The 288,358-nt window shown below is 45.3% G+C and overlaps 4 protein-coding genes, 2 long non-coding RNA genes and 1 other non-coding gene across 19 annotated transcripts; 3 read left to right on the top strand and 4 right to left on the bottom strand.

The window, feature by feature from the left end:
- Positions 1-30,050: 30,050 nt before the first annotated feature.
- Positions 30,051-45,428, bottom strand: LOC111092128. Its single transcript, XR_005377429.1, has 4 exons — positions 45,377-45,428; positions 38,090-38,164; positions 30,694-30,816; positions 30,051-30,154 (listed from the first exon to the last, which is right to left on the bottom strand). It is a non-coding gene; the product is annotated as an uncharacterized LOC111092128 (long non-coding RNA).
- Positions 45,429-155,408: 109,980 nt separating this feature from the next.
- On the bottom strand, positions 155,409-190,159 carry CDH26 (cadherin 26). Its single transcript, XM_038573004.1, is given in 17 exon segments — positions 155,409-155,549; positions 157,516-157,611; positions 159,217-159,285; positions 162,286-162,413; positions 162,971-163,049; positions 163,051-163,199; positions 164,528-164,767; positions 166,052-166,194; positions 169,419-169,687; positions 170,928-171,113; positions 173,318-173,446; positions 173,643-173,809; positions 175,368-175,515; positions 182,527-182,688; positions 184,462-184,566; positions 186,043-186,137; positions 190,105-190,159. Coding segments are annotated over 17 exon segments (2,361 nt in total).
- LOC119865777 lies at positions 177,624-177,731 on the bottom strand. The gene has a single exon (XR_005378141.1). It is a non-coding gene; the product is annotated as a U6 spliceosomal RNA (small nuclear RNA).
- A 7,420-nt stretch (positions 190,160-197,579) lies between the features above and the next one.
- LOC119865710 lies at positions 197,580-207,406 on the top strand. The gene is made up of 4 exons (XR_005378085.1): positions 197,580-197,994; positions 199,264-199,602; positions 205,650-205,740; positions 206,653-207,406. It is a non-coding gene; the product is annotated as an uncharacterized LOC119865710 (long non-coding RNA).
- On the bottom strand, positions 199,746-207,407 carry FAM217B (family with sequence similarity 217 member B). Of its 3 annotated transcripts, none has more exons than XM_038572774.1 (4): positions 207,314-207,407; positions 205,606-205,717; positions 205,412-205,497; positions 199,746-203,988 (listed from the first exon to the last, which is right to left on the bottom strand). In XM_038572774.1, exon 4 carries the CDS (start codon positions 203,982-203,984, stop codon positions 202,857-202,859), a length of 1,128 nt encoding a protein of 375 aa, XP_038428702.1. In that variant the 5' UTR covers positions 203,985-203,988; positions 205,412-205,497; positions 205,606-205,717; positions 207,314-207,407; the 3' UTR covers positions 199,746-202,856. The 3 variants fall into 3 exon arrangements, with proteins under 3 accessions (XP_038428702.1, XP_038428704.1, XP_038428703.1); XM_038572776.1 differs by having other exon boundaries at positions 207,005-207,405; XM_038572775.1 differs by lacking the exon at positions 207,314-207,407 and adding an exon at positions 206,722-206,981.
- A 69-nt stretch (positions 207,408-207,476) lies between these two features.
- On the top strand, positions 207,477-287,645 carry SYCP2 (synaptonemal complex protein 2). Of its 11 annotated transcripts, XM_038572768.1 has the most exons (44): positions 212,560-212,662; positions 225,859-225,920; positions 227,065-227,208; positions 227,973-228,101; positions 229,218-229,322; positions 229,634-229,658; positions 231,781-231,866; positions 232,501-232,586; positions 232,851-232,885; positions 233,716-233,858; positions 233,942-233,994; positions 235,242-235,287; positions 235,815-235,910; positions 240,941-241,001; positions 248,291-248,439; positions 249,697-249,771; positions 250,190-250,336; positions 253,403-253,502; positions 254,358-254,515; positions 256,302-256,377; positions 256,675-256,732; positions 257,335-257,468; positions 257,624-258,057; positions 266,254-266,381; positions 267,164-267,200; positions 269,666-269,736; positions 269,823-269,880; positions 270,400-270,455; positions 270,887-270,944; positions 271,401-271,569; positions 273,938-273,975; positions 274,453-274,623; positions 276,035-276,218; positions 277,605-277,813; positions 282,272-282,362; positions 282,606-282,761; positions 283,472-283,593; positions 284,989-285,083; positions 285,169-285,268; positions 285,518-285,576; positions 285,698-285,776; positions 285,870-285,926; positions 286,872-286,892; positions 287,000-287,645. In XM_038572768.1, exons 2-44 carry the CDS (start codon positions 225,897-225,899, stop codon positions 287,012-287,014), a joined length of 4,338 nt encoding a protein of 1,445 aa, XP_038428696.1. In that variant the 5' UTR covers positions 212,560-212,662; positions 225,859-225,896; the 3' UTR covers positions 287,015-287,645. The 11 variants fall into 11 exon arrangements, 10 of the variants coding, with proteins under 10 accessions (XP_038428691.1, XP_038428696.1, XP_038428693.1 ...); XM_038572763.1 differs by lacking the exon at positions 212,560-212,662 and adding an exon at positions 207,477-207,492 and having other exon boundaries at positions 286,872-287,645; XM_038572765.1 differs by having other exon boundaries at positions 227,068-227,208; positions 286,872-287,645.
- PPP1R3D (protein phosphatase 1 regulatory subunit 3D) lies at positions 207,836-209,017 on the top strand. The gene has a single exon (XM_038572773.1). The coding sequence runs from the start codon at positions 207,836-207,838 to the stop codon at positions 208,733-208,735; it is 900 nt and encodes a 299-aa protein (XP_038428701.1). The 3' UTR covers positions 208,736-209,017.
- Positions 287,646-288,358: the final 713 nt, after the last annotated feature.

Genomic DNA, 288,358 nt, shown 5'->3' with positions numbered 1-288,358 from the left:
GTCAGTATCCTTGGCTCCAGGTTATACTACATAGCTTTTTAAGATGTTACCACTGGGGGAAGCTGAATGAAGGTACTATTCTCTGTACTATTTTGACAACTGCAGAGGAATCTACGTAATTACTAGGGAATGGCAGCACACAGTGGTGTTTCACAGTGTTTCAGAGCCAGGGAACCTTGGTCTGAATGGCTGCTCTGCGACGTACCATCTGTTACTTACCTTCAGGAACCCCAGACCTTCAGGTACACAAGGAAGGTGATGGCGGTGCCAATCCCAGAGGGTAGTTTTTATTTTTATTTCCTTAAGTTAACCAGGGTCAGTTTCTGTTTCTTACTACAAAAAAAAAAAAAAAAAATACACGTTTTTGACTGATATATAAGATATTATTTTATAAGAAGCAATCAAGTGACTAAGATGATAAATTTTGTCATCTGGTTAAAGGTGTAAGTGACTAATCGGCAGCAAGAAAAACCTTTTACAGAGAATGCAGGATATAAATATGTATACAAAATACACATACAAAAAAGCTGAACTTTACATAAATAGCTTTGTTTTTCAAGATTACAGAAAAAATTAGCAAATATTATGACCCAAGCTCCCAGGGAAAAGGAAAACGACGTGTAGAGAAGGCCAATATTCTACAGTGCTATCACCTTGAGGTTCCCACTGATCTTCTGGGAGTGTGGTCAGGAGGCTGAGAATGTGGGCAGAAAGCCAGGAGGAACTGGGAGTTGGGGGAAGCTCTGTGCTGAGTGATGGGGCTGGAGTCCAGCTGGTGTCACAGGATGCCAGGGCTCTCAGGACATGGAGATGAGGGAAGCACAGACATAGTACAACATTCTGTTCTGAGTCTTCCCTGGAGACATCTGTTGACTGGTAAGTGGGGATCACAAACACCTAAGAAGACAAGCAGAAAACTGTTCCTAATGTCAGAGAAACAGCACTGCTTCCAGCCACCTGTCCTGGGGTGCTGAGAAGAGCACAGACTCATCCTGGAGATTCCGGGCAAATGGGACGGGAAGGCCCTGTCCTGAAATGGTAAAAGAAATTCTGGCTGGCCCGAGGTGCTCTTCCCCTGACACAACTGCCTGCTGCAAGCTAAAATAAAAGTAATATTCCTTTCTGGAGGGATATCACAACATACAGAGGCTCTACTCCATCATTCCGTCAGAAACTTTCTACAAACAGCATACACAGTATGTATAAGACACAGAGAACACATGGACAATAGGAAACAGAGCCATAAAAGATCTATGTGTTGCAGTCGTAACACATGAATTTGAAAACTACAATACATTCAAGAAAATAATGAAATAAAAAATTCTAATGGAGAACTGGAATCTATAAAGTACCTGCTAATGGCCCTTCTAGAACTCAGAAATGCAGTCACTGAAGTCACATTTTAAATAGATGAGTCTGGTTGCAGACTCATGACAGGTGAGAAAGAGAGTAAGTAGATGGGATGGCACAGAACATGCCCAGGCTGAAGTGAAAAAGGGAACACATGCAGAAAGTACACACGATTGTAAGATTAAGTGTCAACTAACTAGAGTCTCAGAGGGATGAGGCAAAGAATGGGAGACAAACCCCAATTTGAAGAAGAAATGGCAAAAATAATCTGAAACTGATGCAAAATATAAAGTCATATGTCAAAAATTTTATGAACCCTAAGAATATAAATTTTTAAAAGCCACAGCTAAGGACGTCTTAATGAAAGTACTGAAAATCTAAGACCATGGTGCCCAGGTGGCTCAGTTGGTTAAGTGTCTGCCTCTTGATCTCGGCTCAGGTCATGATCTCCTGGTCATGAGTTTGAGCCCCACAGTGGGGAGCATGGAGCCTACAGAAGGGAGGGAGGGAGGAAGAGAAGGAGGAAAGAAGAAAGGAAGGAAAGAAGGAAGAAAATCTAGAACAGAGAGAAAAACTTAAAAGCAACCAGACAGAACAAAGCACCTTTTTTCACAGAAGTAACACTAAGATGACAAGGAGGATAAATCAACAGAAAGCCATGGCTCTTAAAACAAAGAGCAAGGCTGCAGGAACTCAGAAGCGTTACCTTCACAGCAGCAAACAGGACAAGTGACAGCTGACGTCAGGCACAGCAGGGTCCAGCAGAACAAGGAAGGACCCTTTCAGAGGGGTTAAAAGACAAATACCCAACTCAGAATTCTATGCCCAGTGAAACTGGCATTCAAAGGCGAGGACCACATACTTATCCAAAGAAACAAAAAAACAGCAAACTATTAAAATTTGAAAGAGGTATCTACAGGCAGGATGAAAGTGATCCCATAGAGAAGTGCAGGAAGGAGTGAGAAATAGGAGTATGTGTGTGACTACATGGGTCAACGTCAAGAGTCATTTAGATCACCTCTATATCATCACCGTCATCGTTCTAAATACAGATACAAAATATACAAGAAACACAGAAGGTGAGAGAGGCCAAACAGGCAAAGCGTTGTAAGGTAATTAAGTCATCTAGGAAATGGTAAAAGTGCTAATTAAGTCAGATACACTGCAATGATTCAGGATACAGGTTATAATACCTAGTTGGACCATTAAAGTAACAGCAGCAGAACACATAATAAGCTAAAAAGGGAGAATATAAAATAACAAAAATATATTGATTAACATAAAAGCAAGAAAGGAAAGAAAATGGAACACGGAAAGGCAAAACACAGCAGAGACAACAAATAGTAAAAGCTGTAACTATATTACTCAAACATATCAATACTTACATAAACTATAAATGGACTAAATACTGCAGTTAAAGACAACGCTGTCTGATTGGTTTTTTCAGTTTATGCTGTAAAAGAGACCCGCTTTCTGCATATGGATGCAGGCAAGCTGAACATCAAAGCACGGAAAAAGATACAAACATACACGCTTGTTGAAAGAATGATGAGATACTATACTAATACCGCGCAAAGTCATTTCAAAGAAAGAAGCATTACCAAAAACGCACAGGGGTCTCATAGCGGTAAAAGAATCTATGGGGAAGATGCGACAATGTGAAATGGGCATGCGCCTAATTAACATATATTCAAAATATGTACAGCAAGAAATCTGCAATTGCTTTGATGGGTTTATAACATGTCTCTCTCAGGAAATAACAGAACAAGCAGACAAAATGCCAAAAAGGATACAGACGCTCTTTGCACCATGATGAACAAACTTGACCTAATTTACACGAACACTGCACCCAACAATTGCAGAAGCTGCATATATTTCAAATATATATGAGACATTTTACATGTTCATAGGTCAAAATGAAAATATGAGGCATGCAGCTAAGCCATGTTTAACAGAAAGTTTATGGTCTTAAATGTATATGTAAGAAAGAATAACACTAAAATACCAATGGTCTGATCATCAATCTCAAGAAATTATATGTGAAAAACCAGGAGAGCCCAGCAGAAGGAAAGGAATATAAAGGAAAACATAGAACATAATCAACCAGAAAACAAATGTATAAGCAGGGGAAACCAACAAAGCCAAAGGTTAGCATCTCTCAAGACTAACAAAATGGCTAAATTCCCACAAAGATTAATCTAAAAAAACATAAAGAAGAAATAAATTACCAATATCAATAATGTAAGAGATACCTTTAGAGAACCTGCAGATAGTAAAAAATTAATCAGAGATTATGAAAAACTTTACCCTTTAAGTATGGAAATTTACATGAAATTGATAATTTTCTTAAAAGCCAAAACTCTCCAAAACTGACAGAATAAAAAACAAATATGAGTAGCTCATATCTCTTAAAGAAGACTTTAGGTTCAGAAAGTTTTATTAGTAAAGGTGCTCCAAATGCTTAGGGAAGAAAATGTCAATCTTACACAAACTCTTCTAGAGAATGAGAAAAAGAATATTTCCTAAGACTTTCACATAAGGCCAGAAAAACTTTAATACCAAAACCTAATATGGACATTATTAAAGGAAAATTCAGGCCAATCTGTCTTGGGAACACAGATATACAATCCTTATCACATATCAATAAATCTTTTCAGTGACATATAAAAAGGATAACAAAAATAATGCACTGTGGCCAAGTTGAATTTATTCTAGAAATGCAAAATTGGTTTAATATTAGAAACAAATCCATATAATTCGTCCTGCAACGACTTCTGGTACAAAGTGCTCAGAGGTGCGCCACACTTCACCCCCAGGCCCCCCTCACTCAGACAATGGCTGCATGTGCAACGCACCCTGGGATCCCCTCACTTCTGCAGGAGTTCCCTCAGCTTAAATCAGTCATTCTCTAGAATGACTTGCACAACTCAGGGAAATGCTGCATTTACAATTATACTTTTATTATAGCCAAAGTAGACAAATTAGAACCAGGCAAAAGGAAGGACACATCAAGTGGAACCTGGAAGGGTCTAAATGCAAAGACCTAATCTTCTCTGTGTGGCATCCTAGACAGCACTGTGCCCTTCAAGCTTCCATGTGAGCAACGCTGCAGAGTATTGCCAATCTGGGAAGCTCACCCCAGCTTTTGTGTCCAGAGTCCTAACACTGGTTACTTGGCTGACACCTAGTCTCAGTTCTGTCCATAGGCTCAGGCTAACACGTTTGGCCTCCAGATCCCCTAGATCAGAACTGACATGAGGTGTCCTAAAAGTCCCATCATAAATCACACTGCTGGACTGTCCAGTGGCCAAAGCCCTCAGCAAACAAGCATATTCCTGGTGCCAGATCACCTCCTCAAAATCGAGGCCAAACCTCTCTTTGGCCCAGGGTAATCTTCACTACTCAACCCCATTAGCAGAATGAAGGGGGGAAATATCATATACTTGTCTCAATGTATATTTGGTAAAATTCAACAACAGTCATGACCTAGAAAAGAACCAATGATTTCTGATTCCATGTTCAAACAGCTTGGAAGTCACCACTCCATTCTGACAAGTAGTAAAAAGCTGATCAGATTGAAACATTAACAACTCCTCTCAGATCTTAATGAAAGGGAAGACACAAGGGCAAACTGCTGCCCCCAAGATCAGAGACAGACAGGTGACTGACTACAGGGACTTGGCTTCCAGATCAGAGACTCATGAACATTGTGGGAACCAGCCCTAGAGTCAGAAAGTAAATAAGGAATTGCTGTAAGTAGGGAATTGCTGAAGGTTTCCTGTGGACAAAAGCCCAATGACAGGGACAGGAACACCCAGTCATGGTGGGCTCTGCACAACTTTTACTGCAGGAGCTCAACCAGGTTCTCACTTAAATATAGGTGCATTTCTGCATTCTGGCAGAATGGCAGCATTTCTGAAGGAAGCCTCTGTGCTCTTCCACAAGGTCTGCCCTCAGAGGAGACCAGGGAACCAGAGCCTACCCTGCTCAGGGGTAATAAGAGCCTAACTGACCTGTGGAAAAGAAAATAACCAACTTCTTCAGCACCTCCAGCCTAAGACGGGAGAAAAAACTTGAGAAACTCTTGTGAAGTTTGCAGCCCAGATGCACAGGCTCATGGAGAGACTGGAGCATAATCAAAGGCACATGGAACACTTCCCCTTCTCCCCACCATGTTACTAACAGCCTACTTACAGCAGCTCCCTTCTCCTTTCATGTCCCACTATCAAGAAAAAAATTACAAGGCATACTAGAAGGTGAAAATCACAATGTGATCTTAGAGACAAAGCAAGCATAGAGCCAGACATGGCAGGGATGTTGGGATCATCAGACTGGGAATTAAAACAAATCTGATTAGCATGCTAAAAACACTAATGGATAAAGCAGACAGCATGCAAGGACAAATGGGCATCATGAGCAGAGACAGAAATCCTAAGAAAGAACAAAAAAGAAACGCTAGAGAAAAAATAAATTAACAGAAAGGAAGAATGCATTGATGAGCTGATTAGTAGAGTGGGCACAGCTGAGGAAAGAATCTCTGAGCTTGAAGACATCTCAATAGAAACCTCCAAATCTGAAAAGCAAAGAAAACAAAAAGTGGGGGGAAAAAAGAACATAATATCCAAAGACTGAGAGATAACTATAAAAGGTATAATATACTTGTACTAGGAATTCCAGAAGAAGAAAGGAACAAAGGAAATATTGGAAATAGCAATGATTGAGAATTTCCCCAAATTTTGTGGCAGACACAAAATCATATATCCAAGCAGCTCAGAAACCACTGAGTAGTATACACTGCCAAAACAAACAAATAAACAACTATACATAGGGATGTCATTTTCAAACTACAGAAAATAAAAGATGCAGAAAAAATCCTAAAAGAAGCCAAAAGAGGGTGTCTGGGTGGCTCAGCAGTTGAGCGTCTACCTTCATCTCAGGTCATGATCCTGGGGCCCTGGGATCAAGCCCCATGTTGGGCTCCCTGCTCAGTGAGGAGTCTGCTTCTCCCTCCCCCTCTGTCCTTCCTACCTCTCAAATAAATAAAAACATATTTTTTGAAAAAGAACTACATCCAATTTTTCCTCCGAAACCATGCTAACAAGAGAATGGAGTGAAATATTTTAAATGTTTAGAGAAAAAAAAAAAAAAACACCAACCTAGAATTCTTCACTCTGTGAAATTATCCTTCAAAAGGGAAGGAGAAATAAAGACTAAGGCAAACAAAATTGAGGGAACTTATTGCCAGCAGACCTGCCTTCAAGAAATGTGAAAAGAAGCTATTTAGACAGAAGGAAAATGACGTAGGTTAGAAAATTAGATGTGCAGAAAGTAAGGAAGAGCAATTAAGAAGGAATAAGTGAAAGTAAAATAAGAACTTTAAAAAAATAAGAACTTTTATTTTTAATTGATCTAACAGATAACAGTTTGTTCAAAATAATAGTAACAATGTACTCTATTACATATGCTTACATATATATCATGCATTATAGTACACTTGCTTATGTGCTGTTATGCATGAGTGGAATAAATCACAGCAGTGATGTAGGGGACAGGGAGAAGAAGAGATTATTTCATAATTACAGGGCATTTGCACTATCCATGATATACTATTATTGGAAAGTGGACTTGAATTCACCATAAATGTTTATTGCAAATTCTTGTGCAACCACCAACCAAAGTAAAAAACAAAGTATAACTAACATTTTTAAAAAGGGGAGAAAACAGAATCATATAAAATACTCAGGTAAAAACAAAAGAGGCAAAAAAAAATAGTGAAAGAAAAACATGGGAACAAGGAACATAAGTAATAAACAGAAAACAGTAACAAATATGATAGATATTAATCCAATTATATCAACCACCAATTTGAACACCAATGGCCTGAATACACCAATTAAGGAGGCAGATTGTCAGAGTGGATCAAAAAATGAGACTTGATTCTATGTCGTCTAAAGAATGCCACCTTAAAAATAAAGACATATACAGATTAAAATTAAAAGTAAATGAATGGAAAAAAAAACATATCCTGCTAATACTAATCGAAACAAAGCAAGAGTACCTGTATTAATTTCAGACATAGCAGATTTTAAAGCAAGAAAAGTCACCAGGGATAACTTAATGGCAAAACCCTGAAGACTTTCTGCCGAGACTGGAAACAAGCCAATGGCAGTCCCTATTCAAAAGTGTACTGGAGGTCCTAACCCAGACAATCAGCAACTGATAAATAAATACAATAAAACAATTAGAAGGGAAAAAGTAAAGCTCTTGTGTTTAATACTAATAAAGAAAATCCCCCCCAAAATACACAAGCTAATAGAATCACTAAGAGAATCTAGTGACACTGCCACATGCATGTCAATCTACAAAAGCAACTGCAGTATCTATGCTAGTGATGAATAACTAGAAATTAAAATGGAAAGAATTTATAATATTTACAATATCAGTACAAATATCAAATGTCTAGGAATAAATCTAACAAGAGCTTTGCAAGACACCTATCAAGAAAAACACAAAAAAATTAAAAGAGCTAGATTAACAGAAGGTTGCATCATATTCATGGATTATAAGACTTGTTTTTGCAAAGATGTCAATTTTCCCAAAGTGATGTGTAGGTTTGAGGTTCTATCCAATCTCATTAAAATCCAAGCAGCTTTTTGTTGTTGTTTTTAAACTGACAAGCTAGTTCAAAAATGTGTGTGGAAAAACAAAAGCAAAAGAAGGGCCATGGTAGGGTTGGAAAGATGCAGAAAATTGTAGGTTCACAGAACCGAAAGTAGTGACATTGTGAAGCTAAGAAGCCAAGACAGAAGTTAAGGCAGGGATAGTCCAGGTCTCCCCACCTCGGGAGGGGTGACATTGGAGACGGGGGGCTCCCTCATAGGGCTCTCACATGTGCTGCAGGGTGTTCGGCACCATCAAGGTGTCTACCCATTAGATGCCTTTAGTACACACACACACACACACACACACACACACACACAGAGTCACGACAACAAAAAAATGTCTCCAGAAATTGAGAAATGTTCGGGGGGGGGGGGGGCAAAATTACCCCCAGGTAGGAACTACTGGAATAGACAAATAGAGCCCATAAAACTACATGGAAAATAAGAAACAGACCACACATATGATGGTTCCATGATTCATGCCAAAAGCGATAATGTCTCACACTATAGACAAAACTCAATTCCAAACGAATTATAGATCTAACTCTTAAAGGTGGAAATTAAAACAAAGTTTCCGGATGACAACATAAGAGAATACCTTCACAGCCTTGGGCCAAAGGTTTCTTAAATAGGACACATGATAGCACACACCGCGGAGCAGGAATCTGCCATACAGGACTTCATTAAAAGTAAGAGCTTCTATTTAGCACATGGCATGTTATGGGGTAAAAAGCCAAACCACTGTGCTGGAGAAGATATTTCTGTAAATATCTGACAAGAACCTCTAGCCAGAATAAAGAATTCACACAGCAAATAAAGGCAGACAGCCCAACAGAAAAACTGGCCAAAGACTTGAGACACATCTCTAAAGAGAATATCCCCATGGCAAGAAACCTAAGGGGCTCAGCCTCCTTAGTCCTCACGGAAATGCAAGAAAATGAGTGGGAAATATCATGGGGAGACAGAACATGAGAGTCTCCTAACCCTGGGAAACGAACAAGGGGTAGTGGAAGAGGAGGTGGGCGGGGGTGAGGTGACTGGGTGACGGGCACTGAGGGGGGCACTTGATGGGATGAGCACTGGGTGATATGCTGTATGTTGGCAAGTTGAACTCCAATAAAAAAAAATAACCTAAAAAATAAAAATAAAATTACAATGAGATACTACTGCCATTCTGTTAAAATTAGGCTAAATAGAAAAAGTCAGATGATGCCTAGCGCTGCAGAGGATTTGGAACTGAAACACTCCTAAGATGCTAGTGGATGTGTATGTTGGCAACGCCCACTAAATCTGACCAGACCCTTTCCCCCGCTGCCCCCCTGCCCCCCGATCTGGGACAGGGCCTGCTCCCGGTGGCCCATGCGGATCACTCCACAGGCCAGGGTACCAATCCCCCAGCTTCCCTGTCTGTTGACTGATGAAGGCTCACACCTCTCCCACAGAGCCGTCTCATCCGGATAAGCACGCAGTGTGATGCCCACCCCTCGGGGAGGGTCCACAGCCGGTGCCCTGGCTCGTTACAAGTCACAGGTCCTCCAGAGGTGACTCAGCAGCGCCACTCAGGCTCCAGGGCCTCCCATGGAGTCAGGCTGAGGCGGGCTCCAGCCCCATCTGCAGGCTGGCTCGCTTCTTCCCGTGGCTCTCCTCCTCCCGCACTTCCTCACAGCTTCCTCCAGAGGACAATCTTCCCGGAAATCACCAGCACAACAACTCACTCCCAGGTTCCACTTCTGGGCGCTGTGACCAAGGCAGTCAGCAGCCCCCCTGCTCGGCCCAAGGCGCTCAGCAGCAGGGCCCGCCCGCAGAGGCGCACCGCAGGCCTGAGGGAGCGCGTTCACAGCAGCGCATGGTGACAGGCAGCCCAGCTGTCCATCAACAGCATATTGGATAAACCATGGGTTCTTCTCACGGTGCAACACCCACCACAACCACACACAACATTTGCCTCCCCCAGACGTAACGAGGAGTAAAAGGAGTCGGGCACAAAGAAAGCATACTCCTTGATTACATTTACATAAAGCTCCAAACAATCAGAACGAACCCTAGTGATGGCACTTCTGAGGGTGTTTGCCATGTGAGGTAGTAACGGGGGCAGGGGGGTGGGAGAGGTGCTCCTGAGGGCGTTGGGAAGGTAAAGGTTCACTCACCCTATGAGTGATTCATGTGCCTCTGTGTGTTACAGCGTGATGACACGCATTTTTAAAAAGAGATCTTCCTCTTTTATATTCAGTAACAACGTATACGAGTGTACTGCATGCAGCAGGTTTACTGCTAATTCTTTATAGGATGTTTCTGGTATTTCATTAGCCCTCGAGCCACTTTCCACTGACAAGGGTAACTGAGTCTCAGACATGTTTTCTCCACCTAAACTACCTACCAGCCAGTCCAGAAGGACCTGTATCCAGGTTATTCCTAAACCCCCAGACCCCCTGGATGGAGTCAGCCCTGGGGCTTTTCCCACGATCATTCATCCAGCAGATATTCAGCAAGCACCTACTATGCACCAGGCACTCTTCTGGGCTCTGAGTGTGAAGCAGTGAGTAAGACAGGCCCTCCGCTCTCAAGAGCTCTCGACCCAGACAAGGATCACCCCTGCAAACTTATCATTTACTGGGCACCAGGGAGGGCTGCGGGGGCACAGTGGAAAATGGTCACACAAAACCACTCGTGAAAGCACACTCACTCCCTGGCGATCACAGCTTGTGAAAGGAGACGCAACAGGAGCTGCGAGAAACCTGCACTTTTCTGGTTTTGTTTCCCAAAAATAACATGCGGCCGTGCACAAGAATATCACAACGAACACCACAGACCAAAGAGAAAGGGCAGCCTCTGATTTCTCCTAACCCTCCACAGGTTTTGTGCCCCAAAAGGAGGCAAAGGGGTCCCAAAATGTCTGTGATCGGACTTCCCTCAAGCCCACCAGAACATCATTGCCTCAGACTCCCATCTAACTCTGCTTAAAGAAAATGTAAAGATGACATTTCTCACGTGTCTGCACTTGCGAACACAAATCCGGTCTATACCACGGAGAGATAACACCTCAATGATAAACGTGAGCACACACAGGGGTGCCACCACCCCCCCAGCCGGCACATGGGAGACACAGTGTGGAACGCCGGGAATGAGTGTGGGCTCATTACATGTTCCACAAAATATTGGTTGAATTTTATGAAAGTGCTGGTCCAACCCTGTTTTTGACCCACAAACCCACCTACAATGGTGGCTTCATACGGTTCTAACTGATATCACTAAGCACGTTCTCTGACAGGTCAGCAGAGAGCTCGGCGGCATGTCCTTAGCCAACCACCTTTGCCACGACAATCCTTTGGAGGCCTCCTGTTGGAAACACCTCAGCTACCTGCACAAAGGGCCAGTGGGATGGGGACGGGCCCCATCTCCTCCCTGTATTCCCTATAGACATCCCTCAATACATCAGCGGAGCGATCATCCAAATAATCAGAGGCTGCCCAAAGATAATGAACTGAGTAGAGAGAAATGTCCCATTTCATTACAGACAGGACTCTGACTGCATCTGCAGAGCCTCTGGGGGCCGCTCCACCCCGAACACGGACAACCCCAGCGCCCCCGCCACGATGTGCTTCTGTGCCGGGCTTACCATGAGAAGGCATTCTTATCATGGAGTAGAAAGGCAACCATTTCTACGTCCCTCTTCATGATTATAAAATCGTGAGCGAATCTGTCTGTGTGTGTGAGGCAATGAGCGCAGGAATCGGGAGGCAGAGTAAAGAGGATGCCTTCACCAGTGCAGCTGGGCGTCGGCCAATCTACCCCGGGGCCTAACAGAACGCAGAGGCAGAAGAAGAGTAAATTCAGTCTGTCTGCCTGAAGCGAGACATTCATCTTCCCCTGTCTTTGGACATTGGTGCTCCTGGTTCTCAGGTCTTTTGACTCGGACCCAGCTGCACCACTTCCTTGGCTGTCCATCTTGCTGATAGCAGATTGTGAGACTTTTTTTTTTTTAATATTTTACTTATCTATTTAGGAGAGACAGAGAGAGAGGCAGAGACACAGGCAGAGGGAGAAGCAGGCTCCCTGTGGGGATCCCGATGTGGGACTCGATCCCGGGACCCTGGGATCATGCCTTGAGCTGAAGGCAGATGCTCAACCACTGAGCCACCCAGGTGCCCTGATTGTGGGACGTTTTAATCACTTGAGTGAATTCCTACAATGAATCTTTTGTATGCATGTACATGTGTGTGTGTGTATGCACAAATATAGACACAGACACATGAAGATACATGTAAATATACAGTGGGTGTATGGGTGTGTGTGTTCACATATACATCTACATCTCCTGTTGGTTCTTTTTCTCTGGAGAAACAGAATAGCACTGTAATGGCCCTAACTAATATACTAGGCTATTAATTAAGAAGATCTAAATAAATCCTCTGCCCTACTTTCCTTGTAGTCGAAAAGCCAAAATGTATATTCATTAGAATTAGGTTCTTGGAGTGTCCCCTGCTGTGTTGATGTCAGGGGGATTTATCTATACTTCCCGATGCTTGAATAAAATCATTCTAACCATGGGTTTTGCATATCGCTCTCAAGGAAGACCTTAATGCTCATGCAATTCAAATCGCCATTCAGCTGTCTGTAATTTCAGCGACAACTGTCCCCTTCACACATATGTACACCACTAATCAAAGACACAGCATGGGGCTAAAGGGTAAGAAGATGATCCTCCAGTGGCAACTTTAGGGATTCTCCACAGCAATAGACTTCAAACCGAATACAAGAGGATCTTGTTAGCTGAGTATACATTAACCCAATCCCCAGTTACAAGGTTGTCTGGGGGAGAGTCAGTGTCACATAAAAACATTCGCCGACAAGCAACTGGGAGAATATTAGCCCCTTTCAGAATCCCAGCCCACTTACTTCCAGCTCCTGCCCTTGCCCACTGCACGAGTCTTTATCAGCCAGTTCCTTCCTTGCCAGGCAGATGTTGGCAGCATCTAAAAGGATAAGATAAATTGGTTTCGAAGGAAACGTGAAAATCTTGCAAATGATGCAGGATTTTATAAAGTAGATAACTGCGATTTTGGAAAACACAGTCTCATCTGGAAGCATTCACATACCAAGACACAGATGAGTCGAGAACTATGAAGAATATGTACAGAGAACAATGACAACACAGACGCTTTAAAAGAAAAAATTTATCTGAATTAACAAATGTTCTTGGCAGAGTGGTCATAGCACCTTGATGACGGGCAATTAGCACCTCCAAGCGTCTAGAGGAGGAGGATGGGTAACCAAAACAAAGCTCAGAGCTCAATCTGGGGGTGAGATCCAGGCTGGAGCCTGTGCAGCCTGCGGTGGGGCTGGGCTGCCACCTCCCCAACACCTTACCCTGCAGGACCCTAGGTCCTTGTGGGGCCTGGGCCTCACCCACAGTCCTAGAGAAGCTCACCAAGAGGCATCACCTGCCGGCTGCCCCCACACCAGCCGGGGGCATCGGAGGCTCCTCAGCTGCTCCTGTCCCTGGGAAGGCGCTCTGCCCACCCTGCCTACCCAGCACATCGGAGGCTGCCCACCCTGGGAGGGTGCTCTGCCCACCTGGGAGCCTTTGCAGGGCCTCCGCCTGGACAGAATGTGCAGCCCTGAGACCGAGGCCAGCTGAGGTCTCCCTGTAAACTCGGGGTTCCGTGGGCAGGGCCGGGACCTCCTCGTCCCCCCGCCACTCAAGCCAGGCCTCGAAAGGAAGCCCCTCAGCGTCGGGCTCTCCCCCACCCTCCACGTGCAGCTGTTTGCAATTTCCCTGAGAACTCCTGAGGTCATGTGCCCACCAGCTCCGCCCCCAGCTCCAGGAGGGAGCGCAGAGGAGCCAATGAGTTCAGCCCGTCTCTGGACACGTGACGCAGCTCCTCCAGCGTGCTCCTCTGTGCCTGCGCCTGGCGCTTCCATCAGACTGAGCCGGCTGGTGGGCAGGCTGGGAGCCTCGGGCTCGTCCCTGGGTCCTGGCACCTGCCGACCCCGAGTGAGGCGCGCTGCTGGCGGATCCTCTCCTGGATTCTGAAGACCAATCAGAGGTAAGCTATGTCAGTCAATTCTGTGACCCCGGGTGACAGTCCAGGTGGGGCTCTCTTGGGCGGGTGGGTTTGGAGTGTCTCGACGGCGTCAAGTTGGTTAGCCGGGGACGCTGCACAGGCGTTGGCTGTGCAGGGGGCACCGGCTTGGTGGAACCATGAGGACTGGGCGCATGAGCGGGCACATGGGGCGGTCTGGTGGTGTGTCTGTCCGGCCGGAAGGGTCTGGACAGCGGAGGTGGTGGGGGGCACAATACAGGTCACCCCGGACGTTCCTGTCCCCACCCCCGAGGGAAACCTCACCCCAACCCCCCCCTCCCGCGACCCGTGGGGCCTTCAGCGTGCGTTCCAACAGCGATGCCCATCTCTCTATTCCCCTGGAAGTTATTTTTAATTCTTCACCTGATTCCAGTGCAAACGTCTTCCCCATCCTCCTCACTCTCAACTCTAGTATTTAAAAAAAAATTTTTTTAAGATTTTATTTATTTCATCAGAAACACAGGCAGAGGGGGAAGCTGGCTCCACACAGGAAGCCCGTCGTGGGACTCAATCCTAGGTCTCCAGGATGATGCCCTGGGGCTGAAGGCAGGTGCCAAACCGCTGAGCCACCCGGGCTGCCCCCTCACCAAAAAAAATTTTTTTAAGTAGTTTGCTGTATCCACGTGAGCTGTACATTAATTAATGGAACTGGTGAAGAAGTTTGTTTTTTCATCTGGATCCACGTGGAGCAGAATAGCCCACATTCACTAAAAGAGTTTGCCAAGGAGACAGACAGCAGGATAACCCCACACACAGGTGCGCGTGCACACTGCGGACCCACCCACTCACGGCTCTGTCCACCTGCTGCAGGACAGGAGGGTTACTTTCTTTTGCAGAGAATGCGATGGGAGCCAGCCCTGACCTTGCCTGCATCTCAGAGGACCAGGAGGTCCCAACCAACATCAGGAACATAATAGTAAAAGCCTAGTAATAACAGCAACATAATACTCAGAATTATTTAGTAATTTCCAATGACAATAGTTCTTCCTTCAGAAATGCTTAAGATTGGCGTCTATTTTGCTCAAGAGAGAGAACATTCCTTATTAGGGCAAAGTGAAAACGAAAGCAACAATACCCAAGAAGAGGCAGAGAATGAAAAGCCACAAGCTTCTCCCAGCGTAGGGAATGCAATTTCTCTTTGCTCGTTCAAGAACAACCAGAATATACGGAGCACTCCACAAACAGCCGCTGTGGACTCACATGCTTTATCCCCCTCATTACAACATCAGTGTGTGCTGCTGAAAATGGCCAATTCTGTAGCAGAGAATCATTCCCCGGGGAAGCATCTGGGCCTCTGTGCTGTAGGAAACGCTTCGGAAATAGCATTGGAAGCATTGGAAGGTTTCCTTCCAGATTCCTTAGGCCTCTGCCCAAGAGGTGACCTGAGCTGATTCTCTGAGTCCATATAAAGAACGTTTTTACTTAATCCAGTCCAAATTCATACTGCCTTATTCAAAAGTTGTGTCCCTGAGGCTTTAAATATGCTACCTTTCCTCCTATCAACTCACCTGGTTATCCGCTGTTTAAAACTAACTAGGCCATCAAGGTCGGTGACAACATCCAGGGAACCTGTGTTGTACTTCAGGCTGTGCTGTGCAGTTTACAAGCAGCTTTTCATCTTATCTTCATAACACCATGAGGTAGGTACTTTTTATTATCCTCATTTTACACATGAGGAATGGAGAAACAGAAGTTAGATAACTACCTTTTCAAAAATGAAAGAGCAAGTAGGAAAAAAAGCCCCGTTTACTAACTGCGTGCTCATAATCCACAGTAGGCCACTTCCCGATGACACGTTCCTTATGTTAATCACCTGTGAACCCAGGTGGACCAGTCATGCCTTTGTTGGCCTACCCTGGATTAGGTGCTTCCAGCTTCCAAGGATAACAAAAATAAATAGAGTCAGGCCCCATATTTTTAAAAAATTCACCATCTGGCTGAGAAATATTTTGAAATGCAGAGGCTCAAACCCTCATTTATTTGTTTTCTGAATTTGAAATCTTTCCGTACTGGCTTTACCCATGTTAGGTTTTTGGGTTTTGTTTGTTTTCTCTGAGCTTGGAAGCAGAAAGACCTGCAATCACAGACTGTAACTTTCTCATTGTTTCATTTTCTATTATATCTTGCATTCAGGACCACCCTTTCTGCAAACTGTTCCATTTTTATGTGTCTGCTGCACCCATGCCAGTCCCAGTCAATGGGGAAAAAAGTTTTGTCAAACCAATTTTGTGACATCTGTGTGTTTTACTGATTTATAATTTTTGTGTTAACTAGTGTGTGTAGATTAGTCTAAAGAGACATTCCAGGCTAAAATGAGCTTTATTTCAGTTGTAGAGTGTTTTAATTGAATCAATGTTTTAAAATTAGGAGATTTTATATAAAAATCCAGATTTCGGGATCCCTGGGTGGCACAGCAGTTTAGTGCCTGCCTTTGGCCCAGGGCGTGATCCTGGAGACCCTGGATCGAATCCCACATCGGGCTCCCTGCATGGAGCCTGCTTCTCCCTCTGCCTGTGTCTCTGCCTTTCTCTCTCTCTCTCTCTCTGTGACTATCATGAATAAATAAATAAAATCTTTAAAAAAAAAATCCAGATTTCTGGTTTCTTTTGAAAACTTGAAAGTTCTAGTAACAAAACCCTGAGCCCACATCCCCACATGGCAACAAGGCCAGAGCTGAAGGATCACTGACCTTCTTAGTAAGATATGCCTACTCCAAGCCCCCAGTCCCCACCATTCCCTAGAGAGTTCCTGTCCCTGAGAATGTGCATGCAGTTGTCACTAAGCATCCCACCTACATTCTTCTCTTATATGAGAGTATTTCTGCATCTATGTCTTTATCCAAAGATGAAAAATAAAACTCAAGCTTTATGATTATTTTTTGATCACAGCCTGCCTTGCTCATTTGCTTTGCCTGATCCCTGTAAATAGGCTCTGACCTGTGAGGTAAATAAATTGTATTCCAAATCAGACTAGCAGGAGCATGTGTAATCAAGTCCTTCCCATGGAGCATAAAAGTGTGTGACTAAGAACTCCATGTTTCCCACATGGACCAGTTCTCTATTGCTGTGTAACAAAATCTCCCAAAAACTCAGTGGCTTAAAACAGCCATCTGTTTGGCTTTGGATTCTGTGGGTCAGCAATTTGGGTTGGACTGAGCTATGTAGCTCTTGTACTGGTCTCACCTGCTGGACTCATTCATGCATCTGGGGTCACTTGGTGGCCAGTGGCTGAACTCACCTGCCTGCTGTGTCTTTCTTCATCCAGAAGACTAGGTCTGGCTTGTTCCTGTCATGACTGTTAGGGGGTTCCTATTCAGAATACCACAAACTGGGTGACTTCAGCAATAGAAACGTTCTCTCGTGTTCTGAAGGCTGGAAGTCCCAAGATCAGCCTTCTGGCAAGGTTGCTTTCTGGTGAGACCCCGAGTTCTGGCTTGGAGACGGTTGCCTTCTTGCTGTGTCCTCCTGCACACAGAGAATGTATTCCTTCTGGCACCTTCTCTTCTTCTAAACACACCATCCCTATTGGATCAGGACCCCACCCTTAAGACCTTATTTAACTGTAAGTGCCTTTTTAAAGGCCCTATCCCCAAATATAGTCACATTGGGGACTAGGGCTTCAACCTATGAATTTGGGGACAAGAAAGTTTACTCTGTCACACAGGTCCTAAGAGCAACCAGAAGCCAAACCCCTTGTGTAATATGCACTGTTTCCTCATTGATTAGAATGAGCCCTGTAACCAAGCTATGAGTTGGTGTGGAAGGGGGCTACCCACCTGCATGGATACAGGGAGGCATGAGCAAATGGGGAACATAATAACAACAACCCACCAAACCCCAGGCCAATTCTCTTGAACTACTATATGCTTTAAATCATTTTACTTTTTTAAAGATTTTATCTATTTATTTGAGAGGGAGCATATGAGGTGGGGGGTGTAGACGGAGAAGGAGAGAATCTCAAGCAGACTCTGCACTGAACACAGCCTGATGTGGAGCTCGATCTCACCACCCTGAGATCATGACCTGAACAGAAATCAAGAGCTGGCCTCTTGGCTGACTGAGCCACCCAGGGCCCCCTGAATCATTTTATTTTAAATCGATGCAGTGGTGGTTACTGTGGCTCACTATTTAACATTCAGTTGTGGTCTGCTGATTGTTCTAAGCAGATCATGGACACCCCTTCCCCTTCCAATGGCTGGTTGAAGAGTGGGTGTGGACCCAGTGCTGGACAAAATGGAAATGTTTGCTGGTGGTATTATGTAGGAGAGCTTTCCACAATCCCAAGAAAAAGGACAGGAGAAAGCCCCTTTTCTTTCAGACATTGTTGTATCTGGGTGTGATGCCTGAGCAGCTACAGCCATGCCACTGTCCAGTTGAGGATGAAGCCTACACCCAGAGAGGAAGGGAGCTCAGAGATGCAGATAAAGGCTCCTGGTGCCTGTGCTCAGGTCCCATTTTGTCTCTGGATTTCAACTGCACAGCATCATAAATGTCCTTGTTTAGGTTGGCCTGAGTCACTGTGTTCTGTTACTTACAGTCCAATGCATAGATACTAATTGGATTGGTCAACCCATAAGGAGCCAGGGAGAGCACACAGGCCCTTCCTGGGGGAGCCTGGGACCCTATTCTCACACTGGCCTAGGGCAGGTTCCTGTCTCAGCTTCCTTCTCTGAAAAAGCAGGAAATGCCTATTCTATAAGCCCTAAGCATGGCTTTATGATGAGATGAGATAATGCATGTGAAAACATTTCAAGCTGTATAAATTGTCAAATCAACATAAAGAAGAGAGAAAACAGTCTCTTTAAGGATGAAAGGATTGACAGCTAATAGCTAGAATTATGTCATATCAGCAATCCATCCCTTTAGTCAAGTCAGTAAGAGGACTTGTCAAATGTGTTTACGGTTACAGAGAACAAAATAATCACGTACTATGCAACAGACCTCCACCTATAATTAATTTCTCAATTAAATAAAGACAGGCTTACCATTGTGTGTGAGCTGAGTGATAAAGGGTAGGGGCAGTGGGCAGACTCAGGTCTGTATTGGTGAGGATAATTTCAGCTCCAAGCCAACACCCAACTTGCCCTGACTTAGAATATAAAAGAATCTATTGGCTTAACTGTAAAGATTTGGTAGCAGGGTATCTACCAGATTTCAAGGGAGGTGTGACTCAGTGGCTCTGTTAGGGACTCAAGCACCCAGCTCTTCTCTCTCTGTGCTTCTGCTTCTCATGGTATCAGCCTCACATTCACAAATGTCCAAGCCAGTAATTGCTGGATACATGATCAAGGAAGATCACCTGTAGCCATTGCACTTTGTTATGAAAAAAAGCCAAGTTCAATGCAAATATTTAAAATATATCCCAATTTTTAAATACAAATCAAAACCACAATGAGATACCACCTCACACCAGTGAGAATGGGGAAAATTAACACAGCAGGAAACCACAAATGCTGGAGAGGATGTGGAGAAAGGGAACCCTCCTGCACTGTTGGTGGGAATGTGATCTGGTGCAGCCACTCTGGAAAACTGTGTGGAGGTTCCTCAAAGAGTTAAAAATAGACCTGCCCTACGACCCAGCAATTGCACTGCTGGGCATTTACCCCAAAGATACAGATGCTATGAAACACCGGGATACCTGCACCCCGATGTTCACAGCAGCAATGTCCACAATAGCCAAACTGTGGAAGGAGCCTCGGTGTCCATTGAAAGATGATGGATAAAGAAGATGTGGTTTATGTATACAATGGTATATTCCTCAGCCTTAGAAACGACAAATACCCACCATTTGCTTCGACGTGGATGGAACTGGAGGGTATTATGCTGAGTGAAATAAGTCAGTCGGAGAAGGACAAACATTATATGGTCTCATTCATTTGGGGAATATAAAAAATAGTGAAAGGGAATAAAGGGGAAAGGAGAAAAAAATGAGTGGGAAATATCAGGGAGGGAGACAGAACATGACAGACTCCTAACTCTGGGAAACGAACTAAGGGTGGTGGAAGGTGGGCGGGGGATGGGGGAGACTGGGTGATGGGCACTGAGGGGGGCACTTGTCGGGATGAGCACTGGGTGTTAATTTATATGTTGACAAATTGAATGACAATTAAAAATAAATTTATAAAAAAATAAAGGCAAACACAAAATAAAATATATATATATATAAAAATATATATATATATAAATCCCAATTTTTATAATCTTGAATCAAGGTTCCCTTATTTTTCAATATTTTGGGAGCCTCCAGAACTGGGTAAGACCCTAGACTTCCTTGATCACAGAGTCATCCTGTGGTACTGATGCAGCCAAACATTAGTCCTGAAACCACTTGAAAACTCTCTTCCTGGAGTGCAGCTTGTCTTAGTTTTGGTAAACACACATTTAGAAACCTGCATTAGTCGAGATGGGCTTAAATGCCCCTGCATTAGATCCCCATCTCCACCCCACACATAAAGAAATCTGTGTACCTGATGTGATAGTAACAGGGACCAATTCTAAAACCTCCCACTGAGATTTAAGGTAGTAAATAAAAAGAAGGAAGACCATGTTTACATTAATTTGTTATCCACAGTGGTTGGAATGCTCATTAGAATGGCATTTATAAAGAATTTTAAATTGGCCCAGGTCTTCTGATCCATTACAGGAGTGATTTCCCTACATTAGCTGTAGATGTTAAGACAATGGTCTTTACACCCATGTAAATATTTTCATGCTGATTTTTATGTTCCATGTAAATATTTTCATGCTGATTTTTTATGTTGAAGGTTGACAGTAAGCTTGGCATATAGGAACGAGAGACAGCTAAATGCTAACAAGCATAAGCCACATCCCCAGGGTTTTGAACAACCATGGTCTGGTCTTTCTCAACCCAATTGAATATGTATTCTGTACATAAGCAAGCCAAATACCAAATGGAAATCATATTAGATATGCAGAAACATCAGCAAACCTTGATCTCTAGTCAAGCAGAAATAGCCATCATTTAGAGCCTATCCTGATGCTACATAACGTCAGATGAAATAAACTCACCCATTTCAGAGATTTATACCTATGCTTCCTAGAACTAAAGTGCTTTGGGACAAAAGTCTTAAAATCAAATATTTTTATCCAGTTCACTGTATCAGTTGATCTAGGAATAGGACTGTTTAAACATATCAAGTTCCCTGTTGTTTATTTGAATTATCCTAGCCTACCTATTATAAGCATGTCATAATCTATTAGACATTGGGAGCCATATATTTGTATGCCCAATTATTTGGGTGTTCTGGGACCCATTTTCAGTGTCACTGTTGGAGGGTTCCACCCAAAACATCCCTAAGCAATCCTTCAGGACACCAGCTATCATTCCAACTGAATTCTGACAGTATCTACTAGGAGACAGCATCAGGTTCCCCAGGTGAAGGACTCAGTCCTGTGTGACGCCCTCCCCTCCCCCACTTCAGATGCCAGTCACAAGCCCAAGTTGTTAAACTTGACCAGTTGGGTGGGCTACTGACTGGAGGTTCCAGCAACACCCTCCTTGGGCTCAAGTGATTTGCTACAGCAGCTCATAAAACTCAGGAACATTTTACTCACTAAATTACTAGTTTATTGCAAAAGGATTAGAGGATATGAATGAACAGCCAAAATGATGAGCTGCCTAGGGCAAGGTATGTGGGAAAGGGCGTGGAGCTTCCATGCTGTCAGCACACCACTCTCCCTAGCTCCATATGTTGCCAGCCCAGATCTCCAAGCCTGTCCTTTGGGTTTTCTATGAAGGCTTCACTCCATAGGCATGATTCATTAACTCTTTGGCCAATGGTGATTGATTCAGCCTCCACACTTCCCTCCCCAGAGATCAGAGGGTGAGACAACTTTACAAGCCTCTAATCAGAAGGTTGGTTCTCCTGACAACCACCACTCCCCCTTCTTAGGTGCAAAGTATATTCATTAACATAACAAAAGACATCTAAAACTCTCAACTCAGAAATTCCAAACTCTGGACTAAAAAAGGGAATAAAGACCAAATATATATTTATAATTATTAATCACTATATTGCACCAATGGGCATTCATATTATTTCTATCTGTATCCCCAGTGCACAGCGAATCATCTAGCATACAGTCAGTGCTCAATACATGGGAGTTAGTTTTACTAGACTTAAAACTACCCATCTGTATGAACACTTGATTGAACATCTTACTTGCAAATATCACTCAGATATCACCTTTCCCAGGTAGCTGACCACATCTTTATGGATGTATCAGACTTTGTTTGACCAAGTAGAAAGTTCTAGGGCATCATTTCTCGTGTTCTCCAGCAAAGCCATTCCATCACGGTAACCTTTGACAGTGCTAAAGCAAGAATAAATAAGCAGATGTTAAGTGCTTCCCCTCAGGGAAGATATCTAGTGGGGATTTGCTTTACCATTCCTAAAATCTCAAAGAACAAAAGGTTTCTTTTTTATAAGCCTTTAGAAAAACTAAAGATCTGCCTGCCAGAAAAGGCATATCTGACAGACTGCCTTTGCATCCTCCTAGAAAGAAACCAACCAGATCAAGAGTTTGGTACCTGCATTCTCATCAAACCCTTCCTCCTCCTACCCCTAAATACAAAATAACAAAGCTTCCATAAGCTTCCAAAGTAAGCCCTGCTACCAATCCCTTCACCTGCAAGTGACCAAGATGGGCCATACCACAGAGTGATGTTGTATGCACAAAATTACTTAAAATTCTGCAGTAGATGTCTGATGTGCCATTTGCCTGCCCAGCATGCATTTCCCCTTTCCAAGTAGCAAGGTATGTGGTTCCATCAAAGAACTACCCTCCACTGTTTATGGGTTGAACCCATAAATGGCTCCAGAGATACGCAGAGGACCCAAGTTTGACAAAGGGACAACATACTCCTCACCAAGTGATGTATTTAAGGGTACAAACATGACAGAAGTAAGACAAAGAAAAAGCTAGTGCTCTTTCCATAGGCAAGATGTGTAGGATGTGGCTGAAGCTACTGGTGACCTCCTGTGCCACCAGGTAAAAGGAGTTTGCCAGGGAATGAGGCTGGCACACAAAACAGGCAAGAGACTAGAGGGAGATTCTCGAAGATATCACTGCATCTGGTCAACCATGCCGAAGAAGCTGGCCTCTGGTTTTTCCATCCAGTGAGAAAATATATTCCCTTTTAAAAGGAAAATGAGGGATGCCTGGGTGGCTCAGTGGTTGAGCATCTGCCTTTAGCACAGGGTGTGATCCTGGAGTCCCAGGATCAAATCCCACATTGGGTTCCCTGAGGGAGCCTGCTTCTCTCTCTGCCTGTGTCTCTGCCTCTCTCTCCGTGTCTCTCATGAATAAATAAATCTTAAAAAAAAAAAAAAGAGTCTATTTTGGGGGTTGGATTTCAGTAACAGCTACCTGGAAGACTTTAAAGAAGAACAGTATCTGTAGGGAAGTCCACAGAAAGATCTTTTAAGGAAGATAAATCAATTAAGCTTTGTAAACAAGTTAATTAGATCAGGGATGTGGTTTGGGCTGTTTCAGTGCAATCCTTTTTAACAAACTCAATTTAATCTGTTTTACAGTTACGGACACTATGGAGGTACTTATCTGTAGGTACTTATCTGTAGGGTTCTGAAACCACCGTCTTTACTCTAAAATTAGCATGGTCCTATCTTCTACATTTAGGTGCACATGGAGAGTTTTGTCTACGTTAACCAATAGTTCTCCCAAATTCCCATTCTAAAGCATTCCATTAGTATTTCCCAGCAATGGCAGATGAAAGTATTGAGAACATTTCAGCACAATTAGTAGTTTACCCAAGAAAATAGAATTATTCTTTGCTGCCTTTGTGTAATTGATTCAAATACTTAATATTATTCCTAGTGATTCTGAAGCTCCTTGCTCAGGCTATTTCTCTATAGCATAAAATATGATTATTTTTTTTCACATATAAAGAGTCTTTTCTATTGTAAAATTATGTAGCTGCTGTACTGTCTAGTTGCTGGCATATCCCCACATTAGATAGAGTTGCTTCGGATCAACATCACTTAATTCAAAGTAATAAAATTATCCCGGAATGATGAATTTAGGGAAGAAAAGAGAAACATAGACTCAGGCTAAGTTACCTTGTAAACCTAAGGGAATTATGGAATTCAAAAACAGAATAAATGGAGATGTGGCAAGGATCAATAAAATAATAGACCATTTCTGAGCATTTAAAATTAAAGTCTCATGTTGAGTCTTCAAGATGAAAGGGTCCCAAGGACCTAAACAAAATTAGTGAAAGTGCAGAAGAGCCTGCATCTGTTATGAGTTCTGGTGAGCTCATTCTTGCCAGAAATAATTTAGCACATATCTCCAAAAGATAAACATTTTTAAAAAACAGTCACAATACCATCATCACATATAATGGATAACAATAGCTTCTTAATAGCTTTAAATATCCAATGAGTATTAAAATTTCCCAGATGGCCTCTTTTTCTTTCTTTTTATGTTGCCTTACTCTTATTCTCAAATTGGGGTCCAAACAAACCCACCCCTTGCAGTTAGCTAATACCTCTTAAATTTCTTTGTCTATAGGTTGTCCATCTTCTCTTTAATTTCTTTGCCGTTTCTTAGTTGGTGATGTCAGAGTTTCCTATATTCTAAATTTTGCAGATCCCTTCCCTGAGGTGCCATTTAATGTGTATCTCTTCAGGTTCAGTATGTTGGCAAGAAAACTCTATAAGTGGTGTCATCTATTTCCATCAGGAGGTATAAGATGTCTGGTGGTTTCTCTTTATGTGGTGCCAGTAGTCATTGGGGGTGACTGCATGGTTCAGTGATTGCATTTGAGGTTGAAAAATTGGGACACTCTGATTCTATCCTTCTGTCATCATTATTGAGAGGGAACTCTTCCATATAAAGAGAATTCTCAAGTAAACCAGTTGGTTACTCTGAGGTACAGTATAAAATAAAAGCAGGAAAATGCTGGATTCTTTCCCTTTATTTGCTGGTTTTCAGATTAGTGAGCTGGTCCCCTTCCATCCTTCAGAAGAAACCAATTGCTGTTGTTACATCTTCTGTGCATGGTTTTAATAGAGCTGATGTGTTTCAATCCACTGTTGTCATCATTCTTATGATCCAAGTGAACCCTCCCTGACTGGGGAGTCTCTTTAAGCAGGCCATCAGGCCTTCTGACATGACCCAGGAGCCTTTTCTTCTCATTTCTTTTAGTGAGATAAGATGATCAGTACCTTCTTGTACATTTCCTGCTCCATTTCTGGAATCAGCCATTTCTCTAAGGTGATCTGGCTTCAGTGGAAAACCTTGTTGAGCAATCACAGTACAGGTGCTAGGAGCATCATTGCTACTGGATAGCTCCTGGTTTCTGGGCTTATTCGGAGGACAGAGGTAGGAAATGTCTGTTTTAAGAGAACATGCATCAGGAAGCTATACTTCTATTTCCAATTCAAATTTAGCTTTGCTAAACATTATTCAAATTCTTTTCTATTTTTCACTTGTTCTCTTAAGCTGAATATCTTATTTACTGATGACATTAACATAATTTCTTGTGTCTTCCTATAATTTACTTAAGTAGCTTCCAAATAGAAATAGCAATATAATAATTAACAATATAATTACTGGAAAGGAAAGAAGATTTATTTGATGTTCTTTTTGTCCTTAGCATATATTCCGCTAAGATGTCCAGCCAAATGACTGTTTTGTATATTCACTTAAATTAATTCCTCTGTGTGTCTTAAGCCACACAGTGGTTTAGTGCATAGGTTCATTTCTTTCATTTCGCTTTTGATTTTGCAGAAAGGATACATTAAAAGCAAAATTTCGGGACCCCTGGGTGGCTCACCGGTTGGGTGCCTGCCTTCGGCTCAGGTCCTGATCCCGGGATCTGGGATCGAGTCCCACATCAGGCTCCCTGGGAGCCTGCTTCTCCTTCTGCCTGTGTCTCTGCCTCTCTTTCAGTCTGTGTCTCTTATGAATAAATAAATAAATCTTAAAAAAAAAAAGAAAAATTTCACCACACCACAGGTAATTAATTTCTTTAACATTTTAACATACATGATTCTTGTCATTTCTGTATATGAATGTTATTACAAAAATGGAATCATGGTTGCATAAGGCTTTGTATTTACTTTATTCCCTCCAGAATAGATCGTAAACCTCTTCCCATGTCATGAAAATATTTCTGAATTACTGTTTTAGCTCCTTCCTACTGTCCCATCATTTAGGTGAATTGTAGCTCTCTCCGCTAATCCTCTGTTGTTGACCATTTACGAGGTTTACAATTTTTCACAAATTTAAACAACAATGTGATGAATATCTCTGGAACCAAATGTGTTCACACATTCCCAAATTACTGCTTTAGTATAAATTCCCATGAATGTATTCACCGAGCCAAAAAATAAAATAATCACTTTTGGACTTTTGCTTCATGCTGTGGAATCATTCTCCTAAAGTGTTTGAGAGTTCTCAAGTCCCTAAATTCTCACCAATGCTAGGGGTTGTAATTTATTTTTTAATTTGTCTAATTTGAAAGGTAATAAAGCATATGATTATTGATTATGTAGACATTTCTTTAAATGGATGACTGTAGGTATTCATCTGTTCACTTTACAACAAAAATGTAATTCAGCTTTTACCATCTGCCACGCCCTGGCCACAGCACTATCCAACACAGACACATTCTTCCCCTCCTCTGGCCTAGAGTCCAGAGGAGAAAAAAGACATTTGAATAAGGAAGATTGGAAGGAGAAATGCAAGGCATCATGAAATTGCATGGTAGGAAGACCAAGCCAGGCAGGGTAGTGGGGGTCAGGAAAGATATGGAGGTTTATCCTGAGGCTAGAACAATGAGTAAGGTATAATTAGGGACAAGCAGGTGATTTGAAGGGAGAACCACCAAAGAGAAAGCAGCATGTGCAAAGATCCTGAGGTTCAATTCTATCTTTTCTGTATATGCAAAAAGCTCAACATGAGAGAGAATCCAGGCGTATTCTAAGCAGGACCCAATTTGTATGAAACAGAGATGCCCCTATAAAGGGTAAAGAAGAAGAAAGAGCACCTTGAGCTCCTGTCTCAACCGCCCCCCCACTCCTGTGCTTTCAGGTCACCATCTTCCTCACCAACCAAAGCAACAAGTGCCTCTTCATCACCCCTAACGTTCTCCCAGCCAAACCATGGGATCCAGGTGATTTACAGCAGCTGTGCATCACAAGCAGATTAGAAAGAGAAATCTTTATAATTATACAGGCACGCTGTTATTTAAATATTTACCAACATTAAACACCAAAGGGCTGCAAATGATCCAGGGATTCATATTGTTCTAAGCTAATATTCTTTGTACAGTATTATGCAAATTGCATAAACTTTATTTTCTTGTTGTTGCTGCAAGCAGTGTATCCCAAGGCAGCCATTCACTAAGTTGAAACAGATAAAGTTTTAATAATAAATAGTGATGATGAATAAGTCACAAAGTTTGTGCAATGCTAATGTACTCGCTCACCCCAGGGTAGTTTATTAGATAAACAAGTAACATTTCCTGATTTGCTTTTGCTCAAGCGGCGTCGTTTTCCTGGAAATGTTTGTGCAATAAATTATTTCAACCCATTAGGTGTTAACGGACAAATCATAGTCACTTGCAATCTGTCGTGAATTGCTGAGAATTGAGATTTAAACACTGAAATTATACATTAATTTGGCTTTACAAAAACAAAGCTGGTTAAGAGAAATTAAACTTGGTTGAAATGGGAACAAAACAGTATGTTTGATGCTGAATATTTTAAGCCTGCAAAGGAGGCTATGAATGGTTTCATTAATATTCAGAGCACTTGGGCATTCATGACAACGAGAAAATGCAAATAACAGCACCCTGCCTTGGGAATACCCATTAGCAACGACGCGAATGTGCAGGCGGTATGTTTGCCCACAGGATGCCTGTGCAGCTTCAGGACGGGTCAGGGCCCTACCCACCTGCGCGGTGGTCTGAAACAGGCCCACCTGCCTCCTGGTATCTCCAGGGCAGAATTCATTCTGTGCTCAAGACAGCCTGTTTCCGTTCAAACGGGTGATTAGAAAATGTCTTGGAAAATAGCATCCGGCAGCAAATAGCCGGAAACCACCTCACGGTGCATCAGAAGGGCAGTGATGAGAGGGAAGTGCCGGCCATCTGTACAGTACAGGTCTCCACAGCTAGGAAAGAGAAGGAAGTAAACCCATATGGTCTGAATTCAATTTCTAAGATATGTGCTCTTTTAAATTTCTAGTACGAATTTTATTTACGAAAATCATACTTACATAGCCATGAGGGATGATGAGTTTTCACCAAGTGCACACACATGGGTATCCAACACCCACACCAAGTGTCAGAATACTGCAGTCCCCTAGAGCCCCCTTCTCCTCTACCTCCCTCATACCCAGGGGGACCACCATCCTAACTGGTGATGTCAGGGATTAGTGTTGGAACCATCTACTCTTTCATGTCTGAATTCTTTCTATCAGGGGAATGTCTATGAGATTTGTCTACATTGTTACTTACAGCTGTAGTTTGTGGATGCTTATTAATGGAAAATATTCTGTTGTATAAATACACCACAATTTATTTACTCATTCTCCTGCTGATGGATATCTGGGTTCTTTCCAATTTTTTGCTTTTACAAATAGTGCTGCTTTAAATATTCTTGAACATTCATCTCTGGTGAATGTGGAAATACGTGTTTTTAAAGTAAACATAGCCAGGTACAGATCGGAGTGTTAAGGGACATTCACATCAGTATGGGGGATGTGGATAAAAGGGACTGTGTGTAGTAGGTTCATACACACAACATATATGCACTGGTGACATGCAGCGACCCTGTCTGAAGTTGATAAAATGGTGACTATGTCTGCCTTTGGGTAGAATGTGTAAGGAGGACCCAAAGGAGCGGTACTTTTCACTGTTGATGTTTGTGCTATTCTAAATTTTTCAAAGGGACTAGATTAAACTTGCCATATAAAACTAGTTAATCCAAAATGGAGGGATGTGATGAATCCAGAGTCATTTGGTGTCTAACTGAACATGTGGTCATTATTACAACATTAAAATTTATTTTCCTGGGGGATCCCTAGGTGGCTCAGCAGTTTAATGCCTGCCTTCAGCCCAGGGTGTGATCCTGGAGTCCTGGGATCGAGTCCCACATCAGGCTCCCTGCATGGAGCCTGCTTCTCCCTCTGCCTGGGTCTCTGCCTCTCTCTCTCTCTCTCTCTCTCATGAATAAATGAATAAAATCTTTAAAAAAATAAATAAAAGTTACTTTCCTTCAGCTGTCTCAATGCCTTTCCAAAGTGTATTTCACTCATTTCTCACCATAAGAGTGAAGAAAGCATTTGTGACCATTTCTGTAGACCATATGTGTACCCTGATTTCATTTAATCATCAGAATCAACCTATGAAATAGGCTTTATGCAATAACCCACTTCACTAATGAGATGACTGGAGATCAAGGAGGTGGGGTGGTAGCCTAGGGTCACATGGTTTTTGGATCCTCAGTCAAGTACTCTTTCCAGTCATAAGTGCCCCAAAGAGCTTGAAACACACTAGCATCAAAATGAGAAGAAGCAAAAGAAGATGAAGGACAGAGAAACTTTGAGGTTAATCCCTGAGGGGTTAGAGGTGCCATCCTGGAATAAACATGGGGCCTTCCATCCCCTCTCCTCCCCCAGTGCAAGTCATATCCTTAGTGACCCTTATTTGTCAGTGTTTTCTGCTTTAGATGCTCTAGGCCAGGGTCAGCCCGCATTTTCTGTAAAGGGCCAGACAGTAAATATTTTACACTTTGTGGGCCATTTGGTGTCAAACTTCTCAACTCTGCCTCATTGGAGCATAAAGTTGCCACAGACAATGCAGAAATGGATGGGTTTGGTTGTGTTCCAATAGAACTTTATTTAGGTCACTGAAATCTGAATTTCATACAATTTTTACATCATGAAATATTCTTTTTATTTTCCAACCATTTAAAAATGCAGTCACCATTCTTATTCTTAGCTCTTGGGCCGGACAAAAACGGTAATCCAGATTTGGCACACTGGTTTCAGTTTGCCAACTGTTGCTCTAAACAGATGCAAAAAAATAGGTTAACACAGTCACTGAACAGAACCTTATCAATTTAGTTAGAATTCTTTCAGTTGTTAAATGGGAACCAAATTGAAACTAGAGATATCAAAATAGGGAATTCATGAACTTGTAACAGGGAAGCCCAAGGGTGTTGGTGTTCAGACATGGTTGGTGTAAGGGTTTGGTTAACAAGTTGCTCACTCTTCCTCCATGCCTTCACCTTTATCCTTCCCTTCCCTCCCTTCCTCTTCTTCTTCCTTCCTCCCCACCATCTCCCTTCTTGTCTTCTCTTGAATTTACTTAGTCTAAGACTATGTGGTCTTTAGTTCTTGTGATCTCAGCAATATCCAATTCCTCAGTCTAGGCAAAAGCTCTTTCTCTTTACCAGTAGGCAAAATCCTGTCCAATTTATCCTAAAACAAACTCTGTTCAGACATCACTACCTGCTTCTTCCATTTGACACTTATGCTCAGCCATCTATTGAGCTGCTTGCTCTGTGTCAGATGAGAATAAAAAATGAATACATGCAGACTCACCATCAGGAAGTTGAGTTTCATGGGAGAGACAGCAAAAGGAACAGGATGTGGCAACAACAGTACACTTTACCTAGATTTCTCTCACATCCTGTGAGGTCCTTGTGATATTCTTGTTCATCTCCCCTATGATACAGGGGGCAAGGGGTGGACAGAAGTGTAAGGACTCATTCTAGTATTCCTAGCATTCATTGATCAATTAATTCTTATTTCATAGTTTTTTGAGAGTCTACAGTGTGCCAGACATTATATTAGGCATGGGATACAAAAAGGTAAAACTGAATAAATGCCATCTTTGCTCATATGAAATGCATGGTCTGTTGCATAGCACCTGCCACAGTGTCTCAATTTCTTCATCTGTAAATTAGAATTATTCTGAATTTGGCTAAGAGTCAAACCCTAGCTCCACTGCATGTTACTAGCTTTGTAAACTTCAGAGAGTTACTTACCCTGTGCAAGTCTCTATAAGCCTTTAAAGCAGAGGCATAAGGGCAGTCCCTATCTCATGGGGTTGTGTCGAAGATCCATTGAAATAATATACATACCACATTTAGCAGAGTTCCTGAAGAAACCACTGGTGGTACATAAACATACCTAATATTAGTTTGTTCTAACCCATAGTCTGAAATGTAATAAATTCTCAGTAAATGCCTTTTGAATGGATTTTGCCCCTTAGATACTCTGAGAAAAAGCCTGATTCTCATAGCCACCTCTATTACCCCCAGCCTATTGTCCTATACCCCTGAAATGCACATGTCCTGCATGTGACTCTGGCTTCTTATTTAATCCCCACAATCATGGAGTTGCCATCAGCCCCTAACGGTGCCCCCATCCAAGCCTCAGCTCTTTTCCCCAGAGCCTGGGCTCACTAAAGCCTCACTGGATTGTTGTTTGGATCTTACTATGTGACTCACAGCTGGCCTCAGATTACTCAGGTTGAGAGCAGATTGATAAATATGGATTCCTTGTATTGAGTGTAAATTTTTAAATAGATATGGAAACCAGCTGGCATCCAACAGCGCCTGCCAAAAATTGTTACCTTGTTCAGTAAAACAATCAACACAGTATTCCACATAACTCACAGGTTCCAATCCCCATCCTTATTTTCCTGGAAAATGCAGCCTATCCATGCATTTATGTTACAGCTTAATTCCTTAACATTGATGCAAAACACTGTTGTGATTGATAAAATTGTCAGTATAATAATACAAAGATAATAGAAATCTACTGGCATACATATGTAGAAAATCACCAGAGACTATTGATACCATATAAATGATGAGAGCAAGATCAATGTGCCACAGTGTCACGATTCTTAAAGATCCGTGAGAGAGGTGAGAACAAATGAAACCTAACCGAATGAACATCCTTAATGAAATGAATGCTCTCAAAGACCTGGCCCAGGCCCACCACAGATTAGACTACCCTGCCCCCACACCAGCATCCAGACAAAGGAACATTTCAGAGACAAATGCTGTTTATACAATGTCAACTATTCTTTTATGTACAAAAGCTGGAGCATAATTAAAAACTGTGAGGCCTAGGAAAAGGAGGAGAAGGTGACCCATTAACAAAAGAAAACAGTCATTAGAACAAAGCCATAGATAGCCTACTGTTGCATAGCAGACAAGAACCTTTTGATACAACTCTGAAAAATGTGCTCAAAAATCCAGTGTAAAACAGGGATGCCTGGCTAGCTCAGTTGGTAGAGTGTGGGACTCTTGATCTCAGGGTCAGTTGGTGCAACATGGGACTCTTGAACTCAGGGTCATGAGTTTGAGCCCCACCTTGGGCAAAGAGATTACCTAATTTTTTTTTAATCTGGCATAAAATGGACAACATGTGAATAGATAGAAAATTTTTGCAGAAAAATGAATACCTTAAATAACAATTAGAAATGCAATAACTGAAAACACCATACAAAATATTAATAGTTCATTTGACAGGCTTAAAAAGATGACACAGCAGAAGAAAGGATCAGTGAAGAAAGGATGAAATAAACTATTCACACTGAAGCACAAAATGGAAAGAAGAGCATTTTTATAATGGAGGAGGATGTCCTAGAACTATGATTGAATACCAAATAGTCTAATAGAAAAGTATTTGAAATCATAGTTGGCAATTACTAAAATGATGAAGGACATCGGCCTGGATATCCAAGAGTCTCTGCTAATCCTGAGCAGTGTGAATAGGAAGAAAACCATATCCTGGCACATCTTAATCCAACTTCCAAAATCAAATGTAGAGAGTCTTACAAGTGTTCATGGGGGAGAAGATGTATACAGTGAAACACTGAGAAGAGTGGAAGCTAACATCTCAACAGAAGCTAGGGAGGGCCATATTTCAAAATTAAGAAATGTAGAAGATACTTTTAGGTAAAAGCTGAAATACTTCATATCCAACAGATATACACTTCCAAAAGTAGGTGAAAGGACATTGTTTAGGGTTATGGGACTAGACTAGGGTTATGATACTAGACTCTTGAGTGTTCAAAACACAGGTAATACAGTATTGAAAGGTTGTTAACATATGCAGAAGTAAAATATATGACAAAGCACAGAATGTTATGGGGGTTGGATGGAATTCCAAGGTTATATTTATGTGGTTCATAAAGTGGTAAGATATTATTTAAAACTGTAATGATTTAGGGATGCATGGGTGGCTCAGTGGTTGAGCATCTGCCTTTGGCTCAGGGCGTGATCCTGTCCTGGGACTGGGTCCCACATCGGGCTCCCTGCAAGGACTCTGCTTATCCCTCTGTATGTCTCTGCCTCTCTCTCTGTGTCTCTCATGGATAAATAAAATCTTTTAAAAAATAATAAAAAATAAAACTGTAATGACTTAAAGATGACTATTGTAACATCTAGAGCAACCACTAAAATACAAAAGATACAACTAACAAAGACTGGAGGAAGAACACTACAAAATTATCCAGTTAACCCAGCAAACAGAAGAGAACAATAAAGAGTAGGTGGAACAAATAGAGAAAAAAAAGACAAAATGGCAGACTTAAACCCAACCATACTAACAACTACATGAAAAGTTAGAAGATGAAATATTGCATTGGAAGAGAGAGATTGTCAAATTTTAGCAGGGAAAAAAATGAAGCTCCACTGTATGTTGTTATTTACTAGAAATCTAAATGTAGACATAAAAGTTGAAAGTAAATGGGCGGGAAAGATGTGTCAGGCCAAAAATAAGCATAAGAAAATTACATTAATATCAAAAAAATAAGACAAGTAGCATTACTAGAGACAAAGAGGGCTGTTTCATAATTATTCAAGGTCAATTCATGAAGAAGATGTAACAATCCTGAATGTCATACAAATAACAAGAGATTGAGAAAATGTAAGTAAAAATTGGCAGAGATCAGAGAAACAGATGAATCCAGAGTCTTAGTTGGAGATTTTAACATTTCTCTCTTAGTAATTACTAGAACAACTAAAATACAAATGTATGAGGACATAAAACATTTGCTTAGCACTACCAATAAACTTGAGTATTCAAATACACATTGAACAATCACCAAGATAAAGTAAAATGACAGGTTATAAAAACAAATCTCTGTAAATATCAAGAGACTCAAAATATACAGAAGCTGCCTCTGACCAAAATAGTGTGCATAAAACAATGACATCTAAAAAAATCTCAAAATGGCTGAAAATTAAGCAAAATACAACCAAACGATGTGTCAAAGAGTATATCACAAGGAAAAATAGAAAGTAGATCAGCTGAATAATAAGGAAAACAAATATTAAAATTATGTGACTAGAACACACATCAAAGGAGCAGAATAAAAGGTCCAGAAATAGACCACTACATTGATTGTTGAGAAAGGCACCAAGTCACTTCATTATAGAAAGGAAAATGTGTTCAGTAAATGTGAAACAACTACATACCTGCATGAGGAGAAAGAATGAATTTTTTACCCACATTGCTCCATACCAGATAATGATCATGATGGATTCTAGACCTAAATGTAAAACCTAGAACCATGTATGTTCTAGAAGAAAACAATATTTTCACAACCTTAAGGTGGGCCAAGATTTCTTAGATAAAACAACATGTACCAAAAAAAGGGAAAATAAAAGTTAAATGGGATTCATTTTTTAAATGTGTTCTTTGAAAGACACCATTATAAATACACAGCCACAAAAAAGGAGAAAATTTTCACAATTTTATCTAACAAAGGACTTGGCTCCAAAATGTTTAAATAGCTCCAATAACTAATAAGACAAATACCCCAATTAAAATAGTGGGGGAAAGACTTGAACAGACACTATAAGCACACAGAAAGATGTTTCACACCAACCCTTACCAGAGAAATGCCTCTTAGAACTAAGTACCACTTCACAGGCATTGGTATGACTGAAGTCAAAATTCCTGACAGTGCTCAGTGCTGGCGAGGATGTGGAACCCTCGCACACTGCTGGGTAGGTGTGTAGAATAGTACTTCAAATAGCTTCTTGGCAGTTTTGTATAAAGTTAAATAAACAACTCCTCTATAACCCAGCAATTCTACCCCTAGGAATTTACTGAAGAAAAATGAAAATTTGTGTCTGCGGAAAGACTTGTACAAGAAGGCACATAATGATCTTCATTTTGATAGCCCAGAACTGGAAACCATCCAAATGTCTATCAACAGGTGATTGGATGAACAAATTGAGGTATGTTCATAAAATGAAATGCTACCTGTCGATGAGAAGGAGAGAACAATTGTTAAAATACAATAACCCATGGATAGATTATTAAAAAAAAAGATACTAAAGAATGTGTTCTATATGATTCCATTGATATGAGATCTAAGGATAAAGCTAACTATAGTGACAGAAATCAAAAGTGCTTTCCTTTTCAAGGGGATCAGCTGGAAAGAGGACTTGGGAAGTTTTAGGGGATGATAAAGTGTCCCCCATCTTGTTTTGCTGATGATTACATGAGTGCATACAACGGACAAAATCCGTTGAACTAAACATTTAAGCCTTCTGCATGTTCTTATTTATTAAGTAATCCTTGATCATTAAAAAGATTTTAAATTTCTACCCTCTACATGATGAACAGATACAGTTTAAGAGAAAGGTGCAGAATTGATGAAGGAGGAGTCTATGCAGTGGCCCAAATCATGCAACAAACTCTCTGGGACATCTGGCTTCTATAAGTCCAGACTTTTGGGGATGAGCCCAGCCTCCTTGATGGAAGCAAAGCAAAGGAAGTCAATCCCTGCTGGAAAAGCCACCCTTCCAATAACGAGCTCTACCCATCCCCAGCTCCTTCCCATCCCACACTGCTGTGCGTGTGGCCACACCTGCTGTTGCACTACGCTGTTTTCTTGGCTCATCTCACTCATCCTATTACCCTCTCCTGGTCAGTTTCTCCTTTTCCAAGGTCCTCCTTGAGTTTAACAGCATATCATTGTCCTTCTAGGTATTTCCCACCTCCATTTCAGAGTCTGGGGTAGGGATGGTGTGGTCCCCGTCTCTGGGGGGCTTTAAGCAGACAATGATATAGACAATGATATGTCTAAGGAATTAAAATCAGGGGGAGCGAAGCACTTAATGGCGAAACTAGACCAGCTGACAGGGTCCTCACAACACGGACCTTCTACCATTTTATGACAAGTGCTCCATCTATGTTTGTGCAGCCTACTAAATCAAAATTATGGGTTCACTCATTCTTAATCTAATTAGCTAAATTTAATTCTATCCTGTATGTATTTTGTTAGACCAGAGGATAGAATTTCACGCGTATTCATTCTGGCAAGAAATTCTGAAATTTTCTTTGATCATCTGCTAATTTTGCTTCTGTAACAATTAGCTGTTGCTCAGCTGCCCTAGCTTCCAGGCAGAACCTGATGCTGATTTTAATTACTTAACCTAAGACCAAGGCAAAGTGAAATACCCACCGAGTCCTATTCCAATTGCACTTCATTTAATGTGAAATCTTTCGCTTGCAGGCTTGGACTTTGCTCTCTGAATTAAGCATCACACGTTGTGTGGCGTTTAAATATTAGTTTCCTCGATTCTTCAATTCTTTACTCATGACCTTTCACAGTCATTGTTATTAATTAGCCCAATAGTCACTGCGTTGCCTCTGTTGCTGTGGTCCCAGTGACCCTCCCCTGTGGTCCTCTCGGGTGAGCCATACCACCTCCAGTGTGGGTTTCTAAGGATAGTTCCTTTCAACCCTCAGAACAAAGACGTCGAGGGCTTTTGGCTCTACCTTGTCAAGACATCCTTGTGATGGTTCTTGCCTTAAATCTTTCACCTTAGGTCCACTTCTACCACCACTGAAAGGATTGTTTTTAATCTTATCAGGTAATTTAGATTAATGTAGGTGGAAGGAGGAGTAACCAGACTTTATACTTTTCACACCACCCACAGCCAGATCTAATGACAGAGTGATGATCTTGACTGGAGGTTCAGTACTAATCTGGCTTAGCGGATTTCTTGCATTCACTTCACATTTTAATTCAGGCTCTAGTTTAAAAAAAAAAACAAAAATAAAGTTTAATGGCTTGATGCCGCTGAGTTGGAGCATCTTTCCAGTCCTATCAGCAAACAGGGTCTGTTTATGCTTGGTTTTCCTTCCTGCTGGCCACACTAACATTATGTCAAGTGGCAGCCAATCATCAGACTCATTTCCTGAGCAAACTGTGGCAAAGAATAGGCAGCACAGAGAATTTGCAGAGATACCCTGTTTTTGGATAACTTGCAAATATGCCTAAAGAAAGAGAAATCAAATTCTCTTCATTTTTTAAAGCAAAAGATTGGGAACACACAGTGATCTCATAAGAAGTGCTTGTCCTAGTTTAGAAATCCAGATGTCCTCCTGATTGATATCAGAAGGATCACCTTGGTGTCAATTATCCAGATCATCAGAATCCCCCCAAAAAACCTACTTTTGGGATATGTAGGCTTTACAAGATTATTACTCTGGAGAGAGGAGCTAAGGGGGGAAAAAAAAGTTGTTTTCAGTAGCCACAAAGAGAAGTCTGTGTACAGTGAGTGTGTGCCTGCACCCACTGAGTACTAAACGTTCAGGGTACCTGTTTGATCTCCATAATTCAGCACATTGTCTGATGAGGCCAGATAGAAAGCACTTCCCAATAATGGAGAAATGAAGTGGGTATGGAAATGTGAGGATGTCCCAAAGTTCATACACACACATCTTCTGAATGTCTGTTTTCAGTCCATGAGGAAACTGGGCGAGCAAACCCAAGCAGTCTCAACTCCCAAATACAGGAGACCATCTGATTTAGAGTACCTTCTTCCCTGCAGTTGGCCACCATACTAAGAGAGCCATTTAATTCAGACTCTTTGTGGTCATGAAGTGAGGTCCAAGCTTTTCCTTTGTCCCTAGGTTATGGTACCAGGTAGCCATTCTACAGACAATAAGTACTCACAAAATATTCAGCCTGTGGTGAAGATGCGACTCAGGCCGTAGTCCTCAGGCCATTGTTTCAGCACAGAGTTGACAGCTGTGGAGACAGACGCACACTATCAGAAGTTGTGTTCTAGTCTGATGCCCCAAACGTCCTATCAGGAAGGGGCCAGTCCCCTGCTCCCTTCCGTCAAAGGTTCTGAACTTCCCACACCACTGCCACAAATGCCCTCATGCCCCATCCCACAGTCTCTGCATCTCTGATAGTTTCTGTCTTTAATTTATATATTCTACCTCCCTTTGTTTTCTTCTACACATCTTCTTTTTTTCTTTTCTCTTGCTCTTTGTATCTTTGCCTGTTTTGCTCTACTTGTTTGTCTATTATTTATGAAACAGATCCTCAAAGCTCCCTCTTCACGCAGAACACTGGGTTTGAATTGCTTTGAATGTTCTCCCTCTGAAATGAGACATAACTCTCTGGATACCCTAATGCCCTGCCTACCATTTCATAGCTTCTGAAAAGATTTATTCAGAACATGCAGGTATTTTGAATATTGTTCAACTGTATGCAAATATAGGAAGCATTAATATCTTCTAGATAGGATTGACATCCTCAAATTATTTTTGTTCAATAAACATGTGCTGCTCACAAGTTTTGCCTGGCACTGCTGTCCAGAAGTGAGGAAGGAGCCTGAGAGATGAGTGATGTGTGCAAGAACCCTCATTCCTATCCTCCCTGGCAGACTACATGCAAAATGTTCACAGATTGTGATCAGTGCCATACAGGCAGATGCCAGGTGCCATGATGGAGGAGGGAATGGGTCTGCTTCCTATCAGGCCTTTGTTGGCTCGGACTGCCATAACAAAATACTGCATATTGGCTGGATTAAACTAAATAAATTTATTTTCTCATAGTTCTGAAGGCTGGAGGTCTAGGATCAGGGTGCCAGAATGATCAGGGTCTGACAAGGTCCCTCTTCCTAGTTTGCGGATGGCTGCCTTCTCCCTGTGTTCTCATGTGGCCTGTCTTCAGTTCTTGCATATGGAGAGAAGGAGAGATTCTGTATTCTTATAAGGCCACCAATCCTATCTAATAGGTCCCCATCCTTTTGGCTTCATTTAACCATAATTACTGTAGTGGTCAGGGTTCTCCAGAGAAACAGGATCAATACAGTACATAGGTAGGTAGGTAGGTAGATAGGTTGATGATGGATGGATGGATGGATGGACAGATGGATGACAGATATCCTCGATGTGTATATATGTACATGTGTATATATGTATGAGTGTGTGTATATGTAATACAGAGATAGACTAGACATAGATCTATATCTACATATAGATGTATGTAGGGCATGTGTGTATATGTAATAGATACAAATATAGAATAGACATAGGATATATTAAATAGATAATCTATGTAAAGGGACTGGCTCATGGAATTATGGGGATTGAGATGTCCCATCAAATGCTGTCTGTAAGCTGGAGACCCAGGAAAGCCGGTGATAGAGTCCTAGTCCAAGTCTGAAGGCCTGAGAATCCAGGGGGCCTATGGTTTAATTCCTAGTCTGAGTCTAAAGGCAAAAGAAGACCAATCTCCCAGATCACACAGAGAGAACAAATTCTCCCTTTGGACACAACCATCCATAGCAGATGGTCAAGAAAAAACTCTTTGGAGATTCAGAGAAAACCTGTCATTGAAACTCTGTGGAAGACCCACTGCAGAGGGAGAAACAGAGAAAATGCTGGTGAAATTGGTCATAGGATCAGCATCCAGCCTTCTATTTAGGACATGTCAGATTTGAGGTTCATGTGACATCTAAATGGATGGATCAGTTAAGCAGCTGAATAAAAGAGTGGAAAATTCAATAATAATTCAAATCACTTATTTCTTCCTAAAGCACATTTGTCAAAGATCTCCAAGATAAAATGTCTGTGTCTTTCTATGGCTGCCCTATCTGGATCATTGCCAGAATCACTTGGCTAGCATAGAACAAGCCATTTTGGTGTGGGGGAAACATGGAGAATAAGTTGGCAAACCTGCAGGCAGACCAGCTAGCTCCAGGTGTACCCTAGGGAAGCAGGTGGAATGATCTGCACCCAGATTCTGGATTTTTTTCAAGGTAATACACTCATATGGCTTACCAGAGGTGCATTTGGGGTTTCATTAGAGATTACAATTAGTCAAAACAAATCCTTCCTGTCTGGGAAGTTGCAGGGTACTAAATGAATTCCTCATGAGGGTCCCCAGTGGCCAATTGCACATCAGAAAATGCTGCTGTCACTATCTGAGTCCATTTTATTAAGTCCACAGCACCTGAAATTGCCTCCTTTTTCTTCCCCAAACACCCAGGTCCTTAATACCCTGTAATCCACTGTCTTTGCCTTCCTACCACACAGAGTTGTTTAGAGAAATCAATTGAAGACTTCTTCCCACAGAATACATGATTTAGGGGGAGAGGAGGGGAAGCTTCCCAACTTTGTTAAAGGTCTCACCCCTCCCTGGGAGCAGAGGTTTCGGGAAGGACTCTGCCCCTTTCTGCTCCCAAGTGTTGGACAGAGACTTTCATATAGAGAAGTATCCAAGATGTTACATTAAATGTAGTGTGTAGATAGAACTCATCCTGATTTTAATTGCTTTATTCCTCTCCACCAAACAAAACATGTAGAAGCCTTAACAGGCTGATAAGGGCCTCCAGGCGCCGTTTTAACAACTTGCATGTAATTTGCAGATTGCAAGCATTGGCAAGAAAGGCTCTTGGTATAGATCCTACGGTGGGGTTGCCACCAGGGGAAGGAAGGAGTGGAGGAAATCTTTAGTACTTTCTTGATAATGTATCTTAATCTCAGTTGCAAAAGTATACCAGTTTTCAAATATGTTTGTGTTGATGTGCTTCAATACAGCGTCTCTGGGAAGATGGAAACTAGTGACTAGACATAATTCATGCAGATAATATAAAAATATCTGGGGCTCATTTGATTACAGTGTTTCAAATATATGACCCAGAGAGAAGTGACTCCTATGGCTTCCTATGGTCTTAGCACCTTAATTCTCCCTCACTGAGTGCTATTCTGAATTAATTCTCTCTCTCATTCAGCGTGCAAGGTAATGCAGACATGTATGCAGTGCTTCCTGGGAGAAAACCAGGAGTCTCTAACTCATTTGGAAATGCTAAAAATTGGGTTTCTCTGAGCACATGAAGTATCATCTGAAGGAGATTATGGGTAATATATTTTGAGATATTCATGAAAGTGGGAATTAGCCCTTCAATTATAAAGAAGGGACTTCTCCTTTCAAGTTTTTACGTATAAAAAGCCTGGACGTCACTTCTCGAACACTTCTAATAAGAAAAAGCCAGGCAGACTAAAAATCAATGACTTTCCTTGGACCCATTGGAGAACGGAGTTCCCAGGGTAAACCAACCACTAATGGGGTTCAGGATATGCTATTCCAAAAATATGGCACCTTGGCAGATTGAATATTTCAAGCTGAAGGAATTTGAGAAAATGTCAGGAACAGGAAGTCGTTCTGACCTTCCCCTCACCCTTCCCCTATGAAGTGGGATCTTAAAGCGCTCATGGGAGAGCTGACCCGGTCAGGGGCCCTGAGAGGGTAGAGGAACATTTCTTCCTCTGCCACACCACCAGCCCAATGTGTGGAGAAGCAGGTGAACCCAGATAGACACAGCTGAGCTTGGCTCGCCAGGCACCATAAACTGGTGGTAACACTTAGTAAATTTGACAAATTGCTATAAACTGAATGCATACTAGCTTCAGAGTGAGAAATTCCTAGGGGCTTCAGTATTAGGAGCATCCCCACCCTTTTGTGGACTTTATATCAGGGAAGCTCTCCCACCCCAGGTTCTCATGGTGGAAGTCCTGGAAAAGATCCTCTCCTGGCTCTGGTAGAGGAGGGTAAGAGTAATCCTTGCAAAATATCCCAGAGCCTTCTCCTAAGGAAGGTCCAGTCTGCAGGAGAAAGACTGCCAGCCCATCCACCTGGATGAAGGGCCTTCCTTGTCTCATCTAAGGCAGAAAAAGCAGTCAACATGGGGAATGCATTAAGATTGAGAAGGCTGTGGCCAGAAGAAATAGAGGACTAGAAAGCCGTGCCACAGGAGAGAAACACTTGCAGGGGCCACAGACCAGACACATGGCCTGCTAAAACACAGGTTTAATGTGAAGACAATAGAACATGCCCCATCCTCCCCACCCCTCTCCAGCACACAAGTAGGGCTCCAGAGTAACAGCCAAGTTACAGCTGAAAGAGCCCCAAGACATCGGTTGTCTGTGAAGAGAAGGATTTGGGGGAAGTTCAAGGTCAAAGAGCAGACAAAAACAAGGACATAAGAGGAATTTGAGGTGCTCACCTATAGCTACTTGCACACATCAAGCCCCGTCCCACTCTGAGACAGATAACACATATCTTCACCCTAAAGCCTATTTACCTCTGTTCCTTCTACCGGTTCCTATTACCCTGAATCATCAGACTAGGGGTTTAAAACAACTCTGCCTAATATGCTAAGGACCCCAGCAGAAAAAGTAGAGCACATGCAAGAACAGATGGTAATATAAACACAGAGATGGAAACACTTAAGAAGGAATGAAAGGAAAATACTAGAAATAACAAACATCATAAAGGAAATGAAGAGTGCCTTGGCTGGGCTCATCAGTAGGCTGGATAGAGCTGAGGAGAGAACCAGTGAGCGTGAGGAGATGTCAACAGAAACTCCTTGAACTGAAATGAAAGAAGAAAAAAATCACACACACACAGAACAGAACAACCAAAAGCTGCCAGACAATGTTAAAAGGTTTAACATGTTACTGGAAAATGAGGAGAAAGAACAGAGCAGGAGTATTTGAAATAATAATGGCCAAGAACTAACCAAAATTAATGACAGATGCCAAACCCAAGATCCAAAGAACTGAAAATTACCCTAAAAAACACACCTAGGCATATGCTATTCAAACAACAGAAAAACAAAGACAAAAAATCATGAACAAGACAGAACAGTACAGGAGGGGAAAAAACCAGAAACCCCAAAAAACCTTACCTACAGAGGACCAAGCTTATGAGTCACAGTGAAGTTATCAGAAGCCACGCCAGCACAAAGAGAATGAAATTAAACATTTAAGGTTGAAAGAAAAACACTTTCTATATCCAGAACAATTGTCCTCCAGAAATAAAGGAGCAACAAAGTCTCAGACCAACAAAAAGTGCTGTAATTCATCACCAATGGACCTGCCCTGTGAGAAATGTTCAAAGTTCTTCAGGCAGAAGGAAAATGGAAGAGGTCAGAAACATGGATCACACAAAGAAAGGAAGAACTTCAAGAAGGCATCGTCGAAGGAAGAAGAATAAAGTCTTTTATTTTTCTTACTGATCTGTGAAAAGTTAAGTATTTCATGCAGTAACATTAAGAGTGGACAGAAGCAGAGATTGGGAACGCTGAAGGAAGGCTCTTCCACTGTGTAGAGAGGTGGGGTGGTGGGTCAAGATGGACTTGGACGTAATCTCCAAGCACGGGGTTCCCGCTAAGTAGAGCAGCTTGGTGTCCAGAGTGGATGAACCGGGAACGTAGGGCAGAATGGTTCAGAGCTCAGCTCTCAAGCCAGAGACAAGAGCCCTGCTAGACCCGACCCTGCCACCCACCAACTACGTCGGTGGAAGCATGTTATTAGCCCCTTTATCCTCAGGTGCCTTGTCTCAGAAGTTGGGACTACCCACAGTTCCTTGATAAGGTTGCTCTGAAGGTTGAGATAATGCAAGTAAATGGTTAGCAGAACACCTGGCAAATAGTGCATTTTCTATATAAAGAAGCAGCGGTTCTCAAATTATGGTCCCTGGACCAAAGCATCAGTGTCACCTGGGAACTTGTGAGAACTGCAAATCCTCCACCATCACCCCAGAACCAATGATTAAGAAACTCTGGGGTGAGCCTGGCACTTTGTAGTAACAAGTCTTACAGGTGACCGATGCTCGGTAAAGAATGAGAGGCAATGCTTTCCAGGATTTGGGAGTTGCCAGCGATGCCAAATCCCGATAGGGCTTCCTAGACTAGAAACCCTGCTCAGCTGACTTCCTTATCACTAAGAGCTCTATCACAACTAGTTCTGACAACAGTACTTTTAAACATCCCTATTCTGGTCATTTCTGATCACCCTTTATCTTCATTCTCAGATGCAGCTCAATACTGGCACAGAATAAGATTCTCAACAAAAATTCCTATCGAATGAATGGATCAATAAATCTGATAGACCCTGGACAGGCATCCTCAAGGATCATGGCCTCCTCCTCTACATTACTAACCTACCAGGAAGGCAGGGGTCCAGAGGCATCTTGCTTCAACCTACATTATATGACATCTCCTCCCCGGGGGCCTGGGAGAGAGAGAGAGAGGATCATCAGTTTGACCCCCCAGTGCAGGGTTAAGAGGCTTTGATCCTATCACCTGCTTTCACAGGATCCAAGGCCGAAAGGCCCCATGAGTCACTATATACCTGATTCAAAGAGAGACGAAAACCAGAACCAGGATCCCAATGTTTTATCTCTTGGTTCCACTCACAAGCTATCAAATGTTGAGGTCTCTTGATGGAAGTATTTTCTCAATTCATTAGTTCAGTTATTTTAGTTTAGGTGTAAAGTTGGATTGGGCCTCTGGTGCACACACAGTGCTGCGATGGTCAGTGTGGGGGATTAAGTGATAGGCCGTCCCCAGAAGTCATCCTCTGCTGTAGACAGCCTTGTGATGTGCGGAGTATGGCACAAACATCATGAGAGAGGCACCCCCATGATGCTAGGGAGTCCGTCCCAACTGATCAGGGCTGGCCTCAGGCAGGAGCTAGCGATTAGAGCAGCAGCTGCTGGGGGGGGGGGGGTCTCCTTGGAGACATACTGTCCTCTCCAGAAGAGTGGAATGTCCTACCTGGCTGTCACACAGAGAGATGGAGTTAACGCAGGCAGCAGGTCCCTTTTGCATGTTAAACTTGGGTTAAAATGCCTTTAGTGGACATACCTAGTGCTGGCAATGGTGTAAAGAAATTAATATTCTCATATATTTCTGGAAGTATCTGATAAACCAGCAAATGGGAACAATAAGCTTTTGGAGAGTATCAATTCAACACACATGAAGAGCTATCATAATTTTTTTTTTTTTTTGTCATTGAGTCCAGGGATCAGACATGTGGAAATCTGACGTAATGGATGTTGTTTTAAATAGAAGGGGAATAATATTCTCCACTGCATTCATTTTGAAACAAACAGAGGCAATACAGATGACAGAAAAGGGGTATGTAAATCGATACCAACCACTCAGTAGTTAGTGGCCATTAAAATAATTTTGCTGAAGGAATTCAGCCACCTGCAAAAAAAAAAATTTAAAGTAAGTTAAAAATCATGACTCAAAAGGTTACTGAGTATGATTGCAAATATCTAATAAAAAACATTGCAGGAAAATACTGGAAGGAAATACAGTAAAATAACAATGCTGTCATTCAGATGGTGGATTGTGACTTTTTATTCTTTATTAGCTCAACTTTCCAAATGCTCTAAGATTTTTATATGTAATACACGTACTCCCTGCTTTTTGAGAGTTCACGTTGCACCACTTCACTTTTATAAGAGACCTGCATTAGCAGCTGTTTTTCAGTAACTGAAAGAAATCCAAAGAGGATTTTTTTCTTTAAAAAAAAAAAAAAAGGTGAAAACCTAAAATATCCTTAAGCATTGGTTTTGCTGCAGTGAGCCATTCAGAGGCAGCACCCCCAACTCCTTCCCCGGGAGCCACATTCAGCATCCAGTCCAGAGCTTCGCACTTGTGTCTGTAAGCATCTGTGCTTCATCCTAAAGCATTTTGTGAATTTGTTAGCAAGATGTGTTCTAAAGTGGCAGAAAAGCCTAAGATAGGTTATTTTTTGGCATCTGGGAACCTCAGAATCTCCCCACATTAATTCCTGGTGATGGCTTCTTCCCTTTCCAGCACATCAGCCTACAGAGGGTTTCGGAGACCGTCCTCCTTTCGGACGGGGGGAGCCTGTGCTTCGGGAGTGAGATCCTTCAGAGAGGATGCGAGTGGAAGACCGCCTCCTTCTGCTTGAAAAGGATGAGAACAGCCACGGGAGTTTCTGATTTCCAGCAGCATTAGCCACTGTGAGACTTTATTTTCCTTCCTTTCTTTTTGCCGAAAAGTGGTCTCCAAGGGAACCGACGTCTCGGGGAGGACAGCTCGACCAGAAGGCCATAAAACAGCACAGGGACCAATTTCTGAAGTCGAAGCCACAACTCCAGAGCCTGTCCCCACCCAGCCGCAGCTTAAACCCATTGAAGTCCTTAATCCGGGGGTGAGCCGGGGAGGGTCTTGGACAGGGAAGGGGTGCACAGTGGATGAGCAAGCAGGAGCCTGTCAAAGCCCAAAGAGAAGTCTGCGCCTGTGGCTCAGGGGTGGCATTTGGGCTGGGCGGCAGGGAAACGCGTGTTCTGGGAGTGCTTTCCCAGCTGCTTTCCATCCAGCCCCTCAGCATCCGGCCCGAGTGGGAAGGCTTCCCAGCCCGATTCCATTTCAAACAGAAAAGTTCTTTTTTATTTTCTGGACTCATGGTTTTTGCTTCCTCACATAATTTTGGATGCACAAAGCTTAAAGATATTTGAAAACCTCTACTTAATTTTACAACTAAACATAATATTATTCCCCATTTGATAATTATTTAATACTTATTTTCCATTTATTTCAATAACTGTTGTAATAAAAAATTACAGCTTTGAAATAGATAAAGCAGTTTTCCTGTTAACTACCACTACATCATTTTAAGCTGTTTTGCACCACAGATTATAAGATCTAAGCGCCAGCGTCTGGGCTCCACGACGCCAGGGACTGTCTCTGCCTTGGTCCCTGCTCTCTGCTCAGAAGGCCCAGCACCTAGTAGGTGTGGAACAAAGTATTTTTAAATTGGTGGATGCTGCCCCCTGGTGGCATCATACCCAAATTTCATGCTTAGCATTTTGATTACTTAACAAGATTCATAGAAATTCAACCAGAAAACCTAAGACGTGAATCTTGGTGATAGTAATCTCACTTTCCTCGTTTAGCTCTTTTGGTTCCCTGCTCAGCACAGATTGGAGACATCTGAGTTCAGTTACACAGCTACTTGCACCTGTCCCCCTGGCACACCGTTGCTGCTGTTCTGTGCGGTAACAGGGCCTGTCCCTTTGGAGGATAGAATCTTTTCTTGTCACCTTAGAACGTCTCCCATAGAGCAGGGCATTCAGCACGTTCTGGCCTCCCCGTCCTCGGAGCACTAGGAAGCTCATGTCCATGACCATCAACTCTGCAGCTGACATCTGGCCTCCCCCCTCCCCTGTCCTCGGGTTTCTGCCCTGGCACCAGATGCCTACAGACGAACGGGGCAGCTGCATTTACTTAGCTCCGTCTGGGCTGGGAGGAGCACTCCTAAAGGCAAGAGACAGCTGTTTCCTCATGGAGAGGGGGAGTCTTAAATTATTTAAGGCAAAGTAGCAAAGGATGTGGTCTTAGCCTCTCATGCGCTGCCTAATTGGTAGATTCATATGACATGGCACTGGGTTATGAAGCCACATGACTCTGATTGGTAATATTATGCTATCTTAATTCAGTTTATATAATTATTTAAGTTTAATTTTTTAGGACTGCTATCAAATATTAACATTGTATTAGGTAAAGGACATAACTAATTGGGGCACACGTGCCCACACACACCGAGGGGCCTAATTGCTGGTACAGTGCAGGGCAATTACCGTAATGAGAGCAAAGCCCATGTCTGACATGTACATATGACTCTGTCCTCGCGAAGCCTGTTAAAGTGACAGTTCCTGGGCTCCGAGCTCCTCAAGGATATGGCCACGTCTCCTTCACAGACATGACTCACTGGCGGTGCTCAATCAGCTTGGTTGACTTGGCTTGAAGCAGAACAAGGACAAAGAAAGGTCACGCAGGCCCGGAAAAGTCTAGGGGTCTGAGAGGTTACATTTGCTGTGGTCTCGCTGTTTAATTCCACGACCGTCCATCAGGACGCAGGTTGGAGCCACTGCACTGGGGTCACCCAGGCCAACCTTGGACACGGTGGAGAAGGTGTCGCCTCACTGTGAGCACTGGGATTGCCTGCCTCCCACATCGCTCCCGAGGCTAACTGCCATGGCTGCTAGCATCCCTTTACTAACACTCAGACCTCTGGCTCCCGGGTCTTTAGCAGTTCTCCTGAACTCCCGAGCTGCTGCTGTGATCTCTCTGAGTGTCCACTCTACAGCAGCACAGCGGGCTATAGAGTCTGCTCCGCTGGAGTGTGAGGCAGTGGAAAGTGAGACACGTAAGGTGCCTGATGCTCCACCAGGGCGCTGTTGTCATTACCATTCTTCATCACTTTGCTGAGAGCCGTCCCCTCTGCCACTTGTGGACACAGACTCCACTGTGTGTGCTAGAGCAGGACCATGCACCTGTACGCTGCACCTAGCTAGCAGTGGGCTCGGGGGTCTGTGCATCACTAGCCCCTGACCCCAGAGCAATGTCCACTGTGGCTGGGAGAGTCTAGTCATCTGTCCATCCATTCGTCCTTTCAGCAAACAGACCAGCGTCTACTGCATACCAGGCACAGCCATCTAAAGTGAGAGGAAATACACATGCAAATTAAGGCACGTTCTAGGTTCCTTAAGCAGGGTTAAATTACATGCTAAGAGTTCAGTATGGGTCACACTGTGGGCTAAAGGGGGAGGGCCAGACTCAGATCCCAAAGTTTCCGATTCAGAATGTCTGATTGGAGGCCCAGAATGTGCTGCTTGCTCACCAGCAACTCAGCTTTTTCTGATCCAGATGATCTGAGGATCAGGGTAAGACAGTGAACTCCTCATGAGCTGAAGTCACCCATGGCTGATTTTGTCACCTGCACAAAGCAGTTGCTTAGCATTTGATTTGTGGGGTGGAGTGAAGCATCATGAAAGTCCAGAAGGTTGGAACAGCTTTTCACAGAGGACTGAGATCAGGGTGGAGAATCAGCGAGGAAGCCCAGGGGAAGGCATTCCTTTTGGAGTCCTGGGAACTGGATTCCTGCTGGAGAGGACCCAGAGAAGTGACTCTCTCTGGGAGGAAGGGTCCTTCGAAGGAGGCCAGGAGTCTAATGTTCTCATTACTAAATTGGAAGTTCCCAACCAATAATCCCCACTCAGCCCATGGGGAGAAGAGGACTACAGCTAGCAGTTGTTATTGCATATTAAATATTAAACAAGATTTCCTCTTGGGCAGTCATCTGTGGTCATTAGCCTGCTCTGTCTACCACCACGTCGCAAAAACCCTCAAGCAAACGAGAAACCTGGGTCTGGGAGACAGCTGCTCCAGTTCAAGGACACCACAGCTCACAAGTGGCCAAACCCCAAATGAAGTTGGATCCACTATGTGTCTTCTGTGGTCTCGGGGGTCCTCCCTAATTATCCATGAGACCAGGCCCAGAGCAAATGAAACCTGTGGAGATCAGGAATACAGTCGTCCCACCTTGGCCTTTAAATGCGCCCTGATGCCCTCCTGCCCAAGTAGGTTGGGCTGGCTCCTCATTCCTTGCCTCCAAGGCCCCTTGTCCCCCTCAATGGGCACACAGACCTCTCTGCCCACGTGATCCAGCTACAAGTGCCTCCCATCTGGACAGGGGAGGAGGCCTCCCTTGTGTCAGGTGTGACAAGCCCCAGTGCCCCGGCTCACACTCACTCACATTGCCCGTAGGTGTGCTCTACCAGTGGATTGCCCTCAGCTGCCCAAGAGTCTTGGGGGTCTCCACTGACTCTGCACTCAGTATCTCCTGCTCCATCATAAGGAATTCATTTTCGGTTTTATATTGATTTTTTTTTTTTTTTGCTCTTTTTCATAAAGTTCTGTTTGAGCACAGAACTCTGATGCCTGCTTTTGAAAATTACTGGGATAAAACTCAGACTCCCTAGCCTGGCGCTCGGGACCATGCACGGCCTCACTCCTCGCCTCTGCTTGACTCTGCCCTGCAGGTCCAGCTGGTCACCCAGCCCAACACGCCAATAGCACACCTCAGCTTTCTTCCTGTGATTCCTCCACTCACGTCACCTATCATTAATCCCATCCTAACTCCTCCATTCTTTGACCAGGTGACCAAGGTTCACGGTTCACGTTACTGGCGATAGATCATGTTCATAGTACACACCCTGATACGATCAGAAAGGCACCATCTCTTTGTTTTCTCCTCCAAAGCTCACAACTCTATCTAACCATCAGACAAATCCACACTGAAGGACATCCTATAAAATCCTGCCACTACTCCCCATTATTGTCAAGGTCACTCAAAACAAGGAGCCTGAGGCACCAAAACAGCCCAGAGGAGCTTCAGGCAACATGATGACTAAGTGTGATGTGGTGTCCTGGATGGGACCCTGGACCAGGGAAAGGACATTAATGCAGATGTAGTGAAATCTGAATAAGGTCCGCGATTTGACCGGTAGCAACACACCAAGCAACACACCAATGTCAGTTTCTTCGTTACAACAGGTGTACCATAGGACGGCCGGATGTCAACCATAGGCAAAACTGGGAAAGGGGTCTAAAGGGATTCTTCTGTAAATCTGGAACTATCCTAAGATGGAAAGTTCTCTGAAAAACCCTCCAATAGCATCCCATAGCCGCTGGAATGACATCTAGCTCTTCACCGTGGCCATGAAGGCCCACATTGCCAAATCTGGCCACATCTCCTCATCCCTCATCCCATCAGGGCCCTCTGCTCTCCAGCCATGAAGCTCCTTTCTGCCCCGTGGCCCTGGAATTTGCTCTTCCTTGACTGTGCTGCTCCCAGCCACCCCAGGCCTGGCCAGGATTCATGGCAGGCTGGGGTTGAATGCTGCCTTCCCTGCTGTGCCCCCACATTGTGTGTCATGACTCTGATCATTTTGTCACATGTGGCCTCTGCTGCTGACCTCTTAATTCCCCACTTGCCCCCACTGAAGCCAGGACGGTGGCTCCCCAGCTCACAAGCTGCTTCTGCAGCAGAAAGAACGACGTCCAGCAGAGGGCAGACAGACAAAAAATCTTTGCTCAACAAATGTTTCGGAGTGCCAGGTGCTGGCCAGGTGCAGGGGACCTAGAAGTGAACGAGGGAGCCATCCCTCCCCTCAAGAGTTCACAGTCAAGCTTTTTCTTGGCCTAACAAAATATCTAGGTGTTAGACCAACCGAACTCAAGCCTGTCTTTTCAAGGTCACCCTCCTGAATACCCACACCTCAAACTTCCTGCTAGGTGTTGGCCTCATGGTTCATTCCGTACTCAGAACTAAGCTGTCTCTCTTAGTCAGATACAAAATAAATGATGTTGCTTTTATGCAGATTTTTCCATGCGACGAATCTATTAAAAATGGAAAATATAGAATAAAACTTCTCATAATCTGATAACTCAGGAGACTTATTATTTTTATATATAGAAGTAATCATTAGGGAAAATAATTACAAATGCTCAAAGGCATACCTAAAAAAAAAAAAAAAAAAAAAAAAGCATAATTAGCCAAAATCTCCCATACAGATTAGCTCAGTTAAGATTTGGGTCTTTTCCCTTCCAGATGATGCCCTATTTCTGTGCTTACATAAACCCACACACAGAGCCTCGGCATTTTACAAATAAGCATGGATTCATGTGCCGTCCTCGTGTGAAACCCAGTGATGTCAGCCTAATGTATGTGGATCCGTTTCTCACTGTAGTAAATATAGAAACACAGCATCATGCTGAATGGCCATATCTTTTTCAGTTATTTCACGTTGTGCTACATCATGATAGTTTACCCAATCTCTTCCTGTTTGTTTTGGACATTTCACTTGTTTCCGGTGGTTCACTATTATAAATAATACTTCAGTTATCAGCTTCACACATGCATCTTTTCACACTTGTCCAGTTATTTTCTTAGGATAAATTCATAAAAGTTGGATGCCGGACTACAGTTGTTTTGTTTTCTTTCTTTCTTTTTTTTTTTTAGTTCCGTTTTTTTTTTAAATTTTTATTTATTTATGATAGTCACAGAGAGAGAGAGAGAGAGAGAGGCAGAGACATAGGCAGAGGGAGAAGCAGGATCCATGCACCGGGAGCTCGACGTGGGATTCGATCCCGGGTCTCCAGGATCGCGCCCTGGGCCAAAGGCAGGCGCTAAACCGCTTCACCACCCAGGGATCCCCTAATTCCGTTTTTGATTTATGTTGTTACGTTAACTCCCAAGAAAACTACATAAATTTATATTCCCAGCAGCCACACTATTATTTTCATGCCAACTTTTTTCATTAAAAAAAATTCCAAGTAAGAAATGCAAACAAGAAGGTAATGCAGTTGGGTAGCAGGATGTAAAACTATCCTACAGTGTTCACGAAATTATCATACAATATGATAAAGTTCTTATGCAATATCAAACAAGACAGAGCACTAAGCAGCAGGGTATACAATTATCACGTACGAGTATTAAGATAAGCATTTTTATTTACTTTAAAACTCAGGCAGACAATGAGTATCATCCCTGTGCAGGCAAGGCAAAGCACACCAGCCATCATGCTGGCAGACTCTGGGCGAGGTGAGCGTGAGCACGCCGTGATCCTCCATCCATCCGTCAGCAGATTGCTACTGAAGCAGTGGTTCTGCCCAAGGAACTCATTTCATAGCAGAGGAAGTGAGTCATTGGAGCTACTCTGGAGGTTTACTATTCCTTACCCACTGCCCACTGCTTCACCACCTTTTTTTTTTTTTTTTTTTGAGGTGGATTTACGTGCAGTTGTAAGAAATAATGCAAGACAGGGCCCCTGTAGCCTTCATCCATTTCTTCCAGTGGTAAATCTTACGAAATTGGAGGGCAGTATCACAACCAGGAAATCAACCTTGACACAATGACCATCTCATTCAGATTTTATCTGTTTGCTTATACTCATGTATGTGTAAGCACATACGTGCACACGCATGGGTGCATGCATGTTCGTGTGTTTAGCCCTATGCACTTTTATCCGTGTGCCGGTTCATGTATCCACACCACAGTCAAGACAGTGAGTAGATGCATTCCAAGGATCCTTGGGCTAGTCTTTTATAGCCAAATCCACCTCCCACCCCCAACCCCTCGCGAACCACTGGCAGCTACTAATCTGCTCTCCATTTCTTTAATCCCATCATCTCAAAAATGCTATATAAATGGAATCAGACATACACAAGTATCTAGCTTTGGGAACTGGCTTTATTCCACCCATAATTCCCTTGATATTTATCCAAGTAAGTGTATATCCATGGTTTGCTCCTTCTGATTACTGAGTAGTATTTCAGTGGCTTGGTGATCTACAGCTTGCTTAACCATTAACCCACCAAAGGGCATAAAAGTCGTTTCTAGCTTGGGATTATTATGAATAAAGCTGCTATAAACACTCACGCATAGGTTTTTGTGTGAACATACGTTTTCATTTCTCTGGGATAAATGCCCAAGAGAGCAATTGTTGAGTTGTATGGTAATTACATATTGAGTTTAATGAGAAACTGCCAAACTGCTTTCCAGAATGGCTGTACCATTTCACATTCCCACAAGTGACAGGAGTGACCCAGTTTCTCTGCATCTTTGCCGGCATTTGGTGTTATCACTGTTTTCTTTTTTAATTTTGGCCATTCTGATAGGTATGTAGTGATATCTCATTGTATAGGTATGTAGTGATAGGTATGTAGTGATATCTCATTGTGGTTTTAATTTACATTTTCAGTATGGTTAATGATGTTGACTATCTTCTGTAGGCTTATTTGCCATCTGTATGTCCTTTCTATGAAATATCTCCTTGTATTTTTTGTCTTTTTTTTTTTTACTGTGAGATTTAAGAATTCTTTATATATTCTAGTACTAATCCTTTCTGAGATACATAATCTGTAAATATTTCTCCTAGTCTGTACCTTGCCTTTTCATCCTCTTCACATGGACTTTCACAAAGCAAAAGTTTATTTTGATGAGGTCAATGTTTTGTTTTGTTTTTTTTGTTTTCTTTACAGATCAGGCTTTTAGTGTCAAGTCTAGGAACTTTTTACCTAGCCCTAGACTCCAAAGATTTTGTTCTATGTTTTTTTTCTAGAATTTTTATGGTTTTAGTTTTATGTTAAATCCACAATCCATTGTGAGTTAATTTTGGTATTAGGTGAGAGGTTTAGGTCAAGATTCGTTTTGTTTATTTGTTTTTATATATGAATGTCCAATCGATCTATCACCATTTGTTGAAAGGCTCTCCTTCCTCCATTGAATTGCTTTTGCACCTTTGTAACAACCAGTGGGGCATTATTTGTTTGGGTATAACTATTTAGTTCCATTTATCTCTCTGTCCACCTGCCCCCTCCCAGGGCCACACTGGCTGAATAGCTATATAGTATAGCTAAGTCTCATCATCATCCATCATTATAGATAAGTCTCATTATCAGGCAGAATGAGGAACGGCTTTTTTTTTTTTAATATTTTATCTATTTACTTGAGAGTGAGAGAGTGAATGAGAGAGAGGAGAAGGGGGAGAAGGAGAAGCAGACTCCCCACTGAGCAGGGAGCCCGACATGTGGCATGATCTCAGGACTCTGGGATCATGACCTGAGCTGAAATCAGACGCTTAACCAACTGAGTCACCCAGGGCACCCTGAGGAACGGCTTTGTGAAGAGTCAGTTGCGGTCAGTGGGTGGTAGCACCTTGCCAAGATGAGGTGTGCACAAGATGCACCTTAAGCTCTAGACCAATGACCAGCACATGCTGCTGTGCCTCCCCTAGCCAGAATGCATGGGTCTGGGAACTAAGGAGCAGAGACGCAGGGGGCTTCTCTCATGACACACTCAGTAACCCACTCACAAGATGTTTAACGCCCATCCCCGCAACCTTCGGCCTGGCAGATTTAAAGGTTTGGGTTCCCAAGGGAGAAATGCCAGAAGTTGAGGCTATAGCATAACAGTCTGAGACTTCTCCTTCCCCTAGAGTCAAAGAAAGGGCCTCCTATGCTGGCTAAAGTCCCCAGGCATGCTTCTGGGCGGAGCCAGGAGATCTGAAGCACAGGCCCTTGGGGCCCCTCTTCGGACTTCCAGAAGCAAACTTACAACAGGCCAGACCACTGAGGGCTCAGTCCCTCAGGAATGAGGTTTTGGTGAAAGCATAGTAGCTGGGGAGATGGCTGAGAACAGCAGTAACATGAGCTGGTGGGTAGTGAAGAAGGAGTTTATAAATACCGAAAAGGCCTTGTACCCAGTTACAGAAACAAGGACTCTGGTACCTATAGGTATTTTTCTATTTGCTTTTCTATGTAGACTTTATATCATCAGCCAATGTCTCCTCCCTCTGCTCTCCCCATCCCCTGCTATCTTACACAACGTGTATTGATGGATAACCTAACAATTCAGACTTCAGGCCACAGTCTAAGGGTGACTTTTCCTGAACAGGAAGATGACCACCACTCAGAGATGCGCACTGTGACTAATGGGACTGGGGGTCTCTTTTTTTCTGGGTGGAGGAAAGCATCTCTCAGTTCGTATGAAGAACCATGATGGTAATTCTATGATTGCTGTTTGGAGGTTAAACATGGGTAGAATGTGGATTTGGCTGCTGAGTAGCCACATGGGTGGCCTGTACCAGCTGTTGGCATTGACACTGCCCGTTCCCTAAAGCGACTGGGCCATGTCATCTCAGCGGCTAGATGCCTGGGAATTACATTTTCCAGAATCCTTTTCCAGCAGGAGCCTGGTTTGGCTTCTGCCTCTGAGAGGTGCTCACGTGAAATGCAGAAGGCAGAAGATAAGCAGCCTCCAGCACCAGCAGCAGCAGAGGCAGGGGCTTTTCTGAATGTTCCAGCACCCCCTCCCACCCACCTTCAGCCTCCTGCTTCTGGTTGCAGGCAGCAGTGGTAGCTTCCTTAGCAGATTCCAGCACATTCCTCCAGCTGCCTGATTTCTGGGCAGCTCTCCCACCCCATGGCTTCCACATGTCTCAATGCCACCAACAGATCCTTCCAGCTTGAAATATCTTGACTGGTGCATGTCGAATGTGCAAGCCTGAGTGGAGAGGGAGGGACAGATTCCAGGATCTCCTCCTCTTGGAATACCTTGTCGCTGGCTGATGCCTGCAGGAGGGAAGGCTTGCATCTGCTTCAGGACAAGATCCACTGTTTCTGTTTCATCTGCACAGATCTGGGCTGTGGATGTTCGGGACGGGCCCGGTGCCAGGTACTGGTCGGCTCACATCCTCTAACAGTGCAACAAAGCAAGCGCACCAGAACTCTCACAGAAGCTGCGACAGACGGTTTTCAGAAGTGGCCTCACCCTCTCTCACACCTCTCCTGGCAGCCCTCCACGTGGCACAGGAACAGAATCTGTTGATTTGTGAAGCCAACAAACCTAGCCTCACCTGTGCCAGCATTCCTTCCCTTTTCATCTCCTCCCACATTTTTTTCTTCTTCATTTTGTTGAAGGTGACACAAAGAAACAGAAAATATTTAAGCTGCTGCTACATCATTTATGTTTTTAATTTAACAAGAAAACTTGTGCAATTGCATGGAACGTTTATCTTATTTCTGCAAAATTTTTCTCTCTTCTATGAATAACAAACAGGTGCTGAAGGCAGAACTCCACCCCCCGCCCCCAGAATAGGGCCCTGGTTTGCCTTTGCTCCACAAGACCCTCACATATGTGCATCCACGGCCCACGCCTTCCTCCTTCACCCACGGCTGTCCTGTGCACCATCGCCCCACACCAGTCCATGGTGGCCACTGTGCACGCTCCGCTCGAGCAGCCAGTACACAGTATTCTTTTTCTGGAGCTGGAGCCCTCTGCCTAGAACATAAATGAATGGAAAGACATACTCCAAATGCAGGGAGAGTGGGGACCACGTGACTCCAGAAACTGTATGAACACACACATTTGGAAAGTCAGCCATCCTCCTCCAGAGGGAAATGCAGCTGGGAATGCACACGGATCTGCTGACGCCTCCCCTGCGCTGCTGCTGCCCACTCCATGCTCCAGCCTGAAACGGTTTATCTCCATCCCTGCTTGACTAGGCGTGCCACCCATTCCCCGAGGAGTTCTTCTCTAGGAAGCAATTCTCCAGATCCTTTTGTCCACATGCAATGATCACCCCCCTCCTGCCCAGCACACTACAGCAGCGATAACAGCCATGCGGGTCAGGACGTGCTTCAGGCTGGGCACAATGCAGGTATGTCCCATACGTTAGCTCCTCCAGTCCTTACAACACCATCAGTGTGGTATGGTTATAATCCCCACATGACAAATGAAGAAACTGAGGCACCCCAAAGTCAGTAACATAAAGGGGTTTTAAAGAACCAAATGAGTGTTTGAACCTGTGGCATCAGAGCTTGGCCTTCTTGTGCTGAGCTAGAAAATGCATAGTAAGTGATACAACGTACAGCATAAATAAGCACCGAGTCTGTGCGCTGGATTTTAGAATATTTCAAATAAATGAAATACATTGTTTAAGTCAGCAAATGGGGTAAAGCTTTCACATTATTCTGGATTCAACCTGCATCCTGATGCAATGTGCAATTAAACAAAAGCATCCAGTTTGATTTATATCAGGCCGAGCAATGCCCAGAACCAGTTTCTACCTTCTGCACGCTCTGACTTCAGAAATTCCAACTCAGGCCTTTCTACGACATAAATATTAAATGTGAGTTCTTAAGTTCCATCTGAAAGACTTCTCAAATTCTCATCATTATTCTTCCAAATAACAACCAATGAGCAAGAACATTAAGTGGAAGAAATTTTATTTGGGCTCATTGAGAACGTGACCCCTATTATACAACCATGCAAAATCTTAAGGAGAAGTGTTTTACTGCCCTATTTTTCTCTATCGATGCTTATCTAAGAAAGAATAAGAAGATAAAACCCTTCCAATGGTAAAACAAGCATACATGAATTATTACTTCAACAAAATTTACTGTATACTCTTTGTGGTTAAACAATACTGAAAGCTGAAGAGGCAGTCACTCACAACAGCTGAAAACTCAGGCAGTAGATTTATCTGGAGGTGGTGAGACAGAGAAGGAAGCTATTGGGAATATGTTATAAAGCTCAATTTTTATCTAGGCAAAACTTTACAATAGGCTTGCACGTCTTTAAATTATACCAACATCACTGACAGGTCAGGAGTCTAAGAAATAAGCCTTATGACCTGCAGCCAACCACTTTGCAACACACAGCCACAGCGTGCCCTCAGATAGGGTGATCTTAGAACTCAAAAACCCAGCTTAGCAGGAGATGTTCTGACGTCAAGCTTGAAGGACATCTGGAATGTGAGCATCCATCTCAGAGAGGATGGAGGTGGTCCTACTGAGTTGGACCCCCTTGTCTCTGAAGTTAGCAGATCGTATTGGCTCAATAAACATTTGTTAAATGAATGAACAGCCCTAAGGGAGACCTAGGATGAATGCCGGGGCTGCCATTATTAGTTGTGGGACCTGGGATGGCTTCACCACTCAAGCCTTGGTTTCATGATGTGTGAAATGATGGTACCAGCAGAATCTCATGGATTAACGGAGCTGAAGAATGGGGAGCGTGCATCATGGTACACCAGCACAGGGCTTCCTCCCAGGGAAGTGCTCTGAGCCCCCAGCTTCACCAGAAAACAATGCGGTGTGTGTTTCATGCCAGGCAGTTTTTGCTGTGAAATCATTTAGTTTCCCATTCTTGTTGTCCTTTGTTGACTTAAGTCACTTCCTACCAGAGATGCCTAGAAATGATAACACATTAACCTTTTGGGATCTGGTAACTCAGACTTACCTATACTCGCAGGTATTTTGAGCGTCTCCTGTGTATCTGGCAGGATGCCGTGCAAAGAGAAGAGTGACACAAGTGGAGGTGCCACAGCCGTGAAGCTAACTCCTGGGCTCAATCCCACCTCATCTCGGACTCATGTCAGCCCCTGTGACCTCAGTCTTCTCGGCCACCAATAAGTGATGAGCCTCCTTCAGAGGGAAGACTATGGTGAATGAGATGATGTCTAGGAAGCACCATGACAAGACCTAGAAGGAGAAGATGCTCCAAGATAGAGAATCTCTTTGTTAACAGAGCAGTGGAGATGTGTGAATGACAAAGGTTCTGGTCTGGAGAAGACCGCTCCCGGGGAAAGCGAGCACTCAACCTGCGGGCTCACAGGCCGGGCAAGTGGCCGGAGAGAAGTGAAGAGCAATATTTAGTGTTCCAGTGAAGAGGTGATGTCTGGATGGAGAACCAGGAGAAAATCCACTGGGTCCATGGACACTAGAGTAAGACTAAAAGGCAGAGCAAGAACTTGAAGGGCAGGGGAGAGGGCTAGAGCCGTCACAGCAACAGAAAGGAACAGTAAAGGCAAAGGGCGGGGGTCTACCAGTTAGCCTCTAGCTGCCTAACAAGCCGCACGGAAACTCAAGGTTTATAACAACCACCTGTTTCTCATGATTCTGTGGGCTGATTAGGGTGCTTGCCCAGGGCTGGGTTTAGTCAGGATGCCCTGACTTCTCTCCACCAGGCATTTCATTTCATTTCATTTCATTTCATTTCATCTCATCTCATGTCCCCAGATGTGAGAAATGAAGCAGCAAGGTCGAGACCTCAGTTTGGAGTCACTTCCACCACATTTTGTGAATCAAAACAAGGCAGGAGGCCAGGCTATATTCAAGGGAGTGGATAGACTGAGAGGTCTGCAACATCTCATTGCCAAGAGGCATGAATCTCCGTGGGAGGAATGTGTGGCCCTAATCTGCGGTGCACTACATAAAAAAACATCCAGATGGCTTATTATGTGCCACCATTCGGGGACCTTTTGAGAGTTGCTGAGTGGACCTGAACTGGGCTTCCTGCAGATGTGCTCTACAGCATGGGAGTACAGGCTGGGGTAGATCAAGGCAAACCTGGTTTCAGGCTGCTGCTGGAGTCTAAGCAAAGAATAGAAGGAACTCAAAATTCCACTCTTGGGCATACAGCCAATGGAAATGCATACGTACGTCCACCAAAAGTGGTTTTTAAGGATATTAATACATAGACGTATTATTCAAAATAGCCAATATGTGGAATGAGGCCAAATGCCCATAATAAGATGGACAAATCCATTTGGTATATGCATGCTGAGGAGTACTACACAGCAATTAAAAGTAGGGGGAAATGCTACTACGACCAATGAAAGGATGGATCTCACACACAAAGGCAGACTTACTATATGGTCCTTTTATACGCAGTTGAGAAAAGGCAAAACTCATGTGGCATATTCAGTGTTGCATGGGGGTTAGCTTTGGGGATGAGGGGACTAGTGACCAGGACAGGGCATAGGGGGATGGCAGTGCATTATCTCCTGACTTGGGTGTCTTGCATGGGTATGTTTACTTTATGAAAACTTATCAAGCTGTACATTTATGATTTATTCTTCTGTGTGTATGTTATACTTCAATTAAAAACCAAAGTAAGTTCATTAAAGAGTAAAGACTCCCTGGGGTCCCTGGGTGGCTCCATCAGTTAAGGGTCTGCCTCTTGATTTCAGCTCAGGTCATGATCTCGGGGTCGTGAGATGGAGCCACCCCCCCGCCCCCACCGTCGAGCTCCACGCTGGGTGTGGAGTCTGCTTGGGATTCTCTCTCTCTCCCTTTTCCTTCTGCCTCTCCTCTCCCCTCCCTCTATGGAGAGATAGAAGATAGAGAAGAATAAACAATATAAAGAGTAAAGACCCTGTGACTTAGCATCTGTCACTCATGGTGGGAGAGGGGGGGAATCTTAGAGGACACCAAGGCTTCCAGTAATTGTGGAAGAAGTTGCCAGTCCAGGCATACGAGTAGGAAAGTCTCAAATACACCAAGTCTGTGGGGAGGCTGGAGGAAGGTGAATTAAGGGAAGTGAGTTATTCCAGGGAGCGTGGTGGGTTTAGACTTCCAATAAGAGTTCCAGGTGTGGACTCGGGTGAACAGAGAGGACATTTTCAGCCTTCTCTGCCTGCACGCCTACACATAGGCACACACATGCGTGCGCTGTCACATGAACACACATTCCATGTGCATAAGACTGCACACTCGCACATACCTTCACGTGTGCACATACCTAAGCACCACATGTACGCACTCACACATACGTGCAAACACATGCATGCCACTCAAATACACACACAGTCACATGCACGTGAGTGCACCCTTATGCATATACACACACACACCTGCAGGCGCGGAGCCCAAGCATCACTTCTCCACGCGCTTCCGAGCTGCCAACAGGTTGCAGGCGCTGGGGCTCGGGGCTAATGACTTCTCCCTGTCACTTACCAAAGCCCGCACATCTGCTGGGCGAGAAAGGGGCCTTTGCCTGTCTTCCTCGCTAAAGCAAAGAATGTAGTCAAACAAACAAACCAGGTTTCCACAAAGCATACACTGCAGCGGGCTGACGAAGTGGATCTGTTTCATCTCAGGGAGGAGACAGTTTTAGCCAAAAGACTCTCCTAGCAAAGTGGATCTAAGGGCGTTTGGCTGCAGTGGAGACGCAGGATGGTGGGACACAGGGTGGGTGGCCTGCGCCAGCCCGGGGGCACCGAGCGGCCCTTAGTACCTTTAGGGGAGTGGTCGCCTCTCTCTAGCCTCGGGGTGCTCGTCTGTGGAAGGCCGAGACTCGCGGGCCACGCACCTGTGACCAAGACTGCGAGCTCTCAGCACGCCCAGCTCCTGCACCGTGGCTTTTAGTTTACAAGGCCTGTTGCAAAGCACAGTGGAGGTGCCCCCCCCAGGGGTCCTACTGTCCCCTCCTGTCCCCTTCGCCATTTCTGAGCAAGGCCCCTGCTCCCTTCTGGCTGCTGTGTGCTTTTATTTCTAGCCCCTTATTAGTGTGACTGTTCCCAGGGAAGGCCCAGAGGCCCCCGGAGCCCCTCGCCTGCACTGGCTCCAAGATGCCCTAGAGTCCCTGGTCACTCGGCCACCCGGGGCAGTCTGAGGCCGATGACTAATAGCCTTGGACGTGTGTGAGCTCCAGTCCTAGAAACCTGTCCTAGTTTCCCTGGAGGGCCCTGCTGAAGCCAGCTCGGGGGGACCCTGGCCAGGCCTCTGCCCACCTTTCCTGTCCCGTGGTCCTACTCCCTCCCGGGGAGCTCTTCCTAGCAACTCACCTGTGCACAAAGCCTGCTCCCAGGACTGGTTCACATTGGCATTCCGTAAGCATTTGTTGCATGCTTGCAACACCCGCCGTCGCCCCTCCCGCTTCCGATGGGCAGCAAGGATCAGCCCCACTGGATAACCCCAAAGATAACATCCCCGGCTTGTTTTCCAGATCTTCCAAAGCACATCTTCAAAATGCACAATTTTTCCAATTACAAAGGCTGAGATTAGTTGTGAGCCCTCTTTGGGGGATGACTTGACCTTTATTGCTATTCTGAATCTTTGCTCACCTTCTCTGCCGCTTTGCAATCCAGCAGGGAAAAAAGATAGACCTATTTCAGGCTTTTCTTTCAAATGTGTGGTAGAATTTTACTTCTTATGAGCTAGGAAGGGGAAGGGGGTTTTTTTTGTTTCTTTTCAAATACTGTCCCAAGATCTCAAGGGAAGGGTTCCAGGAACAGCATTTCAGAAATGACATTTGAGTTACAAGAAACTGTTTTAGGGCTTTTATGAAAGTAAAGAGACACATTCAAATTTTTCCACCCTTTTTGTTTCCATATGAGGAATTTATAAATACTTCTCATAACAACTTTCCAAGAGGGGAATCTGTTTGCACCAGGCCTGACGGTGACATCTCTGGGGAAGGGCGGGTGTGCCTGCCTTCCTAAAGTGCTGGTTGCCTGCAGCCGGATGAGAATAGCCCTCCGACAAGCTTTCTGCCTCTGAAGCCAGGAGATCATCTCCAGCTGGGTCTGTGGGGACCCATGGGGCACCAGCCATCTGTGTATTAACTTGGAACTGTGCTCATTTTTTCCAGATTCTTTGGTCAGTGGTGTTACTTCTGAACACTCAGTGAGCTTGGGAGCGGACCCTGGCCTGCTCTCACACAGGCTTAAAAATCTAAAGCTAAAAGAATAGAGGCAAGCACACATGCCTACAAACAGCACCCGGGTAAACAGCTTGGAAAAGCTTGTGCAAGTCTCCCTAGAGAATTTATTTAAAACCAAAAAAAAAAAAAAAAAAGGGCTCCTTTCTCCCTGAAACTTCCTCCTTCTACTCTGGGAGCATTGCACATAAAGCTATTTTCATAAGAGCACTGGAGCAAAACGGAAAACAAGTGTAACATAACTAGTGACATTTTCCCAGGAGATGCCTAGTGTGAGCGGATTTCCATTTTAATGTCACTTTAAAAGATCTTTATCAAAATTAGTGGCACATGCTCTAATTCTAAACACATGGGCATTATTTAAAGTTTCTTTCAGGACGGTGGAAGCTCCTTTCTGGGCTTGCTGCCTATGGCTTTTCTCATTTACCGTTTGGTCATATCTTACCCTCTTGAATTCCCATCTCCGCTGTCCTTTCAGAAACCATCATCGAAAACATTTCACGCAGAACGCTTTTCGGCAGGCCCTTCAAGCTGCTTACTTTCATTCATTCCTTGTTTCCTTTAAAAGCATAATGTTGCTTTATAATTCACCTCCTGCCTATCAAGGGTGATGTTTACCTGAAGGCCTCTGAATGCATTTTGCTGGGATCAAAAGTAATTACTTTGCAAAGTTCATTTCCGACTTCAGTGTCTTCTTTGCCACTGAATAAATATTTCATAAGCCTGAAATTCAGAGGCTGTTTGTCTCTCTTAGTTTTGAAGGGTTTTTTTTTTAATTAGCCAATTCGCCTGATTTTTTCTTTTTTTTTTTCTCCTAGATTTCTTCATATCATCTTGCAGAATAAGATACTTTTGAAACAAATCTATGGAGTTTTCCCACAGAATACTAAAGATCTCATTGCACAGGGGAACAAACGGGGAGCTGGGCATTTGCATGAGATAGCACATGCTGATAATTTATTCAGCGTTCATTCAAACCCTGGCACGGAGCACGCAAGCCTGTGAAGGGCACTGGGAATGAACGTTTGCTCACATTGTTTCTGGGGACTCTGGTTATTAGTTAACTTGGAAACTTTTGAGATCTAAGACCAAGTTTTGGAGTGCATCATTAGAAAGACTCTCAGACTCCCTAAGACAGGAGCATATGCCACTTGCTGCCTGCCTGTCTGGTGACAGGAATATTTGCAGTGGCAGCCGATGCCTCTGCAAAATCCCGACTTCAGATAAACAAGCTGGGGCAGCTGACTTGGAACTGACAATGCCTTCTTATCCAGCTGACAGAAGCCCTGAGAGGGGGACAGCGTTGGGCACGCAGGGTGTGCAGGATGCACAGGCCTTGTGGGGCGGGCAGCAAACATTTAGCATTTTGGCTGCTGGCATCTGCCTTTACCTGAGGATGTCACCATCCTCCCCTTGCTAAGGCTTAGGGAACCCCCAAAAGGGGGGAGGGTTAGGGTTTAGGGAGGTGCTTTACCCTCCTGTAAGGAACAAGTACTGGAGAAACAATACTGGAGAGACTTGGGTCACAAAAAAAGAAAAGAAAAGAAAAGAAAAGAAATAACCCCACTAATGCCATCAGCCTGACTCCAGTGGTGATGCCCACCAAAGGTCAACGCTGCCCTTGAAAGGTGGCTTCCCTGGTTTCTCTCCTGCTCCTGGGTCTAAGTCTTCAGCATCTCCGTCCACTCCATGTACCAGCCACCCTACAGACTTCCGGTAAATTGGCTTAAAATAGCCCTGGCTGCTCTCTGTCACTTGCTACCAAAGCAGTTCAAATGATTCAAGGCCAGAAGGTCAACAGGAACCCAAGACCTGCGTTCACTGTCCACCCATGACCCGATCCTATGTGTGCATCGTCGCAGCGGCCTCGGCGAGCCCTACAGGGCAAAGGTCACAGGCTGCTGAACAGGCACGGATCTGGCCACGTCCAACTACTTTGCACTGTGCAGGCTTCCTCAGCATCCAGGAGTAAACAAGGTGATCTTCTCTTTTTTAAATGGTTCATTTCAACATCTCACTACCAGTCCGTCCCTATTTGAATTAATAGGAGTCATTTTGCGTTCTTCTCCACCAGATTCTATGTGAAATCTCAAATTAGCAAACCGGCAGAAGAGGGGAGGCAAGGACGGGGCAGCTGCTGCCTCCACCTGCAAAGGAGGTCACCAAAGCCCCTCCAAACGCAGCAGTCGGACGTACACATGGCACCGAAACCAGCACACTGGGCAATTTGGCTTTTACATTAATTCAAATAGGACCGTGCTCTGTGACCTCAATCTCTTTCTAATCAGGGGTCTCATGAAGCTTAGAGATGCAAGAAACTTCATGGAGCTACTCTCAGTATTTCTCTCCTGTGTCAGCTCAAATATTCAATTTCAAGCTCCTATCTGACCCGTGTTCCTTAACTGAGAGCCGTTCATCTTCTTCATGTTTAGGAAACTGCAAACTCAGGATAAGTGTGCCATCCTCTAGTGTCTCTTAAATTCTGTCTGGAAGAATGCCACGGGGAGAAGGGTTTAGCATATCTCCTTAGGCCGTTTGGGGGCTCAGAATTCGGATGCAGATTAATGCATACGCTGTAAGTCACCACGAGGAGAGCTATAAATAGAGGGGCCGCTTTACGTGCAGCAGAGGATTTTTGGGTCTAACCACAATACTTTATAACCCAGATCCCCACACAAGGGCAAGCATGAAAATGACCATGCTCTGGGAGCGGATATTTTATGCATGAACTGGTTTCATTTCTGGAACCTGTAAGCTTTTAAGACATAAGAGTCATGGAAAATTCCACACTCTGTCCACGTTATTGCCTAGAGGTTCATCCAGAGCACCTATTAGCATAGTTTGGGGTCATAAATCCTGAGGGCTTCTGGAATGCTACATCCAAATGCACTGGATGATTTTTCCTCAGAGGATGTGCCTCTTATTTGAAAATGAAGTCACTGCTTCGAAGGTGCCTCTCTCTCAACAGAAAACCAAAGCAGATGATGGGTTGGGTTTTTTTCCCTCTTTCCCCAGACTGGCTGCAAATTCTATTCTTTTATCTCCACTCTCCTAAAATCCCCACATGCTTCCTCAGGGGGCGCTGGAGGCTGGCTGGCCACCCCGTAGCCTTGCCCAGTGTTTTCATGTAGAGCAGCCTTATCTCTTTCATGTAGGGCGAGATTGTGATTCGAGGAGGAACGACGGGACGGACCCTCAGGCAGCCACTGTGAAAAGTCAAGGATTCAGTCACACCAGCATTTCTCAACCGTGGGGCAGGACCATCCCCGTGGCGGAGCTGTCCTGTGCACGGTGGGGCATGTAGCAGCATCCCTGGTCCTGCCCACAAGGTGCCTGCAGTCGTCCTTTGAGCTGTGACAACCAGAACATGTCTGCAGACAGACGTCCCCAGGCAAGGGGATCATTCCCAGCAGCGAACCCCCGAGCTGGACGTTTGACACCTATATGACTATAACGAAAGTAACCTTCCCCGAGCTGAGCAAGGAGGTCTCATTTTGGGGACCAGAAACAATCCTACTAGCAAGTCTGATGCCCTCTGGGATTTCTTCAGGCCTCACACTTACCACCCAAATCCGAAGCTCATGTCCAGTGACATCTCAACCCATTTCCATCCAGTAGTCCCCCTTCTGGGTGTCCATCTGAAAGAAGTAAACCCAGGCCGCACTTCATGTCCGCTGCAGCCTATTCACAGTAGTCAAGATGTGGAACAACCCAAGTGTCTTCCAGTGGAAGGATGGATACAGAAAATGTGGTATGTACATTCAGCGGAATATCCCTCAGCCTTTAAAGAGAAAGAAGTCCTGCCGTATGGACCCGGAAGACATTACGCCGAGTGAAATAAGCCAGTGAGAGGACAAATCCTGCGCAATTCCACTGACATGAGGACTCGAACATGGTCAGGCTTGTAGAATGGTGGCTGCCCTGGGCGAGAGGGAGAGGGAGGAGGGGAGTCACTGCTCAGCAGGTGGAATGTCCCCGTCATGCTGGATGAATGCATCCCAGAGATCCAACTGTGCTGTAAACGGCGCCCCTAGTTGGCTGCTGTGCACTGGAGGGCAGAGCGCACGTTAAGTTCCTTACCACAGTGCAAAGTAAGTGGATAGATAAGAGATGGGATGGAAAGAAGGAGGGAAGGGCTGGCGTGTCTGAGCTCTAGATGGAGAACTTGGCCGTGAAAACCAAGCCTCAGGAATCGCCAACGGTCACGACCCTCGGCCCCTCCGTCTCCCTGCCCTGCCATTTCTAATTGTACAGTCAGCTGTCCAGCCCAAAATAAAAGGTTTATGTTGAGTTGTCACATGGCTTCTTGTGGCAATAACATTTGGAGACTTTTACTGGGACATAAACTGTAAGCTAAAATGTCACCAGATTTTATTAGACAATCTAAACTTAATTGCAAATAAGTTGATGTACTCATAAAAGATGATGTAAGACCGCCATCTAAGCAGGCGCGTGGGGACCAGCCAGGAGCACGAGGCAGTGACTAAGTGCTGACTTGCCCTCCACTCCAAAAGGCACCGCTTGTTTCCTGAACTACAAGGAGGGAAGAGTGATGTCGGCAGGAAGCGACATTATTACTTAATAATAATAACACAGAGAACCAGAGGTTAAAAGAGGTCGGTGTGAACCATGTTCCAAGACCATTTTCTCTGGAATAAAATTTTCATAAAGAGCTCTAAGTCTCTTTTATGGCCAGCAAGAATGTCATTGGGAAATTAATGATGGATCTGAATGATAAATCTGCTTTCATATAGAAGGGTTGGTTTTATGAAAATATGCTTTTATGCCTCTAAGGCTGTAAATGAGAACAAGACAAGGATATATCCAGAAGGATCATTATTCCAAGCCAGGCCACCTGTCCTACTGCCCAATTTCATCATATTTATAGGAAATAAAAGTACAAATTGGCAAAAATCTATTTTTCATACAAGGTCAGTGGTTTTCTTTTCGTTTTTAAGATAAAATTCCCTTAATAGTATGAAGACTCTGTGGTTTGGGTCAGAATTTTGTGTTTTCTCCATATATGACTTCAGAAGGATTCACCCAGGAGAACAACTGCAAGGAAGAAATATCATGGATATCAACATGCTCATCAATATACCATATAAAGCCATTTTTCTAAATCACTGATTCATCACCTATTGATCAGTTTTCAGAAATTGATAGGTGTTCTGGGGCTGCTGTAACAAAGCACCACAAACTGGGGAGGCTTAAAACAACAGACATTGAGTCTCTTGCGGATCTGGAGGCTGGAAGTCTGGAATCAAGGTGCTGGCAGTCACTCCGTGCTTCCTCCAAACGTCTCGGGGAGGATCCTTTCTGCCTCTTCCAGCTTCGGGGCATGGCTAGCAGCTGCCTTACCACGTTCTCTGCCTTCTCAAGGTCTGTCTCTGTGTCCAGATTTCCCTCGTACGAGACACCCATCATTGGATTAAGATTCATCCTAATCCAGTACAATCTCATTTTAGCTAATTAGATCTGCAAAGACCCTATTTCCAGGTGAGGTCACATTCTGAGGTTCCCAGGAGGCATGAATGGGGGTGGGTGGCAATGGATGAGGGGACACTATTCAACCCAATAGGGTGGTAAATAGACTCTGTACTCACTGTCGCAAACACTCCTTCTCTGGAACCCAGGTCATCTTTGTAGCATGCTGTGGCCCTGGTGTCCCACCCTGCCCCACCTCCCTGGCCTGGGCCCCCTGTCTCTCCAGGCTACCTGTTAGTTAACATCACCTAATTAATCAACTTTCTTTTTCTTTTCCCCCAGTTGACCCTCTTTTTTAATTAATGCATTTTTAAGAGAAACTTGCCATCACCACCTTAAACAAAAACAAACCTCCCTTGCCTGCAGTGAAGATGATCTTCGAGATTGGGTCAAAGAGCGCAGGCATGTAACGCATCCGCAGATGCTGCCGCCTACAAAGGCTTCTTCTGTCCTTTGTGGGAAAGGAAGATTGGCAGGCGGGCGAGAGGCGCCCAAGACAGGGTAATACTTGTAGAAGTCTTCCTGCTTTTTCTACTCAGAACTGACAGTTGGAAAGGCCAGGACTCATGACGTACCGTGCGGCGAGCGTCACTTGGTGCCGCATCCCTGGGCCACCGCAAAGCATCTCCCAAACACATCTGTACTCCCAAACACAAACGCACTATCAGAATGACCACAATCCACTCTTTGAAGGCAGCATGCAGGCCTGGATCTACTTGAGCAACACTGAGCTTCAGATTCTCCCTGGCAAGTGGGGATTTACTGCTATAGGACCCAACAGTTAAACCTCTGGAAAGAGGTCTACATGGCTGCTACTTAATGCATTCATTCATTTATCTGTTTTTTTAAAAAGTGTGATGAGTACCTGCCCACATGGCAGGCACTGAATTAGCTGGGGATTCATAGTGAACAAAAACAGTCGCTACTCCCTCCCCTGGCTCCAATGGCATTTACAGTCCTGGGAAGGGAGACAGATTATAAAAGTATAAATATAAAACATATCCACTGGCGACAAGCACCAGGACACAAGACAAAGCCGGGCAGGGTGAAGGATGATGGGCCTGGGAGTCCTATTTGGAGGTAGTGAGGAGAGGAGGTAAGCAGGCATCAGTGAGGGGGGTGAGTAGCCACATGGTTACTGGGGGCCAGCAGGCGGCAGGGGGACACTCCGGGTGTGGGAAAGGCAGGGGTCAAGGCGCCACTAGAGACAGAGTACTGGGCAAAAGTGAAAGCAGTAGGTGAGGTCCCGTGAGTCCCACAAGGGAACGAGGGCCGGTTCCCAAGGCTCCCACCGTGGCCACAGTCATGGGTCATGACACTCCCGCCTCCTTGGCTGAGCTCCTGAATGAGGAGCACGAGACCTGTCCACCTGCCGGCATGAGGGTTTGGCAACTCAAAGCAGCCAGGTTCTAAGGCTGGTGGGGAAGAGGCGGGCTGTGTGCTCTCAAGGCCACGCCTCCACACACTGCACCCACCTGCAGGCCCCCTGGGTTTCCCGGACCACAGCCAGTCCAGGTGCCATGTGAGCCGGGTGCCCACGCAGCTCTGTAGCGAGGAGCATCCTGGGGAGGAGCTGCGACCAGACTGCATGGAAGGTGGCACGGCTGTCCAGAGGCCGCTGCGCCCATGGCCCACAGGGCAGTGCATGCTCTGCATTTGCAAGAAGGCAAGTTCAGGACACGGAGCAAGAGCTTACTGGTGGTGAGAAGCTCCTTATTCCCTAGCCTCTAGGTAAAATGAATTGCTTCTTTTAAAAGGCCTGTTTTCAGATCTTTTAAGGATTTTCAGGTAAGGATTTTCATCCGGCGGTGGTCCTCAGCATCAATTGTTGGTTTCTTTCAACGTGGTTTATTTACTTAGCAAGTCAGTTGGGTTAGATCATCACTAAATTTCGCCATTTGGCATATATGATATTTATGCACTTAATAGCTTCATTAAGGAGGTTTCCGGGAGTATATTACTGAGCAAGCCTATAGATCATCCGGCAATAAATCTGGAGAACTCTCCTTAGCATTTATCTAATTTGGCCATGGTTTTAATTAAATGTTTCAGCTAATGATTCCCATTTATGTTTAATAAAATTTATTGTGTAAAAATAAGTTATCAAACCCCAATTTATTCAAGTTCATCCAACTGATGTGCCGCCTAGAGCTGCGTGTTTTAAGGGGTGGCAATTTACATTTAGAGTCTCACCGACTCCCGAAGAGGCACTGGGCAGAGGCATTTGAAATAGTGTCGAGCCTGGCACATCGCCTTGATGGCCATCTGCGTTGAGGCAGAGAAAGCCGTGGTGCAGTCACCTGTGTCTGGGCGATAGGATGACACAGAGTCTAAGAGTTGCAAAGAAAAGGCTGTTCTTGGACAAAGCTACACAAACGCAGGTGTGGCACTTGTGGCAGTTGCTTAGGCTTTGTCCTGGGCTATGTGACATTGTCTTCTTCCTTTGAAATCCAGTGCCACATCCTCTTCTCACAGCACCCAGCTCCAAACCCATGGCCCACCAGGGGCAATCTCACATGGTTCTATGATGTATGGACCTAGAGGACCCATGGGACTCCACTCAGGACCCCGGCCTCATGACCCCACCTCTCTCCCAGTGGCTGATGGCCACAACCAACCCCCACCACCATCCCTCTGCCTGGTCTATCCCGGGATTACTAAAGACCAACGAGATCGTGCCCCTTCCTGAAGCCAGCCCACATTCAGTGACCAATTTGGGGTGCAAATACCCAGCCCCAGGATGCCCGGGTGGCTCAGCGGTTTAGCGTCTGCCTTCGGCCCAGGGCGTGATCCTGGAGTCCCGGGATCGAGTCCCACATCGGGCTCCCTGCATGGAGCCTGCTTCTCCCTCTGCCTGTGTCTCTGCCCTCTCTCTCTCTGTCTCTGTGTCTCTCATGAATAAATAAATAAAATCTTTAAAAAAAAAAATACCCAGCCCCATGGCCCCAGCTCAGAATGACTCTGAAGAGCCATGTCTGCACTACAGCACGCCCCCCACTATGGAAATGGCCGAGGCCTTGGTACGGCTTCATCACATCCAAGGCCCCCTTCCCCCACTCCCACTGTCTGTTCACCCCAGTGGTGTGGATCCTGAAGACGCTCCCCAGCCAAGCCATCTCAGAGCCCACCTCACAGGACCCCCAAACTGAGATAATCTATGGCCTCCTAATACTTTTCAGTATCCATGCTGAACAAATATATTGTCCTCAAAGGCATAGGCAAGGATGTTCATTGCAGCATTTTGTGTGAAATAGTAGAAACCATAAATCAACTTAAAGGCCCATGGAAGCTATATAAAATGTGGATTACTCCTATAGCACAAACTCCCGCTGTTTAAAAGGATAAGATGAGTCTACATATGATTACACAGATAACCCACCAGGCTGTGTTGAGTTAAAAAAGTGAAAAGAGGCATGCACGATGATGCCCTTTAGCTCAAAACATAACAAAATACTTTTCAGTATTGTCTATGGGTACAGTGATCTATATTGATAGATGATAGTTATCTAAATGCATTGAACATTCTAGAAGGAGATGCAGACACACTAACAGTGGTTATATCTGAGAAGGGGCCAGGGCTGAGAAGGAGTGACCAGCAAGTCAGCTCTAACGCTTCTCCTTTCTATTCCTTTTTTTTTTTTTTTTTTTTTTTTACAGGAGCATTTATGTATTGGTAGCTAAGTTTTTTTTTTTTTTTTTTGGAAGATGGGCCATATATCATTTTTGCTGAAATGTGCAGATGGGACCATGTATAAGGATAAAAGGAAGCACACCAGAAATTCTTAGATGCCCGTTAATTGGAGGCTTTGTTCCTGAATTAGAGAAAAATAATTGGGTTACTTTTTAAAAAAAAACAGACTAGGAAAATATGTCTAACTCACTACTCCAAGCTGTTACCCATTGACAAGAATCTTCAAAATAGTCCTGCCCTACACCTTAGGATTGTTTATTGGAAATGTTCCATACACGGTGGTTGCTGAGAGCTAACTAACTAAAGCTGGGCCCTAGCAACTCAGTTTTCCCGTTCTTGTCATGGAGGGTTTTTTTTTTCCTTCAAAGTCAGTCACTTTTTAATACCAACACAGTTGAGGCAGCTTATATTTAAGAATACCAGCACATCCATAAACTTGGTGCAAGGTGCAGATGAATGTCCACAGCCTACGGGAGGCCGTTATCATCAGTTGGAGACCATCAGAGCTGTAACACCTCGGGAGGCCACCTCGCCCACTCCCATCACGTTGCACACAGGGCCAAGGATTAGAGACAGCAGGTGACAAATCTGTTCAAGGGGAAAGTCAGCCTGAGTCCTGTTAGCACAGGCCATTGCAGCGGACACTTATGTTTTGTTGACTCGGCTATATTCCCCTTTCCCTAGAAATAGTCCCTGCTTTCGTCTGTGTTTGTCTATGTGACTTACAGGGCCCAATGCCACGTGTGAATGTGGGGCCCATCGTTCAACAATAGTTAAGAATTTCACAATGGAGACTGCACAGCATTGAACTACACACCAGGCCCTTCTGACTGTGGGGGCAGATCTAGGCCTCACACTCGTGCAGCCAGCCTCGCCCCCTGCTCTCTTTTGTAGACAGTGAGCCGAGGCCACGTCCAGACCCAGGGCTGGAACATGTGACCCTGGTGCCAAACCACCCTTCGTCACATTGCCCTGCCCATACTCATCGGTTCAGGGGTGAGCAGGCGAGCCAAAGCAGAGCAGACAGCCTGGGCTTGTGCCTGCAAGCTCTACTCCCCTGATGGGCCATGCAACCCCCTTGCTGATCGCAGCCTTCCCATGGCCGTCAGGAGGGATCGGTCTGAAAATAGGGCGAACACACAGCAGACGGTGGGGCTCAGCTAGGACCCAGCCGCAACCCTGCTCTGATAATGCCTGGTGAGTCCTTATTGCAGACGTCCCCCTTTACACAACCCACCTCATTTTTATCCACGTAAACCATTTTGAGTTGGGTTTTCTGTTACTTCCATCCAAAAGCACCCTCTCCGGTATAAGTTCTCACTGATTGCTAAGAGTGTACGTTTTTCACAGCCTTTTTGTGGACGGTAATTTGGCAATGTCAATTAATATTTAAAATGTTCATGCCACTTGCCCCCATGGATTCTATTTCTAGGAAGGAATTTATCCTACAGAAACTGTCACCCAATTATGCAAGGACATATTTTAAAAAAAGATCTTTGCAGTATGGTTTGTAATAGTGAAAAATTGGAAACAACGCAGCCTCCATCAACGTGGGGCTGATTAATTAAACTATGACCATTTTATCATTTGCAACAGCAGAGAAAAGTTGAAAGCGGAGATGTCCTTCCCCAGAAAAGCTATCCACAATTTGTTAAGTAAAAAAGGCAAGCTGTACGAGGATGGTTTTGTTTGATCTCATTTTCGTAAAATAAGCTAACAATGAGATGCTAGCATATATCTAAAGAGAAAAACATTGTGTGGAGGATTTGAGGAATTGAATAGAGGGGCCTTCACCTTTACAAAACACATGGAAATGCCTGTGGTGCAGGCATCTCACGAGGAGGTATGAGATTGCACCAGAAACAGAGAAACGCCATGTGACCCCAAAGGCACCTTCAACCTCGAGGCGTTTGGCCACTAGTAACTCTGTGATGCTAGCGTTGAAGAGATGTTGGGGGACCCCTGGGTGCCGCTCCTAACTGGCTGCTCCTCATGCACGTTGTCTCCTGGGTGAGGACTGCTCCAGAAGGTTCAAGAATCTTCAGCACCAGGGGTTCACATCCAGTGCAAATGTTCACGAGCCCAGAGACACTGATTTCCTGTCTCAGGACCCGCTGCGGAGCTGGGGAGCCACTTTTCTGACCTTTTCTGATTCACATGATCACCACAGTATGTTTCGAAAGTACCATGTATGTGAGAATTTAATGTTTCTAAGACCTAGTGGGCTCCCTGTCTTACTAGCTCTCGAGCCCTTACTTCTCCCCGGAGGAGTGAATATTAACTGAGCATCTATTATGTGCCCTACACCGGGGAAGCTGCGCTGAACACATCGGTTGTGGTCGTGTGGTCCTGGAGCCCGGGGGGAGACAGAGTCCCGGAGCGCTGGCCACATGTGCGGGGCTGGGACGGCTCCTGGAATGGGGTGCTCTCGGGTGAAGTCTGAGGCAGGAGAGGAGTCCTCCAGGACGCAGACAGACTCACGTGTGTGAAGGCCGCAAGGACAAAGGCACCCAGGGTGTCTGACGTGGTGAGTTAAGGACGGAGTGGAACGTGCTTGGAGGAGCACAGAGGGTTGGGCCTTGCAGACTGCGTTCGACATGCTGTCACTTCTCTCATGAAAATATGAAGCCCCTGGAAGTTTTTTTCTTTTTAATTATTAGTTTCAGGGGTAGATTCTAATGATTTCTCAGTTGCATATAACACCCAGTGCTCGTTGCATCATGTGCCCTCCCTCATGCCCATCCCCCAGTTGCCCCATCCCCCCACCTCCTCCCCTCCAGGGACCTTCACTTCGTTTCCCAGTTACGGGGCTCCTGGAAGTCTTTTTTTTTTTTTTTTTTAAGATTTTATCTATTAATTCATGAGAGACACAGACAGAATGAGAGGCAGAGACACAGGCAGAGGGAGAAGCAGGCTCCCTGCGGGGAGCCCGGTGCAGGACCCAATTCCAGGAACCCGGGGTCATGACCTGAACCAAGGGCAGATGCTCAACCGCTGAGCCACCCAGGTGTCCTGCCCCTGGAAGTCTTAAACAAGGAGTTTGTGATGGTATTTGCACCACTGAGGAGCCCCTACAGAGGCAGTGTCAGGAGTGGGGGGTAGAGGGAGCAGTTTTGTCCAGAGAGACACCTTAGCAGCTGGCAGGCAGAGACTGGAGGCTGGGAGTGGGGTTCTGGGGTGGGAGCAGGTGAAGAGGTCAGACCCCCTGCCCCGGGCCTCAGGAGAGAGAGCAACCTGGCTTAGCAGTAGACTGGTTTGGGTTGGTGGAGAGGCAGGCACAAGGACCCCGACCCAGCCCCGCTCACTGCCGTCCCTGAAATGGACAACCTTCTAATGTCCCCTCCTTACCTACTGTCAACCCCATGCTAAGGACTGCGCCAAGCTTTTCAGGTCACCCGGACACACCCTATTGGATATGAGACAAGAGACTGCGCCAAGTGACCCCACCAGCAAAAATGTAGGGTCAGCTGCCCAATGTGGACCCTTTTTCCAGAGGAACTGAGGACCTCACGCCAGGACACCAGCGCTTTCCCAGGAGCACAGGGTCCCTGGGAGCATATTCTGTGTGACCACCCCCGGGACGCACACATGCACAACTCCTGGTTGCTGGGGGCGTTCAGCAGTGGGCAGACTCTGGCGTGCTGGGTGGGAGGGGGATGGCGGGGGTACCTGCACCTCTGGTGCGTCATGCACCTGCTTTCTCCAAGCACCTTAATGGCTCGGAGCAGTCGGCAAGCTTTCTCCCACTTGAAAAGCAAGCCTTATCAATTAAAAGAGTTGCTTAAAACCTACACAAATGCTGTCCATTACTGCAAGGAGTGGCTGCTTGGTGGCTTCCAGAGCCCCCACCCCTCCGCCCGCCAAGCTGCCTGGAGACTTCGCACGTGTCCAAGCAGCAGCAGCAGCCACGGCTCCCTGCTTCAAACCACCCGATTAATGTATTCAGGCACACCCTGCCTTCCTTTTTAATTTTCATTTTAAAAACCATCACTGTTCAAAGTGAATCCCCTCCAGGACCTACATCTCACAGAAGGAGGTGCAGGCTGGGAGTTATAAGGCTTGAAGGATTCTCTGACCACGACACTGGATTGAATGCAGTGGTGTTTTTATTGCAATTACTATTTTTCTGTGAATGCTTTGGTCAAAAAATTCCCTAAGTTTAGAGGCAATCTGCCCTGCTTTTTATTCATAGCCCTGCTTTGTTTTTAATTGCCGTTTTGTTTGCTTTTTTTTTAATGCATGATTTCACACAACAGGAGGTTTTCCAGGACGGAGCATGTAGCATGATGGTAGCAACTCCTGTGTTTGAATTTCAGGGACCCCCCCTCAAAAGGATCAGATGATGTCCACATGGGGTATCGCCCCTCCACCTGCACAGGCAAGAGCTGGGCTTTCATCTGTGTGCTCACTGCCGGGATCCCAGCTCTGTCTGGGCTACTGTCCTCATGTCACGGGGCGACTGCCTGCCCTTCCGGCAGGTAGATGAGAAAACAAGCAGGGGGTGAGACGGGCAGGAGGGAGGCTGGCTGCAGAGGGTGCGCGTGCTCTTTTGGGGCTGGCATCTGGGAAAATCCAGAGACGATGGGGTGGATGAGGGTGAGGAGGGGCCAGTGACTCCAAGGACAGGGAAGAGTTTGCCTTCAGACATCAAACTTCTGATCAACATAGCAACAAACCGCCACCACCGAAAAAGATAGGTAGATCACCAAAAGCAAATGTGACGTACGTGCGTTGTGGCTCCGGAGTGACTCGCCTCTGCACCCCCACAGCACCCTGGAAGTGCAGCAAGCTGGCCTCACCCCGTCTCACCTCTGACTTGCCAGAAGGGGAGGAGCGTCCTCCTCCGCTCAGAGTGGTTCCCAGGGCCGCCCCCCGTCCCCGGGGCACACGGAGGGACACGGGAAGCCCTCCGTAAATGTCTGCTGGTTCCTGACATTGATAATGAAGAACAGTAATAACTACAAGAGCTGCCACTACCCAGAGCTGCTTGTTCTGGGCTAGACACTAAGCGGACCTGTTGACTGCTACACCACTCATCTCACCAAGGAGGGAGGTGCAGGTGTGGCTCCGATCCACACTGTAGACACGAGTGGACCGAGACGTGGCTCATCCATGGAGGTGGCCGTGCTGGGTGGAGACCTGGCCACGTGAACTCACCAGCCCCCGCTCTAACCTTATGTGTGCAAGCGCAGGTGTCCATGCTGGCTGCCACCTTGCAAGGCCAAGATCACAGGTACCAGCTTCGTCCACTGCGTCCTGGAAGGAATGCGGGGCCTGAGCTTTCACGGGGAGAAGGGCTTGCATCTCTCTGTGGGTACGGCTTGCCTCCCGCATGGCCCCGTCTGACGCTCCGCATCTACCGGCGCCCTCACCATCAAGGGCCAACAGGAGCCACCGCCGACTCCAGGGGCTCCCGTTCAGAAGAGTCTCATGTGTGTTAACAAGAAGGTAACAGGAGCCCTTTGATCTCAACAAGGTACATTCTATTTCATCCCATGGTTTATGAAACAATTTTATACTAATTATCTCTGACAACTTGCAAATGTTTATAAACTTCTTCAAGGAGGAAGAGGCACAATTAGGTGTTCCTCTGACAAACGGAGAGGAGGCTGTCTTTGTGCTGTGGGGCTGATGTCTTTTCCCCCAGGAGAGTTGTGAAACCTTGATCTTCTAAGACGCTCCGATTTCCGCTGAGATACAGAATTAATCAAATCGTCCTCCCAGCCTTTTGAGTTAAATTTAACTGAGCAGGTGAGAAGCGGCTGTGGTCAGGCCCATCCCCCGTGGGTCACATCTTTTGTCAGGTGGTCACGGTGGTCGAGGCCAGGCGCCGACTCCACCGCTTTGATGGCCCTTCGTGTGGCTTCAGTGTGTCTCTGCCGATAACCATATGGCTGGCGATAAACAGGCCTCGCAATTAAAGAGAACCCGGATTCTTACTCAGCTTCACCATTAAAGAAAATTACCCCAAATCATGGCTATTTGCGGCATGCCTGGAGCAATGCTGGGGGCTGTCAGAAGCCCCCCAGATCCCTGGACATTAGAAATTCAAAATCACAGAACCCCAATGAGGCCAAGTGAGGCCCCAGGGCTTGGTACAACAGAAAGATAGATACTGGGCTATTCCTCTGTGGCCTGACTCACATTTTTAATACCCTTTTGATTATTTACCATTGTTAATTCAAGAATATGCACAGCAGGCAGGTAGAAATATTGCAAAGTCAACCGGCCCTTAATCCTTAGCTAATCCCTGGTCAACTAACTATATCCTTCCTTTATTAAAAAAAAAGAAGAAGAAGAAAGAAAAGGCATTCTGAATCTTTTGTTGAAAACAAATTGCCAATGTGAAGAAAGACCTTCTCTTTCCATCGAGACCCATAGGCACAAACTTGTACATTCTGGCCCAAATGAAAGAGACTGCTCTCCTGTTTCTTTCACATATTGTGCCAGGGCACCCACAAAGTTCTCATTACTTTCAGCATAAATATGTTTTGTCATTTTTGAATGAAGAATTCCTTTTCACCCCTCTGACGATAAGAAATTCTTAATATTATTAGGAGCTGGTCACAAAAGCAGTCATAAAAAGCAGAAGCTTTGCCAAGCTGGTTTCTTTCCAAAAAGGGATCAAAGACAAACCTGGAATTTCAATTTTTTTTAAATGTGAACACAAGTGGCTGCAACGGGAATTTCTAACGTTACCTAATCAGGTTGCTTCCACGTGGGCAGGCGTGCTAAGTGTCTCAAGGGAGTTGCATGTGGCAGTGAAAGAAGCCCACCCAAAATCGTCCAGAAAGGAGCTTATTGTGAGGAATCTTGTGGAATCCAAGAAAAACACAGTAGCCAGTCTCAGACAGGACAGGCAAGAAACAGGAGTCCCCTGGGAAGTTGGCCACCACCACCTGGGCGCCCCAGTCCCTTCCCATCAACCCAGGGCCCCACAGCAGCCACAACTCCCCACTCCTGTTTTCCTGGTGGAGGAATTCTGTTCATCCTCCCCAGATGCAGTATTGGGCCAGCACCACAGGCTTCACCCCGTCTGCACATCACCTGTATTGCCCTCAGCTTCTTTTCTGTAAATCTGTAATGAATCAAACAATTTTAAAAATACACACACACACACACGCGCGCGCACACACACACACACAACTTTGGGAGGGCAATTTGGCAATAGCCATCAAAATGATAAGCAAACATTCTCTTTGACCCAGGAGTACCTAGCAATGCCAGCTCCCCACTAGCTCACACGGACATGGGTTGATGTAAGTCCAGTTATTCCCAATTGCACAGTGTCTAATATCAGAAGATCAGAAGTGATGTCAACGTCCACCAGCAGGGAATGGATGAGTGAACTAAGGCACACCCACGAAATGGGATTCCATGCAGCAGCACCAAGAATGGGGAAATCACAGATAGGGAAGGGTCACCAGGGTTTGTTGTTACACAAAAAAGGAAACAGGGCAATATGTAGAGTATGCCGCCACTTGTGCTATAGGAGAATGCATGTTCATACCAGGTAGTTTTGCACAAACTCTTTGGAAGGCTGCACAGAAGGAAGAGTGGTGACCCACCATGGGTGGGAGCTGGTGGTGAGACGCAGGGCTGGGAGGCAGAATTTTCAATATGCACCTTCCTATACACACCTACTTTTGAGCCGGTTGAGTGTCTTATCTGGCCAAACATAAGCAAATAAGTGATACATTTTTTAAAAAAGATTTTATTTATTTATTCACGAGAGACAGAGAGAGAGAGGCAGAGCCACAGGCAGAGGGAGAAGCAGGCTCCCTGCGGGGATCCCAATGCGGGACTCAATCCCAGGACCCCAGGATCATGCCCTGAGCTGGAGGCAGACTCTCAACCACTGAGCCGTCCAGGTGCCCCATAATTGATACGTTAAAAGGAAGTTAAGTTGTAAATTCCAGAGAACATTCACCCCTGTAAATGGAATTTGGCACCACCTTCCTTAACTAGTCATAACCTTAAAAAGAAAATGAAACTGCCACCCAATCGTGTTCCTAACTTTTCAACCCCGTCACCCCGAGGCCCACTCTGTCTGCCTCAGGAACAAGGAGTGAAGTGTGGTGGTGTGTGAGACATCCGCCACCAGCCGCCATCTCTCACGTGAAGACATCACTCCAGGAAAGAGCTGAAGGGAGGGACTGTGTGACATGTGACACAATGCCATTTTATGCCACATCTGTGAATCTCCCCAGGACAATCCCATGTGCCGCAGTTCAGGAGGCTGAAACCATCCACAGCCACAGGTTCTCTCCCCTTCTCCTCTCTCTAGAGGTCAAGCTGCCGCAAAGAACGTCAGCGCCAACTTGGTCCTTGCAGTCGTGCATCTTTTATGAACATCGTACTAGTCGGACACGGCCGTTGAACTGGGTAACAAGCGGCACCATAAATGCACAGCAATCTATTAAGCATGCCATGGTCCATGCTTCGCCCTGTACCCTCTGCAAGGTGAACACAAGGGATGTCAACAACTGGTTTGTGATGGTCTCTCAGAGCAGTGACAGGTAAATAATTTATTTTTTCAGCAGAAGTTAACAGTCCATGTAAGCAGATGCATCAATCTGCTTTTCACAGACAGCCACCCCCTTGGCCTGTCCAGGCCACAAGTTCTGAGCTGAGGATAAACAGGAGTCCAGACTTGTTGAGGGATCAGTCACCAGGGCTGCCTGGAGCCAGAGATTAGATTTTCACTTCAGAGTCTTCAGAGGAATACACGGGGAAACCTGCGTGGGGGACACGTCGGGACGCTGCCTGTCAAGTGGCTCTATGCCCAGTGACAGCACAGGACACCTGATTAGTGGTTCTCTCAGCTTCCTTTGTTATTCACCTCAAGTTACTCTTGACAAGCAGCTCAGTGAGCATGAATCTGGACTTGCGCATCCTACAAATGGAATATTAAATAGACATTTTACAGCAGGGCTGCCAGGCCATGGACACTTGAGTGAGAAAAACAGCTGAAGGGTGAATTCTTTTCAGAAGTTTGGTCTGCTTACTTGTCGAGTAGCATGGGGAAGGCTTGGGCATGGTGTAACCAGCTCCTCGGTTTCTCGGTGACAGTTCTGGCAAAGGCCAGGCTCTGTGCACCCATTTAACCCGTGGGCCAGCCTCCACGAGGGACAAACGCGTTATGGGACTTGGCCCCACATGAGCACTGAGTACCGTCTGGAGAGAGACATAGTGCTTGTCTCCGCAGCGGCTTCCTACAGCCCTGGCTGTCACGCAGGACCAACAGACGACATCTTTTCACCTTTGCACAACCACTGCAGCCTTGGGCTTGCCAGAGCTCACCCGGGAGTTAGTGGAGGCACGATTCCAAGGTCACTAACCCTGGTACACGCATGAGCACACACCTTTCACCACTGAACCAGCCAGGACCTTACCATCTTTCTTCCTTCAGCATCCCCCAGTCCTGTATCCTCACTGCCTCAGCAGGAAGTGGAAGGAGAGAGAAGTGCACTGGGAACGCCATTCTTCTGGCTTGAGGAATGGGAAGGGTGCTCCTAAAGCCCTGAATGAGTGCAGAAGTCCTGCTCCTCTTATTTATTTTCCTTATTCTCTCAGCCCCCACCCAATCAGCAGTGGCACCCAAGCACCCACAAAAGCCAAAATTCCAAGAGAAAAGATCCTTCCAATCAGTGAACTGTGGTCCCAAGTGGGAGAGGGGGTGAATCCTCGTTGCTTTTTTCCCCTCTCTCTGCCCTCCTCTCCCCGCCGGACCGAGGTGGGCACAGTCACAGAAGTTCATTGTAGAGTGGGGAAACGGAAACCCCAGCCTTCTGGATGAAGGCCAGGAAGGAGATCCCCAGGGAGGCTGTAGGGACCAAGGAGGCTGCAGAGAGGGAGGAGCCAGGACAGCAAGCCCATAAAGATGCTTATGAATACAAGTCGCATACAGGAGGACCAGATCCTAATCCACGTGTCAACTAATGTGACAACTGATCTATCAGTCACCGGCCTCTGGGTATCACAGACATGGGACATATCTGAGAAGCATGTCAAGACTTTGAAAACACCTGACGATTGAAACTGCAGCCCACAGTTGGATTGGAACTTGTGGCCTGAACCCAACCAGTTCAATTGCTGGCTAAAACAGAAATGTCAACATGATCCATGAGTCTCCATTAACAAGACTTGGCGTCTCACATGGTAACATGGTAACCACAGTATCCAAGATAAAATCTAGAATGACTCAGCATACAAAGAATCAGGAAAATCCTAACCCACATGGGAAAAGATCAACAGATGCCAAAACCAAGAAGGCACATGTGTTGAAATTCTTGACCAAGACTCAAAAGCAATTATTGTAAAAAATATCCCCCCCAAAAGAATCACAAACATGTTTCAAGTGACTAGAACAGAGAAAATTTCAAAAGATAAATAGAACATGTAAAGAACCAAATAGAAATTTTAGAACTGAAAAAATATGATAACTAGAATAAAGCCTCATTGGATGTGCTCAAAAGCAGGAAAGAGATGACAAGAGGAAAAATCCGTGAACTTGAAGATAAATAGAAATCTTTCAATCCAAATGACAGAGAGCAAAAGAAAAAAATGCATTAAAAAAGTGAAAAGAGCTGCACAGACCGATAGGACAATAGCCAAGTCCTAACACTCATGTCCTCAGATTTCCAGAAGGAGAGAGAAAGAAGGCAGGGCTGGAAATTATTTGACAAAATAGTGGCTGAAAACTTCCCAAATTTGGCAAAAGATATACACCTACAGATTTAAGCAGCTGATCAAACTCCAAATGGAATAAACCCAAAGAAATCCACACTCAGACACACTGAAATCAAACTACTGGAAACTAATGACAAAGGAAAAAATCTTGAAACAGGACGAAGACCACCAGCCTCTTACCTGTGGGGAAACAATGGTCTGAATGACTTCAGATTTCTTTTTTTTTTTTAAGATTTTATTTATTTATTCATAGACACATACACACAGAGAGAGAGAGAGAGAGAGAGAGAAGCAGGCCCCATGTAGGGAGCCCAACGTGGGACTCGATCCCGGGACTCCAGGATCACACTCCAGGATGCAGGCGGCGCTTAACCGCTGTGCCACTGGAGCTGCCCGACTTCAGATTTCTCATCAGAAACCACAAAGGTGGAAGGAAGTGGCACACCACTTACAAAGAGTGAAAAGGAAAGAACTCTTAACCCGAAATTCTACATTCAGAGAAAACATCCTTCAGGAATGAGGGCAAAATAAAGATGTCCTCAGATGAAGGAAAACTAAGCGAATTCGTTGCCAGCACATCTTCACTTTATAAGAAATGTTAAAGGAAGTTCTTCAAAGAGAAGGAAACTCAGAGGATGGGGAATGAAGGAAAGGCAACAGAATTGGTAACTTTCTGAGCAGACTACTCTCCTCTTATTGAGTTTTCTAACCATGTGTTGGAGGCTGAAAAAAAACTCATAACTTTGAATGGGTTCTCAGTGCGTCTGGATGTAATATATAAGACAGCTGCGACGTGGAGGGCACCGTCAAGGAACCCACACAGGTTCTGAATTCTGAGCACATCCCCTGCTCAACGATGGCTCAGATTTACGTAGTAAATATATTCTACTGCAAACACACTGTGCATCATCCTGAGCCTCATGCTGAGCAATAGGAATGATTTTGAGGAACAGAATAGGCTGGTCTGTGAAGGCTCCGAGATCTCCGTGGGACTCAGTGCCCAGATCCTACCTGGGGGAATACAGCCAGGTGCCTCTTGTCTCAGGTCCCCTAGGGTTTGAAGTTTCAAGAGACCAGGTTTTGCTTCTCAGCTTCTGCTAGCACCTTAGCATAAGAGCTCTGAAGGTCGCAGATCAGGAAATGCCGAGGGGCCCTTAGGACACTCTCAGTCATTTTGTTTGTTTGTTTGTTTGTTTTCCAGCTGTGTTTTATTTCTGCAGACTGCTAGTCAGAGAGCCTCCCACCTCACACATGGATTGATTGATGAGCAGCACACCTATAGGTACAACACACACACACACACACACACACACACACAGCGCACTGGCCCTCAAGTGCTGCTGTCATAAGCCAGTCTCACTGGCATGCTCGGTCTGGTCCTCAGGAGCCCTGGGACCACAGTGTTCCTCTCCAGCCAGAGCCCCCACCTCACTCCCCACGGGAACTTTCTCCTCGCTGAGCTAGCAGCAGCAGTAAATGATCTGATTTGCGATCCGTCCCTTTGCTCTTGGGACTGTAAATGCAGCTGTAGTGTATGAAGCAAAGGGCTGGGCTGTTCCCAGCCTCCCAAGCAAGCCGCTACCCAAGGCTGTAATTTCACTTTATCTCTCTCCCATTAAAAGGCAATCGAAAGTGCACCGAAAGGATGAGGGCTGCCTGCAACTCCGGGCACCCTCGGACGGCACTTGCTGAAGGGCGGCCCGTGGACCACAGGCAGCAGGTGCAAAGGAACAGGGGCCAATCGAGTCTCTGCAGAGCGGCACACTGACAGTAGGACAGCACTAAAAAAAACAGCCACCGCTGTCCGTGGCGTCGCGTCATCCGGGGCTCTCTGCTGAGAGCCACGGGTATGTGACCTCAGTGGCCCCGAGAGACCAATTTGCTGTGCAGTCTGAGAGAGAGAGTGAGATCCAGTGAGGTCTCAGCTTATGAGTCAGGGAGCCAGGGAATGAATTTGTGTCCTATGTGATCCTGCCTCCAGCACCTGGAGGGTTTAGCAGAGCCCCACTTTGGGTTCCCTTCTCACAGCTGCGCAAGAGGCCCCGTCAGTGCACCTCGGCAGCAAGCATTTGGGAACCAGCCAGTGAGAGGACCCAGGACTCAGACCCAAGCCCAAATCCCATGTTTGTTCCACTACCTCGTGCTATCCAGGGCTCTCTTGCTCAGGCTCTGCCAGTGCAGAATGCACCGAGGAACTCACCCCCCAAACAGGTGATGACTGCACCATGGGAAGGCGGGATTCTAGAGGCTTGGAGAAGCTGCAGGCACAGGGATGGGTGGGGGCACTTCCAGGGAGCACTGACATCCGCAATGAAGACTCAGGAAATGTCAGCAGAACTGTCGATACACACAGGCTCAGATAACTCTCATGTTGCAACCACAAGCAGAGAATTTCTTAAAGTCAGTGAAAACCCCCAAGGACGGTACCGTGGCTGAGAACAGACTCCAGGGTTGGGGCTTGTACACTGGCTCCGCCAGCCTGTCCCTCACTCTGTGGTCTTGAGGAACTTCCCTGGCTGTGACTCCGCGTCCTTGTCTGTGAATCGAGGACAAGGTTAGTACCCATGCACTTTGTTGGACGTTATGAGGAATCCTAAAATGCATATAAAGTGCTTAACACAATAAATGGGAAATAATAATTGTGCAATAAACATTAGAGATGAGTAAGTGCATTCTTGTTAAAAATAACAGCCCCGTGCCCTTGAGCAGCTGTGGGCACTTCTTCCTCTCCCTTTGGAGCCTGCCTTCTGTCAAATTTTGATGCCGGTCAAATCTAGTGGCCCTATAGGCAGCCTTTTGCATGGTTCCCCTTCCCCAAACCACAGGCCTGTGACACACACCAGTGTACTGTCCCCAAGGAAAACAACCTGAAGTGAACTAGTGTATTGTAGGACATACATCGTTAGAAGCGCCTGGTTCCGCAATGACTTCACCACCAAGAGGGAGGCTGAGAAGAGCCGTGCAGTGGAACAGCGCGTGCCACGACGTCTGGAGCCTTCAGCTTTCCCGTATTCCTTATGCTACAGGGCACTTGAGTCCTGGCTGGAAGGACCATCCACCTCCCCGTTTCCTGGGGAGCCAGCTGAGGTCCCCAGGAGGAAACGGCTTGCTCAGGGTCACTTAATGGGTTAATGGCAGATGTGGGCACAGGACCAACTTTGACCAGTGCGTCTCGTGTCCTCCCCACCTGATCCTGTTGCCTGGGTGACTGCCACTTTGTATAAGGGAGATCTGTCTGTTAAGGCTTTTCCTGTTGCAAGTGATAAAATCCAACCCAAACTGGCTTATGTTCGAAAGAGGAAGTTATTGCATTCAGCAAAGTTTAGGAGCTCTGTCTTCAGTACTAGCCTGGCTCAGGTGATGGTATTGGGATGCTGTCAGCAGCGGCTCCTGGTCCCGTTGTCACAGCGTCTAGGTGAGAAAGAAAGTGGCAGCTTCCCCTTAAATGAAACAAAAGACTCAGAATTAAGTCTGATTGCTTCTAATTGGCTTCACTACGTCACGTTCCCTTCCCTGAACCAATCTTCATTGCTAGGGGGCTGTGGCTTTCTGATCGACAGGCCTGGGTCATGTGCTTACAGTAGGGATGATTAGTTAGGGTCCATTTAGGGAAACAGAAACCAGCCTGGATCTTCCTTGCATTCTGGCTTCTGGGTAGCTTCAGCTGAAGGTGGGGGCAGCTTCCAGCCACTTCAACCTCCAACTTCCCTCCCCATCCCTCTGGCTTCTCTGCTTTTCCATCACTGGCACAATAACCATAGGACTAAAGACGAAATGGCAGAGGTGGCCTTACCAGGACACAGATGCCAAGGCCATCGTGCTAAGGTGGCATCATGGCAGGCGTGGGGCACAGGGCAGGACGGCTGTGCAGTGGGAACTAGAGCCCGCGCCGGAGACACCTCTCAAGACCCGGGAGAGAACACAGAAGCAAGGGGGCTTCTTGCCCCCCTCTTCGTCCATGCACCCCAGGGGCTGAGGCTAGGAAAGGCAGTGCCTTGCGATGCAGGTGAGGGCAGGGAAGGAAGAGAAGCAGATCTGAGAGCAAGCGGGGTACGTGGCCACCCCGACAGAGCCGCGTGGGGCCAGGTGGGTCCCCAAAGCAAACTGGGAGCGGCAAGCACTGGGCGTGGCTCCTCCTCATCACACAGACCCAGGCATGTGTCCGAAGGTACTGGAGCAATTTCAAAGCTTAAGCTCCAAATGCAGATCCTGAGATCAAACGAACGTCCCCAGGTCGACAGCTGGTGTCGGAGAAATTGGTAACCCGCGTCCAGAACGAAGAGGCCTCAGGGCAAGCACGTTGGGAAGGGAATCTACTTGAACCACACCCCCAGTGCGTGGTCAGCCTTGGGGTCCCTCACCCTGACTTTGTGCTTGTCCGCATTAGGCATCTGAGCCTCTTCCTCTAGTCTCGTTGCCTGAGATAATTGGAAGAATGATAGCAAAGAGGTTTGCACGTCTGGTAATCTGTCTTGTTGGGGAAACGGCACAGGGCTCCATAAATCACCCTTGGCTGCCAGCGCCGAGACGCCTGTCGCGGGGGGTACTGCGGGCCTCACCTTGTCCTCCTGCCGCCCTCAGCCCTGGCCCGGAGCCCTCGGACCCCCGCCGCAAGCAGGTGGTGAGAAGGCGAGACGCGGTGGCCACAGCAGGGTGGCCCCGGGGGTTTTCGTCGCTGAGCAAGGAGAGGAGCGGGGGCCCCGTGGCCCCGACGCCACATCAGCAGAGGCGGCCCGGGCAGTCCCCTGGTCCCCTGCCCCATCTGTGTGTCGCTGCAAAGACCGCAGGAAATCCTGTTCTGGTCAAGACCCCAAAGACATAGCTGACTTTCTGAGCACCAAACCCTAGGAACACAAGTCCAGGCTCTGGTCCCCGTCACGCAGGGCTTCCCTGAGCCACCTGGCGCTAAGGAAGGCCAGTCGCGGCGCCTGAGAACCAGCCGCATCCGGAGCCCTGGGGAGGGCGTGCACGTGAAATCGGGAGGAATCTCAGAAGGGCTGGAAGGAAACGTGCAGCCGCCGAGCAGAGGGGAGGCCCCGGGGGGATTCAGACCTTCATGGACGGTCACTAAAGCGGGAAGTGTGGAAACACCGGCGCTTGAGGAAAATCACGGACAAATAAGACAAATAGAATGTCGTGGAGGAACCGATTTGCCACTTGAGTTGGGCAAGTGGTGTTGGCCAGTGTGGGTCAGACTCACCCAGCCTGCTAGGGCAGCCCGGCCTGGCAGGAGACCCAGGGCAACGGCCGGTGAAGCCTCGCACCTGCACGCACACGTACACACACACCTGCACACACGTACACACACACCTGCATGCACATGCACCTGCACACACATGTATACACACACCTGCATGTACATGCACCTGCACACACATTTATACACACACCTGCATGCACACATGCACACACATGTACACACACGCACCTGCACACACGTACACACGCACCTGCACACACATGTACACACACATACACACGCACACACCTGGCCTCCTCTCTGCCTCCGAGGGGCTGTCCCTGGGCCCTGGACAACACAAAGAGGGAAAATGGCCACAGCCTGGCTCCCAGAACCTCCGATGCGCGGGAAGACTCCACGGGTGCCGTCTCCATAACCAGGCCCAGTTGGGCTCCCTGCTGCATCTGTCCACCTGGCCGGCTGGGGGTCCAGGGTGCCTGCCTGGCTGCCTGGGGGTGGGGTGAGTGGCCACCCCAGGCACCAACCTGTCTCTCTACCAGTTGCTCCCAGGAGGCAGATGGTGGGAGCTGCTGCCTGGCCTTGGGGAGTGGGGGTGCTGTGTGACCCCAACATATCACCCTGCTGGCCAGCTTTAGGTCTGTCCTCCGATCGAGGGGCATTGTGACCCTGGCCTCCTTTGCTTCCTCGCCCCTGCCCACCTCGCTCAAGCCAGTCCTGGAATCCACAAGCACGTCTCCCCCGGACCACAAACACACAGCCCCCACTGTCCCTCCTGTTCTCTGCTCCTTCTGGCCACCTCCTCAGTGAGGCCCTCCCTGACCTGCCAGATGCGGTCTCTTCCTCCCTTCCCTCTGCCACTATGCGAATTTATTTATTTGTGGCATCTCGTAAGATCTGAATTCTTTCCTTTGCTTCTCCCTGAAATCCAAAGCAAGAGAGTTGGGAAGAGACAGGGGTGACTCACAGGGACCCTGTGAGGCCAGCAAGTAGCGAAGGGCACCCCGCTGCCCTGAAGAGCACCTGCCGTGCACCTACAAGGGTGGAAGGGCAGCAAGCGCGTTGCAGGGTTTTTAACAGTGTGAATGCGCTCAGCACCACTAACACACACTTACAGAAACCCCGTGCAGCAGACTTTGTGTTACCCACATTTTGCCACAATTAGGAGAACAAACTACGAAAAGGGCAAAAAATATAAACATTTACCCAAACTTAAGTGAGACAGAATGAAAATGTTGAAAAGTCCAACAAACGATTTTTATTTTCCTTATCCAATAATGTATTTTCTATTAAAAAAAAAATCTTAACATTAGAAAAGTTATAAACACACACTGGTTTCGTGGGCGGTTCCAGAGTTCTTTATGACTTCACTGAAAGCAAAACTCTGTGCGGCACCTATAAATCTTTGATTGCTAAAGCAAAACTCTAAAAAGTAAGGGTATAAGCTTATATTGATTCCGTACCCCCACACAGCCCCGTGGGAAGCACCTCCCATTCACTCGTGGCGCATGGACTCTGGTTCTAGGCCCAGAGATACCCCAGTGACCAAGGTGAGGTGCAGGCCCTCCTGGGGCTTCCAGAGGGTGGAAAGTGTTCTGCAGAACAAGGATGCAGGTTGAAGGCATCAGGACATGCCAGGGACGGGTCGGGGTGTTATTTTAGATACGCCACCAGGGATATGCCCTTTGATGGGATGGCATTTGAGCTGAGGCCCCAGGGAAATGAAGAGTCAGCCATGAGGGTGTCTGAGGGTGAGGCACCCCAGACACAGGGAACAGCACGTGCCAAGATCCTGAGGCAGGAGCCACAAGGAAACCAATGGGCTGCAGGGGCCAGGGAAGGTTGGAAACAGGAGCCAGCTCCCATGGGGTCTTAGGGGCCAAGGCCAGGAACAGTGGGCAAGGTGGGGCAGGCCCTCATCCACCTCACTCTCACCCTATCAGGGGTCAGCCTTGAGCACACGGCCCCTGACTTGCCCAGGCCCAGCCCCACAGCCAGCAGACCGTGAGCTGGGATCTGAGCCGCGACTGCCCGACCCCAGTGCTTGCTTAGCGGTAATGAGCAGGGGCTCTGAAGACCCGGGTTCAAGTCTCAACCCTGTCACTTCCTATCAAGTGAATTTGGAGAAGTCAATAAAGGGCATCAGGCCCCGGCTTCCTCAGCTGTAAAGTGGGTCTAAGAAGAGCTGCCGCGCTGCTTTGAGGCATCAGTTGAGCCGTCAGGAAAGAGCCATTATCAACATGAATGGGCTTGTTCTGGGATTGAACATGCAACCACCCAGTGGAGTCCTGGCTGCCACGCCTGCCCTGGCTTATTGAATGTCACCACTAGAGCCCACAACAGCAGCTTCATGAGCACCTACCAAGTGCACATCCTGTGCCACACGCTGGGTTACAGAAGTGACCCTCGGGACAACAGGAATGACAGCCCACTGTCTGCAGCTGTTCACGACTCATCCCATTTCCTGACTTAAAGCAGGCCTTTTTCTTTTTCTCTTTTCTTTTCTTTTCTTTTCTTTTCTTTTCTTTTCTTTTCTTTTCTGTTTTTTGTTTTTTTTGTTGTTGTTGTTGTTTGTTTGGTTTGGTTTGGTTTGAAGTATTGTGAAAATGCATTATTACCCCTAGGCATCCAATTACAGTGTATAAGTCGCATGTTCTAATTAAATTTTCCTAATGTCACATCTGCGTTGCCCATTGCTATTAATTATTGAATAAAACCCTCCTGTGAAGCCAGCTTCGGCGTAGCTGGCTTTCCCTCTCCCTGATTCACCGCAGCCACTGTTTCTGCCAGGCTCCCGTTTGGCTCCCGGGGCCCTAATGGCTCCAAGGACAGATCTCCTTTGAGAGAAGGCATTCACCGTGCAAGTTGAGTTCTGGGGTGTGTGGGGTACAGGGGTATCACCAGCCACAGTCTGGGCTGAGACGCTGTGGTATTGCCTTTGAGTTCTGGCTATCGTTAGTTTGTGGCCTTGGACAAGTTCATTTACCTCTCGGCACCTCAGTTTCCCAATCTGCAAACTACAGATAACACAGTAGCTGTGTCATAGGGTTATCACCAGGATTAAGGAAGCTGGGCCTATGCAAATTGGTGAGTACCTGACACATAGCAAGGCCTTTCTAATGTCTGCTTTTCCTATTCCTCAGGGAAATCCTCCCTGAAGAATCTCTCAAGTTGAGACCAGGCAGAGAAGCAAGAGTTGGCCAGACGAGGGGGCAGGAGAAGGTTGCCCAAGGCAGAGGGTACAGTGCGTGTGGAGGCTGTGTTCAAGGAGGCATGGCATGTTGCCAAGGAGATGGATTAGGGAGGTGGGGAACTGGGTGGGAGATAGGGATGAAGAAGTTGGTAAGGACCAGACCGCAGAGGGCCTTAGGCCATGTGAGGACCTGAACTTTGAGGTAAGAGGCCATGGAAGGAAGGTTTTACGTAAGCGTTGACTAGACGCCCTTCTGGCTACTACGTGGAGAATGGGCAGACAGGGAACCCATTAGGAGACTGCTGTAGCTCTCAGCATGAGCTAGGTTGGCTCCAAGGCCCCGAGAGCGGATGGTGGGGTTGGAGAGAAGCTGGCAGATTTAAGAGATGGGAAGGACAGAGAAGAGACATTCCTTGCTAAACAAGTGGGTACATGGAGCAAAGGAGAGCAGAGGTCAAAACTGACGCCAGGTGCCACACCTGCTTGGATGACTGGGTAATAGTGGTGTCATTCATTGGTCTTCAGGTGAAGCATCCTAAGGGGACACTATCAGTCCAGCCCTAGTCATGTGGCATCCAAAATAGAAACTGAGTAGGTAGCTTGGGTTGAGGGATGTTGAACTCACAGGGGTCGACAACACAACACATGAGCTGTTGAAACTCTATGCAGAAAGGTTCTTTATTAAGCTAGGAAATGGCCATCAGTGTGCCAGCCCCTGCTAGACACCAAGCCCTATGAAGGGCATCAGGATTTCAAACATCAGAGTCACAGTCTCTTTGGCCCGCCTGTCATTCCCAATCTGCTACACGGTGCAGAATATCTGAGGTTCTTGAGGAATTTACTCACCAGAAAACCCATGGCTCGAGCCCCAAGCTTGCCTGTAGAGCGCTGAGAGACTCTCCACTTCCTTATCATGACAGACAGATTCCATTAAAGTGGCCACAGCCCTGAAGCTCTGCTTCTCCCCCACTGCCTCCCTGCAAGAAGCAAAAGAGGATGATTATTAAAAATTACAAGTGCTAGCCTCCACACTCCATCTCCCAAACTTCATTTCACAATGGCTGCTGACATCAATAATGTCAGACAGGATAATCAAGTTTGCATAATGTAGCAGCTCTCCAGGCCCCTCTGCACAAACACCCCTCCCAGCATTCTCGTTGGGTAACAGACAGGCTCAGACTCGGGAGGAGAGGCCTGTAGACTGCAGGACCTACGAGTCCTTCACCATCGTTTCCGTATGTGACTTTACAGACATAACCCTCTGTTGGAAAAGCTGGCTTTTCATCCCAAAGTGACCCCTTATTAGTAGGGGGAACCACACACAAATCATCTGACCATTCTGTACCTTCATGTTCCCTCCTTTAAAATGGAGATAACAGGGACCCCTGGGTAGCTCAGTGGTTTAGCGCCGCCTGCAGCCCAGGGCGTGATCCTGGAGACCCGGGATCGAGTCCCACGTCAGGCTCCCGGCATGGAGCCTGCTTCTCTGCCTGTGTCTCTGCTTCTCTCTATCTCTCATGAATAAATAAATAAAAAATCTTTTAAAAAAATGGAGATAACACTGGGGGATTCTAGAAGAATCTAGATGTTGGATGTCACATTATATTCTTGTTGAAAGATAAACTTAAGGAGATAGTTAAATGAATTATTGCATCGACTTATCTGTTAGCATGTCATTACCAGCTGTTCATTTGAGAAATAACTAATCTTTAGAAAAGTAGAGCAACACACAATTGCTGGGCTCTGGTATATCCCGACTTGGATTCTAGATAAAACATTAGGAATTCACAAATCAATGGCACACGGGGGAAAATTAGGTTTAAATTGTTGCCTTTTTGCAAATTGTACTTATAAAGTGTAATTATCTGTAATTTATTGCAGATCGATAGGTTGGGCTCTATGCCATTGACATGCAGTTTAAGATACGGAACGTAAAGTGATAAGATGGCCCAACCCAGCAGATCTCCGCAAACTCTGTGCTTCCAGCAGCCCGACTCTGACACACTGGATGCTTCCACCTTGCTTATTCCTTCTCCCCCTCCCGCCATCCCAGCCGTTCTCGTAATGGATTCCTGTTCATCTTTCTGGAGGCTCCAGTATCGCTTCCTCCAAAAGCTCTGTCTGACCATATTTGCTTGCCTACAAACAGTCACAGGCAGAATGTTTATGTAATTCCTTAAGCCAATGAATAAACGGTATGACTGATGCTGTAATAAAACTTGACATTCGGTGAATGGCCAAAGCTCAGCGTTTATGCCAGGGGACCCAGAATCCTATTCTCGTGGCAGTCGGGGAAGGCACAGCCCTAAGGATGCACACGTGTAAAAATCTAAACTGTGCCTTTTTCATAGTGCTTGGGAGAGACTCAGAGGAGAAAGTGCTCGTAAAAGCACTCAGCGCACTATAAAACACTGCCCAGCCCGTGGTGGAATAGCCAAACAGCCTTGCCCCAGAGGATGTTCCAGAACACCTCTGCGATATGCCCTCAGACACACCAGTGCTCCACATGGCCCAGTCTTTGCATGGAATCCCTTGCAATCTTTTCTTGCTTCTCTCTGCAAACATCCTATCAGTAACCCAAAAGCATCCTTTCTCCAAAACCGCTTTCTTCCCCAGTGGGTTCATACCTTCCAGATTTCTCACCTGCCAAGCCCCAAAATATCCTCTTGACACCCCAAAGTAACCCTTGCTTGCTCTCTTTCTCCCTCTCCCTCTCCTTGTGTAGACTCCCCAGGCCCTGGGGCACCTTCTAGTCTCCTGTGTGTGTTACCTACAAGCCAGAGTCTACATAGCACAGGAGAGCTTGGAGACTGCCCCTCTTCCGGATCCTGATTTTTCAACCCTGGATCCCGAGTTGTGGGGAGGGGAATAATTTGGGCTAGCAAAAGATAAGGTGGAGGGTGCAATGAGGAGGAGGGCCGGGAGGAGGGCTGGGAATGCCTGGCCTCCAGCCCCTCGTGTCCCGTCGCAGCTCTGCTTCCGTCTGTTGCGAGGGAGCTCTGTCCATCACCTGTGAGTCTCCAGACCAAACCCAGGACGTAAGTCTCCCTCTGCCCCCATCTTCTTGATTTTTATTTTCAATTTCTTTTCCAGGTGAAGCAGGTCCATGAAGCAACCAAGAGTCACAGCAAGTAGAGGACAGAGATGGGTTGGACAGCGCAGCGTCTGACCCTGAGCCCTGTTCGTTAGCCGTGTCCAGCAATCTGGCGTGGCACCCCGCTGAGTTGATGCTGTTCAATCATCCACACCTTCCAGGTGAGTTAAGCTGAGGTCTCGCAGCCAAGGATTGACAGGCCTAGCATCTGGCCCTGGTCTGACCAGGTGAAGTTCAAGGCCTGGAGCGTTCCCAGAGGGCTTAATTTTATTTGCATGGCCCTAAATGTGTTCGCTAGGTCTTTGGGGACTTCTGTTTGATTAGAGAGGAAGCACAAGCAAGATTGATTTTTCTCTTGACCTTAGCAGCAAGACAACTCAGTGAGGCTAACCTTGGATTCAGACAGATGTGGGTTCAAATCTCCGCTCCTTCCCTGGCCTTAGAGGATGCCTGGCAGCTGCAGACCCTCCACGCTCTGAGTGCCCCTGCGGTGACAAGGGGATGGAGCAGGCGAGCATGGCAGGGGCCAAGATGAACCAGCACCCACGATCCTCACGGGGTGGGGGCAGAGCAAAACCAGATAGAATCCTGTTTGTGTGCAGCAAACCCCACACATATCCCTCTGCCCTCTGCCCCTGCGCCTGGACTCCCCGTCCCAGTGGCCAGTCTGCCCCTCCGGTCTCTCCCCTCCAACCCGGCCTCCCCTTCCCAGTTCCCATTGTGCTACAAATGCTCTGAAGTGTCAAGGAAGTCTTTGTTTCCCAATCAAACGGGGAGAATTCTAACATCTTAAGTCGGATGCTGCCTTGCAAGGTCACCTGGCGTCCGCCCGGGGCTGCGGGTAAGGCCACTTTTAACTGATCCAGACAAATGGGAGCCTTCTCCACACATTTGCTTAAAAAGGACGTTCCTTTTTCTTCTCGTGGTTTAGGAGGAGGCTAATTTTAACACATCAGAAGGGGTATTTAAAGGACCGAGCAATCCGCAGTCAAATGTGCCAATTAGGCGCGTGTGCCGTTGGCAGGTAGCCGCGTAATGAGCGGCCGCCTCCTCGGCCCGTCTCGCCGCGTCCTCACAGCCTCTCCAGGTCCTGATCTTGCCAATCAGACGCAGACTCTGCGTGTGGACATAGGGGCCTGGAGGCACGATGAAGGGACGGCGACAGAGGAAATGATCTCCGCGATGATCGTGCGGAAGAGCCCGCCGCGTGGCTCCTGCTCCGAGGCCCGTCGGCTGCTCAGCCTCCTAGACCCTGAGCGCCACTTTCCGCAGACGATGGCCTAAAACCTCACGTATTTTTGTCTTACTGTGTGAACACCTCAGAAGACACAAAGCAATGTAGAGAAGAGAATAACACCGAGTGTCCAGCCGTGGAAGAGAGAAGCCTTCCCGAGGTCCGACACCTGCCCCCCAGGGAGCCCTCTGATCCTGAGCCTGGGGCCCCTGGTGCCCAGGAGAGCCCCGAGCCAGTGAGGCAAGAACAGCCTGGGGGAGCGAGACAGGGCTCCGTGTCTGCAGCCACGGCCCGCAGCACCCGAAAACCCGGCTCAGGGAGGAGGCTTGCGGGAGATGGGGGCTCAGGGGCCACCGTGAGGCCTATCCTGCCACCGCCCCCGCCACCCCGAGCAAGACCTGGGTGGAGCTCAGCCTCTGATTGGGGGTGAGGGAGGCTCCCCCTGCACTGGGGTTCTGTAGGCCTCTCTCTAGCCAACCACGGAGGCCTGGAGCATGCACTGAGTGGCCTGGTCCCGGTCTGCACCCACCTGAGTGGGTCTCAGCCCAGGGCATTTTCTGTTTCTGGGGAGGTTTGGCTTCATCTGCAGGCATTTCTTGTCTCGTCTGCGGGGTGGCGTGTTACTGGCACCTGGTGTGTAGAGTCCAAGGCTGCTGCTAAACGTCCTAGATGCATAGGTCAGCCCCACAGCAGAGACTATCCAGCCCCAGACGCCAATACGGCTGAGAGATCCTAACCTGGAGTCTTTCTGGAGATACGTAAAGTGACCATGCTGGCCCTTCGAAGTGCTGAGAAGGCCCCACCCCTGGAGAATGTGCCTGGGAGGCCACCCCACAGGTCAGAGGGCAGCGACCCGGGGGAGGCCGGGCAGTGGCACCAACTGGGAACAGACAGAGCTGGAAGCAGGAAGGGGAGGTGGCCTGGGCCCTCCTGCTCCCACCACACCAGACTCAAAACCACACGGTGCCTTCAGCCCAAGGCCAAACGGGGCCAGAGCAGCTGCAGTGCGTGGACTCGATGTGCTCCGAGACAAGAGGCTGCGCGGTTTGCATCCGATCCTCATGTGTTGTGCTCTGAAATGTAATGAAATTGGATGAATGTGACTGGGGGTGTGTGAAGCAGCGCAGGGGGGATGCACATATAATCGGGTCAGGCGGGGAGCTCCCCCAGGCACACGGTGGTTGGATTAAACCAAGTCACCCCTGGCAGGAGCTCACAGCACTGACTGGCCTTGTCCCAGCACAAAAGGCCGGGAAGGTGAGGGCCGGACTGTTCAGACCTCGAACAATCGAATGTGCTTCCTCGGGTTCAGCGGCCGCGGGGAGGGCGGGGGGCGGAGTGGGCAGGGGCAGTGGGGGAGGGCCGATGCCTGCAGGGCCCGCCTCGGTCTGAAACAGGGCCTCAGGGCCCGGGGTTGCAAAAACATTTGTGTAAGGAGAAGAGAAGTGCGTGAAGAGCAGCTCCACGAATGCACTGACTTCCTCCAGGCCCTGAGCCCTCGGCCTGCTTGCAGCTCTGCGCCGGGCGCCCTGGGAGCACCCTGGAGGAAGGAGCCCCCCACAGCTGGGGGCTCCGCCTGCGGCACCTACTAAAATCTGGATGTCTTACCTTAAAATGTATGAACATTTTCATTCTACTTGGTAATGTCTAAAGACAATAGTTTTCAAAAACCGAAATTGCTCGCTAGGGAGGAAAGCGGTGCTCCGGGTCGGCACCCCAGGCTTCTTGGGGGGCTTAGCCCAGCTCTGACTCTCAGCCCCGCGCCCACCGAGCCGTGCACCCCCAGCCGGAGAAGCTCTGCAGGAGGGCTTAGCCCACGCACGGCGAGGAGCAGCTCGCCTTGTTGCAGCGAGAGAAAGCCCAGGTGCACCCCCCGGCCCCGCGTGGTAGTGTGCTGATACTCGTGAACAATAATTAATGTTTCTTAGTCACTTAATAGATGCAGTGAGCACTTCACGTGCTTTTATCACATCCGAGACCCCCAACTGTGGGGTGAGTAGTATTGTTCTGCCCACCCCCCACCGCCGAGGCTGCTGAGGCCCAGGGCAGTCAGATCACTGAACCGGGGTCACGTTGCCAACCCCCCGTGTGCACACAGGCCTGCCGAGTGCAGAGCCTTGGACGGTGTACGCTCCCACGGTGCTCACGAGCTCCTTGAGGAGGAGGACTGGCCTGAGTCTCCTTCACTCATTCACGCAGCCCCGTCCGCTGGGGGCCGTCCACACGGACGTGCACTGGATGCTGGGGAAGTGGAGGCAATGAGGCGCTGGCCTTGGCTGCAAGGCACGCACTCCGAATGGGGCTGAAGGCATTTCAGGAGAAGGAAGAAGGAAAGCAAGAGCTGTGGGTTGGAGCCAGCAGGAGGCTTCAGGCTAATGTGAGCCTGGAGGGGACTTAGGGTTGAGAAACAGGAAGAACTTTTGAGCCCAATGGTTCCCAGAGCGCGGCTCCAGGCCAGCAGCATCGGCGTCGCCAAGAACTTGTCTGTGACATGGGCTGTGAACCTGAACCCGAGTCCTCCGGGCGATTCTGCTGCACACTCAGGTCAGAATCTCTGTTTTCGGAAGATAAATTCAAAGCATAGAGAGAGCACAATATTTGGCATGTGTGGAAGACAGAGAGGAGGAGGAGGCGGAGAGCCTCCTGCTTGTCCTCCCGGGTCTAGAGCCCCTTTGTGTGTGAGCACCAGGGGTGGCTGGGGCCTGTCTGGTTGAAGCCAGCATTTCCCATCGGTGGTTAATGGGAAAAAGGAAATCAGCTAGAGGCTTCCAGGAAGATTGTGTAGTTCTGGAGGCGTTGAGTAGTGGCCTCCTGAAAGATATGTCCACGTCCTTATCTCTGAAACCTCCAATGTGACCTTATTTTGGGAAAAAAAAAAAAAAAAGGGTCTGGTGTTTTAGGATATAACTAAGGATCCAGAGATGAGGTCTTCCTGGATTTTGCAGGCCAGCCCTAAATTTGATGATAAGTGTCCTCATACGAGATGGAAGGGAAGGAGACCCAGACATGGAGGAGAGGCCACGTGGAGATGGAAACAGAGGCTAGCGTGATGCAGCCACAAGCCAAGAACACCTGGAGTCACCAGAGCCCAGAAGGGGTGAGGCAGGAGCCTTCCCTAGGGCTCCCAGGGAGGACACAGCCCTGCCATCACCTGAATTACAGACTTCTGGCCTGTAGATGGTGGGAGAGCAGGGTTCTGGTGTTTGGAGTCACCAAGTTTGTCATGATTCGTTACAGCCCCAGGAGACTGAGAGACTGTCTACCTAGATGCTGCCGACTGCTCTCCGACCTTCCACCCACACACTGCTGCCTCCAACGCACACTTGTTCAGCGTGCGCTGCTTCTGCCTGCCTTCCCGCTGGACTAGGAAGTACCCGAACATAGCTGAGCATTGTGTCCGGTGCACAGGAGGTGCGATGTAAATACCTGTTAAGTGAATGCACAGAAGAGGTGACATAACAAAGATCCAAACCCAGCTTAGGACTTCAACTGTTTTCCACTGTGCATATGAACACAGCTAGAGAGTAGATGAAGGTCAGTCAGCAGCGGCACAACACCTGCTGCCTAGGGCATGTTAAACAATACCAGGTGGACTTGATGGGGAAGTGCCTGTCATGTCTCAAAGCCAAGCCATTGGGTAAAATGCTGTGCAGAGTGGCTCGTTGACTGGGCCTAAAGCGAGGTGCTCAGCCTCTGGGCCAGTTACATCTGGAGCAGGAGGGCTCTTCACAGGAATGGGACTGTCCGCCCTGCACAGCATAGGGTGTTTAGCTGCGTCCTGGTCTCCCCACTAGATGCCGGTAGCACAGCCCTCACCCTGCCAAGCCAACCAAAAATGTCGATAACCAAAAATGTCTCCAGACATTGACAAACATCCCTGAAATGCAAAATTAGTCCTAGTTGAGAACCATTGACCTAGGAATTCACAAATGGACAAGTCAGCTTGGCCTCCCCTGAAACTAGGGGATAAGAATCCACCAGATGCAATTGGAATGGGATCTCAGTGAGAGGATGCCAGTGGACAGGTGTCATTCAACTCATGAATAAATAAGAGGAAGTCCCAATAATTCATTTTTGCTTTTGTTTCTCTTGACTTCGTGGATGTATCTTGCAAGAAGTTACTGTGGCCGAGTTCAAAAAGGGTGTTGCCTGTGTTCTCCTCTAGGATTTTGATGGAATCTTGTCTCACATTTAGATCTTTCATCCATTTTGAGTTTATCTTTGTGTGTGGTGTAAGAGAATGGTCCAGTTTCATTCTTCTGCATGTGGATGTCCAATTTTCCCAGCACCATTTATTGAAGAGACTATCTTTTTTCCAGTGGATAGTCTTTCCTCCTTTGTCAAATATTAGTTGACCATAAAGTTGAGGGACCATTTCTGGGTTCTCTATTCTGTTCCGTTGATCTATGTGTCTTTTTTTATGCCAGGACCACACTCTTGATGACCACAGCTTTGTAGTATGACCTGAAATCTGGCATTGTGATGCCCCCAGATATGGTTTTTTTTTTAATATTTCCCTGGCTATTCGGGGTCTTTTCTGATTCTACACAAATCTTAAGATGATTTGAAGGCAAGAGAAACAAAAGCAAAAATGAACTATTGGGACTTCATCAAGATAAGAAGGTTTTGCACAGCAAAAGAAACAGTCAGCAAAACTACAAGACAACCTGCAGAATGGGAGAAGATATTTGCAAATGACGTATCAGATAAAAGGCTAGTATCCAGGATCTATAAAGAACTTATTAAACTCAACAGCAAAACAAAGAATCCAATCATGAAATGGGCAAAAAACATGAACAGACTTTTCACCAAGAAGACATAGACATGGCCAACAAGCACATGAGAAAATGCTCCGCATCACTTGCCATCCGGGAAATACAAATCAAAACCACCATGAGATCCCACCTCACACCAATGAGAATGGGGAAAATTAACAGGGCAGGAAACCAAAAATGTTGGAGAGGATGTGGAGAAAGGGGAACCCTCTTACACTGTTGGTGGGAATGTGAACTGGTGCAGCCACTCTGGAAAACTGTGTGGAGGTTCCTCAAAGAGTTAAAAATAGACCTGCCTATGACCCAGCAATTGCACTGCTGGGCATTTACCCCAAAGATACAGATGTAGTGAAACACCAGGACACCTGCACCCCGATGTTTCTAGCAGCAATGTCCACAATAGCCGAACTGTGGAAGGAGCCTCGGTGTCCATCGAAAGATGAATGGATAAAGAAGATGTGGTCTATGTATACAGTGGAATATTCCTCAGCCATTAGAAACAACAAATACCCACCATTTGCTTCGATGTGGATGGAACTGGAGGGTATTATGCTGAGTGAAGTAAGTCAATCGGAGAAGGACAAACATTATATGTTCTCATTCATTTGGGGAATATAAATAATAGTGAAAGGGAATAGAGGGGAAGGAAGAAGAAATGGGTAGGAAATATCAGAAAGGGAGACAGAACATGGAAGACTCCTAACTCTGGGAAACGAACTAGGGGTGGTGAAAGGGGAGGAGGGCGGGGGGTGGGGTGACTGGGTGGCGGACACTGGGGGGGGGCACTTGACGGGATGAGCACTCGGTGTTATTCTGTATGTTGGCAAATTGAACACCAATAAAAAATAAATTTATTATTTAAAAAAAGAAGATGTGGTCTCTGTATACAATGGAATATTCCTCAGCCATTAGAAACGACCAATACGCATCATTTCCTTTGACGTGGATGGAACTGGAGGGTATTATGCTGAGTGAAATAAGTCAATTGGAGAAGGATAAACATTATATGGTCTCATTCATTTGGGGAATATAAAAAATAGTGAAAGGGAATAGAGGGGAAAGGAGAGAAAATGAGTGGGAAATATCAGAGAGGGTGACAAAACATGAGAGACTCTTAACTCTGGGAAACGAACAAGGGGTGGTGGAAAGGGAGGTGGGTAGGTGGGGGTGACTGGGTGACGGGCACTGAGGGGGGCACTTGATGGGATGAGCACTGGGTATTATGCTATATGTTGGCAAACTGAACTCCAATTTAAAAAATATATAATAAATAAATAAATAAATAAATAAATAAATAAATAAATAAAATAATAAATAATAATTAATAAATAAATAAGTAAATAAATAAATAAATAAAAGGAAGAGTGAAGGCTGGGGAATGGACAACAGGCAGTCAGGGAGAGAGAGAAACTGCTGTGTGCTTGCTGGTTCCCACGGGCAGGGCCAGCTAGGGCAGCAGGAGTTGTGGAGAAAGCACACCCTCTAATTATCACTAACCAGGCAGGGCAGGCCCTGAAGAGTAACCCAGTATCATCCTGGCAGGTGAATGGAGCAGACAAGTGACACACACAGGGTCACTGTGAGCATGGGGGTCCAGACCCAACTCCTCACTGGGTGCCACTGCCACCCAAGCCTGGAAATGGTCATAATCCAGGGGATGCAACCATGGGCACAGCTTCACACCAGAGCAGGTGGCACAGGCAACGCGGATTACGAAGAGAGAGCCAGTGTGGTGAGGAGAAGGAGGAAGATGATGTCACCTGGCGTTTATGGAACACCTACTATGTGCCAAGCCCTGTGCTATCCCACTTGGAGTACCCAAAGAATAGCAGCTACCACCACCCAGTGTCTACCTCCAGTTCTAAGAAAGAAGATAAGCAAGAAAAAATGAGTGTAAACACAATAGGACACCGAAAAACCCCTCTCAGTCCTTAAGCAAGAAACCAGGTAAAAATGAATACAGCCTGCAGAGAAGGTAAAACCATAAGTGAAGTGTGGTTAATGTAACAAGTACACGATCCACCACTCAGTTTTGTAAGATGTCATGGGTTTTCCGTATTTACAGCAGACCTTTTTGGTTTATTTATTTTTTAAAAGATATTTTAATTATTTATTCATGAGAGACACAGAGACAGAGAGAGGCAGAGACACAGGCAGAGGGAGAAGCAGGCTCCATGCAGGGAGCCCGACGTGGGGCTCGATCCCAGGACCCCAGGATCATGCCCTGGACCGAAGGACAGCACTAAACTGCTGAGCCACCCAGGGATCCCACCTTTTTGGTTTAATAAATAAAATAAAACCAAGACATCTGAGTGACCCCTTCTGTCCCTCCTCCTCCTCCTCCGTGGAAAACCAGATTCTTAGAGGTGATGAATATTCTTCCCTTTTGATAATGCATGTGCATCCAAAATCATATATAGCATTGCTTCCTGTGTTGTTTTCACACAGATTGTATCAAAATGGACTTTTTTTTTTCATCTTCTTCTCCCTCCCCTGATATTTTGTTTTTGAGAATTTTCCAGCCTGAAGTGGGGAGAACTAATCCAATCACTTCAACCGCCACAGATTAGTCTTTGCATAAATTACCTCTGGTCCTCCAGTGAAAAGCATTTAGGTCATGTCCAATTTGTTAACCAAACCAACACTGCAGTGGAAATCCTGGCACATATGTCTGTGCTCACAAGAGTGTTTCTCTAGGGTACGGGTACAGAGTGCAGTTGTGGGGTTATAGGGTATAAATGCTTTAGACTTAACCGGATATTAGCAAATTACTGTCCAAAGTGGCTGAAACAATTTACTCTCTCAGTAGTGGGTTATGAGTTACTGCTTGCCAGAGTCTTTGATCGTTCCTACACTATTTAAACAATCCCAGCCCACAGAGAAAGACAAAAGTCACTTGAGAGTTTTTACGAAGGGCCTGACGTAGGATACCACAGGAAGAGTACTTAGAGAGGGTTTATGCAGAAGGCTTGAATAAAGTGTTAGCAAATAGAAGTAAATAATACATCGTGACAAAGAGCTAGTGATGCGCACCGTCCGAGAACTATTCAGTTTAAGAAACTTTTAAAAACACTTTTTACCATGTTAATAGAACAAAAGAAAATGAAGCGTACAATCATTTCCTTTCTTAAAAACCATAAAGATATTTCATCAAATCCACTTCTGATACTTGAAATGGAAATGGTGGATACCTCCTTCTAAAGGTTTTTAAAAACACACATTTCAATACAAAAAATTGCCATCATTGAAAAAAATACTAGAAGCATTCCATTTATGTAAAAAAAAAAAAACAGTTCTGAGTGCCCTTTATCACTACAATTGTATAACATTGTTCTGAAAGTACTGAGCAGAATTAGACAAAAATATGAAAGCAGTCATGATCATCAGAAGAGGCAAAAACAACCATAATTCTTTTAAAATTTTATTTAAATTCAATTTAATTAACATACAGTGTATTATTAGTTTCAGAGGTAGTATTTAGTGATTCATCGGTTGCATATAACACCTCATTACATTCCGTGCCATCCTTAATGCCCATCCCCCAATTACTCCGTTCCCCCCACCCCCCCTCCCCTCCAGTAACCCTCAGTGTGTGCCCTAGAGTTAAGAGTCTCTTATGGTTGGGCAGCCCTGGTGGCCCAGTGGTTTGGTGTCCGCCTTTGGCCCAGGGCATGATCCTGGAGACCCGGGATCGAGTCCCACGTCCGGCTCCCTGCATGGAGCCTGCTTCTCCCTCTGCCTCTCTCTCTCTCTGTGCCTGTCATGAATAAATAAATAAAATCTTAAAAAAAAAGTCTCTTATGGTTTGTCTTCCTCTCTGATTTCATCTTATTTTATTTTTCCCTCCCTTCCCCTATGTTCATCTGAGGCAAAATCAATCCTAATTTGTAACTAAAGAGGGTATACTTCTGGGAAAACCCAAAATAATAGAGAAAAAAACATTAAAATAATAAACACACAATAGTATGATCAGTTATATAACAATCAGTATAATTTAGAGTCTCATATGTAAATTATAACAAGTTAGAAAATATATAATTTAGAAAATCATTTGCAATTGAACCTAAGCCTTAAGACACCTAGAAATAAATTTAACAATAAATGTGCACAATGGAAATGAAGCAAAAAGTAAGTTTCTAATGAAGATCAATTAAAATAATTCAATAGATAGTCATATCTTGTTTTATTGAATAAGAAGACATTACAATAAAGATACAATTTTTCCTAAAGTAGTCTTTAAGTTCAATATGATCCCAATGTGGGAGATATTTTAGCTTGAAAAAAAAAGTAATTCTAAAATTTATTTGGAAGTGTTATAAGATGCTTTTTTAGGGTAAATTATAAGATGTTTATCTTATAACAGCCAGGAAAATTCTTTACAAGACCAGGATTGAGGAACTTATCTTGCCAGATATTAAAAATGTATTATATGGCAACAGTAAGTAAAGCAGTTTGGTTTAGCTAAGAGATCAAAAGACCGCTCTCAAGAACAGAAATCAAGATCATAGTTAAGTTCCCAAGTAGGTAGGGACCGTGGTCATTTCTAACAGGAGAAAGGATGGAATAGCTGAATAGCCATTTGGAAAACATAAAACTGGACCCCTAATTCATTCCTTACTATAAAGAAAATTCCTTTTTTTTTAAGATTTTATTTATTCATGAGAGAGAGAGAGAGGCAGAGACACAGGCAGAGGGAGAAGCAGGCTCCCTGCAAGGAGTCCAATGTGGGACTCGATCCCAGGACTCTGCCTAGGCAGAATGCAGGAGCTAAACCACTGAGCCACCCAGGGATCCCCCTAGTAAGCACATTCCTAAAGGATAAAAGTTTCAAGGAAAAGAAAAACAGAGACAAAATAAAAAAAAACTAGAAGAAAATATGAGCCGATCCAGACCCTGGATCCACCGGCACCTGAGCTTGGCTCCGCTGTCTCCAGAGCTGTGACGAACACAAGCCACCCAGTCTGTGCTATTCCTGCCACAGCAAGCCGGAGCAGACGACAGCACGGAGTTTCCACCAGCGGGTGATTGGTTAAGAAATGTTCTCCAGTTGTTAAACATGACAATAGCGCAATACATTCATTGACTAGAAATGTCATCTTTGACATTTTAATTGAGTGGAAAAGGCAAGTGTCAACATACAGCATGATATCAAATATATAAAATTACATACCCACATCTTCATCTTTATTTATAGAGGTCAAAAGGTTTTCACTCCAGCTCTTCCCCAGAACCAGCATGCTTTGCTTGGCTCATTCCATCTCGTCCTTGAGAAGGCCTCTGCGCAAGGAGGCGCCATGTGCACCTCTTATCTTCCTGGTGGCCGTGGTCAGCGTCTGAAAGCACCTGTGCGTTTCGTCATCTTCTTGTTCACCTGTGTGCTCACTTTCCACCAGGAGACGGGCCCCGTAGGAGAGCGTTTGCCTCCTCCACCCCTGGGCCTCCAGAGCCGAGCGTGGTAAGCAGCCGGACCCCATAAACACCTGTTGGCTGGGTGCAGTCCTGTACGGCCCACCTTTCTCGGGGCGTGCTCTGGAGAGAAGGCAAGCCCATATTATGGGATAAGGCATTCCGTGCAAAAGTTGGTTTGGGAAACATGACAGTGGATCAAACCAAAGGGTTTATTTCCTACAGAACTTCTCAGATCCTCCAAGTATTTCCCAACAAACATGACATCAGAGTCCCTTTTTTCTTGGAGCATCTTTGGAGTGACCTGCATCTTGAGACAGTCCCAGAATGGAGCATGTTCAGGAGAATATTCGGCAAAACATGAAATTGGGGGATGGGATTCAGGCAGCTCCTAATTTGCACTCTTGGTGTTGTTCAAAAATGTTTCCAGCAAGTGAACACTTATCATTTTGTAAACATGGAGTTACTTATAAGATAAAAGAATAAATATCTTAAAATGCACTTATTTGGTGACCTCAAAAACCAACTTTCTTATACAAAACCATGAGTTCAACTGAAGTTGTTTTGGAAGCTCAGAGGCCAGCTCAAACCAAAGAGGAACATTTTGTAAAATAACAGGAGAACCAGGTCTTCTGTGCTCGCATTCCACCTTCACTGAAATGCTTATGAGGGACTTTAGGGAAATGACTGCACCTGCGAATCTGCCAGTGACAGGAGCTACCCCATGGTGTTGTGGGGGTTCGGGGCAAGAGTGTGCGCTAAAGCCGCGAACACCGGCTACTTCCACTATTATTAATACTGACAGACCTAAAATAAATGGTAGCACCTACATGTGTCTGAGTTAAACTTCTTCACTCTGCTCAAGGGCACCCTCTCTACTCCCAGACCCCCCAAGACCCAGGGGTGCCCTTCACTTGCCGGAAGACACAGGCTTCATACGGGTCCCAGGTTTGGTCCCACGGACATTCGGCAAGTTCTGTGCTGGTCTCCCTTCTGGTTATGTGGTTGTGTCCACGGTGGAGGCAGCCAGGGGTGCCGGGGGTGCACACCGAGCAGCATTCAGGACCCCAGCCCAAGGAAGAGCCTTTGGGGAGCACACAAATGCTGAGGAGTCAGTTCCTACAGCTGGGTATTCTGTTTGTTTATGGAGCAGTTTTATTACAGTAACATCTGGATTCCTTCGACGATACCCGGGAAAAGCAAAGATTAGGTTTAGCTGTCTGGTGTATTTTAAGGGATGTAGCTTTTATTCTGCATGATTAAGAAGTAATTAGCAGCTTAAACTTGATGCCTTCGCTCAGAGTTGATTCCATGAGTCTCTCCCACTGTGGGATGAGGAAAGTGATGGAATCTCTTTTATTAATAATTTCCCATTGTCTACCCCCAAATCCTTAGGTTCAGCGCAGCAGAGCTTTCTGTCCTTCTGTTGAATAATTTATCACGTGAGCTGGCTTCTTCCTGGGCCCCCTCGACTCTTGCAGAGGTAAAATGGAAATAAGCGCAGCCCGGGACGGCTGTCAGGTGGCCTGACCTGTAGTCTGTGGCAGGACTCCATCGCAGCCACCCTCCGGCGAGCAAGCCAGGGAGATACTTGGAGTGAAAAAAGGAAGCAGGAAGAGAAACTAAAGCCTGGGAGTGGCGTGGGACTGCCGGGTTCACGCTCACAACTGGGCTCATTTGTTTGGATCCCATTTCAGACCCGTGCTGTCCTCGTCTGCAAAGTGGGGGGAGCAGCCAGCGCCGGGCACATCGCGCTCTCCAAGGAGGCCCACAGCATCGTTCCCATCAAGGGCTTTGCACTGAGCCAGGCACACGGTCACCCTTGTCTTGTCACTGCCTTTTTGGTGATGACGGCGCACAGCCTTTCCCCACCCCCCCCCTGGCCGGTAAAGAAAGGCTCGGCCAGTGATGGGCTCCAGGGAGGGAATGCCCGGTGGCTGCCCAGATGGAGGCTGTGCTGGTTCTTGATCCCAGTGTGGGTCACATCTGTTCACCTTGGGAGCATTTGTGACGTTAGGCCTTCACGTGCATCCTTCTCCATGTGTATAACAGCCCGACATTCTTAAAGCTTAAAAAGTGACTAAAGCACAAAGTTCGGAGAGATAGAGTGACACGACCGAGGTCACAGAGCTGGAAGTGAATGTGCATCAGGACCCCATTTCTCCTGGGGTTCCCCAGCATGGCCCTGGCTTCCACATCCAGCAGCAGCCACACATGCAGGATTCTGCAAGCTCACCAGGTCGTGTTCTTTCCACGTGCGTGTGCATGCATGCACCCGGGCACGCAGAAATGCTTCGCACACAGTAAGCATTTAAAACGGCGGCACTGATGGCGTTGCTGCCATAACAGCGGGACCACACCAGAGTGAATCACTTGGAATGATGACGTCTGCCGTGCGGTCTGTGCCATGCTGACCAAGCACGGGCCTGGTTCCATCTGTGTCACCAGGCTCCTCTGTGCGAGGGGGACTTCTGGGAAGATTGCACGGCATGTGGACTAGGGCCAGGCCTGTGGCACCAGCTCAATGAGGTCGTTACTATTACTGGCGTTATCGTTGCTAACGTTAATCTGGGGTTTGCTTACTCACAAACCAAAGTGTGTCAAACTCTCCCCATCTCTCCCTTTGGAATGTGCATGTTTGCTTTCAGCCAAGAATAAATCTTGCCAAGAAATGCTCTTGCTCTATGTATGTAGAAAACCGCACCAGGGCCTATCCTTGGCCTTGTACCACCAACAAAGCTGGCTCTGCCCCAAAGTGCACCCCACAGCCCTCCCCATGTGAAAGCCGCCAGCCTCTCACCAAGCCGCTGCCACATAACACAGCTGCAAAGAAACCCCAAATTCTAGAACAGGATTCTCCCAATTGTCTCCAGATAGAAAGGTTGTTTTTTTTTTTTTTTTTTTTAAATTTCTTTAACTGAAATTCATTCGTTTAAAACCCTCCAGTGTGATTCTGCATGTTTCCCTAGTATTCTTCCTGAGACCAGGAAAAAAAACAATTTTCCTTCTTAAGGAAAGCCAAGTTGCAGGTACACTGACTTTCTCCAGGAACAGCACCCCAGCCCTGTCGCTAACATCACCGCCATGCACAGCCTCAAAATTAAACGTGAGCTGCGCGGGCCTGGTCGGGAGTCCCAGGACGTCCCAGGACGGTGGGAGGTAAACCACGAGCCTGGCTCCTGCCACCCATTTCCCCGGAGCCCACTAGGCATTGGGGGGGGAGTCCACTAGCTCCAGGGAACAGGAGCACCCGCCGACAGAGCTGGAGGTCGCGGATGCCACTGGATCATTTATTTCCCAGGGTGGCCTATTTCCAAGGTGCTTCATGGAGCATTAGGCAAGCGGTACCTGCTAATGGCTGCTGGGGCTTTGTCCACCTCTTAACATATACGCTGCCAGCGGCGGACACAGCTACTCCATCACCCGGGGCTGGCGCTAATGCAGACGAAGTGGAGGATTTGTCCCGCGTCCTTGCCTGCTCTTCAGTGTGGACGTTAGTTTCTAGAAGTTCACACGCAGGGAAAATCGAGCAGAAGCCGCAGAGCTTGTTCCCGTGGGCACAGCCCTTCCCACCTGGGCTCCTGGCTGTGAAGACCTCCTCTACCCCCCCCCGCACCCTCCCGGCTCCCCTTAGCATCTCACCTGCCTCCATCTCCCAGACTCCCTGCAGTGAGGTGAAGCCAAGTGGCTGGTTGGGGCCAACGGACCACGAACAGAGGTGACACGTGTGGATGCTAGACTGTTAAAAGCCACATGCCTCATTTTTCTCTTGACTCCTCTTCTTTGGCAAATCTTTCGGGCCCTGTTGTTCAGATCGGGAAGCTACACTGTGGCCGGGCTCCTCTGTAGCTGGAGTGTGGAGAGCAGAGGTCCTACCCATCCACACTGGGTGAGTCATACGATCAAGAAATAAACCGTTCGGAAACCAGCCACTGAGATGCTGCTGCGGCTCGTAGTAATCACACCAGCAAAAATGGGCAACCACTATGTGCCAGGCCCTGCACGGAACATTCAGCAGCAAAGTAGAAGCAGCAGGAAAAATAAGCAAATAAATATGTATTAAGACGCACGACCAGATCTATGAAGGGCATGAATAGAGTGATGTCATGGGAAGTAATGGGAGCAATCTACCCAAGTATTTTACTGGAAGAACGTCTTTTTGAAAAGTAACAATAGGTGAGACCGTGAATTTCAAGGAACAAGCCATGGCAAGTGTGGGGCCAAGGACAGGGCACTGCCAGCTGTGGGACCAGCTTATGCAAAGGCCCTGTGGTAGAAGAGGTTGGGAACTCTTTGAGAAGCAAGCCAGGGTGGCTGCCAGTGGGTACGGGAGTGGATCAAGTGCGATGGAGGGACAGGCGGGGACGGATCACAGGGACTCTTCTTTTTCACGATGCAGTGGGAGCCCATTGGAGGATTTTAAGCAAGGGAAAGACATGACATGATTAACTTTTTAAAGGATCAGCCTGGCTTCTGGGAGGAGGGAGGGCTGTTCAGAGGCAAGAGGAGCAGCAGAGAGATGACAGTGGCCAGGGAGAAGGGAAACAGGACCCGAGGAAGCTGTCACGGTGAATTGCTCACATGCCACCAGTTCTCCAGACACATCTACCCCCCCGCCCCCGCCCCCCACGCACCTGCCCGCAGCTCCATGTGATCAAAGGCTCAGGGCCGGGGGTCGGGCCCTCGCGGCAGCAGCTGATGGCTCCCAGCCTGGGTCCCCAAGACCCTGGATGTGCACCCCAGCAGGGGACCCTGGTGTCTTGACCCTACAGAGAAACTCTGGCCCCGCGAGCCAGGGGAGAGCATATCAGAGGCAAGAAGCCTCTCAGGCGGCCGCCGCATCACAGCCCTTTGCGGGGGACGAGTGGCTTTCACGCCGCGCCTTCCCAGAGACAGATCGAGCGTGATCCGCCCGCCAGCACTTCACTTTCTAGCCGTCCCTTTGTTCACTCCCGTTTGAACGTTGGCAAATGGCCTCCTGCATCCTCTCTCCTTTCAAGCAGATTTTCTCTGCTTTGGAAACATGTGCTCGGCTTCTCGAGAAAATGCTTCTCTAGTGGAATGCTGCCTCGGAGCACCTGTGAAAGCTTTGCAAACACGCCCGTTGCAGACTCCTGTTGCAGGCTCAGCAAACCTCGGACGTGCTCGGGAAGGGGTCTCGGAGGGGCGGCGGGTTTAGAAAGCCACTGAGCTGCAGACAGACATACAGACAGGCAGAGCTGCCTCCCTGCCCTCCTGCCTGACCTGGCTCGGGGGACTGCTCACAGGCAGCTCAGGCGGCACAGGTCCGGGCAAATCCCCCGTGCGTGGGGGTCCCTGGCCTCCTGTGCTTCTGACCATCTGGTTGTACACTCGAGGGCCCCATCCCCTGGGGTGCAATCATCTGCCACAGGGATCCCAGAACTGAGGGAGGTGCTGTGTTGATGGAAGTAGTGTTATTACAGAGAGTGCGAGGGAGGCCCAGCGGCCTGGAGGAGGGCCAGGCCTGGGCGGGTCCCAGACTTGGAGCATCTCCTTCGAGCACCCTGGTGTGATCACCTGTGCCTCGACGCCCAGAGCCCTCCACATAGGCACGGTGGGTTGAATCCAACCTCCACCTGCCCCCCCCCCGGGGGTCCGATGCCATGTGGGTCTGAGCCCCAGCCTGCTGATCACATATTTGCCTTCGCAGCAGGGCCAGCTCCCATCCTGAGTCACCTCCTCAGTGCAAACCCAGGCAAGGTCCCAGGGGCCACCATGAATGACAGACACTCAGGAAACTCCGAGGATTCCGAGGCTGCCTCCCAGAAGGCAGGGATGAAGGCCAGGAACCCTTTACCACGGGGACATTTGGGCTGCACTCCTGCTGGTCACTGAAGGGCAGCCGTGTGTGTGGCTTCCGAGCTCCAGCAGAATTGGTTGGGAACGGCTCCCCGGCATCTGAGGCCAAGCCCCCGTTATCGGTGGCCTAAGATGCCAGGAGTAAAACAAAGACAGTAATGGGTTTGGCCTCTTATCATGGGGTGCTGGTTGCTATGGAGACAGAGGGAGTTGAAGTGGGAGAGGATTTGGAGAAGATTCTGGAAGGAGCCTAGAGGAGGTGTGCGTGGGCCTCAGGTGCTCCCCTGGGTTCTGCAGGGCAGGCCCGGCTCTGTGGTCTCCACCTCACTCCGGGACCCCAGCAGCTGGGCTCAGCGGGGAAGGAGTGGAGGACAGGCCGCCTCCACCCCCTTCCTGGGTTGATGTGTCCAGGTCCAGGCTGCGTTTCCATGGCAACTCCAGGCCCCTGCCCCAGCCCAGCCCCACCACTGTGGGCTTTGACCGGACAAGTGGAGAAGAGAGGGTACGGCTTGGCTCTCCGTGGACTAGGGCCATGATCCGGAATTAGCCCGCTGCCCCTGAAGGCCATACTGTCAGCAGCCCTGCGGGAAGGGGCGCTTTCCCACATTAGTGGGAGCCCCCAGAGTGAGTTGGCTCCAGGGAAGCAGGCGTCCTGCGCCGTCCACGGCAGGAGCCCGGGCGCCCGCCCGCTGCACAGGCCCTCTGCCCCCCAGATCCAGAGCGCGCCCCTCCTTCTGGGCCTTTCCACATCTCTCCAACTTTTCTCAAAGGAGGAAAGCCTGCGCGGTCTGGCCTGACACGTTGCCAGCTCCGAAGAGCCGTCGGCATTCAGAGCAGCTGCTTGAGCCAGGAAACACGGAAAAGAGGGAATTCTGTGTGACTAATGGATTCCGGATATAGCCGCTCACCAGCCACTGCCGCCGCGTGGGGGTGACTCTGCAGCGGACGGTGGCCGTCAGGCTCCAGGGCGCGGGACGCAGGGACGGCGACGGGCTGAGCTCACGGGGGCGCCCGGTCCGCAGCACTCCAGTCTCCCGAGGGAATGTGGCCCTGGCCCCCGTCCCCTGCCCCAGGGCTGAAGCTGGGGCTCCGGGTGGCCACGGCAGGTCCTGTGCCTGCCCTGCCCCCAGGCCCTCGGCTGAGCAGATTCCACCCTTTGAATCTCTCCAAGGTGTGCGGGGTTCCTGGTCGGCCTGACCTCCCTGAGCGCCTCCAACACCGGTTTCTTTGTTTTTTTTTTTTAAAAAAAGATTTTATTTATTTATTCATGAGAGACAGAGTGAGAGAGAGGCAGAGACACAGGCAGAGGGAGAAGCAGGCTCCATGCAGGGAGCCCCACGTGGGACTCGATCCCGGGACTCCAGGATCACCACCCCGGGCTGAAGGCGGCGCTAAACCGCTGAGCCCCCCGGGATGCCCCCAACACCGGGTTTCTATTAGGGAAAGTGACTTCAGAGTTTTTCAGGTCTTTCCTGCCCCCAAGGGCCATGCTTTTAATTAACAGCATCACCAAGTGGCTGCGCCCGGCAGCCGGCGGGGACGCGGGCCCAAGGAGGCCCGAGGAGGCGGGAGCCGAGCAGCCTCTGTTTGCAGGCGTCCTGCCAGCACCGGGAACAGCGACTGCAAAGTGAGCTTTCAGGCCCTGAGCAGCTTCTAGAGGAATCCGGGGGCGTTTCAGCCGCCAGGCCCCACGAGCGAGCCCGGTCCACGCCAGGACGACAGGCGGGAGGGGCAGCACCGCGGCACACGGACCCACCAGGCCTCCGGGCACCTGCCAGGGGGACCCACGCCAGGCCTCTGGGGCTCCGGCTCAGCGCAGGCCCCGCTCGCCCCACAGCCCGCGCCCCGAGCCGCAGGGCTCCACGTTCCGGCTCCGGGGAGTCCCAGGCCGGGCAGCCTCCCGCCGCCGCGAGGCTGCAAAGCGCGCTCTCACTGCCTTTGACGTCGGCCTCACGTTTCAGGGCTGCCGCAGCCGCCAGGGAGTGTCCCCTTCCAGGGCTGGGGGAGGCCGAGAGGCACCCTGAGCCCCGGACGGCACCCGCTCCCCGTGCTCCACCGTCCGGCTGTGCTGCGTGGGAGATGGAAGGAGGGCCGGGAGGCAGCGCGATGCCCTCTCACTAACAGCCTCACCAGGATTTGAACTTGAGTCTGCGAGTTGTTGGTCGAACTGCTTTCTCAGATGTGGAGAACGTGTCTGTCTTCCCCGTGGGCCCCGGGAGGACCACGACCTGCGGCAGATGCGGGGACAGAGGCCTGTGCACAGGCTCCACCTGCGGCCCCAGAGGGGCCCCAGGGAACACCGAGGGGCCTGTCCAGGCAGGGGGGTGCTGGGGGCCTGGGCAGGCCTGGGGGGTGCTGGGGGTGCTGGGGAGGGGTCCTGGCCAGGCCTGGGGGGAGCTGGGGAGTGGTCCTGGCCAGGCCTGGGGGGAGCTGGGGAGGGGTCTGGCCAGGCCTGGGGGGAGCTGGGGGTGCCAGCAGGGAGCCAGACATGCAGGGAGAGACGGGCAGCTGCCCCAGGAGACACGGGAGGGTTTCCAGCTGTACTGCGCCTCCCGCTCCACCTGGAGGGAAGGGTTGTGGGATCCAAGGGTCCGTGAAGCTCCGGAACCGACCTCAGTGACCTGGCGAAGTGGTCAGGTTGAAGCATGTAAATTTGCTGCATTTGGCCGTCTGGGCAGTTTCCCGTTCTACAGAGCAGAACCCCAAGCCCTGACCCTGCCTACAGTTGCCAGACCCCTGTCCCCCACCCCCTGTCCCCCCTCACATATTCAGCTCAGCCACACTGGCCTCGCTTCCAGCTCTGGGACATGGGAAGCCCATCCCACCCTCAGGGTTGCCCTTGTCACACCCTCTGCCCGGAGCCCCTCCCGGGCCTTCCCTGACCACCGATCCCACTGGCCACCCTCTTCCTGTTCCATCCGGCTTGCTTTCGCGCACCTGGCTCAGTCCCACGTCAGCCTGACTCCTGACCAGTAGTGCCCTGCCCCTCGCACTGGGGCGGGAGCTCCCTGTCTCTCCGGGACCTAAGGCGAGCCTCTCCCGCTGCGTCCCTGAGCCCTGGAGGGCACCTCCCCCCTGCCCGGATGGCCGACGGCCCCAATCCACCGACCGGGGTGCGCGGTCAGCACCACCATCCCCAGGTCAGCCAGGATGTCTCCGCGGCCTGCCCCCCTGCAAGCGGCTGACACGCGGAACCAGAGCGCATCGTGCCCGCGGGGAGCCAGCAAGGGCTGCTCGTCCTGCCTGCGTCCAGCCACCAGGCCAGTGGCCAGTCTGTGCTGAGAATGAAGGAGGCTCTTGCCCTGGAGATCTCTCTCCTTTTTTTTAAAGATTTTATTTATTCACGAGAGACAGAGACAGAGAGAGAGAGAGAGAGAGAGGCAGAGACACAGGCAGGGGGAGAAGCAGGCTCCATGCAGGGAGCCCGACGTGGGACTCGATCCCGGGTCTCCAGGATCACGCCCTGGGCCAAGGCAGCACTGAACCGCTGGGCCACCCGGGCTGCCCCCTGGTGACCCCTAACCCTGGCGATCTCTTGCCCAGAGATCTCTTGCGACAACCCCCACACACGGTGGGGGGGGATTCTCGGAGGCAGCCGCGCCTGCAGGTGGGGCCCAGGCTCCCGTCCCTAGCTTGCTCCTGCCACCTGCTGGCCACTCCCAGAAAAGCACCACAGAACGGCTTTATTTTCTGGGCTCCCAGAGATGCTTTTGATTCCTTCTGGGAAGAACTCGTTGCCAGCTTGACCTCCCTCCTGGCAAGAGCCCGGGGCCCGCTGACCCGGCGCTGGAGTAGGGCAGACTGCAGGCCCCGCGGGGTGTGGGGGTAATCACCTGGTCCCAGCCCCATGGCTTTACTGAGTTTTACATATATTAAGTCTATTAAAATATCAAAGCTATGAGTCAGGGGCACTGTTGGCCGCGAGGCTGTTAAGGCTCAGGGCAGTTCCTAGGCTCAGGGCAGTTCCTACGTTGCCCAAAGTCGTACAGCCAGGTGGTGAAGCCAAGGTTTGAACCCAGGCAGGAAGACCCTCGAGGGCACATTCTACCAACGACCTTGCACCTGGCCCAGGCTTCGCACTTGGGTGAATGCACACCCCCACTGCAGGGCCCCAGGCACACTAGAGGGATGGCGAGGGGGGAGTGCAGGGCGGAGGAGACGAATCCTGCCCCCGCCCACTCAGAGTCCTAGAGAAACCTCCATCTTCTGATCTGGAAAATGGGAGCACTGGCCTGCCTGGTTTCAAGGCTGCACGCAGGGTTCCCTGGACAGGACAGAGAGGCAGCGTGAGGGTTAGAGCACAGCTGGGTGCTCGGATGCAAGGTGCAAACTGATGCTCCTGCTCACAAGGCCTGTGAACAGAGGAAGCAGTTGTCTGTGACCTGTCCGTCCAGCTGCTCCTCTCTACCTGCTGATGAAGACAGGTGAGGTCACATGCCAAGCTTCCAGCCCCTGGGGGGGCTCAGGATGAGTGCTTAATAGATGTTACCCATCCTTACAACTCTACTAAAGGCTCTGAGAAGTCCTGCAGGAGGAAACCTACTCAGCTCAGCGCAGCCTGTACCCAAGCTGCGAGCCATCACGGGGCTCTGGAAGACCGTCGCTCCACAGACCCTTTGCCCTCATCGGTGCAAACTGCTTCCTTAGCAGGAGGAGAGCCTCAGGCCCCAGTGAGAACAGAAGGCCGGTGGGAGCCCAGGCCCTTGGCTCAAGGCTCGCTGCTCTTTCCCCCAGCTTCTCTCCCCCCAAACAGCAGTTCTCACAGCCAATAAACAAAGGAACCAGGAGCCAGGCTCCCGAGACTGTTTCACATGTAGATTCTATGGTGCTTATTCGTCAGCTTTACAGACCAGAGGCAATTAGGAGCGCAAGGCCAGGAAGGCTATCCTAATAATTCTAGCATTATTCGCAATTTTCAGCACAGCCACATGTGAAAAACCCATTTCTAATTTCTTTGAAGGTGCTAAACGGCTTTTGCACTGCATTGTGAAAGTTTGCCACCTGCCAAGCAGGCTCAGGGTTTCCAGCCCCAGGGCCGTAACAACGGCTGGTTTTGGCCTTGACCCACTGGGCGATGCTCTTTCTCTCAGTGTTTCATTCCCAGGGCCAGGCGACTTGGACCCTGGACTTCTGGGCAAACACACTCTGCGTTGCGGGTGTTGCCGTCCGCCGGGGTTTCACAAGGCCCGGCGCGCGGTGGCGCAGCCTGCTGATGCTCAGCAGGAAGTGAACAGGAAACCCTGCTTCCCTGCTGGACCAACACCCCAGAAGCCGATGGGGAAACCCAGTGACCAGCCTCCTTGACAGCGAGCAGAGGCGAGAAAGGGAGAAGTGAGTCAGCATCTGAGGCGGGGCCTGCAGAGACACCCGCTGTGGAAGGGGAGGGTGCTGGGACCCACTGCAGAGGGGGGTGCGTCTTCTTGCCAGGGCATTGAAGTGCTTAGAATCAGAAGCCAGAACTTTCAGGAGAAGTGACAGGCCTGGATGTGAAGGCAAGAGACCCCACCCTCATCAACGATGACAGTAACGACACCCCCAGGTGAGCGGTAGGTGGCACTCACTGTACACCGGCGGCCCTTCTAGGCATTTGCATATGGTGACTCTCTCCTTCTCATGAGACCCCTGTGAAGCACCTCTCTTAACGCACCCCCATTTTACAAGTGTGGAAACAAGACACAGAGAGGCTAGTCACCCGCCAGCATCACACAGGGAGGGTCTGGCCCCAGGGTGCTGTAGTGAGCAGAATGAAGAGGGTCCCTGCCCTTACGCTCCTTACACTCTGCTGGGAGATGCAAAAATTACACAGGTAAGTCACGGACGCCCCTTGTGAAGTGAGGCGCATTAAGAGCGAATGTGGTGACCTCGCCCAGTTGGTGGGGGAGTGGGGGTCCCACTTACACAGCAAGGGGCCTGGAGCATCTGTGTTTTATTTTTTAAAGATTTTATTTATTTATTCATGAGAGACACAGAGAAAGACAGAGGCAGAGACACAGGCAGAGGGAGAAGCAGGCTCCATGCAGGGAGCCCGACGTGGGACCCGATCTCGGGTCTCCAGGATCAGGCCCTGGGCCAAAGGCAGCACCAAACCGCCGAGCCACCTGGGCTGCCCAGCATCTGTGTTTTATACATGAACAGTAGAATCCACAAACTTGCCCTGGTAGCTCCGTGGTGGGGCAGATCGAAGACCACAGGTGGAGGCGGAGGTCCCCCCATACACAGACACTCCTCATGGAGAACAGCCCAGCTGATTGTGCGTGTGTGTGTGTGTGTGTGCTCGTGTGTGTGTGTGTGTGTGTGTGTGTTATGCATGATGTCTAACTTAGTTAAAGGACCTCCTAGCTCCCTTCCAACACGGATGCTTCATCATCGGTACAGCAAGTGTGGGGATGAGCGTGCGATGGCGAGTCAGTAGATGTTCACCACGATGTACTGATGATACAGAAGTGGGCTAAGACTCCCAGGCTGCAAATGAGACATCTAGGAGATGAAGCCAGCCCCTACCTCCCCAAATCCAGACAGATAATCGGGGAAACAAAGCTTATTGGTATGAAATGACCGAGGACACTTACCAAGTAGTATTGGACTCCCTGAGGACACACCTGCCACTGGGATGAGGGGGAGGGTGTCCTGAGGAAATAATCTAGCAAATTATGCATACCTGAAACAAATTTAAATATTCTTCCTAAGTTTTTGGTTTAGTTAGAGGTAATATATCCTCAGGGCATATTTTACTATATTTCTTTTTAGTCATTTATCCATGTTCATACAGATATTTTGTTGTCTTCACAAAACTAGGATAATGTTTAAGAAGCATATTCTGACTTTTCCTTCAAAAATATAATTGTTAGCATTCTATCAGAATAATATATTTTAACATTTTTAATTACAGTATATTATTGGCTATACTATAATGAATCTTTTATTGTTGGGTTTAAGTTACTTCTATTTTTCACGTATATAATTTGGAGTGGTGGAGTTCTTCTTCCACCAGGCTAAGGTCTTTGAACCAGTCCCCTTAAAATATAAAAAAATCTGGACCAAAAAATTTAAAGTATCTGTTTGAAGGCATCAGTGAGTTAATAAACCAGTGAGACTGTACAGCCAAATTTGGGAGAGAAAGGAACCCATAAATGGGAACTGAGCATCTGATATCTCATTTCCCCCCTAGAGGTGACCACCAACTCCAAGAGCAACAATTAAAAGGCTGAGAGGTTGAATAGAATTTACAACCCTCTCCTAAGGCTGGGGGACAAGTCTTCAAGGGCTGCTGAGGACAAGAGACAAGTTATGGAATCAAGCCCCACATAGGACTCTGCCCTCAGCGTGGAGTTGGCTTCAGGTTCTCTCTCCTTCTCCCTCCCACTCACTCTCTGTCTCTCTCAAAAAAATAAATATTTTTTAAAAAAATGTCCAATGCTCAATCAAAAATAACCAGACATTTGAAAGATTTTTGTGACCAAATATAAAGAGGAAATACAGACAAAAATCAGATCCTCAGAAGATTCAGATAATGGAGGGCTTTTTTTTAATAATATGATCAATATCTTGAAAGAATTGAAAGACAAGATCAATCATTTTGGTATAGAACTGGAACCTATAAAAAAAAAAATGAAGCAAAAGGAAATCACAGGGCAGCCCAGGTGGCTCAGGGGTTTAGCACTGCCTTCAGCCTGGGGCCTGATCCTGGAGACCCGGGATCGAGTCCCACATCGGGCTCCCTGCATGGAGCCTGCTTCTCCCTCTGCCTGTGGCTCAGCCTCTCCCTCTCTCTGTGTCTCTCATGAATAAATAAATAAATAAATCTTTGAAAACAAAACGAAATCACAGAACTGAAAAATACAGTAAGTTTAAGAGTGTGAGAGATGGGTCTAACAACAATGAGGGAATTTGTGAACTGGAATGTGAATCAGAAGAGTTATTCAGACTGAAGAATCAAGGCAAAAAGAAGTAGAAAATAAAAATCATAAGTGGTATATGGGCCATGATAGAAAAGTAGTATAAATGTAACTGAAGTTCTGGTGGTATAAGAGGGAAAAGGCAGAAACAATATTTGAAGAGATAAAATCTGAGGTTTTTATAATTGATGAGACCCATCAAACCACAAATTCAAGAATCAGTTTGAACCCCAAATCAGCTTGAATCAGTTTGAAATGCAATGAAAACAAAACTGAGGCATGTCAATGGTAATACTGTTGAAAGCCAAAGCCCAAGAGTAAAAGCAGCCAGAGCAAGAGTCCTCTTACCTTCCTAGGAGCAACAGCAAAGTGCAGATGAACTCAAGGAAGGCAAGGGAAGCCAGAAGACAATGGAATAATGTCTTCTGAAAGGAGACACATGCCAACCTGGAATTCCACACCCAGCTAAACTATCCCTCAAAGGTGAAAGTCGAACCAGCTCTTTACTAACCCACTTCTTGGCATTGGGGCCTCGAAGCAGCCTGATTGCCATTCCCCACCCCAGGATCATAGACAGAGCCCCAACCACAGATCCATGGCCTGATTCCAAAAGTGGAGGGAATGGATTCAGAGAAGACAAAAAGAACACAGGTATTTGGGGAGTCTCAGAGAGTGTTTGAACAAAGAGAAATGAGATGCCGTGGCCAAGATATTTACCAAACACCACATATCCATCTGCACCCCTACTTCCCAGTCCCATTTTGGTTTGCAACATAAGGCTTGTCCTGGCCTATGGGCTGCAAACAGAATTGATGGAGCCAAAGCATGGGAGCATCAGGATGGGAAATGATGCTCCAGGTCTCTTCCTTTGTCTCAGCAACTAGAGACCCTATGTCCCAGGTGGTGCAGCTGCAGGATAGTGGCTCCTTCCTCAGATCACATCTCCAGCTGACTGTAAAGTGACACCTCCCTGCATACATGCATACGTGTGCTGTGCTCATTCCGTGAGCTAGAAATAGACTTTGCGTTAAGCCATTATGATTTACAGTTAATGTGTTTCCGCAGCACAGCCTAGAGTCAGCCTGACTAAAATAGATAGAATGGTAAAGGGACAGATGGACGTGAGAGTCAACACACTTCAGGTGAAGGGAAAGTGGCGTGAGAACACATCTGGATTCTGGGTCACAAGCCACAGTGCAGACATTGCCAGGGCTTCTGGTCTCATGTCTGATGCACAAAGGGCTTGGTCCTTGGCTGCTCATTTGTTGAACCTGTTCTGAGCTCAACCACGCAGAGGGGGATGTGGAGAAGGAACAACATAGAGCCCCCGCCCTTGAGATCCCCGCATCCCAGATGGAGAGCAGACAAACGTCCTGGAAAGAGAACAAGGCCGAGGGCATATCCAGACAGTCTGGCAACAGGTGCAAGGGAAATCAGCACTCAGAGGTGAGCTGGCCTGGAGACGGCGGGCTGCAATGGGGCACCTACCTCATACAGGCCTGGGGAGCTGGGCAGAGCAGAGGATTCCCAGGGACCTGTTATGCCCAAGTAATGGGTTTCTAGCCTCGGAGAGAGGATTCTTTCCATTTTATAAAGTTACTCTGGCTTTTCCGACTGCAGCCTTTTATGGAGTCTTTGCACCCAGCGCTTAGCTCTTCACTGGGGTGACATCTCCCTCCGTTGTTGTTCATCTCTATTTGTACGTGTCTCCCGGAGGCAGCCTTCCCGGGGCTCGGGTCTACTTTCTGCCCCCTCCCAGAGTCCCCTGGAGTGGGCACACCGCGGCAGTGGCACACCACATGGTTCTCGGTCTGCCCTCCCTCCCCTACAGGTAAGCTCCCTGGGCCAAGGTCCCTGCGCCCACACAGAAGGTCCCGCAGGAGGGAGGGAGGAGGAAGTGAGGAAGACAATCTAACAGAGGAGGAGCTAATGGACTGACTGGACTTGCCGGGCCTCTTGGCCGAATCCTGCTCTGCCTTCTGGAGCATCCGCGTCTCTTGCCAGGTGACCCTCATGCACTCTGCTCTCCTAGCGCCGCGTGCAGGATGCAGTGCAGGTTTGTGCTGGCTCCATGTGTTTGCACTTAGGATCACGGAGTTTATTCAATTAGGAAACAGACCCTCTATCTGGCCCACAAAACAAAGCGAGGAGAGGGAGGAGGCCCAGGGCAGCCTACCTCACTCTAGTCTTAAAGAAACCCCAGCTCCCAGGACAGCTGCACCCCCCAGGCCTCGTCCTGCACACCCGTGACAGTCTGACCTCGAGCAGTGAGTTTCCCACCAGGTCCCTGTTGCTGCAGGAATAGCCCATGTGGGTCTATGTGGACACGTCTGCAGCTCACCTTGAACGGTAGGGGAGTGTTTATTTAATCCTTACAACAGGCCGGGTAGTAGGAAGAGCTACTGTCTGCGTTAGGTGCCCGCAGAGGCTGAGTCCCAGGGAGGCCGCGCCTCTTGCTTAGGGTCACGCAGCTGCGGGGGGCGGGGGGGGGAGCCTGGCCTTAACCCCGCTGCCAAACTCCGTGGCCCACCCCCCCCCCCCCCCCCCCCCCCCCCCCCCCCCCCCCCCCACCCCCGCCATCACCAGCGGGTCCTCAAGCCCCAACAGGCTGATTTCTAAAGAAATTCCAGCACATTCCTGCCATTTTTAATCCGCCCACTGTGGATTAAATTCCTGCATATTTAATCCCAGGGACTGTATGGGCTGTGAGTTTATTTAATGAAAACTATTATTGGAAAAGATTCGTCACGATAATTTGTTCTTCAAACAGTGAGGAGGAGGCTGCAGTCGCATGATGCTGTTGCGAATCAGGGGTGCTCTGGAAGAGGGGGTGCCCGTGAGGGGAGGCCCCTGAGAATTTGCTAAGGGGCACAGCAGTTTGGAGGCTGCTTTGGGCCTTGGGGTGTAGGAGGGGTGCTGGGGGTGGGTGTCAGACCTGGAGGGGTTCCAAGACCACCCGGGCGGAGGGCCGGGGGAGCTGGGCTGGAACTCCGAGTCCCACCCTGCTCGGAGAGGATAAGCCCAACCCAGGGTCTCTCTCCGGAGCCCGTGGCCGAGGGACAGCAAGGGCGAGCCCCCGACACCCTGGTCAGGCCATGACTTCTGGCACCGCTGCGGGACGGACGGCAGCCCTGCTGGCCTGGAGCTGGCCCAGCACAGGTGCCGTAGGTGCCCCCTGCTAGTATGGGCCTCTCTGTATTGGATGACAGCAGCCCCTTCTACTAGGGGGGGTCCCACTGAGGCCATCCAAACAAGGAGCCCACCTTGCCCAGGGGTGGCCTGTGACCTCAACAGGCCCACCAGCCCCTTTAGGTCCCGGTCTCCACCCTGGAGCACACAGACCACAGGATGGAAGAAAGGGCCAGGTGCCATTCACGCTGGTGGCCGTGCTCCCAGGCCTCCCGACACCACGGCTCCTGCATTCTGGTTCTCTGGGGTCCCTGTCCCTGTCAGGCCACGCCCCCAGGAACGCGCTTGCTGCTGCACCAGTCACAGCGCTGTCTGCTGCTTGCCACTCAAGGACCCCAGCCAAGCAGCGTCTACACGGCTGATCGCTGGAACTGTGGATGAATGACATTTGGGAGTGGTTCATGATGTGTGTGGGGGACACCAGGTGCCCTTGGCCAGTCTCGGGCTCCATGGGCCTCGGGGCCTCCCCTCAGTGTGCTGTAAGCCCGTGACACTCCAGGACGAAGTCTCTGCTCTGAACATCCTTGCCAGGCAAACTTTAAGGTGCATTTCTTCAAGTCTGAGATGGGCACAGTGCCCAGCTTGAGGGGTTAGACCCAAAGCAAGTGAGATGCATCTGCACCCCCGATGCATGGGACACAAGATCTGAGCCCTGAAGAGGAGTTTTTGAGGTGCAGCAGCAGCAACATGGAAAGAAGCGACTTTGTTTTCTCGAGGCCTTCCTCTCTGCCTCTGGTGACATGAACCAGGAACGTTTCACGTCAGTACTTGCAGGTCCTTACACACCCCAACACCTGCTAGGTCTCCTTGTAATAAGGAGAATGCAGGGCCTGGCTTGGAGCCCTGGGCAGCAACGCTATCAACCATAATTCAGCGTTGAACCATCATTCAACCATAAATTCAGTTTTTTATTCAACCATAAATAAATCTTAGTATATATATTTGTTTATTTGAGAGAGAAAGAATGCAAGTGGAAGGAGGGGCAGAGGCAGAGGGGGAATGAGAGAAGCAGACTCTCTGCTGAGCACGGAGCCTGACTCGGGGCCCCATCTCACAACCCCAAGATCATGACCTGAGCTCAAATCAAGAGTTGAACGCTTCACTGTGAGCCATTCAGGCACTCCCTATGTATTTTTTAAGCAGACTTTATTTCTTAGAGCAGTTTTAGGTTCACAGCAAAATGGAGTGGAAAGTAGGGTTGAGCAGATTTCCCACGTACCTGCCGCCTACACACACACAGCCTCCCTGTTACCAGCTTCCCCACCGCCAGGTCCCCTTGTTAGGATTGTCGAACCTATACTGAATCGTCATCACCACCCGAAGGCCGTAGTTTGCATTAGGGTCACTGTAGGCGTCGTACATTCTATGGGCTTGGACACGTCTATAATGACCTGTATCCACAATTACAGTATCATACAGAGTAGTGCCACGGCCCTAAAAATCCTCTGTGCCCCACCTGTTCATCTCTCCCTCCCTCTAATTTCTGGTAACTGCTGATCTTTTTACTGTGTCCATAGCTTTGCCTCTTCTGGAGGCCACGTAGTCATCATACACACAGTCTTACAATACGTAGACCTTTCAGACTGGCGTCTTTCAGTCCTTTCACATAGTAATATGCATCTCAGATTCCTTGCATGTCGTTCCACGGTTTGATAGCTCGTTTCTTTTCAGCCCCAAATACCATCCCATTGTCTGGAGGGACCACAGTTTAGCCATCACCCACTGGAGGACACCTTGGTTGCTTCCAAGCTTTGGCAACTATGAATAAAGCCGCTATAAGCATCCCGGGCAGGTTTTGTGTGAACATAAGTGTTCGACTCCTTTGGATAAATCCCAAGGCGAGTGGTTGCTGGATCATATGGTAAGAGTATGTTTAGTTTCAAAAGAAACTGCCAAACTGTCTTCCGAAGCGGCTGGGCCATTTTGCATTCCCACCAGCAGTGAATGAGCTCCTGCTGCTCCGCATCCCAGCCGGCATCTGGCGTTGACGGTGCTCCAGATTCTGGCCCTTGTCACAGGTGTGCGGTGCTGTGTCCTTGTCATAGAGTTGGGTCATGTTTCTTGATCCGCTCTGATAAGCTCTCCCTTATAACTGGCATAGTTAGACCACTGATATTTAAAGCGATTATTGCTAGAGTTGGAGTAATGTCTACCGTATTTGTCACTTTTCTATTTGTCCCCCTTGTTCATTGTGCCTGGTTTTGTCTCCCACTCTTTCTGCCTTTTGTGCCTTTAACTGAACATGTTGGATGATTCCATTTCCCTCTCTTCCTAACCTATCAGTTATACCTCTCTGTTTTACCTTTTTTTAGTAGCCGCCCTACAATTTGCAGGATGCGTTTACACCTAACACAAGTTCACTTTCCGTGGGTAGTGCAATACCTCATAGCTACGGAATCACCTCACCCATGGGGAGATGGATGTGCGTAGACACGTAATTGAACATAGCTGCTGTTGTTATTTTTGAAGACACTATTATCCATTAGATCCATTAAGAATAAGAAAAATGAAGGTTTTTATTTTGTTTTCACGTGTTCCTTCTTCGATGCTCTTCCTTTCTTTCTGCACATCCGAGCTTCTGACCTACGTTATTTCCCTTCTCTCCAAAGAACTTCTTCTAACATCTCATGCAAGGCAGGTCTACTGGCAACCAATCCCTTCAATTTTCATTTGACCTTCACTTTTGAAAGGTATTTTCACAGGGTACAGAATTCTACGTTGGGGTTTTTTTTTTTTTTTTTCTTTTCTCAACACTTCAAATGCTCCACTCTGCAGTTTGTGTAGTTTTTGAGAAGACGTAATTCCATTCTTTGCTTCTCTATAAGCATTGTGTTTTTCCCCTTTAGCTTCTTTTTACTTTATCTTTGATTTTCTGTAATCTGAAAATGATATGCCTACACATTGTTTGGAGTTTTTTTTTTTTTTTTTTTTTTAAGGCAGCTTATTGTGTTCCGTATTCTTTCAGCTTCCTGGATCTGTGGTTCCCTCTCTGACATGAATTGAGGGGAAACTCTGAGTCATTATTGTTTCAGATAGTGCTTCTGTTCCTTTCTCTTCTCTTTCTGGAATTCCCATTCTGTGTACGTTATATCTTTTGCAATTGTCTCTTATTCTTGGGTATTCTGTTTTATGATTTTTTTTTTTTTTTGCTTTGCTTTACTTTTAATTTTGGTGTTTCTGTGGAGATGTCCTCTACCTCAGAGATTCTTTCCTTACCTGTGTCCACTCTACATACAAGCTCATCAAAGGCATCCATCATTTCTGTTTCAGTGTTTTTTATGTCTAACACTTCTTTGTGGTTCTTTCTTAGGATTTCCGTCTCTGCTTGCGTTGCCCATCTGTTCTTGCGACTGTCTGCTTTATCCTTTAGCGCTCTTAGCATGTTAACCATAGTTGTTTTAAATTCCTAGTTTCATAATTCCAACATCCCTGCCGTGTCTGAGTTTTGTTCTGATATTTTCTGTCTTTTCTAATCGTGGGGATTTTTTTTTTTTTTTTTTTGCCTTCAAATATGTCTTACGATCTTTTCTTGATAGCCAGACGTGATGTAATGGATGAAAGGCACTGCAGCGAACAGGCCTTTAGCAATGCTGCGGTCAGGTGTGGGGAAGGGAAGTGCTCTGTAGTCCCCAGGTGGTCTCAGCCGCCAGGTGAGCCTGTGCCTCTGGACCCTGAGCTTCGCAAATGTTTCTCAGGTGTTTTCTCTCCCTTTCGAAGGAACAGGATGCCTACTGTGGCCTGGAGTTGGGTGTCTCCCTTCCCACAGGTCAGTTAGGCTCTGATGAAACCCCAGCAGGTGAGGCTCTGGTCCATGAGTTTCTCCCAAGGGCGGACCTTGTCAAGAACAGAATGCTTTGATGTATTTCAGAATGGTTCCCCTTCCTCCTCTCTCAGAAACAAGGGGCTATTTCTGATATTTGCTCTGAAAATCTGGTTAAGCTCCTGGTGGTAAAATTCACAAAAGCATCAGTGCCTTGATGACTGGGTCATTTTTATCTCTCGGACTTTTCCACACTGAGCCTCCAGAAATTTCTCAAAGTTCATGTTTTCCTACACTGGCTCCGGCGGCTGCACAGGGGTGCTTGTGGGTTTCTGCTTGGGTGAGCTGTGTTTCTCTGTGTTTCTCTGTGTTTGCCTGTCAGTGTCTCCAATTTTGGGGGCAGGAGTTTGCCCTGTAACTTCACTTCTCTGATGGATCTGAGAAGGGCTATTGATTTTCCAGTTTGTTCGGTGTTTTACTTGTTAGGATAGAGTGCCGTCTTTCAGCTGCTTATGTGCCAGACCAGAAACGACAGGTCTGTACATTTTTTTACATCATATTTTTTATGATTTCCTCCCATTCATAGCAAGTGTTACTAGTTTTCCATTTAGAAGAGATTTGGGAGGTATACTCTTCAAGTACATTTATTTTAGGGGAAAAAATTAGTTGGGTTTTTTTTTAAATGTGTTGCACAAACATGGCAAAGATCTTAAAGGTGGTATTTGAACCAGAGAATCTAGGGAGGCCAGAGGTAACGGATGTAGCACAGCAGGACCACAGTGAGTGTGCTATTATAATTATTAGGCCAGTTCACCGTCCCAGGGTGAGCAGAGACCGGCTGTGCTGACCAACCTCCAGCACCACCGTTTGGAAGAGAGATCGGCTCTGAGGGCAGTGGGGATAATTGCACAGGGGACCCCATGCTTCTGTGCCTGGTGACTAACTGCTCTCCCTGAAGCTTGCAAACAACTCTGCTGCTGGTCGTAATCAAACCCCTCGACTTGGGTCTTCCCTCCAGCCATGAAAAGTGCCCCTTCTGGCTCCAACAGATGCTCCTCGTGTTTGTGACCATGAGAAAATTAATGGACTAATTCATCCTCGCTCCTCTGATGAACAATACTTCAGCCCTGTCAATACCCACAAGCTCCCCACTGGCTGATAAGATGCCCACCCACCCTCAGGAGACACCGGGAGGCACACAGCACCCTCTGCCTGTGCTTGTTCAGTGGAGCCCTGGGGCACCAGACCCAGAGACAGGGCAGCAGGCCGCGCTAATTCTCAGCCCCATTTCCATGGTGGCACTTCTCATGGGACAGGCTCACCCCCGCCGGGGAAGCCCTGGGCAGCCCTCAGCCACGTGGGCCACGAGCAGGAGCTGGAGACAGCATTCACGACACACCTAGATTGGGGAATCCACACGGGCTGGTCCTCGAGACACCTGAATACAAGGCGGTTTCATTTACATAAAAACAAAACTGAGGCAGAAGCCGATGGAGTCCAGTGTGGCTTGGACTGAGCTCAAGGATATGGGCCTCCTGACCCGAGGTCGACGGCGCTGCCCAACAGTCTCCTAAGAAAGCTGTGTGCCTGGGAGTCCTGAAAGGGGCTGCTGAGTATAATTTTTAAATGCCCGGGAGCATCTCAGTCATATGAGGATGCCATCGAAGCAGTGAATGGACAGGATTGGTGAGGACAAATGTGGGTTCCAGGCAAGGAAGTGAGAGACGTGGGCACTCCACTGGGAGAGAGGGAAGCATGGCAAGACGAGAAGGAAGGGAGTCGGACGGGGAAGACGGAGAGGACAGGGAAGACAGGGAGGAGAAAGAGAGAGAAACAATGACCTAGGCCGCTTCCGATTGGAGGTGGCAACCACCAAAACGAACTGGATGAACAAGAATTACAGGAGTCTTGTCTAGTGAAATGGGAGAATCAAAAGGTGTGTGGGCTTCAGGCAAAGCTAGATGCGGGAGTCTGAGCAGCGTGATGGGCACCCGCCACCCCGGGTCCCGGGGCCAGCCTCATCCCACCCACTCCACGGTCCCATCACTCTGCAGTGCGGGAGCCCGGGAAGGGGAGGCACCGCATCCCTATGGACCCTCTCAGAGACTCCCACTGGCTCACTTGGATCACGAGCCCTCCCCTGGCCCAAGCCTGAGGTTGGAGAACCGAGGGGTACTCTGGCCAGTTTGGGGCCAATCCGACCAACAGCTCCACCAGAAACACAGACAGACGACGAGGAAAGTCCAGAAAATGAACAATAGGGCTTGGAAGTATTTTTGTCACCAAGTTCACCCTCATCTCAATCCCACCAGGCGGGCATTTATCCCCGTGTACTGATGAGCAAGTTACAGCAACACCCAACCTCTCCACCATCAGGCGTGCAGACACGGCAGCCCCTACATGGACAGTGGTGGGTGGGCTCCTGAAGCCCCGCCCCCCAGCCCACCACCCAGGAATCGGTCCCCTGCAGGAGCCCCCGTGACACCCCAGTGCCTGCCTGGCCTGGTGGGTCAGGAGAGACCCGGGCTCAGATGCAGCCCTTGGACTCTTTACGGGGCCTTCGTGCCCAGGTAGCTGCCCGCCCCGTCTCCACTCACATGCAGAAATCCCTTCTGAGCCCTACCAAGTGGGGTGTCCTGTGCCCGGCACTGGGGACATGCAGTGAGTGGAGGCAGTCCCAGTCCTCGGGGAAAGCCAGGCAGTGCAGAAAGTGGGAAACACACATTTGTGAACTATTCCAGAGAGGCCAATCTGGGAAGGCCTCAGCGGTGAGGAGGCCGCCATATATTTAGCAAAGCCAGACTTTCTGAATAGCTAAGGTCTTACCTCTTTAAGAATAAAATAAGACAGGGAGGAGAGGAGGTGCTCTTCATCACGGCCTTAGCCTTCTGGGGAGGGGGGAATACCTCTTCACAGCATTGCATACACTCCACGATGACCTGAGCAACGTCTGCTGCTCACGGGTCATCATGATCAACGTGAGTGACATAATGAATCAAATGGCTTCACAATTGACCTGGCAGCTCAGGAGCAAGCACTGTAAATCCTGAAAGTTCTCACCATGTAGGTGAGATCTTATAGGTGGATTGAAAAGTCTAGTGGATTCTGCAGGGATCTCAACAGGGGGTGATTCTAGCCCCCAGGGGACATTGGGCAATGTCAACAGACATCTTGGTTGTTACATTGAGGGACTAGGGGGCTGCTACTGGCATCTAGCAGGGGGAGGCCGGGGCTGCTGCTAACACCCTGCAGTGCACAGCACAGCCCCCACAACAGGAAATTATTCTGTATGCCTTCACTGTCATATGCCAACAGTATCTCAATAAAACCAGAAAAAAATGTAAGATAAAGATGTCAGATGGTAAAGTTTTCGTGGAGATGTTGAATGTGCAGTTGGGTAATAAGTAATAATCGGTGAGATAAACCAGCTTCGTAGCTTTGCACTTGCACATAGTGTGCAGTAAGAGTGGTCACTGAACAATTTAGGACGATTTTATTTGTCTGGACAAAACAATGAATCACATGTAAAATCAAAATAGGCCATTTCGTGGCTCAGTGGTTGAGCGTCTGTCTCTTGCTGAGGGCGTGATCCTGGATTCCTGGGATCGAGTCCCAAATTGGGCTCCTCACATGGAGCCTACTTCTCCCTCTGCCTGTGTCTCTGCCTCTCTTTCTGTGTCTCTCACGAATAAATAAACAAAATCTTTTTTAAAAAAAAATAGGCCATTTTTCCTTAAAAAAAAAAAAAAAAAAAAAAGAATTACTCTCCTCCAAATGTCAATAGAGCCAAGACTGGAAAACCCTGGGCAGATGGCACTTGGTTTGTGGACAGTGCAAACTGGTAATCCACATAGACCACTGCAGGTGCAGGGCACAGAAGGGGCTGTTAGATGTATTCAGTGTATGTGGTGCTGTCATCACCGTCATTATCATGACACCATCCTCATCACAACCTCCATCACCACCACGACCTCCTTCATCACCACGACCTCCATCACCACCGTGACCTCCATCATCACCGTGACCTCCATCACCACCAAGACCTCCTTCATCACCATGACCTCTGTCATCACCATGACCTCCATCACCACCATGACCTCCATCATCACCAGGACCTCTATCATCACCAGGACCTCCATCCTCACCAGGACCTCCATTATCACCACAAACTCCATCATCACCACGACCTCCATCATCACTACTTCTAGGTCCATCATCATAGTTGTTTACAAGTTTTACTTTTAAGGACACTTTCAACTTTCAAATCCTATGATTTCCTATTTCCTATCTCTGTGTCCCCTCGGGCATTCTGACCTTCTAGTTGACCTGGGTCAGACCTCTATTGTCACAGCATCTCTGACTCCTAAGATCTTCAGAAGCTGGAGATTCCCACCTGTAAAATGGGCACCCAAATATCTGTGCTTTCATGATGTCCTTTCATGATGGGGGCAGGGCTGTGTGCACAACAAGTGTTTTGCTCTGAATTGCTTTTACCTTCACAGTGAAAAACCAGGATACACATTCAAATAATTGAATCCCCATGTTCCTCTGTGGTCATTAGTTTCGCCAACCTTCAGCTGCAGTCCTCCCCTGTGATGCTCCAGCCCCCAGAGGCACCCCGTCCTTTCAGCGCCCCGGCAAAATAACCCACACCTGCACATCACACATTTCCCTGGTGCATTCAGTTCTCTCCAGAATATCTCTGAGGATTCTAAAAAACCAGGAAAGGGAGGCAGGGAGGAGGGCTCATATTTTCCAACAGTGGTCTGTCCCCTTGTCCTGCTTCTCTCCGTGACCCCTACTATCTTGTCTTTCCTGTGGCTGGAGTCCATGCATGACTCCATTTTGCCCCAAACATGAACACGGCCTCTTTCCTTCTTCCCCAGTCCACCACTGGACTAAGGTTCAATGTGTCTAAAACAGCACGATGGTTTTAGAGTGGGAGGGGGATGATGAAAGTACTTTACAGCCCAGAGCTGAAAACAAAACCAGGCATCAGACGATGTCCACACGGTGCATCAGCTCCCACCCAGCCTGGGAGCCCCCACCAGCTCTGCCACCCACACCCACGCAGGGGCCCACCCTCCTAGAGCCCCCACCCTGCTTCCCTGGAGCCCCACGGCCTGCTTCAGACCTCTTATCCCTGGGGCCTACCCAAAAGAATTGAATTCAGGAGCCACTGCTCGGAGGCCTGGCGAGTGTAAATTGCAGTGAGGACCATGTTCATCCCAGAGAGCGGGAACCATTTCGCAGCGGAACACGGAGGACTCGCATTTATCTCATTACGCAGACTAATGTGACTTTCTTTGCCGAGATGTCCCCACTGCAGGCAACGCCCTGTACTTTGCCTGTCATGACAAATAGGCCCAACAAAGGGTTCTTGTAGACAGAACACCCATTACATCAGGCGGGGAACTTTCCGTGCACTCCCTGATGCAACCTGATGCGTGGGTTCTGTGCCCTTCTGGGCGGGACGCTCTCAGAGCAGACGGCCGTGGCTGCCCACGTCCAGGTTGGGAGCGGTTCAGATGACCTCGGGCTGGCCTTTCTTCTGGGAGGCTGCCCAAGAAGCTGCTAATCCCCTTGATCTTGGTCACAAATCCGTCATCCGCCAACCAGATTGTCCCTGGCAGATGTTCAAAACGTGCTAAATTTTAAAACCACTTTCCCTTTCGCGTCAACCTCGCGGGGTGGAGAGGGCCTCTTCAGAAATCAGCAGGGGTAGTTTGTTCCCCTTCTCTTCTGCTCTTCAAATCCGACTTTGAAGTCTGTCCCTCAAGTAGACACATGTGATGTGTCTGGGTGGTTGTCCTAACACTCGCCGTGGCCTCAAAATTAAGCAGATCGCCGCTGCAGGCAGAGGAAGCTCAAAAGCCAATACTCAGGATGAAGCGCAGGGAGCCTGGGCCCGCCCGCGGGGTGGAGGAGCGCGGGCTTCCCAGGGCGGAGGTCACATCCTCACCTCCCTGCAAAGGCCACGTCCAGGGGGCACAGGCCTTGCACTGGAGGGCGAAGAAGAGAAAGAGAGTGAGACGCTGCTTCCATCTGGGCTCTGGATGGAAGAACCAGTCGCTGAGGGGGCTTCATGAATTTAGTCACAAAAATATAAAATGGTTTTGTTTTCCAGCAGCTGCTACTGTGCTGCCCAAACCCTTTTGCAGGAGGAACAGATCAATCGTTTGCTTTTCAGTCACTTCCAGCAATTCCGGAAACTTCACTTTGCTTCTGAAAACTCCTTCCTCCTCCTTTTTTTTTTTTTTTTTTAAGATTTTATTTATTTATTTTAGAGAGGTCAGGAGATGGCAGGAGCAAGGGGAGCAGCAGAGGTAGAGGGAGAAGAAGCAGGCTCCCCGCTGAGCAGGGACAGGAGACTCAATCCCAGGACCCTGAGATCATGATCTGAGACGAAGACAGACCCTCAATCCCTGAGCCACGCAGTCGCTCACATCCTCCTTTTAAACATTCTCTTTCCTTAAGCAAATCCAAGCTCCCCACCCTCCCAGGCGCGGGGTGGCAGGGTGCTGGGACCCCTGCTAAGTGCATTTTCCAGGGACTGCTGCTCCTCCCTGCCTGCCTAGACCAGGGGTGCAGCCCACTTGACCAGGGTAGACCAGCGGCTCCCCGCTCTCAACAGGCTCGGATGACCGGGTGGAATGGATGAAATACTGACCACTGGGCCCCAGTCCCGGAATCCCTGCCTCAGGGGATCTGGGGATGGGGCCTGAGAATTGGCATTCATAACAGTTTCCCAGGTGATGCCGATGCTGCTTGTTGGTCCAGGGACCACAGACAACAAGCTAGGTCCATAGTTTTCAGGTAGCTCAGTGGTTTTTAGACTTTAGAACATATAAGAATCACCAGGGAGGACTTCTGAGTAGTGAAGATTCTAGAGAATAGCCATCCAAGGAAAATATAATGTGAGCCCTGTGGTTTTACTGAATTCATTTATCAGTTCTAGCGGGTATTTTGGTGGCGTCCTTAGGGTGTTCTCTATGTAGTATCCTGTCATCTGCAATTAGTGAAAGTTTTACTTCTTCCTTACCAACCTGGGTGCCTTTTATTTCTTTCTCTTGTCTGATTGCCTTGGCTTGGGCTTCCAGTACGGTGTCGGATAAACGTGGTGAGAGTGAGAGTCTTTGTCTTGTTCCTGATCTTAGGGGGAAAGCTTGAAGTTCTTCCCCACTGGGCATGATGGTGGCCGTGCGTTTTTCATACACGATCTTTATTGTTCCCCATAAACCTACTTTGCTGAGGGTTTTCATCATGAATGCATGCTGTACTTTGTCAAGTGCTTCTTCTGCATCTGTTAAGATGATCATATGGCCTTTATCTATAATTTTAAATTTTCCAGTAGCTGCACAAGGATAATAGCCACATTTTAAAAAGTAAAGGGAAATAGGGAAATTAATTTTTAAAGTTGACTTTATCCCGATATATCCAACAATATGTCCCACATATATCATTCCAACATGAGGCCAGGATACAAACGACTAATGAAATCCTTTGCTTTCTTTTGCTGATACCAAGTCTTCAAAATCAACTGTGTACATTACACTGCAACACAGCCAGTGCAGCTCCTCACATTTCAGGGGCTCAACGCCCATCTAGTGGGAGCTAGCGGCTCCCATCCTGTAGTTCTGGAGCCTTCCCCTTGAAAATTCAGACGTTCCCTCCCTGCCCCCTCTTGCCTTGAGCCACTTCCCTCCTGAAGTGTGTCCCTACTTCCTCTAGTCCAGGGCTGGCTACACATTGGAATCAATTGAGAGGCTTTAAAACATCCCAAGACTGGGATTCCCCCGACCGTGTTCTAATTCCCAGGGTCTGTGTGCAGCCTGGGCGAGAAGCTGGGAGATTCAAATCTCTCTGGGTGCTCCAATGTCTGGCTCCAACCCTCCGGCCGCTCCCGGTCCCCTGCAGGAGTGCTCTCACCGAAAGACCACAGCTCAGCACCTGCTCTGGAACCCGCATCGGCCCCCACCACCTGGGATCTGCTTAGGAATTCAGAATCTCAGAACCGCGCCCGCACCTGCTGAATTAGAACCTGCGATTTAAGGGATCACCAGGGGGTCCTAAGGATAGTGAAGTTTGAGAAGCAGTCTCTGAAGGGAAGCAACTTCTTACACCTCTTCTGTTCCCTCTGGCCTGGGATAGACCCAGCACAGCTCCTCGAGAAGGAAGTGGAGGCTGTGCATGGGCTACCTCACTAGAGGCTGTGCGGCTCCTTGCAGTGACTATTACACCTGCTGCCCTGTGCTGGGGGAGCTCCCCAACCCCTCCACTGAGCCACAGTTCCCACAGCCAAAAAATGAGGGGTATCGGCATGGTCAGAAAGGTAAGTGTCTGCAAAAGCATTTTGTTTGGTTAACAGTTTTCAAATCTTGGATTTGTTCCTAATACGTAAAAAAGGGGAATTTGACCTAAAATCCCCAAATTCTAGTTTCTCCTAAGAAATGAGGAGATCTGGCTTTTCTGTGCCGTGCAAGGGGCTGGCATGAGGAGCCGTGGGTCGGAGAGGAAGTGGGCCCAGGACGTTGGCCGAGACCATCCCCAGCAGCACCAGCAGGCTGAGAAGGACGCAGCCAAGAAAAGCGCAGGGTGGCCAGGACCTGGGGTCCCCGGTAGTGTGTGGGAGACATGGGCTGAGCCGGGAACCTGCCCTTCCAGCCAGAAACGTGGCATGTGCCATCCACGCTTGGCAGCTGGACTCTGATGCAGCAGGTGCGAACTGCCCGCATTCTGAGAATACAGGGTAGGGCGCCCTGGGAGCTGGGGAACATCACCTGCTCTTCAGAACCTAAATGAACACAGCCCATCTGAAGACAGTTTGCAATAAAACAGTCTTTACAGCTATCGAGGGTTTGCAGTGATCCTGCCAACCCCCGTGCTTGATTTAAAATCCTTCCATCCAGAATTATTAGTTAAGGGCAGTTTATCAAAGTAGAGATGGATGGCGTAGGCAGATTTTGCTGCTGGCATTCAGGAAAACGTGTTATCCCCTCTGCTGTTCAGCAAAAGTTCTTTAATCACGGTTGATTGAAGGTTACCAGCCTTGAATTATTAGTTAATGGCATCGCTGCAAAGGAGTGATGCATTGGGCAAGAAAACTTTGCAAACGAACGCAGATCCTGAGCCGCTGGGTATTTCATCCAAAGCTGAAATGCGCTTTATTTCTGTCTTCACAGTGCAAACAAAATCCAGAGCCGAGGCTAACATTTAGCCGCGGTCCCAGCTCTCTCTGCGCACTCGAGGTGTTGAAAGCCTGAACCCAAGGCCCAGCAGGGTCCCCAGTGTTGCGGCGCACCTGTGCCTGCAGGCCCCCGCGTAACCGGCCTTGCTAGCGGAGCAGCCTCCGCTGGGGTGGAAGGAAGCCTGCTTTCGGGGGCCCTGCCCTCGGACCCCATCCCAAAACGCCAGCCCAGCCCGGGCAGCACCACTCACCGCACCCCGGGATCCCTGCTGCCACTTCCTGGGTTCCTTCGCTTGAGAGCAAATCCTGTTGGTTCCAAAGGAAAAGACTGCTGGTCTCCTCACCTGCTACACTGGGGGACTGGGAGTCTGGTTCCGCCCAGATCCTCTGAGAGGCCAGGCCAGGGGAGGCAGGATCACAGTGGAGCTCCTCAGCCCTCCCCCCGCCTCATGGACCCTCCTGCCACGGGCGCTTCCCTGGCCTGTGGCGCAGCCAGCCTCACCACCCCCCCCACTCCTGGTCGCTGCTCAGCGCAGCAGCACCTCCTGGGGTCAAAGCCCTGTCATCACCACCTCCCTTCTGTAGCAAGGACCACAGCCGTGGGGCAGCCCAGGAGGGGGTCTGATTAATCTCACCTTTTCCTCAGGTTGTTCAGTTCCACCAGAACAGCGATCATGTTCCGGTTCCCCTTGACATCTCGGGGACCTGGGTTGGGATGTTAGGGGGTAACTAACAGCCACCGGTGATTAGAATCAGCTCAGGGAGAGAGAGGCTGGGGCAGGTGGGCAGGTGGGAGCCATGTGTCACCTTTATGTCATGAGGACAGAGGCTGCCAGCCTGCTCTGTGCACCATGCAGCCTGCAGGCTAGACCCTGGGCTGCCCACCCGGGGCAAAGTGTCCCTCTGAGGCCCAGCACAGGGCTGGCACAGAGCAAGAGGTGAGCAGATGGACAGATGGATGGATGGACAGACAGGTGGGTAGAGGGGTAGGTGGGTGGATGAACAGGTAGATGGAGAAATGGACAGATAGGTGGGAAAATGGCTGGGGGGATGGATGGATGGATGGATGGATGGATGGATGGATGGACAGACAGGTGGGTGGATAAGTAGATATGTGGGTGGGTGGGTGGGTGGATGGACAGGTGGACAGATGGGTGGGTGGATGGACAGATGGACAGGTGCATGAGTGAGAGTGTGGCTGGATGGGTAGGTCAGTGAGTGAGTGTATTGACAGGTGAGTGGATAGATGGATAGATAGACGGATGGACAAGTGAGCGAGTGAGTAGCCCAGGAAAGGACAGAAGGAAAAGGTGTGGTACTCGGTAGACACAGCACAAAGTCGAGGAGTGGGGACAGCCCCTTCCTACGCTGGGAATTACGAGCAGTGGGACAGTGACCTTCAAATAAGTTCTGAGGAAGCAGCTAGGGAGGGATCACTCAGGGCCCTATAGGTCAAGTCTGAAACTCTGGGCCGATGAAACCTAAATCATACTGTCACTTCTCTACCTAAAATCTCCAGGTAGTTTTCCATGTGCCCAGAGAAATCGGCCTCCACCGGCCTCTCCTCCCCCTCTGCCCTTCCATCTGTTCCCTGAGCCAGTGTAGGCCTTTCAGCCGAGCCTCACTGCTGCCTCTCTGCCCAGGGGACCCCTGCCCCCGCTGGCTCCCACGGACCCCTCAGCCCCACGCAGCAGCACCTCATCCTGCACAGAGAGCTCCTACACACAAGTGGCTCGTGCCTCTGTGCGTGTCGCTGTCCCTGGCCTTGGACCTTGGCCCCTGAGCACAAGAATGTTCTGCTCTCGCCAGGGAGCCAGACGGAGCCCCGCATCCAGGACACTTGTCATTGCTGGGTCAACACATAGGAAGCCCAGAGACAAGAGCGTACCACCGGCCAGCAGAGAGCTACGACCAAGTGTCTGCCATGAGGAGAGGGTGCGTACTGAGGGGCTGGGGGATAAGAGCCCACGGGTGACCTGGGAGGAGGAGAGGGCTTCATGCACAAAGACCACTGGGTGGCCACGGAGGTCCACAGTTCCACAGGGTGGCCACGGAGACCGATGGTTCCATGGGGTGGCCACGGAGGCCCACAGTACAATGGGGTGGCCACGGAGGCCAATGTCCGCAGGAGGATGGGTGACAGGACTCCAGAAGGAAGGAACAGCACAAACAGAGGCCTGGAGGGGTCCAGGGAGGTGTTTGGGGTAATGACCCCTCACTGGGAGCTGCTGGAGTTTCCGGCTGGAGGGAGAGACCTGGGTCAGGATCGAAGGCCACGGAATGGAAATCCACAGGCCCTGGGCAGCCACTGAAGGTTTTCGATCTGGAGAGAGTGTGATGGGGACGTTCGTACCCGATGGACCCGAGGTCCTGGAAGCAGGGAGATATTTCCGGGAGGAACATGGCAGAGGGGACAGGCTCCGTGATGCTGACACTCGTCACACGTGGCAGCTCAACATCTGCAGACTGAGGGAGGAAGTGGCAGCGACGGTGACCGCGGCTCAGCGGCGGCCTGTCTTCGTCGTCCGGCGCTCTAATGAAACGCTGCAGACGGGGCGGCCCTGGAGGCGGGAGGGTAAGGCCAGGGCCTGCTTCCCTGGCCAGCCTCTCCGTGTGTCCTCCATGTCCCCCCTGTGGGGAAGGGGCCACAGTCCCACCCAGATGGCTCCACCCCCGTAACCTCGAGCCTCTCCAGGGCCCTGCCCACAACTACCACATCAGGAATTAGGATTGATTTCACATCTGAATTTGGGGGAAACACATTCGGCCTATAGCATGGACATCAGCCACGTGCACGTGAACCCCAAGGCCAGTCAGGGGATGTCTTCTGAGGCCAAGTTCAGGTTGCCCAAGAGCAGGAAGCTGGACGGGTTTCTCTTGGTCCCTTCCAGGCCTCACTCAGAAATCCATGTCCTCCTAAAGCCATAAAGGAGAAGACTGATCTATTTGGCTACATGATGCTCTCAATTACCACGTGGAAAAAGATACCAACACATGACACATTGGGAAAGTACTTGTAACACTACGAGTGACAGAGATAATACCCTCACATATAAAAAGTTCTTACAAATAAATAAAAAGGACTTCCAACTCATTAGAAAAATGGGCAAAGAGAAAAAACCAGGAAGTTCATAGGAAAATCAATGGCTCATAAACATTCTCATGTGCACAACTCATTTCTATTTATAATGAAACACATGGGAATTAAAAATACAAACTTTTTTTTCAAATTTTACTTAGACTAGTAAAGATTAAAAATTAATGATAAACACTATTGGTGGGAGTGTTGGAGGACAATCTGCCAATAGGTATTAAAATCTAAAGTGTACATCCCGTGGACCTAGGAATTTCACTTTGAGGATTTTACCTGAGTGATATATTTGTACATGTGTATAAAGAAATGTAAGAGTGCTCTCGGCCGCCTAGTTTGTTGTAGCAGAAGGCTGGAAATCACCTGAATATTCTCAGCAGGGAAGTGCTTCTATAAATTAACAATGTGATCGTCTGAAAGGATGGTATGAAACCTCTAAAAAGTTAGTAAAAACTAAAAAGTTAGCCCCATGCATGTGCCGGGGCGCCTGGGGGCTCAGGTCGTGATTCCAGGGTCCTGAGATCGAGTTGCGCGTCGTTGGGCCGCGCCCGAGAAGCGGCCTTCCGACAGGCCCCCGGGACGCTGCAGCCGCTGGCCCAGGCCCCGCTCTGAGAAGCGCTGCAGAGGTCGGTGAGGGAGGCTTCTGCTCGGGGACACAGGTCACCAGGAGCCCCGGACGGCACCCCGCGGGGATCAGAAGGGCGGCTTCTATTTCAGCCACAGGATCCCGGCCAAATCCTGCCCCAAAAATAACTGAACCCGGGATCAAGTCGCAGCCCGGTTAGCTGGTGCCCTGAGCGAGGGCCCCCGCCTGCTCGGCCCTGGGCATGTGGATCCGGGGAGGCCAGTGCGGTGCCCCAGGGGCCCAGGGCCGGTGCCCGCCGTCCCCCAACCAGCGGGGTCAGCCCAGCCACCTGGCTGCCGTGGCCTGAGCTCGTGTCCTGGTGAGAGGAGCGGGGGCCCGGGTGGCCCTGCAGGGGCATCGGCTTCGGGGGTCCCTCCGGGAGGCCTGGACGAGCCGGCCCACACCTGCTTGGGAGCAGTCGGAGGAGCCACCCTGGAGCCTCCTGTCCCAGGCCCACCTGCCTGTCCTGCCCTCGCCACCTGCTGTTGCTGCAGGAGACGGGCCTCCAGGCCGCACCGGTCAGGGGACGGTCGTGTCTGCGCTGTCTCCGGGCCTCCTTGCTGGTGGCTCTGGCCCTGGGCAGCCCCGCCGCCAGGCCCCTGCCCCAGAAGCGGTGACTCCTGCCCACACGGGGCCCCCCAGAGGCCCAGTGGAGACCCCGAGGCCGCCCCTGGTGCCCCACCCGGCCCGGCCCTTCAGATGGGGGGCCAGGGGGTGCCCGGCTCAGGGAGTTTCGCCTGGGCCACAGCCGCAGACCTGTCCGGAGCCCCGATGTGCCCGTGTCCCCGGGGCTGGCTGACCTTTGCTGCCGGGCGGCTGGCCCGGAGCGCATGTCACCGTCGGCTCTCCCCCAGGGCTGCCTCTGGAAAGCAATCTTCTAAGTGTAATTTTCTGGGCCCACAACCAAGGTATTTTTAGCCACCGTCTGTGGTGGCCGCAGCTCTGAGCCTGTGAGCAGGGACTTCAGGGGCAGGGCCAGAGAACATTCTTGAACCATGAACACCCGCTCTGGGCTGAGCCGGTTCCCACGGCTAATTTAGAGCTGGCGTGGCTTCCCTCGTGACCCTTCCCCCAGAAAGCACAGCCCTGGCCGAGCAGGAGAGGGCGGGGACAGAAGGCGGCCCTGCAGGGGTGACACTTGCAGCCCCGGTCGAGGGGCAGCAGGGACGCCCTCGTCCCTCGGGAACGGCGCGGCCATAGGACACGGGGCCGTTCACACGCAGACAGACCAAGTGTAGAGCTCTCGCCTGCAACGGACAGACACACGCTGGGCCCGGGGTTCCCGCATCTCCAGCGCCCCCTCCCCACTCCCTGCACCCCCCATCGTGCCCTGTGACATCACTGACACGGATGCGCTTTCCCGGCCTGTGCAGCCCCTTCAGGGGCATCATGAGCTCGACATACCCCTCACTCTTTTTCTAGAATCCCAAAGGAAGTTCTATTAAAACATGCAGAAGAGGGAGGCCCGGGGTGCTCAGCGGCTGAGCATCTGCCTTGGGCCCAGGTTGTGACCCCGGGGTCCTGGGATTGAGTCCCGCATTGGGCTCCCTGCAGGGAGCCTGCCTCTCCCTCTGCCTGTGTCCCTGCCTCTCTCTCTCTGTCTCTCATGAATAAATAAATTAAATCTTAAAAAAAAAAAAAATGTGCAGAAGAAAGAAGGAGAGAAAGAAGAAACTTCTGCATGCTTTTGATAAGCAGTGATGAAACCAGCTCGGGAGGCCTCACCTGTGTGGTGTGTCCCCCACACAGGTGCCTGCTGTCCCCGGCAGGTCCCAGCTGGCAGAGGGGCCACTCAGCACATGCCCTTCCTTCTGGCACGTTCTCTCCCTCCCTCCCTCTCTCCCTCTCTCACGGTTTGTCCTCCTGGAAGACTGACTTGACCTCCAGGGGGACCTCTCCCAGGCCCAAACCTCTGAGCCTCCAAGAGAAAGCACACGCCCCCCACTTCATGCCCCACAGCCCTGGGGTGGCACCACCGTTGTGACTGCCTGCCTGTTGTCCTCTGTCGGAGCCTGGAAAAGACCCCTGTTGGCAAAGGGGTATTAGGAATGTGAGCTGTGGACCCTCTTCCCAGCTGTGACCTTGTGCAGGTCACTGGTACCCTTTCCCCAGGCTCCATCCTCCTCCTCTATGGACTGGGGGTGATAATAGGAGGCCAGGGTCAGAAATGTGGCAAAGTACTTAACACGGCCTGGCCCCCCGGAAGTGCCCAGTGAATGCTCGGTGTGCACGTCAGCGGATGCAGTCTGTACACGACTCAGTTTACACAACAGCACACGGCTTGCTTAAGAGCCACCGGAAATCCTAGTAAAAGTGCAGGTCTCAGGCCCAGCACCCGTGTTCCCGCAGGCTCCCCAGGTGCTGGTTCAGGAAGCATCCCAAGGGGCAGTGCTCTGCCGCCGAACGACGGCCGCCGACGGCCCCCGATGGCCCCAGGTCCAGCCACGTCCCCATCCTCACGCCTTATGCACCCCTGCTTGACCACAGAGCCAGCTTCTCTCTGAAACCAGGGCCCTAGGAGGGCGCAGTCGGCTCTTCGGGACCGTGAAAGTCATGTGCAGACACCAGGTCCTCCCCTCAGGACGCTGAAAAAGTGTTGAGTGGACAGCAGAAATCCACCTGGGGCCGTGGATCTGGTGTCTACATGCCCGCCTGCCCCCGCCAGCCTCCCATGCAAACAGATCGCAGCCAGGGGGGCAACAGAACCCGGAGCCAGGGCGTCCTCCCCGTCCCTTCCCTGCGCAGGAGCCGCAGGGACCTGCCGTCGTCTGCACGAGACACAGGCCTTGACCGGGTGCAGGACTCTGTGGGCGCTTCCCGACTAACAGAGACGAGTTTTGGGGCGAATTTCTCCAACCTCCACTGTCCATTGCAAAGCTCAGACCTTCACGGTGGCGTTTTAATAATTATGAGTATTGAATTACAGTATCGTTATCAGTATTATTTTTGTCATTCTTATTCTCAGGCTGTTTTGCTCTGGAGGAACAACTCGGTCTCGTTCCATATTAAAAACTGACTTCTGCAAACAGGCAGGTCCGCCAGAAGCAGGCGGCCGCTGCTGGGGCCTCGATGGACAAGTCACGTGAGAGGTTAAGCCAATATCTTCCGGAGCAGGGGCGTAGAAGCTTCGAAAGTCAAATCTGGAACGTGGGAAGACAAAGGCGGTGGCGGCCAGCGGCCCCCCGACCCCGAGGAACACCCAGACGCCCAGAGCCTCTCCCGGGCCCCTCCCGCCCTCTCCGCCCGTCCTTCCAACAACCTTGCAGGCCCCATAAAGCGGCTCAGCAAATAGGACAGAATTATGTCAACTACCGGAAACTACGAACAGAATCTCTCCAACGTTACGCTCCCTTCATCTAAAGAACCTGAAGAAGTTTTTCCAAGTAATTTAATTCCATTAATCCTCAGTATTGCATCTCAGATGTTCGGATGCACAATCGAATCTTCCTTAAGGATGAGAAATGTGTCACATGCACACGGACGCTCGCACCTTCGTGGCCTCAAGAGCCTCCTGAGAAGGGGGGAACCTGGGTGGGAGGCTGGCTTCCCCCCCCTCTGGCCCGTGCGGCTCCGGGCATCAGCGCTTCCCTGGAGATGCTCCGCAGCCCACCCGCTCAGCTGTGGGTCCCCCAGGGGTCCCCGAAGCTGCACTCCCGCTCCCCACGACGGCTTGCTGCGAGGACTTGGCTCCCAGAGAAAATCATCTCCCGGAAGGGAATGATTTCACCCGTGCTGGTTTCTAGAAACCGGAATCGAGCACACGGGGAGACGTGTTGCAGCAGGAGCTGCCCGAGGGGAGGCACGGCTGCCCCCTAAGCTGTGTCATGAGGACCCCGTGTCCATCCGCACCTGCTGCACCTGCCGCGCGGCTCCACGCCTGCCCTCGGGGGCCCTACGGAGGGGCCTCGGCCGCCCGGCGCTGAACGCCCTCCACCTCCCGATGGCGCCGTTTCGGGGAACGGCTGGGCCCGCGCCCCGCTGGCTCGGTGGGGGGCACGCTCACCTCCGGACCAGGCACGGCGGCCACAGGCAGGGCTGAGAGCCCAGGCCGTGGAGCTCCCCCGACCCCGGAGCCCAGGCAACTTTCCCCGGACGGGGCGGCGGGCTGCTGGGGGCAGGTGGACACGCGGACCCCTGCGTGGTGGGGTCTAGTTCACTGCAACGGCTCAGGGAAACCCAGGTTCTCGAACCCTCCATTCTGCCCCTAGAGGCTGAGGCCCTGCGCGGGGAGCCCCGGCCCGGGGGTAAGAGAGCCTCGCCCAGCCAGGAGCTGTGCCCTCACGTGCCCCCGGGCGCCCAGGGCCTGGTGCTGGGCTCCGCCAACACCCAAGTTCTCACGTCTCCCTCCCGCCAAACACGGTGTTGAGTGTCGGGTTCATTTCGCCGGGTGGAAATCGTTCCATCTACTGTGTCTACACCCCGGCTTGGTTGGATCGGGGGGCAAGCAGCTCCTGTCTGACCATCTCTGCTGTTTTCAGCCTCCTGTGAGCTCAAGAGCCTCGAGAACGGGATGTGTCAACCCCGAGTAAGGCGGGTGCAAGCCCTGGCCCGGGTGACAGTCCACATCCACTCGCCCGCTCCTGGCCCATCCGAGAGAGCAAGTTTGTTTTCTTCTGTGGGAAACTGCGATGGATCATCAGCGTCTGGGCCTCTGAGTGGCGTCGCCAAGGGGGTCTGTGCGGGTGGGTGGCAGGGTTTCTCCACCCGGCACGACTGGCACTCGTGGCCCATGGTGGGGCCACCCTGGGGGACATCCACCCACTCTGTGTCCTGTTGTGAGAACCCGAAGTGCCCGGTGGCGTCACCCCAAGTCCCCGGAACCCCCGATCCTACCGAATAGCCCCTGGTGCTCTCAGCCCAGGTCGAGCCAAACAGTCCCCCACCGGCTTGCCCGCGAAGAGTGCGTCCAGACCGTCGAGGGGGCGCCTCGACGCTTATTCTCGTGGCAACCAAACCATCCTTGCTTGTCTCTCAGCCGGGTCACAGTCTAGTTAGAGCGGAGCCGAGGGCGTCTGGAATCGGGAACCGTGGCCTCCGCCACGTGGTTGCTGGAAGCCGGGATCTGCTCACTGCCCTTTCCCCGGGGTCGGGGCGGGGAGGGGGGTCCTTTCTGGGCTCTGGATGCCTCCACCTGCAGAACGCAACTGCCCCCAGCAGTTTCCTCCTAGTTAAAGCAGAGAGCCCAGGTCCCGGCCGTCCAGGTGCGTGTGCTCCTTGGGCCGGGAGCCCCGGGACCTGACCGTGAGCGTCACGCGGCGACGAGGGCAGAATGAAGCCGGTGGCCTTGAAACGGGCGCCTCGGGGACTCTGCGCACCAGGCAAGCACCGTCAGCCCACCCGGCACGGCCGCCCTGTGACGCCCGCTGCTCAGACAGCCGGCAGGTCAGCTCGAGCTGCCAAGGACCCAGGGTCAGCTCCGCCGGGCCCCCTTCACACCTGCTCCCTGCTTGAGCAGAGCCACGGAGGCCTGTCGCTCACCTGCTCACACGGCAAGGGGCCGGAGTGACCCTTGGCAGTTTCCAGAAATCAAATCCAACGTCAAAAGGGGTTGGGGTAACCCGAGGGAAGGATGTTTTAGAGGGCCTGCCACAGGACAGTGACATTTTTCAAAAGAATTTTAGAAAGGTATTAAGTGAACATGTGGCACATTATAAACACTAAACGTTCATTGTGCAAAGATTTGTTGGAACGTAATGGGGGAAAAACAGTGTGTTCAGTGAATGGACTGAACTAACCGAGGTCGTGCCCTAGAGCATGACCAGCCGTAGGCCAGTGGTTCCCCTGTGCACGGGCGGGTGTGCTAGGTCATACAGTGCAGATCGCTTGGTGCTCAGTGTGGCCGTAAGCGACAGACGACACAGCCCCCTCACCCCCACCCAGGAAACGCTGGCCTGTGTGCGTTTTCCTCTTGTCCACGTGTGCTCATCCGAGCTCTTGCAGGTCCCGGCTCCTCCCAGCACACGCTGCACAGCAGGAAGCGTCCAAAGCATCCATCCCTGTGTCCACCCGAACCTCCACCTTCACATTCACACCCCAGCACATGGTCACCTGGTCACCTCTCGTTCAGGTTGGGGCTGGGAAGCTGTGCTCTTGCTAAAACACAGGGACTTTATTTCTTAGGAGGAAGGAAAGGGACGGGGTGGGGTGGCTGGTATTCCAGGCCGCCGTCGACCTTTTAGCCGCCCGCGCACCCGTGCTCGCCCTTCCGACCACACTCACTGCAGAGCCCCAGCCAGTTCCCAGGTCTGGCTCCAAATCCGGGGTGTCGGGGTAAAGGCGCAGGCCTCTCTGCCGGCTGGTTCGACAGCCTGCAAACGAACCTGCTCCTGGTTCCCAATCCACCCAACATGAGTAAGAACCAGATGCCTGCAACCGAACCCCCCTTTGGACTGAGGAACACGGTCATCACCGGTCCACCCACCTGAGCAAACCCAGGCAGGAGGAGGAGCAAAGACCCTTCCGTGGACCCCCACCGGGGTCCTCGTCACTCTCGCCTCTGCCGCCGCCACCCCCCACCCCCCCGACGTGGGTGTCAGGGGGCAGCCTCTGCCTGGGGCCTGCCCCGTTGTCACAGTTTGCTTCTGGGGCTTCAGGTCGGTGGTTCCTAGGGTTGCTCTGGGGTCAGACAACTGCGGGCTCTTCCAGACGGGGCTGTGGTTTCTTCAGCAAAACATTATTCACACACGTGTAGACTTCTGAGCTCTGTTTCCATTCAGCCCCGCGTGTCAAGGCAGTGTCCACGCCCGAGGGTCCGGCCTTCGCTCGTCGGCCTCCACGCCGGGCCGACCCGCCCCCGTGTCCCGGCACAGCGTCCAGCCCGCCTGGGGCCGCCGCAGCAAAGGGCTCCTGCAGGAGGCCTCACAAACCCGCAGGACTGGCCGCTAGTTTTATTTTCCGCTAAGTGTGTGCTTGGCAGGAAAGCATCCCAGTTACTGTTGTCACCTGAGAGACACAGCCGTTGCTTTCTCAACCCTGCCAGGCTCCGAGTTCCCGAGCTACCGGTCAACCCGGATCGCCAGGGCCACGTCCACGGTGCACAAATGCTGACAGCGGCAGGAAGCGGCCGCCACACCGCCACGTTACGGCCTCCCCTGTCACTACCCCCTCAACCCTAGGTCGGAACACGGGCTGCTCGTCAAAACAGGCGGGGCCGGCTGTCACGGAGTGCTTCCCATCTCCACCACCACCGTCGCAGGACTCCAGCCCACACGATCCGGGTCCCTGCCACCTGACCGCAGCCCCTAAGCCAGCGCCACGTGTTTCAGTTCTGCCCCTTGCAGCTCGCGGCTCTTGCTCCTTCATTTTGTGCCAGCGAAGATTAGATCTGCCCGTGAGTGACGGAGTCAGAAAAGCCAGAGGAGACCAGTGGCTGAAACAAGATGTTTGATTCTCCTTCCTTTTGCCCCGGACGGGGCAAGGTGGTCCATCGATGGGTCGAGCGGGGCTCACAGCAGCGGAGGCCCCACGCGTCCCCTATGCTGTTGATGTACCACGGATCGGCTCTACTGGCTCAAGGTCCAGGATGGCTGCCTCGGCGCCAGCCATCATATCCCCATCCCGCCACAAGAGGAAGAGGGGAAGAGATAGACCCATCTCCACTCACCAAGGACGCTTCCCCCAACTTGCCTTCTGTTGGCCAGAACGTAGTCCCATGGGCAGCCCTGGCTCAAGGGAGGGTGGAGAGGTCATTCTCATTCCGGATGGCAGAAAATTCAAGATTCTTTTGTTGAAGAAGTCAGAGTAACAGATATTGGGGCAATTAGCAGTCTCTGCTAATGTGTCAGATTTCAGGGCCAGCGTCTCTCTTTCTCCCCAGCTCCAGAATCCTCTATCCTCGTCCTCCGGCCTCTGACACGCACATTTCCAAGGACACAACTACCAGACAAGGTGTGCTGTCTTCCGCCCACGCACCTTCCTTGAGGAGGGGGCTGTTGCTACGCCTGCTTCCCGGGGACGTAAAGTGAGGGTTCTCAGGCTAGTGCATCCCTTGAGCTAGGTTAACTGAGAGAGCTTCTGTGTTCAGTAAATCATAAAAGTGAGCAAAACAAACACCTCCGATGAAAACCCCATAAAATCAATGAGATTGTTAATGCAAATGGGAGACCAAAATTGATGAAATGCAAAATAAGTATTTAACTTCCCGGACGGCAGCTATCTTTGGACTGCTAAGTAATTCAGAGGCTAATGCTCTTAATAAAATCACATTTTCCCTGAAAATATTTACTGTTTCTGTTTTATTGCTTTCTTCATTGCCATTAATAAGACTTGATTTAGTTCACGAATATATGTGAATTCTGTAGGCAACATTTTCACCAAAACCTCCTGAGGCTGACATTTCTAACGGAAACTTTTTTTTTATGATTTTATTTATTTATTCATGAGAGACACACAGAGAGAGAGAGAGAGAGAGAGGCAGAGACACAAGCAGAGGGAAAAGCAGGCTCCATGCAGAGAGCCTGACGGAAAACTTTTTTTTTAAGATTTTATTTGTTTATTTATTTATTTATTTATTTATTTATTTATTTATTTGAGAGAGAGACAGATGTATCGAGGGAGCATGAGCAGGGAGGAGAGGGAGAAGCAGGCTCCCCACTGAGCAGGGAGCCTGATGCGGGACTCAGTCCCAGGACCCCGAGATCACGACCTGAGCCAAAGGCTGACACTTCACTGATGGAGCCACGCAGGCGTCCCTCTAATGGAAAAAATTTTAAAGAATTGTACATAGACTTGAGAACAGACTTGTGGGGAGAGCATTGATGAATATTCCCTTTGGGTGTCGTTGGGGAAAGTAATGTTATATAATATAGACCAACATCCTAGAGGGAAAGGCCGTATGCCAGGTGTGCTCATAGCCATGCCAACGGGGCCATTTTCTCTCCTGGACATCATACCCCCAAAGCCTGAGATGAAAGGAAAATGGTCAAGATCTGGGGTAAAAGAAAAAATATATATATACATACATATATATATATATATATATATATATATGCTTCAAAATACACCAAGGGAATAGCAAAATTAAAATTAATAAATGTCTAATTAAGTATCTACAAAATACGATACTTTGTTCTCCTTGTTAATCGTTAAATTCAGCATTCATGAATTTTTCATCAGTATTTTATTACTTTTGAAAACAATTAGTTGCAGAGCATCTCATAACGCGAGAATTCACAAATATGCACAACTGCCAAGATTTCATGACCAGTAGTAAACAAAACAAGCTGCCCGTAGCCAAAAGCAAACTTGTTTAAAACCTTTCAAAATGTATGTGGCAACGTGTTTGTTTTTAACCCAGGGTCTGGATACAGCTCCGTATATTTGATGTGATATGGAGTGAAGAAAAGAAGAAAAGAAGGAGGAGGAGGAGGAGGAGAGGCCGCCTTCAACAAGGAGTTGGCATGCTTTTTTCTGTAGGAGCCAGGAAGTAATTCTGTTTGGCTCCGTGGACCGTGCGGCTCTGCTGCGACAGCACGAAAGCGGCCGTCGATGACACGGAGACGGTGGCAGGGCATAGCCGTGTGCCAATAAAGCTTTATTCGCAAGAGCAGATGGAGGGCCGTGGTTCCCTGACCGTTGCCTCAGATCCAGGAAGGCCTAATGACCCCCCACCCACCCCTGTCAACAATTCAGTCTCAACACCTATAGTTTCCTAAAAAAATTACTTTTATCCCAAATTACCCAGAAAATGGCCTGGACTGTCTGAATCATTGCAGCCGCGGGGCCGCTGGGGTACACAGGTCAGGCCAACGTCCCGCCGCTTTGGAGATGGTCTCTCTTCCTTGTCCGGTACCCAGTGAGGTGACCGCGCACGAACACTTGATGCTTCTCTAAATACCTGTGCGGCTCCTTCAGAAAGAAGGGGAAGCCGTGATCCTGAGTCTGCTTAACCCACCTGACGTCACAGTCGCCGCCCCGACGGCGCACTCGTGTTTCTCCCGATTCGGCCCGGGGCGCGGCGAGAGGGCGCTCCCCGAGGATCACATCCATCTATTATACAAATATATTTTTAGGACGTGGCCGTAGACTTTTAGATATCCACTGTGCTTACTAAAGCGTCCTGATGGCATTTACAATTTTGCTTAGCTGTTTCCTAAGTGACTCAGACAAGCAAATTCTCTTGTTTTTATCGGTTTTTATTACTATTACCATCGTTCTCACTATATCACTGTTATGTGCTGCTGCTTGTGCGGCGTTCCTCCCGCTGCTTTCTTCTGTATCGGTTAAGATTAGATTTGCCCACGGGTAGCGGAAAATCCAAAAGAGCAGTGGCTTCAACAACACATATTGAAACTTGCTGCACGTGAGTGGGTTCAGTGGGTTAAGCGTCTGCCTTAGGCTCAGGTCCTGCTGCGGGGTCCTGGGATCGAGTCCCACGTGGGGCCCCTGCCCTGCGGGGAGCCTGCTTCTCCCTCTACCTGCCGCTCCCCCTCTTTTTTCTCCCTCTCTTCCTCTCTCTCTAAAATAAAATAAAATACATAAAATAATAAAATAAAATAAAATAAATAAATAAAATAACTAAAATAAAATAAATAAATAAAATAAAATAAAATAAATTAAATAAATAAATAAAATAAAATAAACAAAATAAAATAAAATAAAATAAATAAAATAAAATAAAATAAAATAAAATAAAACCCTCTCTCATTTTGAGTCCAGAATAAGGTGGTCCAGGAATCAGACCCGTGAGGCTTCATGGTGTCAGGAACCCGCACCCCTTTTGTCCTGTGCCATGCATCTTTCACTCAGACAAGAAGACAATTTATACGGTGTATGTCCTGCTATTTGAATTTTTAAAAAGAATTTTAAAAGAACTCAATCTCCCCGCCCCCAATACACACACACTTAAACCAGCAGTAAGGGGATAATAATGCAAGCGACCTTGTGCCCATTCCTTCTTTTGCGGTGCGTACTGCTTTTAAAGGGTTACACGTGATCCTTTGTCTTATGATAACATATTTATTCAAAAAGTAAAAAGGTACCAACATTTATTTCTTGACAACCACTAAAAATATCGATCACAAATATTACAAAAGGCATTTCCCTGTTTATCTTCTTACTTACATTGAAGCAGAATCATAACTACAGAAAGGCAAATATTCACAAAAAAAAATACATTTTCATTTTTCCGCAGTATTACCGGTTGTTACCAAATTGCTGGGGAATCTACAAATTTCCATTTCATTTCCCCTCAGAGTGGGGCTGCTAATAGAAGGAATTACACAATTAAATGACGATTTCTCTAAAAACTCTGACAAATCACATTTATTAAAAATAAAAATAAAAATAAAAAAATAATAAGCATGACCTGTCGTTTTGCTTTGGTTCCAAGACATCTGCTCTGAAAATACCAGAGCGTTTAGTCCAGGCTCGTGGTTACCCCCACGTGAGGGCAAGGAGTGATGTAAGGAGGAGGAGGAGGGTCGAGAAGACGGTCCTTGAGCAGTGATCGCCCTCCGTGCATTAGTCCACTTCTCCAAAATGTGCTTTTTCAGGAAGGAACACCTGACTTCGGGTGTATTTCTTCCAGCAGCGCCGTCTCCGAAGCCCAGGGGTCAGGCTCCGAGCCGCCAAGAGAACTGAGGCTTTCTGCTCCCTCACCCTCTCCCTCCTCTGCGTAGACGCGAGGTGGGTCACCGCGGTCCCCTGCGAGTGCGTCCACACCACAGAGCTTCTGCAGGAGAGGAGGGCAAGAGAAGGTCAGTGCCGGGTCCGACTCCTCCAGGCTCCGCTGGAGGGACCCCTGGGTGCAGTGCTAGTGGCAGGCTGTCCCCTGTCCCCAGCCGTCCCAGAGGTCTCCCGGACTCGGAAATGGGGAGAGCGCACGCCCTGGGGGGCCGTGGGGGTCCCGGGGTAAGCACCCCAGCTCCCTACCACCTGCGCCCCCCTCCCTGGGCTCGACCCCGCATCCACGCCCTGGCACCTCCACTCCTGCCACTCGCACCTGCTGCCCCTTCCCCTGCACAGTCGCCTCCACTGGGCGGACTCAGCCACCCTTGGGGGCCAAGTCCTATCTTGCCAAGACTTTCCTGGTTTTGGCCTGAGAGACTCAGGCAACGTGTGTAGGGTGGACGCACCAGCTTAAAGGGCTTTCACCTGCTTCCCTTCAAACTTGCCAGGAGGGTGCCCTCTGACCCCTGTGCCTCGCACCAGCCCAGGTGCGGCCGGTTTGGGCCAGAACCTTCTAGGAAGCAAAGGGCCCAGAGCGCCAGGAGGCGGGAGGGCAAATGCCTGATGGAGGACAAGGAGGGGCCCCAAGGCCACCGACCCGTGTCCCCGAGCTCCCAGCCAGCGGTCCCCCGGCTTCCTCTGGCTCCGCATGCCCGCCGGTGTGTAGCGGTGCCCACAGGAGGGTCCCCACCTGCCTCTGCTCCCCCGGGAACGGGATTGGGCCATGGGGAGCAGGGAAGCCTTGCCAGCTCACACGCTTGTGCACACACGCACACACACGTGCTCCGGCCGCGGCCTTCCGAGCCCCCGCACATCCCTCCCCGCGGCCCGATGGGTAATTAACGACGGGCCTGGTGTGCGTGAGCGACACACAACCTGCCGTGGAGTCTGTGCCGCGCACTCGCAGCTTCAAAACTCCCGAGGCTGACGACAGAGCAGCGGCTGCCGCACCCTGAGTCAGCGACCGTCAGGCCCCGTAAGATCAATGACTCATCATAAGCCCCCGCTACGCTAGAAGGCTCGCGGGAAAGACGCGGGCCTTGCATCTGTGTCTCCCCTCTGATAGCACCGAGCCCGGAGCTGCGGGCTTGCACCCAGCAAACCTTCCCGCCCGGCGGCCGCAGGAGGACAGGCCTCGGCCAGAGGGTAGGGATCCCTGTCCCTGTCCACACAGTCCACTTGGGTCAGCCGTGTGTGGACTCGGGTGCTGGGGACCATCACCATGTGCTGTGTCCATGCGGCTACTTGATCCGACCGCGCCCAGCATCACCCCTGGTGTGCACTGGGGGGGTCCCAGGGCCCCTTTATAGGAGGCTCGGGACGGGGCGGCGTGCCTTCTCCACATCGGTCAGAGATCGGGTGGTCCCTCAAGGAGAAGGGGTCCACCCTGGGCCCACCGTGCCCAGCCTCGGATCTGCGTCCTTGTAGCTCGACCCCCTTGGGCAACGTCCCTGAGCACACGTTTCCTGCTCTGTCGTCTGCGGGTCGGGGACATGGACCTATTCTCACGGGGGCTGCACCAGCTCAGGATGGGCACCTCCTCCGCGTCTTCCTGGTGAAGCGACTGGCAGCAGCCACGACTCTGCAGGACACGTGGCTCCTTCCAGAAGGAGCCTGGACTGCCTGACTTGGCTTTGCTACTTGCAGAAAGTGTCCGTGGCTTTGTCTGTCCTGCAGGGCTGGGGGGGACTGAGCCCCCCCCGTGGCCTGGGCGCCTCATGGAGGCATGGAGCCCTGCGCTGGGGACTGACGGGGACCAGAGGGCACAGATGGGGAGGCCCCGGCTCCTCCGGCCATGAGCCCGCGGCCCCACCGGGCATGGTTTCTAAGAGACAGGGGACGGGCCACCAGGAGCATCACCGGGCTTCAGGGAACAGGGTCCCGGGGCCTCAGAGGCAGGAGCAGAGCCCACAGCTGGCGCACGCGGGCCCAGGGCAGCCCAGCCCACCTGACTCAGGGTCTCCACCATCGTCCCCGCCCTCGCGTCCAGGCATCGTCTGGGCACCACGGTGTCCGGGGAAGCCTGCAAGGCAAACAAGCGGAATCCTCACACCCCTGAGGAGCCCCCTTCCGCCCCCCGCCCCAATGGTGTCTGCAGCGGCTTGGAGAGGCCCGCTCCCGGGTGGGGGGCCACCCCAGGGAGGAGGCCGGCCAAGGACACTGCGCACATGTGTCCTGTGTGTGTCGGGAGGCCGGGGAGGCCCGGCGGGTGTCAACGCCAGGCCTTTCAGTGCCGTGGCTTCTGGGGGTGAAGGGAGCCGGGAGGAAGCAGCCAGCAGGCCTTAGGACGCTGCACGAGCTCCGCCCGGTAAGTGGCTGCTCCAGGGGCGCCTCCACCCGCTGCTCCCCGCTGCGCGAGCCCTTCGCCCCTTCACTCAGCAAGTGTGTGCACATCCGAGCCTGCGGCCGGCGAGGCTCGGGGCACGCGGTGAGGGAGCACCCGCGGCATCCAGCGGGGTGGGGGGGCGCCCGGAAGCCCACGGATCGCACACGGAGTCGTGGAAGTCAGGGCGGCACCGGGGCCGGGCCAGCCAGGCTCCGCGGGCACAAATGCAAGGTGGCCTCCAGGCTCGCACAGGTACAGGGCCAGCACGCCAGGGGGGAGCGCGACCAGCGTGACGGGCGGGGGTGGAAGGGCGACCCCACCTAGCCGGGGTCACGGAGGCCTCTCAGGAGGAGGAGGAACAGGAGAAGGCAACGCAAGGGCCACAGGCGAGGAGGGCTTTCCAGGTGGCAGGGCCAGCAGACGCCCGCGGCCTGGCAGGGGCACATCGTGACCAGAGCCCGGAGTCAGAGGCCAGCAGAGGCCAGAGAAGCCCACAGGACCCTGGTCCACAAGGCTGCAGACTTCATCCCAAGGTCACCAGGAAGCCTTTGGGAAGATTCAAATGGGACAGCACCACAATACGATTTGTGTTTTAAAACATGGAAGTGAAAAATAAATAAAACACAGAAGTGAGTTCTGATCATCCCTGGGTACGGGGCACTTGTTGCACCCCAGAGGACGGGTGAAAATGATGAAGTCTGGGGCCATTTTATGCATAAATACATAACTTCACAGGCCCATGTATAGTATGAACTTACATGTTCATATATGATACACACACATCTGTGCGCACATCTGTGTGGCCGCCGCATGACGCCAAGTGACCTGCACTAAATAGCAAGCAAGTGTGGCCTCCACCTGCAGCACTGAGGACCTGCTGCTGCCCGGCCCCCGGCGTGGGGAGCTATGCTTGCAGGACGCTATACTCGGTTTGGCTCCTGCAGCCTCTCAGAGGGAGCTCCTGGGGGTGCACATCCTTCCTGCCACCTGGGCCCTTCCCCAGATGCTCCCTGGTCACACGCTGGTCCTCCTCAGAAGGAGGACATCCTTCTCTGGGGAGGCTCAGGGCCATTGCGCCTGGAGCCTAGCTGCAGGCCCCCAACGGGGACAGCATGTACTCCCGTACCCCCCCCCCAACTACCAGCACAGCTTCCCCGCCTCTTTGCACGGAGGCACTAGCTTCAGACCCTGTCCCCAGGGCCCCTGCGTCCTCAGAGACTCTCCAGTAGGAGTGCTTGAATTTCATTTTAACTACTTGCAAACTATTTTAACATATTTAATGTTATTTTTATGATATAACAGAAAATAGTTGACATCTTGTGGAGTCCCCCCGAACATGTTAACAAAAGCAAAAACTTCATAATTTGCTTTTATGAAGCTTGAAGGAAGCTTTTCATCTCCTGTTTGCTTAATCAAAGGAAATCTTAATACTATGAATTGAGCTACATAAAAACATAATATTTGAACCTGCTCGTTGGTATAAATCCAAGTTTTCTTTCTATTTTAACAACCAATTTATATCAATGTGTGGCAATGAATTAGGTGCTAAGATAATGTGATTTTGCCAACTTCATCCACAACATCCACCTTCTATGTTTTTTTTGTGTGTGTCCAGCAGATCCACTGTTTCTACCGACTTCTTTGGTGTGTGTTATAAATGTCACTGGACATTTATTCACTCAAAATGAATGCTGATAAGAAGCTACTCTTATCTGCCTTACTTGTAACGGCATTCTTCCCAGGATCTCCTTTGAGCAGAAGAATGTGGCTGCTGAAAAGGTTTAGGAACAAAATGGACCAGAGGCCCCCTTAGCTCAAAACTTCCATAAGCCTGTGAAGGAGACAGAAGGACATTTAGGCTTTGGCCAAGTTCTTAGCGACTGAGCAGCAAAAGGAATTTGCCAGCGACTAAAAACTGAAGGCTTCCAAGTCTAGGTGTGTTATCTAATTCCTTCTAATTCATTCTTCCACACTCGTGCCTCCTTTTAGTTTATTTGGATGTTGGGCGTATTTTTTTCAAATTTCTAATTTTCAGGACTTTCCCTGGAGGTTAGCCCGGGAGCAGCCCGGGCTAGGTAAGGTAACCCTTTCCACAGTAATAGCTTCATCTGTACTTACGAGAGTAGAATATTTGCTTTTTACTCCTCTTGGCTCAAAAAGCATGCCACAACCCTTGAATTTAAAAGGGTGAAATAATATAAATAAATAAAACAAAAGTAACAAAGATGGAATGTTACTGATTTCATATAAATTACCCAAGGATACATATACGTGACTAGAAAATGTTGCGATCGTATTGCTTTCAAATTTTTTTAAAGATTTATTATTTATTTATTTATTTATTTATTTATTTATTTATTTATTTATGAGAGACACAGAGAGAAAGAGATTTAGAGACACAGGCAGAGGGATAAGCAGGCTCCATGCAGGGAGCCCGAGAGGTACTCAATCCCAGATGCCGGGATCACGACCTGAGCCAAAGGCAGCCACCCAACCACTGAGCCACCCAGACGTCCCTTGCTTTCGAATTTTACACTGAAGGTATAATAATTCTAGTGATAGCAGCATAACTATTCATAGCACAAATCCATGGGCGAGCTTTATGGCTGCTTTGTGGGGAAGGAGTATGAAAATAGGAGATTTTGAAGTCTCACCTTTGGTCCATGAGAGCCCAGTAAGGCCCACTTTGTGCCTCAACATTTTTGAATGAGGTAACTTCCTCCCTAGGACTCAGAACCGGCTATGTAATTTGCAGGTCCCAGGGCAAAATTAAAAATGTAGGAGCACTTGTCCAAATATTAAGACTTTCAAGATGGTGACCAGAGAGCTTTAAACCAAGCACAGGGCCCTTTTGAGCACAGGGCCCCGTGACTGACTGACCAGTCCGTCCTTGCCCGTGAAGCCAGCCCTGCCAAGGCCAGAGGGACACATTTGTGAATGCACGAGCCTTTTCAAGGGTGGGTTCGTTGCATCATCTTTGTGCAAAAAAAGAATAGCACATTTTTATCTTCACTCAAACGCAGCCTGAGGAAAGGTAATGAAATTATACAGATCTTGACTTCTTTTTTAGAAGCTTTCCATCACAAAAATTGTGGCTTTTTGAACCTTGAATATCTCTTTTAGTAATTGCCAAAAAAGCACATTTTTTTTGTTGAAATAATACCTACTTACAGTAGAGAAGTCCAAATAAGGTCTCTATTTGAGACCTGTATTAAAAATGTTATGCCAAAGTCAGATTTCTGGTTTTGATGAAGTGTTATGGTCATGTTATCCTTGGGAGAGAGCTGTGTGAAGAGTACACAGGAACTCCCTGACCTATTTTTGCAACTTATGAGCCAAATTATTTCAGCAAAATCATGTAATTTTATTTTTTAAAAGATTTTATTTTACTTTTTAAAGTAAGATCCAGGGACGCCTGGGGAGGTGGGGGCTCAGTGGCTGAGTGTCTGCCTTCAGCTCAGGGCGTGATCCCAGGGTCCTGGGATCGAGTCCCACATCGGGGTCCCCACAGGGAGCCTGCTTCTCCCTCTGCCTCTGTCTCTGCCTCTTTCTGTGTCTCATGAATAAATAAATAAAGTCTTAAAAAAATAGATCCATGCCCATCATGACCCTGAGATCCAGAGTCACATGCTCTACCAACTGAGCCAGCCAGCCACCCTGCTTCCCCAGCAGAAAAATCATTTTAAAAAGCAAAGCAATAGTTCTAGAATTTGTACACAGAGTGTATGAAGACTTGATGCAGGAGGATGTCGGGGCTCAGTTGGCAGAAGGCCTGAAATCTGGTTGGGGCCAAAGCCAATCTTGTAATCCTGTAACCTTACGGATTATCTCGGGCACCCTTAGATGGACATGAGGAAAGGTATTTATTTGTGGGTGTTCTAAAAAGAGCACTGAGTGTTATTCTGTATGTTGGCAAATTGAACACCAATAAAAAATAAATTTATTATAAAAAAATAAAATAAAATAAAATAAAAAGCATCATATTTGATCAGGACTCTCAGATAATGACTCTTAACCAACAGTAACCTTAGCTAAATGGGAAGGTTTTCATTGACTGCATTCGTTCTCCAAGTACCACAGAATCTTCTAGAAGACCCACCTCTCAAGGGAACCAACTGTCAATCACTAGGGGGCTTACCGCAGGCAGGGAACTTCCGTAATGCACTGGAGTCCTCGTGATAAAGTATTCTTGGTCCAGCGCCCTCGCCGCCGGTGGTAGCGTGTCACACGGATTCTAGGGGGAAATGCTGATTTACTCGGAAGATAATGCGTGTGTGTCCTTCCACGCCCTTCCCTTGCCCTGCACCCGCATGCACACAGAAGCTGGCCTTACGACAAGGAGAGGGGGAACGGGAGTGGAAGAGGAAAGGTGGAGAGATGCGAGAGAAGACTCTGGAAAGGCCACACGTGGCCGGCCGAGACTCCGGTGGGGACCCCAACATTCTACCCGTAACATCGAGTACGTGCGCACAGAAGACCTTGCCAGTGACGCAGACAAATGAAACTGCCTAGATTTAGGGATGAGGCTGTCGGCAATTTCTGCTTTGGGTCTCTATGATTTTATTAGGTCCTTCAACAAGGAAACAAAACTTCAAACAGAATAAAGTAGGCAATGGATCTTAACAATGGTTAAAGACAGTCCATGCTTTGCAGCAGATTTTAAAATACCAGGTTGCCCAATAAATCATGTGATGACTTAACTTAGGGAAGGTGTGTGAATGGCAGGCAGCCCAGTGAACCAGTCACCGTCGGTGCAGTGACTTTCTGCAGGCCACCGTGAAGGGAACCCGCAGACACATGGAGAAATAGGAGCCAGGGACCCCTCGGCCTCCTCCCCTGTAGATGGATAAACATGATCACCCTCCCCCAGGGGTTCAGGTGAAGTGTCCGTGGGTTTGTGCTTGCCGGGTGCACCCCCCGGGGCGCGGGCAGGGAATTGGATCTGGGTTTGTGCTTATGGGGAGCCATGCGTCTGGCCTCTGGAAGCTAACAGACCGGTCAGGGAGGAGGTGCCCACTGCAGGCCCAGCCCACACGGCATCGGTGTGCAGGACAGGAAAGAGCGCCCTCCCCCCCCGGGAGCACGGATGGGTGGACGGAATGCCCACTGGACCCGGCCAGGCACCTGCTCCATAATTTATGGCAGCCCTGAATTAACTCGCTTTTTCCCAAGTGGGATCACCTACCGTGTAGAGAAGGGAGGTTTAACCAGTTTGGGAACGTGAGCTTAAATGACATTGAATTGCATGGTGAGAAAATCACTCCCCTTCCGACTCCTCATCCCACTCCTGATGGTGTGGGGCGGGGGGTGTCTCCGTCTGGGGCCAGCATGGCTCTCCTAGCCCTGCCTTCCTCAGACACCCTGTGCCTTTGGCAGGGAGCGTTCTCCACCCAGAATGAGTACAGGCTCCATTTCTATTATGTCTATTCTCCACTTCTCTGCTCCTCATACCAGTAAAACTGGTTTTTGTTTGTTTGTTCGTTTGTTTGTTTGAAACATAGAATGTCCTGTTTAAATAAAGGTACTTTATTTGGACAGAAGTCCATCTAGAGAAAGAAATATGGTCCAAAGTACACAAGCGTAAGTGGCATGTGCATGCGGCAAAAGGTCTTGAAGGTGGCATTGGCCAGGCTGAAGTCTGGGCATGGGGGGCCCTGATGCTGCTGACTTGCTAGGGTGCATGGAGTCATGGGGCTTAGCAGGTGAGGCTGGGCTCAGGGAGGCGTGGTGTGGGCTGGCACAAGAACCTCGGGGGTGTGGGTGGGTGTTCCCTGCCACAAGGGCCCGCCACAAAGCCACGTCTCCGTCTAAACCCAAGCAGCAGAGAGGCCACGCTTACCTGAGCACCCAGCTGGGCACCAACCTCGGCTGCGTTGAGCAACAGGACTGACACCTGATCCGGCCTTCCCTGTGGGACACATGGAAAGAAGTATGACGGGCTTGAAATTACAGACGGCAGACATGAAAGCAGAGAGCAAGGAATGACATCCCCACCATGTATCGACACCAACCCCCAAACCTCCAGGGCCTGGAAAATACACCCATCCCATAAATCCAGAGGACACCTTTGGAATTTCTGGCCGGGAGGTGGAGTTTCTTGTTGTTCTGTGTCTCGTGGAAGTGATGGTAAAAAAAAGAAAGTCTCCTGTTTCAACGGGGTCTCAAAACCTAAGGCCCTGCTCTTCCAGGGCTGGTGGCGATGCTCTCGCAGTCCCCGGGGTTGGAAGGTGCTGTGTGCACGGTCTCGTTCATTTCTCGGTCAACACCTGTCCACCGAGGGCCCAAATGTTGCTGGGGCTGGATTTCTCTTCCCGGGCGCAGGGGCATCCACGCGATCTTGCAGATCATCTTGATCAGGGGGTGTCCGGTGCCCGAACACGACAGGGTGGTGGAATCAGCAGCGGCGTCTTGGATGAAGCGAGTCCTCCCAAGACCACGGAGTGTCCCTGGATGTGCGTATGTGCGTGGAAGTGTCATGTCAGATGGATGGCCGAGGAGGAGTGTGTAAGCCTTGAAATGGGCTCACTTACCAATAGTTCCAAAGACGTAATTAGCAATTACTGTTAATAATAGTAATATCAGGGACGCCTGAGTGGCTCAATGGTTGAGCATCTGCCTTCGGCTCAGGGCATGATCCTGGAGACCCAGGATCGAGTCCCACATCAGGCTCCCTGCATGGAGGCTGCGTCTCCCTTTGCCTGTATCTCTGCCTCTCTCTCTCTCTCTCTCTCTCTCTCTATCTCTCTGTGTGTGTCTCTCATGAATAAATAAATAAAATATTTAAAAAAATAATAGTAATATCGGCAGCCACTTGCACAGCGTGCAGGCCAATGCCCTGGCCTACGCCAAAGACTTCACATGTTATTTGATTAAATTGTCCAGTAAACCTGAGAGGGAACATGGCTAACGTCTCTTTATATATGAAAGCCAAGGATTAAGTAGCTTCTGTGTCTGATGAGCCACAGTTTTGGAATGCAAACCCAGATTTGTTGGATTCTGGGCCTCAGAGCCCTAAAAATACGAGGGTAGAAGTGGGGGCATGTCCTGAGCTGTGACTAGAAGACATGGGGAAAACATCTTGGGCCAAGAAGGGGACAGAGGCCCCTTATCCTGGATGGGCCCCTCTCCTCCGTCTTGCAGCTGGCCCTGGACTGGTGCCATCCTGCCACCAGATGCCCCCAGCCTGCCTGCCCCAGCTCCGCGGTGACCAAGCTTCCCTCCCACACACTCTGCTTCTCTAGCTGCTTCCTCCTCAAGAGACAACCACAGAGCCACTGGCCAACATGAATGCCACCGGGCACCATCCGCACCTCTTCCACCGTGGCTATGCCCACAGACAGTGCCTGGGGAGGCGACGTCCCCATTGGTGTCCTCCAAGCCCAGCTGCCTCAGCCCTGACCCCGCCGGAGCCTGAGCTCAGCCCCCGGGTGCATTTTCCTGGGTGACTGAGCCTCCGAGCAGAGTGGAGCCGCCCAAGGCCAGGGATTGGTCTGCCCCACGGAGCACTGCTGTTGGTCAGGATGGTTTCCTGCTCAGAATCACACGAACTAATCAAAACAGCACAGTGGGGGGATTTTTCTGGGGGGTTCAGCTCTCTGGAGAGTTTGGTCTATACCTCCTGCCTTCTGGGTCCCACAGCAGGAAGGGCCCAAAGCGCTCTGCATGGGCACAAGGGCATGCACACCTGTACCATTGCCCGGGGCTGTCCCTTCCTCTTCCTATCATGCCAGAAGGAAAAGAAATGTGAGAAGAACCCAAGGGGTCTTCGTCGACCCTGCTTGTCCCACCACAATCACTTTTTAGCATAGCTCCCTATTTACTCCAGCATGATGCCAAAGTTGCTTGGATTGTCTTTTCTCAAAAGCATCTCACTTGGTGCAACATGTCTCGTCCTTCTGGAGAAAATCGTGGGTGGAGATCTAAGCCAACAGTGGGGGGGGGGGGGCAACCCAGACCCTCTTGTGCAGGACAGACAGTGCTCCCTTTGGACAGATTTCTGTGGCTTTCTGTTTCTAGATCCAGCACCCTTAGTTCCAGGTGAAGAGCTCCCAGGGCCTTCATCTCGTTGCCTTCATCTCCCCGGCTGCTGGGAGGACACACGGCAAGGTCGGCGTCGGCTGCAGCAGGTTTGAAAATCCATCAGTTGCCTGCTGATTGCCTGGTGCCTGAGGGGGCGGGGGGAGATGCTTCACGGGCACCTCGGCTCTGATCCACAGCCCATCAGTAAGGCTGATTTTTATCGTCCCTGGCTCACAGGTGAGGATGCGGGGTTGAATGACATGCTCAGTGAGGTGGAGCTGGGGAGACGCAGAGCCCGGTTCTTGGCTCTGCCAGGCCAGTGAGCTCTGTGCCCAGCCCCAGCCAGGCAAGGCTAGAGGGACAGGTTGTGCCTCACCACTACCCCAGGTGTTTCGATAGCAAGCCTGACACACTTTCCATCGAGGGGGAGCCCACCTGGTGAACACCACCCCCCTCTAAGCGAGGCTTCCCCATCCCAGCACTGCAGGGTACTTTGGCCCAGCCCCTCCTTTGTGGTGGGGCCATCCTGTGCACGGTAGGCGGTCAGCAGCTACCCTGGCCTCTCCGTACCCACTGGAAGCCAAAAGCATGTCTCCCTCCCCAACCAAGTTGTGACCATCAAAATTGTCTCCAGGCATTGCCAAATGTCCCCCGGGGCAGGAGGTGGAAGGCAAAACTGCCCCTAGTTGAGAATTCCTGACTTAAAACAATAATTTGATGTAGTTGAGCTAGACAGTGTTTACAGGATAATCTTTTTCCCACTTGCTACTCAAATGTGAGTGAATGTAAAGAAATGATGGGGGGGGGGGGCGGGCTCCATGAATGGAAAAATATGCCCGTGGATGACGGACTTCACTGTTAGGAAACACGAAGCATTACTCTCCACTACCTGGGTTGAAATGGCTTTGCTCTCATCGTTATATGGGATCAGGGTCTGCTGGCCTTCCTCACACACGACAGGGCGTCTGGGCTTGGCTTCAGACACAAAATAGCATCGCAGCAGGAACAGCAGAGTGGCTACAACAAGACAGAGCAGGGGATTGAGTTGGACAGCCCGTCTTCATCAGAGGTCTCAACAGGATCTTGTTCTGATAACTGGTAACTCAGCCATGAGTGGACATGGTCGAACTGTGTCTCGGTCGTCTCTGTAGCTACAGAATCAGCACGGCTTGGGCACACGTAGGTGCTAGATAACTTTTGGTTATGTCGATTAATACCCTGCGACCAATAATATTGTTTGGTTTAATTGAAAATCTAGCCTTCTTATTTGCGTCTTCCAAGCCCAGGAGCCTAGATACCTGCCCACGGCTGCTCCTAGCGCTCCTGCGAACCACAGCACTCATCTATGGGGTCGTTGCAATAAACTGCTGCCTACTGAATAGGAGAAGCTGCTTTCACCCAACAGGCAGCATGTCTGACCAGGTTGGGAATATGTGATCTGAGCCTGGGGTCATCCTCAAGGCATCCCACTGATTCCTGCCATCTTCTGCTCCCCGCCACAGAGGACTCTACACTGCTGGCTGGTGGCCTGGGGAGGGGAGCTGCATCGCCAGGACAGCCTGCAGGCTACCGACCTGCCAGGATCATGAACGCTGCACAGGGAGGGACCAGGGCACCCACGAGGAGCCCAGGTCCTGCGACCTGCGACCAATGGCTCGGCACACGTGACTCCACCGAGGCAGGCACAGATCCTCACGTGGACAATCTGCTTCTGGGAAAGGCCCTGTTTGTCTCCGATGAAAAGTGGCACTGAGTAATTACCCGGAGGGAGGCTTCTCGACATTAAAAGTTCAACTGACCGACCTGCAAAGGAAACAAGCGTTACGTGATTGTCTTGCTCATTTGCTCATCAACTCAACAGATGTTTACTAAGTCCCTCCCATGTGCCATGGCTCTGTACAAAAGTTAGCCAACTCTGAAGGCAGAGGAGACAGTCTCCAAGGCCACCCTCACGTCTGCCTGACACCAGCTGCAGGTCCAGGTTCTCAAGACCATGTTCAAGGTTGAAAATCCTCTAGAAGGACCCACAGAACTCACTGAAGGGTGTATACTCATTGTTATGGTTCGTCAAGCAATAGGGTATGGATTAAAATCAGCCAAGGGAAGACACACATAGGGAAGAGTCCAGAGAAGCACCCAGTGCAGGGCTCCCAGGCCTCCCATGGAGTCAGGACAGTATCTCTTCCTGCATCAGTAGGTGACGATATGCTTGGAGTGCTGACAGGCAGGGAAGCTCCCCTGAGCCTTGCCCCAGGATCTTTCTCAAGACTCCGTCATGTTGACCTGGTTGGCCACCCAATGGCTGACTTTGGTCCCCAGCGCTGCCAGAGATCAACAGAGGCCCACATGACCCAAAGCCTGCACCCTAAATCAAGTCCCTATCTGATTGGCATGAGACCTGAGGTAAACAAAGACACTCCTTTCAGGAAAGACATCCCAAGGGCCTAGAGATCACTTCCCAGAAGCCAAGGGCAAAGGCCAAAAAGCTCTTCGGGGAGCAAAGTTCAATGGTTTACTACACACTCTGGGTCTGGAAACTGTAAACATGAGCCCACAGTTTCATCTAAATAAAACATGCTACATTCTATGGATGCAGATAGAAGCTCAGTGGAGAATGTTGGCAGGGGATGCAGTGGCTTCTCCCGGTAAGAGCACCCCCATCTTCCTTCAGGAGAGCCCACAGCTCCTGGGCAATCAGCTCATGCAGACCAGGAGATGCAACACCCAGACCCCAACAAGACCCTTCATGGACTCAGAACCAGCCAATCAGCGCATCTGCCCTCCCAACTCCCACTTGCAATAATCAGTGGGGCCCCTGACCCAGGCTGCACCGTGATACAAATCTTCTTGCCAGGTGCTAGGTTGAGTCCTGGGGACCCCCAGCAGCCACCCTGCCACCCCGGAGAAGAGCCCCCCTGAAAATGAAGGAGCCTAGGGAAGGGCAGAGGATGTGCACATCCTCCAGGGAGGCCCCTTGAGCTGCTAGACCCAGCTCTGCTAGGACACAGGCTTTGCTGGCATCTTTCTCTGTTATGAAAGCCAGTAAAATCCCTTTTTTTTTTTTTTTTTTTGGCCTGGGTCAGAGTCAGGTTATTTTCCATCCTTTGTCCCAGGCCAAGACAAATACTCACCCTGGTTTTTCCCCAATTTCCACGCGTCTCCATCACTTCCCCACGAATTGTCCAATTCAAATGTAAAGGGGTCTGCGTAGGGCTCCAGGTCACTGTCCTCTGCCCAGAGGAGGAGGCTCTGGTTTGCTGCAGACTCACAGAGCTCCAGGAATCGAGAATGGGGATGCAGAGCGGGGGCGTTGTCGTTGACGTCCGACAGGAAAAGCATCAGGGTCCCTGTCCCTGTCTTTGGGGGGAGGCCTGGAAGTGGGGGTGTTCCGGGAAGGGTTGCTTGTTAAGTAAAGAGCCTGCTCGATGCATGCAAACCCCTGGAGAATGAGCATTCCCCTAGGTGCTTGCTCTGTTTTCCTGCTTTTCTGAAAATTCAGAATATCGGGACACCTGGGTGGCTCAGGGGTTACACGTCTGCCTTCGGTTCAGGGCATGATCCCAGGGTCCTGGGATCAAGTCCCATGTCAGGCTCCCCACAGGGAGCCTGCTTCTCCTTCTGCCTGTGTCTCGGCCTCTCTCTCTGTGTGCCTCTCATGAATAAATAAAATCTTTTTTTTTAAGAGGAAAAAGAAAATTCAGAATATCTGGGAAAGGTATGTTAACAAAACCCTTGCCACCTCAATCATCTGTAGAACAGGGGAGAATATGGAATCATTCGTTTTTCCCGGCATGAATCATGTCAGGTGTAAATAAGGGAGTGGGACAGGAGTGACACGGGTGTGACATGGTGATAGAAACGCCCTGCCTCTTGGCTGTGTCCACATCGGTACTCTGGTTGTCACCTTGCATCACAGTCTCTCAAAGGGGACCCTGGCAGTGGGTACTGTGGACCTCACTACGTTGTTTCTTCAGGTGCCCGGAAGATGGACCCCCCATCCTTGCTCTCTCCCCACTTAGGACTGATTAGGAACACAGGTGTAACATCTTCCTAACCGACCTCCTGCTAGTTCATCACACCGATGGGACATACACCTACATTTCCCTTAAAACCTGGGCTTCAACTCACAGATTTCCTTGAACGCAATTCTTAAAGTTATTTGAGAGTTGTTATTTATTCCACTTTGTGTTTTGGCAGGTTTCAAAGTCCAACCTCAGGAGATCACAGAGAAAAGCGCCGTAACGTGCTCAGAGCACTGCCTGCCCTGGTTTATGACAAGTTTGTCCTGCGCGGTCACATTTACCCGAGCTGATAAGCCATTCCAAGTTCAGGGAAACCGTGCTAAATATTTATCACACACCACCAGCTTTGAGGAAGAGCTAAAGAGTTGCTTTATGGACAGACATTGGGTCTCATGGCAGCTTCCTCAGAGGCCTAATCATCTCTTCTGAGTGAGTCCCACCCCTCCTCCCATGTCCCTGGTCTGCCATTTCAAAAATTTTTGTGAAAAAATAGTTGCCAGTATGGATGCATAGTGCAAACAAGGTTTATTTTATATGTTTTTCCCAGTTGCACTGAAAGAGTCTCACTGGTATGATTTTCCCCCAGGAAGCAAGGAAACACACTTCCCGCCCCAGTTTTGGGTGAACACTTACCGTCGTCAACAGCATGTGCGATGATCATGTAAAAGCTGTCATTTACATAAGGGGATTCTCGGTCAATTTGCTGCCTGGTGGTAACTGTCCCCGAGAATTCATCTACGGTGACCCAATTTGCCGGATCATAAGCCAGTTTATATCTTGTAGGAGGAAACACATGCAATTTTTAGAATTAAAAAGTCACATCGAAAGGCAAATCAAAATATGTCATAAGCAGACACAGGTCCTATCTCAAGTAATATGGAAAACCAGACGTGGAATCACACAGAATTTGTTTTTTTGTGACTGGCATATTTCACTTAGCATAATGTCTGCAGGTTGATCCATGTTGCAGCATATTGAAGAAAGTCCTTGCTTTTTTAAGGCCGAATAACATTCTGCTGCACGTATACACCACATTTTGCTTCTCCGCTCCTCCCTCAATGGACACTTGGGTTGCTTTGGCATTTTAGCTATCATGAATAATGCAGCTTTGAACGAGGGCATACAAATATCTCTCTGAGATCCTGCTTTCAATTCTTTGGGTATCTACCCAGCAGGGAAACTATGGATCATATGGTGTTCCACTTCGAGTTTTCTTTGAGGAACCACCATACTGTTTTGCACACCAGCTGCACCAACTTATATTCCCACCAAACATGCACAAAGGTTCCCATCTCTCCCTTGCCAACACTTGTTTTCTGGTTTTTTGATAGTTGCCATCCTAATGGGTGGGAGGTGTAGTTTTGATCTGCATTTCCCTGATGATTAGTGATGTTGCGGATCCTTCATGTGCCGATTGGCCATTTGCATATCTTTTCTGGAGAAATGTCTCTTCAAGTCCTGTATCCACTTTTAGATCAGGTTGTTTGTGTTTTTCTGATCTTGAATCTTAGGGGTTCTCTATATATTCTGGAATTAATTCCTAATCAGATATAGGACTTACAAATATTTTCTCCCATCCTGTGGGTCACCTTTGTGCTCTGTGAATAATAGTGTGTTCTCATGCACACAATGTTTTGATTTTCATGAGGTCCAATTTGGCTATTTTTTTCCTTTGTTATCCGTGTCTTTGGTGTCACATCTAAGAGCTCATTGCCAAATCCAGTGTCACGATGCTTTTGTCCTATGCTTTCTTCTGAGATTTGTTGTCTTTGTTCTTACGTTTAGGTCCTGACCCATTTTGAGTTAATTTTGGGGTATAGTGTCAGCTGACCTGTCTGCACATTTGGATCTTCAAGTGAGTCTCTGGTAGAGGGTGTCTGATTGGACTGTGTGTTTTATTCTTTCTGTCAGTCTCTGCCTTTTGCTTGAAGAGTTTAATCCATTTACATGTGAAGTAATTCTGACAGTAAGTCTTTCCTCACCTTTCTCATTGCTTGTTAGGTTTTCTGTCTCCTTATTGGCATTTCCATTTTGTTCGCACACCGTTTCGGGGCTTCCTCCACAACATTCTTTAGGTCTTTGAACATTGTGAAGACCATTTTTTGAAAGCCTTCTTCCAACGATCTGCCATCAGGTATTTCTCAGGGACAATTTCTGTTGATCTATTGTTTTCTCTTTGAATGGGCCTTGCTTTCTTATTTCCTTGTGCACCTTGTGAATTTTTTTTCTTGAACACGAAGCATTTCGATCTAACTGCATGGGAACTCTGGAGAGGAAATTCTCTCCCTTCTCAGGGCTTTCTATTTCTCCTTATTGTTTTTGTTTATTTTATTTTTGCTCTTTGTGAAATGTCCTAGTCTTTAACATCTGGCTCTCGAAATAGAAAAAAGCCAACAACAAAGTTGGGGAAATGAAGGCACCTGCCCATCCAATTACCTGAAGCCACTTTAGCTGGTAGGGGAAGGGGTCTGCAACCCCAAGGGAGTGGGGGCAAAGCCGATGTCTGCCTTCCTATTTGTCTGCACCCCTGGGAGTGAAAGCAGCAATCAGTGAGCAGAGCACAGATCTCTGATATTTGGGGGACAGAGGTTTTGTTTTGTTTTGTTTTGTTTTGTTTGCTTCTGTATGTTTAGCCATTCCAGGAACAGGTATAGAGTTGCCCACCACTGCTAGGGGTAGGGATGGGGTGCTACTATTGTGCAGAGAGCTATAATTAACCCAAATTAACTGTAGTTGAGCATCCAAGGCTTTCTCTGGGAGCTGCAAACCTTAGACAGAATCCAGAGTTCCAAAATAGGTGCATGAGACAGACTCTTCCAGGGCAATTGTTCTGGTGGGGAGACAGATTCCTGGGGCTTCCCACTCTGCCACCTTCCTAAGGATTGTGGCAACTTTATTTTGAAAAGCAAAACACCGAGCAAACCAAGTGTACGCCCACAGGTGAATGGACGAGCACAATGTGGTCTATGCAGATAGTGGAATACGGATGAAACTGGAGGATGTTGTGGTCGGCAAAATAAGCCAATCACCGAAAGACAAATACTGTATGATTCCACTTCTATGAAGTACCTAGATAGTCAAATTCACCGAGACAGGAAATAGTAGGGTGGTTGCCAGTGTCTCGGGGGAAAGGAACTGGGAGGGTGGGGAGGTTCTTGTTTCATGAGGACAGAGTTTCAGTTTTATAAGATTAAAAAGTTTGGAGATGGATCGTGTGGATGGTTGCCCAACAACGTGAATCTACTTAATGCCATTTAATGCCACTGTACACTTAAAAATGGTTACAATGGTAGTGAAAGGGAATAGAAGGGAAGGGAGAAGAAATGGGTAGGAAATATCAGAAAGGGACACAGAACATGAAGACTCCTAACTCTGGGAAACGAACTAGGGGTGGTGGAAGGGGAGGAGGGCGGGGGGTGGGGGTGAATGGGTGACGGGCACTGAGGGGGGCACTTGACGGGATGAGCACTGGGTGTTATTCTGTATATTGGCAAATTGAAAACCAATAAAAAATAAATTTATTATTAAAAAAAAGACAGTAACAGAAAAAAATGGTTAAAATGGTAAACTTCCTGCTAGATATATTTTACCATGATTTAAAAAAATAAGTAGTAAATAAAAACCACTTCTGTCGCCCAGAAGCCAGAGGGCTGCGGGTTTACAACCCTCTCTCTTTTGGTAAAAAGAGAGATAGAAACCCATAACAAATTATTTTAATACAGGAAAAACGGTACAAAAGCGAAGTGTGCTAAATGCAAGGGAAAATGAGCAAGCACACTCCCCCTGGCGGGTCCGAGAAAGCTGTAGAAGGACGAAAGCACTGAACGTGGGCCCGCAGGCCTTCTCCTGGTGGCTTCTGGCATTTTCATAACCGAGCTGGAGTCCACCTCAGCAGCCCGCCAAGGGGCAGGTGTCCAACAGGCAGGCCCACGGGTCCGTGTCCGGTTCTGTTTAAACGACTCCCCCCCCCCCCCCCCCGGCCCCGCACCTCCCTTCTCACCTTATCCGGCCAACGGCTCCGTCTGGATCTGTCGCATTGAAAGCTCCCAGCTGAATTCCGGGCCTGGCACCGTCGGCCTCACTGACCACAAAGCTCCGAGGGTGAAAGGCTGGCGGGTCATTGCTGTCCGTCACCTGCACACTCACGGTGGCCCTGGTCCCTGCCCCCCGGGGCCCGCGGAGCTGGCCCCCCTCACAGGGGAAGAGTGGCTCCTCATTGTCCACGGCGATGACAAGGCTTTGCACGGGGTGAGTTTCATAATCCAAGGGCTGCGAGTCCCAGAGAGAGGATTGCGTGAGCACCTGCTGCTCCTCCGGCCGGAGAACGCTCAGCGCGTGATCACGCACCCAGAGCTTGTGGCTTTTGCACTTCATTTATTATTTACTATGTCTTTGGTAATGATCAAAAGACAGTTGCCATCCCATTTTCAAATCATTTATGGAGTTCTGTTTCTTTTTTTCCCCCTCCCTCCCAGTTGAAAAGAGCTACCATCCATCAGAGAGTAATGAAAAATGCAACAAAACCCATAACCTAATGAAACATTAATGTGGCAGCTCTGCTGAAAAAAAAAAAAAAAAAAAAAAACCAAGGGAGCTTAAGGAAATACAGAAATTAATGATCATAGTTACTCAGGGTGCAAAGTGGTCAGTGACTTAAAAGGATTGAAAAGCTAAGGAATATTTGAGATATTCAATCCCAGGCCTGCGGCGAGTACACCAGAGCCTTGCTGTTCATAGTGTGGTTGGGGCCTGTGGGCATCACCGGTGGTCTGTTCCTCTGACGGGCAGGAGCTCAGGGCCCCACCCCAGACCTACCAACCCAGGCCTGTCTTTGAACCTGACCCCCGGGTGACCTGCCTGCACTGAGAAAGGGCTCGGTCACTCCAGGGTCTGGCCTGAGACCAATTAAGACTAAAAACAATGGAGTCAGACTGCCTCAGTCAGAACCCCTCCTCCAGCTGTGTGACTTCATGACAATGACCCAACATCTCTGGGCTTTGTTTCCTTATTAGTAAAAGGAGAAAATAATACTTTTCTGCAGGGCCAGCTCCTCATTAGGCATAGCCAGCGAAGTGCCAGACGCCCACGATGCTTTTAGGGGTCAGTGCACACATTCTAATGTCTTTAAAACTCAGAAGGAAAAAAAAAATGAACTCTCAGAGAAAATATCTTAAAGTTTTTTATCACATCAGAAAAAAATAAACATTTTAGGGCCTATATAAATCTATTTTGTCTCAAACAAAAAATAAATGTTGAAGAACTTGGCACCATTTCAAAAATAACTTTTAGTAGTGATATTATTTTGGTGGGAGGAGCCACGAAGGCAAAAGGGCCAAGGGCCACAGCAGCTGGGGTCATGACACTGCCTGCCCTCTTCCCTGGGCACCACTGGGACACACAATACGCCACACCTCATGTGCTTGGTGCACAGTGGGCATCATGAATCTTGCAGAAAGGGGTCCCAACACCTGTAGCCACCCAGCAGGTGCACATTCCCTGATGGCTTTACCTTGATCACACTTAAAATCCCTTCATTGGTCTCTGGGTCAGTCAAGATGTGAAAATGTCCCTCTTCATTGCCACTCAGTATGTTAAATTTTACTCTCCAAGCTGACGTAAATGGCAAATCACCATCGTGGACTAGAAGACGCAACACACCCTCACTTGTGCGGCCTTCAGAAATCTGAATCCTATACTGGAAGAAGCAACCATCATGTCCACATCATGGAGATAAAGATGCACCATTGAAAAAGAAAGCAAGAAGGAAAATGTAAGTCCTTAGCACATGAACGTGCCCATGTTATCTCTCTTGCTATAGAACTTGACCTCAAGCGAGCAGAAGCCAGGGTGCCTGGCTCAGCACCCTGTGACTTGTGTCTACAGCTGCATACCTTTGAAAATCCAACTCAATGCACTATTTTTCTAAGAATCTTTAAAATAATAATGCACATCCCAGTTTATGCTCCTAAAAAAAAACTAGCTCTTCTCCTAAAATAGAACTCTTATGATGACTTAGATTAAAACAATCATTTTTCTAATGCATTTTTCTAACTTTGGCTTATTACTCAATAGTTTTGATAACAAGATAATTTCTCTTTGTGGAGTACATGAAGACAGAGCTTATTTTCCCCACCCTTACTCTTAAGAACAGAGCATTTTGCTAAGCCAGAGAAGATTTTCAAAATAATATTCAAACACAATAAATATTATGTTACAGTTATTCTGTACTGTTTGGTGAGGTGTTTTCATTTGAAAACATTTCAGCTTTTCTCTATACAATTTTTTTAAAGATTTTTTTTAATGTAGGTTCCATGCCCAATGTGAGGCTTGAACTCATAACCCTGAGATCAAGACCTGAGCTGAGATTATGAGTCAGATGCTTAGCCAACTGAGCCACCCAGGCACCCTTTGTCTATACAAATTTAGATTTTTTTTAAATGATACTTTTTAAAAATAATTGTTTGTAGCATTTATTAATATTCAACGAAGGCTCCAATGTGCCAGATTCTATCTTAGTTGCTATGAACAGGATCAGCAAAACTCCATCCTTGGGGAGCATATGATGAAGTGTGTGTGTGTGTGTTGGGTTGGGATGAGAAGGAGGGAGTGGGTACTGTGTTAGGGATTTAACTAGGTCATCAGGAAAGGTCTTGTTGAGAGAGATCAGGAGAAAGAAGCAAAATGAATATTTTTCTTTAAAAAACTGCATGTCAGAAAGGGAGACAGAACATGAGAGACTCCTAACTCTGGGAAACAAACAAGGGGTGGTGGAAAGGGAGGTGGGCAGGGGGTGGGAGTGACTGGGTGATGGGCACTGAGGGGGGCACTTGATGGGATAAGCACTGGGTGTTATGCTATATGTTGGCAAATTGAACTCCAATTTAAAAAATATGTTAAAAAATGCATATGAAGGAGCAAAAATATACAAAACAGGAAACAAATCCTGAGTGTTGTTAGTAATCTTGCATATCTCAAGTGGTGTGGCATTTCCAGATGATCTGGAAACAGCGGGTTTTGGTGCTTTCTTTAAGCCCAGGGAACGGTAGCATGTGAAATCCCATGTGGAACCCTGATATACATAACCAGGTGGGCTGAGAAAGCCACAGCCAGAGCCCACCTGCTCATCTTCCCTACTCTAGAGCTCCAATGTTGTGTGAAGAGCTCAGGTCTAGATTCTCCCCTGGGGCTGAACCTGCCCCTCAGGGGACATTGGGCAATGTCTGACATTTTTGCTTGTCACAACTGGGAGGTGCCCGGGCATCTAGTGGGCAGAGGTCAGAGATGATGTTAAACACCCTCCAGTGCACTGGGCAGTCTCCACTGACCCTACAACAAATCTCTCAGTCCCCATTAATAATGTGGGATTGAGGGACACTTGGGTGGCTCAGTGGTTGAGCATCTACCTTCAGCTCAGGTCGTGACCCTGGGGTCCTGGGATTGAGTCCTGTATCGGGCTCCTCTGCTTCTCCCTCTGCCCATGTCTCTGCCTCTCTCTCTGTGTCTTTCATGAAAAAATAAATAAGGTCATTTTAAAAAATAGTGTGGAAGTGAGAAACTTCGATGTAGAATGAGCATGGATTCTCTATCCTCCCAATGCCTCAGTGTCCTTGTCTGTAAAACGAGGAAATCATGTGCTAGTCCCAACAATTGAAAATGAAAGCATGCATGTAAGGTTCTGAGCACAGTTTCTGACACAAAACAGTTAAGAAACGTAAGCTGCCAAGTCTATTATTAAATGATTCTGTATCAGTACGGTTGATGTCTTCATCTAGTTTACGTTATTTTGGAGAATAACATGTAACGTGGGTGCCTGCTGAGAACTCCCTCAGCAGAACCAAGCCCAGGACTCAGGGCCATTTACGTGGGGTCTTGGCATTTGAGATAGTGCAGGTGTCTTACGTTGTCCTGGATAAATGTGGGCATGTGGTTGTTGCCTTCTTGCACATTAACATGAACGGTAGCCGTGGATGTCAAGGATGGTTCTCCAAAATCCCTCGCTCCAATTAGTAGTGTAAACTGTTGAGCGGTCTGTGTGGGAAGGAAAAGAACAGTCACTCCCTTCAAATACAGCAAAGAGAAGTATTAATAAAGTAATAATCCATTATAGCAATTTCAATACCAAGGCTAGCCACGGAGGGTTTTCCACTACAACCATAAATCCTAAGTCTGGAGCTCAGAGATAGAGAATACATTTCATTTTTTTAAATAATAAAATCCACATTACCTCATAATCTAAGCATCCTGAGAGTCGTATTTCTCCGCTAATATGGTCAATCTGGAAGCCACTTTCTTTCAGTAATGGCGTTTGAGAAATAAGGAAATAAAAGACCTGAGAATTTGGAGTATTTTCTTCATCCAAATCCACTGTTACCATCTGGAAAATAGGTTGACCTGGAAAGAATTGTTTTAACGGTTAATATTGAACAAAAGCAGCCTATCAAACCAGCAGAATGACGAGTGAGTCTTTGCTAAATGGCATTGAGGCATACACCAGAATAGATTAAATATTTAAATATAAAATCAAACTGTAGACATACTATAAAAAACAAAGAGGAATATTTAAATAGTCACAAGAACTTTCTAATCATGATTGCAAATGCTAAAGACATAAAAGACGTGATAGATCAGACTGATTTATGAATGTGTGCCAAAAAGAACTATAAACAAAATTTAAAAAGAAGCAATAAACCAGGAAAACACACTTCAAGTATACGTGGCAGGCATAAACATTTTTAATACAGGATAAAAAGGTGAAAATCAAGAAGAAAAATGACAACCACACGAACAGAAATGGACAAGAAACCTATCAACATGGGCAGCACTTCATAATCAAGGATGAGCCCCCTGCCAGGCCCCCTCAGACATCGTAGGTGAGTAAAGTGGAGCGCTTAGATTGTGTATGTGGTCAGAACTTCTCTAAATTTATGCCAAGTAAATAATGTTTCAGTGGGACACAGATTTAGCTCAAATATGTTCGCTGAAGCATATTTTGTGAAGATAACAAAAAGTAGGAACAACTCATAAATGTCTAACAATAGGAGATTAGTTTAAAAAAAAAAAACACCTTAAAGTACGTCCATGAAATAAAATACTACACAATAGGATGCTGTAGGGGAACACTGTTAGGTTACGAAGAGTAAAACTGCACTTTTAGAAAAGATAGCTCATAAATATACACATATGAAAAAGCACACCCGTGCATTTGTGAATATCTAATATAGACCCATATGCATTTTGCACTATGATAAAGATAAAAAATGTATGCACATATATTAATGTGCATTTGTAGTTATATATAAAAATCTGGGAATATGTACCCATAGATACATATATGGTGTGTGTACACGCATGGACATATAAAATGCAAAGACAAATATTGAAAGACTATAAAACATTAATGGTACTTATCTCTAATTGGAAGTATTAAATATGCTTTCTATTTCCGTTTTTTTTTTTTTTTCGGTCTTAATGCCTTGGAATTTCCCAAATTTTCTAAAGACTATTTTGTGAAATAAATGAAGCTGTTTTGTTATTAAAATAGATGCATCTTCTAATGAGAGTGGTTTGGATTTAAAGACTCACAGAATCTGTAGCTCAGAAACTTTAGATGGCATCTCGTTGCCATTTTACAGGTGACAAATTTACAGATATTCGGGCACGCACCGCTCAGCTCTGCCTTTCCCCTTCAGTGCATCTGAGTTATTTTAGATTGCTCTTTACATGTCAGCTCTTCCAACAGACACAATTCACACCTCATATTATTGCCAATACAAAATGAGGCTTTCAGACCTGGCATTTTGCTTGAATCCAGGATCTGTGATCTTCAGGGTATGAACAGTAAAATCTCCCCCTAAAGACAAGTAGGATCGAGTACCGCATTGAAATTAAAACAAGAAAACTGTTCTGGACGAGAGAGGAGAGGAAGCCCTGCTGCCCCCACTGCACACACCTGCAGGGTGGGTCTCCTGCACAGTGATGTTAAATTCCTTCTTAGGAAACTGGGGTGCATGATCGTTTGTATCGCGGATCCTGATGTTGAAAATCAAGGAATTATCCACGATTTCTCTGGTTAAGCGATCCACGACATTGAAATGCACCTAGGAAGCAGAGGGAACCGTGTTAATGTTGCAGGATCATTTATCTGATAGCACGAATCAGATCATCGTCAATCTCATGCTGTCCTTTGCCCCATGACCCCAGGGACCGAGCTCCTTGCTGGCATGGGTGAGCCGCTCAGTAAACCTCTGGGGACCAGCCAATGGCCTGACTTGAGAAGTACATCACTAGTTATGACCAGGTTCTAATCTCAGTTTTTCCACCTGGGTAAATGCAGGCAAGTTGCTCAGGAGCCTTGGTTGCTCTACGTGGTCAGGGCTGTCATGAGAAATGCAAGTGCTAATCAATACTGCGAAACACTGCGGAGAGCAGACATTTGAAAGTTTTGGGGAAAGAGAACATTTAAAGTAACCAGCACAGCTGTTGACATGTCGTGGGTCCTTAGATGGTTACTGCTGTCACTTCTGTGCTTGAATGAGGAGGATCTGCTCGTCTCAAACATGCAATGGGAAGTCTTTCCTCACAAAAGATCTCAAAGCAATACTTGAGGCTTCTAGCTTTAGTTTCTTAAGAACCTTTTTAAAAAAGGAGCAAATAGGGGCACCTGGGGGAACAGTCAGTTAACATCAGACTCTTGGTTTCGTCTCAGCTCACAATCTCAGGGTCGGGTCCAGTCCCACATGGGGCTTCCCCATCAGCAGAGTCTGCTTGAGGTTCTCTCCCTTGGCCCCTCTCCCCACTCACATTCACATGTCCCTCTCTCTCTCAAATAAATAAATCTTTTAAAAGGAGCAAATTAAATTCAAACAGAAAAAAGGAAACAAGAAGGAAACAGTAAAGATAAACACATATATCCATAAAGTTCAAAATAGCAAAACAAAGTCAAAAAAATCGAGAGCTGGTTTAACTTCCCATATAAAATTTGGGATCAGCTTGAGATCTATAAAACATTCCACTAGTCTTTTGATTAGTCTTGCGCTGAATTTATAGGTAAATTTGGAAAGAATTAGCCCCTTAATATTCAATCTTTCAATCCACAAACAGTCTGTCTTTTCATTCATTTAGATCTTCCTTGGTATCTTTCATCAGCATTTCATAGCTTTGAGTGAACAGGGCCTGCACAGTTTTCAGGTTTATGCCTAAGCACTTCACTTGTTTGGGTGATATTATAAATGATACTGTTTTTAAAATATTGATTTCCAAGTATTCATCACTGGTAGATAAAAATACAACTGATTTTTATATATTAACTTTCCTGGAACTTTGCTAAAAAATTGATTTTCAAATGTTAAGGATAGGCAAAGGATTTGAACAGACACTATTTCTCCGGAGAAGATACACAGATAGCAGATAATTCCTCCTTCCTTTGGTGGTTTCTTACAGAAGCTAACCATCCTCTTACCATGCAAACCAGCAATCAGGTTCCTTGGTATTTATGCAAAAGAGTCGAATACTTATGACCACACAAAAACCTGCACACAGACGTCTAAGGTGGCTTTGTTCATAGTCGTGAAACATTGAAGCAACCAAGATGCCCTTCACTAGGTGAATGGATGAACCGTGGTCCATCCAGACAGTGGAATATTAGCCAGCATTAAAAAGACATGATCTTCAGTGCACATGGCTAAGCGAGAGGGTTCAACCCGAACAGGCTACATACACACTGTACAATTCCAACTATACGACATCCTGGAAGAGGCAAAAGTATGAAGAAAGCAAAAGGATCACAGTTGCCGAGGGCTCAGAAAGGAGGGGATGGATGGATAATGAGGAGCTCAGGGAAATTTAGGGCAGTGCAAATACTCTGTGTGATACTATAAGGGTAGATACCTGTCATATACATTTGCCCAAACCCATAGAACGTGCAGCACTGAAAGTGAGCCCTAATGCCAACTATGGGCTTTGTTAATAATAATGCATCCTATTGGCTCATCCAGGGTCATAAACGTTACTGCACCAGTGCAGGACATTCATGAGAGAGGATACTGCGTGGGGCAGGGGGTGGGGAGGGAGAGGGGTCAGGCATTCTGTACTGCTCATTATCTTCTTCTGTAGACCCAAGACAGCTCTAAAAATCTATTCTTTTTAAAAAGTCTCTACTTACGCAATAATGAGTGGGCAACCATATGTGTTATTTATTTTTATTTTTCTAAATATGGAACGCTTCACAAATTTACATGCCATCCTTGAGCAGGGGCCTGTGCTAATCTTCTCTGTATCATTCTAATTTTAGTCTATGTACTGCCAAAGTGAGCACAACATATATATATATATATATGTTTTTAAAAAAGATTTATCTATTTATTTGAGAGAGCATGCATGCCAGAGGGGGGAGTGGCAGGGACAGGGACAGAGGGAGAGAGAATCACAAGCTGACTTCCCACTGAGCTCAGAGCCCGACATGGGGCTCCCTCCCAGGACCCTGAGATCATGACCTGAGCTGAAACCAAGAATCAGACGCTTGACCCATGGAACCACCCGGCACCCACTTGCTGCTGAATTTCTGTAGCTCTAGGATAAACAGTGATTTTATTTGTTGAAAGCTGCAAAGATTGTGGGGAGTCAGTGGCGAAATAGAAGAAGTTCAGGGAAGGGAGCGGGCCAGGATGACGTGTGGAGGAGCTGCCAGGGCACACGCCCGCCCACTATGGGAGCAGTGGCTTCTCCAGGGCGGTCTGGTTGCAGGTGCAGGTGCAGAGCCGACTGCGGGATGCTGAGCGAGCACAGGGTTCCTTCCAGGAGAAGCGGTTTCAGTGAGGCCCAGGACTGGGCTCCTACACCGATCACCTCCTTCCTTCCTCGCAGAGAAGCCCCAGAGGGAGGCGGTCCTGGAGCCCCACTGGGCGCCACGGCACTGTCCCCGGCTGCACCCTCGGCACAGCCCAGCTTCAAGTGCAAGTAGGTGTAGACCTGACTACAGCACCGGCCTGTTCCTCAGCGCTCCCCTCCACAGCCACGCAGGGCCCGGAGCAAGTGGCTTCACCAGCCGGGGTCCCAGCACCTCGGCAGCCTCGGGCAGCAATCTCTCTGGCCCTGTCCCCAGAGCGCACAAGGTCCCTGCTGCACACCCTGCCTGGGCCTCTTGCCCGCGGACTTAGGGCATCCACCGTGGCGGTCCCACCGGGCGTCCCACAGCAGTGGCCTGGGCCCCAGGCTCTCCCGGTTCCGCTGTCTCCTCTCCCCTCAACACCACTGAGCTAGTCTGCTCCCGGGAATCCAACATACATTTTTACATTTCTACACAAGCAAATCGGCCTTCTCACACACCATTTCCACATGCTCTTCCATAATTTATGACTGCGCTGGCAACTCTGCTCCCTAATCATGCGGACTTCTGGCTCCGACACAGCGCCAACTGTAGTCCTTCCACTTAAAAATAAGAACCACGTTTGTTTTATGTTTATTATGTTATATTCCATCTATTATCCTAAAAGCTACATCTGAGACCGTCAGTTCTGTAAGATGCCTGAGAGGCGTAAGTGCTGTTTATTCTTTGTCAAGATGCTAAGAATTTCCAGGGACTCAGAATCGCAATGGAGAAGGGAAATGTCATGGATATTTTCTGCACTTGGAAAGGCTTTTCAGCCTTTTGTTATGGCCTTAAGATTTAGATCCCTGGGTGGCCCACCATAGTCCAGTGACATGGTGGAGGGGCACGTGACCCCTGACATGACACGCACAGGACGTGTGCTCCTAGTCACAGGCAAGCACATGCAAGTATCTTAAATGCCGAACACACAAGACAAAGTCACTTGTACGCCTAGGTTTCAAGTAGGCGAAGCTGAGTGCGTTGGCATATAGACCCACAGATGATTATTTCAAGGAATACAAAAGAAAAAATTTCCTGAGTATATTTGTAACCTATGAAATTGAGCAGATTTTGATATAAACAGATGAGATTCCTACATAGAAAAAATCAGGCTTTTCCCCTTTCCAGCTATGTCTTACATCCTCAGGTGCTTCTTGGCTGCTGTCCCTACATTCTTGTAGGTTTATGGAATTACCAAGAAATCAGCGCCACCCCCCCCCCCCAACCTCCCAAACACAAGTTTTTACATGTTTTGGCTAATTCTTGTGACTCCTTCACTACCCCTAAGAGCACAGCGGTGCTCCTGGGAATGTCTGTTGGCCAACACTTGGGCTGACTTCGCTTCTAATACATCCTGGCTTTGTGAACCGCCAAGACCCGGTAGCAAGCATCCTTCTGCAGAAGCAGATGGCTGAGCTGGAATGCCCGGCTCGTGCGGTGTTTCTGTAACACTTGCTTAACCTCCTTTTCATGGCTGGTCATCCTTCTCACCAGCCTGTGTCTGGTCTTCCTAGAGAGTATGTTAACCCCTGCATGTTTGTTTCCTATATCCGCTGTGATGACTGGGTGCCTTACAACCAAACGTGTTCTCTCATACTTCTGGAGACTAGAATCCCAGTTGGGGTCAGCAGGCTTGGTTCCCTCTGGAGACTCTAAGGGGAAATCTGTTTCAGGCCTCTCCCCTGGCTGCTGGGGGCTGCCAACAGTCCTGGTGTCCTCTGCCAGGATGGATGCATCATCCCAGTCTTTGTCTCCAGCCTTCTCCTCTCTGTCTTTCTCTGTGCGGCCCAAATTCCCCTCCCTTGACGAGGATGCCAGTAACCAGATTAGGGCCCACCCTAATCCAGTATGGCCTCGTCTTAATTTGATGACACCTGCAAAGACCCTGTATCCAAATAAGGTCATATAGACAGGTACCAGGGGTAGGGCTTGAACCTATCTTTTTGGAAGATACAACTCAACCCACAACAGTCTGGAAGCAGAGACAACATTCTGCTGTGCTCACTCACTCATTCGCATAATCACCTGGAAACCTACCTACTATGTGCAGAGCCCTCTTCCTAACTCAGGAAATGGCAGTCAGTACGAAACTCCTCGCTCTTAGAACTTGCGTTCCAGTGGGGAGACTGACCACCCACAGGGAACCAAACACGTTTCAGGTATACAGTGCAGGCGAAGAAAGGTAATTAGAAGACAGTAAACCAGGGTCGTGAAACAGAGAGCCTCGGAGTGGGGCATGCCTCCAAACCCCACCCTGCGTCTTGTCTCATGGATGTTCACAGCCAACCAAGAAGCCAGCTAGCAAGCGATCGTAGAATTTGGTAGAAAAGCATGGCTGTGATAACGCCTGGGGGATGGGATGGTGGGCTTGATCTCACCCAGCAAGGTCCAAGCACAAGGGTTTGGAAATCCTGTCGGAGTAGAACCTGTGGGGACGCCGCTCATGTTCTCACATTTTCTCTGCTTGTTCTAACTGTTCCCTGGGGCCTCCTGGCCCTTGACATGCCAAGCTTTCCCATTTGGGCCTCACATGTCAGAAAACACTCTTATGGATTTGGCTTAGGTATTATCAGCTTCCAGGAAAAAGTCTCATCTTAAACCTTGTGAAAACCAACCCTTGATACGTCAGTAAAGATGTCAAAAGCAAACAACAGCAACCAAAAAACAACAGCAACCAAAAAACAACAGCGAAACAAGGACCATAAGCACAATATATTTTGTCCAGTCCTTGCACGAGTCAGGCTCACCCTCTGGCCCTCCACACTCAGCACGTGGCCGCCGGGGGCGAGCGGCAGCACCCTGTCCTGGGAGCTTGCTGGAGATGCGGAGTCCTGGGCTCCACCCTGATGTTCTGAAGCAAAATCTGATTTTCACAAGATCCCTCGGTGATCTGTTTGCTCACTCAAGATTTAGTAGGGCTGCCCCAGGGCCCTACTACCTATGACCATTCTATATTCCTTTCGTTTGACAGACACTGCCAATTCACCCGATGGGGCAAGGGTTTCCATAAATATAGTGAAGACCAGCAGAGTTGTCTCTGCATGACTTTTGGAGTTTGGGGAGCATTCCTGACTATTTAAAAATTAGAGTTTTAGGGCAGCCCCAGTGGCTCAGTGGTTCAGCGCCGCCTTCAGCCCAGGGCATGATCCTAGAGACCCAGGATCGAGTCCCACATCGAGGCTCCCTGAATGGAGCCTACTTCTCCCTCTGCCTGTGTCTCTGCCTCTCTCTCTCTCTCTCTGTGTCTCTTGTGAATAAATAAATAAAATCTTTTTTAAAAAATTAGAGTTTCAGAGCCCACCAATGAATGAGTTAAGGGCATATATTTTATTATGTATGTAAATATTTTAAGGTCATTGGAGAAAACGTATATAAATTACTTCTTTCAGATGTTCTTTCTCACCCTGAAGGAGCCAAAGTACAGCTGAGCAGGCCTGAGAACCAAGCTCAGTTTCCAGCAGAAGCCATAACATAACAAAGGCTAACATCGTATGCATCCCCTGTAAGGTGAAGCTGGTAGCCTAATATAATACCAACATTTTTTTCACTTGTTTAAAACCTGATTTCTTTCTCTTTTTTAAAGATTTTATTTATTTATTCATGAGAAAGACAGAGAGAGAGGCAGAGACACAGGCAGAGGGAGAAGCAGGCTTCCCCCCGGGGTGGGGGGTGTCGATACGGGACTCAATCCCAGGACCCCAGGATTACAACCTGAATCGAAGGCAGACACTCAACTGCTGAGCCACCCAGGCATCCCTAGAACCTGGATTTCAAATTCATAGTAGATCACGGTGTTGGGGTTATGAGACCCTGAAGAACACATGGACACAAGAAGAAACCGCCACCAGGTTCATAATTGCTCATTCATCAATTAGGGTCTGCTTGTAGCTTCTGCCTACATATTCCAACCATGACTCATCAAAAACCAAATTAGCCCATTTTATAAACATTCTCTAGCCCTATCCCCAAATGCTTTCAGGTATCCTGATCATGCTTGGAATCCGGTCATTAGAAGGAATATCTGTAGCAGCTCACATACATCATCACAGAGTCCAGAAGTTTCTAAGAACATTATAAAATTAGCCTCTCTGCCCATGCACACTTTTAAGGCTTACCACAGCGTGTAATAGGCAGCCTCCTAGGACCTAGCATGTGGGCAGCTTAACTAATGCTTGCCGAATACAATATTCCTGCAACAGCTTTACAATAAACCCAAGCCTAGAAAATATCAAAATTTTGGTACCATAAAAGACGGCGTCGTCTCTCGATCAACAGGGCGGTGAACATACACTCTTCCATTCCTGTGATCTTCTATAGAAAACAAACCAATCTCTGGATATTTGTCCACACCAGGTCCACTGATCACATACATTAATGACATGTTATGGGACATATCATTGAACAGCTGAAAGGGAAAAAAAGAAAAAGCGGGGGGGGGGGGGCGGGGGGGGGGGAGGAAAAAAAGAATAAGAATAAACCACAAGGCACACAAAACAGCAAAAGGCTAGGATTCAAATGCATTTTTAAAGCACTGTACCTGGCAATTGCTCACCTGAGGGTCTATCCGAAAGAAACAGAAAGACATGCAGAGATGCAGGAACAACGTTTGTCACAGTGAGCAGAGTGTGGGAAGGACGTACGTGTCCCTCCCCAGGGAGAGAATCCTAGTGCGGGATCCTGTTCCTGGGGCGTGGGTCCCCAGTCCTCAGCACTTGCAGGCCCTGCCCCAGAAAGGGGGCGGTGCCTCACTGTTAAACCACAAAGGCAACCTGAAGAGCAACATGCATGGGGCGATCCCAGTCTGTCTACAGGGACTCATGTTGGTGAGACTACAGGGAAATGTCTGGAAGAGTACGTACCAATGTGTTCATACTGATGATCCCCGCAGGGAGAGGGGAGCAATACCCGTGCAGCTAACATTTGGAAAGGGCCTAGAATGAGCCAGCCTACTACATGCCCTACTTGCCTGAGCCTACTTAATCTTTAGAACAAGGCTGTAATGTAGGTACTGCACGGGCGGCGCCCTGCAAGGACAGGACTCTGGCAGGAAGGCTGTGGTGCGTCCGCGGTAGGAGCCCACCGGGGCCCCCCGACTCTTGGGAGCGGACAGTGGTAGCCACTGAGCCTTGAAAACTTTCTGTAGGTTTTTCTGTCTACAGCAGGCATCTACTATTTTTATGAACACTGCAAGAATACAGATTGTGTTCATTTCTCCTCCAGAAGTCATAGGATGTCAGAGCTGTAGGTACCTAGGCACTCAGTACCTAATTCACAGGCCAGGAGTGTCGTGGAAAGGAATGACATAGGCCACGTGCGAAAACTCCCACATCGCAGCCCCGCCACGTGCCGGCTCGGGTGCCTCAGCTGGGAGGGAGACCTCAACCTCGGAGGGAGGGAGGGAGGCCACAGGGAGGCGTGGGGCCTGTGGAAAACCAAGCCCCATCCAGTTGTTGCCATGTGGGGCATGTCGGCTCCGTGCGGGCAGATCTTCCAACTTTCAGAAAACCTCAAGAAGCACAAGAATTTCTAATATGATCTTCCTATTGTTTCCATCTTTTTTTGTTGTGGTTAAATGCACACGCCATCAAATTTACCACCGTCATCATCTTTCAGTGTGCAGCCACGCAGTACGAAGCACACTCATGCTATCGTGTGGCCGCCACCACCATCCGTGTCCAGAGCTCTTTTTCCTCTTACCAAACTGACGCTCTGTCCCCATCAAGTGATAAGGCCCTGTGACCTCCTCCTCAACAGCCCCGCCAGCCACTGTTTTACATTCCATTTACTTATTTTTTAATCTCCCTATTTCCCCCACTTCCCAGTCTCTGGTAACTCCAATCTCCTTATTTTTAAATAATATGTTTTGGGTTTTTTTTAAAGACTTTGCATGGGCCAAATAAATCAGGCCAGCAGGCTGGAATGGAGGAGCCCTGTTGACACAGGTGACTGATGTTCTCAGCACATGTTCACATGAAGTGACCTGCCCGAAGGCCCCTAGTCACACAGAGGTAGAGCGGGTTCTAGAGCCTAGTCCAAGTGTTCCTCCTACCATTAATGTTCCCCCACCCCCACCCCGACCTGGCCTCCCTAGCACGTAGCCTTTTGAAAGGCTTGAGACTTAGTCCTCCTGCCGAAGGGGACATGCCTCATCAGAGACAGTGGCAGGGGCCTTCCTTACCTCACCAACAAGTTTGGGAAAGGGCCCTTGATCTTCCTCCTCCAATTCCAGAGTGGTAATAATCCATCTTCTCTTGGACCGCCGTAGGGGCCGGTGGCTCTCTCCCTGAAATTATATGACGACCATGAGGGTGACAATGGTAGCAATGTGGCAGGCACAAACTGGCACCTGATTTGCTTGATATCCCTTGTCCTCACAACAGCCTCTGATGCTTAGAAACTAAAAGTGCCTGATTTCTTAACAACTGTAGAGTTGTTTCTAGACCGTGGGGCATGGGCCACCCACTGATTTTACATGGATCATGAGGTCATTTTAGCGGCTATGCAGACGTAACATTAAAGATCATTGCCTACTCTGCCAACACCGTCCCATGGCAGACACGCACACAGCTGCTGAATGAGTGAGAAAGTTACTCCCTCCTATTCCTCTTTCTGAAATACTTGATGAGAATGTCTCCATTCAGTGCTGATAGGTCTTTAATGCCTCTTTATCTTCTGTCCCTTCTAACAGGAAGAGACTCAGACTCAGAGATTTGTCAGGCGAGAGACCATAGATTGAGTTTAATCACATATTTATTACAAGCCAAGCTGCTTTCTAGCCACATTGATTTTTATCCACAAACATGTAAGCCTTTTCAAAAATTATAGTTAACTCTTGAACAATGTGGAGTTGGGGCACTGCCCCCTGGGGCAGCCAAATATCCATGTATAACCTTTGACTCCCCCAAAACTTCACTATTAGCAGCCTCCTGTTGACCAGAAGCCTTATTGATAACATCAGCAGTCGGTTAACGCACACTAGGTATGTTGTGTGTATTATATGCCCTATTCTTACCATAAAGTCAGCTAGAGAAAAGACGATGTCATTAAGAAAATCATAAGGAAGAGAAAATACATTCACGGCACTGTCCTGCAAGACATCTGCATATAAGTGGACCATGCACTTCAAACTCATGTTGTTCAAAGGTCAACTGTATTTAATTAGGAAATGAGTTGGGACGCCTGAGTGGTTCAGTGGTTGAGCGCCTGCCTACTTTGGCCTAGAGGGTGATCCTGGAGTCCTGGGATGGAGACCGCATCGGGCTCCCTGCATGGAGCCTGCTTCTCCCTCTGTCTATGTCTCTGCCTCTGTGTGTGTCTCTCATGAATTAATAAATAAAATCTTTTTTAAAAAATTAGGAAGTGAGTTGATCACAAGAACAAGATGAAGGAAGTATCCGTAAGGTGGCATGAGCTCCTAGCGAAGCGCGGCCACATCCCTGGGCAGTCCAAAGCTCACACGCTGGGGATTGTTAACTTTAATATATCTTAACTCCATGAAGAAGAAAAGAGTGTGGAGAAAGCTCTGGGCTAGCACTGTGTGACTGATTTCTGATGTGCACAGATTGCTCATATCCTAGTAGACATAAAAGCAGCCACTGCAGTTCTCTGACAGTCCCTTAAGATTCCGAAAGGCCACACTTAGTTACTAATTTATTTTTTGAACATGGACCAAGAACTAAAAAACTTGAAATTACAAAAGAATCTCTGAGTCAAGTTTCATCTCACTTGGCTTATGAAGAGAGTGACTTCCAAACCCCACCTGTGTTTGGTCAGTAAGATCATCCTTCTCTTGTTGGAAGCTGTTGACACCGTTGACCTTAAAAATAAAAATGACGTGAATTAGTAGGGAAAATACTTGTCAGACTCAGGTAGAAAGTGCCTGAGGACACACACGTCTTCTAGAATGAGAGAAGAGGGGGGAAAAAAGAACTTTATTTGGTTTTGATAAATACAATTTCTTGTTCTTGACATCTCAGGTCATGCTTACTGCTTTTCCTCTGCAACTATAGGGGAACTAAGCAAAAGGAGTCTCGCAGCGTACCGCCGATACCAGCAACGTGTAAAACCAGTGTGCTGCTGTGACGGTGAGTAGCACAGTGGGAGAGCAAACTGTCTATTCGGGATGAGCACGGATGCATTTATGTCCCGTGTAGAAGAGCACCAGATGCTAACTGGTGGAGAGATTCAAGTGGGCTTTGTTTTTCCTGGTTTTTTTTTTTTCCTTTATTTTTTTCTTTATTTTTAGACTTTATAAAATCAAGAAAACCATAGAACTTGTTACTTTTCATTCATATGATTTACATCGAGAATTATTTATTGATAATTTACATCTCAACAAACTTGCTGCCATTCCCCCCACCCCGCCCAAGAAAAAAAGCCACACACCTAGAGTGAGGCTGTTGGAATAGAGACAGACTCTGCAGAGTATATAGATTCAACACTGAATGAGTGTGTGTGTGTGTGTGTGTGTGTGTGTGTGTGTGTGTGTACGCCTACAGCTCTGGTCCACTCATTTCACTACCGTCGAGTATTTCACTACATGAACAAAGGACAGTTCATTTATCCATCCTCCTGGGGATGGTTATTTAGATTATTTCCTGGTGTTTGCTATCACTTAAGGGAAAATGCCGTGCCAATACACGTCCACACGCATAGAGGACGTTTCTGTGGAGCAGCAGGTTTCCAAGCGTGGCCCACTGGGGTCCCTGACGCTACCAGGACGCTACCAAGACGGCCAAATGCTTGCCGAGCCATACCAGAGCATCATTTGCCGATTTCACTGCATGACATTGGCACTGATGGGACAAATCACTGGGAAAGGCGGTGGCAGCAAGACCACCAGCATCCTGCATCTCCATGCTGTACCTGATACGCGTACCTTCATCACCACACACACTCAAGAAGAAGGAGGAAAGGAAAAGCCTGTTGCATTTAGGGATGAGGTAATAGATGAATTGACTTGACGCCTGAAGTCACTTGAGAACTCATGAAGCAGTAAAGGTCTTTAATATTACTGCCCTGCACCACTGGGATGCATGCATTTGTGGTATTCTGCGTGACCAGGTGAGAAGTATGCACAAAACCCCTGGCAACGCTCTGGACGGAGTAGAGTCCCGACGAAAGCACGTGGGTGATCAACAGGCTGGCAACAGCATTTTTCTTGGAAGATTGACTGACAAACTGTGTTGTTCAGGATTGGGCACTCGATAGACAGTTACTTTGATGGTAAACAAGTGAGCCTATCGCTTTGAGAGAAATGGTGAATGGTGTCATGTTGCCAGTAATAAAATGGAAGCTTTCAAGCAAAAATTTAGAATTTTGGAAAACTTGTGTCTGCTACAATGGGCTTGACAGCTTCCAATTTTTTCTGATGATATGTGGAGATATTAAGGAGTGTGATTTTCTGATTTTGCAGAATGAAATAATGTCAGCATTTGGAAGATCTACATAACTCAATGAGACAAGAGTTTCCTTTTTATAAAAAAGATGTTATTTATTTATTTATGAGAGACACAGAGAGAGAGAGGCAGAGACACAGGCAGAGGGAGAAGCAGGCTCTATGCAGGGAGCCTGATGTGGGACTCGATCCCAGGACCCCGGGATCATGATCTAAGCCAGAGGCAGACGCTCAACCACTGAGCCACCCAGGCATCCCAAGACAAGAGTTTCCTAATGATTAATGCATGACATTCCAAAATCATGCCCAAGGAATGAGTATTTCATTCCTTATTGCATTTAGAGATGAGTCATCCAAGATGCTGAGGCCTCAGCACTGAGAAAGAGTCATCCAAGACAAAAGACAGACCAGTGGTTTTGATGTAACAGAGCAAGAAAAGCTTATTAAGATGTATTCAGATTCCACGTGGCAATCAATTGTTTAAAAATACTACTTGTCAAGTTTTGGTGTAATGTCAAAGAAGGATAACCACAAATCTGTCTAAGGCCAATCACACAGTCCTCCCTTTCCATATGCATATCAGTGTGAAGCCAGAATTTCTTCATGTCCTTTAACTAAACAACGTTTACAAGATTGAAAGAAGACTCAGAGAGGAGAATCCAGCTGTCTTCTTTTGGAACAAGAGATTTGCAAGAATATAAAACAGTGCCACTCTTCACACTAAATGGATTTTTTTTTTAAAGTATCGTTATTTTTCATAAGAGCATGTGACATATACTCACATGTACTGGGTTTATTATGATCTTTAATGAACCAAGAAAAGCTTACGATGTCCCAGTCTTAATGTCTAATTAAGACATAACCCACATAAGGACTAGCTCTTCGGGCTCTCAGTAATATGACGAGCGTGAAGGCATCCTGAGAGCAAACCATCAGATGACTGCTACTCTAGGATTTCTGCCTCAGGCTCCGGGACAGGGTGAGTGATTGTGACCCCACCCTCGCCCTGGTGGCTTTGCACCATGAGGGTCCGTCCTTGCTGCCGGCCACACTGCTGCCCGATGGACTGCGTGTTAGCAGTTTTATAGAAAACAAACATTCTTTATGCGTCCTTCCTCCATGGCCAGCCTCCCTCCTTGTCGGGGGTGGACATCACCCACTCGTCTTGTTTCATTAACGTCAAAGACAATGATATTTGTTCCCTGCTACAGACTAGATTTCCATTTACTCAAAGGGAAAGAATGTTTAAAGTCTTGGCATTCCAAAATCTCAAACGTTGATTCATTCAGACACTGAATGCTTCTTGATTCGTGTTGACGGTTTTAAATTAAGGGCCTAACCAGGTATATGATCTTAAAAATGGAGAGAAAATCACAGTTCTTGCAAAAGAATGAAGAAATTCATTCCATTTCCAACACAGGTCTATTCCCAGGTGGGCAACAAGGAATAGGGAAAGGTTTGACCTCGTCCCTGGCTTCAGTGTCCCCTTCTGTGAGTGAGGGCATGAGACAGGGTGTCTTTACGGGTCCTTTCCACATACAGGCTCTGTGCCTTCCACTCACTCTGGCAGCACTTGAATGGCTCAGCCAATAGCTGAGCTCACCTGAGAGCCATGAGCGCCTAGGTTTGTGCACCTGACACTGTGTGTTTCACGACCCCCCTCCACGCTCACCTCAGAAATTGTGCAATCTTGTCTGGCTGTTGCAGGCAGACCAGAAAAGAGTTATATTTGCCTAAATGACTTTGTAAGTGTGCTTCCTGTATTCCCCATCCTTGCCAATCGTAGGCAGTTCGTCCAAAGAGAATACCATTTAAAAGATGCACATCATGTTTCTATAATGTGAGGGAGAAAACTTTCTAGAGGCTGGTGTCTCTGGCTACAGTGTCCACCAAGCGTTGTGTGGCAGGTGGGCATTTGATTGCAAGAGTCACGCACACATCACCTGACAGGCGGTACTAGGCGTGGGGACGTGGAACCAGTAATATCCAGGCTGTGGAACCAGTAATGTCCAGGCTGGCCTGGTCAGGTAGCCATGGCATCGCTGGAGGGAAGTAACCTAGGTGCATGGGAAGCTTTGTGTCTGCAGAGGGTGCTAAAGAACTGAGGAGCCTGCATGGAAATAATTCTTTTTTTCATTGCAAATTTGCAAATTCCTTTTTTTTTTCATTGCAAATTTGCATTCGAGAATTTTTTTTTAAAGACGTATAATTGGCGAACGCCGTTGTATTAGCTTCAGGTACGCAACATGAGGATTTGTTATTTGTACATATTGCGAAATGCTTGCCACAAGACGTCTACTTGGCATCTGCCAATGCACACAGTTAAAGCATTATTTTTCTTGTGATGAGAACTTTCAAGGTTTACTCTCTTAGCAACTTGCAAATATGCAGAACTGTCTGATGAACTGTAGCGTCCTGCTGTACCTTTCCGCTGTTTGAAGGCATCCAGTTTGTGACACTTTGCCACCGCGGCCCTCATTGCTTAGTCTTCTGCTCAAGTATATTCTCTCTACAGAAGCTCAGGCGATCTCTAAAAGTGCAGACCGCATAATGTCAGCGGGTCCCCAGGGCTCTTAGGACGTCCCTCCAAGTGCCCAGCTTCTCCTGACACACCATCCCTCACCTTCTGCAATCCACTCACTGTTGCTCCTAAATTGGGGCTCAGCAAGTTAATCACTGATGCTAACAGTTTTTTAAAGATAAGCCGATTTGCGATCTCCAGGGTTAAAAAAAAAAATCAACAATGATGACATAACAGACTTTGCTCACCAGCGATTTCTTTCCTCTGGTCTTGGCAGTGGAGTATTCATGAGCCCTCAGGACCAGAAGTTCCCATAGGAGGAGAACAGAGCTCCCCTTATGTGACTTACTGTTGAATCGGGCTCCAAGAGCAAAACCCGCAGTAGAGCCCCAACTCTGTCACTTGCTCTGTGTCCCCCAGACAGCAGGGGTGTGGTGGGGTTCCAGAGAAAGAACAGAGGAGCTCAGAGGGGGGCCAGTGGGCACCTGTTTAGGGGTGTCACACATGGTTGTAGGCCAACTCTGGAGCCCACGTAGGAGTGGAAGGAATGGGTTAATTCGTAGCCAATTCAGCAAGTGACCGGGCACCCGCTGGGCGGGAAGCTCTTGCCCTGTTAAGGTACAGGAACAGGATGGGGCTTGCTAAAAACACCTGGTTCCGGCACCTTCTTTCCTCTGCCTTGATCCACTGGAATGGGTATAAAGCTGCTTTCACCAAACATTGAGTTGCCACCCACAGTCCACTCCCTGCTGCCTGCCCCCACTCAACCCACCCTCAGACATAAGTCAGCTTGTCTGGGCTCTGTGCTAATACAATAGAGAAGAGGAAAACATACCTGTGTTTTCTGACCAGACCACTTAGGGGCAAGGGCAGGAGGAAGAGAAAGATGAGGACAGGGCTTGACGATTAAAACAGGCTATCAACAGGATTTGACAAAGTGGGAGATAAAATGAGAGTACTGTTTGACTAAGGACATTTAGAACTGGAAACGGCAAAAAGGGACCAAGAAAATTCTCCAAGCGCCGAGCAACTGGTGCCTAGCAAGACACTCACGTGGACAGCAGAGCTCCACTAGAGCTCAGGGGATTTCCACCCATCCCCCCATTTTACTTACTGTTCCATCCCCCATGTCCCACTCGGAGCAAATATCCGATAAATAGTAGCAGCATGGGTGCCAGATGCATTGCCCACCATTTCACTGTGGCTAGAGAACCAGAAGGACACAGGCAGAGGGGCACACTGGCCAAGCCCATCTTCACTCTTATGACCACCAGGATAGGGAAGAGCAAATATCAGCTCCGTTTTCAGGTAAAGAAAATGAGGCTTAACGAGACCAAGGTAAAGCCATAAGGCCTATGCCACCTCATAGGTCAGCTAAGTCTGAACGTCTCAGGGGGTATCCAGGCTTTGGGAGATCTACAGCTCCCGAGAAGGGTCCACGTCCAGCCAAGGTGAGGATCAAGGTCAGTGGTCAGCCCAGAAACCTGCCAGCAGTGGGCGAGCCGAGTTGGGATGCTAAGCAGCCCAGTCCAGACCTACAGGTGACCCTGGGCCAGCTACTACAGGAAAACTCAATGCAACAGCCTCATGATGGCGGAAAGCCATGGAGTGAGCGGCATGACAGGTGCACGCAATGGTGAGTACCCTGTGGTCAGTACACATGCAACAAGCCTGTGTGTTTTCTGACCTTGATTCCATTTGGGCTGTGGCCAGAGGTTGGGGGGCAGAGGCATTAAGTCCTCCCACCCACCCTGAGGTTGCTCAGATTGTCTGTCACATACAGGCTGAGGTGTGAATAGAAGTACCCTTAGAAAGCTTGGATCAGCACAAATCTAAATGAAAATGGTGTGTACTGTATAAACCAGTTTAAGATGAGTCCCCTTAGTCCAACTCCACCACTCCCCAAACAGGTTGGGACCTAAACCCCTCCTTTGTATACATTCAGGAGCCCCACTGACGGTGCCCTGTTACAGGTGTATGCAGACCCCGGGCCCCCACACACACACACACCTGCCCTTCTCTCGGGCCCTACCCAGAGCCCTCTTCTCCATCCCTCCCCGGCCCATCACCCCAGGAGGGTCACAGCCAACCAGAGCTGTGCCTTCAGTCCTGAGGCGGGCTCATGGCCCCCAGCCCAGTTCCGAGCACCTGCCCCAGCTCACCTGTAGCAGCAGCAGCAGCAGCAGCAGCAGCACTGAAAGCAGTGGCAACGAGAGGGACGTGTGGCCGTTGGAGCCCATGCCTGCAAGTCCCCCCAGATAGCCGGTGTCCCCCGCAGCCAGGCCTCGAATCCCCGATCACTTCCTTCCCAGCCCAAGCCTCCTGTTGCTCTGGGGGCACTTGTGTTCCTGACACCCTGGTCTCCTCTCTCCCCTCCTCTGGCCCTGACCGCACTTGCATTTATCAGAATGGGCTGGGCCAAGCCTTAAGCTTTAACCTCACAGTGACAACCAAGTTCCCAGGAAGGGAGTGGAGGGGAATTAAACATGCCCTGCCTCACGTGCACAGATGCGGGCTGGAACCCGACCCCAGGGGATTACCCCAGCCTGGGGAACAGGATGCCAGCACCTATGCTCTGTTTGTCTTTAGTTACGAGTCATGTGCTCCGTGATCTCTTTCTGAAGCAGGATATTTTAAGGGCTCTTCCCTATAACGCCTATGCTTTGAAAGGAAAGCAGTGGGAAAAGAGTCTAAGAAAGAGGAACTTTATTAAGGAGAGAAACCCAAGCACTTTCACTCTCCAGAGCTCTGACAATCTTCATCCCAGTCATGTCTCAGGGCTCTGTGCTTTACAGACCTTTTCTACCCAAATTTCTGCTAAGCTTAACTGACTCTGCCCTGTGACTTTGAGATTGATGGAGGATGGAGGGACGGAGATGGTGGGAGATTTGCGCCAAACTGGGGGTATTTGCCCTAGAATACCAGAAAACAGGAATTTCTCGCACTCGACACTTAAGGTGGCAATGATTGAGTGTAAGACAAAATCAGAGATCCGTTAATCTAATCACTTGAACGGTGTACCTTGCTACCACTCACCTTGTTTAAAACAGCAAATAGTGAGCTCAGTGAGATGCCGCTGAACATTGTAATTTGAACACTTTATTATCTTAATCTGAATTAGTAGCTTATTATTGGAAAGAGTAACAAATGCAAATTTCAGGTCTCTAAATATTTCCCCTGCATAAATAGAAACGGAATAATAATAATCGAATTCACATTTACGTGTCCATCATGATTATTTTCAAAGTGGGTATTTTTTTTTCCGAGGGAGTCTACTGAAAATTTGATTAAGTTAGAATCTTTAATTCAGAGTTTATAGATCAGATCGGCTAAACCACGTTGAGTGTTTGTGGGAGGAAAAAAAGACGATGCAGGGCGGGGACCCTTTCCCTGAAGTGATGCCAGGGGAGATGATATGGAGCAAGAAAGACAGCCGCTGACCGGAGATCTGGAGAGGCGCTGGGGAATGCTTGCGAAGGGTTCTACCTTGAGATTTGCTCTCAGTTGAAAGACATTGGTATTTTAAGATACTAGAAACAGCCACATTTTCAACATCCTCAAACATTTAGAAGTAACCGAGCGAGATGTCGGCTTCCCGTAAGGCAGCCCTTCTCCCCTTTGGGCTGAGTGCTGCTGGGCCTCACCTGCCGCAGTGCAGTCTCAGGTGAGCGTGAACTGCAAGGTGTCAAGGTTCCCTTTCTGTCCAGAGCATCAGAGACCCCACAGGATCTAAGGTTCCCATCCTCGACGTGCACCAATACTCTGCAGCCACAAGGTGGCAGCCCCCAGATCCCCAGATCCGCGGAACCTGAGAGATGAAATGTGACCTGAGATAAATGGGGCAGGTGGTCGGAGAGGAAAGGATGAGCACACCAATCATCTGCACTCATCAGCCTCCCCTTGTGTGTTCAGGGGTGCCCCCCTCCCCAGCTCTCAGGATCCTCTATCACGATAAGCACGCCATGAGTGCTGCTAAGGATTAATTTTGCCTCGAATCATCCACGACAGTCAAGGTTCCCGCAAACGCCAGGCACTCGCCCTGAGTGTCACTGTGGGGCCTTAGTACAGGCAGCTTGAACACGTGCCTCCTCCATCTCTGCCGGGGGTGGGGGGGGGGAAGCACGTGGCACAGCAGGTTTCCACTTGCCCAGGAACTGGCGAGTAGGATCCTAACTGAAAATGAGGCAGCATTACCTTCATGACATTCTAAGAAGAGACCCCAACAATTAATAGCAGACACTTCCGGACCCCCAAATCACGGCCAAACGGATCCCATCACCTGGCAGGCCGCCCTCCGCCACTGCAGCCGTGGATGTGAGGAGTCCTGGGGCAGGGGGCCGGCCGCTTTCTGCTTGCCTCATTTGGAGCAGGAGCTGACCTGCCCCCCACACCGGGGAGGGATGGGAGGCTTTCTTTCCATTCTGGGAAACCGTTGGGTTGGATTTTCCTAGGGAATGGAGTCACTGGTAATGGGTGCGGTTGACAAGGCTGAGGGCCTGACGCCCCATCCCGGCTGCTTGGACAGTGGTGTGAGTGACCAGGCCCCGTGTGCCACCCAGGAGACAGGAACTGTGACGGACAGCAGGACCCGGACAGGGGAGGGGAGAAGGGCCCACCAATGCCTCCGTCTGGCATGAGGAGACAGACTTTCCCAGGCTGCCCAAGTAAATGTCAAAGAGGGGATGTGCTGGGGCCTGAGAGGGCCATTGGGAGGGGAGGCGGAGGCAGCGCCAGCGTGGCCACCTGGACGCCTTCTGCGCAGAGGCCACCCCCCATCGGCGAAAGCGTGGAAGGGGGGTCTGTGAGACAGGAGACCTCTGTCCCTGCCGGAGGAGGCAGAGCCCAGGGGAGGGGACTCACATTGTAAAGGGGACCCATCTCCATAGCCCAGGGGCCTGGGGCAAGGTGCCCATGATGGAAGGCAGGGATTCAAAATCCAGGGTGCAGGATAAATTACACGTCTCCTGGTCGGAGCTCCCCATGTTATGTCCATTCATATAAAATTTACCTTCCCCTAAAAGGATTCTGATTTCAAGGTCCTGTTTCTTCAAAGTCACAAGATAAGTGTAGTTTCTCAGAATAGCCTCAGGTAGGGTTAAAGAACAAAACCAAACACTGACAACAGAACCCCAGGGGAGGGCTGTGTCCACATTCAGGGGAGCTGGTCCCCAGCCCAACTGTGACCAACTGAATAACCACAGCTCACGGAAACATGGAACAAGTCCCCTGGTGCGCCGGAGAGTGACCTCAGCGGGTGAACCGGAGGGACCCCCTGGGGAGGGAGCCAGGTGCTCGCAGGGGCAGGCAGGTGGGGCACAAAGCAGAGAACAAGCTGTGAGCCTGGCAGTGTTCACTGGACAAGTCTTTCAACTCCTCTGTATGTTTGAAACTTTTTGTAAATGATGTTGGGGGGAAAAATCAGAAAAGTGAATCTGATTCCAGCACAGAAAAATCCAAGCTATTATCAAGCGTACTCTGAGCCTCACATCTAATATCGTGCATCGAACACATGTACCCCCATACCTGACACCCACCAAGAGCTGAAGAGTAGACTTCACAGGAGAATGAAATGTCACTTGTATTTCCTGACATTTTTATCTGCCCCACGTTGGTTGCTGCAGTAGTCGTCACACGGGCTGATGAGAAAGTGTGGCCCTTATGTTTTAGTACTTTGTCAGCCCCCAAGAGCTGCTCAGAACATTCCTTTGGAGAAATTTTAGTCTCTTGCCCCTGTTTGTTCAACTAGTAGTTGTAGATGAGCAAATGGGTGGGAGGGTGGGGAACGCTGCCAAGTATGACTGATTGGAGTGTTTCTCACTTTTTTCAAGTATATTTTATACTAATTTTATTGATAATGTAAGTACTGAGCTCTTTCTTCGGTAATTTGTATATGTAAATGTTTTTATGCTTTTTCAGGGAAGAAGGGAGAGAGCAAAATTTGAGGCTATTTTGTGTATCCTCCTGCCTTAAAATTGTCCTGTGCAGGAAAAATGCAGATTTCTGTTAATCAGAACATCTTCAACTGAACCTGCTGGATCACTCATCTCGTTATTATATAAGACCAATAAGTAAAAAGCATTTCATTCCAGCATTTGGAAAATTGAGCAACACAGGACAAAGCACAGCCTTTTCCTTCTCCTTGCTGTACGAGGGCAGGTGTCTGGTGAGACAAGAGTTTGGAGGGAAAGCTTGGTGGTGGGCAGTGGTGACTCTTCTCAACCTGGCCCACGATGAAGGGAGCAAAGGCCCGGCTGAGGGCAGAAGAGCAAAATGGAAGGGAAGCGAGCTCAAGGTGCAAGTGTTCTAAGAAACCTCAGCTCCTTAGCATTCACCTGCCCCGCAAATTATCGGAAACCATAAATCAGGCCGCTTAGTGACCTATCCTTGAGCCAAGAGATAGCCGAGTGCCTTTAAGCCCTGGAGAAAATCAACAGAGATAAGCAGATGACCTTGCTAGCGTGGCCAGATGCAGGGAGGGGTCGAGACCGGATACGCAGTCCAGGCAGTGGGTTCAGACTCTAAGCACCACCAGCAACGCAGGTTTCTCAAATGTGAACTGCCGAGGATCTTGTCCAGATGCAGACTTTCATTCGATAGGGGAGGTAAAATTTGACTCTACCCTCACAGGAGAGGAAAATAATTTCACCTGTACCCTTCCACGTGTTTTTTTTTTTTTTTTTTAAGATTTTATTTATTCATGAGAGACACACACAGAGAGAGACAGAGGCAGAGGGAGAGGCAGGCTCCATGCAGGGAGCCCGACGTGGGACTCCATCCCTGGTCTCCAGGATCACACCCTGGGCCGAAGGCAGTGCTAAACCACTGAGCCACCAGGGCGGCCCCCGTTCCACGTTCTTCACTGAGAGCTCATGTAAGAAAAGACAGATGCGCAGGAGAAAAACAGAAATTGGGGAACAGGTATGCTTCCTGAACGCGTGGGAGAGACCCCAGGAAAACCGAGTCACTCCCCCAAATGGCTCACGCTGCCTCCTTAAATACCACCTCCAGATAAAGACAAAAGACATTCGTTTTGTTTCTTCAATTCCATGTAGGGGAAGGGAAGGAAAAATAAGATGAAAATTGAGAGGGAGGCAAACCATAAGAGATGCTGAGCTCTAGGAAACACTGGGGTCACGGGGGAATGGGTAACCAGGTGATGGGCATGAAGGAGGGCACGTGATGGAAGGAGCGCTGGTGCAGGCAACTGATGACCTCTACCCTGAAACTAATAAAAAATAAATAAATAGAGACAAAACATGTTGGAGGGGAGCCAGTTATGTGAGTTTACTAGGAAAAGAACAATAAATGGGTGTGGCTGTTTGGCGGATTTAAGTCCATACCTTAATGAGATAAGAGTTGATAAGCGTTTCTAGAGACCTCTTCCTCTTTCTGGTACAGAGCGGGAGACACGCCTCTTCCAAAACGGTAACTTCTCAGCTTTCGGTGATTTCCCCATGTCGGTGCTGTTCCTTAAAACATATTTTGGGGTGGCAAATTCTGCTTCGCTGCACCCTCTTAGGGTCCTTTTTGGAGGGTGCTGAGAATTAAGGTGATGGACGTCAGAGCAACAGGATAAAAAAGCAGACAGATCATCGAAGACTCAGGTTCTCCGTGACGCGGGGGCCTTCCTAAGGAAGGAGGGACCTGGAGAAGCGGTGGGAGATACTTGCTTCGATGTTAGGTTGAAGGAGAAAAGGCACTCAGCCGTGTGTGGAGACCAAGGAAGACAAGACCATTTTAACAAACAACATCTGGGTAGAGACCTGCTGCGTCTCCACTGCTCATCCCTGACGGTAGGAATGTTACTTTTCTTTCTGGCACTGGGGAGGGCGTCTTTCATGCAGGAATTTCATCTCCTGCTTTGAAGAAAAAGAAGAAAGATAAGAGGGTTTTTCTTGGACTGCCTGTTTTTCGAGTGTCTCCCACTGGAGGCAGTAGACCCTCCAGGGGCCTGTTTGGCGGGGGGGTCTCTCCTTCACCTGCTGTGGAGCACAGCAGCTGGGGACCCTGCCAGGTGCCCGGGATCGCAGGTGAAATGTACCTTGGATTTCTCTAAAACCACCACTCAGGCTAGGACAGGTCTATTCGTGACGATCCCATTTTCAGAATTGCACATACATTGCCCAGTGTTCTCATGGTCCATTCCTTCAAGAGCGAATCGCAGAGGACAGGGATTATTTGCATCCTGTTGTTTGAAACAGGGTCTCTCGGAAGATTTTTACAAACGAATGATCTCTGTTCTTTCGCTGAGCATGATTCCCTGCTTGACAGAGCTGTTTTATGATGTTAAAGGAATCAAACAAAGAGACCTTTAGACTGAGGTGGTGTCGGGTTGGGTCTAGAGATTTAGTGGCCACCTCATGGATGATGAAACAGCAACATCCAAAAATAATCTACCATTTTATGTACCACTTTATGACTTAAAACGCCCCAACATGGTTAATTTTCCAACTACCAGAAAATTATTTTTAAACCCCCTGATAAAAAGACCACAGGCCCACATGGAGTGGTTTTGCCAGGCCAGCCTTACTCAGAGTTTGGGCTCTCCCACAGTGGGATCTTAGACCCATCAGTCAGGAGCCAGCTGATTAGCACTAGTGAGGCCATCTGCCTGGTAAGACCCCGGCTGTCCCCGAAAGGAAAGTGACCTTGCAATAACCCGGCTACTTTCTTGCCCAGTACACCTTCCTCGTGCCTATAGAAGTCCCTCCTTTTGCACACTCCTTGGAGCTACCTTCCACCTGCCGGTGGGCTGCTGCCCCACTCATGCATCATTAAATTAAGCCAATAAGACCTATAAAATTTTCTAGGTGGAATTTTGCTTTTTAATGCCCCCAGAATTACGTTTTTATTAAACGGCCACTATCTGGTAGGCTCAAAAGAAGGCACCTTCTTGTCAGAAATGAGTTAAGGAAAAGGAGCAAAGGGCCTTTGAGAATGTGTGCAGCTCCAGGTGTGCTCCTGGGGAGAACTGGCACTCAGTCTGGGACTTGCGTGTGAGCACTCGAGCGTGTGAGCTCCTCCTATTACATCACTTTACTTTTATTCAATTTCCATCCTAGTTCCCTGTTTGACACCTTCCAAGGGAATAAGAGGAATGGGGACTCAAGAAAACACCAGCAGTGCTTCTCAGATGCTCCTAGTAATGTTGGCATGCTCGTTGCTGAGTATTAAGAAGGGACACGGCGCAGAGTCTCCTGCCCACCGGTTCTGTGAGATGTCCAGGCAGAAATGAGAGAAACACAGGAAAAGAACTACAAGAACAGCTGCTCCGAAAGCTGAGAAGTTACCGTTTTGGAAGAGGCACACGGGGAGATCCTCACGTGTTGGGGTGTCTCCCGCTCTGTACCAGAAAGAGGAAGAGGACTCTAGAAAAGCTCATCAACTCTTATCTCATTAAGGTATGGACTTAAATCTGCCAAACAGCCATACCCATTTATTGTTCTTTTCCTAGTAAACTCACAAGCAAAACAAAAACCCTACCTGAAATGTCCATACAGCATTTCCTACGGTGTAACTGATCTCAAGGAGGGAAAAGTCCAGATTCACAAAAACTTACACGTATTGTTTTATTATGTACAAAACCAAGCATATAATAATTATAACAGCAAATAACAAACATGCTCGATTGGGTCAGGCCATCTTAAATGGACTTCTGTACATGCACATGAATGAATTATAAATACTGCTTCTCGGTTACCTTGAAACACAGTACCACCTAGAGTTTTCTAGTTTTAACTATTCAAGTGAGCATAAAGAGGCGTTAGACAATGTTTAAATCATGAAGGTAGAGATTGTTCTGTCTCTCTGGGAACTAGCCTACTGGCTTACGAACCAGGACGAGCCTTCCTCCTTTCAGACCATAGCTGCCATGAGCCCAACGATGCCCCCAATCTTTATTGACACAGGCACCCCCCTGCCCTGCCAGTGGATTACAAACCTTCGGCCAGCGTCATCATTAAAGATTTGAGAAATACTCCCAAACTAAAGAACTGTAGCTAATACCGATAGGTTGTTGCAGTTTGGTTTTGTATGTTTTTACAGCTTCTGCTAACTGATTCTAAGCCTAAAGTAGTTCTTCTTAACTTTCTCTACACCTTTTTTTTTTTTTAACCTTGGATTATTTCAATTGGTTTAAACACAACATGTACGTAAACAACTCCCAGAAATGAGAGGCACTTCTTTGAATACAGTGACACGTCCCCAGACTAGCAGGATGCTGGGTTGCTTAGACCTGACCAACCACAGGAGGCCACGACTCCGCTTTCCGGCGCCGTCTGCGTGAAACTGGTGGGATTCTTGTCTGCAGCATTTAGAACATGAGGCTGAGTCAGGTGTGTGTATCGGAAATCATGGGATAGAGATTGTGCTTACGATCTGCAGTGAACCCATGCTGTTCATCAGGAGCTCTGATCCAATCCCAAGAATACTGGTTAAAATAAACCATCAACCTGAGGCAAAAACGTGAACAAGCAAAGTCACTTTTTCAGGCTTTTAAAATTGTCTCAACATGTGACATGATAACCGTTCCCCAAATGAGGCAACTGACTTCGATTCAAAGAGCAAGGGACAAATATAACATCCGAGGCACCACCTCTAAATTTCTTAATCAGGGTGGCCTTCGGCTCAGACACACACAAGGCAAAGTGAGCATGTGACCCTCACCCTGCAGGACCTCCAAGACTACCCACACAGAGCATTCCTGGAGAAGGCAGCAATTTGGTGTAAACCCCATAGTATTAATAACAGGAGTATGTATATGGATATAATGTGCTTACAGAGATTTATCGGCCCTGAAATCTTATAAAGAGCTGCATTACAAATCGTAGCAGAGGAAGCATCATGAATGAGCGGCAGTGCCAGCTGTGCAGAAAGGACTAGTGCGCCTGTGCTCACAAGCAGCAGCCCAGGTGAAGGACACATGGGGTGCCATGCAGCAACCACAGAGAGGTAAAGGAAGAGCAGTTTTACGTTTGCACACCACAATGCATACACCAAGTGTAAAAGTTACAGCATAACTGAGAACGAGGGAAATAAGGTCCACTAGATGAACATCTTTGTTCCTGTTAAAAGGTACAAGATCCTAGTGCAAGACCATGTTCTCTCCAGTAGGGTGGTGTGAAAGATAAAGAATATAGGATGGAATCTATGAAAATCTAGAAATAGTCTTGGAAGAAAAGAAAACTGCCATAAAAATTTGTATGTGTTGTTTAACATACTATTAAGGTCAGATTTTTAAGAATGGGATCTTAATATTTAACTTGTGCCCATTATTTCATTAATAAATGCGTCTTGCCCTTGTGCTATTAACTTAGGTGACTTGGATGACATGAGCTGCTCTGTGAAGTCTGCAAGCTAGTATATATATACACTTTCAAATGAAAAGTGCTAAGTTTTTAATTTTCCCCAGAGGTAAAAAGAGAAAAAGAGAAACATCTATGTATGAAAACGAAGAGAATAATCATTTAAAGAGATAAAATCAGCTGCAGTCATTAAAACATCCTGTTCATCCAGCAGTCAGCCAAAGGTTTTACAGATATTTACAATTTCAACAGAAACCCCACAGTGCAACTAGAAGACTGAGCAGACCACGGGATAGGGTAAGGATGTTAAGAAGACACTCCCAACTCCATCTGGAAATGTGTCCTCACCCCTCTGCCCTGAAGCAAAGTGATAAAATCCTGCTCTTAAAACGGATTATGCTGGCTACAAACAGCAGGACCCAGGTCCCAAAGCAGTAATGTGATTACTGTGACAGTCACAGTGCTTTCATGTGTATCTATCTGGTTTCAGGCCTTTCATGCACAAACTCTAAATGGTGGCTTTCCTGTCCACCTCTTCCAGAAGGCATACATGCCAGAAGCGCCAGGGTGCTAAAGGCTGGCTCCCACCCACCAGTGAGGGTCCTGCTGAGACCTACTGCTTCCACCTGGACAAGTCTCTGCCCTACTCAACCTCAGTGAAGGGAATCCGAAGGTGGACTTCACCACCACCTCTGAGTTTAATTAAAACACCTTGAGAACAAAACAAAATAAAACAAAACAAAACACCCCCCCCCCTCCAAACCATGAAAGTATTAGATTCCATGGTCTGGAAAGAACAAGCAGCTTACTAATACTTTTGCTCTCAGGAGAGGCTCCCTACATTGAGGAAGAGCTAGACCCTCTCCTAGGCCTGAAATAGCACAACTCCTGCTTGGATAGTTTACAAGGAGGACACCAGGAACCGTACTTCATATGTTTCAAATTCCACACAGTTTAAGCCCGCAGGCATTACATTTTCCATGCAGGTGCTCTGCATGGGGGTGGGGGAGCTGAACCCTGCTGCCAGCCTCAGGTGTGGGCTGGCTGCTGCTTCCAGGGTAGATCTCTCCTTCCCTGTCATTTTATGTCTTTATATGGCACAGACCTGGGTTAAATTTTATCTAAAGGGCTCTCATTTACTTAAGACTGTCAATACCAAGAAAGGCTTATGAAAGACACCCTTCTTTGGAACTAGGCCTGGTGTGGCTAGGGCGAGGGTGGGGCTGCACCGATGGGATCTCAATCCACGACTGAGAGTAAAACGTCCTAAAATTCACAGTATTGTCCCTTTCGGAAGAGCTCTAACGTTTAAGGTGTCTGCACGTCTTTGCAGCTCATCCTTGTGTCGGTTATTATTTGAGTTTATATGTGCTTGGCTTTGCTCCATTGGTTTTGGGTTTCTTCTCGCTGGACGTGGTGGCAGGGGCGCAGGTGCTCACAGCCCCCTTCTTCCTCAGCGCCGTGTGTGCCTGCGTTCTGGGGGCCGCGCGGGGGTCGGTGGGGTCTGCAGCGCTGGCCCCCCGCGCGGGAGCTCCGGGGCCGCTTCGGTCACCGCGGTCACCGCAGGGCGCATGCCAGCCCTGCTGCGGCCTGGGGCTCTTACTCGCTTTCTTTGTCTGCTCCTCGGTCCTCGGGTCGAGGGCTGGCCTCTGAGAACTTGGCCTGCTGCCCCGCGCGTGGGGGGCTCTGGGGGGACGGTCAAAGGCGTAATAGGACGGCCGCGCTTCTTCGCGGGACAGGTCCTTCCTCCGGGGCGCAGGTGGCTTGCCAGCCGCGTCCTGGGGAAGCCTGGCTGCAGCGCTGGCCACCAGCTTGGCCCTGCCCGGGCTTTTCAGAGCCCCCGACGTGGCCCCGGGGCCGGTGGGAGGCCTGGCCCGGGCGCCCTTCCCCTTCTCGCCCTGCACCGTCTGCATCTGCAGCCACTCGAGCTGCACCAGCCTGTCGATGTACCTGGCGAGCTGCCCGGCGGCGCCGCCCCGAGCCGCGGGGCTGGGCTCGGTCCCCGGGGGCGCGGCCAGGTCGCGGAGGTCCCAGGAGCTGAACGGGGCGGGCAGGAAGTCCGCGTAGCCGTAGGCGGGCGGCGGGGCGGCCCAGGGCTCGGCGTCGGGGTCCGGGCCCGGCCCCGCGGCCTCGTCGATCTGCTCCGCGCGCAGCTGCAGCTCCGGGGGCGCGCGCGCGGCGGGCGGCATGGGCACCCGCTCCGAGTCCGACAGGTCGCTGGCGCTGTCCTCGTCCTCGGCCGCAGCCTCCTTCCTGACCTTCCTGCACTGCAGCTCCAGGAACAGCCGGTCCCCCGAGGGGGCGCCCCGCCGCCGGGGGCCCAGGGGGCTCCTTTCGGGGTCTCCTTGCGAGGAACTGCTTTCCCGGGGTCCGTCCTCGGGCGGCGGGGGGGACACGTGGGGCACTTGGGATGCACTCTGCCTTTTTCCTGAAGAATGTTTTGAACGTTGCACTTTATTCCAAGGTGGGCCAGCATTCATGTTGCTGTGAGAAATAAAACTGTGATTCTTAGTTCATAGGACACAAAGCGGCCTGGCTGTGATTAGACAAACAAACTGGCCTGTGCAGCGGCGGTCTGAGCTGGCCCTGGGATGGCCCGCAGGGCCCGGGGGTGGGGGGGCAGGCAGCTCCCGCAGAGCATCAGGCCACGCCGGGCTCTAGCCAAGCATTGCGGGTCGCAGGTGCCAAAAGATGTATAGATTCTGCGGGGCTATCAGGTGGTACCACTTAAGAACAACACTGGCATTTCGTAAAGTGCTCATAGTTTTAGACCAGTCGTGGGTACTTTAAAAAAAAAAAAACATCAGTGTGGAGAAAATCTGTCCTAAACTCTCAATCTGTTCTGCTAATAAGGAACAGCGTTTAGTGACACTAACCGCTTAAAAGCCAATGCTTTCTTTTTCAAGCCTATTTTCAATGAAAAGTAAACAAGATGCAAACTGCAAATTTTGTAGTGCTTCATCACTGATTGGTGGTGATTCTGAGCCGTGTAAGATCTTAGTATGGACGAGGGTAGCACAGACAACCTGCACCTCAAATCAAAAGCTTATTAGAGTACTTTCAAATAGGAAATGCATTTCAGGAAAACTGTGTTTAAAAGGAGAGAGAGAGAAAAAATCATCTGGTGCCTTAAAACACAGTATGAATGAGAACATAGGATTACAGCTGAATGATGACTTCAATGAGCGCTACTAGTAGAGCAACCGATTCGCCCCCAAGGTGACGTAGGCTGAGGCAGGACCTCATACCAGACTTGAAAATACTTTCTTTTTTTGTGTATTTACCCAAAACATAGCATTTCACTAGGATTCATAATACTTCTGAGGAACACTAAATTGGGTAAAAGAAAATGGGTGGTAAACATGCTTTCTGGAAACATCAGAGGTTCACTGTCCAGTGGTTTCTACCACAGTAAGCAATCATTTGAATACATGTTGTTTCTTAATAAATCTGGAACATGTGGAATCGTGGCCAATAGCCAACATGTGCTCAGTGTATGTTGAGGAAATGGATAAAGGAATTGTTGTTATTTGGAACCCATAACCAAACCTGTTATAACTTTTGTTGATTTTAGCTGTCAGTGCACATCAAGAAAAAGTGATTATCAGTATCCATTTTATATATACAAAAAAAAAAAAAAAAAAGGAAACAACCAAAGAATGGTGATTATGGGGCTTACCCAAAATTACAGACCCTGCTAACAGTGGCAGAATTATGACCTCTGGAATTTTTACTAACAAGTAGTGTTTAAAACCATTTTGCCCACTCATGTCTGCTGTTGTATCATAAAAAACATAAATACATATTTCTTATCCACAGACACTATTTTTTTCCCAGCCACACATATTCAGCTTGGAGAACTGATGTAATGTGCTTTTTGCAAGACAAAGCAATCAAAATTATTTACCTGCTTTTCTGATGAGATTTATTCACCCTATTCCCTTTCTTGAAAAAATCAGATGGCTGATCATTTTCTAGGGTTTGATGGACTGTCTAAAAAAACAGACAGGGAGTAATAAATACCATGACAACACATACACACAAAGCAAACAAAACGGCAGAACAAATCTAAGTAAGATTTTCCCTCAAAATTTACATCACCTTTTCTGTAGTGCTTGAAATATTCTTGCTCAATCTGTTGGCAGATGATGACAGCTGGGGAAGTGACTTCTTTATTCCTCTTATATTTGGAAAGGAGTCCTCACCACCGGAACTAGAAGCAACGGAACACTGCCCGTAAGTATGGGTTGCAAATGGTCCTGCCACCGAGTACTGGGCTGGCTTCCACTTGTTTGTTTTGAAATACTTGTCTAGTATTAAAATGTTGGGGGGGGGGGTACCACCTCCTGTTTACAGGTTCATCTTGTTTTTTGAAACTTTCTCTCCTTATACACACACACACACACACACACACACACAGTCTCCTTGGAAATAACACCTTCAGGAAATATGTGGAGCTAATTAATAATTAAGGTCGGGTATTACTCCAATCTCCCATGTCCACTCATTCATTCATTCATTCATTCATTCATTCATGCAACAAGTAATTACAGGAGAGCCTTGAAAATGGCCAGGATTAGGCACATAACCCCGATCTCATGGAACTAGAATTCTATTGGGCAGGCTCCCCTTTAATTCTCCTGCCTTCAGGATCACATCAATCCACTCAAAGATCACCAATATAGTAATACAGATCATCATATAACGGCATCTCTGGGAAATTCTGTTGACTCGAATCAAGAATGCTGTCTTCCCTGAGTGGGTGGCCTACTAACAGGGCCCTGATTTGAAAGTGAATACTTTCTTCCATAATATCCTCTGCCTCTGTAAAATAGAACAGCGGTGAGATAGACGGCCTTTTTTTTTTTTCCCCCTTCCCCAAACTTGGCTGTATTCCTTTTCATCAGCGGGTATGCCTTTTCAGCCGGGGTACACAGGCTCTCACAATTCATGACCTACCACCATCTGCAAGCCTGGTTCATTTTAGATGTAGGGAAGGTTCTTTACCAACCCTCCCTTGATAGTCTGGTGTTCCTTCTGCTTTGTCCTTCTGGACCGTATAAAGGAACCCTCTCTACACCACGCCAGGCCCCAAACTGCTGCCTGGAAATGGCACTTCCACCTTTTCCACTTCATTTCCCCTGGCAGGCTTTTGACACCGTGAGCGGCAGCGCTTTCAGCGCAAGTTACAGTGTGAAGCAGGAAACAAATGCTTACAGGGTCTTAAGATGCTAAGCCAGCTCGCGGTTTCCCTGACCGTGCAGGCTCCCACTGAACAAAGCTGAAGGTCTGAGAGTCTGGCTACAGAAACGCTCCCCGGGCGCCAGGGCCCCAGGCGGGGCGGCGGCATTAATTCATCACCAGGCACTGACTCTCCGTCCCACGTCTTCCTCGGGGGCTGGGCGCCCGGAGCCGCCCGGAGCCGGCCGCGGCAGCAGCAGCAGCAGCAGCAGCAGCAGCAGCAGCAGCAGCACCGCCCCCCTCCCCACCCTGCGGGGACCTGGCTGGCGGTCCGGCGGCAAAGCATTGTGGGTGGTGAGTGGTCAGGACGTGTGCCCTCTGGGCAGCGAGGCTCCCCCGGTCTGGCCGGGGCTCCAGGGTGCAGCGCGGACGTCCAAAGAGCTGGCTGGCCTCCAGGCTTCACAGGAGCCGGGGGACCGGCTCGGGCGCCCCCGCCCCCCCTCCGCCCGGGAGCCCCCGAGTCCAAGGGCCCGAAGCATGCATTCTCCTCGTCCTCGGCGGGTGCAGACACGGATCTGCGATCGATAGGCGCGCGGCCCGAGCAGATGCACACGCAAATGGGTCAGACCTGTCGGGCGATCGCCGAGGACACGTGACGAGGCCGCCCGCCAGGCTTCCCGGCGCGGGGCGGGGAGGCCGGACCCGGGCGCGCTGCGGCAGGGCCGGGGCGGCGGCGGGGCGGGCGCGCGGCGTCACGGGGGGCGGGGCGCAGGCTCTCCGGGAAGCTGCGCCCCGACTTGCAGCCATGTAAGTAAGGCGGCGGGCGGGGAGGCGGGAGGGGCGGCTCCGCCCGCGCAGCCTTCCCCCCAGGACCTCCGCGGAAGCCGAAGGGAGGCGCCCGCCCTGCGCTCCCCGGGCCGGGGGTGCGGGGTCCGGAGGAGCCTCCCCCGGAGACAGCGCGCGTCTCTCTGCAGCTCCACTCCGGCTGCAAGAAGCGGAAGACCTGCGCGCGGACTCGGGGGCCGCGGGGCCGGGGCCGGGGGCTCCCCGCAGGCTGCGGTTGCGGCGGCCGCTGGGGACTGCGGAGCTCGGCGGGGACCCCGGGGTAGCGGGCGCGGGGGCCCGGCGCCGCCCGACGGCCGGACGGGCCATGTCCGGAGGCTGGGGCTCGGCGGCCCTGCCCCCCGGCCCCGGGGCCCGGAAGCCCGCCCCGCGGAGCCTCAGCTGCGTCTCCGACCTGGACGGCGGCGCGGCCCCCGAGCCGCGGCCCTGCAGGCCCCCCGGGAGCCCGGGCCGCGCGCCGCCGCCGCCACCCGCGCCGTCCGGCTGCGACCCCCGCCTGCGGCCCATCATCCTGCGGCGGGCGCGCTCGCTGCCCAGCTCGCCCGAGCGCCGCCAGAAGGCCGGGGGCGCGTCGGGGGCCGCGTGCCGCCCGGGCTGCAGCCGGCAGCTCCGCGTGCGCTTCGCCGACGCGCTGGGCCTGGAGCTGGCGCAGGTCAAGGTGTTCAACGCGGGCGAGGACCCGGCCGTGCCGCTGCACGTGTTGTCGCGCCTCGCCATCAACTCGGACCTGTGCTGCAGCAGCCAGGACCTGGAGTTCACCCTGCAGTGCCTGGTGCCCGACTTCCCGCCGCCCATCGAGGCCGCCGACTTCGCCGAGCGCCTGGCGCAGCGGCTCATCTGCCTGGAGCGCGTCACCTGCTCGGACCTGGGCATCAGCGGCACAGTGCGCGTGCGCAACGTGGCCTTCGAGAAGCAGGTGGCGGTGCGCTACACCTTCTCGGACTGGCGCAGCGCGCACGAGGCGGTGGCCCGGTGGCGCGGCCCGGCGGGCGCCGGGGGCACAGAGGACGTCTTCGCCTTCGGCTTCCCGGTGCCGCCCTTCCTGCTGGCGCTCGGCTCCCGCGTGCACTTCGCGCTGCGCTACCGGGTGGCGGGCGCCGAGTATTGGGACAACAACCACGGCCGCGACTACAGCCTCACGTGCCGCAACCACGCGCTGCACATGCCTCGCGGGGAGTGCGAGGAGAGCTGGATCCACTTCATCTGAGGGCGTCCCTCGAGCCCAGCCGCGGGGGCCTCGTCGCTGGGCTCCCCCATCCTGGCGGTGACTGTTCCCCCCCCACGGCCTGGGCCTTCTGACTTCAGCTTCTGCTCCAAGGCCCCCAGGCTGTGGCCCTTTCCATCGTCTACTTGAAACGTCTGTGTCCCTAGGTCTAAAGAGTAGCCTCAGGTGGCCAGAAGGCCGTGGTATAATGCGCCGGGGGAGGGTGCTGGGTGGGCGGAGGATGCATGGCGGTGTTCGCCCCTCTGGAGAGGGCCTAGGCGGGGTGAGTGGGTGGGTGGGTGGGTTGGTTGGTTGGTTGATTGGTTGGTTTCTTGGAAAGACGCATCCTCCTGCTACGAAAGCCTGTGACTTTTGCATGTGTCCTGATTGGGTCTTTGTAAATGTAGTCGTTATTTATTGCCATTGTGGTGTTGGAACATTTTACCCTTGTTGGATGCTTTCTCAGGAACAGTCTGGATTTAACGAGCTAGAATATAAGTCAGTCTTGTGTGTTTGTACCCATCGTAAACAGAATGTACGGTGTGACTCCCATCACCGTCCCTTGAGGCATTTCTGCCTTGGGACAAGGAAAACCTGAGACTAGGTTTGCTTGCCAATGTCTGTAGACTTCGAACAGTGGGAAACTATTAATAGGCAAGAAATGTATGCCTCATCGGTCATCACACAGCCATTCCTGGGAGTTCAGGCTGCCCTGCTTATTAGGCCGTGTGTCTTCTACGCCAAGAGCCGAGGAAGGTGGGGAAAAAGCTAGACTTTGAAAACTACCAAAACAGTCCCTTCTCTTGCACTCTCTTCTCTTACTTCCTGTGCTCTCCTTCTTTGTGTTTGGTAATTAATGTATCTGCATGTTACCAGGCCATTCTGTTTAGGTTTGAGGCTACCTAAACATTTTGAGGAATCCTGCCTTAAGTTATTTCAATTTTCAGACAACTCTATAGAAAAATGTCAGGCAGCAATGCTCTTTGCAGTTACCTTTTTTGATGACTAAGGTGACTCTTATGTCTGCTTAAGGGTCAGGATATTTCAGAAGTCAGGTTATCAAGTGGAACTGGCAGGTGTTTTCATCAATAGCTGGAGCCCTGGAAAGAAAAATCACCAGTATTTATACTTTTTAATAGTTTTAAATTGTTTTTATATATACCCAGTTTTATCAGCTACCTGCCAACTTTATTCTTTGTGCCTTCAGATAGAGTTTCTAATATTATCTGGACTTTTCCCCCCCAGTTTTTAAAATGTTAAATGCTTTTCTTTATGTTTTTTATTTTTTATTTTTTATTTTATCTCCAACCAAGAAGTCAAGGCCTTTGTCCCCTGCTGGATGCCACGATGACTTAAAACTCCCAGCAAGGCGCTGATGACTTCTTTTGGTGCTGAGTGGTGGTCTGGCAGCAGGTGCTAGCACTGCGATATGGAAAACCCATCCAGAATGAATAAGGCCTTCAACTTGTGACTCTTGGTTCTGATAACAGTTGAAACCAGTGTGATTAATTTGTGATCACTGTCACCAGTGAATTAACTCTGGATTTTTGAACACTTAATACCATTTGTCAAATCAGTATGTCAAAGATATGCTTTACCTTTTAACCAATTTGTTTTTATAATTGCAACGTCTGTGTTTGTAAAATTCCAAGAAGAGGAATGACTTTCATTGGTACTTTTTGATAGTAAGAACACTGAATTTTGATTTAAAGTATTGTGATTCAGTTGAACCTTTGGCTATTAGCACTGTGTACTACATTGACATGCAAGACAGAGTGGAAGCCTGGTTCCATTTCCTGCTGTTTCATAAACTGTCCAATTAGGTCAGCAAGCCTGAAAGAGCCTTGGCTGTTGTGTCCTTGGCCCCAGCCCAGAGTGCAAGACAATTGTCCAGAGCATTCAGGTATAAGAGTTAGAGCTGCCAAATGTATTGTTGTGTAAAGGCATGTAAAGAATCTTGCCCTTGTGAAAGTCACTTGTCAAAAAGGTTCTGGTCATGGAATATACAGTAAATGTTTTATCTTCAATATTAAGAGAACCTCAACGTGCCTTTAAAAAAAATCAACATTTAAAAATTTAAGAACTTAAATATACCTGCCTAGTTGATAAAGAAGTTGATAAAGTTCAGCTTAAGGAGAGCTTTCAGATCCTAAAATGGCTATATTGCTTAGCTGTTAAAATTTTGCAGTGGATTGTGCAATTGTGGGGGTTGTCTCCCCAAACATATTTTAAGGTCATTTAAGATGATTTTACTAAAGCCTAAGTATTAAAGTATGTGGATAAATTATCATCTGAGGTGTGTCTTTCTTGTGGTCTAATTCTAGAAATAAGACTTAAGAAACTTCTTGCTTAAATCATTGCAGACATGAGTCTTATTCTTCCCAAAACACTCTCAAATTTAGTGCCTTTGCCAAAAAAGGAAAACTGTAGGACTCAGCTTTAGCATCACAGTTGTGTTATGTCTTTGAGAAACTGAAATGCAATCTTTTATGCCAGGTCAGTGTTAACATCTGACAAAAAGCTCTAAGGGAACGTGGGGTATGGGATAGTGATTCCACTTCTCTCAATGCTTGCTGGATGCTGTGTAAGGAGTCATGAATGTGGATTGAGCCCCTCACCCAGTACAAAGCCTGGCACGCAGGGGGAGGAAATTAACGTGGATTACATTTATTGTGCACTCATTCTTGCTTGCTCACAGTGATAGGTACTGCATGTGGCTGATTTCATTTAACTCCGAAAATTACCCAGTAGATAATATCCCTGTCAGCTGATGAGACTGATGCTCAGAGAGGTTTAGTAATTCTTCTAAAGACCCACAGCCCGTGAGCAGCAGAGTCAGCATTGAAACCTGTACCAAAGTCCACATGCTCGGCCCTGTGACAGGATGTGCTTGTTAACTTTAATTGTAAGTCCAATTATGATTGATTGATAAAGCTTTTCCATCTAACACCATACTCTAAAACCCTATTTAAAAACAATTTAAAAAAATAAAAACAATTCAAATAAGATGATCTGCTTTTATCTTCCATGTGGTGCTTTACTAACCCATCCCCATGCTTTCCAGACACATGAAACAGTAAAGATTATCATTTTTCTTCTCTACTAAAAAGTGGCAAGATGAGACGAGTTCAGGGTGCTTGTCCGCTGTATCCGTTTCTGAATTGCTTCATATTTTAGACCACAGACATGTCCACTGATCTTGTTATTTAAACTGATACTTTAAATGGAAATGCTCTAAAAAGCCTGGGCCTATCCTGATGATGATTGTGCGCAGTACCACGTCTGCATGGCCGCAGCCTAATGTCCCCCAGGAGTCTGGGGTTTAGCTAATTAGGGCAGGAGGCACCCCCGCCCCCCGCCCGCACAGCATCCCCTGCTTCTAGGAACCCCGGGTGGGGGCGTGGCCTCGAGGGGGCGTGGCCGGGCAGCAGTGGGCGGGGCCAGGGCTCAGTGGGGACCGGCCTCATCTGGTTCGCAGTCCTCGCAGGTTCTCCCAGTGACCCGGGTCTCTGCGGCCCCGCCCAGCCGCCAACCTCCAGGGTGCCCTTGGGCAGGCCAGGGTGCCCGTCGGCGCCCTGCAGAGAGGCAAGTCGGGGCAGCCGGGCGCGTCCGCACCGCGGGAGGGCCGTGCAGGGGATGCCTGGGCCTCCTCTGGGGCCCCGCCCCGGGCCACGCCCACCGCGGCGCCCCTGGCTCCAGCCTCGGGAGACCCCTGCGCGGCCGTCGCGTGCGAGGGGCGGAGCCTGGCCCGCGGGCTGCGCTGATTGGACGTCGTTCCCACCGCACGCGGCGCTGATTGGGCGGACGCTTCCCGCCCCCTGTCGGCCGTCTGAGGAGCCGTGGCGGGAGTCGAGGCCGGAGGCGCTACGCGAGGCGGCGGTCGTGACGGCGGCTCCTGGGGCCCGGCGCGGAGGCCTCTTCCAGCCCCAGGTGGGCCGGGCGTCGAGGCTGGGCTCCCTGACGGTGGGGCTGCGGGGCTGTGGCCTCCGGCTGCGACGGGCGGGCAGACAGACGGGATGGCCAGCCCCCCGCCGCCCCCGACGGTTGAGCGGAGCCGTTGTGGAGAGGCCTGGGCGGCGCGGAGGCGGGGCTGAGGGGCCGACTCGGGCGGGCGGGCCGGGCGGGCCTCGAGCCGATCTCGGGGGTGCGGGGCCGGTTCCGCACCGCGCGGCGCCTTCCCGGGTCAGGGGAGGCGGGTGTGGCGGGCGGGGTGTGGCGGGAGCGGCAGGCCGGGGGCGGGGCGGGCCGGGGCGGGCCGGGGCGGGCTCCCGCGGCCGGAGAGGAGGTTCCGGCCCCGCCCCCGCCCCCGCCCCCGCCGCCCGCGATTGGCTGGGGCTCGGGGTGGGCGGGGCTTGCGGCGCTCCCACCTGCTCCTGCGCCCGCGGGTCCCGGATTCCGCTGCGCTGGGCCGGCTGCCCCCTCCCCCGCCCCGGGACCGCGGGAGGGAAGGAGGGAGGGCAGCGCGTGTGAATGCGAGTCGTGGGTGCAGGGGTGGTTGGGGGGCCCTGTGCTGGTCCGCTGGGCTCCGGGGTCGGGGGGGCGGGGGTGCACCTGCCTTCTGCCGTGCGTGCAGGGGTGGAGGGGGCTCCTGTGCTGGTCCGCTGGGCTCCGGGGTCGGGGGGGCGGGGGTGCACCTGCCGTCTGCCGTGGGTGCAGGGGTGGTGGGGGGCCCTGTGCTGGCCCGCTGGGCTCCGGGGTCGGGGGGGGCGGGGGTGCACCTGCCGTCTGCCGTGGGTGCAGGGGTGGTGGGGGGCCCTGTGCTGGTCCGCTGGGCTCCGGGGTCGGGGGGGCGGGGGTGCACCTGCCGTCTGCCGTGGGTGCAGGGGTGGTGGGGGGCCCTGTGCTGGTCCGCTGGGCTCCGGGGTCGGGGGGGGCGGGGGTGCACCTGCCGTCTGCCGTGGGTGCAGGGGTGGTGGGGGGCCCTGTGCTGGCCCGCTGGGCTCCGGGGTCGGGGGGGCGGGGGTGCACCTGCCTTCTGCCGTGCGTGCAGGGGTGGAGGGGGCTCCTGTGCTGGTCCGCTTGGCTCCGGGGGCGGGGGGGGCGGGGGTGCACCTGCCGTCTGCCGTGGGTGCAGGGGTGGAGGGGGTCCTGTGCTGGTCCGCTGGGCTCCGGGGTCGGGGGGGCGGGGGTGCACCTGCCGTCTGCCGTGGGTGCAGGGGTGGTGGGGGGCCCTGTGCTGGTCCGCTGGGCTCCGGGGTCGGGGGGGCGGGGGTGCACCTGCCTTCTGCCGTGCGTGCAGGGGTGGAGGGGGCTCCTGTGCTGGTCCGCTTGGCTCCGGGGGCGGGGGGGCGGGGGTGCACCTGCCGTCTGCCGTGGGTGCAGGGGTGGAGGGGGTCCTGTGCTGGTCCGCTGGGCTCCGGGGTCGGGGGGGGCGGGGGTGCACCTGCCGTCTGCCGTGGATGCAGGGGTGGAGGGGGTCCTGTGCTGGTCCGCTGGGCTCCGGGGTCGGGGGGGCGGGGGTGCACCTGCCGTCTGCCGTGGGTGCAGGGGTGGAGGGGGCTCCTGTGCTGGTCCGCTTGGCTCCGGGGGCGGGGGGTGCACCTGCCGTCTGCCGTGGGTGCAGGGGTGGAGGGGGTCCTGTGCTGGTCCGCTGGGCTCCGGGGTCGGGGGGCTGGGGGTGCACCTGCCGTCTGCCGTGCGTGCAGGGGTGGAGGGGGCTCCTGTGCTGGTCCGCTTGGCTCCGGGGGCGGGGGGTGCACCTGCCGTCTGCCGTGGGTGCAGGGGTGGAGGGGGTCCTGTGCTGGTCCGCTGGGCTCCGGGGTCGGGGGGGCGGGGGTGCACCTACCGTCTGCCGTGGGTGCAGGGGTGGAGGGAGCCCTGTGCTGGTCCGCTTGCAGGAGTCGGGGAGGGGGCGGGGGTGCACCTGCTGTCTGCTGTGGGTGCAGGGGTGGTGGGGGCCCTGTGCTGGTCCGCTGGGCTCCGGGGTCGGGGGGTGCACCTGTTGTCTGCCGTGGGTGCAGGGGTGGTGGGGGCCCTGTGCTGGTCCGCTGGGCTCCGGGGTCGGGGGGTGCACCTGCCGTCTGCCTGTGGGTGCAGGGGTGGAGGGGGCTCCTGTGCTGGTCCGCTTGGCTCCGGGGGCGGGGGGTGCACCTGCCGTCTGCCGTGGGTGCAGGGGTGGAGGGGGTCCTGTGCTGGTCCGCTGGGCTCCGGGGTCGGGGGGCTGGGGGTGCACCTGCCGTCTGCCGTGCGTGCAGGGGTGGAGGGGGCTCCTGTGCTGGTCCGCTTGGCTCCGGGGGCGGGGGGGGCGGGGGTGCACCTACCGTCTGCCGTGGGTGCAGGGGTGGAGGGAGCCCTGTGCTGGTCCGCTTGCAGGAGTCGGGGAGGGGGCGGGGGTGCACCTGCTGTCTGCTGTGGGTGCAGGGGTGGTGGGGGCCCTGTGCTGGTCCGCTGGGCTCCGGGGTCGGGGGGTGCACCTGCTGTCTGCCGTGGGTGCAGGGGTGGTGGGGGCCCTGTGCTGGTCCGCTGGGCTCCGGGGTCCGGGGTGTGCACCTGCCGTCTGCCGTGGGTGCAGGGGTGGAGGGGGCCCTGTGCTGGTCCGCTTGCAGGGGTCGGGGAGGGGGCGGGGGTGCACCTGCTGGCTGCCTCGACCTTCGCTCGTCCCCGGAGCCTGCACACGGGCAGGTTTCCCCTGAGTAGCCCCGGGGTCCCAGCTCCCAGTGCCCTGGACCTGGATAAGTGTCCGTCTGCGTGCGTTTCTCTGTCGTCCCTGTTGTGTTGCGTGGCGCCTCGCGAGGGTCTGTCAGCCTGTTCTCTCATTGTAGACGACTGTGCCGCTTTGTCTCCTTCTGCACCTGCGTGACCCGTTCAGTGAAGGGTGCCGACTTTCTGGTTCTTTGGGAGCCAGTGTGCACCCAGCCTTGGGAGGGAGGGAGGAGTCACTGGGTGGTCTAGTTTTCCTGACTTCCAGTCGGCCTGTGTGCCTGATAGTTTTCCTTTTCCTCAGCCGACTTCTTGCAGGACGGTTGTCTGGGAACAGCTGATCAGCTTTCTTTGTGCCTCTTGGCCATAAGTGATTCGTGCAGTATTTCATGTCTTCGGAAATTACCTTGTTAAATCCAAATTCACTTTATTTTAGTTGTGAAGACAGAAAAGCATCAGGACGTAGGGGTACTTGCCCCCCGCAGTCGCTGTTCCTAGGAAGAGAGTACACACTGGTGTCCCTAAAATATGTGTTAAGTGTTTAAACTTTTTAGTCGAGTTTTCAAATTGTGAAATAATATGAGTCTTTAGCTTTACAAACATACCTTCATTGCAGTATGGTGTAAACCAGTATGTGTAGAACTGTTTTCATGACTGAATATTGTCAGAATATAAAAGCATTGAATTCACTTGTGATATTTATGATTGGTGAATTTTGGATAAGTAATAAAATATCTACCTATAAAGTCAGAAATTAGTATATGTTCCATAATTTTAGATAAATCAGCAAATGTATTACAATCAAGACTTTTACGTTTGTGTTCTATTGGCAGTATGATTTAAGGATTAAAGCAATATGTAATTGTATTTTAAATCTACTAATTTGAGTATATTTTCATCAAAAATGTGAAATAGTATAAAAATATTTTTCCTTTAGGGGCACCTGGGTGGCTCAGTCAGTTAAGTGTTCTAGATCCCAGGGTCATGAGTTCAAGCCCGGAATTGGGCTCCAAGCTGGATATGGAGCCTACTTTAAAAAAAAAAAAATTTTCCTCTTAAAATTTTTTGTAATATTAAATATTCTCCTAAGATTAAGATAAAATAGTTATTAATGAACATTAATCTTAAATAAAATTATTTCAATAATAAACTATTTTAAATAAAATGTATTAAATAATTTTATAAAAATAAACTTAGTCACCATTCTAGTGTTTACTTGACCTCTGCCATTATAGAATCCATACTGTGTCCATGCTGTTTATGTCTAGATTTACATGTGTACAAGTCAAAGAATACTGTGAATTGCTTAGAACTATAAAATGTTCCTCAGTCACCATGTGCAATTGTTGCTAATACTGTGCACTAGGTTGCTAGTACTTCCAGAACCACAAGTTGGAATGCAAAGAAAAGGAAGAGGACAATAGGCACTATTAGGAAGCAGTTGTTCATTATGCAAGAAGCAACTATATTTTTGCTCTGCAAGAGGAAGGATTTGACAGTGAATTAATGTCTTTTTTCATACCTGAGTACTTAGGTTTCTCAAATGCTATTTCCATTTTAAGCATAGAGAAAATGTCAGTCAGTATTGGCACAACCTGCAACCTTCTTAGCATTGTTTTGGCCTCCTCTTCCCCTTAAACTTTTTTTTTTCAAAGATTTATTTATTCAAAAAAAAAAAAAAAGATTGATTTATTCCTTAGAGCCAGAGCCAGCCAGCCAGCTGGGGGGAGGGGGCAAAGGGAGAGAATCTCCAAGCTGACTCCCTGATGAGCATGGAGCCTAAAGGGGATCTTGATCCAGCAACTTATGAGATCGGATGTGAGCTGAAATCAAGGGCCAGTTGCCCAGCTGACTCAGCCACCCAGGTGCCCTGACTTTTTTTTTTTTTTAATAGAAGTTTTCTAACATCTACTAAATAAACAGAATAGCATAATTAACTGAAGTCCCCTTTTCTCTGAAAGTTGTGAGTTACAAGAATGAATGTATTTGGTCATAATTATAGGACTTGCCGGTGGTGGATTCTGAGTTAATAAAGATTCCTGTGTGCTCCTTAATAAAATTGTGTGTGTTTGTGTGTGTGTGTGTAGGAGAGATAATAGTTTATTTTTGTGAATATGGAAAATAGAAGTCTAATTTTTTTCATATACTGAGTCATTTTCCTAATACTGTTTATCAACTAGTTTACCTTTTTCCCTCTGATTTATAAAGTTCTATGTATACATGAACTTACAATATACATTTGGGTATGCATTTGGATTCTCTTCTGTTTTATCAGTCCATTTATTTCCTGTTTTTAACACTGTAGTAATTGTGACTTTGTAATATATTTTAATATTAAATGGGATTACTTTCCCTTTTTACTTTATTTTAATATTTAAATTTTAGGGATCTCTGGGTGGCGCAGCGGTTTGGCGCCTGCCTTTGGCCCAGGGCGTGATCCTGAAGACCCAGGATCGAATCCCACGTCAGGCTCCCGGTGCATGGAGCCTGCTTCTCCCTCTGCCTATGTCTCTGCCTCTCTCTCTCTCTATGTGTGACTATCATAAAAAAAAAGAGAGAGAGAGAGAATAAAATGGTATACTGAGTGGTTTCTCTTTAAAAAAATATTTAAATTTTAGTATAATTAATGTACAGAATTATATTAGTTTTAGATATATAATATAGGGATTCAGTAGTTCTATAAATTACTCAGTGCTTATCACATTAAGTGTAACCTTAATCCATTTCACCTCACCTATCTCCCCCACTCTCCTTCCCTCTGGTAACCAACAGTTCTCTATATTTGTCTGTTTTTTGTTTGATTTTTTTCTTTGTTTATTTCTTAAATTCCACATATGATTGAAATCATATGGTATTTGTCTTTCTCTGGCTGAATTATTTTGCTTAGCATTATACTCTAGATCCCTCCATGTTGTTGCAAATGGCAAGAATGCATTTTATGGCTAATATTCCTATATATATATATATATATATATATATATACACACACACACACATATATATATACACATACACATACACACTATATAGTCAGCCATAAAAAAGAATAATAATATATAATATACATATAAATGTATATACATTTATGTATATTATATACATTTATATATACATACACCACATCTTCTGTGTCCATCTGTTGATGGACACTTGAGCTGTTTCCATAATTTGGCTACTGTAAATAATGCTGCAGTAAACATAGGGGTGGATATATCTTTTCAAATTTGTGTTTTTGTATTCTTTGGGTAAATACCCAGCAATATAATTACAGGATCAAATGGTGGTTCTATTTTTACTTTTTTTGAGAAACCTCTGTACAGAGTAGCTGCACAAGTTGGCATTCCCACCAACAGTGTACAAACTTCCTTTTTCTCCAGATCCTCACCAACACTTGTTTCTTGTGTTGTTGATTTTCACCATTTTAACAGCTGTGAGGTAATATCTCCTTGTGGTTTTGATTTGTATTTCCCTGATGATGAGTTGAGTATCATTTCATGTGTCTATTGGCCATCTGTATGTCTTCTTTGGAGAAATGTCTGTTTACTACACTTTTTGCTCATTTTTATTTTTATTTTTTTAATAAAATAATTTTTTATTGGTGTTCAATTTACCAACATACAGAATAACACCCAGTACTCATCCCGTCAAGTGTCGCCCTCAGTGCCCGTCACCTACTCACCCCCACCCCCCCCGCCCTCCTCCCCTTCCACCACTCCTAGTTCGTTTCCCAGAGTTAGGAGTCTTTATGTCCTGTCTCCCTTTCTGATATTTCCCACACATTTCTTCTCCCTTCCCTTATATTCCCTTTCACTATTATTTATATCCCCCAAATGAATGAGAACATACACTGTTTGTCCTTCTCCGATTGACTTACTTCACTCAGCATAATACCCTCCAGTTCTATCCACGTTGAAGCAAATGGTGGGTATTTGTCGTTTCTAATGGCTGAGTAATATTCCATTGTATACATAAACCACATCTTCTTTATCCATTCATCTTTCGATGGACACCGAGGCTCCTTCCACAGTTTGGCTAATGTGGACATTGCTGCTAGAAACATCGGGGTGCAGGTGTCCCGGCATTTCATTGCATCTGAATCTTTGGGGTAAGTCCCCAACAGTGCAATTGCTGGGTCGTAGGGCAGGTCTATTTTTAACTCTTTGAGGAACCTCCACACAGTTTTCCAGAGTGGCTGCACCAGTTCACATTCCCACCAACAGTGTAAGAGGGTTCCCTTTTCTCTGCATCCTCTCCAACATTTGTTGTTTCCTGCCTTGTTAATTTTCCCCATTCTCACTGGTGTGAGGTGGTATCTTACTGTGGTTTTGATTTGTATTTCCCTGATGGCAAGTGATGCAGAGCATTTTCTCATGTGCATGTTGACCATGTCTATGTCTTCCTCTGTGAGATTTCTCTTCATGTCTTTTGCCCATTTCATGATTGGATTGTTTCTTTGGTGTTGAGTTTAATAAGTTCTTTATAGATCTTGGAAACTAGCCCTTTATCTGATAAGTCATTTGCAAATATCTTCTCCCATTCTGAAGGTTGTCTTTGAGTTTTGTTGACTGTATCCTTTGCTGTGCAAAAGCTTCTTATCTTGATGAAGTCCCAATAGTTCATTTTTGCTTTTGTTTCTTTTGTCTTCGAGGATGTATCTTGCAAGAACTTACTGTGGCCAAGTTCAAAAAGGGTGTTGCCTGTGTTCTCCTCTAGGATTTTGATGGAATCTTGTCTCACATTTAGATCTTTCATCCATTTTGAGTTTATCTTTGTGTATGGTGTAAGAGAATGGTCTAGTTTCATTCTTCTGCATGTGGATATCCAATTTTCCCTTTTTGCTCATTTTTAAATTGGATCTTTTTTCGGTGTTGTATAAGTTCTTTGTGTATTTTGGATACTAATCCCTTATCAGATATATCATTTGTAAATATCTTCCCCCATTCAGTAGGTTGTCTTTGTTTTTTTGGTTGTTTGCTGTGTAGAATTTTTATTTTGATGTAGTCCCAATAGTTTACTTTTTATTTTGTTTTCTGTGCCTTAGGAGACCTATCTAGAAAGATGTTGCTGTGGCTGATGTCAGAGAAATTGCTGCCTGTGCTCTTTTTTAGGATTTTTATGGTTTCCGATTTTACATTTAGGTCTTTAATCCATTTTGAATTTATTTTTGTGTAGAGTGTAAGAAAGTAGTCCACTTTCATTGTCTTGTATGTAGCTGTCCAGTTTTCCCAGCACCATCTGTTGAAGAGACTGCCTTTTTTCCCCATTGTATATTCTTGTCTGCTTTGTTATACATTAGTTAACCATATAATTAATCCTGAATTTATTTTTGGGCTTTCTGTTCTGTGGACCTATGTGTCTCTTTTTGTGCCAGTACCATACAGTTTTGATTACTACAGCTCTGTAGTATACCTTAAAATCTATGACCTTATTAAATTCATTTATCAGTTCTGGTAGTTTTCTAGTGGAGTCTTTATGGTGTTCTAGGTATAGTATCCTCTCATTTGCAAAAAAAAAAAAAAAATGAGTTTTATTTCTTCCTTACCAAGTTGGATGCCTTTTATTTCTTTTTCTTTTCTGATTGCTGTGGCTAGGATTTCCAGTACTGTGTTGAATAAAAGTAGTGAGAATGGGCATCCTTGTCTTGCTCCTTTTCTTAGGGGAAAAGCTCTCAGTTTTTCACCATTGAGTATGATGTTAGCTGTGCATTTTTCATATATGGTCTTTATTATGTTGAGGTATGTTTCCTCTAAACCTCTTCCCTTTATTTTTGAATAATATTTTTGCTGGCTATAGATTTAGTTTGTAGTTTTTCTTTCAGCACTTTGTAATTCCTTTCTTTCTTTGTTTTTACGTCTTGTACTTTTAGTGTCTTTGTCTGGCTTTGGTATCAGGATGATGTTAACTTATGAAGTGAGATTGGAAGTATTCCTTCTATTTTTGGGAAGAGGTTGAGAAGGATTGGTTTTAGTTCTTCTCTAAATGTTTGGTAGAATTCATCAGTGAAGCCATCTGGTCCTGGACTTTCCTTTGTTGGGAGGTTTTTGATTACTGATACAGTCTCCATACTAGTGACTTATATGTTCATATTTTCTATTTTTTCATGATTCAGCCTTATATTTCTCTAGCTTTTATGTTTCTTCTAGGTTTCATTTCTTCTAGGTTGTCCAATTTATTGACATGTAATTATTCATTGTCTTTATATTTCTGTAATATTAATTCTAATGTTTCTCTCATTTATGATTTTGAGTCCTCTTTTTTTTTCTTGCTAACTCTAGCTAAAGATTTGTCTATTTATCTTTTTAGAAATCCAGTTCTTACTTTTGTTGATCTACTGTATTTTTGTCTCTGGGTCATTTATTTCCACTCTGAGCTTTGTTATTTCCTTCCTTCCACTAATTTTGGGCTTAGTTTTTTATTCTTTTTCCAGTTCCTTGAGGTGTAAAGTTAGGTTGTTTATTTAAGATCTTTTTTCTTTTACTGTAAGCATTTTTCACTATAACTTTATCTTTTAAAACTGCTTTTACTGTATTCCATAATTTTTTGGTATGTTGCTTTTCCATATCATTTGTCTCAAGGTATTTTTTTATTCTTTGATTTGCTGGTTGTTTAGAAGCGTGTTTAATCACCACATAATTGTAGAGTTTTCGGTTTTCTTCTTATAATTGATTTTTAGTTTCATATCCTGTGGTCAGAAAAGATGCTTTATATCAGTTTTTTTTAATTAAGACTTGTTTTGTGGCCTAACATATGATTTACATTGGATAATGTTCCATGTGTGCTTGAGAAGCAGGTAGATTCTGCAGATATTGAGTGGAATGTTCTGTATATGTCTGTTAGGTCCATCTGTTCTACACGTAGGTTAAGTCCAGTCTTGAGGCACTTTACAAAGATGCTATTCTATGTTTTCTGCTCTCATAGTTCCCGTTGGTCAGGTATCAGCTTATTGATGCTACTTAAAAGTAACCCTCTTTTACTCTCTGGCAGCTTTTAATGTTTTTGTCTTCGATTGTCAGCAGTTTCTGTGGTCCACCTGGGGATAGTTTTCTTTTTCTTTATCTGGGCTTCATATACGGCTTTTTGAATCCACAGGCTGACATGTTTTATTGGTTTTGGGAAATCCTCTGTCATCATTTCTTAGGAATTCTTTCTGCCCCATTCACTCTCTCCAAGGACTTCAGTTACAGATACATAGGGCTTTATAACTTCTCCTCTGTGCTGTTCTATATTCTTGTCTCCCTCCTCTGTGTATCTTTGTTTCTTTCTGGATAGTTTTTTTCTGGTATAGCTTCTATTCTAAAATTTTCATTTTATGTATGTATATTTTCCATTTTATTTTTAATAATTTTGTTTTTTATTATTTTTGTTTCTCAAATAATGTGATTCATTTTCAAATTTTCTGTGGCCTTCCTTACTCCCCACTCTAGTTTCTAGTTTTCTGCCAACATTCTCTTTTTAAGTAATCTTTAAGTACACGTACTTATGATTACTTTAAAGTATTTGTTTAATAACTTTGCCATCTAGAGGTCCTGTGACCCTGTTACTTTGGGCTACCTCTGGCTCTTCCTCATGTTTTAATAGATTTATCCAAGTCTAGGAATTGCATTTTAAGTATTGTTTTGGTTGCATCTACAGATTTCTGTATGTATGCATATTCAGTTAAATATTTAGTAATTTCTATCTTTTTATATCTTGTGGACTGTCCAAAAGAACATATTTTAGTTTCCAAGTACAGGGAAGTTTGAAGCTACCTTTGTATCTGATAGCTTAATTTATTATAAGAACAGGGTATCGATTATTCTTTTGCATGCTTTTGTTTTTGCTCTTGTGACTTAAGGTTTTCTCTTTATTATAAAGAAATAACCTCAAAGTGTTGTAGATGTACTTTTTAAAATTTGTCTTCTTTGGGATTCAGTGGACTCTTTAAATTTGTGGATGTCTCCATTTATTTTAGGAAAGGTCTTGGCTTGACTATTATTCAACTGCTACCCCACAATTTTTTTTTTTGTAATTTTTGGAATTCTTATTGGGTAGATATTGGAATGTCTGCATCTCTCCTTCATATCCCAACTTCTCTTTGTATACATTTTATCATTTCATTCCTTTGTAATATTCTGTATCTTATCATCCAGGGAATAGTCCCTCCTTCAGACAGCTACTCCCTTAATTTTCAGGCTTATGATAATAGTGCCAGTAGTGGATACTTGAGGTTCTAGCCTGTTGTTTCTCAGTAATCACCCTTTTGGTTGTTGACCTCAGGTACTTATTTCTTACCCCTGTATTTGAGATAATACTTTTCATATCCTTTCCCCCCTCTCCTATTTTCTATCCATGAAGCAATTCTGTGTCACGCATGTGTGTGTATATTAAAATCTTATAACAGTGTGTGATAGGACATTCTCAAACAGAAGCAACCTAAATTTCTATCTTCTGTGATTGCTTGGAAAGAATTTAAAAAAAAAAAGAGTGAAGCAAGTAGAAAATAAGTTAACCCCTTCATTGGAATTGGGGAACCAAAGAGTGGTCCCTGCATTTTCTGGGTCAGAGTTTTCTGAGTCAGGCAAAATGACAAAATGACTACCAGCTATTTAGAAATCTTGGAATCATTATCAGTATATTGGAATTCCCAACTAGCATGGACCTAGAATTGCCCCTCTAGTATATAGGCCAGAGCAGGCAAGCACAACCAGATGGGGCATAATCACATGTAGGCCCTGAATAAGTTTGGATGGAGCAGCTGGGCTTTCCAACTGCTTAACTATGGAGGCTGGCTTTGGTCATTTTCATTTCCCCTCAACAGTAGTCCAATCTACATTTTACTGATCTCATGTTTTGTATCCCATTTACCTGTATTTTGGCAAGAATTTACTGTACTTTTAAAAAGGCATGTAAGCATAAATTAAAAATAAAGCTTGCCTTTCACAAATAACAAGTTACAGTTCTGTGCAACTCACTACTCTTCCTCCCCAGTGAGCTGATAAACTCTCCAATAGCGTCCCTCTCATTCTCTCCCCGCAACCACACACACACGTGCAAATATGTATATACTTATACCTAGATATATAATCATAAATAAGACAATTTTTAACATAAATGCCATTACATAGTTTGGATCGTTTGGCAACATATTTTTAATTTAACTTAAAATTAACTGTGAATATCTAAAATTATGGTTCATCTGCTATGTTTATAAATTTGATTATCATATATCACATTTTATTCATTTTTCACCTTCCCTTCCATTCCCAACTCCTATCTGGGTACTTTTTCGACTCAAGACAATGCTGTAAAAACACCTTTAGACTTGGTTCCAATTTTAGTATATGCGCTGCCAAAGCGAGCACATAGACTTGGTTCCTTAGACAAATGTTTCTCTGGGGAATCAGATATTTTTCTCCCTAGAGTTAATCTGAAAATACAAGAGATTTTTTTTACTCATGCCTTTTGTCTGCCTGATATGTATGCCCTATTGGCCCTTAAATTTCTCTACTAGCACATCTGCAAGAAAGTAGACTGTGACTAACACTACTTGTTCTCATTAAAACATAGTTCTATATTCATCTTGGATTAATTAATTGCCGTTCTATGTTGGGTTTCAAGTGTTTCTATTATAAAGCTCTTCATCATATAGATTATTTTTAAATTATCCCAGTTACATTGTCTAGAAAAGATGATATTTCTTTTCCTTTATAGAGTTAATGACCAAATCACATTTGAAAATGTTAGATGCTTTTGTTAAGATGGTGGGTGATGCTGGGGTGCCTGGGTGGCTCAGTTGGTTAAACATCTGCCTTTTCCTCAGGTCCTCATCTCAAGGTCCTGGCATCAAGCCAGCATGTCCCTGCTCAGTGGAGATTCTACTTTTCCCTGTCCCTCTGCCCTTCTTCCTGCTCATTCTCACTCTCTCTTTCTGTCTTTTATTGCTCCCTCATATAAATAAATAAGATCTTTAAAAAAAAATGGCGGGTGGTGCTAATCAATCCTGTTGATTCCTTTTTTCCATTCCTCTTGGAAGGGACAATGTGCTTAGGTTTTCTTTTCCTCCTATTCTCAGATAGCCTGGTCTTTGGCAATATATTTGCATATTCTCCCCTTCCTAAATATTATGTTACTAGCCTGAATTTCATTTATACACTAATTCAAGATTATTTTTCTTTCCCCAAAGTTGGAACAAATACAGCAGGGATCCCTATACCTAATGAGAGAGGTCCAGGTTTGTATTTTTTCACTAACTAGTATTGTGACCTTTTGGCAAGACATTCAATATTTATTTAATCTATAAAAAGAGAAGTCTTGAATAAATGATCTTCAGGGCTTCTTCCAGAAACTTCCTTGACCAGATTCACGTGTGTAATTTCATTAACAGTGAGGAACTTGGAATTATTTATTGCCTTTGGTTTAAGCACCAGTGCTTATTTATGTGTTTTAAGATTTTGAACTGTAAACGTAGAATAGATTGTAAGATACTAAAAGCATGTTTTGTTTTACAGGTGCTTCTTTTGTCTTACTGTTGTAATATTAAATCAAAATGCCTATAAGACCAGATCTCCAGGTATGTAGTCCTAGACCAAAGAAAGGAAGTATTTTAATTCCTAAAATCACTTCTGTTTATTTATGAGTGTTAAGTGCTATATTTTTAGGAAAGATGAAGCTTACTTATTTTTATGAAATGGTCAAGAGTAGAATAAGTTAAAACATTATTTTTTCATTTTTAATAGATTGTTTTCACAATCTGTTATATATGAAGTATGAAAGATGCTGATTATTTACATATACCTTTTACATTAAAAAATTATGCAGTGATTCATGTATAATTTATGCTTGGATATTTTTATGTCAGGGTTTTAAATTTAAGGTTGCATTTTGATAAAAACATTTAAATATAAAAAGTTTTAATATATCTATTTAATGTGTATGCAATTTACCACCAAATCTGGTGATCGGATTATAGTATAAAAATTCCTTATTAGTGATGTTATACTTCACTGGTAAGAATGGTGTATTTTATAAAGGCTATAAATGTATAACATAATAAATTATATATGTAATTCTTAAATTATATTGATATGATTTCCAAAAGTGATTTTATCTGTCTTTATGCATTTTTAAAAAACTATTTAAATCTCATTAAGAAATCGATAGGTGGGTGGCTCAGTTGTTTGGTGCCTGCCTTTGGCTCCGGGGGCGTTGGGCTCCCTGCATGGAGCCTGCTTCTCCCTCTGCCTGTGTCTCTGCCTCCCCCCCCCCCCCGCCCCTCTCTCTCTCTCTCTCTCTGTGTCTATCATGAATAAATAAATAAAATCTTAAAAAGAAATTGATAGGTGTGTTAGTGTTTTATCCATGGCATTAGTATTAGTTACTATAAAGTTTATAAAGTTTATTTTACGTCTTTCATTAATAAGTTTCTTTTTGGAGCTTGACGTGATGATGACTTACAATAAAAGATACGAAGTGGAAAATTAGTAGACTATATGTGTGTATATATATATTTTTCGTAGAATCTTGCTATTACCAAAAAAGCTTGATCTCTGTGTTACTCCGAATTTAATAGTTGACAGCTTTTTTTTAAATAAGTAAATTGATATAAGCTCTTCTGAGAATTTTCATGCAAAAACAATTCTTGAATTACTAGACTGCATACAGTGACTCATTTTGGTTTTGATTCCATCTCTGTGCCATTAACTGTATTTCTCTAGCAGTTGGAAAAATGCATTGATGATGCTTTAAGAAAAAATGATTTCGAACCTTTGAAAACACTTTTACAAATTGATATTTGTGAAGATGTGAAGATTAAATGCAGCAAGCAGTTTTTACACAAATTGGATGGCCTTATATGCAGGGTAAATAACTGCTTTTTGTTGAATGATTGTTAAAATTATTGAATAGTTCCCTTTCTAGGAAAAAATACTCTATTGGAAGAAATGGTAAACTTGATTATAATATTATATAAATAAATAAGATTTTTAAAAAAAATCTGAGGAGTCCCAATAATAAACTACTATTTTATAAATAAAATATACAAAAAGCTATGTTTCCATAACATTACCATTATTAACTGTTACCTAAACTGAGGAAAAATAGTTCACCTGTTTGAAGTTTGAACAACTCTTAAAAAAAAGAAAAACCTATCAGCATATTCTTCATGCTATGGGGACAGTGACTGAAGCTTTCAAAAATTAAACAAACAAAAATGATCTAAAACCCTGAACTTGATATTTATCATATGTAAGGCATTTTTATACAGGAGAAAAAGTGATTGACAGTCTCCCCCAGTATCTGACAGTTATGAATCTAAAAGATTGAGTAAAAATTTCTTATTTCCATTAGTTAAACACATAGAACTTTTTAGAATGGAAGGTAACTGACTCATTGAACTGTAGTCCAAAGGTTCTTGAATTTATACAGATCTGCCTATTTGTGTTAGGTTTGTCATTCACAGGCTGGGTGGCTTTAGTCCTTGCTTCTCTCAACCACACTTCTGTACTTTGCAATATGGAGATGATAATAGCAGCTTTCAGGATTTGTGAGGATTATAGCTTCTAGGACAGTACCAGTGCCACACTATTTTGTATTAACATGTTTAAGTGTATCTTTTTTGTTTTAGGAGCTTAATAAAAAGGATATCCAAATAGTTTCAACCATTTTGGTTTCTTTTGGAAGATGTGGCAAAAATATCACTATATTGGGGCAAGCTGGACTTTTAACTATGATAAAACAAGGACTGATCCAAAAGATAAGTATGGGATTTGTAATATTAACATGAGGGAAAAATGATTCAAGGTGTGTTTTCTAATAAATGGTTCAAACAGTTGAGAAATAAATTTGGGGACTTTACATAAAACTTTAGATAAGTATTTTTGTAACTTGAGCTGTATGTTACAAAGATAAAGATCAAAAAGACACTCTATACATAGGCTCCTTAATCATCATATGAATTTAAGGCCATAAGGATCCCTGAAGCCTTTACTTGCTTTATTTTCTCTTATCTGTTTACCGTCTCACTTCCTTTTTCTTTTGATGTTGTTTATTATCTATTTCCCATGCTAGAATGTGGGATATTCATTTTTATTTGTTTTGTTCATCTCTGTATACCTAGTGCTGAGAGCAGTATCTGGGATGTAGTACATGCTCAAATATCTGAATTAATTAAAGTATAATAATACCAAAACTTTTCAAATAGTAGTAATGCCAGAATAATCTAACTTAGGATGGTAATATATTTTCATCTATTAATGAATGTGCCTGGACTAGGAATTTGAAGGGGGAAATAAAGATCTACTGCCTAAGGGAGCCCAGGTGGCTCAGCGGTTTAGTGCCGCCTTCAGCCCAGGGCCTGATCTTGAGACTTAGGATCGAGTTCCGCGTCAGGCTCCCTGCATGGAGCCTGCTTCTCCCTCTGGCTGTGTCTCTGCCTCTCTCTCAGTGTCTCTCATGAATAAATAAATAAAATCTTAAAAAAAAAAAGATCTCCTGCCTAGAATTAGGATTAGTTCATCCATTTCCATCTAAACAATGGGAAAATATAGTGAGTTTCCAAAAATAGAAACAACAGAGAAGTTTAAAAACATAAACTTATTTTCATATAATACTGATATTTTAATTTTTGTTTCCAAAAATAGAAACAACAGAGAAGTTTAAAAACATAAAGTTATTTTCATATAATACTGATATTTTAATTTTTGATGTTTTCTAATAAATGGTTCAAACAGTTGAGAAATAAATTTGGGGACTGATATTTTAATTTTTGATGTTTCTTTATTCCTAAGTTTACTGTTTATGTGAGATAGGTACATTCTAAAGTTATTAAAATTGAATTCAAAGTAACTAATATATATGTTTCTTTTTTTACATGGTTGCATGGTTTGAGAAATCCAAGGATATTATTCTCCGTCGAGGAAATTCAAAAGATGAGGCCATTATAAATGTGATAGAAGACTTATTTGATCTTTTGATGGTAAAAATCATGTTGATTAACCAATCTTACAAGCATGTGTTTATTTACGTAGTTTGTGTTCTTGTGTCTCGAGCCTAAAAGTCATTAACAGATTGGTTAGTGACTTGATTGGATTAGTCTATTCAGATTGTATAAAGCACTTAACCTGATTCATATAATTAAATAGTTAATAAAAGTTAAGTAATTACATGGTGAGTTCAAATATGATCTGTTACTTTAATATTATTTTAATATTTGCTACTGTATCAATACAATATAATGGTTTTTATAATACAAGATAAATTATAAATTAAATATTCATTTTTTTTCAGGTCATACATGACATCAGTGATGAAGGTATAATAAGCATTTTATTTCTAATAAATAATAATAATTTGCTGTTAGAGTTTTAGTATAATTTTGCAATCCTCAGAGTATTCTCCTAATATTAGGACTCTAACTAATTTAGGGGTCAACCACCTTTTACTGTAAAGGGCCAGATAGTAAATATTTTAAACATTATATTAGAGCCAAGCGAAAAAACTGAGGATATTATATAGGTACTTATATAACAAGAAAGAAAACAGATTTCCACAGATATCTTATTGATACAATTCAAGATACTACAATAATGGAGTACAGTGTTTTTGTAATATAGGTCAACTAATGAGAATAGCACTATTTTGACAGGATGACATTTCACTTAATTAAGGCTCAGAGTTAGTGTTTGCTCTTATCAGAATTGATTGCAAATGTTCATTTTTATGCTTATCTTAATGATATTTTATGTAAATTGCATTAGAAAATGTCTTTTCATGCAGATAATGCCAAATACTCATACCAATTCATGAGCACGATTTTTAATTGGGCATGTTCATCACTTGGAAAGCATTTATAGAATTTTATCAGATACTTAATACTTGCCTTTTAGAATATCATTGCATTCCAGATGAGTCACTTTCAACAAGGTTAGGTGGAACCTCAGTTGAATGTTTAAACGGATTTTGAAATATGGGAATTTCCTGTGTACTTCATCAATGTCCAGAAATGCTGCTGGACCTGTAATTGGAGCTTACAAAAAATGTACTCCTGTACCTTTGTGTGGGAATGGAGATGTCTGTCCTTGTTTTAATTTTTGACAGCCTGGGAAATGTATAGAACAGTTAGCATTATTTGTGATTCAGATCACCTTCGTTTCATTGAAATGACTTTAGCAAGTGTGAGTTTGTCATAGAAGCATGATTTTGCTCTGTAATTTTGGGTTGAGTTCATTAAGAAACAACAACTCTGCAGTGCATGCTAATTACTGAAGTCATCCAGTGGTACCTGATATTGGCTAAGTTCATGAGAGTAGAATGAAATTCACTTTGATAGTGCTGGTTCAGGGATTAAATTATTTCCACAGAGTACTTGCTGTTGAATAATACAGCCATACAACACGGGCGGTGGGGTGGATTTGGTTTGTGGGCCATAATTTGCCAACTTTTGATCTAATGGGACAGAATTTTCCATATGTAGAGCACATAACAATTCATTCTCACTTGTGAATGAATGGCCACTGTTTTGTGCCAAGCAAGCAGTCCAAATTATTTTATCTCTGTTGGTTGAAGAAGTCATTGAGGCTGGTGAATTGTTTATAAATAAAGGAAAAATTAGTCTTCAGAGCCAAAAAGTTTTAAAAGCTCAATTGCTGTTCACCTCAGTAGTAGTTAATGCTACCTTTTCATTGATTGCTTTCCAATTGACATATCATCTAGTCTAAATTCTTAAGATTTTAGGGAAGAAAACAGTCCTGAAGTGTCAGTAAATATGAAATAATCCAAGTGTTTTTTTTCTTAAGTAAATCATTATATCTTTTTACCTAATTGAGTAATTTTTTTTCTTTTTTCTTTTTTTTACCTTCAGTCTAGTCACTTTGGAAAGTTGTATATTTTGTTATGTTATTACCATTATTTAAAATTATTTTTTAAATTTGTATTATTAAATAACATGCAGCAAATTTTTCTGAATATATTTAGTATTGATAAAGCCTTGTCCTTTGAGAAGAGGGTTAACTTTTAGAAAAATCTCAAGGTATTTAGATCTTACAAAGATCTATTGAGTGTTTACATCTGCTATGGAACTTTCGATATATGACTAAATTAATGAGGCCAGTTTTCATAAGAATGTCACAATAGAAATTTCCATTTTGAACTATATTTCATCCAAAAAAAGTCTTACTGCCTTAGGTGCCTGAAAGGAGAAGCTTATTCTGAAGTTACACCTTTGCCAGAGTTAAGATGAGTCAGATCTGTTGAACGGCATTTTTTCAAAGCCAACATAGCTAGTTAGTGAAAGAATGAGAACTGCATTTCATGTTTTCTGCTGCCCAAAGCAGTCTAGTACTGCTTTTGAACTAGTACATTCTTTCATTAACTCATATGAGAAAAGATTACCATTTAAAATACGCATTTATTAATTATTTAACACTTTCATTCAGGTAGAAGGCAAGTAGTGGAAAGTTTCGTGCCTCGAATCTGTGTCCTAGTTACTGACTCAAGAGTGAATATTTGTATTCAGCAGGAGGTAAAGTCATTTGTTAGATTTTTTTAAAAAACCTAAAAATGAGAGAATGAAGCAAATTTAGTAGCAATTCATCAAATTGAATAATTATTTTCTCTTGGTACTAAATTAACTATGTAGTATATTTCTGCTGTCTTCATTGCCTGATGTGATGAATAAATATATTACCCAAATATTTATTGAAAAGCCATAGCCATCTGTGTTTATGTATGCATATAGCCCATATGAAAATAAACTATACCATCCAGATATTAGGAGTCCTCAGTATTTAAATGGTAAACATAACCTGTATTTGTATATGGATGTATGTGCATGTGTATAACCATAGAACAAATGTTAATCAGATTATAGTTTTTGGTTCTTTAGTTCTTGGAGTAATAATAAACATATGTCTTATTGCAAAGAGTATAACTGGAATTATAGTATATTTTATTTTTATATCCTTTGTTTCATGTTTTTTTGTATTCACTATTTTATACTTTATATTCTTTCCTCTACCCTTCTTTATTCACTGCATAAAATTGTTGTGCTTAAGAAAAAAAATAGGCTTCTAAGTTTGTGTACATAGAGTATTCCTCTAAATACTCCATTTTACTGAATATATAAAGTTAATGGATTATTTTTTTTTCTTTTCTAGACTCTAAAAAAAATGAATGCTATGCTTGACAAAATGCCTCAAGATGCCAGGAAAATACTCTCTAACCAAGAAATGTTAATTCTCATGTAATAATTTGTACTATGTTCCTTTAATTAGTGGTTCAGGTCAAGAATTTAGAGGATATTTTATAAAGCTGTAAAATAACCATGAGTTGCATTAATGATTAAAACTGATAAACTGTTGTTCTAATATAATTTATAGCTATATTTTTTGCAAAAATCTGTGATACCAGCCAATTGTTAATTTTAGTGAAGTTTTCCCCCTAAATACCTGGGTTTTCTATTTAATTGGTACTAGTTTGGTATGTAATCTATTATTTTGATTTACAGGAGTAGTATGGGAGAAAGGATTTTAGATGCTGGAGGTAAGTATATTTTTTCAAAATATTCATATTTTAAATTATTCCAAATTCATTAACAATATAATCTCTTTAATAAAAATAATATTAACATTGTAATGTAGTGAGATTATGTGAGGGAATTATAAACTATGTAAAGCAAGCAGTTTTTAATTACTAATAGGTAATTAAGTGATCTATAACTGTGGGACAAAAATAATTAAGCATGATGAAAGGAGTTGTCAAATATAACTTGTGCCTAATGGTAGATTTATGAATAAAAACTTAATTTTCTAACATATTTGAATTACTTTTCCTAAGAAATTCCTCAAATAGTGTTTTATGAAATTGTAGGTTTAATATTTTGGGGACTTAGAAATTTGTTTTTAAACAATGTGTTTATTAAAAGAACTCAAATAATCTTTTCTAAATTTCATATGAGAAAAATTTGATGTAGTGATATACATATAGAACAAACCACTGATTAAAGTACTTTGGAATAAAGATAACCAGAATACAAAAGTAAAAGGCCTGTAATTTATAGACTATCATCTGAGTTATTTTGTAGTTCACAACTCTAATAATGGAATGTCAGAGTCTTTGATTACATAGAAGTTTCTCTCAAATATTCTTTTTTTTTTAAATTTTTACTCCTTTCTTCTGTTGGTAAACTTGTTATTTGTCCATATTCATTCTGTGCTGATGAGATCTGTCTAATCCATTTGAACAAAATGGCAAAAGATGAGTGAAAAACACTAATATTTTTCTTCTTTCTCTTGCTTGTTCATTCCTTATAAACAATGACTTATAAACTTATTTTTCATAACTTCCAGTAATACATTACTTTTTTTTTTAAGATTACGACTTACAAGTAGGTATCGTAGAAGCACTATGTAGAATGACTACAGAAAAACAAAGACAGGAACTGGCATGTCACTGGTTTTCAATGGATTTTATTGCTAATGCATTTAAAGGAATTAAAGACTCTGAATTTGAAACAGTAAGTAGAATAAAAATAACAAATTAACAAGTTTTTTATTACTATACTTTTTAAAAGTCTCTCTCTTTTTTTTTAAAAATTAGGATTGCAGGGTATTTCTCAACCTTGTAAATGGCATGCTTGGAGACAAGAGAAGGTAAACTTAATACAATATTCAGCCATTTACTGATAAAGAACTAGAGCTCAAGAGGGAGCACACAGTGTTGAACCTTTAAAATTTATTTGGTCTCTTGGGATATAAAAATGCACAGGGGCATTTAAAGCAATACCTTATTATAACACCATGTAAGAAGTTACTGCAATGGTAGGCTGAAAGAATTGCACTGGTCTTATTTTTTACTTCATAGTTTTTAGAGGAAACATGCATTTTATTTAATATTAATAACTGTCTAAATTTGGTTTATTATATTTTAGAATTGCCTATACATTATCATAAATTTCATCTTTAAGGAATAATAAATTTTTGATACATATATTACTTGAGCTACCTTCTTTATCCACATACTGGTAGAAAAATATATAGCAAACAAGTTTTCTTTTTTTATATATATATATATAATTAATGCACTGTAAGGCTGACCTCTTTCTGAGGTTATTTAATCTCAGGAATGGGCATGAATGAAAGGTAATTATCACTTTTGATAGTAATAGAAGAGCAGTATTTGCAGTTCAGTGCCCGACACTGTGTTATAGATGCTCAGGACAGCTTTATTGGATGAATGAGTTCACATTTACTTTATTTACTAAGGAAATAGAAGACAAGGTAAGGGTTGAATGCAGGGACTCGTGTTTTTTGGATTTGAATCATAGGTTTTCCTCTTCCTATTCTGATGTTGGGCAAATTATTAAACTTACTTGCCTTAGTTTCCTTAGCTGTAAAATAAAAATACAGCACCTACCTATATGTTTATTGTAGAAACTAAGTGAGATGATTATATATCAAGTGCTTATAATGGTATATGACCAAGAAAGTGTTTGGCAAATTCGGTCATTTTTATTAGCTGTATTATTCACTTCTCTTCTTTTCCTATGTAAATCCTATAGGAGCTTCCACCACTTATTCCACTATGTCAATACAATAAACTGAATTAGGAATTTTTACTCCTAGTAAATAGCATAAAAAGTAAAGTTGTACAGTTATTGTAGTCAGAATGGGAGGTTGAGTAGTAGTGACACCAAAATAATATACTTTTTCTATAGAAACAAATTTCCATTAAACTCTTACTTTAAAAAGTAATAAAAAAGGAGATATGAATTTATTTAAATCATTAAGGTCACAGCATGATTTCCTTTTGATCTTAGACATGATTTCAATGGTTAGTCAAGATTACACTGTGAAGTCTTATTAAATTTTTCTCTAACACAGACTACTTTTTATTTTAGGGTCTTTACGTTTCCTTGTTTATCAGCATTTCTTGATAAATATGAGGTAAGTTTTAGATTTAACATGTTTTAGTTATTGGATGAATTTTGATACAAGGTCAAGTGAATTACAAGTTACAAGTTGACAAGAACATTAAAAATAGTCATAATTTGATCACAAATATAGGTTTAGTATTCTATGTCTAAGAGACATTTTATGAAGTGATATATTTGTAGCTAAGGATAACTGAAATATGAAGGTTGTACTTCAAATTTTCTTTTTTTCTTTAAGTCAAACCTATTATTGATTTACCATTCATTAATCAAACTAACATTTTATTTGCACTTTACACTTGGAATCTTTGTGATTTCTTAGAGCTAGCTAATTTCTGTGTAAGATAATAAAGCAGCATTTCTTTTCATTGTTTCTAAATTGGTTTAAATGCTCTATTTGATCTTTCTCTTTGTTCACCTCTAGCTGTCTTTTTTTCTTTTAAAAAAAACAAACAACCATGAGTATAACATAGTCATAATTTTCTGTTGTCACTTTTAAAATCATAGTATATAGTAGTTTTTTATGTTTTGTTTTATTAGTTACAAATACCTTCAGATGAAAAACTTGAGGAATTTTGGATAGATTTTAATCTTGGGAGCCAGACTCTGTCATTCTACATTGCCGGAGATAATGATGTAAGTTCCATCTACCATTTTATGTTCGTATATGTGTATGTATACAATGTTTTAATCTAAGAACATGGATTTTTTGTATATTTATTTTTCTAGCTATTTTACTAGATTTCAATATTAACTCTATACTTTTGATTAGCATGGTAACCCATTCAGTTAATTAGAAATGAAGATTATTTCTAATGTTTTATTGCAACAGAAAAATTAATGCTAGATTTCATTATTTTTTAAAGCTGGATTTTAATACTAGTTTTTAAATCTAAGATTTTTCAGAAATAAATTACAGGTTAATGATCTAACATTTAACATTCATATGAACATGTGAACTGGAATCTAGAGGAGATACCAGTTAATCAAATGCAGAGGTACTCCTTACAAATATTTTAACAGACAATGATGAGTAGTCTTTATCCATTCATAAAATTTTCCATTTCGAAATTCTGAGGTATTAATTCTTATGGTACTATTTGGAAGTGATTTAGTTCTTTATGTGCTATGTTGTAGCCATATTTAAACCTTACAACCAGATGGTATATTTTCTACTGCCTTAGTTTAATCTGAGAATTCTTGAGCCATTGTTTCCAAATAGCTACCACTTAATATTTGGTCCATGGGCATACTTCTGGCCTGGAGTAAATAGTTACTTTGTTAAAATCCAACTAAGAGTTGATCTGCATATACTAATCTAATTGTGGTTACTGATATTTTAATGAGAATCTAGACTTCTTAGTCTGTCTCTTGTAAAATCCTGCCTTTTGTTCCAGGTAAACTATAGATAGACATTAAGCAAATGCCCCTGAGGATTTCCATATACCATTATTTCTTTTTATTTTAGAACACCTTTGTAGAATACTTTATTAAAATTTAGTTCTAAGTATTAGCACTGTTTCTCAGGGCCAATGACTGTTTTTACTGGTGTATTTATTCCAGCAGGGTTTGTAGGAATATTTTTAACTGGGTTCTCTTTAAGAATGGTCTTTGATTTCAGGAGAAGAAGATAGAATAGGATTGATGTAGTCCCTGCCTTCACTGAGTTTGGTCCAATGGATGATTTCAATGAGAAAATAAGCAATTACAGTATGATATATGGTAGGGATAGTATAAAATGCAATTATAAGTGTTAAATGCCTGCCATGTGCCAGAAACTGACCTAGAAATGCAGGAGATTCCTCCAAAATATAGATTTAGAATCCTCTCTTTCCTGGATTTCTATAGTACATTCTCCTGTATTCTCTTGACTTTTCTAAAAGCCATTCTCCATGTATTGCTTAAGATCCTTCTTTTGTCTCTTTAGCATTGTGTATGAGGGCCTTTATGATCTGGTCCCTGGCTATTTTTCTCATATCTCAGACCATTCTCTATGCTTACTATGTTCCAGACACCTTAATTCTATTTCTTTAACAAAGATCATGCCCATTTCATATCTTTCTACTTGTTGATTCTTCTGCCTAGAAACTTCCAAATCTTTGCATCATAATTTCTTCTCATTTAGATTTCAGTACAAATACTGCTTCTTTATAGAGATAACGAATTGATAACTCAATCTGACGTTTAAAGTTGCCTCCCAGCCATATGATCCTCTCAATAGATGCAGAAAAAGCATTTGACAAAGTACAGCATCCTTCTTGATTAAACCTCTCCACAGTGTAGGAATAGCGGGAACATACCTCAATATCATAAAAGCCATATACAAAAAGCCCACAGTGAATATCCTTCTCAAAGCTCTCAGCCTTTCCCCTAAGGTCAGGAATACAACAAGATGTCCACTGTTGTTCAACATAGTACAGGAAGTCCTAGCCTCAGCAGTCAGGCAACAACAACAACAACAACAAAAAATAAACTGCATCTGAATTAGCAAGGAAGTCAACCTTTCTTCACAGTTGATGTGTACTCTATGTGGAAAACCCGAAAGACTCTACCTCAAAATTGTTAGAACTCATACAGGAATTCAACAGACTGGCAGGATATAAAATCAATGCATAGAAATCAGTTGCATTTCTGTACAGTGAGACAGAAGAAAGAGAAATTAAGGAATCCGTCCCATTTACAATTGCACAAAAAAAAAAAAAAAAAAAAAAAAAAACATGAGATACCTAGAAATAAACCTAACCAAAGAGGTAAAGGATCTGTACTCTGAAAACTGTAGAACACTCGTGAAAGAAATTCAGGAAGACACAAAGAAATGGAAAAACGTTCCATGCTCATGGTTTGGAAGAACAAATATTGTTAAAATGTCTTGCTATCCAGAGCAGTCTCTACGTTCAATGCAATCCCTATCAAAATACCATCAACACTTCTGGAACAAATAATACTAAAATTTGTATGGAAATCACAAAAGAATCTTGGTTCGCCAAAGGAATGTTGAAAGAGAAAACCAAAGCTGGTGGCATCATATTTCCAGACTTCAAGCTCTGTTACAAAGCTGTCCTCATCAAGACAGTATAGTACTGACACAAAAACAGTTGCAGAGATCAGTGGAACAGAATAGAGACCCCAGAAACAGACTCTCAACTCTATGGCCAGCTAATCTTTGACAAAGCAGGAAAGAATATCTACTGGAAAAAGGACAGTCTCTTTAATAAATGGTGTTGGGAAAATTGGACAGCTACATGCAGAAGAACGAAACTGGATCATTTCCTTACACTATACACAAAAATAGACTCAAAATGGATGAAATACCTAAATGTGAGACAGTAATCAATCAAAACCCTAGATGAGAACACAGGCAGCAACCTCTTTGACCTCAGCCGCAGCAACTTCCTACTAGTCTCCAAAGGCAAGGGAAATGAAGGCAAGAATGAACTATTAGGACTTCATCAAGATAAAAAGCTTTTGCAAAAGCAAAGGAAGCATAGCAAAAGACAACCTACAGAATAGGAGAAGATATTTGCAAATGTCTTATCAGATAAAGGGCTGATATCCAAAATCTATAAAGAACTTATCAAACTCAATGCCCAAAGAACAAATAACCCAGTCAAGAAATGGGCAGAAGAAATGAACAGACATTTCTCAAAGAAGACATACAAATGGCTAATAGACACAAGAAAAAATGCTCAACATCACTTGGCATCAGGGAACTACAAATCAAAACCACAATGAGGTACTATCTCATACCAGTCACAATGGGTAAAATTAACAAGTTAGGAAACAACAAATGTTGGTGAGGATTTGGAGAAAGGGGAATCCTCTTATACTGTTAGTGGAAATGCAAGCCGATGCAGCCACTCTGGAAAACAGTATGGAAGTTCCTGAGAAAGTTAAAAATGGAGCTACCCTGCCCAGCAATTGCACTACTGAGTATTTACCCCAAAGATAGAAAGGTAGTGATCAGAAGGGGTACTTACACCCAGTGTTTAAAGCAGCAATGTCCACAAGGGTCAAACTATGGAAAGAGCCCAGATGTCCATTGACAGATAAAAGGATTAAGAAGATGTGGTCTATATATACAATGGAATACTACTCAGCCATCAAAAAGTGAAATCTTGCCATTTGCAATCATGTGGATGGAACTAGAGGGTATTGTGCTGAGTGAAATAAAGACAATTATCATGTTATCTCACTCATGTGAAATTTAAGAATCAAAACAGAGGATCATAGGGGAAGGGAGGGAAAAATAAAATGACAAAATCAGAGAGGTTAAACCATAAGAGACCCTTAATCATAGGAAACAAACTGAGGGTCGCTGGAAGGGATGTGCGTGGGGAGATGGGGTAACTGGGTTATGGGCATGAAGGAGGGTTTGTAGCTGTAGTGAGCACTGGGTATTTTATAAAACTGATGAATCACTGAACTCTACCTCCAAAACTAGTAATATACTATATGTTAATTAAGTTAAAAAATAAAAAATACATAATATGAAAATTTCCATAATATAAAAATGTTTTTAAAAGAAAGGCAGTAAACCAGGAAACCTCGCTTTGAAGTTAGTACATGATAACAGCCAGGTTGCATGTGCCCAAAGGAGCAAGTGTTTTTATACCTAGAAAATATGAAGCTGCTAAAACCTTTGGGGCAGGGAAGAGGATAGCAGGCCTTTTCTCTGGACCCTGAGGCTTTGAGATATGGGAGAATTAACCTGACTGGAGACACCATAATGGTAGTGCTGCCCTCAGCATATGGACTGGTTTCAATTCAGACAAAGAAGTAGAGTTAGAAAAGGGATTGGGGATTCAGATGAATTCCTATACAATGAATTGTCCTTAAATAACCAAAGAAGCAGATCTGTTTTCCTCACAAGATTAGTAAAAGGTTTTAGGATCTCATCTTTTAGGAATGATATCTATTTTTTCTTGTAGCTTTTTTTTTTTTTTTTGTGAATTCAGTATTATTTTATCCAGTTACACAGATTTTCAATGAAAACATGTGGAAAGGAGAAGGGGAAAATATTTTCAGTGATTTTTCATATGCATTCAGTGTTTGAATGTAAAGACAGTTAATCAGTGGAATTGAGGAATGCATATGATACCACACTATTTCAGAAGCATACATGACAGGATTTGGTAACATTTTTTAAAAAGGATATCCTCTCCCCTTTATTCCCTGTCATTTTTTTAAATATTTTTTATATTCCCCAAATGAGACCATTAAGGGGAGGTGGGCGGGGGGTGGGGGTAACTGGGTGACGGGCACTGAGGTGGGCACTTGACGGGATGAGCACTGGGTGTTATTCTATATATTGGCAAATTGAACACCAATAAAAAAAATAAATTTATAAAAAATAATAAAAAATAAAAAGGATATCCTCTAATATATATTAATGGTATTAATTCCTTTTTTTGGTCAAAAACAGGAAATTAGACCATTATACTATGAAATTATATCAGTGTTTCTTCCTTTTAAACGTGAACAGATTAAATGTGGCATGTGTAATATATTGCATAATCGATTGATGGAGCAAGAAATGTGTTCTATCAGCTGGTTACTTAGTGATACTTAAATAACTTTATTTGTATAATTTAAAAAATGATGTTTAAAGATTATTTAAAGCAGGAGTAAATGATTTATTTATAGTCAAACCTGTTTTTAAATTTAAGGACCATCATTGGGAAGCAGTGACTGTGCCTGAGGATAAAGTACAGATATACAGCATTGAAGGTACTAAACTTGTTTTCTCTCATTCTCCTCTGGATTCTTATCACGTGGAGTAGCAGTTGTATGCTCTGGGGAAAAAATAGACTAATGAAAAAAGTCAACATTTTCATATATTCATATTCATAAATTTGATAGTTCAGTATCATCAGAATTCCCTGAATCCACATTTCCCCCGCCGTCAATTTCCCAACTCCTTCCTGAACTTTCTTTATCTAATCTAAAAACCTATGTGATCAGTCAGTTTCTTGTCAGTATGTTCAGGGTTCTTGCCCTTTTATTCTATTAGTTTGATTAGATCCACACATCTCATACCTGCACGTCTATACCTGGAACTGTATAACACTGCTGGCAGAGTCTGATACCACTACACATTCAGATATCAAGCTTTATTTGAGTCATTTCAATGGGGATGTAGTGGTATCTCATGATAGTCTCTAATTGCATATTCCTGTTGACTGGATATGTGATGCACTTTTGCATTTGCTTGGTGGCCATTCATATGTATTCCTTTGTGAAGTATCCATTTAAATATTTTGTCCTTTTTTTACTGGACTTTTTTTTTTAAGTTTGAATTCTTACATATTGTCGGTATCAAACCTTAGATAGATGTTCTGTGTGTATTTTCTCCCCATCTGCATCTTGCTTATTTATTTTCTTAGTCATGCCTTTAATGAGCAGAAGCCTTTAAATTTGAAGTCCCCTGATCAGTTTTTTCATTTGTGCTTATTGCTTTGTGTGCCCTAAGTAATTCTTGCCTACTACCAAGTCACAAAGTTGTTCTTTTGTTTGTCTATAAAAACTTTATGGTAGACTGCTGTGATGGCCTTTCTGTCATTCCTGATGTTTCATACTTATATATATTTTTTCCTAATCAGTCTGATGAGAGGAATATCAGTTTACTGGTATTGTCAAAGAACCAGCCTTTGGTTTCATTAATTTTTCTCTATTGTTTTCTATTTTCAATTTAGTTGATCTCTACTCTTCTGTTTATTGTCTCTTTTTTTTTTTTTCTGCTTGATTTAATTTGCTTTTCTGTTTCTGATGTCTCAGGGTAGAAACTGAGGTCATTGATCAAAGACTGTTTATTCTTCTAATGGAGCAATTTACAGCTTTAAATTCTCCTCCTAAGTACTTCCTTAGCAGCATCTCAAAAATTACAATATGTTGTTTCTATTTTCATTAATCTGATCCTTTTGAAGTTTTTCTTTTGATTTCTTTCTTGATCCATAGGTTTATTTAGAAATTTTTTATGTAGATTCTATATATTTGGGATTTTATTTTATTTTATTTTTAAAGATTTTATGTATTTATTTATGAGAGACACAGAGGCAGAGACAAATGCAGAGGGAGAAGCAGGCTCCTGGTGGGGAGCCTAATATGCGACTCGATTCCAGGATCCTGGGATCACAATCAGAGCCAAGGACAGACACTCAACCACTGAGCCACCCAGGTGTCCCTATATTTGGGATTTTAGAGATAACTTTGTTATTGATTTCTAACAATTTCATTGTTGTTAGAGAGTGTACTTTTGTATGATTTAAGAATCCTTTTAAATATATTGCCACTTGGGGTGCCTGGGTGGCTCAGTCAAGCATCTGCTTTCGGTTAAGGTCATGATCTCAAGGTCCTGGGATCAAGTCCTGTGTTGAGCTCCCTGCTCAGCTGGGAGTCTGCTTCTCCTCCTCTTTCTACCTGCTGCTCTCCTTGCTTGTGCTCTCTTGCTTGCTCTCTATCAGATAGATAAAACCTTTAAAAAATGAATAAATATATTGACACTTACTTTATGACCCGGTGTATGGTTTGTCTTGGTCAGAGTTCTGTATGCACTTGAAAGGAATGGGTCTTCTGTTGTTGGATGAAGGGTTGGGTTGAGAGTGTTACTCCAGTTTTCTATAGCCTCACTATTGCCTACTTGTTCTATCAGTTTCTGAGAAGGTGGTATTGAAGTCACATACAACTGACTTTTTCCTATTCTTTGATTTATATCATTTTTTGCTTCAGGTATTTTTACTTTCTGTTGTTAGTTGTATAAAGATGTAGTAGAATCTTTTCATGTTAAATTGACCTCTTTGTCATTATGAAATGATCCTCTTCCTATGGTAAAATTGTTTGCTCTGTAATGTGCTTTCATATTAAGATATCGTCTCAGGCTTTCTCTTGGTTAGTTATGGCATGGCATATCTTTCTTTTCTTTATTTTTAACTTATTTTTGTCAATATATTTCAAGTAGATTATTTGTAGACATCATACACTAGAGGTCTTATTTTTTAAATATAACTTGACAATGTCTGCCTTTTAATTATGGCATTGATGTGATTAGTGATATGCTTTAAATTTACCATTTAGCTCTTGTTTTTTCTACCTGCCATTTCATCTGCCGTGTGTGGTTTTCTCTTTTTTTTTTTTGTATTGTTTTTTTCAGTAATTTTATTATATCTCATTTGTTGGCCTTATACCTTCTTTAATTAAAAAAACACTGGTTGATTTGGGGTTTGTTTTATTCATCTTTAATAGTGTGTATATTCAAGGAATATTATACCCTTTTAGATGTAACACGGGATCCCTATAACAGTGTACTACCACTTTTGCTTTCCTGGCTTTTGTGCCATTGCTGTCAGTAGGTATGAAAAAGGTTTTTGTTTGTTTGTTGTTGTTTTGCTTTTGCTTGTGTCAGAAACCTTACAATATGGTGTAATGATTTTGGCTTTATGCAGCCAGTTAGCTTCTAAAGAGATTTTAAAAGTGGATTAAAATGTATTTTGTATTTACCTACACATTTAGCATGTCCAGTGTTTGGTTTTCCTTTGTGTGGATTCAGATTTCTACCAGCTCCTGTTTTCCTTTTAAGAGAAGGAAATGTCCTGAAGCACAATACGCTGGTGATGAGTTCTTTTAGTTTTTATAGATCAGAAAAATCTTTTGTTTTCATTTTTGAAAAGTACTTTTGATATATGTCAAATTTTAGATTGCCTATTGTTTTAGTTTAGTTTACTTTAAAGATGTTATTCTGCTGTCTCCTGTCTTCCTGTCTTGTGTTGTTTCTGATGAGAAATCTACTGTCATTCTCTAGTTTGTTCCATTTTATTTAAAATCTTTTCAAAACCTGGCTGCTTTTAAGATTTTTGTCTTCATCACTAGTTTTAAATAATTTCATCACACTGTTTTAGTGTGATTTTCTTCATGTTGTTTGTTCTTGAGGTTCATTGAGCTTATTTGTTCTGTGGGTTCATAGTTTTCATCAAATTTAAAGTTTTCATCCAGTATTCTTCAAATATTTTTTCTGCTGGTTTGTTCTTCTCCTCTCCTCTGGGGACTGATTATACATACACTAAGCTACCTGAAGTTTTCCCACAGCTCACTGATTCTGTGGTTTCTCTATTCCATCCAACCCAGATTGCCCCCCACCCTTTTTGTGTTTGAATACCTTTGCTGTATTTCATGATCATTAATATTTTCTTTAGCAGTTTCTAATCTGCCTCTGATCCTATTCTGTATAATGTTTACCTCTGCTATTATATTTTTCATCTCTGGAAGTTTGACTTGGGTCTTTTTTTAAGTTAATTTTTAAATTTTAGAATAGTTTTAGATTACAGAAAACTTGCCAAAATAGTACAGAAATTTTACATGTACCTCTTCACTGAGTTTCTCCAATTTTTAAAATTTTGGTCAAGAAAAATAAATACAACATAAAATTTGTTACCTTAACTAATTTTAAGTGTATAAGTTCAGTAGAGTTAAGTGTATTCACATTACTGTGAAACAGATCTCCAGAACCTTTGTCATCTTGCCAAATTGTAACTCTAGACCCATTAAACAACTTTTTTCTCCACCCACTCAGCCCCTGGTAACCACCATTCTATATTTTTCTTCTAAGAATTTGACTATTTTAAGTGGAACCATACAGTGTATATCTTTTGTGACTGTCTTTTTTTCATTTAGCATGGTGTTTTCTCCCATGTGTTTTTTTTTTAAGATTTTATTTTCTTTAATCTCTACACCCAGTGTGGGGCTGGAACCCACAATTCCTAGATCAAGATCCACTGACCGAGCCTGCCAGGAGCCCCTAATTTTTTAACTTTTCCATCTTTTTTTAAAACCTCGTATATGTTTATGGTACCTGTGCTATTGCATTTTAAAACAAAAAGCCTACTTGGATCTTCATCTTCCTCTATTCATCTCATTCTTTTTCCATTCATAGCCAATTTTGAGAGAGAATTTTTACTAAATCATTTTTTTCTTCTGCTTTTCAGTTCTGCTCTTACTGTGTTCTGTTTTCCATCCCACTCCACTGAAATTTTAGATATCAGAGTAATAGTTAACTTTATTATTCATATCAGTATGCAAACTTTGAGTCCTTATACTGACCCTTCCCTCACATTTGATGCTGTTGCCTGCACTTTCATTTTTGAATCTATTTTCCTAATTTCTCAATTAAGCTCTAGATAGTCCTCCTTTATCTCCTGTTTTGACAAACAGTATGATAATCTTCCAGGTCCACCAGTACAGGAGCCATTCTTGCTTGTTTCCTCTCCCTCAATTAATCATTTTCCACGTTCTCTTAACATTTTTAAAATTTCTTTTCTCCCCTTTATTTTCACACTAATCACTGCCTCCACTTCCTAACAAAGCTCTGTCTTTTGCATCTTGCCAAATGTAATTGCTTGTAAATGGTGGGAAAAAGTTATTTTCATTGTTTTATTTTTTTTTTATTTTTTATTTTTTTTATTTTTTTATTTTTATTTTTTTATTTTCATTGTTTTAATAGCATAACCTGAAGTTGATTTTTAAGATTTATTTTCAAATATATATCTCATCCTAATTTTATGAGGACCGTTTTATAAAAAATTAAGTTCTTTATGTAATAGATTAAAAGGGTTTTTTTTTTTTAAGATTCCTGGTTGGTGAATAAGAATGAATCTTCATGCCAGGAGGGTAGGGTACCCTAAACTGGAGCTCCTGTGCTCCAGACCCTTCCAGACCTTACACTGTGTATCTCTTCACCTGGATGTTCATGTGTATCCTTTAATATCCCTTGTAGTAAAGTGGTAATCTATATATGGAACAGGCAGTATCTGAATTTTTACACAAATGGCACTCATGATACTAAAAAAAGTGGAACCTGAAAATCAATGAATATTTCTTTTTTTTAATAAATTTATTTTTATTGGTGTTCAATTTGTCAACATATAGAATAACACCCAGTGCTCATCCCGTCAAGTGCCCACCTCAGTGCCCGTCACCCAGTCACCCTCACCCCCCGCCCACCTTCCCTTCCACCACCCCTAGTTCGTTTCCCAGAGTTAGGAGTCTTTCATGTTCTGTCTTCCTTTCTGATATTTCCCACTTATTTTTTCCTCCTTTCCCCTTTATTCCCTTTCACTATTTTTCATTTGGGGAATATAAAAAATCAAAGAATATTTCTAGTGAAAAAGAATTTCAGTAGTTGCAGACTGGGGGAATAGGGAAGCAGCAGCATGAGGGAGTGCAGGCAGTTAGACTCTTTTTTATAGAATATGTAAGAATTTATAAAATAAAGGCTCCATGGACAATCTTTAAATGTTCTAAGTGCCTTTACAGGAGAAAACATTATTATATTCATATAGTGTACTAGAATCTCATAAAATATGTTTATCTATAAATAGATTTTTTAAAAATTTTATTTAAAGAGAGTGTGTTTATGTAAGCACACAGCTATGGGAAGGGGGAGAGGAAGAGAAAGTCACAAGCAGACTCTGCACTGCGTGCAGAAGCCATCACAGGGCTCAATCTCACAACCCCGATATCATGACCTGAGCCAAAACCAAGAGTTGGATGCTCAACTGAGCCACCCAGGCACCCCAAAACACTTGGCTTTTTTAGCAGGCAACAAAATAACTTTTTCTAGTACCTCAGTAATATTGTTGATTAAAAGCAAGCCATAATATAGTACAGGCAGTTAAAGGAAATACCAGAAATTTCACCAAAGCCCATAATAAAATATAACAAATATCAATAAATTCTTATATAGTCACAATATATGTGGAGAATACTTTGTACAAATGGTACAAAGCATTCAGCAATATTTGAAGTAATTCTAATACCATGTTTATGTGAGCTGTGAAGCAAATATTGTATTATAAGTTCATAGTAAGCTGTAGGAAGAAATTAGAGTGATATAATAATCAGCAAAAATATCCATAAGAATTATATATTTTCTAATATTCATCATCAGAATTCAAAATATTATTGTCTTAAAAGTCACCCAGACTTTCATCTCTAAAGCCTGAAAACTGTTAATGTTGAAATATACAACTTTTTTTCCACAAAATAAAGCCACCAGTACTCTTTAGAGTTAGAAACTGTCACCACTATCTTCAAGCTATTAATAATTCTTATTACCATCAAAGGATATTACTGTGGAAGTTCTTCATACCATATAGTTGCAAAAACAAATAACACATAATCTGCTTGAGTAAACCTCATAGAAATCAGAATTTTATAGCTGATAGGGACATTTGTCCTATAGGTTAGGTCATAAAGTAGCCAGCAAAGCTTTCCCTGATGTAGAGACAAATTTTTCTAGTTGGTATGCTCCATCTCCATCAGGATGTTTTCCTCTCACCCAAAAATCTACATTGGTGGCAGGTGTGGCAACTTGGCAGTCAACAGGAGCACCATCAGAAGTAGGACAGGGCCATAGTGGCCTTTAGTCCATAATATAGGCACAGTAATTGGATGTCATGTGATTCTTTGGTGAATTTTGGAAGAAGGGAGGTGAATACCTCTTTTAAACTGACATGCACAGTATTTTCAGTGGATCATTTAATTCATGGAGGAATTGCACTGATTCTTCACAGTTTCTTGGCACTCAAGGTTTTTGACAGTTGTTTTCTGTCAGCTTGTAATAGGTGGGTTTAATAGAAATGTTGGCATAGATGCATATGCCTAGAAATATAGTTATTTTTGGAACTAAAGTTATTTTCTTTGCCTGTTTTAAATTAAGCAAATAGTTTTCTTGGATGTGTTTTAGGAATATTTATTAAGAACCTGTTAGTGTCTAGAGTGTATTTAGGGCTTTAGCTCAGTAGTTATTGTATCAACTTATAATTTATAGATCAGGAACTAAGACTGTGAAAAGTGAATTGAATTGATTTGTTTACATAACTAGTTGGTACTGGAATTGATTGTTAAATCCTAAAAGCTAATGTTATTTCATTTCAATTTAATTGATATGCTACGTGATTTTCTTATACCTATAGAGTGGTATCATAGAAATGAATATAAACTAATCGATATGATTTGTTTGTGTATAGTGAGAGAATCGAAGAAGCTACTGACCATAATTCTGAAAAACATCATAAAAATTAGTAAAAGAGAAGGGAAAGAATTGCTTTTGTATTTTGATGCATCATTAGAAATCACTAATGTGACACGAAAAATTTTTGGTGCAAGTAAATATAGGGTAAGTGTTTAAATTCTTTTTAATATTTATTTTCATAAAATTCTTTTTAATATTTTTCCATAATTATGGAAAGTTTAAGTTACTTGGGACTGTAAGTTTCATTGACATTTTCCCCTAGAATTCTTAAAATGACATGTTGATTTTTAGTTCTTTAAATTTGTATTGTGGAATAACCATCAGATTGTTAGCAATAACCTTGAGACACCTGTTAGAATCTCAGATGACAAAAAAAGCTGAAGTATTCGGAACGTATAATGAATTCCTGCTAGTTTAAAAAGTGAATTGAGATAAGGCCATGTTTTTAAATTATTAAACATTGTGAGAATTACAGAATCTACCTCAAGAAGAAGGGAATGAGGGGCATAGCAAAAATGAAGTATAGAAGTTGAGAAGAGAGCATGCTCATTAAAAGTCAAATTTGAAGGAAAGTCTATGCAGATGGGTCTTGAAATGGCCTTGGAGGCAAAATTTAGAGAAGATGCTTTCTAAGACCAGGGAAGACATCATGAATCAGTAAGGTGATGATTCATGTTATGTCTTAGGGAGCTATTCTGTTGACAAGTTTGGATAGTGCAAGTCTTTGTTCAGGCTGCTGTAGCAAAAATACTGTAGACTGGGTGGCTTAAATGACAAGCCTATCTTCCTTCCTTCCCTTCCTTTCTTCTTTCCTTCCTTTCCTTCCTTTATGCCTGCCTGCCTTCTTTCCCTCCCTCCCTCCCTCCCTCCCTTCCTTCCTTCCTTCCTTCCTTTCTTCCTTCCTTCCTTCTTTCCTTCCTTCCTTGGTTTCCATTTATTATTTCCACTTATTTCCCATAGTTCTGGAGGCTAGAAGTCCAAGAGCAGGGTGCCAGCAGACTTATTTTCTGGTGAGGGCCCTCTTCCTGGTTCATAGTGGCTGTCTTTTCACTCTATCTTCACATGGTAGAAGACATGAGGGAGCCTTCATTTTATAAAGGCACTGATCTCACTCACAAGGGTCCTGCCCTGATGACCCAGTTGCCTCCCAGAGGTCCCACCTCCTAATATCATCTCTTTGGGGGTTGGGTTTCAGTATATGCATTTGAGAGGGACACATTCAGTTCATGGTAGATTTATGGTAAAGAAAAATAGAGACTGTGTTTGTGGAGAAGGGTATTTATATATACAAAATAATGATTTGAGATAATTTGGCAGTTTTGAAAGGAAACAGTAAATAATAACATTAACTTGGAAATAACTGGGAGAAAATGACATCATTTTGAATTAATTTGATTTTAGGAATTTACCAGAAAACAAGGCATCTCAGTTGCCAAAACATCTGTACATATACTTTTTGATGCAAGTGGATCACAGGTATGTGTCAGACTTCTGGATTTTTATCACTGAGCTAAATTGAACCTTAAATACTTGAAAGGTGAATATTTAAAAAATAGTCTCAACATATAGTGCCCTATTAAGATATATGATTTTTTAAAACATGTTATTAATGATCATTTATTTTAGTACAAAAGATAGTTACAAATACCCTTTTGATAAGTTTAAAAATTAGAAGTATCTGTCCTGGCACTAATTCCAAAGCTTGTTTTATGTCTGTTGACATTTGAAGATGTGGATGATTTTTGTTGGGTCATTTTGTAGGATTAAGTACATAGGAAACAGAACGAATTGACTTTTTAAGTATGGATGAATGGGTACTTTATTAAGACATCAGTTTTTTGAGAACTTCTTGTGGTTTGCAGTTTGAAATACTTTTTTCCATATTCTCCAACAGATTCTAGTGCCAGAAAGTCAAACCTCACCCATTGAAGAGGAACTCATTACTTTGAAAGAAAAACCTAACTCCCAAAAGGAAGATGCGAAACCTCCAAAAAACATCAAAAGCAGTAGTCAAGTGGATGGAAAGAATAGTCAGCTGGAGGTAAATTTGGTGTCAAAATAGTTGTTTATAAAACAGCATAGATCAAATCATTGCTACATACAATTAATAGAAAAAGCATATAGAAGTTACCTTAATGGCCTTCATCAATAACATGTCAGAGTATTTCCCCTGCCTTTTACAAACGCAAATGAAAGATAGTGTTTTAGCAACTGTGTTTATGTTTAGAGGTAAGAGGGTTAGGACAGGTATAGTATACACTTGTAAATTCCAAGTTAGAAATATGTAAAAAAAAAAAAAAAAAAAAAAAAAAGTACCATGTTTTGTATTTATCCTGTTCTCTATTTGCTTTTGGCTGTGATATAGAATACAAATCTATAATGTGTAACGTTCTCTTTATTTGTACAAGGAAAGAAAGCTAAGTGTTAATTCTTTTTCCTCCTCTTCCTGCTCTGTGGAGACTCTCCTTTAGGCACATTCAAAAGAACCATTTCTCAGCCTTCTAATCTTGTTGTGACACTTGACATTGCTAACGGCCCCGTCTTAATGTCCTCTCCTTTTTTGGTTTCTATTAGCATTTTAGTTCTCTTCCTACTTCTGTTACTACATTAAAGATACTTTTTCTCCCCACATCCTAAATGTAGATTTGCTCTGAAAGCTTGACTCAGCCTCCTGAACATCTCCATGCCTTCTCCCTTAAAAGGCTGTTTTCAAAGTGCTTGCAGCAAAGTCTCCACTTATTCTTTGAATGTTTTCCTTTTGAATGTCTCTTCTTTTCCTAAAGTCTAACCTCAAACTCTTTTATCTTTTGCTTCAAACTTGTATCTGCATTCAAAATTCAATAATGCTACCATTAATTTTCCGACGGTATCCTGATTCCCACCTCCTCTCTCCTCATACCTAGGACCAAGGTACTAGTGATGGCCCTTTCCTAGTACCTCTCACATCCTTTCCTCATTCCCTTCACCCTTGCTCATTTTATTTTACTTTTTAAAAAAGATTTATTTATTCATAGGAGACAGAGAGGCAGAGACACTGGCAGAGGGAGAAGCAGGCTCCCTATGGGGAGCCTGATGCAGGACTCGATCCCAGGACTCCAGATTCACAACCTGAACCAAAGGCAGACGCCCAACCACTGAGCTACCCAGGTGCCCCAGCCCTTATTCATTTTAGCATACCCAGCTCAGTACAATAACCTCCTTCTTGGTCTTTGACACTGTGAACTCCCCTATGTGGTGTACCTTCTGCTGGTTTTTCTTAGTCCCAGAGTCCTTATCACATTCTTCTGCTCAGAAAATTTGGGACCTGCATCTACATTTTGACTCAATTCTGAGACCTTTTACAAGTTCATTTTATTCTACGTACTCACCACTTTAGTGAGGCTTATTGCTTTCCTACCTCCTTTTATGTCACACTCATTCTTGCTCTGTACTTTGGTGTCTGTTGTTTGTCCTTTTTTTTTACCCTTCCTCATTTCAAGTGCCCTTACATTTGCGAGTCTTGATTAATTTTCACTTTTCTTCATGGATGTTTTCCTATTTTTATTTTTACTAATCTCTCACCTTTAGGCAACTGTAACTACTTTCATAGGCTTTTCCACACATTTTGGCATACTGATGTTAATATTTTTTACCTCATTAGTCTTGTATCCTTAATTAAGTGAAAAATGCCATCTTCTGTTTTCCTTAGACAAATTATAAAAGCCATTTTCTATGTCTTTATATCAGAATCATAAATTGAGTACTTATTTAAAATTCTGATTCTTAGGACTCCCACCTTTAATTTATTGAGTCATAAACTCTAGAAAAGATCTCTGAGAAACAGTGCACTGTCATTAAATACTCACTGTGCTTTTGTTTAGGATTGAAGCATTTATATGAATAGGTAATTTTCCAAGTCCCATTCACTATGCCACTAGGAACTGTCATTTCTTGACTAATCCATTGGTTTGGTAGTTTGTTTTCTGGTTAATCATAGAATTCCCCATTTTCCTCTCCTTTCCACCTTTCCTCCACACCCCATTTACAGACCTATTAAAAACTCCTGCAGTATTTTTTTCTTAGTCTTAGGGACAGATGCCTTTTGAAAAACAGCGCTCTTCTGCCTCTACAGTTTGTCATCATCTATACCTTTCCATGGGGTCCTCTGAAACTCCTGTCCCTGTAGCCCCAGCCTCTGCCTGTCTGCTTCTGTTCATCTCTTGAATAAAGTTAGGAAATGCACATCTTTACTGGAACCACTAGCTCATATGCTGCTGAGTCTCTGAATTCCTGTAGCCACTTTTTACTCTAAGGTTACTTTAGTCTTCACAGAATATTAATATAGTTTTAAAAATGTGTGGAATTTTTGAAGAATGCTAAACATTATGAAAGCATTCACACATTTACATAAATATATATCCAAACATCATACACTGAAATAGAATAAGAAACTGAGCCATTGGTTATAGATATACTATCAATAAAATATTTGCAGCTTGTTTATAAGGGGGCTATATTTCATTTGTCTGGATATACTATAAATACTTTTTAAAACAACATTCCTAGGATGCCTGGGTGATCCTGGAGTCCCGGGATCAAGTCCCACATTGGGCTCCCTGCATGGAGTCTGCTTCTCCATCTGCCTATGTCTCTGCCTCTCTCTCTGTGTCTCTCATGAATAAATAAATAAAAATCTAAAAAAATGAAAAAATTAAAAATGAAATAAGGAATGTTTTGGCTGCCTATTCAATACCAAATATTAGGGTAAAATATCTTATGTCAGCCTTAAAAAACAGAAATTTATGGATATCATGTTGTTTATAAAATACCATGTATCAGAGGTGCCTGCAGGGCACAGTCATTGAACATCCAAATCTTGATTTTTGGCCCAGGTAGTGATCGATCCTGGGATCGAGACCCGCACATGGGGGTCTGTGCTCAGTATGGAATCTGCTTATCCCTCTCTCTCTGCTCCTCCCCCTGCTCATGCTCACTCTCTCCATCTGTCTCTGAAGTAAATGAATAAAATCTTTAAAAACATACCATTTATATTTTGTGTGCAGACAGAGTAAAATGTTATGGAGATGATAGAATGTGTGTTTACTGTGGCTGCTTCTTGTGGTTTCAGATAATTACTCCTGGCAAAAGAAAAATGTCTGAAGCATCAATGATTGTTCCTGGTGCAGATAGATACACTGTGAGAAGTCCAATACTTTTAACCAATACCTGTAAGTTTTGTAGTCTTAAAAGACTTCTAATAAACATTATATTTTTAAAACAGGCATTTTTTAATTCAGATATTTGGGCATAATTTACCTAGGTGATAAGGTGGGAACATAGAAATTAAGATACGAACCACAGATGTCTTCTACTTGTCAAGAAATTTCAAATTTTTTAGAAAGGTATATTCGTTATTAACATATAAACATTATTTAAAGTATTAATACACAGCATTAATAATTTATTACAATTTAAGTGGGAGTCAGCTGCCACATAGTGGATAAAACATTGAATTAATCAGGACGCATGGGCTTATTTCTCCACCCCCAGATGTATACTTTGTACAGATTATCCCCCAGATAAGTGTAGAACCAGTTCTCTTTTTATAAAATGGAACTAAAGTGGCTATCTCAAGTTGTTTAGAAGACTAAATAAAAACTCTTCATTCAATAAGGAATATTGTGAAATATTTAGGCAGTGCCTGATACATACTAAGGGCTAAATACAAATTAAAAAATGCTATATGCTAGCTGCTATAAAACACAGTCTTATTTGGCCTTTATGACAATTTAAATGTGACCTTCTGTTCCCCTAATCCAGTTGCCTACTGGGCAGTTGTCTCATGTCCAGTAGGCTTCACAATGAATTCATCTTTCCATCCTCCCTGCCAATGTTTTGTCCATTTCTTACCTTGTAAATGGCATCTGTATCTACTTACTCATTTAAACCAGAAACCTGGGACCCATCCTTGCACCTCCATTTTTTACCTTCTTCATCTGAAAAGTATCTTTTTCATCTCAAGAATCTCAGTATGTAATTCTAGAAGCCCTATAAATACAGCAGTCCTCTGTCCTCCTTGTTAGCAGCACCCCGAAGAGGAAGAACTAAACCACCGCTGCAAATGACGAGTTCTGCAGAAAAACCCGTTACTCCTAAAATGTCGGAAGGTCAAGTGGGCAATGCCGTATCTCTTATATCTAGACCATCTGAAGAAAGAAATAGTGGAGATAATACAGACAAAGTAACTTTACTTTGAAAACATTTTTAAAAATTAATTTTATTAAGTTTTTGTAGAAATACAGATTGAGCTAACTTCTTTTGTAAGCAGTGAGTGCCTCACTTTGTTTAAAGTATCACCATTAAATGTGTTTATTGTTCCTTAAAGTCAGTTCCTTCTGACAAGACTCATTTATTGTGCTAACAGTAAAATTTAGGAATATCCATTCAGTATAACTGATTTGTATATTCAGTAGGAGAAATGGACTTGTCATCACTGTTTAATTATACAAGTTAGTGTCTTCTAGAAATGTAAAATACAAGTGGACTTTGTCCTTAATTATCTCAAAGTCTAGTGTGGAAATTAGGCAGATTAATAAGATAATTATAATATTGTATAAATGTTCCCAGATTGTACTTATAGGATACAGTAGGAACCTAGGGGAGGGGAAGGTGCCGAACACCAGAGCTGGAGGGGAGGGTGAAGACCAGGGGATGCTCTTTAAAGAGATGGAAAGTGAGTTGATATTTTTGAAGGGTTGATAAAGGTTAATCAAATGGACATCAAGGAGAAGGGCATTCATTCAGGTAGTCGAAGGGACAGAGCAGAGAATAGCTAAGAGAAAGTTATTTCCTGAAGAGATAGAGGAGGTAGCCCGAGATACAGATAAGTTTATAGATAAGAAACGCCTAATAGCTTTTGTTTTCTCTAAAGTGTGAGGCGGGAACATGGTGAATTTGTCTTGGTGATATGCTGAAGTAAAGGGCTCAGGGCCATGTAAAGACTTGAAACAGCTGCTATGAGATAATAGGGATAAGTAAAGGGTAATGAAGAATAAGTAAAGGTGTTAGGCAAGATTGAAGGCCCTTTCAATTTAAGACTGAATTTTATTATGGCATCAGTTCAGGAAGAAATATATGCAGCAGCTTTGTTGTTACAGTAAAAAAGAATTGGTGGATTTGAAAAAATGAAATGGTTATGTGGCCAAAGGATGAATGGTGCAAGAGTTGAAGATACTTTTAAAAAGAGTCAAAAGTAACTGTTCACATTATGCAGCTAAGTGTTCCTTATCAGGGCACTGTTGTTCAGTGGTATGACGTGGTCCTGAGTGTGGTGGGATGGTGGCCATTCCAGGCTTGTGCTTGCTTGTTCCTGTCAGGGGAGCCCTTCTGTCATTGTGATATCAACATGTACCTGCACACTTCCTTGTGGCTCCCACACACACACCCTGGGAGATACCCACTGGCCAGACCAAGTAGGGAAGACACTGGACAGGGCGCAGGTTCTTAGCCTGGAGGGCATATGTTTCTGAAAGCATTGGCAGATTGTTATTGGATCTGGGTACGTGTGTTATCTGTGGCTGTGAAAAGAGGGAAGCTTAGCGGCAGCAAGAGGTTACCTGTTCAGTGGCCAAAACTTTACAGAATCATTAAATATTCTAGAATTCCCAACTCTTGTGTGTATATTAGTGAAAAGACAGAATAGATGCAGGCTGTGCGATCAGCTTCAGTAAGAGATGTGCCACAGCAACGCTAGAAATTGTCAGTTACAAGTGAGAATGGAATGACTGACTAGCTGTGGATGGGACCTGCCTTGTCTGCAGTGAAAATCATTTTCTTGTGTTTTAGGATAAGCAAGCAGTATTTTGGAACAGGCATAACCTTTATGAAACAACAGACATACTACCCAGCTTTTAATAGCAAGGCAAATTATTTTAAAAGTTTTAAACTTCAATACTCTTGACTTTTAAGTTGTTTTCGTTTAATGCCTTGATTTAAATTTACATTACCGTGTCTCCTATGTGTTATAGCATATTGAAACTGCTAAAGTTGTAGAGAAGACAAAAAGTAAGGACACTGAATTCCCAAACCAAAGTATTAGTAATAGTAAGTACCTTTTTGGTTGCATTTTACTTTCTCTTAAAAATATATATACACTTCATATTTCCTTTAACTTCGCTGGCTTTCATTGATTTAAAAAAGAAAGATTTATAATGAATGTGTTTGGCTTTAGAAAGAAACTTAGAGGTTATGAGGAAATAGAATACAGCCTCTATCTCCAAGAAGATCAGTCTCTGCATCCTAATATGTGAATCTTGACTAATTTCTCTACCAACTCCCATTTTACCCTGCCAACTGCACAGGGTAAAAATTGAAAGTGCTATAATTTTTGTTTTTATTTAGATGATCTGCAGGATATTGATCCTGATTCCCAGGCAGTAGGAAAAAAAAAAAAACCTGTGTAAGTATGAAGAAAACTATCAGTTAATATATATTAATATTGTTTTTACATAAGTGTAATAAATTTAAAAGAAAAAGGTCTTATATTCTTAGAATGTCATACTGGCTGTAGCACTGATCAGCTCAAGTATTACTATGATTGCTCAATCGGAGAGTCTGTGCTTTTTTCATAGCCACCAACGTAACTCTTTTCCAAGTTGGGAGACTTCAGTCTTTTTCATTTTAAAATGAATGAGAATTTTAAAATAATAAAGTATGAGTGCTTGAGAATAAAGTGTGAGGAATTTAACCTAATTTAAATACACAGTGGATCAGGTAAGATATGTGAGCTCTATTTAAGTAGATATTGAATAATAGCAACAATGTAACATTTTTAATAATAGTTTTTAATCTGATCAATTACATAGTAAATTTTAACTTTCATAATGACTTACATAAATATTTTCAGACTTGACTAATAATAAATTGCATTCAATAAATATTGACTCAATAAAAAATCAAGGTCTCATGTCAGAAATCATAGAAATGATTCAGAAATCATAGAAATCAAACATATAAAACTAATGTTTTATAGTATATTAAGCAAGTTATTTTATTTTCCAGGTTACCTGGTGTTTTGTACAATATCTGTGGAAATAAAATGCCCTCCAAATGGTCATGCTGGACACCTGTAACAAATATTAATCTATGTAATAGCCAAAGAGCAGGTGCTTCATCAGGAGACACATTCAGTCAAGGTGAAATATGGTTTTCTCGGTATATAATAGTAGCTCAGAGAAATACTCATTTCCTGAAATGTCTAATAAATATCTTTGATTTTAACAAGTATATGTATTACTGGTTTATTAATTTAATAAGCATTGATTTTATTTTTATTTTATTTTTCCACTAGGTATTATCCACCAAAAACATATGAAACAAAAGTCACCCTCGTCAATATCTGAGGATAATTCTGAAGAAACAGAAAAGGTGCAATATAAGAAAAAAACACAGCAAAACAAAATAGAGAAAGCAGAAGTGGGAGTTTGCAAAAGAGACACTCAACAGCAACTAAATAATCTTAAACATTCGGAGCAGAAAAATACTGAAAACACCAAGCAAAGGGATTGGCATATTGAATCTGAAACTACTTTTAAATCAGTTCTCCTAAATAAGACAGTTGAAGAATCTCTGATCTATAGGAAGAAATACATACTGTCAAAAGATGTGAATACTGCCATTTGTGATAAAAACCCTTCTCCTAGGAAAAATGTGAAAAGTCACCGAAAATCAGGGAAAAAAATAACATCTGAACTTAATTCCTGGGATTTGAGACAAAAAAAAATGGTGAGCTTTCAGTGTGTTTGCTTTTTGTGTACCTATGATTTGCCTATCTGATAACATAAGGCAGTGAAAGAAGCTTCACGAATTGCTGCAGATTTAACATTTGTGAGACCTTGTTCTTTAAGTGTCCACTCTGACAGTGCCTCCTGAACTCCCTGACCTCATCCTAGGTCTGCCCCCCACCACCACCACAGACCCAGTGCCCAGGGTGTAGGGCAGGCTTGCAAACTGGGGTAGCATGAATGCACCTGCAGCTCCTTGTATCCTCCTGATGGCTTCTTCTATTCTGTCCCTCAGATGCTTTGAGCATGTATAGAGAACTATCTGTGGCTCTCCTGTGCTTACTTTTCTTTTAAGAAATGGTTATTTTTGTCTATTTTTTCCCTGTTTTAACCAATTAGAGCGTAAAGACTATGTTTTAATCATCATTTGTTTTCCTGCATGGCCTACCTCAATTTTGAACATAGTAGCATCTGAAACCATTTCTTTGATTATTGCACTGGAGTTTGACAAGTTTTTTTCAAAGAAGAAGAAAAAATCTAGGTGGAGTACAGGAGACTATTTTCTACTGTCCTATTGCTCATCCCCACTGGAGCTCTTACCACCTCCTTCAGATGAATCATCTGTAGGATATCTCTAGGACAGCTTTAGCTAGTGTGCACTGTACTTTAGACTGAAAGTTTACTTTTTGTAGCAGTTATCATAAATCCTTTATTTTGTCATTGCTATCAAGATGCAGGTTAAGAAAACTTTTAAATTAGAATACATTCCACTGCCAGTAATAGAATCTGTTTTTCATTGTTCCTTAGAGGATCCAGGTATTATATAGGCATCTATTTTCATGTATCTTCCAGAGTGATATTAACACCTGGATAGCCAAATGTCTAGAGTTGATGTAAATGTTCGTCTTGATATACAGATTAAATACTTAATAGATAATTTGCAGTTATTGTTTATAATCAGACATTATTTCATTTGTCTTGACCAGCCTTATTATTTTGTCTCTAACCTGCAACTCACTTCCTGTGCCTTATTTGGCTACTTACTGTCTTCTTTAACCAAATACTTCTGGGTCATTTTTTTCTTGTTTCTTAGTATGCTATTCTTCCTTCTAGTCTTAGCTGCCATTTAGTTCTTCAGATGCAGGGGAAGTAGGTTCTTTTTGTCTAAATGGCGATCTGTTCTTCAATTTTTATTTTAAACTGCTTTCTTTGGAATTTATAATTATTCCACAGAATTTCCCTGAGCTAGTCATTCATTTTTTCCTGGGAGTATGGAAACTGATCATCTCTTCTAAACTGTGCCCTGATTTTTTGAAATCCAACTTCCTGTTTCCAAAAGGTCTCTTCAGTCTTTCATAGTGTGGCACCCTGGGTTATTATTATGCAGGATTTCCTGGCACTGGCACTCATGATACTCTTCAAAGATAGTTATCTGATTCTGCTCCCTGTTCACTGGGTTAACCCAGAGAAACAGAACCTCTGCAGCTCAGCAGTACAGATTTCCCAAGTTGGTTCCTGTTATGCTGGAACTTCTTAACTCACACACTCACTATTTTAGAGGAGGTTCATTTTTGCTACATTTTTATCAAGCCAAAGTAATCTCAAGAAGAGACAGTAAGTAGTAACTTATGATCTATTACATATAAAAACATGAACTTAAAAATGATCAAAATAGGGCACCTGGGTGGCTCAGTCAGTTAAGCATCCTACTCTTGATTTCCGCTCAGGTCATGATCTCAGTCAGGGTCATGAGATTGAACTCTGCATCACACTCTGTGCTGGATGTGGAGCCCGCTTGACGTTTTTTCTCTCTTTCCCTCTCACTTACTTGTTCTCTGGCTCTCTCACTTAAAAAAAAAAGATTAAAATAGTAAATGTTATTTTTCTATTATGTTTTACTATAATTTTAAAAAATGCCTGATTCCCATAAAAAAGATAAAACTAATGACTAGAGTCAGGAGAACGCATAATCTTTGGAGTATTGTAAGGAGTGTTCTCTTAGCCAAATTACCTAAAATTATGCAGATGATAATTCTTTATAGTCCTTCCATTATTATTAACTAAAGTCTATAGTTCAGATTAGAGTTCACTCTTTGCGTTGTATACTATACATGTTTTGACAGGTATATAGCAACATGTATCTTCCATTATATTATCATACATAATAGTTTTACTGCTTTAAAATTCCCCTGTGCTCCTTACCCCCTCACACTCCTGGCAATCACTGATTTTTTTACTGTCTCCGTAGTTATGCCTTTTCCAGAATATCATAGAGTTGGAACTGTATAGTACATAGTCCTTTCAGATTGGCTTCTTTTACTTAGCAATTGCAATGACTTTTCATGGCCTAATAGCTCATTTCTTTTTACCACTAAATAATATTCCATTATATGCATGTGCCAAGATTTGTTTACCTATTCACCTTTGAAAGAACATCTCAGTTGGTTCTGTGATTTGACAGTTATGAGTAAAGCTTCTGTAAACATTCATTGTGCAGATTTTATGTGGACATAAGCTTCCAACTCATTTGGGGAAATACCAAGGAGCATGATTGCTGGATCATGGATCATATTAGTTTTGTGAAAAACTGCCTGTTTTCTGGAAGTGGAAAAACGTGGCTGTACCATTTTTGCATTCTGAGCAACAGATGAGAAGGTTCTTGTTGATCTACATCCTTGCCAATATTGAATGTTGTCATTGTCTTGGATTTTAGCTGTTCTTAGTGGTATCTTGTTGTTTTAATTTACAGTTCCCTAATGACATATGAATTTGAGCATCTTTTAATATTTTTATTTACCATCTGTATGTCGTCTTTGGTGAGTTGTTGACGCAGATTTTTTGCTCTTTTTTATTGTCGAATATTAACAGTTGTTTCTATAATTTAGATAGAAGCATGGCATGCTTTATTTCACTTCATAGATAACTGTGTTTTTTATGAATTGAAGGTTTGTGGCAGCCCTGTATTGAGCAAGTATAGTGATGCCATTTTTCCAACAGCATTTGCTGACTTTATGTCTCTATCACATTTTGCTAATTTTCATAATATTTTAAAGTTTTTTATTATTATTAGTTATGGTGATCTGTGGTCAGTGTTCTTTGATGTTACTATTATAGTTGTTTTGAGGCACCATGACTGCACCCAGGTAAGATGGCAAACTTAATACATGGGTGTTTTCTGACTGCTCCACCAACTGGCCATTCCCCTGTCTCTGTCCTTCTCCTTAGGCCTCCCTATACCCTGAGACATAACAATATTGAGATTAGACCAGTTAATAATCCTACAGTGGTCTCTAAGTGTTCAAGTGAAAGGGAGAGTCCCATGTCTCTCATTTTAAGTCAGAAGCTAAAAATGATTAAGCTTTATGAAGAAATCATGGAAAAAGCTGAGATAAGCAAAAAGCTTGATCTCTTGTGAAACAGCTTTATTACTGATCTGGAGGAGGCTTGAGTGGCCTATATAGAAGCTCAAACTAGCCACAAAATTCTCTTAAGCCAAAGCCTATTTAAGAGCAAAGCCCTAACTCTCTTCAATTTTATGAAGGTTGAGGTAAAGAAGCTGTAGAAGAAAAGTCTGAAGCTAGCAGAGGTTCATGAAGTTTAAGGAAAGAAGCCATCTCCATAACATAAAAATGCAAGGTGAAGCAGCAAGTTACCCAGAAGATTTAGCTAAGATAATTAATGAAGGTGGCTAGACTAAACAGATTTTCAGTGTAGACAAGATAACCATATATTGGAAGAAGGTGCCATCTAGGACTTCCAGAGGTAGGGAGAAGTCCATGCCTGGCATCAGAGCCTCAGAGGACTCTCTTATTAGGAGCTAATGCAGCTGGTGACTGTAAGTTGGAACCAGTGTTCATTTACCATCCTGAAAATCCTAGGGCCCTTAAGAATTGTGCTAAATCTACTCTGCCTGAGATTTATAAATGGAACAGCAAACAGATGTGACAGCACATCTGTTTATAACATGGTTTGCTGAATATTTTAAACCCACTGTTGAGACCTGCTCAGAAAAAAAAAAAGATTCCTTTTAAAATATTACTTCTCACTGACAATGCACCTGATCATTCAAGCGCTTTGATTGAGATGTACAATGATTTCAGACCTGCTAACACAGCATCCACTCTGCAGCCCATGGATCAAAGAGTAATTTCTACTTTCATGTCTTACTATTTAAGAAATACATTTCATAAGGCTCTAGCTGCCATACATAGTGATTCCTCTGATGGATCTGGGCAAACTAAATTGAAAACCTCTGGAAACGATTCACCATTCTAGATGCCATTAAGAAAATTTGTGAAGGGGGTCCCCAGGTGACTCAGTTAAGCATCCAACTCTTTGATTTCAGCTCAGGTCATGATCTCTGAGGGTCATTAGGTTGAGCCCCGCATCAAGCTTCATGCTGGGCATAGAGCCTACTTAGGATTCTCTCTCTCCCTCCTTCTCTCAAAGAAAAGAATGTTTATGATTCCTGGAAAGAGGTCAAAATATCAACATTAGCAGGAATTTGGAAGAGTTAATTCCAGCCTTCATGGATGACTTTGATAGGTTCAAGACTTCAGTGGAAGAAGTAGCTACAGGTGTGGTGTAAACAGCAGGAGAACTAGAATTAGAAGTGGAGCCTGAACATGGGACTAAATTCCTGGGATCTCATGATAAAACTTTAATGGATGAGGAGCTGCTTTTATGGATGAGCAAAAACCATGGTTTCTTGAGATGGAATCTACTCATGGTGGAAATGCTGTGAAGACTGACAACAAAGAATTTAGAATATTACATAAACTTAGTTGATAAAGCATAGGCAGGGTTTGAGAGGCTTGACTTCAGTTTTGAAGGACGTTCTCGTGTCGATAAAATACTATCAAATAGCATTGCATGCTACACAGAAATCATTCATGAAAGGGACAGTCATTCTGGCACATTTCATTGTCTTATAAGAAATTGCCACAGCCACCCCAGCCTTCAGTAACCACCACCCTGATCAGTAAGCAGCCATCAAGGTTGAGGCAAGACTCTACAAGCAAAAAGATTATAATCTGCTGAAAACTCAGATGATTAGCATTTTTAGCATTAAAGTATTTTTAATTAACATATGTACTTTGTTTTTCTTTTTTTTATTTATTTTTGTTTATTTATGATACACATAGAGAGAGAGAGGCAGAGACACAGGCAGAGGGAGAAGCAGGCTCCATGCCAGGAGCCCGACGTGGGACTCGATCCCAGGTCTCCAGGATCGCACCCTGGGCCAAAGGCAGGCGCTAAACCGCTGAGCCACCCAGGGATCCCCATGTACTTTGTTTTTCAAGACATAATTCTATTGTGCATTTACTAGACTACAGTATAGAGTAAGCATAACTTTTATATGCACTGGGAAACCCAAGTTCATTTAACTCACTTTAATGTATTATTTGCTTTATCACTGTGCTATAGAACCAATGTGGTGTGTCTGTACAGGTCATTTATCAGATATGTGTTTTACAAATATTTTCTTTCTATGGAGCATCTTTTTATCTTCCAAACAGTGTCTTTCACAGAAGTTTTTATTTTTAATGAAGTTCTACTTACCAATTTTGTCTTTCATGGATTGTGCTTTTGGTGTTATACGTAAAAAGGCATTGCCAAACTTAAGGTCACCTAGATTTTCTCCTATGTTATCTTCTAGGAGTTTTATTGCATTTTACTTTTAGACTTATGATCTCTTTTGAGTTAATTTTGTGAAGGGTTTAAGATTTGTGTCTAAATTTGTTTGTTGGTGTTTTTTTTTTTAAATATGTGGATGTCCAGTTATTCTATCATCATTTGTTGAAAAGACTCCTTTCTCCATTACATTGCCTTTGCTCTTTTACTAAAGATCAGGTGACTGTATTTATGAAGGCTTATTTCTGGGCTTCCTGTTTACTTTCTGTTTTATTGTATTATTTGTCCATTTCACGAATACCACCCTATATTGATTATTGTATCTTTTTAGTAAATCTTAATGTAAGGTAGTGTCAGTCTTCCAACTGCGTTTTTCAATATTGTATTGGCTATTCTGGGTCTCTTGCTTCTCCATGTACACTGTAGAATCATTTTTATTTATTGATATCCATAAAATAACTTGCTGGGACTTGATTGTAATTACATTGAATCTGTAGATCAAGTTAGGAAGAACTGACATCTTGACAATATTGAGCTTCCTATCCATGAACATGGAATTTCCTTCCATTTATTTAGTCTCTGATTTTCTTCATTAGTCATGTATAGATCTTGTACATGTTTTGTTAGATTTATACCTAAGTATTTCCTTTTGCGGAGTACTAATGCAAATGAAATGTAATTTTAAACTTGTTCATTACTAGATTATAAGAAAGCAATCAACTTTTGTATAGTAACCTTATATCCTTCAGCAGTGCTATCACAATTGCCTTTTAGTTCCAGGAGTATTTTTGTTGATTTTTTTGAGATTTTTTTCTACATAGACAATGATGTCGTGTAGACAGTTTTATTTCTGTCTAAAACTGTCATCAAAAACCCTTTTATTTCTTCCGATTCTGTATACCATTTATTTCTTCTCTTGTCTTACTGCATTCCTAGAACTTCTGGTTTGATGATGAATAGGAGTGGTGAGAGTAGGCATCTTACCCTTGTTTCTGATCTTGGTGGGAAAACATGTAATTTCTTTCCATTAAGTATGATATTAGCTATAATTTTGTTTTTTGGAAGATGTTCATTTTTAAAAAAATATTTATTTATTTATTTATTTACTTACTTACTTACTTACTTACTTATTTACAAGAGACACAGAGAGAGAGAGGCAGAGACATGCAGAGGGAGAGGCAGGCTCCCTGCAGGGAGCCCCATGAGGAACTCGATCCCAGGACTGGGATCTCGACCTGAGCCAAAAGCAGATGCTCAACCACTGAGCCACCCAGGCATCCCTGTAAGATTTTCTTTTATCAAGCTGAAGACATTCATCTGTCTTCCTAGTTTTCTAAGAATTGTTATCATGAAGGGGTATTGGGTTTTGTTACATGCTTTTCACGTATCTATATTAATTGTGTGATTTTTCTTTAGCCTATTGGTATGATGCATTGTTAATTGATTTTCAAATGTTGAATCAGACTTGCATATCTTGAATAAATACCATTTAGTTATGGTATATAGTCCTTTTTTATACATCATTGAATAAAATTTGCTAATGTCTTGTTGATTTTTGTATCTATGTTCGTGAGAGATACTGGTCTGTAATTTTCTTGTAATATCTTTGATTTTGGTGGAAAGATGACACTAGCTTCATTGAGTTAGGAATTATTCCCTCTGCTTTGGTCTTCTGGACAATTGTAGAAAATTGATATGATTCTTCCTTAAGTATTTGGTAGAACTTACCAGTAAACCCATCTGGAGCCTGGTGCTTTCTGTTTTAGAAGGTATTAATTAGGGGATCCCTGGGTGGCTCAGCGGTTTGGCGCCTGCCTTTGGTCCAGGGCGTGATCCTGGAGTTCCGGGATTGAGTCCCACGTCAGGCTCCCGGCATGGAGCCTGCTTCTCCCTCCTTCTGTGTCTCTGCCCCCCACCCCCCGTGTGTCTATCATAAATAAATAAATAAATCTTAAAAAAAGAAGGTATTAATTATGGATTCAATTTCTCTAATAGATGTAGGCCTATTTAGGTGATCCATTTCTCCTTATATGAGTTTTGGCAGATTTTGCCTTTTCAGGAATTGGCCCATTTTATTTTGGTTATCAAATTTGTGGGCATTGAATTGTTCATATTCCTTTATCAGCCTTTTAATGTCCATAAGAGTGACAGCCTCTGTTTCATTTTTGATAGTAGTAATTTCTGTCTTTTCTCTCTCTCTCTCTCTCTTTCTTTTTTTTTTTTTTTTTTTTTTTTACCTTAGCTAACCTGGTTAAAGATGTATTGATTTTAATGATCTTTTCAAAGACTCACCTTTTAGTTGCTTTCAGTTTTTAATATGATTTATTTTTCCATGGATAGAAACTTTTATTTTGATCTCTGCAGAGCACTCTGCACCATTCTGTATGTTAGGTCTTATCCTGTGTTGTTTAATGTCTAACAAAGCCCAGACTTAGTAAATAATTTCTTACCTACTTTATGGTTCTTTTTAGTTATATAGAGAACCAGATTTTTCTTAAATATTCCTTTATTTCCTTTGAAAGTTAACTGGTAGAGTCTTCAGGTAATTTCTAAATTGTTTCAGAGAGAAAAGTCAAAAGAGAAAGGATTTACTGATGCAGCAGAATCCTTGATAAACCAAATTAATAAGAGATACAAAACGAAGGATAACATACAGTCTACAAGAAAATTCAAGGAGTCTCTGATTGACAGGTATGTTCTTAAATTTTCAACATAAATATTTTTCTGACAGGTACAGCTAAATTATTTTACAATTTTAAGAAGGTAAGTTTTGAACATCTTCAAATAATACAGCTTTCCAGTAGAGAACACCTAGTTACTTATTTACTTTTATAAATAGTAGCTGTTTAAATTATTTAGGAAGGGAACTCAATTTGAAATTAGTCATTGAAGTATGTGATTAATTTTATAAAGTATCAAAAATACCGTATTGATACAGCATACCATTTCATAAATAAATCTTTAGGATATAGACATTTTAGGATTTTCTTTATTGAGCCTAGTGATGAGTAAAACTAAATAAATTTAAATATATTGCTTAATGAAATGTGAAATTTAAATTAGCTGAAATGAGTTACTTTTATATAGAAAATACACATTTTTTTGTTTGCAGTCTTTCTGAAGGTTAGTTCTTACTGCAAAATATTTCTTTACAGATTGGTGATTAATTCATATTTAAATTAATTCTGGCCTTATAAGACACAAAACAATTATTCTCTTGGCAGAACCATTCATTTCCAATTGCTTGGCACTTCCTACTGCATGAATGATGCAGCTTATTAACAGTTAGTGTTGCTATTTACCAGGAGTAAAGTTGCACAAGTATCAGGCTAGTGTTGTCACATTTCATTTATTTATAGCATATTGAATGTAAACTTAGTGACCCAAATGTTTTACCTTATATACAGTGGCTTTTATGAAGAACATTCTGATATTGAATTGTTTTTTTAATTTTAACAAAACCTTTCTTATAGTGGTTTTTCAAGCAAATGTGATCTACAGCTCAGCAAGGTAGGTTTCGTTTATTTAATTATACCAAATGTATAGTCACACTATATATTTGACTGTAAACATAAGATAGAATCGCAATACAGGATGGAACTAATGTTTTCAGCATGTTGATAAATGGATTAAGCAATCAACAAGTTTAGTGGCAAGTACTCAAAGTAGTCCTCTTTCTGTTCTACTTTTCAAAAAAAATAAAAAGCTTTATTTCTATATGTGAGTGAGATCTTTTCATTTTTTGGTACCTGATTCAAAAAATGTTTATCTTCATTTTTTTCCTAGTAATCCCATCTCTTCTAACAATAAGATCCTTCTTAAGTCTCTTTTTTTGTTTAAAAAGATTACTGTTTATTCAGACTTAAAATATCAATTCTCTTTGATTTATTCCTCATAATTACTTTCTATCTATTTAGTTTCAAGTTTTGAGGTTCACTTTCTGTACATTACTCTTAAATCTCCCCTCTTCTGCCCATGTGACTCCTTTTTCCTAGTTTGAGTTCTAATTTATAATCCTTGGATTATTGCAGAAGCTTTTATGTAATTCTTTTTGCCTCTAGTATTTCTCTTGCCAATCTGGCCTTCTATTCAGGACCAGCTTTTTTTTCTTTAAAGCACAGAGCTTCAGTCATGTCATTCTGTTGTTCAGATTCCTTCTTTGGTCCCTTTTGCTCAGGCTGGCTTCCTAGTCCCTTTGAAAGTCTGTTTTTATTTCCTAGTATTAGCTCCCTACGCAGGTCTCCTTTAGCCGAAGCAGAAGAACTTGAGATTCCCTGAAGTGTCTTTCCTAAGTGTTTATTCTCTTTTTTCTTCTACTCTTTGGAAAAAACTTTGAACTGGGTCAGTGTACTCTCACACTCTTTTCTGGTCCTCAAAACTTGATTCCTCCTTGCCAGTCTCACTTCAATCTGCCACCTTTTTGAAAACTTCCACAGTGTCCTGACTCAAAATCCAAATGGGCAAGAATTCTGAATCTATGCCCTGATTTCTTTGTTTTTTGTTTTTTTTTTTTTGTTTAAAGATTTTATTTTATTTATTATATATAGAGAGAGCACAAGCAGGGAGAATGGCAGAGAGAGCGGTAGCCCAACAAGCGGCTTGATCCTAGGACTCTGGGATCATGACCTGAACCCAGGGCAGATACTCAACCAACTGAGCCACTCAGGAGTCCCCAACACCAATTTCTTTGTACCATTTCTTGATATTTTACTCACTCTTGCAGTTTTTTTTTTCTCTCCTGTGTCTTCTGTTAGACTCTGTTTAGAATCATCTTTGTACCCTGTATAACACTTTTGCTCCCTTTTATATCTTTTTTAATATTTTGGCTTATTTTTTGTTTCTTCTGCAATACCTAGCACATGCTAGCATGCAGTAGATGAATTGAACAGATGTATGTAAACACTGGTAAAAATCATACTGGAAAGGATAAGATAAGTGACAGAAGAGTAATATATTGAGGGATAAACTTTTTGAAATAATACAAATAATTATATGTAAAATAGTCAAATACATAATACAATTAAATATGAATAACTAAAATGAATAGTTTTAATATTTCCAACTTATTAAATAGACATCAGAGTATTTCTTTCAATAATTGTTTAGTGATATTAATAGTGATTTTACATAAACCTTAGTCGTTCCCGGGGATCCCTGGGTGGCGCAGCGGTTTGGCGCCTGCCTTTGGCCCAGGGCGCGATCCTGGAGACCCGGGATCGAGTCCCACATCGAGTCCCACGTCGGGCTCCCGGTGCATGGAGCCTGTTTCTCCCTCTGCCTGTGTCTCTGCCTCTCTCTCTCTCTCTCTCTCTGTGTGACTATCATAAATAAGTAAAAATTAAAAAAAAAAAAAAAAACAAAAAACGTAGTCGTTCCCAAAGTTTTTCTATCTAAGACTTTAAAGCAAATGAGTCTGGGAAAAAAAGAAGCATGCTTGTTTTGTGATTCTAAAATCACTAAGGTTCAGCTTGTAGGATACCTGTGTAGAGTAATGCCAGTGCATTTTAAAGATATAAGGATATTATATTTTATATATAATTTATAGTACTTTCAAATTATATTCTTCATAAAGTCTTTAAAATTTTTAAGTGTAAATATTTAATACTTTTATACAGTTTACATTAAGAAAATAGTTACAGATGTAAAACATGAGTAGGAACAAGTAGAAAATAAATGAAAATATGGGGATCCCTGGGTGACTCAGCGATTTAGCGCCTGTCTTCCGCCCAGGGCGTGATCCTGGAGTCCTGGGATGGAGTCCCCACTTCGGGCTCCCTGCATGGAGCCTGCTTCTCCCTCTGCCTGTGTCTCTGTCTGTCTGTCTGTCTCTCTCTCTGTCTCGGTCTCTCATGAATAAATAAATAAAAATCTAAAAAACTAAAAAAATATATGAAAATAAAAATTGCATATGTTTTTTGTTTGCCAAGTATACTAATGTACAAGTTTGAAAGTTATACAGACTTTTTTGTGTTTAGGAAAAGGTTCAGAAAAAAAGTTACAGACAACTGAAGACTACTTTTGTTAATGTTACTTCTGAATGCCAATTGTGAGTAATTTTTCATAGATCTTAGTTTTCTTCATATTTGAAAATTTATTATATATTGGAGTTAATATTTCTCTTTATTTTTACAGGAATGATGTTTATAATTTTAACTTGAATGGAGCTGATGAGCCTATTATAAAACTTGGAGTAAGCTAGAAATCAGTGGTTTTTTATTTAATTATTCAGCATTTATTTTGTATTTACCATAGAGTTATTACAGTGTATGTTTTTTGGTTTCCGTTCTCTTGTAGATATGCTTTAAAATATTTTTAAATGTTTCAAAATTTATTTGGCACCAACTTAGGTACATTTGGTTTCCTTTCAAATCCTTTGGACTAAAGTAGTGAAAAATGAGTAATTGAGGCATGGGGGTACTGACACTACTACATCAAGAAAATCCCTTTCCTTCTCGATATGAGAAATTTAAAAACATTTACTCTAGTTTTTCTCTTGCCAATCCATCATTCTATTCAGTACCAGCTTTTTTTTAAAGTATATTTTATAATAGTGGCTTTCTTCTTAAATATAAAAATATTTAGTTAATTTTATTGATGCATCTTATGAAAGGAAGTAATAGACACTAGATTTTATATGTTTATTTTTAAAATTTTTGTTTACCTCAATTCAACACTAAGAAAAATGTTTTAATGTTTATTCACAATATAGATCCAGGAATTTCAAGCTACAGCTACAGAAGCCCGTGTGGATAATTCAATAAAATTGTAGGTGTTTTTATTAGAATTAGATGAATCAAACTAAAATAAACTTACTCTTTTTCTTCAATATTTCCTCCCAGTTTGTTTGAGAGTTTTTAACAAATGAGAAGAATGAATAAAAATGCTACTGGCATGATTACCCCATTATATTTCTAATATTTCAGCCTTTGTTTCTAAAATAAATTTGCAAATTCCATGCTCTTTTATATTAGTTGTGTCTCTTAGATGATAAAGTTGAAAGGACTTAGTCCTTTCATCTGACCTTGTTATTTTCATAATTAACTGATGTCAGAGAGCATAAGCAACTTGGCCAGAATTACATAGTGAATTTAGTAAAAGAGTAAGGCTGAAGACCCAGGTCTAACTGTCCAGTGCATGTTACCTTAAGAGAACAAATAATTAAAGTTAATTAAAATTAATGCATATTTTTGTTTAAGGATAGGTTTAAGGAATCATGATGAACTTGAAACTTCTCTCAAAACAAAAGATAAAAAAGTGAGTTATGATATCAGTATATCTATTAAAAACAGTATTTTAAAAATAATTTTCCAATGTGAAAGATGATCACAGATCTAGAAAACAAAATTATTTGGACTTTTTTTTCTTCTGTGAGATTATCCATGGGCCCCCTATGACTTTGTCATGGTCTCTGAGCTGTTTGTGATCATCTAGAAATAGAAGATATGACAGTTTTAGTTATTTTCTTTGATGACATTAACTTATGTCTCTGTGGGAGTAGGCAGTTTTAAAACAACAGAATATGAATCTCAGTCCCTGATCTGGATTTCTGAGTGACTTTCTAGATATGTTTTCGTTAATGCTAGGTAGATTAGTATGCCAAAAAATTAAGTTTTTCTGTTGCCTGGGGTTGTTTTTTGGCTTAACTTACCTTGCATAGTATATAATGAGACATGTTTCTTCATCTATTACAAGGATTTTTTTTTTTTATAGACTGTAACAGACCCTAAAAACAAAAATCTCTTTAGTGATACTGACACTGAATACGTATGTGATGACAGCAAGACTGATGTTAGCTGGCTAAAGGAACCAAAATCAAAACCACAGCTAATAGACTATAGCAGAAATAAAAATGTGAAGAAACATAAAAGTGGGAAACCAAGTAAGAAATCACTTTTTAGAGAAATATTGCAACTGATTTTACCATTTAAACTACATGAAATGCTTTGTTGGTTGATAAGTATATTTGTACATGTAGTTAGTGTTTATAACTACATAGCCTTATGAATAGAAAAAGAAGAGCAAATACACCACACTACAGATGTTTTGTTTTTTCATTTTATTATTTTTAGTAATGTAGTTATAGATAAATTTCTTTTTTACTGAGATCTTAAGAGACACAAAATATGATTTTCCTATTCTTTGGTTCATGCATACTCTAATTGCTGGTCTTCTAATGGCCTACTGTTACTCACTTATTTAGCAATTACTGTGAATGATGAATTATTAAGCACTCATGAAACCAGTACTCTAAGCAAAAATCAAATCTTGGACATCTATTTCCTGTCGCACCCAGCACATGATTTTTAGGAATTCACATAGAATTCATATAAAGATATATTGTAAGGAAAACAATTTTCTTGGAGAAATATTTTTGCCTATATCTTCCACAGAATGTCTTCTCAGCATATGGCTTCTACTTCATCTAGTGACTCTCTTAAAATAATTGAACAAGAGTTTGAGGTATAGGTTTTTGGCTAGACATACTGGCCATTTTCCTAGATGGTTTACAAAACACAAAAATTTTATATATTCCTTTTTTAAAAGACAACATAACTCTGAACTTTTAAATTGATATGTATTTTAAGGGAATCAGCTTTTTTGTCAGGATAAAAATAACCAGTTGTAACCTTTGTGCATATGTTGGGGGGAGTTGGGTGATGGCTTAAACAGAAGTAAAAATAGAAATGTGGAAATGAAGTTTGGCATGTGTTCATAAATGAGGCTGAATCTTGAAATAGATGAAGAAGAGAAGTAGCAGGATAATCATCTATAAAAGAGGCAGAAGTCTGAAAGAGCATCATGTGCTAGTGCAGGGAGTGCAGTACTGGGGTAGTTGGAGCACAGATCAGACTTGTGGGAAGATGCTGAAAGATGTACTGCATCTGGTCACGTTCCTGGACTTCGAAGCAGTGTTTTATAAGCCAAGGAGAAACATGATATGAATCACATGCTCTCAGAGAGTTTACAGTCATTTGTAACATAGGGTAGGTGATCAGAAATCTTGAGACCATTCAAGATTAGAATACTGTCATCAGTAAATACTTCAAAAACTAAACTACTGAGTCAGGGCATCTGGGTAACTCAGTCAGTTAAGTGCCTGCCTTTGGTTTAGGTCATGATCCTGGAGTCCTGGGATTAAGCTCTGGTTTGGGCTCCCCACTGAGCAGGGAGCTTGCTTCTTGCCCTCCCTCTGTCCCTACCCCTTGCTCAGCTCACTCTCTCACGCTTTCTGTTTCTCTCTCTCAAATAAATCTTTAAAATAAAATAAAATAAAATAAAATTGATCTTCTGAGTGAATTGTTTAAATGGCTGAATGATCACAAGACCATATGTAGGATCTGGGTTATTGCTAGGATTGGAAGACCTTTTTCCCAGAACTTCCTTGCTTCCTTGGTTTGGGTAATCCCATTTCTTAGGCTTCAGAGAATATTTAGAAAGTTATTTGTGCTTGAAAGGCAAAAAAGGGATAGAAACTAAAGCTTCTCTCAGTAATATGGATGAATCTTAGAAACAATGGTGAAAAATAAAGCAAATCATAGAATATTACATATGAATGAGATGATACTCTCTTCAAAGTTCATTGTATTGTTTTGGAATACTTATCTGGGAGGTAAAACTTTCTTTTTTAAGATCAAGTGAATGAGAAATAATTCAGGATAATGAAGATATTCCCTTTTGGCAGAGGGGATATTGACCATCATACAGAGTACACATAAATAGATACATCATTATTCATAATTCAGCTCTTAAATTGAATGGTAGATTCATATAGGTGTTTGACTTTATAGATTATGTTATGTATTCTCCTGCATGTTTAAGAAGTTTTAGGATGTAAAGAATATGAAAGGAAATTGGCAATTTGTATCCTACCAAACACTATAAAATTATCAATGTCAGTTTAGCCTCAAATCATCTTGAAATTTAAATTTTTGAATGAGTTTAAAGATGTATTTATTCTTGGTGTTATGATTTTAACTTTTTTTAAAAGATTTTATTTATTTATTCATGAGAGACAGAGAGAGAGAGAGAGAGGCAGAGACACAGGCAGGGGGAGAAGCAGGCTCCATGCAGGGAGCCTGACGTGGGACTTGATCCCAGGTCTCCAGGATCAGGCCCTGGGCGGGAGGCGGCACTAAACTGCTGAGCCACCCGGGCTGCCCATAATTTTAACTTCTATGCAAAAATATTCAAAAAAAATTTAATGCCAGTTCTTATCTATTTGAAAATTTTATTTTCTTGAATTGCAGGACCATCTTTGGAAAGGGGACAACCAAAATCTAAAATGGTAAAGCCAAGAAGTTTGTGTTCAAACACCCCTTTAAAATTATATTTCTTCTGTCATGTAAAAAAATTCATTTTTCATCTCATAATTTTATCCTTATGGTTACTTGTTTTTCCATAATTATTCTAGCCTTTGCATGCATCCTCCTACCTTTCCCTTTTTGGATCATGTTGGCCTGTTTTCTTCTGTAGTTCTAGGAACTTTTGATATCTCTGCTTCTCTTTTTTTCCTGTTTTTTACATGCGTTAAGTAATATATACCAGGCCTCTCAGACCTTTAATGACAGGGATAGAAAAAGGTGATAGAGAAGATATAAGGACAGAAAGATAAAATCCAGTCTGAAAAATATTAATCAGGAATCTTTTTATTTCTACAAATATATTATGTATATCTTGTCATAGTGCCAATTTTACAGCAAATAGTTTGTATTTCTTATATCTCAAATGTTGATCTAATAATTTAGAAATTTTTCTCCTAAAGACACCCAACAAAAACATCACCAAAAAGGTAGAGGAGAGAGTTCCAGATGGGAGAATCAGACTTCCACGAAGAGCGACAAAAACCAAAAAAAATTATAAAGATCTCTCAAATTCAGAATCAGAGAATGAACAAGAATTTTCACTTTCGTTTAAAGAGAAATTGCTAGTAAAGGTAAATAGATACAATTCAGACTAAAAATTTCTGAAAAGCCTGTGAGAATATTAAATATAGGATGTATTTTTTGCAAAAATGTCAGATTTGTCACATTTTAAGATTTAACATTCTGCATGAGAAATTTTATAGGTTAAAAGTTGATCTTTAGACAATGCGGCAAAATGTGTGATAAATTGGCATTAGTGTTACAAAACAGATGTTTGGCTCTAAGAAAATGATAACCTGAAGATCATATCTTTGAATTAGAAAAATGCTTGTTTTTTTTCAAAATTATACTCCAAAAAAGTGCAGACTGTTGGGAAGCTGTGAATCTTTCTCTTGAATGGACCTGAGATTCTTCCCATATATTGCCCACCTGTGTCCATCCCTGGCTTCTCTCTGGGAATATTACAGATGTATTCTCTAGCCATCTGTGCTAGAAAGACTTCTTTTTAACAAAGTAAAAAGCAAAACAATAACACAAAAAATTCAGTGCTTACAATATGCCAGGTGCTATGCTAAGTACTTTAACTTCTTAAAATCTCTTAAGTACCATAGGTGACTCGTATTATTATTGACATCTCATTTTACAAATGAGAAATTGAGGCTCAAAGAGATAAAGGAACTTGCCCAAGGTCACACAGGTAGGAGGTGGTAAAACAAAGGTTTGGACCCAGAGAGTCTGACACTAAAGGTAGGTCTCTGGCCATTACTCTGTTCTGATTTCACATCATTAAACTTCCATCTTCCCTTGTTTCTAACCTTGTTAACCTTTACTTGGAAGACTTTAAGGACTTTATAACTTATCTCCGGATTTTCTATCACTTCTTAATTTACTATGCACATAGCCAGCTGAGTCTTCCCAAGCCACCTTTCCTCTTATCTAACTTCAAAGAAAAACCCTGAAAATCTCCATATAGTGAAATAGTGTATCAGAATACCTTTGCAAGCTCATTTCCTCTCTTCCCCGGTAAAACAAACAGAATAACCCATGACTCCCAAACAGAACCTGTGACGTGCTTGCTTCGGCAGCACACGTACCAAACAAGACCCTTGCTTCTCCACTCCCTGTGCTGTTAGGGGTCTCTCATGGCCTTAGTATATCCCTCACCACGTCCTTTAACAGCTCCCAAGCATGACAAGTACCATGCAATCCAGGAACTTTTTCTGGTTTTTCTAAACTGGATATAATCTTCTTACAGCATTTTGTTTGTATTTCTTATAATATTACAATCCATGAACTGTATTTTTCTGTGAATTTGTCATATGCCTTCTAGTATATTAGAAAGTCCTCCGCTACTTGTGTTGAGCCCCCTGTTGTGCCTGTAAATAGTAGAAGATATTTACTATTTCAGCATAATTTGTTTTATATGTTCAAGTATAAATTCTTTGCATTTAAGTATAATTTGAGAGTTGTCAATACATTTAGGAGGAGAATATCCATTCCAGAAGCAAAACCATGAAGCTTCCAAAGAAACAACAGAACACCTTCTCTGCCGAAAAACAAAAGGATATACCATCATCTCTACCAAAAGATGCTATAAGAGATAATAGCCTTGGCTTATCTCCTATATCTTTATCTGGGAGCCCATCCTCTATAGAAGTAATGAGATGTCAGTATCACTTTTTTTCTTATAAAATATTCAATAAATTTCTGTTATAACTATAATTCTGTGAAAATAGAGTTTGAAGATTAACAAATATGCCCTTCAAAATTATGGGTACTCAAAACTTCATTTTTTGAACTAGTAAATGTTAGTAACGTGGTCTTTGCAAAGTAGACAACAGTTGTCCTTATGACAGTCAGGTCTTTAATGGTAGGGAGTTAAAGACCAAATGCTTCAATATGGAAAGTATTTATATTTACAAATTATAATGTGAAAACTGAATAAACTTTTAGGTGCTTAATCCCTAGATATATTTAATAACATGAAAATAATGATGAGCATTTCTACTTCTTCTTTTATACATTTCATTGACTAAAGTCCCCAAGAAATATCATGGTCATTCTGTGGACCCATAGTGGATTATCTTTTGTGATTTCAGGTTTTGCTTTTATTTAAAAATAACTGACAAAAATTCATATTCTTTGGAGTATTGGTGTATACACAGATATACATCACACACTTTTCTAGTTTGGAAACTATAAGTTTGTACTTTTTTTAAGCTCCTTTTAAGGATATTTTAAAGCATTTCCAAGTATCCATCTTTTCGGTTAAAATTCAGTTAAATAAGTTAACATATACTTTCTCCAAAGTAGCTGATTCATTCTTTTCTAGAATATTTTCATAGAGCATAGACCATTGTCATCTCAGATAACCACATACTAACAGACAGATGCATATGCCCTGATTTGATCTGAAAACTGAGAATCATTTACACTAAGGTTTATTTTGGCCATAAATTTCCTTGTCTATATATGAAGGATTTAAATAAGATGATTTCCCAAGCTATCTCCAACCAGAAAATTCTTTATCTTTATGTGACAGTATTGGCTAGGATGTCAAAATACTCAAGATTAGGTTGATCATTACAGAGCAGCTCATACTATAGATAATTTTGTTTGAACTTTTGAAATTTCTTGTAATTACATTTTTAAATGAGCCATAATATTTTTCAGAGTCTTACAAATTAAATATAGTTTGGTCTTGATTTATTGAACATTTATCTTTTTAAATATAGATAATATTTGAGGATTTGATTAATCATTATATTCTTTTTTTTTTTTTTTTTTTAATTTTTATTTATTTATGATAGTCACAGAGAGAGAGAGAGAGAGGCAGAGACATAGGCAGAGGGAGAAGCAGGCTCCATGCACCGGGAGCCTGACGTGGGATTCGATCCCGGGTCTCCAGGATCGCGCCCTGGGCCAAAGGCAGGCGCCAAACTGCTGCGCCACCCAGGGATCCCTAATCATTATATTCTTAGAATATAATTGTACTATTTCTGAAGTGGACACCAGTGACAATACCTGCCATCTGTTTTTTGTGTTCTGTGAGGCAATACAGGTACAGAGAAAATAAGAGAAAGGGATTTTACTCAAGATTTTGATGGTGTGACAAAATCCCTATCACCTTCTCTGAAAACTTCACCTGAATCCTCAAACAGTAAATATGGAGTTGGAGGTCCAATAAAGTCACCTACAAACAGTGACAAAAAATTATGTGCAAGAGAAAGTTGCTCACTAATTCCACAGTCCTTCTTGTTGGTAAGAATATACATGATTTTTTTTTCCTTTTTCAGATATACCAGAGAGGGTAAATTATTTGCCTCTAATCTTAATCAAATATATATTGCTTATCCACTTAATATAGAGTTCTGGGGTTTGGTCTGTGGGAGAAGAATAACCTACTGAGATGTAAAAAGCCTCTGAAACTTCTAGACTAGTAAGTAGCTGTACAGGAGTAAGAATGTGGTGTTGTGGGAAGTATTGAGTGCTGTTAGCACTATTGCTATAGGAATGATCACTTCCACAGAGGCACTGCTTACTTGTCTGTACATCCAAACCACATAGTTCATGAATGAATACTAAAATGAACAAATTTTATGGTACCTGAAAAATTCTTTATTCTTCCTCTTTTGTATATTATCAAATGTACTATTTCTTCTTATATGTAGGTATGTTCTGAAGGGTTGTAAAAAGACATTAAAGATAGGAATCAATTATGGTCAAAGTGAGGGAGGGTAGCTAAAACTGTTATGCCTACAAGGAATAGTATAAGTTGTGGATACTTTGGTACCAGTTTATAAACCCCATGCCACCTCCACTCCCCTCTTTTTTTTTTTTTTTTTTTTTTTTTGGCTTGGGTTATATAGATGTATTAATTTGGAGGATCTTAAAGAAGTAATGTTACAGAACTGACTACCAGGATCATATAGTTCACTATAACTGGGCATAGCAGAAAGAGTTTTGAGTCAGAATTGCATTTAAATCCTGACTCCAGGGATCCCTGGGTGGCGCAGCGGTTTGGCGCCTGCCTTTGGCCCAGGGCGCGGTCCTGGAGGCCCGGGATCGAATCCCACATCAGGCTCCCGGTGCATGGAGCCTGCTTCTCCCTCTGCCTGTGTCTCTGCCTCTCTCTCTCTCTCTCTCTCTCTCTGTGACTATCATAAATAAATTTAAAAAAATTTTTTTAAATAAATCCTGACTCCACTATTTGCTAACTATGTAACATTTTATAAATTAATGAATCCCTCTGCACCTTAGTTTTCTCATCTGCACAGTGGGGCTGTGAAAAATTAGTCTGATTGTGTAAGCATTAATATCTGATACCTGGCAAATACCCAAATATATTATTCTCTTGATATGTGCTAAGCTCTGTATACAGAAATGGAATCAATGAGAGTTCAGTCCACCTAAAAACCTCTAATAAAACCAAACTTCTGTCCTAGCACTTTGAACCGAATGATTTTATTCCTACAGGATTTTATTCCCTTTATTCTGTTTAACCAGTAGTTTTTAGAGAGCATATTTTTCTAACAAAATCTCTCATGAAAGCACCGATGTGCCAAACAGATAAAAATGGACTACACTATTTAAAGCAGAAAGGAGGTCTGCACCCTAACCTACTCAGCCTGTCTCCCTAATAACCCCCAAAGCACCTTTGCGAGATTCTCAGTTTCTAGAGACCATAGTTTGAACACCAGTTTCCCACTGGATCATAATCCCACTGTCCTTTGTCAGAATTGCTCTACCATCCTTGGTTTCCCTGAACCCTTTATCCTTTCAGTATCCTATCTTGCAAATCTCAAAACCTAGAAAATCTCCTACCTACTTTATGTTATCAGTCTAGTTGGAGTTTTAATTGTTATATACTTATTGGCTGTTTCCCATTTACTGTTGACTCTTAGATATCAGAAATTTGCTATAGTCTCCAACACTGCTATATGATGGTGTCCATTTCTCTACAGTTTTAACTGTATGTTACTATATGGTTCTCTTTGTGTCAGTTTGATGAGTATAGTAACTTTAATGTGCATTTTATTGATTAACAGCATTAGTATTCCTGTTTTTTGGCTAGTTTGTGATAATTGCATCATTGGCTTTTTCTTATTGATTTGTAGTTCTTAAAATATTCTAGATATTAATTCTGTATTTATGTACAATGCAAAAGAATTGTTATGTACATTGTTATGTACATTGTTATGTACAATGCAAAAGAATGCAAACATTCTTTTTCCAGTATGTATCTTTTCATTTAAATAAAAAACTTCCATAGGACAAAAAAATGGTATCATGAAATTTACCAGTCTTTGTGTTCAAGAAATCCCTCAGCTACTGTCCTATTCCTTTCTGGTAAAAATTCAACCTTTAGCTTTTCAATCTTTCTAGGCTTTCTCTTTGCCATGTGTATAGTAAATTAGTGCATGAGGTACTCTCCTGTCTCCATTGTTTGCAATGATCATTTGGGCACAGCCCAGACAACTAGGGGGCCAGCTGTAAGGCAGGCTCTCTCTGTGTGCTGAGGCCACATCACTTTCATCAGTAGAGCCTGATGCTACCAGGGTACTTCACCACTCCACACTCCTCTTGCACATGCTCTTGACCCTCTACTCATCCACATAAATTTTGGAGTTTGTCTAAGGGAAGAATTTCCATTTCCCAATATTGATACTGAGATTTTTCATCCATATATTTTTCTCTCTACATTTTGGTATTATTTACAACAAAATTATGCCAAATCTTCCACAAAGAAAATTAGATTAGTTCCTACATTTTATGGATTTTCTTTTTACTGTATTAAAAAAACTATATTTTCTGGATTTTTAATTTTTTGCTTTTGTATAGAAACATTGTTGATTTTTATATCTCCAACTACCTTGACTAATTCTGTCATAATTCCCTGCCATAGGTCCTCTTGGATTTTGGATATAGGCAGTTACTCATGATAATTTTTGTATTTTCCATTCCAGTCCTTATACTTAAGTTTTTTATTGTTAAGATGACAGTGACCTCGGGGGGAGTGTTAACTAGATACTGTACCAGCAGGCATGCTTATTCGTAGTTTCTGGTGGATACTTTTATCAAATTAACGTTTTAGTTGTCTAAGGACTTTTTCCCATTAAATTGTGAATGGGTGACGAATTTTAGCAGCAAATGAAATATTCCCTCAAAACATTAGTTTTGGGGGCACCTGGGTGGCTCATTGGTTGAGTCTCTGCCTTTGGCTTAAGTCATGATCCTAGCTAGGGTCCTGGGATCGAGTCCCACATGCAGGGAGACTGCTTCCCCCTCTGCCTGTGTCTTTGCTCTCTCTGTGTGTTTCTCATGAATAAATAAAATCTTTAAAAAAAAGCACACACACACACACATATGTTTTGGTTTCTTTTTTTATTTTAAAGTTTTTTATGTATTTATTCATGAGAGACACAGAAAGGGAGAGGCAGAGACATAGGCAGAGGGAGAAGCAGGCTCCCTCCTGGGAGCCTGATGTGGGCCTGGATCCCTGGACTGGGATCACACCCTGAGTCGAAGGCAGGTGTGCTCAACCGCTGAGCCACCCAGGCATCCCAAGTTTTGGTTCCATACCGTGGTTTTGGCTTTAAGTAATTTTCTAATTTCCTTTGGGTTTGCATATGTCTTGTTCATTCATACTCCCAATTAGTAATACTGTTATGAATAGAAAAAATATAAATTCTGTGGTGTTTACATAAGAAACACACAATTGGAACAGCTACTCAGATGTAAGTACTTATAGTTCAGAAAAAACAGTTGATGGAAGTTGAACTTGCAAACAACAATGAAAATCTTGGACAAAGCGTTAGAGGCTTAAAGGGTAGTACAACTAACCAACTTAAACTAAGATAGTCCTTATAAGAATCAGATTACTGGCCTCTAGTAATAATGTTTTAATATTTGTTAACTTGTTAATTGAAAATCTGATGTTTAAAGTGCAGGATGTTGTGATCATGGAAGAAAGTTGACATTTTTTAAATGAGAAGTTGTAAGTCTTAAATAGTGAGATACAGCTGCTGAACCACTGACTTACATAGTTATAAGGGACTTTCTGGTTTCCTGAATACATAGAAATTTGGTTGAGCTTTGTGCCACTATAGTAGTCCATCAGTCCATCATCAAAAATATTGTAATATCCTGTAAAACACAGAACAGTAAGGCAAAATTTTACAGTTTAGGGAAGGCTGGGATTTAACCTCCACCTTAGTAGATAGGTTGCTGTTCCTTCGCTGCTTGGTCTGGATCTATTGACCCACCTAATAAGTAAAGGGAGGAACCGGGGGCAGGCATGTATTTTTATGGAATAGGAAAATGATTCCTTTGACTGGAATGGAGAAACCTGTATACTGAAGCAGGAAAACACCAGGTTAGATGAAAAAGATGTGGCTGAAATGGAGATTGAAAGAAGAGTTTAGATTTCTATTTTGTATGGCTTCCTGTTTTCCCGACTCAAATCAAAATCCTAATGAGGAAGGATTGAAAAGCGGGAGTAGTCGAAAAAGTCAGCTGAAAACTATTGCTATCATATAGGATTGAGGTGAATATAGGAATGTCATGTTAGAGATGCAGGGAAGGGATATAAACAAAACCATCTGATAAAGGAATGGACAGCATTTGCAGTTCACTTGCTTTACAGTTTGAGAAAGATGGTCAAAGGTGAAGCCAAGACTGTTAACAGAATTTGTTTCCAATTTCTAATATCTATTTTAGGGAAATCGTTCTACATCTCCACTATCCATGTCTAGTGAAGGAAGAGAGCAAATATGGTGTGACATGCCTTGTGACTCTACTCATGTGTCAGGTATGTAGTCACAGAACTGCTTTAAAAACCATATTAGAGAAATACTACTGTGAAATGTTATCTAAAGGAATTATATTTTAAGTCCTACCATGTATTCAACTTAATGTCAAGTTGAAAATAAACTAGATACAACTTAATGCGCAGTTGCCTAAATACAAATAACTGAAAGCCTTTAATAAAAGCAAGAAAATTATTAGGTATTTTTAATCAAGATTGTAGCACTATTTTTTAACTGTTCTTAAGACTCCATACAGCATATTAGTTGCAAACGAATGTACGTGGAAGATAATCTAAGTAGTGCTGATGAAGTAGAATTGGAAAAGGAGGAGGAAGGGAGAGTATGCTTGATTCCCAAAAAACGATCTAAAAATGAAGATAGCGTTCATCACACTTACGAAGGTAGGTAGATCAAATGCCTGTGTCAAAATGCAATTATGGTGGAAGGTAGCTTCTTAGATCTTGAATGACCCACAAAAAAATCTCCTTTGTAAAGAGAACTCCGGAGAAGTCTAATAAGGATGATGCTGTATCACAAAGTTCACTTTATGTGAAGTATGGTAGTAAGGATCTGTTTGCATTCCTAAATCTCCTTTAAGATTTTATTATTACCACGTATAAGCTTTACTAGAATATGAATTTACTGATCAGTCACTAAATATTTGGTTATTAGCATGGAAATAGTTAAAAAATGAACAATCCAGAAACTTCCATCTTGATATTGCCATTGCCAAAATGACTTTTTAGAAATCAAAATATTTTTAAATTGAAAAATAGGAGGGTATACCTTTAATATCATAATTCTTAGATCACACATAGAATCTGAAAATAAGATTTGTTCTCAGCTTCATGACCAGTAAGGGTAAATTTGTATTAATACATATTTTAGGGATCCCTGGGTGGCGCAGTGGTTTGGCGCCTGCCTTTGGCCCAGGGCGCGATCCTGGAGACCCGGGATCGAATCCCACATCAGGCTCCCAGTGCATGGAGCCTGCTTCTCCCTCTGCCTGTGTCTCTGCCTCTCTCTCTCTCTCTCTCTCTCTCTCTGTGACTATCATAAATTTAAAAAAAAATACATATTTTAACTTTACCCGATTGTCTTCGTTTTTTAGTGTCTGGAAGTATATCTCCATTGTCAACAAATGACTTTTCTATCCATGGGGAAAGCTGGGAAAACGAACTCTCAGAGGTGATGTGCGAGAGCCTCAACGCAGAATTTAGGAGGAAATTTCATGTGCGTTACCATTCTTTAAATTATGATTTATACCTGGGAGGCCTGGGTGGTTCAGTGGTTGAGCATCTGCCTTCAGCTCAGGGTGTGATCCTGGGGTCCTGGGATTGAGTTCTGCATCGGGCTCCCTGCAGGGAGCCTGCTTCTCCCTCTACCTGTGTCTCTGCCTCTCTCTGTGTCTCTCATAAATAAAATCTTTAAAAAATATATGATTTATACCCAGTCATATGAAGAGATACCAGCTTTCTACTAGACTCTCAGCTGGTTTGATCGTATGGCCACAAAACATCCATTTACTAATCCCTTTGTCTTTGTGGACTGGTGACAAGTGGGGTGACTCCAGGTTTCTCTTCTAAAATCTGTGTATTATCCATATTCTTTCTTCTCCTGGATTCTTTGTCTCATTTCCCTTTTCAGTTTTTTTATTATTTGGACTCTTAGTGTGATTTTTCTTTTTTACCCTGAACAATTTTCTTTTCATGCCTCATGTTTTTGTTGCATGGAATGGGGACGGTTAGGGCGCTGTATAAAACATGAAACCCCCTCATTCCGTGTTACCAGGTCTGTACACTTACATAGCCTTAGCTGCTGAGGTTTGAGTGAAGTGAAGTTTGCAAAAATGCTGTGTAGGAAATTTTTAGGTATTGTTTTCTCCACCTGCCTCTTTTTCCCACACACCTGTGTTTATAAGAGTTCTTTGCCTCCTGGTAACCTGTGCAGAAATACATCTTTTATCATCAGCCCCATTTCCTCCTTTGCTTCTCTCTGAAATTAAAATTCTGTATATTTTATTTTGATTTCGTGTGTGTGTGTGTGTGTGTGTGTGTGTGTGTGTATATATATATATATATATGTAATTTATTGTAGTTTGATTTGCCAACATATAACACCCAGTGCTCATCCTGTCAAGTGCCCCCCTCAGTACCCAACACCCCATCCCCCGGGGCCCACCTCCCCTTCCACTACCCCTTGTTTGTTTCCCAGAGTTAGGAATCTCTCATGTTTTATTTTGATTTTAATTATCAAAGGCCAACCTAGTCTAAACAGAGGAGCCCTGATTTCTGTATCGTGTTCTGCACCTGGCTAGATCTAGCAAATGGGTTTTCTTGGAAGATGGTAATGATTCTGACTTTGAGGCTCTGTTCCTAAAGAGAATGATAATAACTAGCATATTTGTAAATAATTAGACTGTGGTGTCTTTACCAAGTCAAAACCTCCTTGATGGAACTGGATCCTGCTCTGATTGAACTTATTAACATTTTAGTTTAAATCCCCAAGTTTTCCATTTGTCGCTTTTCTGAGTTCTGAGTCATTTCCATGGTAAAGGCTTTGTTCGTAACATAGTCTTGGTTAGATTATTTTATAAAGAGTTTTCAGTTACAGCTTAGTGTTTTTCAGGTCCGCCAAAAAATTATGGATTACTTTACTAAGCAGTCTTGGAAAACAGCTCAACAACATCTGAATACAATGAACCAACAGATTCAGGAGTATAGGTCTGTAATAAAAAAAAAAAAAACCCTTTGAAATCTTCTGAATGCTACAGTTTCCAAAAATAACCTCATTTTGTTTCTTTAATAGGATCAACAAACTTGAAAAGTTCCAATTCATCATCATAGAGGAGTTGGAGAATTATGAAAAAGATTCACAGTCTTTAAAAGATTTGGAGAAAGAATTTGTGGTATGTGCTTTAAAAAAATTCTTAAAAGAGCTACACCCAGGAAAACTGTTAATTTTATTCTTTAGAAAATTGTTTTAGATTTCATATATATATATATATATATACATATCACCTACAGACTGAAACTTAGTAAGGGGAAAACCCTGAAAGAGTGACATCTAGAATATGCTTAGCATATAGCCACATTGTTTATTTAAATTAGGAGTATAGGAATTCTGCAAGTTTTAATTTTTGTATTTTATAATTTAGGATTTCTGGGAGAAGACATTTCAGAAGTTCAGTGCCTATCAAAAAAGTGAACAGCAGAGGTTAGTGTGATATTCTTAATGACTGGAATCTGTATACATTTTTAATTTTTAAACAGTCTAAAAGTCTAATCATATTACAGCAATTTAAAATGATAACTACAAAAGTAACTCCTTTTGTTAGGCTTCACCTTTTGAAAGCGTCACTGGAAAAAAATGTCTTCTACAACACTGATTACGAGGACACTGTTTTTCGATCTGAGGTACCAGCTTCTACATTTTTATGTATCTCTCTTAATACCTCTTTGCTGTGAAGATTTTACAGTAAATTTCATAGATGAATTTTGCATTTACAGATGTGTTCAATGAAAGAAAATATGAAAATGCTGCAAGACAGGCTTCTGAAGGAAACAGTAAGTCCACTCTCGGGTCGGAGTTTCACGTGGAAGGGCCAGTCATGCTGCTGCGTCTCTTAATGGCAGTTCTTTCACAGGCTTTGCTTCTTTCTTTTTGGATTGAGAGACAGTTTTAGCTCAGCGATTTTTGTTGCTTGAGTTAGAATAATGGTAGCAAACTTATAGTAAAATATTAATACAGGTGATTAAAATGAGTCCCTCCTAAGGAAAAAAAGAGTTATCAGTTTGCTGATTTTAAAACGAGCTCAAAGAATTATTTTTTTGTCCTGTATCTAAGTACTGTGCACTGCAATAGACCCCTGCTGCTTTCTGAAGGCTGTGTGTCAGGACAGAGCTCCTCAGAAAGAAGTCCTGTCTACTTGGACAGCAAGACTCCATTTACCTTCCAGATGTCTAGTAGACCAGCAGCTGCAATTCTGGGGAAAAGTACTGCTGGAGGGTAGGGATCCAAGCGAACATGTCTTCAGTGTTGTCTCAGAGATAGCATTTTTATGCATACTGTAATATCTCCTGTGCACAAAGATGGTACTATTGTATGTACTCACTTTGAATAGAACCTCACTGTGCTGGAATGGTAGAGGACCAGGCCTTTGTGGCTAAGCCACCCTAGCTCAAAGCAAACAAGCCAACCAACTAGACCAATAAATAAAATTCAGTCTAAAAAAAAATTTCAGCAATTTGGGATTTAAAAGACTGGATCTCTCAGTTGATCATCTAGAGTATCAGTGATGATCCCTGAACTCTGTAGCTAGGTAGAAAGACTGGGGTGGGGTGGGGGGGGGCAGTTAGATAGCATGAACACTGATACAAGGGGATTGCTTTATGAAGGGGATTGCTTCCCAAAGAATCCCAATTTATAGCTAGCTTGTCTTTTTTTTCCTATTTGATGGTTCTACAATAATAATTTAAAATCTAAGTGTGATTTTTTTTTCCTGACTATAGCAAGAAGAGGAGCTTCTTAATGTACGCAGAGGACTGATGTCATTATTCATGGCTCATGAAAGAAATGTTCATGTGTGATGTCTAGTTATCAACAATTTTATCCACCTATTCCTTTTTGTGTATAACAGGAAATACCAGAGTAGCCCTACAAAGAGAAAAATACACGTCATCCAGGCAAGAGTACTTTTGTAGGAGCCTCCAAAACCAAAGAAATGGTGTCTTATGGATGTGAAAAAACCACTGTAACATGACTCCAGCCTCAAGAGTCTGTAATTTTTTTTTAATTGTATTACACAGACAAGAAAAATTTTTGGGAAACCAGATAGTAAAAGTAATTTGCTTGTTTTTGTAGTAATACTTATATTGCACAAATCTTGCTGAGTTAACTGTACTTATAAAACTAAAATTTATCTTATTTTAAATGAATATAATTTGGACTAAATATAATGTATTACTAGTTCAGAATATACTACATGTAATAAAAATTAAGCCATGCTAAGAAGGGGGAGAAGTCTCTGATTTAAAATGCTTACCTGAATGTAAGTATTTTCAGCAACTGTTGGAGAGTATGTTTATTCAGTTATGGCTCCAGTTACTATATTCTCTAAATTTTAATTTTAGGTAGAAGTCTTAATTCATAAGCAGGCTATTTTGACCAGTACTTTTTAAGCTCCTAATGTTCATTGTAATAATATCTTGGTAGAATATAAAGATACATGTTTGTTTTAATTATATATTAAAGTTGAAATAAATGCTATGTAACTTTGAATATTATAAGTAGATGATTATTTTATAAATCATTATATTCCTATTTTATGAACTTTGGATCCAACAAAACATCCTTCTGCCATCAGACATGTGAAGTAGAATAGTAAGTGCCCTCCCTCTCTAAGGCTGGCCTGTACAAGGGTAGCAGAGTATGTGAATACCACCAGTATTTAAATACAGTGGTGGAAGTGGCTTGCTTAGTGTAGACAAGCAGAAGAAAACCTTTCCTATCTTAGCTTTATTCGATTATTGGTAGGGTAGCAGTGATTCCGTGTCAGGAAACAGTAATGACTCTACTATAATACTGTTATAGTATATAGTATATAGTATTTACTATAATGGTAAACAGTATTCAGGAGTTGTGAGACTTTAGGATGACTCCCGCTGTGATATGCCTCCCTGCTTGCCTCATGTTTGGCTACAATATATATAGTGTCCCACACATTCCCAACCTGCACGGTGTGTGTGACCTACTTCACACAGTAGTTATGCCCCGCTGCACCTCCCTTCTGGCATTCTCCTCAGTCTGACCTTTCCCTCTCTCCAACTTGCTTTTGAAGTGGTCCCAGGCTCTTCAGTCCACCACAGTTTGGCTATGCATATTGTCCCCTTCCTTGTCCCTCTTTCCTTCCTTACCCAGTACAGATTCTCTAGTAAAAAAAAAATAATACTCTTTTTCCCTCTCCTCTCTCACTGAATCTGTTAATTCACACCCCTCA

Source organism: Canis lupus, chromosome 24 (genome assembly GCF_011100685.1).
Source record: "Canis lupus familiaris isolate Mischka breed German Shepherd chromosome 24, alternate assembly UU_Cfam_GSD_1.0, whole genome shotgun sequence".
In the NCBI taxonomy this organism is placed as follows: Eukaryota; Metazoa; Chordata; class Mammalia; order Carnivora; family Canidae; genus Canis; species Canis lupus.
Note: the sequence above shows the minus strand (reverse complement) of the source record. Positions and strands in the feature narration are given on the sequence as shown.

Bases quoted from the DNA above. Each gene is read 5' to 3' on its own strand.
- FAM217B (XM_038572774.1), bottom strand. From the start codon at position 203,984: ATGAATGCTGGCCCACCTTGGAATAAAGTGCAACGTTCAAAACATTCT.
- PPP1R3D (XM_038572773.1), top strand. From the start codon at position 207,836: ATGTCCGGAGGCTGGGGCTCGGCGGCCCTGCCCCCCGGCCCCGGGGCC.
- SYCP2 (XM_038572763.1), top strand. From the start codon at position 225,897: ATGCCTATAAGACCAGATCTCCAG. The intron at 256,378-256,674 runs GTAAGTACCTTT...GTTTTTATTTAG, and splicing joins AAACCAAAGTATTAGTAATA to ATGATCTGCAGGATATTGAT. The intron at 271,570-273,937 runs GTAAGAAATCAC...CTTGAATTGCAG, and splicing joins ACATAAAAGTGGGAAACCAA to GACCATCTTTGGAAAGGGGA.